Source organism: Carassius carassius, chromosome 11 (assembly GCF_963082965.1).
Source record: "Carassius carassius chromosome 11, fCarCar2.1, whole genome shotgun sequence".
Classification (NCBI taxonomy): Eukaryota; Metazoa; Chordata; class Actinopteri; order Cypriniformes; family Cyprinidae; genus Carassius; species Carassius carassius.
In genome coordinates this window covers 12,645,349-12,933,706 of record NC_081765.1, presented here as the reverse complement: position 1 = coordinate 12,933,706, position 288,358 = coordinate 12,645,349, and the positions used below count along the sequence as shown (strand labels likewise).

The 288,358-nt window shown below is 38.5% G+C and overlaps 7 protein-coding genes and 1 non-coding gene across 9 annotated transcripts in view; 5 read left to right on the top strand and 3 right to left on the bottom strand.

Moving 5' to 3' along the window:
• The window catches only part of LOC132152788 (unconventional myosin-X-like), an 82,630-nt gene extending 58,806 nt beyond the window's left edge, over positions 1-23,824 (bottom strand). The window contains exons 1-2 of the mRNA XM_059561683.1: positions 23,525-23,824; positions 1,967-2,065 (exon numbers count right to left, since the gene is read on the bottom strand). Of these exons, the coding sequence (XP_059417666.1) occupies positions 1,967-2,065; positions 23,525-23,545 (120 nt within the window). The 5' untranslated portion in view covers positions 23,546-23,824. The remainder of the gene's footprint in view (positions 1-1,966; positions 2,066-23,524) is intronic.
• Positions 23,825-47,527: 23,703 nt separating this feature from the next.
• Positions 47,528-47,600, top strand: trnak-uuu (transfer RNA lysine (anticodon UUU)). The gene has a single exon. It is a non-coding gene; the product is annotated as a tRNA-Lys (tRNA).
• On the top strand, positions 47,541-49,677 carry LOC132152784 (hatching enzyme 1.2-like). The gene is made up of 8 exons (XM_059561680.1): positions 47,541-47,859; positions 47,942-47,993; positions 48,071-48,133; positions 48,435-48,584; positions 48,680-48,797; positions 48,885-49,063; positions 49,148-49,229; positions 49,310-49,677. The coding sequence occupies exons 1-8, from the start codon at positions 47,791-47,793 to the stop codon at positions 49,440-49,442; spliced, it is 846 nt and encodes a 281-aa protein (XP_059417663.1). The 5' UTR covers positions 47,541-47,790; the 3' UTR covers positions 49,443-49,677.
• A 601-nt stretch (positions 49,678-50,278) lies between these two features.
• Positions 50,279-52,166, top strand: LOC132152585 (high choriolytic enzyme 1-like). Its single transcript, XM_059561336.1, has 6 exons — positions 50,279-50,386; positions 50,716-50,893; positions 50,998-51,115; positions 51,497-51,675; positions 51,750-51,831; positions 52,031-52,166. The coding sequence occupies exons 1-6, from the start codon at positions 50,279-50,281 to the stop codon at positions 52,164-52,166; spliced, it is 801 nt and encodes a 266-aa protein (XP_059417319.1).
• Positions 52,167-66,305: 14,139 nt separating this feature from the next.
• On the top strand, positions 66,306-138,737 carry LOC132152783 (bone morphogenetic protein receptor type-2-like). Of its 2 annotated transcripts, none has more exons than XM_059561679.1 (13): positions 66,306-67,222; positions 100,571-100,759; positions 101,621-101,791; positions 121,087-121,194; positions 121,293-121,384; positions 121,531-121,761; positions 125,737-125,851; positions 128,703-128,863; positions 129,045-129,192; positions 131,891-132,027; positions 132,499-132,671; positions 133,168-134,480; positions 135,512-138,737. In XM_059561679.1, exons 1-13 carry the CDS (start codon positions 67,132-67,134, stop codon positions 135,802-135,804), a joined length of 3,222 nt encoding a protein of 1,073 aa, XP_059417662.1. In that variant the 5' UTR covers positions 66,306-67,131; the 3' UTR covers positions 135,805-138,737. The 2 variants fall into 2 exon arrangements, with proteins under 2 accessions (XP_059417662.1, XP_059417661.1); XM_059561678.1 differs by having other exon boundaries at positions 66,307-67,222; positions 121,084-121,194.
• A 717-nt stretch (positions 138,738-139,454) lies between these two features.
• On the top strand, positions 139,455-177,092 carry LOC132152782 (protein FAM117B-like). Its single transcript, XM_059561677.1, has 8 exons — positions 139,455-140,292; positions 146,226-146,380; positions 158,276-158,368; positions 160,181-160,294; positions 174,158-174,301; positions 174,422-174,641; positions 175,999-176,122; positions 176,290-177,092. Exons 1-8 carry the CDS (start codon positions 139,650-139,652, stop codon positions 176,546-176,548), a joined length of 1,752 nt encoding a protein of 583 aa, XP_059417660.1. The 5' UTR covers positions 139,455-139,649; the 3' UTR covers positions 176,549-177,092.
• A 7,122-nt stretch (positions 177,093-184,214) lies between these two features.
• Positions 184,215-210,170, bottom strand: LOC132152584 (capping protein inhibiting regulator of actin dynamics). Its single transcript, XM_059561335.1, has 29 exons — positions 209,973-210,170; positions 209,404-209,537; positions 209,022-209,291; positions 205,957-206,071; positions 205,154-205,294; positions 204,551-204,741; positions 204,003-204,189; positions 203,749-203,882; positions 202,628-202,814; positions 202,361-202,525; positions 199,837-199,998; positions 198,950-199,081; positions 198,522-198,599; positions 192,378-192,445; positions 191,714-191,806; positions 191,414-191,617; positions 191,154-191,237; positions 190,952-191,044; positions 190,728-190,817; positions 190,460-190,552; positions 190,297-190,363; positions 189,908-190,121; positions 188,906-189,083; positions 188,701-188,827; positions 187,486-187,928; positions 186,842-187,047; positions 186,576-186,748; positions 185,038-185,257; positions 184,215-184,716 (listed from the first exon to the last, which is right to left on the bottom strand). The coding sequence occupies exons 2-29, from the start codon at positions 209,503-209,505 to the stop codon at positions 184,539-184,541; spliced, it is 4,395 nt and encodes a 1,464-aa protein (XP_059417318.1). The 5' UTR covers positions 209,506-209,537; positions 209,973-210,170; the 3' UTR covers positions 184,215-184,538.
• Positions 210,171-212,087: 1,917 nt separating this feature from the next.
• LOC132152781 (frizzled-7-A) lies at positions 212,088-214,879 on the bottom strand. The gene has a single exon (XM_059561676.1). It carries the CDS (start codon positions 214,403-214,405, stop codon positions 212,744-212,746), a length of 1,662 nt encoding a protein of 553 aa, XP_059417659.1. The 5' UTR covers positions 214,406-214,879; the 3' UTR covers positions 212,088-212,743.
• Between the last annotated feature and the right edge of the window lie 73,479 nt (positions 214,880-288,358).

The following is a 288,358-nucleotide window of genomic DNA, read 5'->3' as shown; positions in this document are numbered from 1 at the left end:
TCTTCTCTCAACCCATCCGCTGTACCGGCACTGAGTCACACCCTGCCCAAAGCAATCCCAGAAAAACACAGGGTTTGCTTTACAAGACACTAACTATAGCCCCAGTGAAAGCCAAGAGAAATGCTGCTGATATCTCTAAAAAACTTTTAAGTCTTGAGGCTTTATTGAAGCTTTAAGTAAGTACACAGTTTATTCTCTTTATTTTACACCAAAGACCATAACAGATGGATATAATGAAAGAATAGTAGGTGAAATGATAGACTGAGTCATAGAATTATATTTAGAAGAACGGAATGAATAACAGAATAATAGAACTATCAACAGAACAATAGAACAAAAAACAGAACAGAATGAAAGATACACCAATAAAATGATAGAGATGACAGACAAAATGATATGAACTGAAATTTTGATACTGTGACAACAATATTTGTAGTATTGTAAGAGTGTATGATTGTAAATTCAATATTGTGAATTTGAACCTTTAATCATTACAAGCTAAAACATTTGTTTTGACTGTGAAATACGGACTGAAAACTCTACAGAGAAGTCTGGAGAAGTATGACATTTTAAAATGAAAAATGTATAAGAACATTGTACTGAACGATAGAAAAATATAATGAATGAAAGAGCAATAGGACAAATATAGAATGAATGACAGAATGATAATATAACTGACAATATATCAAATGACAGAACTATCGGTAACCAGAACTAAAGAACGATAGATTGATAAACAAAAGATAGCATGATATAACGAATAGATCGACAGACAGACAGATAGTTAGAAAAGAATGGTAGAATGAACGAATAATGTAGAATGAACAAACAAGTGAACAATAAATATAAATATAGAATGAATGTTAGACAGGTTGGTAGATAGAAGAATAGTTGGATAGACAGATAGTCATGACACTGTTGTTCTTCTGGAGGAGCCTGAGCTCAACTTTCACCCCAGACAGAGCAGTGTGTCAGTCTCTCCACGCCTCACTGAACTCTACTCACACACACCCTCCTGATCTCTGCTGACCCATTTCACTATGGATGCCACAGTACGCTTGTAAAAGAATGCGCATTAAATCCAGAATTAAAAAACTGTACGTTTAATCAATTACGTAAGTACTCAAATACTAAACTGCAAATGGCAATGAGTCTGAATTGATCTAAAAGTGGACCACAATAGTAAGAGATAAATCAATTTGTGCTGTAGCTGTCTGTTCAGAATGACACAGACAGATCACTAATATGCATGCAAATTCATGGAAGCCTTCCTGCAACAAAATGGTCCACTTGTTCTATCAATATGTTTCAAAGAATCGTATTTTCTTCCAAATTTGACATATAAACAGGATTAAAGATAGATTAAACATAGAGAAATTAATAGTGGAAGAGATCTAAAATAAATATTTTATGCTTTTTATATTTTATATTTTAGGGCTGCATTAGTTTGAGCAAAAATACAACATATGACCATAATGGTTTATCACATTCATACATTCTGAAGTACCAGGACAAAGCACACAGGCCACATGTTGACACATCTGATAAATATATTCTGACCTGCATTCTCATAGAACAGGATTTCCTCCAGACACAAATCTTTAACAGAGGACCATACTGATTAAACACACTGGCTAAACTTGGCTCCCTTATGGACATTCCTGCTATTCATCTCAAAGGTCTTTCTCTAGTGGTGCAAACCATGTACCTGCACAACCTCATACAATTAAGACCTTTAAGTTTACTTATCTCTCCCAGACAGATCGGCAGTCCAATTCATTAAGAATAGAATGCCAAAAGCAATGACACAATCTTGTTTATAAAGATGGAGTTTGGATGTTAAAGATCTTAAAGAGGTAGTTCACCCAAAAATTAAGGTTTTGGATGAACCATGTCTTAAAATACAGGCAAAATATGGCTTTAAATATGTGTCCTAAATGTGTTTTCAGCCGACAGTCTTTCTTACCTCTCCATAGTCTGTGGTGAGGATGAGGGTCCTGTCATCACAGCAGCTGAAGGTGGAGGGCAGGAGCTGCTCCTTATCCCGCACCCACACACGGGCTCCCTAAAAGATAGACAAACAGACCGTATGAGACACAAAATACTTCAAACCAATCAAGAACAGCCAGAGAAAGGCACAAGCATTAAAAATCTGGCTTAAGACAGACAGACATTTCCTTCCTATTGGGCTGGTACAGAAATTAAATATGTAGAATATTTAGCAGTCAACATTATGTGCCTCTAAAACGAGCTTAGGACAGAACAAGATGATACAGAGAGAATATATGTGAGCAATTTCAATTGATCCAATAGCAATCAGCAATCTCAACCACAGCCCATCATGGTCTTTCCTTCATCATAATAAATGCACCACAGGCATTCCGTCTTGCTACACTTTCATTTCATAGACATAAAGTGGTGCATTTGACTGGGAAAAAGCTCCCTCCCAATGGGTTTAAATGCACATTGTTGGCACATGGGCAACACAGAACCCTATTCATGCCAACAGCATATGCTGCAAACCAAAGTAAGGCCTTTGGTATCATCAAACCCTGTACTTGTCTCTGTGTAAAAAGACATGGTTATTTCTTATTTCAGTGTTATGAAGGGGCATTTGCTTGTGCATTTGTCGCCATAATAGTGTTTTGAGTGGATGCCAAGGTGCTAAGTGGTTTTTAGGGTGTTCTGGGTGGTTGCTTACTGGCTCTAAATCAATAAAGTCCCAAGACCCAAGTCGGATCACTCTGAGATGTAATGGCAACTACTGTATGTATTTAAAGTTTGGCATTTGTTCAAAATCTCTGATGATGAAAACAGCTGCAATGAAAGGCTGGTCTAGCTATGCTTTTGTCTAATTGTGTGGCATCCTTTAAACAAAGCCGCCAACTTCCATGTTTTCAATCGGAAGGCCAAGAATGCAGAAAATGGAGTTGTAAAAACAGGAAAACACAAGACTGGCAGCTAAGACCACTAGTCATTTCCTTTTTTGTAAACCCTCATACTGACTTAAGGGCTGTTCACACCACTGACGATAACTATAACGTTAACTATAACTGTAAAGTTTAAAAAAGTGTTTTAATTCTAGAGGAATAGAGCCATTAATACCACAACTATAATAATTATAATGAGGCAGAGGAGAGATGTTGTTGGAATCCCTTTCAGAGCTATTTTTTTTTCAGCTGATTATCGATAAAAATATTGACAGCCATCAAGCATCCATCAGACTTTAAATAGCTCAAACATTTAAAGCGGCAGATGACAGAACTGCAGTGCATGCTTAAAATAAACATAATAAACTAAAGTTAGCATTATATATGAAGCTATAGCTCTTGTTGTGAATGGGTTTTTAGTGTGTATGGTGTGCCAGGTTCTGATGGCCCTCACGCTTACACTGACAGGCATTAATCTTCACAGCACAGCCATTCAGACGGCCAATGGAGTGTTGAGAGAGTAGTTTGTCCAACAGCACATGAGAACCAAAGGAAACCAGGAAACCCAAGCCCCAAGGTCAGAGCTCAGAGATATCAATCCTCATTAACTATTGATAATGACCTGACATGTGCAACAGCACTGGGTCCCGTCGGCAGCATGTGCAGGCACACACAATATACATCCACTCTTTCCAAAACACACTGTATGAAGATGATCATAGACACATGATCCACTGGAAAGGAGACGTGGATTATAATGAGTCCAGACACATTCAAGGTTTCAAGTAAAGGCATTCATTAAAGGGACAGTTCATCCATGAATGAAAAATCTGTTAACATTTACTCACAATCACGATGTTTCAGTATTCAAACCCATTTGACTTACTTTCTTCTGTTAAATGCAAAAGGGGAAATTTATAAGAATGTTCATGCTGCTTTTTTCCAAATAGTGATCAAAGGCTGTCAAGCTCCAAAATAAGACAAAAGACACCATTGAAGTAACATAAAAGATGTAAATGGTGGTCAGATTTCAGTTTGTTCGTTACAAGGCTATCACATGAAATTTTAGGACTTGGAATATAGTGTACAAATTGTATGCACTTATCTATATTGTATTGTCATTTTTGGATCTTGACAACACCTTGTCACCATTTACTTCAGTGAAGCCTTTTCACAGACTGTGGTGCTGCATTTCCACAGTCCACAGTTATTAACATTTTTTTTTTTCTTCTTTTTTTTTAATAAATATATTTGATCTAGATTCCTACTTGCTAGTTTAGAAGTTTACCATTATGTCATCTCTTTTCCATGTGTGCCAGTGCCACACAGCATCATGTCCTGTATCAACAGGATCTTTTTCAGATTTAAAAAAAAAAAAGTCTCAAAGCCTTGCTAAATGTGCACTAATGCTCAGGGACTATGTGACTGAGTTAAAAGGGCTTGAAGAAAAGAAGAGGTGGGGAGGTTAAAACTGTATTCTAATGTGTTTCCCATGGTTTGACGAGCAGAGGAAGAAAGCCAACATTCAAATTCTCAATTAAGCTAATGTTCAATCATTACAAATGTGTGCGATTAAATATGACTACCTCCATAAGTTAATGTGTGCCACTGACCGGCGTTTACTGCCCAAACACAATCAGCTCCAGACAACAAAATACCTTTACTTAAAGGAATACATTTAATGCCACCAAAGGGCATCATTTTATTGAGCTGAAATCATGGATAAGATGAGAGAGATCAGCCAGGTCTGTGACTGGCATGAGAGGAAAATGTAAAAAAATTAAGCACAGGGCTCAGAAAAGCCATTTCACGTGACATGACCGAACTGAATTACATCTGAATCAGGGTTTATGGATTAAAGATCAGATGCCATTGCTCAGACCCTTACTGCATGAAATCAACAACCAAAAACAACCAAAAAAAAAAAAATATGCATATTAAGGTTAATCACAAAAATCTTCCATGATGGATAATAATTCAGCGGTATTTACCATAAATAAACGGGTATTGTGGTTTGGTCACTTTAATGATTACCACCGTAAATAATAAAATGCTGGCATGGACAGGACTAATGATGTAGATAATTGTGGTTCAGACTGCTGAAATCTAGCATTATGGGATAGAAGAACAAGGATTAGCTTTCATTGAATATTGAAGGATCATTTTGATGTTTCCCTAAGGAATGCACAAATAATTAATGTTAGGCATTTTGAAAAAAAAAATGGACAAAACAATTACACATGACCATGTAACTTGTCCATATCGTCAAAAATAATATCTCCAATTGGGTGGCTTTTTGAGAGGTATGCAACTACTTTTCATAGCAATCAGACAGACTGATTTTGTCAAGTGGATGATAAAATCAGTTAAAATTTTTAATTATCTCCAGATGTATCTAGGGAGCAGATTATCATAAAAACTCTTTGACTTGGGATAGTAAACAACCAGCAAACAAGCCCACTAGCAGTTGATCCTTCTAGTCTACAGAGAAAAATACAGCCAAATAACAGATGTTCTCTAATCAAGGACACAAAACATGTGACTTTTATAAATTACACTTGTAGCATCTGGACAAGTAAAGCCATTGTGCTCAACCAACATCTTTTTCCCAAAACATTTCTTTTTTACTGCATTACCATGTGATCTTATTTTAAATCATGCTGAAACAGCAACAATGGGTTCTTCCTTGAGGTCCTGTATTTCATATTTATTTTGAGAGAACTCAAAGGAGGAGATGAACAACTCTGAAAGTCTTATAATATCCCCACTATAATGACAACGTTTAAGACCAGACATGTTTCCACTGGCACTGCTGGAAACCGCCACATGATGTCATCGATTATGTGGTGAGGTTAACAGATCTTCCAGAAGCGATCTCCATGAAGCGTGCCTCTGAAAGGACAGCAGTGTAAACCTGCTTTGTGCATGGGGCATATTGTATAGGCAACAGATGGTCACTGACACACAAACCTCCGCCTCCTTCCATTTGCTCCTCCACTTCCATCATTTCATCCCTTCCTTCCCCCACCTTTCCATCACATCAGCTGTCTCAAAGCAGACGGTCATGCTCGGGTCCCAGAGGACAGGTGAGCAGAAATCCCTCAACAAAGGCCAGCTGAGCAACTATGAAGCATGGTTTTGTCTGTCAAACAGCAGCACACGTGCAAACAAAATAACTCCTTCATATTATTTTGTATATTAGAGTAAGAGACATTAAAGGCACAATATGTAATTTTTCTGCTTTAAAAATAGCAGAAATCACTATATCTATGTTATATATTTTTTTTAGTTGTGTACTTACATTATCCCAACAGTTTCCACAAACTTTCAAATTCAGACAAAATTATAGTTTAATTAGAAGACACGGCACATTTCTTTATTTCCGTTTTGTCGCCCGTCTATGGCGTCATATAACCTTTGACCCCTCTAGTTTATCTAACTTCCTGCGGAACCCGGCGGAACGCCAAATACAAAGGTGAACAGAAGCAAAGAAGAGACGAAAGAGAAAAAGTAGTAGCTAGCCTTGATCGAGACTATTATATTTTATATTTATATTGTTTATATTAGTATTTATACCTCAATCAATAACTTAGTTATGGATCATGATTATGCTTTGCCTGTACGTTCTGTGAAGCGCAAACGTATGGGTGAAATAAATGACCCGAGAAGGTTTTGGGACAAGAGAAGAAACAAGACACGGGTAAATATTGGAGCTGCATTTCCAAGACGGAGAGAGCTTCGTGACAAGCTGAAACTACAGAGAAATGCCGAACTCGCTTGCATTCTAATAAACAGGTATGCATCCATTCAGCTAACTGTATCTATCCGTATATTTTGTGAAACGATGATGTCTTGTGTAAAACGCAGACGGACTAGCTCTCATGTAGAGTATAATGTAAACAGTGTTGGGAAGGTTACTTTGGAAATGTAATAGGTTACAGATTACAAGTTACCCTATTTAAAATGTAATAGTAGTGTAACTTTTTCAATTACTTTATTAAAGTAATGTAACTGATTACTTTTGATTACTTTTTGATTACTTTTAAAAATCTCTAATAAATGTTTATTTGCAACCGTTAGTCAACATTTACACTATGCAGGTTTAACCTTAAAGTAGAGCTCAATACTGTCAGACTTTCACCATCCTTCATCACTTGAATTAAGATGATCAAATTTGAACACATCCACCACACAATCAGACTTTAGTTATGCATTTTACTTTAAGATTGATCTGAAGTTCAATGCAAATTTAAAATCATAAGAAATTGTTTAGTGAAACTTTTTTTGAAACCAAATCTTTGCATAGTTACAGGAAACACTGCTTCTAACAATAGTTTGGAAAGAAAAAGTTAATTAAAAAATAATAAATAAAAGCATATACATCAACTCAAATATGTTTATGTAATAAGCATACCTCCTATTCTGTGTACTAAACTCCTGAAACATTGCTGCTCTTTGTATATGATGATAGTTTTCTCAAAACAAGTTAAATGCTCATGAAGTGATTCATGATAGAGATTGTGTTTATGTGTTCATGTACTAATATATCGAGACGGCAGAGGTTGAAAACACTCCGAGCTTCAGTAGGCCTATGTATAGTAAATGAAACCGCAAGTCTGCATCAATTTCCATGAGGGGTGGACTGGGAAAAAAAATTTCAGACCAGGAAATCTCTAACTCATACAAACAAATTCATGGACAACACTATTTTTTGAATGGACCTGACATAAAAAAAGGTATAAATCTTTAGTTTGGGGACTTGCAAAATAATTAAAAATTCTCTGCTGAACTGCACCTTCACTTCCATTTTTCTTTTCAGTCTCTTTATTTTGCCCTGTTATCCATCTCTCTCATGACTTCAATACTCAAGATTTAACAAAACTATACTTTCTAAATTGCCTACATGTCAAAATGAGTGCATCACTTCAATATATTTATAGAAAAATCCTAATTCATGAGTCATGTTTTTCCCTCACACAAATTTACCATGCTTTTATTATATAAAAGTACATTAACCTTGTTTTATTTATTTGCAAATGGATTACCATTTGTATTTGTTTTTAAATAAATACATTTGTAAAATAATTTTTAATTTGTGGCATGGTGTATTGTGTGCTTTGTGGCAATAGTAACCTTTGTCTCTGGATTTATAGCAAAATATTAAAACATACATTTTCGTAAGGGTTGTGTAGTTGTCTGTCGTAGCTTCCCCTAAACCTATAATAAAATCTCATTATTTTTCAGCTTAATTACTACTGCAACATTACAATAGATAATAATGATGTCGTTTATGCAGTATTTTGAGTGAGTGTGATCAATGTGCTGTTGCTCCTTGACTAAGTGAACAAATTCAAAACTACTATAGCATCTTTACAGATGAAACTGACCTGCACTGCAAACCCTGAACAGTAGTTTTGCTTCTCTGCTCCAGCTGTGCGCTACAGTCCACTCCGGTCTCTCTCTCTTGCATTGATTACTCTGAGTCTGATCCAAACCGTTCGGCGGAGGCGCGGAGAGCGCGCGCGCCCAACCATTGCCAGTCACAACTAACCGATCCATGAATTATTAGAGATGTAATTATCGAATGGCGGATTCGGAAATGATCGCTTTAGTACAGTACATTCGGCAGGCAATTATACAATAATAATATTAAAATAGCGGGACAAATCCTCTGCCAGGCCACCGGGAATTGTCGCGGTTCTCCAGATGTCCGGTCCGCGCCTGTTCTCCACAGACATTCAGAACGTGCAGGATTCATAATGTCTTTTGCGGCTTAATATTCGTAGACACTACTCCATGCTTTGATTCAAGTGTACTGACCTACTTTTGATTTATTTGTCCAAAATGTGGCATATTCTGTCCGCGTTTGGCAATAGCAATCCCGTTTTTATGACACTATGTTTCTGCATCGCGGAAATTATAGGGCCGTGTGTCTCAGAAGAAATCATTTAAATCTGTATGTGTATGTGTGAAATGTAATCCCCTTTGTAATCTTTAAAAATTTCATAAGTAACTGTAATTTAATTACTCACTTTTTCTTAGTAACTGTAACTGATTACAGTTACATTTATTTTGTAATTAAATTATGTAACGCCGTTACATGTAACTAGTTACTCCCCAACACTGAATGTAAATCTACATGTGTTCTATATCTAGCTGGATAAAGTAGCTTCAAATGCAGTTCACTATCTTGTTCGATATCATAGTATAAACGTAATTATAATTATTAACGAAAGGCGACCGTGTTTTTTAACATATATTACTACTAGCTAGATGGAATATTGATTTGATAGGGGTCTGATAATTCATATATCTCTCCGTTCGAAAAGACGTGATTGTCAAAATACTAAGTTAGAATGAGTGCAGAATGTGGGGAGTGACAGAGCGCATGTTCCAATGACAACAACTCCCATGAGCCCATGCTCTTTCCCGACGTCATCAAAGTACGTCTTATGTTATTATTTTGATTGAGTGACCCCTGGTGGCCAAAAATCCCATACTGTACGTTTAATCCGCTCCTTTCAGCAGAAATGCCAGTGGATCGATAGTAAACTAACATTCTGCTCTGCTCTACATATCTTTGATTTCATTACGACCAATTCATCCATGCATGGGTATAATTTTTTTTAATGTTTAGATCTTCATTCATTTTTAATCAGAATGTCATAACTCATCTTCCAGTGAAACGACAGACTACTCTCTGGATTGTCCAATCATTAAGTCTGCTTAAAGCCACCTCTTTCTTACAATCAACTGCAAGCACACATTCAGATCTGCCTGTATGTACAACCAGTGGACAGAACCAAGACGCCACCTTACACATTTTTAATTTTCAGAAAAAATCTGTCAGAAGTACATCACAATACTGACGAAATAATCTGTCACTACTTGAATTAAAGTATGACTAATCTAGTTTTGTTAAAAAAAATAAATACAAAAAAATTTAAAATTAAAAAGATCTTAATTCTTAACAGTAACTGTTCACTGTTAACACAAGAGTAAAATGGTCCCTTGCCCTTTAAAACCGAAAACCCTCTGAACCCTCACAAAGGGCTACTATTACCTCTGTGTGTTTAACAATGCCAAATTTGGAGGAAATTTGCTAATTAATGAGCCTGAAACATTAATGAGACACAGTGCAAGGTGGCGTGTCTCTTTATCCTTGTGGCAGGAAGCCCAAGACCAAGAGTATCGAGTGATCCAATCAAGTCAACAAAAGAAAACGAATCAACGTCCACCAAATTAGATGTTATTTGGCAATTAGTCCTAAACAATTTTTTTTTTTCACTCACACTATTACTAATCCTGGGATGATGGATTATGCGACATCAAAAAACAGAGGGACAGGGAATTTATTAGACATTTTGTTTAAGACAGCTTGTTTCAGAAGAACTCCTGTGGACTTCCCAAATATCATAAAGACTGTTTTAGAAAGCAACACTTCATTTCAAAGAGATTTCTGATTTAGATCTCAAATAGTGACACTGATTCAGATTATCATAACAATAGTGACACCTCCGCTGACCTCTGGCTCTCCTTCAGTGCAGCTGTGCAGATGTGAAGAGCTCTTCATATTACAGAGGGCCTGAGCTCTACCAAAGAGTAAACCGTCTGATGAAACTCAGTACTGACTGACTTTAGACAGTAAGAAACACACATACAGCACAGACCAAAGGTTTGGACACACCTTCTCATTCAAAGAGTTTTCTTTATTTTCATGACTATGAAAATTGTAGATTCACACTGAAGGCATCAAAACTATGAATTAACACATGTGGAATTATATATGGAATTATATACATAACAAAAAAGTGTGAAACAACTGAAAATATGTCATATTCTAGGTTCTTCAAAGTAGCCACCTTTTGCTTTGATTACTGCTTTGCACACTCTTGGCATTCTCTTGATGAGCTTCAAGAGCTAGTCACCTGAAATGGTCTTCCAACAGTCTTGAAGGAGTTCCCCGAGAGATGCTTAGCACTTGTTGGCCTTTTGCCTTCAGTCTGCAGTCCAGCTCACCCCTAAACCATCTCGATTGGGTTCAGGTCTGGTGACTGTGGAGGCCAGGTTATCTGGCGCAGCACCCCATCACTCTCCTTCTTGGTTAAATAGCCCTTGATGCCTTCAGTGTGACTCTACAATTTTCATAGTCATGAAAATAAAGAAAACTCTTTGAATGAGAAGGTGTGTCCAAACTTTTGGTCTGTACTGTACATACAAATACATTTTATCAAGTCTTGGTTTAATCTGTCAATTGCATATCACTATGCTATATTTCTTGTAATTATCTTAAGACAATAATAGAGCAAAGAAAACAACCATGCAAAACATTTCTTTGAACTCATTCCAGCAAACCTTTTTCTCCATCATTAGGACTTCTACTGGTCCAACTGCTCATTTACTGTGCAATAAGACAGATGAAAGTTCAAAGCTATCATAAAACTGCACTTTTATATATAAAATCAGTCAATGGAAAGTTTTAGTTAAGTTGCAGAAACATGGATCAGGGATTTGATCTACAGAATAGCAGAGTAGAGTAGAGAATAATAGAGTGAAAGAAATGGAGAGAAACTGGCCAAGAAATGAGCAAAATTGGTTGGTATCTGATTAGATGGACTGAAATTACAGCTGAATTTACAGGCTCAAGTTAAATGTTTACCAGATCTAGATATGTCATTTAAACATTGTTGACCAGGGTTGGTTTAAGACAGTCAACAACTGACTAGCTTGTTGTTGCTTTAGCTTTCAAATTGTAAGTGACTGAAATTTGGTGAATTTAGAGCTACTATTATTTCTGCAACAAATTCACTTGTTCAAATGATAAGCATACACTACCATTAAAAGGTTTGAAGTCAGTAAGATCTCATGGTCACCAAGACTATTTATTTTTCAGCAGCCATTACAACTCTAGTCTTCAGGGTTACATGATCCTTCAGACGTCATTCTAATATGCAGATTTGCTGCTTAAGAAACACTTCTTATTATCAAAGTCAAAATTTACTTTATTGTAATTTTTAGCACATTGCATGGCAATGGTTAGAAGCGAAACATAGTTCCTTCATTATCATTGTTAAAAAAAACAGTTGTGTTGATTGACACTGCCTCTGCTTTTTTTCTGAATTACTTGATAGAGAGTTCGAAAGAACTTCATTTATTTGAAATGGAAATCTACTGCAACATAAGTATAATATATATTTATAAACATAGCATAAATGTCTCTACTGGCTTCAATGGCTTTCTAAGATTATGATTATTCATTAAGTTAAATACTCATAAATACTTTTGCACATCTAACCACTTGCTCAATAAGCCAACTCTGGATTCCATTAAAATACATGACAAAAGCAACTGAACCACACAAAAGATTAATGCAAGTCCAATCTAGTGCAAGAGGGGAAACTGTACCTTAGGATGCCTACTGTATGTCACATGCTACCGCGGCCACCAAGTGAAACCAAGACAGCTTTCCCTACCCTGTGTTAACCTCAATCTCCCCAGACCTGCATGACATCATGCAAGCCAATGAGAGCTTTGCCTCACCTCGAATCAAGGTCCTAACTGAAATGATGTTTAGCACCCTGTGGAATAAAATTCCTAATGTGAGCTCAAACATTCTTAAACTCTGAGACGTATTTCAGGAATGATTTGCGACAAGAGCCCTTACGTCATGCTCAAGCAATACGTTTACAACATTAAGAATTTAGAACATGTAAATTCACAACTGAATTGACAGTAGAGAGCGAATCAGAGAAGGAGAAGTGTTTTGTAAAAGATCAGATAAACAGCCTTGACACTCCGTCAACAGGCTGACAGCAGTATGAATAAATTATTGAAGGTAAAGCTGATCAGAAATTAGCTAATGGAGAGATCCTGGCCCCAGGGGAAGGACACTTCCCAGACTTCCCCCAGACCAGACAATAGACAGAAAGAGTGCTAATAGCATTCAGAGATGGTGGCACTTAATGGTATTAACCTTACAACTGAGATGTTTGACTGATTTGCATAAAGCATAGCCTGGAGTCGGTTATTAAGTGTCATGACGGGTGGTATTTTATTCTAAATAAATGACACTTGAAAATGAAAGAGGAAAAAAGGGAATATGTAACGTTTGGTGCTGCAGCTACCACAATTAAGCAAGCGATATGGACTTTTGAAAAGAGCACTGATTGGACATGAAATGACATGAAATTTGATTTCAAACCACCTATGAAAGTAGACTGGGCCATTTCTGGGGTATTTGTTTCCTGTTAAAACTTTAAAAAACTAGTTCCATTTTTGTGTGTACGCTATTTGGAATGCATTCATTCTGCAATAGCGTGAGTATAAACACAATTATGGTATAAATTAGATAAGTTTACCTGATAGGCGCGATGATGTTTAATGTCCCCAACAACCTTTGCAGTCCAATTTAGGCACTTAGCAACTGCTTACTTTTTCAAGACAAGTAAATGCTAAAGTAAATGGTTGGTTGCCATTTTAATGCCATATCAGCTTTTTTTAATGGTGAGTAATATGTTGAAATGGTATAAAAGAGTAATTTAAAAACCTATAGGTTTTTTGAAAGTTTTCAAGACATCATAAGGGAATATTAAGAGGGTATTACTATTTTGTTGTAGAATAAAACCTAAAAATATTTTGTATTAACCACAGACCTTATTTCAGGCATTTAACTAAAATACCATAAAAAAAAAAATAAAAAAAAATCTGACTTCAGGACAATGGAACTGGAAATGCTAAAAATGGCCTACAAGAAGACATCATCCCTGCAGAACTCTTAAGTGCAGACACTACACAAGGATGAAACTTCCTAGTGTGTAAGTGTTGAATGCCCATGTTCGTTCATGCTATCAAATGGAAAAACTAAGTACAATTTGGGCTTAAGTGGTAAAGACTGGATGCTGGAAGTTGGACAAATTGTGTCCAAACACATCCTTTACCACCTTAAGCTAAGCAAAATATTATACTAAAGCAAAGTGTATTCAAATGAACAACAATCTCAAAAGGAAGCGTAATATTTTGTAAACAACTGTAGCTCTATGTACAGAATCACACCACAAACATGGAGCACATATGAGTGATAGTGTCACACAGGTCGTGCTACCCACAGAGAACATAATGAGAAGTGTATTTCTCTGATGGAGGAGTTGGTTGGGGCTCCAAAGCCTCAAGCTATATGCTTTGCCACATCCAGTAAGCACACAGCTAGCTTGCTGATCATCTAATGATGACTAAAACCAGTTTAAACACCATTTACAGACACGTATAAATAAATTAATTACAGTTATTTCAACATGGTAGGTTTAAAAAAAATACAGAGGGACTCAATTAGGGTAATATGGGAAGGAAGGATGCTTGAACCCATTTTTTTAACCTATGACTGTATTCCACAACAAGTCACAGATGTCTCTCAGTGAGGTCTTAATCACAGGGCAAAACTTGTGCTAAAATAGGAAACTTGCCATCTGTGCTGGATAAACAATTACATGTTTGTTTGTTTTACTCTAGATGGTAAGTGTAGGATTATGGAAATTTCCTTCTATTAAATTGATATTCACCTAAAAATACAAATTCTGTCACTTATTACTTAGTAATAAGACTTTTATTCTTAAGGACAAAAAATTAAAGATTTCTTTCCTTAAAAACATTTACACTTTTCGAAAACGTTCATTAAACATTGTGAAAGTAATCCACGTGAATTGAGTTTAACGCAATCACTTTATATGACGGACATATTTATTTTAGGCTATATAATTTTTATTTATAAACACTGATAAATGCATATACATAGAGGGTTTCAAATATGGTCAAAAGTGCTTGCTTGATGCATGAGAATCAATGAAGTTTGTTTTTGCATAGCATGTATGCATTATGTGTACACATTTCATTAACTGCGAAAAATACCACAGAAGATAGATAAGTCCTGTATATACCAGCAACATTAATTTCTCATAATATTCCAACTGTTATGAACAAAATAATTGTGAGGTCACAGCCGGTTTGACATTAAACAAGCTTAAACTGAAGGATGATATTACATGTCAGCTGTGCAACTACTTAATCTTCTTACAGATAAAAGCCTAAAACATTTAGAAAATATTTATTAAAAAAAGAAATATTAAAAAGAGATTAGTACAATATCAAAGCAAACACTGTCAAATATTAGATCAAATATACAAGTACTAATGTAAAATAAATGTCCTGCACAGTTAACCATAACCTGCAGCTCTTCTGTTTTTTTTTGGGGGGGGGGCCTACTCTGGAATAGACAGTGAAAATGAGGCCTTCCATGGCCCCAGTGAATTTTTTCTGGGGTCTAATCAGGGGACCATCCTTGTGAACAGATTATAGCACAAGAGCCTGTCTGCTACACCCGTCTGCTCTCAGTGCCCCGAGCTACATAAATAATGCTGCACCATCATCAGAAGGACAGGAAGGATGGGATGGGATGGTACATTTATTATGAAAAGGTGGGTTTTCCTGACTAATTTATTGGCCCAGAGTGGGTGATAATTGTACAGATGCTCTATTATGCCAAAACATTTAAACATTCATGAATCTTTCTCACTGGAAAACTGTTTTTCAAGTCACTGAGCTTCCTCTATAAGGGTTTTAGCAGATCATTGTTTTTTCCTGAACTCTTACAGGTCTAAAGCATCAGAAAGTGATCTCATGCTACTATAAATGTGAAAAAAATCTGTTAAATGTAGCTCCATGTCCAGAAAGGTAAGAAAAACATCATCAAAGTAGTCCATGTGACATCAGAGGGTCAGTTAGAATTTGTTGAAGCATCGAAAATACATTTTGGTCAAAAATAGCAAACACTACGACTTTATTCAGCATTGTCTTCTCTTCCGTGTCTGTTGTGAGAGAGAGTTCAAAACACTGCAGTTTAGTGATATCCGGTTTGCGAACGAATCACTCGATGTAACCGGATCTTCTTGAACCAGTTCACCAAATCGAACTGAATCATTTTAAACGGTTCGCATCTCCAATAAGCATTAATCCACAAATGACTTAAGCTGTTAACTTGTTTAATGTGGCTGACACTCCCTCTGAGTTCAAACAAACCAATATCCGGAGTAATTCATTTAATCAAACAGTACACTGACTGAACTGCTGTGAAGAGAGAACTGAAGATGAACACCAAGCCAAACCAGATAACGAACGAAAGATTGACTCGTTCTCGAGTCAAGAACCGTTTCTGTCAAACGTGTCCGATTCGAGAACTGAGGAGCTGATGATACTGCGCATGTGTTATTCAGCGTGAAGCAGACCGACACACAGAGCGTCTGAACCAAACTGATTCTTTTGGTGATTGATTCTGAACTGATTCTGTGCTAGTGTTATGAGCGCGGGTAAACCGAAGGCTTGAATGAAGGGCAATCATTGCCAGTGACGCCATTACGTCCAGCGCAAAAGAACCGGTGAACCGTTTTCTTCAACCGGTTTATTTATTGAATCGAACTGTCCGAAAGAACCGGTTCGCGGAAAAGAACCGAAGTTCCCATCACTACTGGTGATCCGAAAACCGATGCAACTGGTTCTTGACTCGAGAACTAGTCAATCTTCGTTCGTTATCTGGTTCATCTTCAGTTCTCTCTTCACAGCAGTTCAGTCAGTGTACTGTTTGAGTAAATGAATTACCCCGGGATATTGGTTTGTTTAAACTCAGAGGGAGTGTCAGCCACATTAAAAAAGTTAATAGATTAAGTCATTTGTGGATTAATGCTGATTGGAGACGCGAACCGTTTCAAACGATTCAGTTCGATTTGGTGAACTGGTTTAAGAAGATCCGGTTACATCGAGTGATTCGTTCGCGAACCGGATATCACTAAACTGCAGTGCTTTGAACTCGCTCACAACAGACCTGGAAGAGAAGACAATGCTGAATAAATAATAATAATAATAATACATTTTATTTGTAATGCGCTTTTCTTAGACCCAAAGCGCTACAGTAATAAAGTAATAAATAAAGTAAAACAAAACACCAAAAGCAATACAACAATTCATTATAGAAAGACAGTCTTGAATAAATGTGACTTAATCAACTTTTTAAAATCATCCAACGTTGGTGCATTTCTGACGTGCAGAGGAAGTACATTCCATAGCTTAGGGGCTTTATATGAAAAGGCTCTTTCCCCCATGGTCTTTAGCTTGCATGATGGCTGGTTAAGTGAAAGAGAGTTAGTAGAGCGAAGAGAGCGTGATGGAATATAAGGGCTGATGAGTTCACAAAGATACTCAGGTGCAGTCCCATGAAGTGCCTTGTATGTTAAAGTAAGAATTTTAAAATCAATTCTCGCATTTACGGGAAGCCAGTGTAATTGTGAAAGAACCGGTGTAATGTGTTCACGAGGAGAAGTACAAGTGAGCACACGAGCGGCAGAATTTTGTATATACTGAAGCTTGCTCAACGATTTAGCTGGAAGGCCAGAGAACAAGGCATTACAATAATCTAACCTAGTTGTTATGAAGGCATTCATAAGCCTTTCTGTGTCTGCAAAAGAGAGAAAAGGTCTAAGTCGAGCTATGTTTCTCAGGTGGGAAAATGCAGTTTTAGAGATGTGTTTTATGTGTGCTTCAAATGATAATTGTGAATCAAAAATGACACCAAGATTTCGCACCTGTGAAGTGGGGATTACCGTGCAGGAATCAACAATCAAATTGATCTGCTCGGCCTTACGTGTGGCTGCCACTGTACCAATCCGCATCAGTTCAGTTTTGGAGCCATTCAGCTTCAGGAAGTTGTTATGCATCCAGTTACTGATCTCTGCTAAACAACCACGTAAAGCTATTAATGAGCAATGGACATCATGACTAGTGGTGATGTAAATCTGCGTATCATCCGCATAGCAGTGATACCCAAGACCATGTTTCCTAATGATCTGCCCAAGTGGAAGCATATAAATATTAAATAATATTGGACCCAGTACTGAACCCTGAGGAACTCCCTGTCGAACAGGCACGGTATCTGATTTATAGTTACCCAAGCCAACAAACTGGGCACGTTTAGTTAAATAAGACCGAAACCAATTGAGGACAGCTCCAGAAAGACCCAACCAATTTTCCAGCCTGTCAAGCAGAAGAGAGTGACATATAGTGTCAAAAGCAGCACTGAGGTCTAACAAGACCAAAATACTGTATGCACCTGAATCCGCTGTGATAAGAAGATCATTTATGACCCTAATTAAAGCGGTTTCAGTACTATGCCCTCTTCTGAACCCAGATTGAAAAGGTTCAAAGAGACTGTTAAGAGCTAGGTGATTATTTAACTGAACAGCCACAACACACTCAAGAACTTTAGCCAAGAATGGGAGGTTAGAAATCGGCCTGTAATTGGATAAATCAGATACATCACTACCATTCTTCTTAGGGACTGGTGTAATGGCAGCTATTTTTAGTTCTGGAGGAACAATTCCAGAGGTCAATGACAAGTTCACAATTGAAGTCATAAAAGGGCAGATTGATGCAAGGCAGTTCATGATGACCGAGCAGGGAACCGGATCTAAAATACTGGTTGTAGAGTTCATGGACTTCACTGTACTTATAATAAAATCATCTCCGACCATTTCAAAGTTTGAAAAGGTAGTAGTTGGGAAGTTTGAAGGCTGGATATTAACTAGCTCAAGAGGAGTGATGGTATTTAAAGTGCTATATATATCCTCAACCTTACCAGTGAAATAATGAAGAAACTTATTGCACTGTTCAACAGAGGAATGAAAGTCGTAGTTTTTGGACCAAAATGCATTTTCAATGCTACAAAAAATTCTAACTGACCCTCTGATGTCACATGGACTACTTTGATGATGTTTTTCTTACCTTTCTGGACATGGACAGTTTACCCTACACACAGTTTCAATGGAGGGACAGAAAGCTCTCGGACTAAATCGTAAATATCTTAAACTGTGTTTCCGAAGATGAACGGAGGTCTTACAGGTTTGGAACGACAAGAGGGTAAGTTATTAATGACATAATTTTCATTTTTGGGTGAACAATCCCTTTAACCCTGTATGATTACATCTTGGAATTAGCACAATGACTATTTTCATATTAAGGTGAGTATAGAGTGGCTAAATCTGAAGTCCTCCTGCCTATGCAACACATATTATAACTACAGAAAAGATGAAAAACACAAACCAACCCAAACATTATCCACCAAAAAAAGTATCTCAACCACTATCTATCAAAACTATCCAACCTTTAATAGTCCTCGAGCTGCCTGAATGGTATATTGGCAAAAACTGGCAGCTCCTTACACATAATTTGCCCATTAAGCAAAACAAAAGCCTTTTCAATAAGCTCAATTTGGTGTTGATGGCGAGGATCCACAGTCACTGTACCTCAGCAGGGGGCAGGAGCGGCGGCAGATGGAGATACAACTGACTGCAGAGGTACAGTATTAAGAAATGAAGGGGGAAGGGGTGCAGTGCACACACCATCCTCCAAGGAGATGACAGGGGAAGAGCTATTTACACACACCGCACCCTTTAAAAGACACTGCAAAGTGTGGCTAAAGAGAATCAGTCCCGCATATTGCCATTAATGCCTTTGATAGTGCAGCTAAAACAGCAAAGTCTGGGTCAAAAATTACTCCACAATGTGCTCTTTGAAAAAAGAATGCTATAGAAAATAGTGATTATATAATGTACCAAACAATGAATTACCTCTCTCTCTCTCTCTCTCAAAAAAAAAACAAAAACATTGGGTCTAACAGTCCTAACAGCCTGATCGCAACAAAAGGAACAACACTTATTATATTCAGTAGCTCAAAATGTATGTCTTAAACAAATACACTTCATACAGCACACCAAACGGGATGTGTTCTTACTGAGTCATGCTTAAGACTTCTTGAGCCATGGACATTGTGGTTTACTGTACAATGTTTCCAAAAGGGCTCCAAAACCGCCACACTGAGAACATCTGAGAGTCTTTTTCTAGGCTTTTTTGAAAGAATGGCACATGCAAACTTAGGCAGTTAAGGTACTTAAACAAAAAATGTCCAATTAAGCCCACAAAGTGAACAAAGAGTTGGATTGGGGTCCATCTGGGTTTGCATCCAGATGCACACAACAACCTAATAACCATGTAAAAAAAATCCAACAAAAACTGGACACAAAGAATAAATCCTGTCAATATCCACACACAAAAACTGTAAATGACAGGCAAGCTTTAATAAATAAGTCAGTCCTGAGAAGAAGTGAGCCTTGCTAAAGTTCAGGCCACAGTGAAAGGGATTAACATGACTTTGTGGGATGGCTGCTGTATACATGTAGCCCAACTCAACTAGCAATCCGGTTTGAACTGATATAACTCCTGCACGTGTGAGAGGACAATCCATAATTGACACCTACAGTCAATCCTATGACTGATCATTTCACAAGAGATTACACCAATGCAACTGGGTGCCTGGAACCTATTGAGAACTTTATTGAGAATAAACATGCAAAAACACCAAAAAACATTCTCGATATATGGATTCTTCTTAAGAAGATATGTACCCATGTAAACTATGACAAACAAAATAGACACTGCAGGGAACAGGAACACACAAAATAATCTATTTTATTGTTTTGTAATTCTGTACTTCTTGCCTAGTACGCCCAACAGAGCAAAGAGGAAAAGCTTTGATTTCAGTTGTCATCAACATCACAGCACCATTAGAGGTTGTGTGAGGAAGTCAAAGCCACACTGAGAAGAATAGTGTGAAACCCAAACCAGAGGAACTTCAAATCTAAGAGCTATGGGATGACCAAAAGGCATGGCTTGGAATCTCGGGTCAGGATTAAAGAGACTGAGATCCTCAGGACAGGAATGTATCTGGAAAAGGAATCCGGTGTTGGATGGGAGACAGACGCTTTAAAAGTAGGAATTCCTTTTTTAAAGCAAGTCAGCTGTTGTTCCAGGCGACATGATCACTACATCGAAGTGGGTATTTTTAACATAGCTGACACTGGACTGAGCCGGAAATGTATTTGTGGTTCTGTTAATGAATGGACGCATGTGCTGTTTGAGGAATGACCTGCATTCCTCTGGTCAGTATGTGAACGAGAAATATAAACATCCCTCCATGCTATGGATGGGCATTAGTGCCAGAGTAAATTAACATGTACAGTAATTGCAAGACTTGATTTCAAAGATGCACATTATGAATAATTATCCATTTAATAACCCTTTATAATGGATTATACTCAAAGGCTTTAAGTAACGTGTTACCGAAAAAACTTCCAAACACTACTCAAACATGCATTAAAAAATTTTATTAGTAATGTTTCAGTCACTTTAAGGTGAGCCTGAAGGAGCGTTAATTGCCCAAAACAATGTTTCCAAAAATGTGAATATTATGTGGGTTTTATCTTTTTTTTTTTTTTGAGTATACTTGAGTATACTTTTATCTGACGCAACTATGAATTATTCGAACATAAGGCACTATATTTTCAATTTATAAAATAAATAATTTGAAATAGATACAATATAGGCAAATATGCTGCACAGAAATTTTGGCAAATGAAAATATCCAGCTGAAAATAAAAATCAGTTTTTAATGAAATGACAGGCTGACAGCATTGAATGAAACAGCACTTTTCCAGTTACACATTTTGGCTGTCAACATCTAGTTCATGCATTACTGAAGAATGACTAGTTTTAGTTACTGCAACTGCATTCATCAACAGTGAACACAACACTCTGAACATTATACCAAGTTCAATTATCCAAATACGCAAATTTCATTTTAATACACTTTTAATGGCTTTCTAAATGTTTCTAATTTATGTTTCTAAAACACCCTATATATACTGTTCTAGGAACACAGGGTTAACTCTCACTATAAAGTCTTGATGAGACTAGGTGGGAGAGTTGAATGGAACGACAAGCCTATATGCTTCATAAATCTCTCTTTGGGTGTATAAACCATCTAGTCTGTCTGGGAGCAACCAAACTTAGTCATAAGGATCAGTAGCCATGGGCAGGTAAGCTCCAGCAGGTTGATCTAAATGACACAGTCTGAGTATTCAATAATCTTAGTGACTCAGCAGCTGGCAGAGGAAGGAGGAGGGTTTGTCTCAGGGAGAACACCGCCTGGAGGGAAAGTTTCAGGATTTGGCAATATCATTACGCCTTGTCCCAAGAGTAGATTTAGATGGAAAGGCAAGGTTTTGACCTATCAGTGAAACATAACAGTGGGAATGTTAGTGTAATGTAATGTTAGTGTAACCCTGAATTATAAATCATACAAGCAATGTGAAGAATACAAGTGTAGGTCACAGTTCAGTAAAATCCATCCTGATTATCAGACACATTGTTTTACTAATTCCAAATCATACTTTTAATTCATGCCTCAATAACTCTGATTTAGATCTGAATTAAAATGCTTTCAATGTTTCAGATTAATTAAAGCCACACTGGCCTATGAATGGGAACTTCCTCCTGACAGCGGCCCAGGACTATAAATAATCATGGAATGTTTGCATTGCTACTTCATTCTGGCTGTATCCACACATCTGGGTCCAAGCTCTTAATCTTAGATGTGTCTCAGACCCTTTCTGTCCTCCATCCAACCCAGACAGATGTTTAATTACTCTTCCCATTTAAGCTCTGCAATGAAAGCCTGACTTTATATGTGGCTTCATATCTCACAATAAAACCTCAGTATTTGAGTCTGTCTGATAAAGGAAAAGGGTTGTGTAGAAAATAGCTGCCTATTAAATGAGGCACAAATAACTATTCTTTAATTACACTCTTCAAAACATAGACCACCAAAGTTTGGAGAGAACAACACATGCAGTGCTATCTACTCTTTAGTGGTTTGAAATATTGTTTTTTTTAAGGCCATCCAAAATCTGTACAGTAATATCTAGTTAATAGTGCTGCAGTGGGTCAGTGTGCTGTGTGTGAGGTCTGAGCTTTCGATGCCAGCAGGTTTGTTCTCATGCTGACAGAGACTGAAGAGCAAAGCAGACAGAGGGAGGCATTAAACACATCCTGGGGGTTCCTCGCTGGGGCATTTATGATCAATTTACTCTGGATCAAGATGGTATTTTGTTCACCGCTTTTCTGCAAGCGCTAGTGATCTTCAAAGGCAGTGATCTGGTGTTAAATAACCTTTGAACTGGTAATGAATGTGAGAGGGACTCCCCTTTATTTCTCACCTGAACTGACACAAAATCCTAACAGATTTACCACCCGAACCACAACAAGTACTGTTTCCACTTTATAGATCATGTTTTTATAGTTATAGTTATTCAGCAGAGGACTGTACAACAAAATACAAAATGTATTTATATTTCACATGTGTGTGTGTGTGTGTGTATGTATGTATATATATATATATATATATATATATATATATATATACACACATACACACACACACACACACACACACACACACACACACATATATATATATATATATATAATTATTTAATTATTAAAATACTTTTCTACGTATTAGTCGGGTTTTAGTTCATGACAGTTAAATATGACAAAGTGATCAAAACTTGAAGTAAGCTCAGAAACATTATTTTAAAGGCAGCACTATCACAAAGGAAACAGGGAGAGATGGTTCCATTGAAGTGTTCAAGTTTTCCACCCACCTCAACAAAAAAAGTATCCATCTGTATTAAGGTCCTCTCCAGTGTTTGGTGCTCTGGGTACCACTGACTCTGTAGAGATGCTCTTCATTCACGCGTATGCTCTCCAACACCCAGCTGAAGTCCCCATCGCACCGTCCGGACAGTAATTCCTTTGAATAAGCTTAAAGTTTTCTTGACAAACTGATTCGGATACCGCTATGAGGGATGGATGTCTCTTCTGTGATTTTGAAGAAGCTCGTGTGTATCCAGCAGCGGTCCGGCTCGTCTCTCGCGGCGTGCGCTTGTCTATCTTTGTGTAGAGAAACCACACAGAGGCCACCGGCTCATTTGGGTATGACGGCTGGAGGCGGGGCTTGACATCGACACCCCGCCCACTAGACACACCCGTGTGAGAGCGCTAGAGCCGACTATAATGGCATAGGACTCCGTCATAGGAAGGGTTTCTCCACCTTTATTGTTATATTATGAGCACATTTTCACATTAGCTTATTTTATTTGTGTCATTTTGAACGTTTCACCAGTTATTTTAAATGTAGCCTATTCATAAAAATAAAAAAATACATAAAACAATATGAGTAGCATATTTAATGCTAATTAATGCATGTGTATATGTGTTTCTGCTGTTAACAGTTTTGTGTGTGTGTGTGTGTGTGTGTGTGTGTGTGTGTGTGTGTGTGTGTGTGTGTGTGTGTGTGTGTGTGTGTTGTTGCTCTCCCTGTCTTCATATATTCACCTCATTGTGAAGGTTGATTAAATATACGTGTTTTAAATTTGAAGGCAGAAATTGGTCAGACTTATTATAATTATATAAATACTTTCATGGATTTATTTATTCATTAGCGTTCCAGTAGAAAGAGAAAAAAGAATATATATCCAGGGAATTCTATTTTGGGAAAAATCTTCTGGAATGGCTTTGACCCACTTAGTGTCTGGATTACCACTGTCCTCTTAGGAAAGTCACCCAGATTCACCTTAAGTTCCTACATATCGGTCATCATTGTAAAACATTTAAAGAAAATTAATTGCATATGCTAATTAACAACTCTATCCATAAAATATGCATACATATATTTATGTGTAATACAAATATCAAATCAGTATTTGGGAATGGTTATGAATGATATGTTAGAAGGGGTCCACACCCTGACATTCTGTCAGTGTCAATAATGAGAGCCACTATCTCTGGTGGTTTGACCCTTACAATGAGGTTAATGATATTCAAGTGAGCTCCTACGAGTCTCTATTAGGACTCTATTAGGAGTCACAGGCTGAGGGAGGTGTGTCTGTGTGAATGTGTTACAGCTGCTCTTGCTGTAGGCACTGTGCTATGTGACCTCTCTCATTTAAGTTAGCTTTCTATCAGCCAGGGCTGCAAGGACAGAGAAAGGTATAGGTTTGAACAATGAAAAACTGAACTCATGGTGTACACAAAATAATTTTGCACGTAACTGTTTTTTTTTTTTTTTCAGACTTTTTGCCATGCTCTTTACTCTGGGAGTTTGGGACACGGCATGGATGTTTTAAAATGACTTGGATCCCCAAACTACAAGTCTGAACTCAAAAGTACTTTGATATAGGCCCAAATTTAAGTGCAACTGTCCTTGAAAATGTATGTCCTATAAACATTTTCAACTGAAATAGAGTCAAGTAGTTCTTCTGGGGATAAAATAAGGTCCTCCCCTAAACTCCATCCTTTCTGATCCATAGCTTTATATTCAAAGTGCTCTGTCATAAAAGCACTCCGTAGGACTGAGGATGACATTCATCTCTGGTTGAGTGGACTGCGAAAGGTGTAGAAGCCTAAAAGATGCAGTTTAAGTGGCATTGCTCAGATTTAATCGTGAGTTTTAAAGTGAATACAATTTATATGGCAGGCTTAATAAGATTTCTTGTAAACAACTGTGACAACCTTCATCTTTATAAACGTAAAATGAAAGAGCGAAAATTTTAAAATATTTAACAAATGTTTCTTGTTCCAAAGATTGCCAGACAAGAAGAAGTTCCTGCTTCTAATCAAAGTCAAAACAGAATATTTAGTGCTGTCTGTGATGACAGACTTGCCTGTGCAAATACAGAGATGCTTACAATCATAAGAGCTGCATACATGAATTGACTCTGAAAATGGATGCCTCTCTTGTAATTTTTTTTTTAGTTATTAAAGGAATGGTTTGACCAAAATAAAAACTTTTTGAAAATTTATTTTTACAAACATGCAGTTTTTTTTTTACTTCACAACATGTTAATTGATGGACTGGAGTTGGGTTGTGGATTATTGTAATGTTTAAATCGGCTGTTTGGACTCTAATTTCGGCACCCATTCACTGCAAAGGATCCATTGGTGAGCAAGTGATATAATGCAAAATTTCTCCAAATCTATTCCGATTAAGAAACAAACTCATTCATTTATTGGTTGCCCTGAGGGTGAGTAATTTTTTGGGGTGAATTACTCCTTTAAGAAGAGATTAGCCACTGTCATGTGTAAACTACAGAGAACATGTTCTGTTTCCAGTCCTGACTGGATTGAAACATTCTTTTGTATTTCTGAGCCAGGTTTAACCTAACAGGTTGCTTTCATTTTATGCTTTAATCCCACGGCCCAGGCAAATTGATTACTTGAGTATGCAGTGAAGCTCATTACCTAGATTTATATCCAGCTCTATTCAGACAATCAAACTGTATTTTGTGCATATTTCAGATCTCTCTAACATCAATTCAAAATGCTGCTATAAATAGCCTTTGACTTTGTGTTTGCTTTAGACTGAGGCATGTGGCTGGTATGAGAATGGCATCAGGTGCCGGTGACAGATCCCAGCAGAAGGAGATCTATAAAATGACAATTTCATGCTAGGTTGCTGATCATTGTGATTATGTTATATTGCTTTATGCTAATCTGGAAATAATTTATAACAAGTGCTGTTTCTTTATAATAGTAATTCAGATTACAAATGAAAAGAAAATCTGAATGATCACTTTGAACTTAAGTGGGCTATTATGACATTATCAGTATTCATGGTTGATGTACATTGTCTGTTTGGATGGGTGAGTGTTGTGTTAAAGTGGTGCCCCAAGCCCCATGTATTTCAGCAAACACAAAAGAAAGTCGATTTGTAATTAGTATCACACCATTTCATAATCTGACCTGGTTCAGCTGTATGGTGCACTTGCTGATTTTCATTATAGAAATTTCAGGTCACCAAATAGAAGAAGTCTTGTGCAATACCTGAGATCGGACAAAGAGCTCAGACAAAGGCAGGCACTGACTAATCAGAGCGGCCCATGAGGAAATGGGGGAGGGGAACAGACTGGCAGTGTTTCTGTAGCTAGAATAATATAAAATCTTTTGTTAAAAATAGTTATTGAGCTTGGAGTGATAGCTGATGACAGTTTTCTGTTTAAAACAAATGATCTGTGGAAAATAAGACTCATTTGGAGACGTCGTCTCTTTCAGGGAAGACCTTGCATTTTCCAACATGACAATGCCAGACCACATACTGCATCAATTACAACATCATGACTGGGTAGAAGAAGGATCCGGGTACTGAAATGGCCAGCCTGCACTCCAGATCTTTCACCCATAGAAAACATTTGGCTCATCATAAAGAAGAAGATGCGACAAAGAAGACTAAGACAGTTGAGCAATTAGAAGCCTGTATTAGACAAGAATGGGACAACATTCCTATTCCTAAACTTGAGCAACTTGTCTCCTCAGTCCCCAGACGTTTGCAGACTGTTAGAAAAAGAAGAGGGGATGCCACAAAGTGGTAAACACTTTTTTGAGATGTGTTGATGCCATGAAATTTAAAATCAACTTATTTTTCCCTTAAAATGATTCATTTTCTCAGTTTAAACATTTGATATGTCATCTATGTTGTATTCTGGATAAAATGTTGAAATTTAAAACTTCCACATCAATTGCATTCTGTTTTTATTCACAATTTGTACAGTGTCCCAACTTTTTTGGAATCGGGTTTGTACATATTTGAAATTATTATTGTTTCACTTAGCATCGTTTCATTTCAGAGCTCAGTTTTACTACAGTAGGTTTTTATATCTACAACCCGAATTCCGGAAAAGTTGGGACGTTTTTTAAATTTTAATAAAATGAAAACTAAAAGACTTTCAAATCACATGAGCCAATATTTTATTCACAATAGAACATAGATAACATAGCAAATGTTTAAACTGAGAAAGTTTACAATTTTATGCACAAAATGAGCTCATTTCAATTTTGCTTTCTGCTACAGGTCTCAAAATAGTTGGGACGGGGCATGTTTACCATGGTGTAGCATCTCCTTTTCATTTCAAAACAGTTTGAAGATGTCTGGGCATTGAGGCTATGAGTTGCTGGAGTTTTGCTGTTGGAATTTGGTCCCATTCTTGCCTTATATAGATTTCCAGCTGCTGAAGAGTTCGTGGTCGTCTTTGACGTATTTTTCATTTAATGATGCGCCAAATGTTCTCTATAGGTGAAAGATCTGGACTGCAGGCAGGCCAGGTTAGCACCCGGACTCTTCTACGACGAAGCCATGCTGTTGTTATAGCTGCAGTATGTGGTTTTGCATTGTCCTGCTGAAATAAACAAGGCCTTCCCTGAAATAGACGTTGTTTGGAGGGAAGCATATGTTGCTCTAAAACCTTTATATACCTTTCAGCATTCACAGAGCCTTCCAAAACATGCAAGCTGCCCATACCGTATGCACTTATGCACCCCCATACCATCAGAGATGCTGGCTTTTGAACTGAACATAGGCGTCGATTTCGGGGGGGACGGGGGGGACGTGTCCCCCCCAGATTTCGTCATGAGTCATTTTGTACCCACCACTTTTTTTTTTTTTTTTTTAAACCTCGAGTTCTGCTGCTGCGCTGGCTACACGCTTTTCTGTTCATTAAAACTGCAACAACTGTAACATTGGGATACGTTCTAGGTTGGGGGAGGGGGAGTCATCGTGTCACTGTTATTATTTTCTCTATATGCCGGTTTCAACGGCAACAACATAAACAAACGTTACAGCGCATGCGCGCTTTTGCGGACCTAACTTAACTTCCGGTAGACTTCCAAATAGAATCAATAACATCAGCCAAGTCCCTCTAGAGTAGATATTTTTTGATAACAAACAAAATATGTTTGCTGCATGGATCAGGCGGACTTAATGAGAATGCAAATCCATTCTTTGCCAATAGGAGATGTTTTAAAGCATAGACATAAAGCGCGAGAAATGGAGGTTTCCCCAGTAACAGCTGTAAACAAAGTACGCTCACACACGCTGCTTTATCAGGCATATAACATGCAAGTCTTCCTTCAGAAATACAGCGATATAAAAACACCTGTGCCTCGTTTTGATATTTAAACATGTAAATGTAAGGGATTATTATTATTAAACGTGCAGTACATAACGTTACTCATGTTTATTTAGCGAAGCCTTTTTGAAAATCGATCAGTTTTAAAATTGTGGTGAGTTTCCAAAAATAAATAAATGTATGGGAAACACATCCCGCAGCACAACCACCTGAGCCCTCAGTCTACTCATCGCCTTGACTTTAACCGCGTTTGTAGAAGGCACTGCAGCCAGACCGATATACACAACACAGACCGGAAGTTAACTTAGGTCCAGGCGCGTGCGCCCGATGAAACCGTCTATATGACTATCGCGCTTCTTTTTTTTAAAGAATGTTTTTCAAATGAGTTGACAGTTTGGAATGGACAGTGAACGAGCGGGAACGAGGCTACCTAGTCTTTGCTGGGATTGGCCAGAATTTCTGGCGAATGTATCATAGACGAGCAAGACATTTAGCCTTCATACAATATCACAAGGTTGCATCCTAGTGCCATGGACTATAACATATCAAAGTGACAACCTGTAGAAACAAATGGATGTTGTTGTACACACAGCATGGGTCTGCAGACCATTGACACAAAGGTAAGACGCGATAACTTATGTTTATTAAGATTTGCTGGTATTATGGCTAGGTCTTGTGCATTTGCACACAAGGGATCGGCTGTTTTAATTCTTCTCTTGCAATTAATGTTACGTTAGACTTCCTTAGCCACCAACTTAATTAGCTAGTTACGGTTTGCGTTCATACAGCAAGTGTTGGGGGAGATGATTGTTGAGTAGTCAGTATCTTGTTTAATTATTGCTTGAATCTATTGCTGAATTCTGAAATAGTTGTGATGATGATGATGATGATGATGAGGAGGAATGGATCAAGTTTTAGTCAAAATGCCTGATGTAGATTGGATGGATGCATGTTGTTGTGAATTGAGAGCAGTCAGATCATGGTGTGATAGTCAATAGTGTTCATGTGCTACACGTATTTTTGCTTTTTCAATCTTGATAAAATTTGTAGTGCTTAAGTTGTGTTGTGTGTAGATATGGTAAATTGTACTGGGAATTAAATCAAATTATTACATGGCTTGGTTGAATTCCACTGTAGAATGAAGTCTGTTATTTCTTGATAATAACACCGTTGCCATGAAAAACAGAGCGTTGGTATGGACGCGGCAGGATTCTAATCGTAGAGACGGAACTATTTTCTTTAGCGGAAGCAATACAATCGTGTTTAAATCAATAAACTCTTTTTTAAATCAATATTTTGTGTCAAATTATTGATTTATTTGGTGGGTAGCCATGTAATAAGCGGGATAATGTAGAGCGAGGCCCGATTTTGGGTTAGATTTTTTTCCCCGTTTTCAGTGGTTATAACAAAGCAACATGAAAGAGAAATTTGGTAATCATTGTTTAGGTACATTAAACCAGTCATGGCCATGTCATATTGTCAACATGGTACTTATATGATGATATGAAGCAGATTAGTGGGTCATATATCATATGTCTAATGCTTTGTACGGCTTTCTTCTTCATAAAACGAGTCGGACATCATCACATTTTTGTATACATTTTTATTTATTTACATTAATAAGATACAGGACGTCTTTCAAAACATGACCTGCGCGAAAGAGAAAAAAAAAATGCATCATTGTACCCAGCACTTCTGAAAATGCACTTCTGAATGCGTCTCTGTCCCCACCACATTTCAAACCAAACTGACGCCCATGGAACTGAACGCTGATAACATGCTGGAAGGTCTCCCTCCTCTTTAGCCCGGAGGACACGGCGTCCGTGATTTCCAACAAGAATGTCAAATTTGGACTCGTCTGACCATAAAACACTATTCCACTTTGAAATAGTCCATTTTAAATGAGCCTTGGCCCACAGGACACGACGGCGCTTCTGGACCATGTTCACATATGGCTTCCTTTTTGCATGATAGAGCTTTAGTTGGCATCTGCTGATGCCACGGCGGATTGTGTTTACCGACAGTGGTTTCTGAAAGTATTCCTGGGCCCATTTAGTAATGTCATTGACACAATCATGCCGATGAGTGATGCAGTGTCGTCTGAGAGCCCGAAGACCACGGGCATCCAATAAAGGTCTCCGGCCTTGTCCCTTACGCACAGAGATTTCTCCAGTTTCTCTGAATCTTTTGATGATGTTATGCACTGTAGATGATGAGATTTGCAAAGCCTTTGCAATTTGACGTTGAGGAACATTGTTTTTAAAGTTTTCCACAATTTTTTTACGCAGTCTTTCACAGATTGGAGAGCCTCTGCCCATCTTTACTTCTGAGAGACTCTGCTTCTCTAAGACAAAGCTTTTATAGCTAATCATGTTACAGACCTGATATCAATTAACTTAATTAATCACTAGATGTTCTCCCAGCTGAATCTTTTCAAAACGGCTTGCTTTTTTAGCCATTTGTTGCCCCCGTGCCAACTTTTTTGAGACCTGTAGCAGGCATTAAATTTTAAATGAGCTAATTAAGTGGATAAAAGTGTAAAATTTCTCAGTTTAAACATTTGCTATGTTATCTATGTTCTATTGTGAATAAAATATTGGCTCATGTGATTTGAAAGTCTTTTAGTTTTCATTTTATTAAAATTTAAAAAACGTCCCAACTTTTCCGGAATTCGGGTTGTAACATTATTCTAATAACCATATAAAAATATACACTTTTAATAAATATATTCCAGATAATGACCACATAAAACCAGTTTTTTTGAAAACCACTGGGCTGGCACAAAGTAAGCAAGGTCTGCAAGAGAGAGAGAGAGAGAGAGAGAGAGAGAGAGAGAGTAGGTGCATGACACTCCTGATCTAGCATACCATCTCTGTGAGAAAAACAGAACAAAGCCGCTACCAGTTGAGCTGTCAGAAGATCCACTACAGACCCTGAATAGCCTCTCTGTGTCAGTAGACAGCAGTTTTTCTTCTCTCTCTATCTCTCTGACACACACACACATACAACATAATTAGTGCAGAGCATACTTCAGACATTAAAAGATAAAAACTGCTTATAGTTCACAGCTCATATTCTCAATCCCAGTTCTGTCTGTCTGAGAGTTTATTTCAGTCCCCTAACCTTGGGTTACTTAACTTGCTGCCAAAATTGTAGACACAGCATCTGCAAACACAGAAATGTATTATGGACTGTATTTTGACAGTGTTTTCTTGTGGATTAATGGCAGTCTTTGTAACAGTCTGACCCTCAGTCAGGCCTGAGGCAAGATCAATAACTGCTTGGCTGAAAGCATCAGATCTCAGTTAATGGGGCGAAAAGGGGGATATACTGAGAACATATTAGATGAAGAGTCTTTCTAATGACTCTCGGCTGTAGTGCAACCACTGCATTATCATATGATCAGACTTGTGGTGATTATGTAAAAACAGAATGGCTCTAATGCCTTGATGCAGCAGCTGATGAACAGCACATGTATTGAGCTTATGTCACAACCAATGAAACATCAGATAAGTGCATACAGTCGCCTCAAACATAAAATTATATTAGAGAGGACACACAATCCCTCTCTCGATCCACAGCACTGACTTGGGGTAATATATTTCTGATCACCATGCTTGTGTACTATTTTATTATTTTAACTAGTTAAACACATTCAATGGCTTGTTACAAAATGTATGTGTTTATACAGACGTGCCCAATTAAGCATCAGCATTTAAAGCATTAACAATTTTGCAAAGTTCTCCTGTCAGTTTTGGTACAAAAAAAAAAACAACCTGATATTTAAGCAATGTTAACAATAAGATCATGGCAGCCATCATTGTTCTCCTGTGTGCCCAGCAGCACTTCACACTCCAGTCCAGTAGATGGAGGAAATGCGCGATTCTTCTTCTGGTGTTTTAGTGGCATTTCGCAAAACAACATAAGAACTTGTCACTTCTAATTTTATGTCCTTACCACCATCTCGTGAAAGCACATTTTAGCCACCTACCCCTACCAGATATTCATTAAAACACATTATTTTTATGCACCACAAAATAAAGAAAGTCTATCTGGCAGATTTTGACAGTGCATTAGATATCACAATGCAAGAACAGTAATCTAGTTTATCTCACTCATACTTTCTGCTCAAAGTCGTCATCTATTTACTGGGAAAGTCTCTTAGAGGACATTAATGCTGAGTGAATGAACTAATTTAATTGAGCTCTCTGAATTGATGGATTTTTTCAAAGTGACCGAGTAGGTCTTCAATGTCACAACATTAGAACATTGCATTTTGTGTTATGCTAGCTAGGTCACATAAAACACTACAATCTTCAGTTAATAATTGCAATGATTAAAACAGTGAGCTATCTAAGTAAGCAGCATCCTAAGATTACTAATTTTATACTATAATACAGAACTGCATTCATTCATTGCGTTTTGAAATAGAGATATTGTGCCATTTACTTAATAATATAATCAGGATGGAAGGCCAAAGAGTTTAGGAGTTTGTGGAACCATCATCCTGCAGTGCAGGAGAAGCATACAAAGGTGTGGAATGCAGAAGATCAATGGGGGGCTTTAAATGACCTCACAGTTAACTGTGCTGGAAGATAAGGAGGAATCCTACTGTGGACCAAGCAGTACCAGAATTTGCTAAAAAAGGACAATTTATATTGAGTTTTGTTTATTTATGAATGTCCGGGAACTTATAGTCTTAGGAGACCATCACTAATGTTTGTTGTAACATGATGCTCACTGCAGCCATCTCACATCAACATACACTATAAAATGAGATACATCGACCGCACAAAGTACTCCAGTATTCCATAAATGTACACAGACACAATCTCATTTATTTTAATTTTAAAGCCCATCATAACAGTATTACAAAGCAAACTGATCTCCTACTTTCTATATTTTAAATCTAAAAGTTATCGACCTTTTGACAGTTTAGAAGAGTATACTGTTCCTGTTCACTCACGATAGTGCCTAACAAATATATGTTCTAAGAAATTTTTGCTAATGCTCCCAATAAGTTATGAAAAAATGATTTATGGATGTTCACTGAGCATTTGAAACATACAGTTTTTTAAATGTTAAGGGAATATTCCACTTTAGCATTTTGCAAACATTATGGCAACTTTAATTTTGAATGTTCTCTAAACATTCTGCAACAAGTAATGACATTTTAATAACACTGAATGTGCTTGTGCTAATGTTTGAGAACATTATGAAAGGCGAAGCATGTTTGTTCCTAATTTTGAGAGAACCTTGCCAGATTTCCCTGTTAGCTGGGATAAAGCTTTGTTCAGCTTTATAATATAGTCTATTTTTACAGATACACAATGATTAAAAAAAAAACTCTTCCCCGGAAGCCTCTGAAGGGAGTCATTATGTAATATAGTATAACATATCATTCCTCATTCCTCATTCTTCATGCCCTGAAGAGGTTATGCATTTATTCCTTCCCACATTAAATCCTCCAGATTGTTTTGTAAAACATGTCCATATTATCATTTTAAATATACATAACATTTGTTTCTTAATATGTCTTTTATTCATGAATATGAACAAACTGCCAAACAAGCAAACAGTTAAACACAAGATTCTTAGAAGTTTCAGTGTGATGCAAAACTTATGACACATTATGGGAATTTCCCGAGAACCCAGATATCAGGGTTAAAAATTAATCCATGTTTATGACTAGTCACAGGAAAGCTGACCATGAATAGTCTATGCCAAGAATTCAGAGACATTTATCAATGTGTTAATGCAGTGTAACATGATCCATGGCAAAATGGTTCAAATGGCAAAAATGTTACTGTTCCCTGTTGAGAAATCTGGAGGAGTTTGTTTGGTCAGGCGCTTGATGATTTTAAGATTCCCCAGACTGCTGGACTGGTGGTCACTGACATGGTTCTCTCAGGGAGGCAGGATGAAAATATTTGGTTTATGTTGTAAAGTCAGACCAGAATAAGTGATCAGCGCTGACATTTCACAATTTCAACTTTTAAAATTGCTTCTTTTTTCCTTTTTTTTCTGAAAAAGGAATCTGTAAACAATAAAACTGTAATTCATTATTACATTTATAACATTTGTATTTATTTATTTTATTTATAAAAAGAGGTACAACATCTACATTTTTAATGATCAGCTTATTACACACATAGTCATTGTGTATTGACAAGCCAAATAAAACAGTCAGGAATATCTCTTCCAAAGAGTAAAATAAGCTATTACGTTAAAGGAGTTTACTGTTTTCACAAACAGACCAGGTGGAGACCTATCTGAAACATACAGTATCAGGTGGCCTGTCTGAACATTCAGGAGAGCTCTGACTCAAGCAAATCCTCAAATAAAGAGAGGCCTTTCCCGGAAAAGCTCTGGAAATACAGCTGTGACACATAATAAAAAGTGAGTAATTAAAGGAGAGCTTTGTGTGCATCTACAGACCCAAACTGAGCAAAAGAACAAGGATCAACAACGAAAGAACAGGAATGTAAATTATGTGGCCCTTATGTGATGTTTAAACAGCATGTTGATTTGTCTCAAAAATTGATTAAATTGACTTCAATGACATCAGTGTTCAAAGGGGTTTTCAGACTTTCATTGAAACACTTCCTGTAATCTTCAAGACAAATCTCTCAATATTTGGAGATCTGACCTCCCCTGTGAGTGAGGAGTTTGGTTTATTCCCGAAGAATAAGTGGATTATCAGTTTCTGAAAAGAATTTTTTTAAGGATATAATTACTGAGGCAGATGTTTTAATTGGTAGCAAAAGCACACATTCTGACCCAGCTTTAAAAAAATACAAAAGACCATAGTTCAGTTATTTAGGTCATCCTAATTACTGGAATAACCATGTAACCCTTTACACGATATGTATTTCTGGATCCTGAAAGATAAAGGACCTGACTCACAGCCAAATCATCTCATAAGACCTCAGAGACTGACTCATTTATGCTCTTCTAATTAACTAGCATTGCTTAGCCATAATGACACACAGACAATGTGATTTCAATCTGTCCCAATCTGTTATTTGCACTAATAGTATTAATATGTTTATTCAGATGCAAGTGTGGAGGGGTGGGGGGGTTAATTAGTGCCTGATGGATGTTTTCCCTACAGAGAGCATAATAGTCCCCTGAAGATAGAACTGTCAAATCTGAGTTGTCACCTTAGCAAAACTAAATGCTGCAAATGTGGCAGCCTTTACACCCAACAAAGTTAAGATAGAGATTATTGATAATTTATATGTGTGTGATGAGTGTCACCATTATGCTGCAAATTCAATCACTGTTTGTTATTTGACATTACATTTAAAGTTAATATATTTAAAATGTACAAAAATGCAACTTCATCATTATAAAAGGGGTAATTACAAGTATATTTAAATACAGGTTTCAATAAGAATAACATAAAAGTATATTTTAGCTCACCATAAATGATTGTCAGTACATTCTGCACTTTAACCGTATTTTAAAGACAATAGAAGTAATTATAAAACTTGAGTGGGTCGAAACAGCATTCCAAACATCAGCTGACTGCATTTAATATAAACTTTAACTACTATAAATGTTCATTTAATTACAATTAACATACAAATACGTGTCTGAAAATGACGTATTCAGTTCACACTTGAATAAATGTTTCTGTAATAAGTACTAAAACTATGCTAAAGTGTACTTCTTTTACACAAGGCAGCATAATCCAAATAAACCGAGACAAACAGATTATTTAATGCCCCACAGAATTACATTCATTTGCAGATATAAATGAATGTTCTGTTAAAGTGGATATCCAAATTCTGATTAATACAGACCTATTTTCAGAGTACTAGAAACTAGATGACACTGAAATGCAGTCAGGTTTATGTATTTACATTTATATATAGATGTATGTAAATGGAACATGACTATATTCTGGTTAATACTGTACTTGAATATTTCTATATATGTAGTGAGTATCATGCATGTACATCGACTCATAGTTTAGATTCTGTATAAATTCAATCAATTACTAATTAAACTAAGTGAAGAACATCCTAACACATGAAAACAGTGTTCTCTGTTTAGGCGTGTGTGTGTGTGTTAAGGTAACACAGGAGCTACGTGTGTTTGCTTACTCAGCTCAGAAGGATAATGACTGCATTATTGCCTACAGCATTACGTTTGGTTTACAAAAGAATGACTTGCTCTCCTCAATAAGGGGTTGTTTACCCTCCGGTACACTTTATGGGAACGTGGGAGCAATCTGTAAATCTTTTTGAAATGACAGCATCTGCCTTCCTTTTCAATTACAAACTCTATGCATTGTCTTTGAATTCTCCCTCATTCTGTGCAGTGTACCTCTTTATGGTGTTCAGCAGATGGTGTCAAACAGTGTCTGTGGTGTGGTGTATATGTCAATGCCACTGGATCCTCCACTGTTTATTTGGGTGTCAGGATCCAACAGTAAACATCCACAATTATGCAGCACAAGTGAAAATTGGTGACAAGTCACTTCACCAGCTCACCTGATGGCAGAAGGAAATACACATTCATCTGGCGCTGACAAATGATGTAATCAATGATAAATGTCTCTTTATATATTGAATTGAGTAAAACATAATTTAAGCTGCATTTGTAAGTATATAATCTATTGTCTTTCAAATATATATATATATTATTATTATATTATATATTTTTTCCATTTCACTATAGTAGTCTCGCTAGTGATAGTTGCATGTAGCATTGATATTGTGGTAACATATACAACATAACACAAATTAGCATTAGTATTGCATTTGAGACAGATTTCACAGAACATAAATGTGGGATTGCTGACTACACAGTAGAAAGTTTAGACCGCACTTAAAGCAGGCTCTCGTTAGAGGGCGCCAAAGAGCATATGAATGAACGCTACATCAGTCTTCTATCCTGTAGCGCCTCTGACTGTCTGAGCCCAGCCATTCAAGACATTCAACAACATACAGGTGCTGGTCATATAATTAGTATAGCATCAAAACGTTGCTTTATTTCACTAATTCAATTTAAAAAGTGAAACTTGTATATTATATTCATTCATTACACACAGACTGATATATTTCAAATGTTTATTTCTTTTAATTTTGATGATTATAACTGACAACTAAGGAAAATCCCAAATTAGAATATTAGAAAATTAGAATATTACTTAAGACTGATACAAAGAAAGGATTTTTAGAAATCTTGGCCAACGGAAAAGTATGAACATGAAAAGTACGAGTATGTACAGCACTCAATACTTAGTTGGGGCTCCTTTTGCCTGAAGTACTGCAGCAATGCGGCGTGGCATGGAGTCGATCAGTCTGTGGCATTGCTCAGGTGTTATGAGAGCCCAGGTTACTCTGATAGTGGCCTTCAGCTCTTCTACATTCTTGGGTCTGGCATATCGCATCTTCCTTTTCACAATACCCCATAGATTTTCTATAGGGTTAAGGTCAGGCGAGTTTGCTGGCAAATTAAGAACAGGGATACCATGGTCCTTAAACCAGCTACTGGTAGCTTTGGCATTGTGTGCAGGTGCCAAGTCCTGTTGGAAAATGAAATCTGCATCTCCATAAAGTTGGTCAGCAGCAGGAAGCATGAAGTGCTCTTAAACTTCTTGGTATACGACTGCATTGACCTTGGACCTCAGAAAACACAGTGGACAAAGACCAGCAGATCACATGGCACCCCAAACCATCACTGACTGTGGAAACTTTATACTGGACCTCAAGCAACGTGGATTGTGTCCCTCTCCTCTCTTCCTCCAGACTCTGGGACCCTGATTTCCAAAAGAAAATGCAAAATTTACTTTCATCAGAGAACATAACTTAACGGACCACTCAGCAGCAGTCCAGTCTTCTGACGCTGTCTGTTGTTCAAGAGTTGCTTGACACAAGGAATGCGACAGCTGAAACCCATGTCTTGCATATGTCTTTGTGTAGTGGTTCTTGAAGCACTGAATCCAGCTGCAGTCCACTCTTTGTGAATCTCCCCCACATTTTTGAATGGGTTTTGTTTCACAATCCTCTCCAGGGTGCGGTTATTCCAATTGCTTGTACACTTTTGTCTACCACATCTTTTCCTTCCCTTCACCTCTCTATCAATGTGCTTGGACACAGAGCTCTGTGAACAGCCAGCCTCTTTTGCAATGACCTTCTGTGTCTGAGAGACCATTTAAAGGCCTTTGCAGGTGTTTTGAGTTAATTAGCTGATTAGAGTGTGGCACCAGGTGTCTTCAAAATTGAACCTTTTCACAATATTTTAAATTTTCGGAGATACTGAATTTGGGATTTTCCTTAATTGTCAGTTATAATCATCAAAATTAAAAGAAATATATCAGTCTGTGTGCAATGAATGAATATAATATACAAGTTTCACTTTTTGAATGGAATTAGTGAAATAAATCAACTTTTTGATGATATTCTAATTATATGACCAGCACATTTACAATCAGAAGTGCACATCCAAGGTAGTTTATTATCTATATAAGAAAGTCAATACTGAGTTGCCTTTCTTGTCTGGAATTAAATTTAAACACAAAATAGTGAATGGGACACATTAAACAAGGGTTATCAACCATTTTAGTTTGAAGGCCCTCTACTGTCCCACACATTTTTTGAAAGCCTTTTTTTTCCCTCCTGTTTATATGACAGTTCTACTTCTTTCCAAACTTTTTTTATTATTATTAATAGAATTATTACCCTCGTGATTGTTATTTTGTGAGTTGTAAATTCTGGCTTCTTATCTGTCTGATAGGGTGGTTTGCCTGCATGGTTGCTTCAGAAATCAAACATTATCCTTCGTTCAGCTGACACAGGTAAATGTTACGTCTGTGTGAGACATGACTTCATATAGGCCAGATCGGTCTTTAATGTTAGTGTTTATCTAGTATTTTAAGGCAACAAGTGACTGGTTTGGTGTGCTTCTCACTAAGATGAGACCGTGGCTTTATCAGAGTGGAGGAAATATTATCAGTGTGCAGGTACAAAATAGGGCTTACATTTCACCATACTGCTCCACCCAGAAACAAATGTAAAATAATATTTACGGACAAGGCAATAATAACAAAGTACTTATCACCTTGACTGGCGCTTATGTTTTGTAGAGCCTCTACATAGTAATTATGAATTGTGCTGATATGTAAACCTTTCTTTACAGTGCATAGACAAGTATGGCTCTCCAAGTGTGAATATTTTGTGCATGTTTTCTCTCATCAGGTAGAAAATTAATATGGCAGTTACTTTACCTGTGATTACAACTACATGCAGCATCTTCACACTCTTATCTGTTTGTTCCTGGGGGAGGACGTCATTATCTTCACTACAGATGGGAACACAGATAAAGAAGTGATCTTTGGCACACTTGAGGGCCTGTACGCAGCTAGAGACTTTGGCACAGGTAAGGTCACTGCAGCCTTCATGAAGGTTTGAACCCATTGGTAAGTAAGAGAGAGAGCATTCATGTATTGATTGTTTGCGTCTCTATTTCTCAAGCTGTAGGATTTGGCAGTAATTGATGTGTGATGATTTCAGGTGAATTCTGAGTTCTATACAGGCTGGTTGAATGGGATGAAAAACATGCATCTGTGGACACTGTCAAAGTGAGCAAAATGCTTGGAGAGATGTTGTCCATGGGTGCCAATGTGAACATGTATGTAATGCTTTCTTTGGGATAATGAGTATAAAGCCATTTGGTAAATTAAAACTAGTTAATATTAAAACTTCGGATGCATCACAATAATCCAACAGAAAGGTCTTTCTTCAAAACACAGGTACATGTTTGAGGGAGGAACAAACTTTGGCTACTGGAATGTTAAATCTGCTATCTCAGTATATCCCTTACAATATCACTGATAATACCTATTAATGCAGTCATCTTAACGTGGGAATGAATGTAATGTCATCACTCATAGGAGCGGATCATGATACCAGGTTTCGGTCTGTTGTGACCAGTTATGATTACGATGCAACTTTATCAGAGGCAGGAGACCCCACTGACAAACTGCTTGCCTTGAGATGTCATTAAGAATGTAAAAACATAAATACAGTAACTCTGAATGTACATGTATACATTTATGACAATATCCAGTTTATAGGGAAGTATTAGTTGGTAGAAAGGACTCTTGTATGTTATTCAAATGTAGGAGTGAAGCAGCAAAAAATTATGAAGCAGCTAAAAAAATTAAGACTTTAATAAATAAAAGATAAAAACTGTTACTCTTTATTTTGGTAATCCACTTTAGACATTCTACTCACTATAAGTAACTATGTAACTACACGTCTACTAACTTTCATTAATTAGCATTTACAGTAATTGTCAATGATGCTCACATATACTACAGCTAGTATTTGTAACCAGCACCTGTAGTATCTGCATAAGTATTACAAAGAAAAACACTAAAATAGCCATCATAATGTCATTTTTGACACATTTTCCTGATTTATTGGTCAATTTATTTCTTAAGAAAAGGTAAAAATGCTAAAAAAAAATAATCCACACCAAGATGCTTAAGTTAATTTTCGTACTGACAAATCTAAGAATTCAAAACCTTGATGCACATTAAAGTTTTTCTGATTCAAAAGAAAATTATTTTCATTTTTTGAGTCTTGTAACAATTCAACATTTTTGTCGGGTAGGCATGATGTAAAATATTTGCAGTAAAATAAAAACCTTCTATCCACTCAGAAATATAGGAGTAAAAAATTAATAATAAGACAGAACCTAAAACTGCTGCAGCTGCCAAACAATGTGGATGGATAACTTTAACATCATTTTAGGAAGTGAGAGGTCAGGGTCCGGCATCAGCATTGGCTTTGCCATGATTACAAAACTTATTTTTGGATGAACTATTCCTTTAAACATGACTTACATAAAGGACAGATATTTCTCCATAGAGATATTACATCATAATAAAAGGTAATACCTAATGGTGTTGAGTGTTACTCCAGTTGTGGCCATATGTTCAGCCAATCTCCTCTCCGCAGCCAGAGCTCGCTGTGTGACATATGACATAGAAATATGACATAATCAGCCAATCACAAGAGCTCTTCCACGTTAGAACTACAGTAAGAGGAAGAAATTAAGTAGTCACCTTCACCTTCTCTGTTTTTTGCCTTTGGGTTTCCTCCTGCTCTTTGACATTTTCTGCATCTCTTTAGAGTCATCTTCACATTCCGGTTTACCTTCTTCCAGTTTTTCATAATTTGCCTTTTCTTCCGTTAGTTCACGATTGCTTGAGTCTGACACAAGAAAAAACAGGACATATTTTACTAAACTTCTCTATCTTTACTAAAAGCATATTCCTTTTGTTCTGCTAAGGGTCTTTACCTTCTCTCTTCTCTTTCCGTTTTCTTCTTTTCCTCTTATTAGGCAGGACCTCATATTCTCTGAGGTCCAGAGTTCCTGGGTCCCTGAAATTTCTTCTTTAACCTCTTCTCCCTCTGCAGGCACTGACCACAAAACAGCCTTTAAATAACTACATTTTGAGAAACAGCATTTAAGACACAGTCAGGGTTCAGACCACTGATTCATGTAATGTCTGGATTTTTCATGGCATTCTAAACATTTGGAGGTGAAGCCATCTTACTATTCCCTACCGGCAGAGAGCATCATTTGACAGACATAAAATCAACAGAATTAGATGAGACGGAAACAATAGAGTGCTGCAGGAATTACTTAAAACTTCTGGTTCTATTGTCCTTAAGTCAATGGGTCTTTTGATTAGGGTTTTGGTTAAATGCCTTTAAATAAGGTCTGCATGCCTAACACAAGCTCAATATATTTTCACCTTTTATTCTACGACATTCAATTGTGATTCATTTTTACATTTTTTAAAGCTTTTATGTGTCTTTAAAAAGGTGGTTGCTAACAAGTGGCTAAATGGGACTAATGGGGCATTAAATGTCACCAAAATCACACCAAAGAGGAAAACTCATGTACTAAGTAGTCTGCTTTTACAACCTTGTTTAACCTCACACTCTCTATTCTCACTCAAACATGACTGAAAGAGTTACCATGGTGTAGTTCATTTACAGCCTAATTTACTGTATCATTTTAGCTTTTTACCTCTAATGATTTGTTTTTAGGCTTCAAATAAAATTAAAAAGCTGTGTTCATTAGTGAAGATTATCTTGATGAACAAAACACACTGTAAACCTCTGTTAGTCACAGAGCTTATTTTCTGGAATAGTCCAAATGACAAGAAGAAAATCCTATTGTTTATTATTTTTTTTTTTTTTCAAGGGTACCATGGTGATGCTATCCTCTGGGTGGCCAACAAAAATATCTTTCCCTGCAGAACTCTTTAGAAAAAAAAATTCAGGTATTTCAAAACAACACCATTTGATCTTGAACTGCAAAGACACTCCAGTACATAATTTAGTATGAGAGATGTTACAACAAATGTACTTCCTCCAATCAGAAAGCCAAATGCCGAATGGTCATTATTTTATAAAATGCAATAGTTATTATTTTTTCATGTCTTTTTAATTTGTTGGTGGAAAATAAACACTAAACTGACAATGAAGTGTTTGTCATAATGTGCAGTAGCTCCTATTCTGATCCTGTCCCATCACTTTCTTTTTTGCTATAATCAATAAATGCAAAAGAGATCTCAAAACGTATAACCCCATCATTAAAAATCTCTCAGAGAATAATCTGTTTAAGGGATAGTTCACCCAAAAATTGTCATCATTTACTCCCCCTCATGTCGTTCCAAACCTGTATGAGTTTCTTTCTTATGTTGAACATAAAAGAAGATATTTTGAAGATTGCTGGTAATCAAACAGTTGGTGGCAACCACCAACTTTTATGTTCAACATAAGAAAGCAACTCATACAACTCATACAGGTTTGGAACAACATGAGGACGAGTAAATGATGACAGAATTTTCATTTTTGGGTGAACTATCCCTTTAAGAGGGGATTCTTCTTGGCCAAATATCTTTTTATTTAGTCACGGACTAACAAATCTGAGAATTGGTGGATAGATTTACTCACTTTCTTGCTTAGCACAACACAGTGATACAATGACAGGTACTGTCCCTGCATGTTTTGAAAGACTACTTTGGTAGAAAGTCGACTGTGGACTGATCTGTGTCCAGAGCACTGTCTGTCTCTTTAGGGCCCACTTCATCATCCTCACTGTCTGAGTCTGAACCCGAAATGCTTGAAATATCACCTGTTAACAGAAAGGCAGACAGGAAGATTATGCAAAAATTACACTTATGCAAACCGGACATAAAACAGTTCCTCAGTGAGGTCATATGAGCATACATGACTCTACCTGTGCCAGTCTTCTTCTCAAACTCCTCCACGGTGACCACTGATCTTCCTTCCATCCGCTGTCTCAGGTTGAAGCGGTGCCAGTCAAGTCTGTAGTGCTCCATCTAATAAAAGACTGGGGCTGCATTAACATACACATTAAATGTATTTCTATCCTTCTATACAAAGCTATGACATAACTTCAGAAGACTAGCACAGCAGCAGTTTGGACTACTTTTATGGTATTTTATGTTGCTTTTTAGTCACCCTGTAAGGAAAAGAGCAGGATCAACATTAACCAAAAAAAAAAAAGGTTTTGTGATGATTGTGAAGATGATTCTCAACTATGTTATGAAAGATATAACAGAATGATTTGATATATGACTGCAACTGTACATAAAATGACTATAAATGGGTTTTAACATTCTATACAATGTATCTATGTATCGGCTCGGTGTTCATCTTCAGTTCTCTCTTCACAGCAGTTCAGTCAGTGTACTGTTTGAGTGCATGAATTACTCTGGGATATTGGTTTGTTTAAACTCAAAGGGAGTGTCAGCCACATTAAAAAAGTTAACGGCTTAAGTCATTTGTGGATTAATGCGTATTAGAGACGCGAACCGTTTAAAACGATTCAGTTCGATTTGGTGAACTGAATGATTCGTTCGCAAACCGGATATCCAGGCTGCTTTGTTTTGAACTCTCTCTCACAACACACATGTAAGAATGCTGAATAAAGTCATCGTTTTTGCTATTTTTGGACCAAAATGTATTTTAGATGCTTCAACAAATTCTAACTGACCCTCTGATGTCACATGGACTACTTTGATGATGTTTTTCTTACCTTTCTGGACATGGACAGTATACCGTACACACAGCTTCAATGGAGGGACTGAGAGCTCTCGGACTAAATCTAAAATATCTTAAACTGTGTTCCAAAGATAAACGGAGGTCTTACGGGGTTTGGAACAACATGAGGGTAAGTTATTAATTACATAATTTTGCTATCTGGGTGAACTAACCCTTTAATGTGTTTGAAGCACCAGTACAGAAATATTCTGTAATAATCTGTACAGAATATTAATGTAAAACCATTAAATGTATGTAGCACCAGTGCTATATGCAAAAAAAAAAAAGGTAACATATAGCCCATGTATGATATTTATTGTTTTTACTGGATGAAAATAGGAAAATAACAGATAATAAAATTGGTGTCTTATCTCCATTCTTCCACCAGAGGTCACTCGATGACCAACAAACACATTAGGCTGTTTACGAAATTACAGCGTTTACAAAACTGAAAAAAAAAAAGTTTTCTATGTGCTTGTGTACAAATAATTGTTTCTCTTCTATTTGGTTTACTCAAAAAAAGTACATCCATCTCCTTGTTTCAGTTTCCTGTATAATCTCTCTCCTATATGTTGCTGGCTCATTAATATTCAACATATACTGGGCAGAAATACAAATTTAAAAAGTACTAGTATCTGTTAAGTTCAGGATATCTCTGGTCTAAAAAGTTACTAGTAACTAAAAAAAATTAACAAAATATTAACAGAAGCTGCTTCATGTCTGCAAAAATAAGGCTGTGTACAATAGTGATGCGCGGGTCGTCTCAAAACCCGCGGGTTGGGTTGGGGCGGGTTAAGAAATTGGCACTTTATTGCGGGGCGGGTTGGGGCGGGTCACTAAAAACAAAATTTTTAAAAATCCATTTATGTTGCATGGAATTTAGTGGTGGAAATTTTGATTCTTTCAAGAGATTCATTGATTTTCAGTTCGTCCACCAAAATGATTCATTCACTGATTCGTTCAGTGACCATTTCTTCATATTACACAAATACGCCAGCAGTTGGCGAAAAAGAGTGTCTTATTTTTTATTTATTTATTGTTTTATGTGTTATGTCTTAAGTCAACGAACGTATTTACTTGTGACAAAAACTGATTTGGCTTTATTAAAGTGTGTGCATGATCGCATTAAATAAATAGTAATTTGTTCAGATTAACAAAGCACGAGGTTTTATCGGGGAGTAAACGTGGAGTTATGTTCTGTATTCTAAAATATGGAAACAAGCGTATGTGCACTAATAACTGCGCTTTGTATCTGCTGATTGCTGATCGAGATTTACATGCTTGGCCGACTGACCCTGTATACTCTCATTCATTTCATTCACGAACTTGATTAACTTTTTTTGACAGGATGAAACAGTTCACAGAGCTGTTCATGAGCTGCGCATGCGCTGCTACTAGCGCCGGAGCGCTCGCGCGCTGCTGTGGGAGGAACTTCATTGAACGAGAAATTAGTCTTTTACTGTCTATGGTCAGTGGATTACGTAAACGAGAACGATTCGTTCACCTAAAAGATTTGTTCACGAACGAACCATCATAGTGCAATTACCTATAAATGATAAGTTACGATACGAAGGTCAAGTATCAACGTAACTTCCGTGATGTCCCCGATGCGCGGGGCGGGTCGGGGCCATAGACAGTAAAATAAATTTTACTTTATTTGCGGGGCGGGCTGGGGCGGGCCAAATAATTTCATAAAAGCGGGACCCGCGATTTGGAAAAAACCCCGACCCGCGCATCACTAGTGTACAACCCTGATGCATGCAGCTAAATAATTATATACGTTGTTTTGTACAGTATTAAACTTTGGTTTTATTATTTCATGAGGTAAATGATGCCACCCTATGATCTTCCTACTACGTTTACATTATAAATATAAATAACTCATGCTGAATCTTCATTTCAGACAGATAATAATGGTCTATACATGGATTTCTCGGCGACGTCATGTTTGTTTACTTGCACCACCTCGTCTAGTTAGCTGTAGTTCAGTTTAGGCATCCCTGAGTTGTTATAACAAATCCTGACAGCGGGAGAAGAAAAAAGAAAAAAAAAAAAAAAAAAAAAACCCATACCTTGAGTCACTCGAACTCACATTTGACTTGCTTGCTAATGTGGCCGCGAGTCTCGCCTGTACTTCTTAATATCGCCCGGGAAGATGTTTGAAGAGTTTTACTGTCTATGAGTTTTTGTGGGGTCTCTATTAAAGCCAAGCAAAACGTTATCTTGTATCCAAACCGACTTTGTTTGATGACCAAAAGACACCTCTATACTATATCGCATAAACTGAATTAATGAAAGGGACCGTACCGACGTGTACAATCTCAATGAATGACGCTCAAAACGGCTGTGGATTACTTATATACACAAAACTTACTAAACAATTTACTTTTATATTACATTCTACATATTTTTCTGCTGAATTGAAACTAAACATGACTTTTTTAAGAGACGGTTCATAAGAATTATGGATATGCGGAAAACATACAAACATAAACAATATTGAAACTTTTACAGTGAAAAGTCTCAATGAACAAACATTTATAGAATGTGGACAAACTTCACCGAACGTTTGTAATTACGGCCTGAAACTTTACTCGCAAGAGCCCGGATAGCTCAGTCGGTAGAGCATCAGACTTTTAATCTGAGGGTCCAGGGTTCAAGTCCCTGTTCGGGCGATGAAATTTTATGTCCTCAACAAAAAACACCGATATCATATAATGAAAATAGTGGATAAGTATGTGTAAGTGCATGTGTTAATGAAATATTTGGTTGGCCACTGAAAGTAAACATTATGTAGCAGGAAGCTGGTAGAGATCCCTTAAAAGGCAGGCAGCATGAACTTAGACAGCAAATCTCACTGCACTCATGGAGTACACACTAGTTATCATACTGCTTTACTTCTTAGCAGGACCATGTTTGTCCCTGCCTGGTCAGGTAACTGCATATCAGTCAGTGTATATTTTGTTTTTATCAAAGTATAGTCAAAACCACATATTTTGGTCAATTTTTCTTGCAGATTTCCTCTCACCCAGTTGTTGGAGAAAGAAGACAAAGGAGAAACCACTCTGGTAAAGTGTGTTGTATTAATTGCCATTATTCATTAAAAATGAAACCACTATTTGAACAGTTTTATACCTTTCCCCAGATTATATTGAAGAAAACACTTCAACTGCAATGGACAGGATCATACACGTAAATGACCGTCAAGGTAAAGCTTTTGCACAATCTGTAAAGATGCAAATGTTCTAGCTTCTGTTTTATTGAAATATCCAAACGCTCTTATGAATAAAGGTTCTAAAAATGAGTTTTCACAGCGATTCCATAGAATAACTATTTTAGTTTGCCTAAAGAACCATTCAGTGAACAGTTCTTAGTGTGGAGAACAGTTTGATACTCGAAAGAAAATTTTTCCACTATAAAGAACATTTTGTGCAATGGAAAGTTTCCATAGATGCTGAAATGTTTTCAACCACAGATGCCAATTAAGAACCATTGTTCTCTTACTGTAGGTGTCATTTCCGTGGATGGCACCAACCTCAGAGAAGGAGATATAGCCGTATCCGGTAGGAGTCAGAAGAAATGTTTCGCCAGGAGCTGCCTGTGGACCAAATTTGTGGATGGAAAAGTGTACATTGCATACTCACTCTCTCATGCATACAGTAAGCAGGAAAAGCAAACACATTTTTTTTTTCATAAACAGTGCCACAGTAATCACCAGCTAATTCAATTTGGTTTCAATTGTTCTTCTTCATAGGTGAGGAAGATGTGAAGAACATTAAGAAAGGCATGAAGCTCATTGAAGAGGACACCTGTGTGCGCTTCGTGCCCAGGACTTACCAGAGAGATTACCTGGATATTCAGCCCAAAACTGGGTATTGACATTAGATTCAGTGGCTTCATTACTTCAGCAGTCTTGAGTTTATCTCATAATATTTTTTTTTTGATGACTGATACTTTAGATGCTGGTCATATCTGGGAGCACGTGGTGGTAGACAAACCATTTCTCTCCAGACTCCCGAATGCACCGGGTCAGGGGTCACCGTCCATGAGCTAATGCACGCCCTGGGCTTTGTTCATGAGCAATCCCGAGCTGACCGGGACAAGTATGACACCATCATGTGGTCCAATATATGGAAAGGTAAAGTAACATTCTTATATTCCCATGTTCTTTTACTGTGAAGTCTTTTTATCATTCAGTTATTCTCCTGTTCATTAAATTTAGACCGGCTGAGGAATTTTGAAAAGTTTAAAACAAACAACCTGGACACCCCCTATGACTACGGCTCTATCATGCACTTTGGAAAGTATGTCGACGCAAACTTGAAATGATAAGTCAGGCATATAATAAACTGCAGTTCTATAATCATATTCTTTGTAATTTCAGGTATGCCTTCTCTGAGGACGGAGAACCTACTATTGTACCAAAAAGGAACTGGAATGTGAAGTTTGGACAGAGATTTGGACCCAGCGATTTGGATATAATGAAGATTAATAATATGTATAAATGTAATGTGTAAAAAAAGTCCATTTACAGTAACGGATGATCCATCACATTGCTAAAAGTCTGACATTATTAATGCATTAATGCTTTTACTTCTTTTAACACTTTAGCATCATATTTTGTTTAAAGGAAAATGGCTGATTGTGAAGACTGCTGATATAAAAATTGCTAATATAATCGATATTAAGAATATTCTGTTGTAACCTGCTGTTTCAGATTTTCACATCTGATGCCTTATATAAACACATTACATCAATAAACCTTGTCCATAAATATATCTTTCTCTGAAATTTCATTTAAGCTTTCATTTCATTGCACATGAGTAAGCTGCAATCAGATCAGTTGAACTGTAGGTTGACAGTAATATTAAGTAAATGTTCAGAATCACCTGATCTCAGAGCTAATGAATAAGCACTGAGGTGTCAACACTATGAAATACGCAAGCTGAATTACAAACAACCTGTTATTTGTTTGTTTCGTATCATTTAAAAAAAAAATTATATGTTTAAATAAGGGCGAGGTGTTATTTATTTGCATCACATGTTGAACAGAGCACAAAAAAACTACTGAGATTTGGTTTACAGATTAAAATGAGTTTGAATACTACATGCACATTTTGCATGGTCAGGGTGAATAACACAAGAATCAGCAAGACTTCAGATTGCCATTATTGCGATCGGTCTTAAAATTGCTGAACTGTCTTTCCAATGAATGCTTTCCAAACCTTTCATTAGGCAAATACATGAATATCAAATAATGACATAGGATGTCACGCTAGCCCTCCATTTGCAAACTGGAGCACAGATGGGTGGTTCTCAGAGTATATATATTCTTGTTCCAACTTTAGTTTACATGCAAACCATCCAGAACACCTGGACGCACGCAGAAGTGACCACCAAGATGCTCTGTGTGGGTATTTTTGTGGGACTGGTGTTAGAGTCCTTGTCTTTACCTGTGCAGGTAAGAGCTGCTAAATCCTACTGCAGTTATGATGATATTATTCATATCCTTTGCATACCCAATTAAAGTATTTATTTTGCATTAGAACTCCTCATTGGTTCATCAGACAAGGCTGAGGTCAAAGAGAGACTATCCAGGTAAACTGGTATTTCATGGTGAGCAGTGTAGGTTGTTACAATGAAATGATGTAAATGTACCATTTTTAATCTCTTTAACAGAGCATCATGTGAAACCAGAGGACATGAATGCCATGGACAGGATCCTCAGAGTAAATCAATGTATGTGTGGTACAGATACAGATATATTTTTACAGGGAGTTACTCCTTTAGCATGAAACGTGTGGTTATCTTACTCCACCAGTGTCCAGAGATTTTCCTTTAAGAGAGGGTGACATCCTGAGTTCAGGATCCCACGGATCACATGTCACATGTTTAGCAGATTCTTGCCGCTGGCCCAGATCTGTTGACGGTTTTGTGTATGTACCATACATCATCTCCCCACTATATGGTGAGTAATGTCTCTGTATGAAACTGCATGACAGATAATATAAGTGAAAGTTAAATCAAGGTCTTTATTATTAAAAAGCACATTTATATAATTTGTCTCAACAGAGGATATGGATAGAATCACCATAGAAACAGGAATGTTGGACATTTCCTCTGCAACGTGTGTGAAGTTTGTGCCTCGCACACATGAAGCAGACTTCCTTAATATCGAGTCTAGAACTGGGTGAGTCCGTTGCATTCATATACAGCCATGTTCTATTAATGTTCTTTTTAAGATTTCATATTTTACAGGAACATATGAAAAGTCTAAATATTATTAACTCATTGTACCTGTTATTTGTGACAGCTGAAAATTCAGTTTTACAATCACAGGAATAAATGACACTTTAAAATATATTTAAATAGAAAACAGCTATTTTAAATAATAAAAATAATATTTTACAATATTACAGTTTTTTTCAGTATATTCTATCAAATAAATGAAGCCTTTGTGAGAATTAGAGCGTTAAAAGAAAATCGTACTGTCCCTAAACTTTGAACAGTATGCATATCTATTTATATATTTACTTACTATTATTATTGTTGTCCACTGTCGACCCCATAGCTGCTGGTCATATCTGGGAATGATAGGAGGCAGTCAGGCCTTGTCTTTGCAGTCTCCGGGCTGTATGTGGTCAGGAGTGGCAGCTCATGAGCTAATGCATGCTCTGGGATTTGAACACGAACAGTCTCGCTTGGATCGTGACTACCACATCTCCATCCTGTGGGAAAACATCCTTGAGGGTATGTTTATGAAACCAGCACTTATTTTGAGCCAATGCAGTCTGTATGACAGTAATGCACGGTTCTTTTCCTAGATCAAAGGGACAACTTTAGGAAGTATGAGACAAACAACCTCAATACTGCATATGACTATAGTTCTGTCATGCACTATGGGAGGTGAGTATTGGAAATCTATTGTACAGTATGCCTAGCCCTACTTGTTAAAGTATTAGTTGTCAATCTAAAATGCTTTAAAAATTGTGTCTATAACTGTTTAAATAGTCTCTTAAACCCAATAATTTTGTTTCTTATAAATGAAGCAATGAAAAACAATAGCAATTCATTTTAGGTTAAATTAATAACAATGCACATACAGGTATGCGTTCTCAGAGGATGGTGAACCCACCATCATCCCTAAACCAGACCCCTACATTCCCATGGGCCAGCGAGATGGACCTAGTATTACGGATATTCACAAAATAAACATATTGTATAACTGTGGTAGGTATTAATTTCATTAAGGTTTACTTAACTACACTTCCTATCTGCTGTTCATTTTAATCTTTCTTTTGTGTGTCCACTAGGTGGCCGTGTTTGAAACAACAAACTTATGAAATGGACCCAACATAATTCACTGGACAACAGACTACTGACATGTGTTTACCTTTTCTTCTCATTTTATGATTCATTTGGCAGTGCCAGGTATTTTTGACACAATTTATATTACAGTACATTACAGATCATGTTAAATACAGCAAACTATGTTGTAACCATAAACTAAAAGATATGCATAAGACCTTGAATACATATGTGTGTATGCATTAATCATCATAATTAAGAAAACAAAATGTTTTTAAGTATATTTTTATTGTAACAATTTTTTGGTTTTTGGGGAGTCCAAATGACATTTTCAACCTGAACTAATCTTTCCATGTACTCTGAAAAAAAAATTGGTGTAGGGTTTAATTTTTACTCATTAGTATATTTTTACAAATAATAACCCAAAAATGCCAAGTAACACACTGAACTGAATGTGAAAATGTCAAATAGTAAGACTAAAATGGTATTTTCTTGTAAAATGTACTCCAATAATCTTTAATTTACAACTTAATTTTTATTTTTAATTCAAAAATGAAAGTACAGAAGTACAAGTAGAAGTACATTCTGGTCATTGTATGTATGAATTGCATTTTTAATGTATTTTTGAATAAATTAATAGATCCACTCAAAATAAGTGTCATGTTATTATTATTTTACTCATGTTGAAGATGGTAATAATAAAACAGATTACAAACCTGTTGTGCTTTTGTCTCAAGTCATAGATGTGTGTCATTATGTTAGATGAGTATACAGAATTCAAAGCACATCATGCAAACACATCTGTAAATACCTCGGGCCAGTGGTCATATGTAATTCACACAAGATCCATCAAGTCTCTCTCGGCTAAACCCATCCGACTGGACAGCCTTGACCTTCCCCTCCGCCGTCTCTTTCTGCTAATTCTTGCAGTCACATTTTGCTTTTCACTGTCCAGGCAGGGTGAGTAAACTTCACAGGAAGTTGAATGAGAGGTAGAGAGACAGATATGTGAGGAAAATTTAACAGGACCAGAGAATCAACATGAAGGAAGCATTCAGTCAGATGAACTGTAGCACAAGAAATATAATGTAGTGGACACAATTTTAAAATCTATTGTCTTCAGAAGGACAAAGCAGAGAGTCTAAAATTTCATTCACTTCTGTTCTCAAAGTCAAGTAGTAGTCTACTAATTTATTTTAAAATATTTGTAAAAATATTTCTGTCTAGTAATCCGTGTTTTCAAAAGTAAGTTACTAACATTACTTTATATTTTCACTTGAACACTTAATGAAGCAAATAAAAGCTCTCTGTACACATTGACTGGGATGTAACAGTCTCCTTTACATATATGTGATATAAACATGCTTCAGATGTCTGAATGGGTCAGTGCAGTCACTCTGAAATACTTCCAAATGATTAACACGAAACCTAGATGCTCCAATCTTTCAAAAAAATAAATAAATAATACAGTAATTCAGCCTTGTCAAAATATAATGCCTTGCAATCACTGTTTCATGTGACCTTTAATCATTTCTAAATAAATGTTTTTGTTTTTCACTGCTGAGGGCTGACTATGGAATCAGAACTGTTGATTGGCTGGTAGGAGGAGAGGGCGGAGCTGAGGGCGGAGTTATCATGTCTGCAGGATGAGTTGGCAGAGAGCAGAGCGGAGAGTCTGGTCCATCAATAACAGAGTGAACACTTGCCAAACTGACGATCTGTCTGTCCCCATGCTGTGTAGCTGTCTCAGACGCTGGACCCCTCTCTGTCATTAACAGTGCGTCTGGATGATGAGCAGAGGGAATGGTGGAGGAAGATCAGAGAGGACAGAGAGAGAGAGAGAAGCCAGACAGGCCCTGATAATCTGATACACTTCAGAACAAGGTCTGAGCTCACAGCAACTTCATCACAACTTTAATAACGTTCCATAAAACTCCTTTAGTGATGGTGAAGGTCCCTGTAGGAATTTGAGGGGAATTCACACTTGCAGTGATCTGTAGTGAAAGTGTAACTGGAAGTTATTTATCTACAGTAAGTGTTAGTCATTGCATGACATGAACAACAGCAACTTTGTCCAGTGAAGCAACAAAGTTGAGAAAAGTTGGCTCTCAACCTTTTTGACTCCAGTGTGTTGGCTGGCCGTCGAGAAGACTCTGTGAATGTAAATTAGTTTTTACTTTTTACTTCCGAAAAAGACGGGGCTGCAAAGAATCAGTGGTTAAATTTCATTTAGCAGTACAACCCCAAACTCTTTTTTTGTGTTCCCGTTGTTTTACTGATGACTGCTTCTCTAATCTCAGGAGTTCAACGTGGCATTCACAAAACCCTTGCTCTGGAAAGATGGCTCAGGGCCCAGTTTATTTGGACCAGCTGGCTCCACTGAATCACAACCTGTAAGCATGATAAATAATAGATGTTTATATTTTCAATCGAGCGTTCAAAATACACAGCTGTGGCAATGGGTGTATTGTTTCCGACTTGTACTGTACGTGGTAGACCAATCACAACAAACTGGGCCATCTGACCAATCAGAGTAGAGTAGGCCCACGGAAAAGAGGGGTTTAGAAAGACATATCTATATGAATATAATGTAAATATTATACATATATATACAAATAAATATAAAGTCTGACAATAAACAAACTAAGCCAAAACAATGAACTTAAATGTACATACAGTACATACAGTGTAGTGTTGTTGTAAGATTGTGTTATGCATATGTGTTGTACATCTTTATCATGTATGAATATAATAAAGTAGATTGTTCAAGAGAGAGTGAAAGAAAGAGTCTGTGCATTTCACCAAACAGAGGATGCTACGGGATGAACGCAGTCACACACTGGAGAGCACCCTCATCAGGCTGGAGGACGTGTGGGAGCAGTGTAAATAAAGATTATTACGTCTTCAGAGCTTGAATTCCTGTGACTGAGTGGTGTTTGTTCACCGGAGCAGATGTTTGGGGCTCTCGGGGGTCAGCTCTCTTCTGTAGAGTCAGCTCAGCCTTTCAACAGAGGCTAATGAAGCCCTGCAGGACGACCTATGAAAGCTAACAGCCGATTGGTCCAAAGCGGTGGAGGGGGTGGTGCAGAAGGAAATCGATTGGAAAAAAGATAAAAAAAGGGGAGAAATAACTATTATTATAATATAGGAATAACTATTACTGTACTATATTTGAGATATTCTTGTATATTTCTCAGTTCAGATCTAGAGATCGATTCCCAGACATCGCAGTCAACACACATACTGATAAAATATTGAATGTACTGTAAATCACTTTTGATTGGATGAAGCAATAGTGATACGTGGAAATCTATAAAAAGTTTTGATGCAGTTATTTTTATTCTATTTTAGTTGCTCCTTTTTAATAGGAACTGTATTTATATCTATGTAATCGCTGCCTTCTCCAACTTTTTTGACATCATGTAAAAAAGAGGTTTTATGTTGCAACAACAAAATCCATTTCTAAGTGTTGCCATAGAAACAGTTCATTTCTGTGTCTGAAGATGTAAATGCAGAAGAATCTCTGTGTTGTCACCTCATTCGTAATTACAGTAATTCCAATGTGCAGCTGTAAATGTATTTGTCAGTCCTGAAATTTGCAGTGTGTGCGTTGCACAATTCAGGTTGCTTAGCAATGGCTCAGTTTTTCTGAGGATTTTATCAGTGCATTAAACAAGTTGAGTGTGTGTCCTCCAAAAGTGGATGAGAGCGAAAAGACAACCTCAAAGATTGCGTTCAGTCATTTTTCACATTACATATTAGGGCACAAATGTTTAAAAATGCATTTTATTTGACTCACAATGTTGTTATGCAGTAATGATTGCATCACTCAGTTGTCTGTGACCTCATTCACACCTCTGCAGCTGTAAACATTACCATTGGCACAATGATTTCTTTTGCTCAGACTGAATTGCAGAGAAAGGCTCTGTAAATATAGCTGGGAGATGTTGCTGCACTTGTTGTTTTTGTATTTTCTTGTATTTCCACTGGCTGACACAGTTGGATGAGTGTTTGTGTAAACTGACTGAACTATCACTTGTTTCTGAGAAACTGTATCCTTCAGATAAGCCGCAATGCAACATGAGCATCTACTGGTTTTATTGATGCAATATAAGCAATAGTTATTGTTTACATTCATTTTTATAAATTTTGTTGCACCATTATTTTGAATACAGGCTTTGACAGGCTACATAGGGAGGAGCAGACCAGCTGGATGACTCTGTGGGGACGTGTAGTCACACCAGGGTCACTCTCTGAAGACTGCTACTGACACATGTGGATACATCTGAAAACTCATTTATGCTTTCAAAAGCAAAAATATGGACATCTTAGCATCATACACTACTGATGAAAGGATTGGGGTCAGTAAGAGTGTTAAATGTTTTTGAAAGGAGATCAAAATACATTTAAAAAAACAGTACTATGTGAATATTATTACAGTTTAAAAACTTATTATCTTTTTATATTTAATGCTTAATATTATTAATATAAACGTCTTAATGTTTTTGTGGAATTCTTTGATAAATAGAAAGTTCAGAAGATCAGTGTTTGTCAAAAGAGATGTGTCCTTGTTGAAGAAAAGTAGTATTTTTTTCTAAAAAAACTTTCCCCAAAGCTTTAAATGGTAATGTATGCATCCTCTTTACAAACATCATTCAAAAAATATTTATATATTAAGTTACACTATCTTATATTTTATCTTTTATTGTCATTGTCGTAATAACAACAACATATCCAGGCAGGTATTAGAAGTTACGTGTTACTTACAGTGTTTCAGTATATTGTTGTTTTACTTTTGCTTTTTTTTTCAGGATCACAGAGCTGGATATCACAATAAAAGCTCTTGAATCTGAACGGGGGAAGAGAGAGAACGAGATCAAGAGAGGAAGTGGGACAGACAGATAGAAATAGAGAGAAACTTTGAGTCTGTCAGACATCCTGTCACATCACTGGTGACAGGAAATAAATCGTCCTTCATGTATTCATGTATTCACTGCCTTTTTGTCCAGTCAAGGGTTCTCAGCTCTCAGCAGTCAAGCTCTCTGTCTTCAGATGACTGTCCTCTGTCCTCACTATCATCGCTCAATCTGAGACTGTCCCGCAACTGAGACAACAGGAAGTACAGGTTGGTCATTGTGAAATCACAATTGACCCTGTTTAATAAATGTTTTTTTGTCTTCTTGTGGACAATTCATCAGTGCATGATAACGCTGTTGAATGTACAATTTTGAATTAGTTAAATACTTAAGTTCATTTTAAAATTGAAATGAGAATGAAATTTTATTTTTACTTTGAATTTACAGTACTGTTCGAAAGTTTCAGGTCAGTAAGATATTTTTTGAAAGTAATTACTACTTTTATTCAGCAAAGTCACATTAAATTCTATTTCAAGTAAATTATATACGTTTTAACTTTCTTTTCATCAAAGAATCATGAAAATCCTGTGGTTTCCACAAAAATATTGATATTTTCAGCATTGATGATACTAATAAGAAATATTTCTTGAGCAGCATATTAGAATGATTTCTGAAGGATCATATGACACTGAAGACTACGGTAGTGATGCTGTTTATTTTTTAATTGTAATATTTAGCAATATTATTGTTTTTATCGTAGTTTTATCAAATAATAGCTACAAAATATATATATAAAAAAATTGATACTATATATTATATATTGAAAAACATCTTACTGACCCCAGACTTTTGAACGCTAATGTATTTTTCACAACATAACATATAATTTATTAGTGGTGATTACAATTAATTATTGGCTAATTGCTATAGGCTAATTGGTCAAACTGAAATTGGTGTAAACTGACTTTGTTGAATATAAAAGAATAATCTATGGAGGTGTTGTATGTGACAAGGAGTGAAAAAGAGATATAGAAAAGGTAACTATTTTGGGCAGTCAGATAGAGGAGGCTGAGAGACTCGAGACACAAGAATGAATACTTGAGACGACAGAAAGAGAAGGAGAAAGAGGAGAGAATTCATCTGGAGAGACAGAGGGACAGAAACGGTATGCTTATCCGTCGATCACCACTTAACATTATGCAGAATTCATTTAGGATTTGTATGTCATTAGAGCCCTGTTCAGTCATGCTCATCATGCTACATTCTGCTGGTAAATAAATAAAATAGATTAAGTTTATTTGTAAATCAGCATGAAGGCAGAGATGATAGAGACGGCTCAGCTGTATGGGAGAGAGACTCATGCCGGTCTGGAGATGCACAGCCTGCAGGGGGCGCTAGAGAAAGAGAAGCTGGACGGACACAAAACATTCTCACAATTCCAGCAAGACCTCATCACTACCGTTCAAAAGTTTGTTTGTTTTGAAGGTCTCTTATGCTCACCAAGGCTGCATTTAGTTTGAATTAAAAAAAATACAGTAGAAACAGTAATAATGTAAAGTGTATTACTACAATGTTCATACAGAGTTGCTCTAACTTTTCTTTTTATCAGTGTTGAAAACTACGGAGCCCCGCACATGATATGCAGGAAAAAAAAATAGGCTAAATCGTGTGCACGATTTACTAATTCGTTCCCTCAATGTACTACAACTTGCACACGATTACTATTGCATTCCATCGATTTACTATTGCATTCACTCGATTTATAAATTGTGCGCATGATTTACTAATTCGTTCCCTCGATTTGCCAAATTGTGCGCCTGTCAGCAAAAAATATTTTTTTGCATATCCAGGTTTCATCCAGGTGGGTATTTGAAAGTCTGGACAGCAAAACATAAATAAATGCACATGGCAGAGTGCATTAAACATAATAATGTCAATTCACCCAAAACTCTCACACACTGGCCCTGGGACATCAGGCAGTTCTGGCTGTTTAAATAGATCCATGGAGTTTTGTCCGAGTTGTGTTGTTTCCCGTCCATTATTTTGTCATCCATTCAAACCTTTCCATCATTCCTTTGTCAGGGTTTGGGTAGAGGGATGAGGCGAGGACTCAATGATGCAGAGAGAAGGGCTCTTTAATAGTAGTAATAATAAAATAAACAAACAAAAACTACCCCGTAGGGGAAAACAGACTAAACTTGACTGGCAAGGCAAGGCAAGACATGATGTACACAGACAAATGTTTGACGACGAACTAGCAACCAGACTGCAAACACAAGGACAATAAATAGGGAGCTAATGAGGAGGATAACGAGGGAACACATGTGGGGAAAATTACATCAATAATCAGGTAACAAGATGGGTGGGGTCAAGACAATTGACGAGAGCACATGGCACATAGGAACTAAGACAAAAGCCATGTGCTCACACAAAACTAAAAAACACAAGCACATGGCCAGCAAACCAATCACTAGCCATGTGCTTAAATAGACACAAACACGCAGCTAATGAGCAAGCTCATAAACCGCGTGTTCACACGAGACGGCACGCAGCCAGTAAAAACTAAGCCGCGCACTCACATGAAAACAATGACATGAGGAGAGTATCAGGGCTCTGTCACAAAACCATGAATAACACTAGACTGGAGTGACAGAACCCTGACACTAGCCCCCCTCAAAAGGGACGCCACCGGGCGTCCCTAACGAGGAACACCCAAAAACAAAACAGGAACATGACAGCACAGGCATGGCAACACAAGCACGGTACAAAACAGAACACAAGACATGGAAATCAAAAAACAGACAAAATAGGGGAGGGAGGGAGGGAAGGGAGCCCAGTCATTTAGCAGGAAAACCCAACCAGCTGTTAAAAGGGACCAGGGAGGGGCGGGATGGTTGAGCCAAGGAGGCTCAGGCAGTCCAGCAGTCCCAGCAGTGGGCCAGGGTGGAGCCGGAGGGATGAGCCAGTGAGGATCTGGCCTAACAGGAACCCCGACGGACCACCAGGGCGGTGCCGGAGGGACAGACCAGTGAGGCTCCGGCCTAATAGGAACCCCAGAAGACCACCAGGGCGGAGCCAGAGGGACGAACCAGCGAGGATCCAGCCTAACAGGAACCCCGGCAGATAGGAAGGGCAAACCCGGCAAGGCACTCATCAAGGGCAGAGCCGGCATCAGGGCAGGGAGCTTGGGCGGCGCCGGCAGGGCGAGGCGCTTGGGCGGCGCCGGCAGGGCGAGGCGCTTGGGCATGACTGGATTGGCCTCCAGGCCAGCAGTGGGCTCCTGAATGGCCACCGGGCCATGAGGGATGGAGGAAGCCTTTCTCCTCCTCCTCCTCCGTCTCCGAGACTGGGGCAGTGCAATGTCATCGGCCACTACTGGGGGCGCTGCAGCCTCATCCGGCACCTCTGGGGGCGCTGCAGCCTCATCCGGCACCTCTGGCATTGGCGGGGCAGAGCCATTCCTCTTCTTTCTCCTCTTCCGCCTACGAGAGTGAGGTGCTGCGGTCTCTCCGGCCACCTCTAGGGGTTCTGCAATGTCACAAGTCACCTCTGGGGGTACTGCAGCTCCTTCATCCACCATGGGGGGAACTGCAGCTTTGACGGGCACCACAGGCAGCACTGCAGCCTCCTTAGCTGGGGAACGTGCCACGAACTCCACAAATTCCCCAAACGACAGGTGGTCCAGCCCCCTCATTCCCCACCAGCTGAGAGGCTCATCAAGGGCATAATTGAAGAGGTCCTTGAGGGCCGCATCATTAAACTCCAATCCCTCTGCAGTACCACTGAACTCCAGGGCAAAATCCCTCACACCAGTCCCTTGTTGATGGAGCGAGAGCAAGGTCTTAAATTGGAGCATGCGCTGGTAGTGGGGGCTGGAGAGAGTGGAGGCTGGTGGACGGTGCAAACCCTTCTTCCGCTGAGTCCTCATACTGGCTATTTCGTACTGTCAGGGTTTGGGTAGAGGGATGAGGCGAGGACTCAATGATGCAGAGAGAAGGGCTCTTTAATAGTAGTAATAATAAAATAAACAAACAAAAACTACCCCGTAGGGGAAAACAGACTAAACTTGACTGGCAAGGCAAGGCAAGACATGATGTACACAGACAAATGTTTGACGACGAACTAGCAACCAGACTGCAAACACAAGGACAATAAATAGGGAGCTAATGAGGAGGATAACGAGGGAACACATGTGGGGAAAATTACATCAATAATCAGGTAACAAGATGGGTGGGGTCAAGACAATTGACGAGAGCACATGGCACATAGGAACTAAGACAAAAGCCATGTGCTCACACAAAACTAAAAAACACAAGCACATGGCCAGCAAACCAATCACTAGCCATGTGCTTAAATAGACACAAACACGCAGCTAATGAGCAAGCTCATAAACCGCGTGTTCACACGAGACGGCACGCAGCCAGTAAAAACTAAGCCGCGCACTCACATGAAAACAATGACATGAGGAGAGTATCAGGGCTCTGTCACAAAACCATAAATAACACTAGACTGGAGTGACAGAACCCTGACATCCTTTACATCAGGGGTCTGCAGACTTTCAGCTAAACTCTGCAGGACACCAGCCCTCCAGGACCGAGTTTGGAGACCTTTTTCCATTAAGAATGAGTTTTAATTGGTTCTTATTTTAAATAATATACACACACATGTATATTATTTAAAATAAGAACCAATTAAAACTCATTCTTAATAGAAAAAAGTTGCTAGGTTGTTACCTTGAAAATCAACAAACTGTTTTATGTTAAGTCTGTATACCTAGATCAGAATCTAATAAAATTAAATAGAACAAACTTATTAAATGGGTATTTCAAACAGATATTAATATTGATATACATTTCATATTTCATACATACAGTCAGCTACAAACACAGGTGGAAACACTCACACAGACCAAAGATGTCTTGTTAGGTCGAACTGTTTTATTATAAATAACTTTGCTTTAATGTGTTGGTGTATTTGTGTGTGTAATTAAAATGTGTAGGAGAGATTCAGTGTCTACAGACAGACTTGGAGAGAGAGACAGCACAAACAGAAAGGGAAAGAAAAGAAGCAACGGAGGAAAGAAGGAAGAGTGAAAGAGAGATAGAAAACTGGAAGTCGGAATACAAGAGGATTCAGAGAGATGTTGAACAAGAATCACAGAAAAACATGTACATGTTTTAAGTACACGTACACGTATAAAAACAGCACAAGCTTAAGAGAGCAAAACCGAGAGAGAAAATGGAAAAAAGAGAGAGAAGCTCTGAATACACCCACAGCGATGGAGAAGTGGAGATACTGAGGAGCAAGATTGATGGTTTGTTAAAAGAAAAAGAAGAGCTTTCAGACACAAGATAGATAAAAGAAACACAGAACTTGAGAAACTACATACGAAATAACCAGCAGAGCAGAAAACAGCCGAACTAAGAGATTGAGAGATGGAGGGAGAGAGAAAATGAGGTTCAGAGAGAGAAAGAAAAGTTAAATCAGAAGTTTATAGAAAGTGTGGAAAGAGAAAGTCAGAACATCAAGGTCACAGAAAGAGAGAGAAGGCAAAGATGTCTGAGCTACTGAAAAAAGGAGGAGGATGAAATACGAAAGACAGGAGAGGATATTGAAGAGTTAAAATCGAACAATTGAGAGTCTGGAAATAAAGTTACAAGAGACCTTGGAGAGCAGATTAGAAGCCCTGGAGAAACACAACACTCCACTGAAAGAGAACTGGAGGAAACAAAAGAAAATGAAACCAAACAAAAGAAAAGAGGAGAGGGAGAAAGGAATGAGGTGGAGAAGACAGATAGAACAGAAAGATAGAGACTTGATAGAGCTCAAAAGCAGAAGTGAAGAACTGATGAGCGATAAAGAACATATCTCATTTTTTGGAAGAAAGATAAAGTCTTGAACTGCGACTGAAAGAGGTGAAAGACAATGTGGAGTGGTGGAAGAGATGAGCTGACAACATAGAAAATGTGAAGGAGAGTGTTAACCGGGTTGCTGAAAGAGAAAGGACAGAACTAAGAGAGCTTCTTAGAGAAAGAGAGGAAGAGGTACAAAAGAGAGAAGAGGACCTTGGTGATCTCAAAGGATAGATTTCAGAGGTCATCAAAGAGAAGCTAGAGGCTGATGTTGAGCAGAAGAACAAGCAACTTAAACTTTTAAAGTAGCAAAACTCAAAGATGAAAGAGAAGGAGATGGAGAAACAGAGAGGTGGACAGGAAGCAACTGGAGCTTTAGGAACAGCAGAAACAACTGAAAAGAGAATTAGAAAATCTCAATACCAAAATGGAAGCAGTCATTCAAGAAAAAGAGGACACAGTAGAAACGGTGGAAAAGAGAGATGTCATGACCAAAATGGAAGAGGATTTACATAATCTTAGAGAATCTGAACACCCCCCCCCCCCCCCCCCCAAAAAAAACCCTAAGGAACAAAGATGGATAGTGGCCACTGTACTCTATCAGACTTCCTAGAGATAAATGCTGAATATCAGTCTCATGGCAAATTGTTAGAGACAGACACACTTAGAAAGGACCTTACAAAAAAGAAACCAGAAACAGAGAGTTTGAGGACCAAGGCTCACACCCTGCAGACCAAGATTGACAGACTGCACTCCACAATAAGCAATGAGAAGATAAAAACTAGACCATTAGAGAATGAGGACTGGGGAAGGCTAAGGAACAAATGTCCGCTGTCCTTTTAGAAAAGAAGGAGAGGGACAGCCTCCTCCGAGAGAAAAAGAGCTTCGTTTTGAGCTATGAGACAATCTGTTTTTCATGACATGTCCCCTTTGAACACACATTCAGTGAATTTGAATTGTTTTGGGCAATATTAATAGAGAAAGAGCTTGAACCAAAGGCCCAGTCTGTAAATGAAGTGGAGACAGACTCTGCTGTACTGGGGCATCTGTCAGCGATGCAGCGGGCCGTGGCACAGCTGGATGTGGAACAGAACCTTCTGCAGAAGAGAAACAGTCATCTGGAGAAGATTGAGAGACTAAGAACTGAGCGACAGCACCTGAGAGAGATGCTGACACAGGTATCTGCACGGCTCACAAAGGGACCATACATTATGATGTCAGTATGATTCATAGCCATGATCACTGTATATATTTGGCCATCACCAGATTGAGCTGGAGAGGGGGAAGATAAGGTGTCAGCTGTCAGACAGAAGCTGGAGTTCTGGTTCTGATACGATGGAGATAATACATTTGTGTTTTGTTCTGGTTGTCTTTCTGCGATTGTCACACTTCCCAATATTTAAAATATCATGTGGAATATATTATTTTTATTATTACAATATAAATGTGTTAGTTTTAACAACCAGTGTTATTTTAGAATTATTTATATAATTTTATAGTATTTATTCATATTTTGATTAGCTTTTTTTATATATATATTTATATTTTAAAGTTTTACTCATGCTATTCTAGTTTTTAATAGTTCTATGCAGCTTTATTTGACTTATTTAGACTTTATTTCTTATTTGTTATCTAATAGTTTTCTAATTCTTGTTTTATTTTATTTTAGCCTTTTACCAAAACATTTTTAATAGTTTGTTAAATATAAAAACACTGTTAGTAACATGCTAATAACAAACTATTACAGTCAGTTGTGTTTTATGTTTTTTTTGGTAATTGCTAGTGAAAAAACAAAAATAGTTAAACATTGTGCTGTATAGGCCCTGTCAGATGGTACCGAAAAGGAAGAGCTTAAATGTCTCAGAGTCCGAGCCTATGAGCTGGAGGAACAGGTTCATCCTTAACACTTAATACAACTCTTCATTTGTATTTTGGCATATAAAATAACCCTCAAAATTAAACCCAATTTTCTAGGTTAATCATCTTCGTCTCATGTTGGCCGTGGACCATCAGCAGAGGGCAGAGTTCATAGATCGCTCTCTGAAGAACAGCTAGAGTCTGATGTCTCTAGCTGCGGTGTCCCAGTGGCCCGTCCCCTCAGTGCTGGAGTCAGAGACACAGAGGCTGGACAGGAGCATCAGAGAGGAAGAGCTCCGATTGTCTCTCAGTGTCGGCGTCTCTCTTGAAAGCCAGAGTCTTACAATTAATTACAAAGCACTTGATTTTAATGATGGGTTATGTAATTTAAAGGCTCTCATGCTACTGTAAGAGCTTGTTGCTTTACTTCACCAGGGGGCGCTGTTTGTATGGAAACTTTCTGTGGCCCCAAGTCACCCGCACAGCCACACCTACCGTACATGCTTGTAGTCTTATCTTAATCAACTTTGACATTACCAACCATAATCAAAATACATGCAGTGCTTCCTCAGTCTTCGAAATACCAAATAAAAAAATGATAATAAAGCATTGCTTGTAAAATGTACTGGCACGTCAGGACTTAATATAGTATTGTTGCATACACAGGTGAACTGAATAAAGACATGACTAGGCATATTTAATTACAAAATAAACAAATATATAATGTGACATATATATTTTTTTCAAATTTGTAGTCATAAGCATTTATGTAAAAAAATATTAGGAAAGAAAAACAGTAATTGAAGTCCTGCCTTTCTGATACCTCCACACATACATAATTATTATTGCATTGTAATCATTGCATAATTTAGTACAATTATACATGTATATAGTTAATTATGGGTTACTTCTGCAAAAAATAATCAAACAATAGTGGTTCTCAAGACACTCCATTTCCAACACAAATATTTGAAATGCCCCCCTATTGGCACAGATATTTCCTCTGGTATTTCTACTGCAACAATGACAACGTTGCTTGTTTGCAAGCTTTTTTGTTAAGAAAAACTGGAAGCGTTGATATACTGAATGAATTATTAACCACGATTCATTTTGTTATTCCTGAAGATCCAATATTCTCATTCTGCAAGTTCTTCAAAATAATAATAATAATAAATTAAATAATACAGTCATTAAAAAGTCATTAAGAAGAAAAAAAAATTTAATTTCAGTTTACACCTTATTTTTACAAAGTTAAAAAAGGACTTTGATAGCACAATAATATGTGTATATATAAAAATATTTTGCTTAGTTGTTTACCTGGTGTGAACCATTTATGTCAGTGTAAAACCAAACTACCTGAGTTGTAGTAATCATAAGTGTAGAAAGTGTGGTGTTTTGGCGGAAAGTAACCAAGGGACATTTGTATGGGTGAGAGTGGAGAAAGAAAGCGAGACAACTTATAAATTGGTTTTTGGAGAGAGGGGGAGAGGTGGAGTTGAGGGTGGAGGAGGAGGACTGGCTGCCCTTCATCTGTCTGCTCTAGGCGGAGCTGAAGTTACCAAGAGCGGCCACGGGAGCTCGACGTGATCCGCGGGGCGATAATCATCCACACCGGGGAATGCGCTAATTTACCCGAGCAGACTCTGAGCGGCGATCAGTTCACCGACAATGATCGACTGAGACTCACTGCGCTGTTTGTTAAAGGCCTCTGTCGCGTTGGATCGGACTCAATGCTCCTGTTCGGCCGCTTGGACCGACCGATGGGTTCGACGCCTTGTGCCGTAGATTTGCTTCATTTCAGACATATTATTTTGGAATTAATGCAGGAATAAAACCAAATAAAGCCGGGAAATGTCGGGCATGTCGTCAGCTCATGAAGCTAAACATCGACTGAAGCGGACGGACACGAAAAAACCTGACCCATATTAAGATACTGCTCGAGCTTCTGGACCAGAACCAAATACAGCGAAACGAAATCTTGTTTATAAACCCCGACAACTACCGGGACGCGATCGCAGCAGGATTTGAGACCTCTCTTAAGAGGGCTGAAGACATGCGAGGAAGTGGGTAACATACATTGCATTAAGTTTAATCGCTCAAACTCTGAACCAGCGTGGAGAAAATGCGTTTATAATCTATTTATCACTGCACACACAAACCCAAAGGCGTCTGAAGTCATGCACTGCCTCCAAAACTTCATTTGCACGTCTCATTTCGGACTGTTCCTTCCGAGCACATGAGTTTGAAACTCGGTCGATAAAAGAGGAGGAGGAAAAAAGAAAATCGGAACTTTTTTTGGGGGGGGGGGGCTGAACCTATCGAGAAACACCAGGATGGTCATCAGGATGAGAGTGCGGATCCTAACCCGAACATCGGTGCTGTCACTGGGGCTGTGCTCAATGCTTCTGCTCAGTGCTGTGGCTGGTAAATATGCTTCAGAGCTACATTTCAAATATTTACCTGTGAGATGTACAGAGTCCATGTTACATTATTTGCAGATTTAAGCGCATGTTGTTCATAAGAGTCACGCGTTGTTGCATGGACGCTGTATTGTGAAGTGAACTGAATCGGTTCACTGTACAAATGTGAACGGTCTGAAGTGTCGTGCTTCGCTGGCTTATTATTTACAAGAGATGTGTTGTGTTGAATCTAGTTTCAATGTCAGTATCATGGCTTGAAGGGGGTCTTCTCTGTGTTAGTCTAGTTAAGTTAAACCAAAGTGGATTTACTTTGAATTGGTCAAAAGTTACACAGACAGGTGCTTTTATTAGCCTACTACTTGTAAATAAATGTTAGAACTAAATCAGAGAATATCTCTACATACATGCAGAACTCACTTTATTATATTCAGTATTACATGCACTAATTTGTTTTAGAGCAGATTTTGTGATGTGGTAATGAATTTGTGTAGTCTTTACATTAGCACTGTGGTGAGCTGCATTTCCCTAAAACATTGACGGTGGGTGCAGCTGTGGTACTGTAGCCCAGTAATGGTGTCAAGTGCTAATATTATGGTCCTCATTCCTGAATTATTTCCTTATTCATGCATTATTGTATTTACATGCGTCCATGCCGGTGAGTGTGATTTCACCAAGTATAACATGTTCCTGGATTAACATCCTTGTTGATCCTGTAACAACATTCCATTCAACCAATCAGAATTGAGATATAACTTTTCAAGAAATATCTGTTTTAGGCTTTAAATCAGAGTTAGGTTTTTCTACAACCTTGTTAATCAACTATAAATTCCCACTGATTTTAGGAAAAAATTATGGGTAGGGATAGGTTTAAGGGCAGGGATTGGGTTAAGTCTATATTTTTGGAAAATAATGTTGATCCAGGATCATCAAAAGATGTTGATCCAGGAACATGTCTTACTTGGCAAAATCACGGCGACCCTATATGCCATAGCACTATCCTGGCACATATCCTAAAAATCTCTGAATTGCCATTGACTTTATTTATTGACCTTGTTTTGTCTGTATTTTGAATGTTTTTGTCTTTGTATGCAGCAAATGCATTGACAATGTCTCCTGGTATATTAATCTCATAGACTGGTAGTTTTAAGTTGAAATGAAAATGACCTGCAGCCTGTGATGTTTTATGGTTTATTAGGATTCAGGATACAACATTGCAAATATTGACTGGGCAGTTTTATTTGTTATAAATGCTGGCAGTAGTGTAGTGTAGGATAAAGTTGAAAGTAAGGCTGTGTGTATGTATAAATCATTGTTATCAGAGAGTGTTTTGTGTTCTTGTCTCGTCTCTTGCTTTCATAAAGATCAGTTCGTCCATGCTGTTTGTCGGCCATTAGAGCCTGTTTACCCAGTTGTTATGGATATGACTATGTTAGTCATCAGATCAGAAGCATGTGATATTGTACCACTGATTGTTTTGAGACCCTAGAAAAGTCCCTAAAAAATTGCAGGAATGTGATAGATGGATATATTTTCCCATGTTGTGTGCAATAATTTGTTCAAGCCTCTTCCCCATTGATCAAGGATCAATCACAAGACATACAGAGTTTTGTGGGTTAGTGTTAATGTTAACTCTGTCTCCACAGGTACAAGAGATAAGTGTCAGTTGTGCTCTATCCCTTAAAGGTGCATCCAGCAATTTTTCCCCAATTATAATGTTTTAACCCTAATTAAATTATTATTATTTTTTATACTTTTTATTGTGGCATTTTTCATATTACAATCATACATTTAGAGTTGACACACTATTTTTCTCTTTTCTTTCTTTCCCCTTTCTTTCCTTTCTCCTTTCCTTCCCCCTTCTCTCCTCTTTTCTACACCCAGTGAAGAAAAAAAAAGGGGAAGGAAATATATACGCATACATACACACATACATACATACACCTGTACATATATACATTCTTACACAGACGTATAGCATATATACACCTATATATAAATACGTACTTACTTGCATATATCCATATATACATGTTAACATACAAATATCCATATGGCTGCATCATATATCACACCCCTAATGAAATTAGAACTTTTGACAAATGTTTAAAATATTGCATTAGAAAAAGACTCCAGTCCTACGTAGCCACAAAAAAGCTGTTTCATGGAGTGGGTTGCTCCCTCATGGAGGCTGCCATGTTGCGATCACATGACCAAATGTGTCATGCAATTTGAAAGTTCTGTGAACACTAATAATAGAAAAATTTTGTTCGTCTTTTTTATATTTTGAATTTTCTATTCCTCAAATTCTTGGAAAAATATATCACTGTTTAACTTTTTCTATTTTCTTAACCTTTTCACTGTTTAACATTTATAGTAATAACTAAAAAAATATATATATACTGAGCCCAAATAAGTTGTAATAATATTGTATAATATTACTGATTTTACTGCTTTTTCAAATGAAATAAATGCAGCCTTGGTGCGCATGAGACAAATTAATAAAAAATCTCCCGAACCCAAACTTTTAAACAGTAGTGTAGATGAATGTAAAGGACTACAACAAAAGTCAACCAGGCAGCTCTGATGAGAAATGGAAAATCATGTCAAGTATATTTAAAAAAACAAAAAAAAAAAAAACAAAAAAAAAACTAAAAGCAAAATGTTGTTTTTATTATGAGTCATAACTTAAGCTATGGTTTTCCATTAATCGTCTAATAAACCCCCACCAATAGAAATGGTACATTCATATCTCCCATATAGTCTATCTCTAGAATGAAAGCTTCTTGGCAAATTCTTTCAGCTCTGTGTCATCTCTATAATGATTTTTTCTTAGTTAAAGTAGTGTACTGGGGTCACTTATTCCACCATCATCTGTCCAGCCAACCAACATGTCCTGTGAGGAATGCAGTTTCAGCTTTGTGGTTTTAAATACAGAGGTAAGACCACACAATGAGGTTACAATGAGACCGACACGGTAATTAAAATGTGGTCTTGTCCAACCATGCTGGTAAACTGGCTCGAGGGCTCATCACAAGCTCATTTTAAAGCCGTTAGGAGCTGCCACAGTGATTTAGACCAGAGTTAGACCCTAAACAGGTAGTTAGTTTCACTTGAGGGAGTTTAGCACTATTATGCCACAGTTAGGCCTGGGCCCTTTAGAAACCAGTGAAAGGACGGTTTGTCGAGCATGGAAAAGATTAAGATGAAGGGGAGGCTGTGCTGTGTATTAGAGTCCTTACCCCGTCTGTGACCCCTGTGAAAGCACGAAGCTATGGATCTTTTGCCACTCTGCTTAGACCATCAGCGCTCATTACTCACACACACACACTCGTATATGTGTAACATGACCATTATGGCTCTGGTGATAGTTCATACGCAGTATTGGCATTTTTTAAATCCGACAGGCCATGGTATGAGATTCTAGCCGGGCCATGAAGAGAGATATAGTGTTCTTGATCAAGGACGTTCTGTGGAGCATCCAGTACTTTGCATCAGTTACTGGATAATGGGCTGTGTCACCATGTTAGAAACACGTCTTGACCTCAAGTCTTATCTTGGACACAGTATCAGACCTTGCTGCCTAACTAGCAGCTTACTTCATGTACAGTGGCAGAATTAGCAGACGCTTTTATCCAAAGCGACTTAGTGCATTCAGGCTAACATTTTTTACCTAACATGTGTTCCCTGTGAATCGAACCCACAACCTTGTGCTGCTAACGCAATACTCTACCACTTGAGCCACAGGAACACTATCCACTAAACAACTTTATTCTGAGGAATGTAAAAAGATATTTTGAAGAGTGCTGATAATCATACAGTTGATGGTCCTCATTGACTTCCATATTATAGACCAAAAAAACAGTGGAAGTCGATGGGGACCAGAAGTTGTTTGGTTACCCACATTTTTAAAATTATCTTATTTGTTCCTTGTTCCTCAGAAGAGTGAAGGTCATACAGGTTTGCAACAATTGATTTTCAATCAACTACCCTTTTAAGTATTAGTATCGACAATACACACATTATTAAGTATTAGTATTTGACTCTACCAGACATGGGGACTTGTGACTTGGTCTCGAGTCGACTCGAGTCGCTATTTTTAAGACTTGTGACTTGACTTGACAAAAAGTAAAATACTTGAGACTTGACTCGGACTTGGAAGTTAAAGACTCGGGACTTGACTTGACTTGAGACAGGATGACTTGAATGACTTGAGTGTTAATCACATTATGTTTTCAGTTTGAATATAAAATATATAAATTATTTTTTAAAAATAAAATTGATTACTCAGCTGGAGCGCAGGCTGAGAATCGCGTTGTCATGTCATGACATCATCAGTCATGCCCTCTCTACCTTACGCAGACCACGCCCACTTAGATCAGATATCACATCACATCAACATCTCAGCTTGAGGGGTACTGAGGGTCATCGCTTTTGTCGTCAATAATTCGCGCCTAAAAACGCGTGGAAATCGCTAGTCGCGCCGCTTTCTCATTGTTTCCAAAGCGCTCGGGCAGTTGCGCCCCTGAGGCGTCAAGCGTGTCTCACCGCGTGCGCGTCGCGACCGCGTTGCTTCCATTAGGAGCGCGCATACCGGTGGCGCATACATGGTGGGATAGGCCACATCGTGCTCGGCTTGCAGACAAGACTCTCGAATCTTATATTTTGCAAGTGCAATACCTTGTAATAGAGGTAATGACTTACGGATTTACTCTGAGAGAGCGATTGTGTGTGTGTGTGTGTGTGTGTGTGTGAGAGAGAGAGAGAGAGAGAGAGAGAGAGAGAGAGAGAGAGAGTGAGAGAGAAACACACTCGTGCTTCACCTGATGAAGGAAACCCAAACTGAGTCTGACTCCAATCACAACCCCAACATTCAGAAACTAATTGACAAAAATCTGAAGTATAATTATGATGAAAAATTAAAAAAATGAATTTGAGCTCCAAACCAAACTCCAGTGTTATTCGGCCCTAAACAGAACCACAAAACTGGCAAATTACTTATCACTAAAGCCATTAAAAGAAAGACAAATCATTTCAAAATATCGACTCAGTGATCATGATTTGGAAATAGAGATTGGTAGACATAAAAGAACCTGGCTCCCGAGAGAAGAGAGGCAAACACTGTGAGCTGAATCAAACAGAGGATGAGAAACACTTCCCAAATTCAGAACTACAAGAGAAACATTCTTCCCACAGTTTGAAGCTTTGAATCGTTCATTCTTGTCTCTAAATGACTCAGAGAAACTACTCTATATACTTGGAGAGAATGAGACGGCAGTCACAATAGCTGCTAAATATTTATACACCATACGAAAGGCATAATTTATTGTATTCAACTGTTTTATTTTATATTCTTAATTCTATATAATTACTATTATTAATATTAGAAATATTATCTGCTGCTGCTATTTTTATTGTATTTTATTGTAATCATATTTTATTCTGTATCTAAATGCTAAATTTGGCAATACTGTAACTCAAATGTCATGCCAATAAAGCAACTTGAACTTGAGAGAGAGAGAGAGAGAGAGAGAGAGAGGAGAAATGTAAGAAAGTTTAATGTTGTATGTAAACTGTGTTTGAGGGGAAGTCGTGGCCTAATGGTTAGAGAGTCGGACTCCCAATCGAAAGGTTGTGAGTTCGAGTCTCGGGCCGGCAGGAATTGTGGGTGGGGGGAGTGCATGTACAGTTCTCTCTCCACCCTCAATACCACGACTGAGGAGCCCTTGAGCAAGGCATCGAACCCCCAACTGCTCCCCGGGCGCCGCAGCATAAATGGCTGCCCACTGCTCCGGGTGTGTGTTCACAGTGTGTGTGTGTGTTCACTGCTCTGTGTGTGTGCACTTCGGATGGGTTAAATGCAGAGCACGAATTCTGAGTATGGCCGAATGTCATGTCATGTCACGTCGTTTGAGAGAGAGAGAGAGAGAGAGAGGAGAGAGAGAGAGAGAGAGGTTCAGAGAGAAGTCTGTTGGATGTTTAGCTGTTATTTGTTTTATGGACTCAATGTTGAAAATGTAAAACATTTCTGTTGGCAGAAGTGAAAAATAAATAATTTTATGAAGTTACAATTTTGTTTGATTCCATGATGTATTTTACTGAACATGAGTATTTACAATGCAAATCCAAATTATTTTAATTTACTGTTACTTATATCTTGTCTTTAACTTTATTAAGATCAGGTTCTGCAGGTAAAATTACAATAATAAGGTGACTTGACTTGGACTTGACTTGACTTACTACAGGACTTGACTTGACTTGACATAACTTGTGACTTGACTTGACTTGACTTGCCCAAGAAAAAAATACTTGGGACTTACTTGAGACTTGAAGGCTAAGACTTGAGACTTACTTGAGACTTGCACATGTGTGACTTGGTCCCATCTCTGGACTCTACACACATATCTTTACACACATTATTATAGGCCAGGCTTAACGTACAACAATTATCCCATCTCTGTCTTAAAAAAATTTGAACCCCCCTCCCAGTATACTGTATGTCAGAAAACCTTCGCATTACCATCTGATACCATCACGCTGTGCTTTTTTTGTAAGGATGTGTTGCTACTTGAAGGTGTGCTCTGGTTTTCACATTTCTTTTTCATCACGTTGAAGGGGTTAACAGAAAATTACACGCTGGTAAGTGTGACGTTGGATCCAGTTCTGTTTTTACACAAATATATGATTTCAAACGTCTAGTCTTAAAACTTCCTTTTGATTTTTTCCGTCACTCTGATTTGAGCGTTTGATAAGCAAAGATAATCATCTCTGCGGAGTAATAAAACGAGTGCAAATTAGCACAGACGTGACGCTCTTTGATATTTCCTTTGAAACACCATCTTCCCACCACAGTGGCGTGTTTGTTGCGTGTTTGTGTTTCCTTCTTCTCGTCTGCGTCTGCGAACTCTGTCGGTTAAGGAATTTGCCCGTCTGTCTGTGGGGGAGGGCCGGAAGTAGGAGTTGGCTGTCTCACTCTGTCAAGCATTTCCACGGTTTTGATTTGTACTCTGATAGTGCTTCAGTTTGGGTGTACTGTATGCATGAGCGGCATAGTGCAGCGCGGTATTGCATGTCATGTCAGTGCGGCATCTGCGTTTCATGCTGCAAGTATAACGTATATACAACTGTCTGTAGCATAACACTTGAAAATAAAGCAGCAAACGTACAGATTTTCCATTCTTGAAGTTCTCGTTGTTTTTCGAAATGCATTTCCGTTTATTTGTGTGTGTGATGGGGTCTGGAGTGTGTTGCCCTGTACTAGCAGGATTTAGACTAAACAATGTGTCTCTCGTTGGCTCCAGGGCCAGGCGGCTGGGCAGGGGGAGGAAAGACAGAGAGAGAGAGGGAGAGAGAGAGACATTCCCTTGCGGTGACGCCAAACCCCCCTCTCACATTCACACAGTGCCCTCCGTCTGCAGCTGAACTGATTGAATTTGAGACCCCTCCTCTGATAGACTCCCCTTCTTCCAAATGCAGTTCACACACTAATTGAAAAATCATTTCACTTTAGGAATGTAATAAGGCCCCTTTGCTGTTCTCCATGTTGCTTCGGGGGGGGGGGGGCACCCTATTCCGGCTCTCATTTCGATCTTGCTCTTTTTATGTGTCTCTAATCGCTCACGTCCCACCAGTTTCTAAGCCCTGCTTATTTCAGTGTTATTATTTTTCTCGCTTACTCCCGTCATAAAACTACAGCTGGTGCACACTGTGGTGGAATAAACACACCAGTGCCTGATGTGAGTTCTGGTCGATTCTGCACCATGCTTTTCACAGTAACTTATTGTTTTTGCTTTTATCCCTGTTTGACAAGATAGTCTTTGTATAGTGAGAGCAATGGGGCAGACTGTTTAGTGTTGCAAAGTGTTGACTGTTGTCATTAAATCTGATACATGCTGTAGAATATAATGGACCTTAGTCAGGGTAGTATATAGGATACAAATGAATTAGCAGAGATATCTAATTTGCAGCCAACCTCTAAATAATTCCTAAAGGTTAAGTATTTAGTTTCTAAAATGATTATATTATTACAGTTGCCCAATAACTTCCATCCAACATTTCATGATGGTATTGGGCATATTAGAATGATTTCTGAAGGATCCTGTGATGGTGAAGACTGGAGTAGTGCTATTGTAAATTCAGTTTTTCCATTACAGGAATAAATAACATTTGAAAATATATAGTCAAATGGAAAATGCTTATTTAAAATTGTAATAATTTTATGATATATTTGCAGCCTTTGTGAGCATAAGAGACTTCTTTCGAAAACTAAAAAAAAAAAAATCTTACTGGCACCCAAATTTTTGTTTGCATTTAGTTTGCAAGAAGATCCCACGTTTGAGTCCTGGCTGTGTGGTGTTTGCACATTCTCCATTTGTGTTGTAGTAGTTGTCCTCTGCATGCTGTTTTTCCCCACAATCCAAAGACATGCATTGGACAAAATACATTGCCCATAGGTGTAGGTTTGTGTGTGTGTGTGTGTGAGGACTGTCCAGTGTGTTCCCGTCTGTGCTCTAAGAAGCTGGGATTGGCTCCAGCATTCCCATGACCCTACAGAGAATAAGTGGTTCAAAGAAAGGATGGATGCAAAGTTGTCTATAACCAGTGACCTTTGTGCTATCAACAATGTTTCTCATGACTTGGGTGATATTTCTTACTGAACTTAATTCTTACTGAAATAATTACATTTCACCAGTCCTGCACTGCGAATGATTTTATTTTGATCTAAATATGATTCTAAATAAAAATAATGGGGCAAGTCCTCCCTAGCCGTCTTTCTCCAACATAAAGGTATACATTAAACATCTAGTATTGTTTTTTGAACACTGTGATGTTCACTGTGCTGCTGCTCTTATTCTAATGGACTTTAGAATTCAATTACATTTAACACCAGTAAATATTTAGTTAATCTAATAAGCTAAATGTGGCAGCGATTAATATCAAAGCAAGTACCGGCACCTCTTTTTTTTTTCCCACTTTGAGCACCGAGACGCAAACACTCAAGCTAGCTAACATTAGAATGAATTGGCTTTCTTCTGGCTGTTTGCCACATTCAGTCCAGTGCTCGGTTCCTCTTTACCCCAGCTGTCTTTGAGCACTGTGTTGCCTGCCTTCAGAACCAGGCCATCCTTAAAAATATTTTGGTTTGCAGTAACAGTAATTAAAAAAAAAAAAAGGCTCTGTAGGTCGGTCTATATTTTTTTTTCAAGTTTCAATGTAAAAAAAAAAGTAAATTTTGGTGATGGTGATGACGTCGGTATGAATTTAAACAAATTAGCATATCGTGACGTCACTGACTTGGTCTTCAACCCGTGCCTTCGGTCGCATCATTGCAAACCTCATTTTGATGCAGGCTATATAGACCACAAACAAATTTAAATCTTTGTCAAATTTAAATCTTTGTTTATTGCATGAATTTCAGGTGAGAAAAAAAATGAGGTACTGTTTTACTTGCATCCACCGCTACGTATCAATGCAACCTACAAATGAGAGAACGTTTACTTTGCTTTCTTGGGTTGTCACTTTTGTGAAAAAAACCCTGTTTGATTTGAGTGACGAGTGTTCATTGAATCGATTGTAAAATCGATTTTGCATGTCTAAAGTTTTATACGGCAAATAACACCAAATATAGGTAAATCCTGGCCAGAGGAATGTAAAGATTCAATATATTGATAAAGACCAATATTTCTGATGATTTATTGGCGTGAAGTTACGTGCAAAATGACGAACAGGAGCGCAACATTTTCGAAAAACAATAAGCAGAGTGGACTGCCATAATGCAAAACATTTACTGCAGGCTTCAACATGGCTGTGTTTACTATTAAAGTTCAACAACCAAAAAAATTGCATAGGCGATTTTCTTAGGCTATCAAAAAAAATATTTTTTCGAATATTCGTCGAATTTAAAATAAAAATCCACATTCGAATGCGCATATGAATTTTAGGTGTGTAAGGAAGCTGCCTTATGAGCCCCGGTACGTGTTCCTTTCCATCTCGCCGCGCGCACAGCTGTGTCTACACTACTTTCAAAGGCGGACGAGCTCTACACGCAGTATCTGCTTTCTCATGTTTCACCTCGTGTACGCGCACGAGATGCGATGACAATATATGTGTCATTGCATTATAAGGTTATGTTAGCCTATCCAGTTGAAGCCACTTAAAAAAAAAATAAATGTGGAGAAGATCTTGTTTACATCAAAACTGAAACCAAGCCGTTCACACAGAACGCATATTTCGCGCATCTCATGTTTTTAAATGAAAAAATGTATCCTGTGTGACTGGTTTTCCGCCCTTTTTATTTATTTAACAATGCATGCATACATGATGCTGTTTTGTTTATAGCTCTTTAAGCAACTTGATTAATAATAATTGGTTCATAAACATTATTTTAAATATTATGTTTTTTTCACAGTCATGTATTCTAATGCTTTGAATAAACATGCAGTAATATTTTGCTCGATGCGCTATCTTGAGCCTCAGAAGAGAAGCAAAAAGCTTTTCTTCACCCTAACTGAAATTATGCATTTAAAATTCGAATACAATTCGAATTTTGATCATATTTAAGTAAAAAATTCGAATTTAGTTTTTTCAGCTATTTTGACAGCCCTAGGCGATTCAAGCTCGAAACTGTATGAGACTGAATACCGGCTGAATTCACATTTCTGTAAAAAGAGAAACATTGTGCAGAAGTATTATTTGCTGTTATGCGTGTTTGTCCGAAGCTGCAGTTGCTGTGTGACGCCTGTTCAAAAAAAAAACAAAAAAAAAAACTTGACGCGCTCCGAGAAAAGGTCGTTAAAATCATTTTCTTATTTAAGTTTTCGAAACTTGTGTAGGTTGATTCGTGCTTGATTCGTGCAATAGATTTTCGAACATGAAGTGACAGTCGACACGGTCACGGTTTTAGTCTAGACGTGAGAAGGGATGGGAAAAGATCTGGGCACAGTTTTTCCAGAACTTCGTGCCAAGTTAAAGCGGTGTCGAGCTGTTTTAATGAATTCTTTTAGATGTATTATGGTGCCCGAACCCGTATGACTTTGAACAGTGACCGCAGCCATCATTACCAAGCGCGAACCGTTGACTCTGACAGTGAGTGAGAGTATGAGATGAAGCGAACGCACAGGCCACAGTGTGACATCCGTGTAAACACAGATGTGGTCACGGGTTTTTTTTTTTAATTAAATAAGATAGACTTCATTTGTATGTAGGCCAAGGCAATTTATATATTTACAATACTTACTTAAATATAATTAATAGTATTTGATTGCGTTTGTATTAGTTGTTTGAAGAGTAAAAAAAAGAATTGGTCGGTCTTAACGCAAATTTACAATCGGCAAGTCGGTCGGACTAAAAGCAAAAAAAAAAAAATTGAGTCGGTGATAAATTGACACGGTCGGTCGGGTTACGGCAAACAAGAATATTTTTAAGGATGGCCCAACGCAGCAGTTTCTCTGTTGTGAAATAACAGATGCAGCTTTGATGAATTGATTGGTTATGTCAAAGAATGATATGGAACCTGCTCAAAATTGCATTAAAATGGTGTGGGTTATACAAAACGTACTAAGTAACTGCTTTTATTATGTCAAGCTTCGCCATTTGTTGTGCACAAATCAAGCAGAGACTAAATAAAACCTCCTTTGGACTTGCATTTATAAGTCGCAATTCCTCTCCATCACGGAGATACTGTGGTAAAGGCAATGCTTAAATATCTTTGAGTTGGACGAAGATGTGCATTAAGCAGACTTTACCCCACAAAGTTGAGCCGGATTGCATTAGGAAAGCTTGGTGAGTGTCACTCCAGTGCAGGGAGGGGGATCCATTCTCTTGCCAACAGCGCCTACATGTTTGTGTGGTGAGAGGCAAGTGCAAAACGGAGCTCTCTGGATGGGAGGTGTATTTGTGGAGGGGTATTTCAAAACCCTGGTATGGCTTTCTCTGTGGTCAGTGGCTCAATTCCGAAGCTTTTCGAGCTGATCTCTGTCCGAGTCACATGGCAAACCTGATGAGCAAAGACAGTGGAAAAGGTGAGGAGCAGACAAACCTGTCAGCCGCTAAACACCCCAGTCTTGTTGGCGTGTAGTTGTCGGTACATGAAAGGTGTGCTGCATGTTAATGTGGGTTCGTTTTGTCCTGTCGTGTGAGTTTCTTCTGATTTACAAACACACTTAATGCAGTTCTCTCACATTCGTGGGAGGTTGATGAGCAAACATGCTTCGTCCCAGTGGAAGATGACTGTTGACACATTCAACATCAACATTAGCTCTGCGTCAGTGGCTTGACCTCGAGCCAAAACCATCGACGATTTATGAATTCCAGCAAGCTGGATTCAAGATAATTTGTATAGTATTAAATAAGTTTTAATGAGATACAAATTCAGCCCTCAGCTTCTGCCGGTGACAAAAATAGTTTGCCGCTGTCAGGGCCCTCGTGTGATTAATGCTGTCTGGACACAGACATGCAACTGCTTCAGAAACTTGGAGTTTGTAGACATGAGTAGTCCTGATGGTACGTGTCCTCTTTCCACAAGATATGTCTTCGTCTAGAACGATGGCCACAAACAAAAGTGAAACTAAAACGATAGGCAGGTCAATGACTTCTAATTGTGTTTGTGATTTAAAAAAGGGACATATCTTTTAAAAATCTAGTTTAAACACATGCCAAGTTGTTGGTTTCATATGGTTTTTAACAAGTATAATACAGTAAATGAATGATATCATTTGGTGTAACCATCATGTAAAAAGTAGTAACATGTATTTTCCTTGTAGTTCAAAAATGTTTTAAACGCATTTTCATATATATATATATTATTATTATTATTTTTTTTTTTAAGTAAATGTCATGAATTACTAATTTACCACATGACATCGCACAACTTGAACTAACCTTTCATTGTCAGTTTATCTGATATTTTAAGAAAATAATTGACCTTGCCACACACTCATTTGGGTCTGCAGGGGAACTTTCTATAATGTTATTTCCTGTTTTTTTTTTTCTTTTCTTTTTCTTTTCTGCACATTGGTCACAGGTCGCAGTGCAGCAGTTTTTATTTTATTTATTTTTACTTCCAGAGAATTCTTTTTCAAGCCATTTCAAACTACCAAAACTTCATTTTGGACTGATATTGTTCTTAAGGACGCCACATCAGTTTCGTTCTTTAATTTCAATTGAAGTATATTGGGGCCTTAAATGTTTATCATTGAAGAGGTCTATTCTAGCCGTTGTATGTATGAATTGTATTTTTAATTTTGAATGAAATAATTTAACGAAAATAACCATCATGTCATTGACCTATGCAGCTTATCACTTGCAGCACAGTTGAAACAGTATGGTTTTACAGGGCCTTGTCTGCTTTGTCTTAATTTTCATTACATTTAGTCATTTAGCAGACACTTTATCCAAAGTGACTTACAAATTAGGACAATAGAAACAACTAAAACCAACAAAAGTGCAACAACATGCAAGTGCAAATGATAAGTCTCGGCTAGCCCAACACACTACACACATAAATGTATAAACACACACACACAAAGTAAAACAAGTAAATAAAATGTAAAAAATAGAAAGCTAGTGTTTAGTTTTTTAACCTAAAAAAGATAAATAGATCAAGTAGAATTGAAATAGAATAGAAAGTGACAGAGTTAGAAGGTCAAGTAAAGTTGGAACAGATGTGTTTTAATCGTGTCTTGAAGATGGCTAAGGACTCAGCTGCTCGGGTTGAGTTGAGCAGGTCATTCCACCAGGAGGGAACAGTTAATGAAAAAGTCAGTGAAAGTGACTTTGTGCCTCTTTGAGATGGCACAATAATGCATTATTCGCTTGCAGAACACAAGCTTCTAGGGGGCATATAACCCTGATGTAGTGAATTTAGGTGAAAGGGGGCAGAGCCTGATCCAGAGCCTGAGCATTTTTAGCAATGTGGTCTAAGAAGTTCATCTTATAAATCAAAACTCCAAGGTTTCTAGTTGTTATGGTTGATGAGCCTGGATGGTGAAATTTTGTTAAAGTGATGGGTTTGTTGAAACCACAAGCAGTTCTGTCTTAGGCAGGTTGAGTTGAAGGTGATGGTCCGTCATCCAACAGGAAATATCTGTTAGATATGCTGAGATGAGAGGTAAAACTCAAACCACTGGAGTGTGGTTCTTGAGATTCCATTTTCCAATAGGGTTGACAGGAGAATCTGGTGGTTCACTATATCAAAAGCAGCGGACAGATCCAGCAAGATAAGTATAGAAGATTTGGAAGCCGCTCTTGCCAGTCTTAGGGCTTCAATAACTGAGAGCAAGGCTGTTTCGGTCGAATGTCCACTTCTGAAGCCAGATTGGTTGCTGTTCAGGAGGTTGTTCTGTGTGAGAAAGGCAGAGACTTGGTTGAACACAACTTGTTCAAGTGTTTTTTGCACTAAAAGGTAGAAGGGAAACCGGTCTGTAGTCCTCTAAAAGAGTTGGGTTAAGACTAGGTTTCTTAAGAATTGGGGTTTTATGAGCCTGTTTAAATGTTGAAGGAAAAACACCATGTGAAGGGATGTGTTAATGACGTGAGTGAATGCAGGTACAATGACAGGAGAAATAGCTTGAAGGAGATGACATGGAATGGGATCAAGCGGACAAGTAGAAGGATGATTGAAAAGTTGAGAGACTTCTGCCTGAGAGAGTGGAGAGAAGGATGAAAACAAGTGTATGTTTGTTGGTAAGATGTTTCACAGTTTGTTGTGTGGCAAATTGTGCACTGAGGTAATTTTTTTTTATTAATGAAGAATGTGGCAAAGTCGTCAGCTGTAAGAGTTGATGAGGGGGGGGGGGGACAAAGGAGGGAGGAAAATGTTTTAAAGAGCATGCAGGATGTAGGTGAATTGTTAATTTTGTTGTAATAGTATGTTCTTTTAGCAGTGGAGACATTAGCAGAGAATTAGTTTTCTGCATCTCTGAGCTTAGAACAATGCTCACAGAGAACATCAGACAGCCAAGGAGCAGAGGAGGTGGGACAAGCTGGCCTGAAAGACCAGGGGAAAACAAGACATTAAAGTGGAGCAGAAAGTATCAATAGCACTGTTAACATCAAGAGATGATAACTTCAGGATGAGAAAGCGAAGATGGAACCATAGCAGATAGCCGGGAGGGTTAGAGTGAGCGTAGGTTATATTGTAAAGTGACATGTGGATGGGGTATGTGTTGTGTCAGGAACCATGTTGAGGTTAAGAGGGAGGAGGAAGTGATTCGAAGTTTGCAGCGGAGCAGTGTTGTGTGTACAGTCGTGGCCAAAAGTTTTGAGAATTACATAAATATTAGTTTTCAAAAAGTTTGCTGCTAAACTGCTTTTAGATCTTTGTTTCAGTTGTTTCTGTGATGTACTGAAATATAATTACTAGCACTTCATACGTTTCAAAGGCTTTTATCGACAATTACATGACATTTATGCAAAGAGTCAGTATTTGCAGTGTTGGCCCTTCTTTTTCAGGACCTCTGCAATTCGACTGGGCATGCTCTCAATCAACTTCTGGGCCAAATCCTGACTGATAGCAACCCATTCTTTCATAATCACTTCTTGGAGTTTGTCAGAATTAGTGGGTTTTTGTTTGTCCACCTGCCTCTTGAGGATTGACCACAAGTTCTCAATGGGATTAGGATCTGGGGAGTTTCCAGGCCATGGACCCAAAATTTCAACATTCTGGTCCCCAAGCCACTTAGTTATCACTTTTGCCTTATGGCACGGTGCTCCATCGTGCTGGAAAATGCATTGTTCTTCACCAAACTGTTGTTGGATTGTTGGAAGAAGTTGCTGTTGGAGGGTGTTTTGGTACCATTCTTTATTCATGGCTGTGTTTTTGGGCAGAATTGTGAGTGAGCCCACTCTCTTGGATGAGAAGCAACCCCACACATGAATGGTGTCAGGATGCTTTACTGTTGGCATGACACAGGACTGATGGTAGCGCTCACCTTTTCTTCTCCGGACAAGCCTTTCTCCAGATGCCCCAAACAATCGGAAAGGGGCTTCATCGGAGAATATGACTTTGCCCCAGTCCTCAGCAGTCCATTCACTATACTTTCTGCAGAAGATCAATCTGTCCCTGATGTTTTTTTTGGAGAGAAGTGGCTTCTTTGCTCCCCTTCTTGACACCAGGCCATCTTCCAAAAGTCTTCGCCTTACTGTGCGTGCAGATGCGCTCACACCTGCCTGCTGCCATTCCTGAGCAAGCTCTGCACTGGTGGCACTCCGATCCCGCAGCTGAATCCTCTTTAGGAGAAGATCCTGGCATTTGCTGGACTTTCTTGGATGCCCTGAAGCCTTCTTTACAAGAATTGAACCTCTTTCCTTGAAGTTCTTGATGATCCTATAAATTGTTGATTTAGGTGCAATCTTAGTAGCCACAATATCCTTGCCTGTGAAGCCATTTTTATGCAACGCAATGATGGATGCACGTGTTTCTTTGCAGGTCAACATGGTTAACAATGGAAGAACGATGATTTCAAGCATCACCCTCCTTTTAACATGTCAAGTCTGCCATTCTAACCCAATCAGCCTGACATAATGACCTCCAGCCCTGTGCTCGTCAACATTCTCACCTGAGTTAACAAGGCGATTACTGAAATGATCTCAGCAGGTCCTTTAATGACAGCAATGAAATGCAGTGGAAAGGTTTTTTGGGATTAAATTCATTTTCATGGCAAAGAAGGACTATGCAATTCATTCACTCTTCATAACGTTCTGGAGTATATGCAAATTGCTATTATAAAAACTTAAGCAGCAACTTTTCCAATTTCCAATATTTATGTAATTCTCAAAACTTTTGGCCACGACTGTACATAAAGTCCAGTTGGTTGCCTGGTTTGTGTGTAGCTGTAGTTAACACTTGCCTGAGATCAAAAGAGGCAAGAAGCCTGAGGTTTAACTAGGTGGACGTTGGAGTCTCCAAGCATAAATAGGGGAGTAAAATCCTCAGGAAAGGTTGAGAGGAGCACATATAATTCTTCCACAAAGTTAACTAGTGGTCCTGGGGGTCGATAATCAGTTGGTGTCCCTGCTCGGCGGATACGAATGGCGTTTACACTCTTTGGTCTTCACAGGAGGGCTGCCGCAGTATACTAAGCTTTTTATATTCATCTAACAAAAGTCCAATTGAATTCAGCTGGACATGCTTTCCTGCTTATCACAACAAATGGCCAAGCAAGTGCACAATACTGACAAGGTCCACAATACAGTACGAGACCCAACGCGATTTCAGCACATCTCCACAGAGTGGAGTCCACTGTCCGGTTCTGTAGTCCTCTCCTCGTATCTTCACAACCAGCCATGAATGTGGTGGCACTCGTGTATCAAGGTCCTTGACCTTGTTAATAAGCTTGAGGATGTGAAGGAGTGAATTACAGACAGTTAATTCATTACTGTCTGTAATTGTTGAGGAAAGAGCTAGTCACTTAGAGACAGTCATTGCGGTCATTTCTGCAAGCTGTGGCTTTCTTTTTTTTCTTTTTTCTTGCAGCAGTCCCATAGTGACTGCGAAGGCCTGTGGTTACTGCACGTTCAGCGAGTTTTAATTCCCCCTACCGCATTCATAAACCTCCTGATCCTTTGCATGGATAATCTTGGACTTCCTCTTTACTGGTGATAGGTAAACAAGTCTGGAGATAGCTAATCTGGGCCTTGTAATGGGGCATGATGGATGGAGACGGAGACAGAGATGCCATCTGGCTGAGCAGTGGTCTGATCTGCATGGTTTATTCCGGTCTTAGTCCATCTACTATTCAGTCAGTAGGATTAGAAAGTGTGGAATCTCTTTGAGATTTACATTACTGCACAGAGCTGATCTGATATCTGTTCCAGCATTTCTCTCATGATAGCCACAAACTAGACCGTTTGAACTAGTGTGAGGGAGATTCAGTGGTCACAAGCTGAATCTGGTCTTCATGCAAATGAAGCAGCTAGGGATGCAACAATGAATCCATAAAATCTGTAAAGGTGCCTAATAAAAATAATCAACATTGAGTTTCATTACTGATTAGCTGAATATGTCTAGTCACATGGAGAAGCAATGTCACTTTGCGGTAGTAAAAAATGCATTTAAAAAGTAATTACAGGTGCCTTACCAGCTGTGAAAATGTTTATTTTGCATTTAATTTTTTTTTGTTTAAATAGTATTAAAATATACAAAGATATTACATTTTTAATTAAAATAATGCAAAATATGTACAGTGTATAATTTTAAGAAGTTAAATTTAATTACATTTTTTTTGTGATTTGTTTTGGTGGCTAAATGTGCGGTCACAAAAGTTATTCACTTTTTTACCATGGCTGACACGCCCTCTGAGTCGAAATAAACCAATATCCCAGAGTAATTCATTTACTCTTTTATTTGTAAATAAAATATTTCACTATATTTTATACAATTATTGTGCACCCGTGATTTTTCTAGAGTATCTTTAGCTGTTGAATTATCCATTAACCTAGTTTATAATAGTAATTTTGTCATAGATTATGATTACTGTATTTTCCGGACTATAAGTCGCACTTTTTTTCATAGTTTTGCTGGTCCTGCAACTTATAGTCAGGTGTGACTTATTTATCAAAATTAATTTGACATTAACCAAGAGAAATGAACTAAGAGAAATGAACCAAGAGAAAACATTACCATCTCTAGCTGCGAGAGGGCGCTCTATGCTGCTCAGTGCTCCTGTAGCCTACACTGAAAACATAGAGCGCCCTCTCGCGGCTGTAGACGGTAATGTTTTCTCTTGGTTCTAAATAAATGCGACTTATAGTCCAGTGCGACTTATATGTTTTTTTTTCTCATCATGACGTATTTTTGAACTGATGCGACTTATACTCAGGTGCGATTTATAGTCCGAAAAATACGGTATACATTTTTTTTTCATTTGTTATTTTTCATTAAAATGAAGTTGTCTATATGTAGTAGATTGTGTTTAACACACAAAAGAGTGATGATCAGGTCAACACGGAGAAGTCTAGAAATTCTACATTGATTAAAAAAATAAAAAAACTGCACTGGTATCGGATTGGATCGGCATCGGCAAATACTCAGAATCTTCGGGATCGGATCGTTTCTGAAATTTTTTTTTGTTGATACCTGGAAATTTGAAGAAAAAAAATAAAACAAAAACAATTACTGGCATCACTGAGAGTCATTCTTGCAATTCAGTTCCAACCTAGTGTAACTAGTGAGGAACTCACCATTTACTTGCCAAAGACAATATGTAGTTTTACTTGCCAAGTGGTTGTGTGAACAGTTTCACTCTCATTTCTTAAATTTGTCTTAATTTTGACGAAATGTTTGCCATTATCCATAGAGAGCCGGGACAGTCTGATCCACACGGGGGGGATCCACTGCTGTTTTAGGTCATTGTAATGTTGGAGTGTGTTGAAGACTGCAGTAACTGTGAGGCTGCTGATGTGTCAGTAGTTCCTGCTGAGCTGACAGCTTCACTGCCCAAACACCTCCTCCAGAACAGAGTGGCGTCTGAGGGGCTTAAAAGACTGCGTCTCACCCCTCCCCCTCTCCAGACCACCTTCCTCGGTCACTGGCTCATTCCAGCATCGTAGTTTTGTAGTTTACCAGCTAAGGACCAGCATAAACCAGCAAAGGACCAGCTCAAAGCATCCCAGCTTCAAAACATACCTAACCAGCATATGAAGTTTTTTTTTTCCTACAGGGTAGCGGTTAGCACAGGCACCCAAACACATAATTTGTTTCTCTCATGCAGATAACAGAAGTTTGAATTGGATGTGAGTCAAATTTCTGTCACTTCCCTTTTGTATCAACTATCACTGTCCATGAAAGTTTCAAAAAAGCAAAAAAAAAAAAAAAATTGCTCAAAACTTCTTTTGCTCAAACTGGGGATAATAAAAGTTGAAGTGAGGAGAAAAAACTAACTCATGACCAGGACTGCACATCACTTTTCAGCCTGGAGATTTGGTTTGGTCCTCACACTGCATATAGCGTGACCCATTAAATACAACTAAATAAAATTAATTAATTATAATATTATTGCACTTTATTTAGTTATTTTTTTTATAAACTAAATAATCATGTGTGACAATACCATTTTAAATTAAAAGGTAGGCCCAATACAAATACAATTATTTTATAGTAAACTTAAAAATAAAATATTTAGTAATATTTTGTACTATTTTCTTTGTTTGCCTCTTGAAGAAGAATTGCTTTATGTATTCCCCAATTGTAAGTCATCTTGGATAAAAGCGTCAAAAAACAAAACAATTCCAAACTTAAAATCAGCAGGCTATTATTTTGGCGGGTTGCCGGCAAGTAAGTATGCGCTCTTCTGGATTTAGCGCGACAAGTAAGTATACGCTCTTCTGGTTTTAGTGCGGCAAGTAAGTATACACAGTTTCACAGTAAGTATACGCTCTTCTGGATTTAGCGCTGCTGCTGATTAAAGAGCTTTAGTGAATGAATGTCACAATTTTGCATTGTGCTTTGAAAACGGCATGGGATAGCCTAGATTTATGCTTTCACATTGAATAGTGGTAAATATAAAATGGTAATTATGCATTAACAGCTGTCAACCATGTCGTTATGCAAATGCGATGTCAGAACTTATTTTTACAACGCATTTTTTATTTTGATTGCGCATGCGGCCCTGCAGACCACTTATGTGCACTCTTGCTCATGACTCATGCGCTGTATGATTCATTCTGTTTTCCTTCATTACTTGTGTATTCCCTTTGTTTTGATCCTCTTCTTCAGCTCCGTTGATAAGCTGACCCCTCACTGCATTGGGCCGCTTCGCTGCTTTTGTGCTATTCAAGTGTGTTTATGAGGTTTTTGTTTATTTCTGCAGTTCTCGGTGGAGTGTTTCATGGTACACCACAGAGTCCCTGCTTGTGGTTTATGTTTGCTGCACTGGCGCCGATCACCACGTCTTTGTTCTTTTGTGTGGCGTGTGTTTGTTTAGTGTGTTTTAGCAGTGGCATATGCCGACATGTTACATCACAAACGATGAATGTACGTGTCAGTCAGTGTTGTAAATAAGCGTCAGTAGACTCCCTGACTGTAAGTCACTCTAGTTTCTGACTGTCGGGCCAGCAGGCCAGCCAATGTTTTCTTCTCTCCCCCTCTTCTTTTTGTCCTTTTTCATGTCCCAAATGGCTTCGGCAATCCTGAGGGGAGTCTCCAAATACTCATTAGTGCATTACTGAAGTCTGGAAGTTTGCCAGCCACTAAGATGTGAGTCTGTGCAGTATTCCTTGGGAACGTGCAGGGAGGGAGGGAAAGAGGTGGAGAATTAGGGCAAGGAGGACTAGTTTTTTTTCCTTGTGTTATTGTTAAGCTCTGTATATCTGCGGGCTCTGTTGGCTCTTCAGGATGAGGTGCTATATGGTGCCGTTGTGCTTTAAAGGACACGGCTGAGTTTATTTTGGTTTTGACTTTTTCCCTCTGACATTTTCTACTTCCTCATCTCACTGGTGCACGAAATATGAATCTGCAGGATTAAGCCTGGATCTTGCCCCTTGAAAGGCAGACAAACGGCAGGTGTCTGACAGTGTGTTTATGTGGATGTTGAAAGTGGGCAGGGTGTAAAAAGGAGCCCGGTGTGTTTGGGGTCTAGGTACTGGCACGTAATCAGATTCAGCGTCGTCAATCAGTAAGAGGAGCAGCCGCTTGCTGTGAGCTCACATTTCACACTGCGAAAGGTGGGCTTGTGCTACTGAGGCTGATGCAGCTGCATATTAATCCTGCCTCTCTGAAAACCTCTCTTAAAGGAGTCTCTTCGCTCTTTTTGTTGTTGTTGGTGTTCATTTTTGGCACAGGATGTTTGTATTTTAAATTGTCATTTAAATTGTTTACTTGTGAATCAGACTAATGCTTAGCTGGTAGGAAACTGTGTGTGACCTGTAGACTACCAACGTCTAAATGATGTAGGCTTGGCATCATTTAGACGTAGGATTGGACTATAAATAGTGGCTGTCCCACAAGAGCTCAGCTGACCTTCTACTTTCCAACAGAGCATTGTTTTATTGAGCCAAGCTAGTGGCCTTGAGACAACGATTTGCTGTCATGAAAGTGCAAGACGAAAATGTTTTAGGCTCATATTTAATTGTGGTATTGGAGATGAATAATTGTAGATTCTTTTACATAAAATGATCACAAAGTGATTTCAAAAGGACCTTTAAATAAATACAGAAAAAAAACATTAATACATGTTTTAAAATGAATATAAATGATCAATTTGTATTAAAAAAAATGTGAAATATTTATAGCAAACTAAGTTATTTAGAAATTGTCCATGTGAATATTTATTATTTATGATAAAAGTATTTGTTCACTAGTCAGACTGTATTTATTTGAACAAAAATACAGTAAAAATAGTATTATGAAATATTATTGCAATTTAAAATAAATGTTTTCTATTTGAATATATTTTAAAATGTAAATTATTCCTGGGATGGCAAAGTTGAATTTGTAGTATCATTACTTCAGTCTTCAGTGGCACATGACCCTTCAGAAATCATTCTGATATGTTGATTTGCTGCTCAAACTTTAAAAGAACAATCGCTAATTTGAACTACAAATCTTTTTTTAGCATTGTAAATGTCTATTCTTCACTTTTTATGAAAAAACAAAACAAAAAACATTTAAACAGTAGTCCACTATACCAACAAATGCTGAATAAATATAAATGTAGTTGTAGAAATTATGCATGTTTATTTTTGTTACATTATATTGTCTGATGCCATAAATATATATCAGCTTAATACTGGCCATTGGCCACCTTGCTTTCTAATATATTGCATTAACATCAGAAAATCAGTACAACTATCTCTAACCATCTCTCTGTTGCTTTGCTTAAGTGGAAATTATGATATCACGGCAATTCAACTACTGAGTTGGAAAAACAAGTCTTGGTATGTTGAAATGTTTGGCATTGAAAACGTGGTATTGTGATCATGATTCTATTTAATCCCGTTTTTCTATGCCTAAATGAAGCACACAACAATCAGGATTCATTGCTTTGACTTCTGGTCCCTCCAGTGTTGATGTTTTTCTTCCAATAATGCAATCAGCTGTGAGGTCCATGTTCTGTGGAGCAGATGGATGAACGTATGGAAGAATGGGGGATAAGTGAGCCATGTCCAGGCGCTGGAGTGTGACCGACTAGGACAGCAGGTGCAGTCCTCTTACTCTTACCATCAGTCTCGAAGCCTGTCGATATCCAGCTAGTCTCGCGTAGCCAGACCTTCAGACTGACAGCTGAAGGTCTGGAATTCATGGCAGCTTTCACTGGTCAAACACTACGGCTTTCTTCTTTCCTGAGTGCGTTTGGCGTCACGTCATTTTTGTAACGTCTCGCGGAAATCCTGTAGAATTCAACCAATCCGATGTCGACTTCGACACTCCTGAAGTGTTTCCACTTTTGTGTCCCATATGCATCAGTCGTTTAGCCGACGGTCCGTGGGTGTGACGTCTGAGGCTGAGACTAATATCCAGCCTAAATGACTGTGGCTCACATGGAGGCAGTTTAGCTCATGTCCGAACATGCCTTTTGTTCTCAGATCATCATTTTTAATTAGAACGTTGTGCCGTATGAGGCAGGGTGAAACTAAATTGTTTCAGACTATTCTTTCTGCTCATTACGTCAGTATGCTTTATAATAATCATTCATTTGCTTCCTCCCCAGTGAAGAAGCTTCCTTATTAAGACTTTGCGTCCTTAGTGAAGCTCAACGCTGCCTCATATCTAGGATTATATATGTTTATTAATCTCTTTCTATGTTGCGAAAAGTAAGGCAGTATGTAGATTGTTGTTAGTAATAGCTATTTACTGGGTCAATTACGTGACAGTATTTTTTTTGTCCCATCTATTAATTTATAAAAATAAAAAAAAACAGTGTAGATTTCTAAGACCTTGGCAAATGTTTAAAACTTTTTTTTTTTTCATTTTCTTTGTTGTGAACACGTCATTGAACCCACTTGCATTACTTGCTCCTTGCAGAAATTTATTGTCTGTATGACTACTACTGCCGTCTAGCCAATAAAAAAAGGTGTGTATTGTACAATGACTTGAAGCAGGTGGAGCGTGTCAGGATTTGTACTGATAGGAGTTTGACTGTCAGAGAGATTTGTTTGTAGTGTTAAGAGCAAGGGTGTGTCAGTGCCTCTGGTTGCTTCCCGCAGGTGGGCCGACAGGTGAGCCGATGGAGAAAGTGTTTCCTTGTTTTCTGAGTGATGTCATCCATTTAATCGCATCTGCTTCTGTTGATTCATACTTGTTAAATGCTCTTCTTGAACCACTGCTAGCTACATCCAACTGAGAAAACCCCCCACGAGAGACGCTTCATGTGCATGTTTTACAGTTGTCGCACTAATTAAAGGTGTCTTGTTTGACGCGATGAATCAGGGGCGAGTTTTAAAGCGGCACTGTTCAACAGGAATGCAGGAACATGTCTAGATCCTACACAAACCAAGAGGAAAAGGTCTGTTCTGTGGCAGCTCTCCACCACAGTTTAAACTTTACTTTGCTTTCCAGTTCTCTGTCAGCTCTGCTGTAAGATAGCATCTGACTTCCTCTTGCGACCTTCACTCACGTCATTCACAAGTTTTACATGCGTAAGAATTGCATATGCTAAGACGTTCATGTTTTGTCTTCTGCTACTTAGACACAGGAGCCAGACTCCGCTACATGATGTCTGTTGCCTGGGTGATGGGATAGCATGCTTTAGACAAGTGCATTCATTCTTCACCCCCTGCTATGACAGGAAACAGAAATATAACATTGTTTGTCACTGTCAAACAACCATAATGAGATAATGTACCAAAAGCACCAAATTTCATCCAAATGCCATAGTTCAAATGTCCCATGTTGTCTGTATATCTTTGCCTTCTGTTTATATGTGTGTTGTTATTTTTAAATTAAATGAAATGTATGCTTTAATTCAATTTCATTTCTTTAAAATTTTAATTCAGTTACTTTTAATTTAAAGTTTTTTCTATGTTTTAATTCAGTTGCATTTAATTTCATGTTTTAATTTTTTTGTATCACTCTATGTGAGTGAAAGACTATTTATGTAGCCTATTTATTTTGTGTTTTGGGATTATTTGAGAAACCTTTTTTTAAAATTATTACGATAATTATTATTTTTGTAATTATGTTTGGAGACAGTGCACATTCTTCTACTAAGTAACATTGCTGCCATTCAACGTAGCATTGTTTTGTGTTTATCACCATTTTACAACCATTTCGATTTGAAGCCCAGCAAATTAGAATTCAGATTCGACCTGAACTATCTATTATATATCTTGGGTTTGCATTTTTGAACTTTCCATTCCTCTGTAGCCACCTGCTGCGCTGACCTCATCTTGCACCCAGTCAAACCCTTAAAGCAGCCAGATTTTTTTTACGTTTGGATTTATCCAGACAGACAGACGGACACAGAAAGAGACACTGGGGTTACGTAGGGCAAAGCAGCTTTAGGACTCCCTGGCATTAAGGGAGAGCCTGGTGCGTCAGGAAAAAATTAAAGAGGGGGGAGGGGTCCAGACAGACTTATCTGTTCCCCCCGCTTAGCCCCCTCAAAGTCTGGACATAGATACACACACACACACACATGGCAGTGTACATATCTCCCACCAGCTGTCAGGACACTAGGCAGTAGGATCTGGTCAGAGGTCATGATTGTTCATTAGGTTCAGGTTTGTTTTTTGTGAGTTTCAGGTCAGAGTCTTGTTGTGTGGCGTGTAATTCCTTCTCACACATAAAATATACTAGAGGCTCCCATTAGACTTTGCCAACAGGCTGAATGTCTCCCTTAAAGTGACATTTGTCCATTTATCAAACAGTCATTCCACCGTAATGGCAGTATATGGCTGGTTCACACGGAAGAAAAATAAATACATTTTGGAATCACTTCCATTTTGTTGTAGAGAAAACGACAATTGCATGTTTCCTTCAGTGTGGTTCTGTTTTCTTGGGATTGCTTTGCTGTATTGCATGGGGCTATTCTGAAGGAAGAATTTTGTGTTGTTCAGATGATTAATGACTGACTTATGGGCCGCTCTTGTATAAACATCCCTGTGTTCCTCTGCAACCAACTCTCTGTGGGGCAAATGGCTACAAAACTCTCTAACATTAGACTGCAGCAACGCCACTTATGCGGGTCAGTTTTGTCCTGAGGAAGTGGAATTGCAGGGAAAACTTCCTCTCTCTCTCTCTCTCTCTCTCTCTCTCTCTCTCTCTCTCTCTCTCTCTCTCTCTCTCTCTCTCTCTCTCTCTCTCTCTCTCTCTCTCTCTCTCTCTCTCTCTCTCTCTCTCTCTCTCTCTCTCTCTCTCTCTCTCTCTCTCTCTCTCTCGCGCGCGCGCGCGCTCTCTCTCTTTGTCAGTCTGCATTCATAGAGCCACAGGGAGAGCCACGGCATTAGCACTATGATTCCTGGAAGTCAAAGTCTTGAAAACTTCTGAGCAATGACAAAAAGACTCCCAAAGGGCCCCAAACAGGCACTGCACGCTAATATCACACTTATGAAACCTCCATCAAATGCCTGCAGTAGCAAAACACATATTGCATTTTGGTGCTTGACTGGTTTGAGTCTGTTTTGTAGTTTAAGCAGTTTTTTTTAGTTATTTGACACTATAAAAAATTAATCAGTAAAATAACAGAAAAAATGTACTGGCAGCTCATTGGCGGGACATTATCCATTATTTTATTTGACAGACATTTGTCAACTCTTAAACAAAACACATTGCAGTGTAAAATTCAAAGTACAGGTAAAACACCTGTGTAAAAAAATCCTTCAAATGAATACTTCACATTTGACCTTATTTTACAGATTTTTTTTTTTTTTTAGAGTGTAGTATTATGTACTATTATAAATTTTTAACATTTTCTTTTTTTTCCAGTTTTCATTAATTTGGCTATGTGATTTTAGTATCTTATGGTTTACATATTGCTAGGCGTTATTTAGTATTATTTGAGTTTGTCTATTTGTAGTGTTTGTTTATTTATTTACTTTTACTTTTATTTAATTAAAGGCAACATTTCTAATTTCATTTAGTTGATGTTTGTCATGTAAATTTTATTTTATTTTAAGCTAACTATAATAACCCTGGTTAGAAGCAGGGCTGGAACAACCAAACGATTAAAATCGATAGTGAAAATGGTCAGCAACTAATATCATTATAATATTCATCCTTGATGTCACATTGCAGTAAAAGCCTGAAAAAAAGGCATTTGGAAAAAATGCCAGAGGGTTCAGAAATCACTGTAGTGGGGGGAAAAAAGTGCACAACGCAAGTTGTCCAAAATGCGTCATATTAAACACTTCAAAGAAGGTCATTAGCATAGTTTAAGATGGGCTAGTTTGCTGCAACAAGGCTTTGATATTTTTTTGCTCACAATGCACATATGCTTGAAGGAAGCATTGGGTAAGATATCAGATGTTTATAGAAGTAATCAGAATACTAATTAGCCTTATTTTGAAACCAACAGCGCAAACACATTGTTGTCTTGTATCCATCTACATCCGTTCTGCTTTCATATGCATTCAGCTAATCTTATTGAGATGACCATGATATAAAGCAGACATTAGTGGGTGCGTTCAGGGATGGAGAGCTGGAGTCCTGCGGAAGTAATGTCCTGGACGAGGTGGACGATACTCTGATTATTATTATTAAACTGAGTAGCACTGTGAGCTCTCTGTTCAGCTCAATAAAATGCTCTCTGCCTGGTGATTTGCTAATTATCTAGAGGCCTGTTTTTGTTTCAGAAAGCCTATAAAGCCTGATAGCACTGGCATTAAGCTTTTTAAGATACATTTTCATGTATTTTACATGTTATGACCCTGCAGCTGAATCTCGCGCATGTGTTTGTTGTGCAGCCGTGTTTTTCCTCTTCAACTTTGATTAAACGAGTTCACAGAGATACAATGAACACAAATTGTCCTGAGCTAAAGGGACAAAAGCTGTAAAGCAGTAATTGTATTATTTTTCAATTGGCTGTTGTAAGTCGATGGCCTTGATGGTCCCTGAGGCCCGGTAGATGTTATCTTATGAAACCACAGATCCAAATAAATTCCTGCCTTTTAAAAACATGGATTTGTTGTTTTTCTCTCCTGTGTTTGATCGCTGCCTTGAGCTCGTCCTCATGAAAACGTGACTCTGTAATTGCAGTTGCAGTCAAATGACTTTTTTTGATTACTTGTGTGAGCAACTGTTTGGTTCAGGGATCGAACTTGGATCAAGTACTCCAACTTCAAGACTTATGACAATTCTGTGAGTGAGGAAATCTCAAAAATAATTTGCCACTATGGCAGCTGCAATTATAGTTTGTAAATGTGTGGATTTTTTTTTTCTCCTGTCTCAGCTTAATGTGCCGAAACAACTATATTGAAATATGAATACTAAAATGATATTATAGCTAATAATAACAAGCTGAAAATTATTTTAATGCTAAGGCTGAAAACTGATAAACAACTGGTTAAAATTGTATTTTATCAGCATACATTTGAAATAATACTAAAATCAGCCATTTTGATGGTACAAGTGAATTTAGGCATCACAACAGTATAATGCTCAATATGGAAATGGATATTAAAATGTGAACATTTAATAGTGTTAAATGTAAATAAAATATGTTTTAAATAACTTATGGTGAGCATTAGATGACAACTAAGGTAATCTAACTGTAAAAAAGAGAAAATTAGCATGTGCACTTAAACATATCGATCCAGTATGGATAATCAAAATCTGTAATACTGATATGGTACATGGTCCATTTGATTTTAAATGTGTATACTGTGGTTCTGTGGAATTGTAAAGCTTCTTTCAGCATCCTGACTGGACTGCAACAGCAACAGTGACTTGACCAGTGGTGCAAGTTTGCGGACGGGACCGTCTATTTGACTGACTGATGGCAGATGAGAGGAATATTCAGGAAACCAGTCTATATTTTTTCAATTCTATTTGATGACGCTAGTTGCACTTCACCTTCAAGCTATATCAATATGACACTTAATTTACCTGCCAGATGGCCCTGGATTTTCCGAACCATCCTCCTTCCTTTCATTTGGCCCCCAAGTTCTCGTAGGCCAATCTGGAGTGAGGTTTCTGCTGGTGCCCCCTCCAGGGCCAGCACTCCCACTCTTTTTTGCTTTGGATTGCTTTGCTGTATTGCATGGGGCTATTCTGAAGGAAGAATTTTGTGTTGTTCACAGAGCACTCCCACTCTGCCTTCCTGTATCTGAGAGCCAGCCTGACAGCTTCCCTGTCCATAGATACATTGGCAGGAGATGGGGCCTTTGCCAGACTTTCAGATAATCTCCTCGAAAGGAAACGGCCGCAGGCCCTCTGGCACTTTGGCTGACACTGCCTTGGCTTTTGGCCTCAGCCGGAGATGTAATAAATTAATCACGATTTGTACTCTGCTTAGGTTCATGTAGTCCTTTACTCTGATGTATAATGCTCATTTTGTTTTTCCCAGCACTAGCAGACAAGTCAGCTACTGCTGCTGTGGAGAACAGCAGCTTTTTTGACTGCACTTTCCCTTTAAAATGAAAACTGAGAGGTGGGACTAACGTGGGCTGAAGGTCCTCAGTAAGGCAGAGTTGAGTGTTATCTGGGGAAAATGCTGACATGTCTCTGAGCGGCAGCTCTAACCTTGAGCTGGTGCACAAACAGTAGCAGGGCAGAGCCTGGTAAAGACTGCTCCCAAAAACAATCCCCTCTCCCCTCTCCCCTCTCCCCTCTCCCCTCTCCCCTCCCCTGCCTCCACCCTCTTCCCTTTCTGGTGTCCCTTCTCTGTGGAAAGCAGAGCACCCTGCCACCTAGAGGTGGAGGATTATTCTCTTGTGACCCACCAGGCAAAAATAAAGGAAGATTTGGAAGATTCGACGATGCACATCTTGCATGTCCGAATGCAACGGAGCCAGTTGGTGAAAGATGAATTAATCACGATATGAGGAAAACGCTTGACCAGAATGGTCTCATCCCAGCTTTACTGTATGGGCATGAAAGGAATTTAGATAATGCTGTCAGACCTATTTATGAGACAAAAACGTCACTTGAGATTTAAGGGCAAATATATTGTGCCAGCAGCACCTTTTTTTCATTTTACAGTCCCCCTAATGTGTCTGCATGACTATTGATCACTTGTTATTAGGTTTGGGCCGATAGATGATGCCATCGTACATCGCCGATGGTTGATAGACATCACTATGTTGTGCCGGCATCGTGTTGCCCCCCTCCCCCCTTTCTGAATACACGATCGCTTTTTAGTTTCATTATCACTTTTGAGATTCGCGTTGAAATCCGTTGGCCAATTGGCCAAGGACCACTCACAAACTAGGGTCATGGAAAACCTTCAGAAGTCAGCCTGTCAAATGTTTTATTTTGTGCCATTGCGAAAATGTTTCCAGTTTAGTGTGTAAATCAGACGTTTAGGGAACAGCGTGTGTGCAGAATGAGTCTGAGGCTGAACCTAGATACACTATAATACAGTAAACAATTTTTTTACAAGTTGACACAAAAGTTTAATTAATGTTTTTAAGAGATGTCTTTTGAATGTAATTTGTATAATATTATCTATTGCACATCATTTTACGTAGGTATAGGGTTGGATATTATCTGTGTTTCTCAAATGAATGCGATGGCAATGGAAAGCCTATTCTTTTTGGGAACTGGAAAAAATATAGCCTATGACACAGGAACAAGACTAAATCTAACCAGGCCGAGACATTTGGCATAGATCTCTTGCAGGCAGAAGCAGGATAGAATCTTGTGGGAATGGGATTAAACACTCTGGGATTAAACGCAAACCTCTGCCTCCATCAAATTCATCATTGCAAAGAGAAGTGCCAATAACAAATTTAAAAACACTCCTTTTCAAGTAACCAGCATTGTTTTTGTTTTCTTTTATTTCAGAACCCATAGTTGAAATATACCCACAAAATACTGTGATGCTTAATGATTGTTTGTGGCCCTGTTATGCAGTAACAGTCAGGTTGGCTATATCATCAGTCAGCATTTAAGTGATTGGAAACATGGGTCCATTTTCAGAGAGGAAAATGGAGTGAAAAAAAAAGTGACCTGCTCTAAGGTTTAGCATCCTGCTGTTTTTCTCCATCGCACAGACTCTTAAGCCACTTATGTTCTGAGGCGTTGCTCTGGGGCCAGCCAAAATGATTCAGTGTTTTCCTTCACCTTGTGTTGCTTTGTGATTGGATCTGAAGGCCCTGCTATAGGCCTCTCTTTTCCCTCTGCACCCCTGTGTTGTGGGATAGGCGCGCGGCTTCACTGCCAAATTACAGGAAACTGTCGCGCCTAATGTCTCACTGACAAAAACAAAGACGGGGCCTAAAATACTCAATCAACATGAATGTGATATTACACCCCAGTCACTCTCTTGTAACTGCCCAAACAAATGCTCGAAGAGGACGTGAGTGCCATCCATCTGGCTCAGCCCTCATGCACTCATTACCGTCAGTTGAGACAGGATCCTCCATCTTTACCCCATAGTTGGGAGGCATTAGTGACCCTTAACGGCCCCCAGTGGAGCTCTGTGTTTTGTCTTGAAGAAGGGTTCGGCAAACTGAAACTATTATTATTTTTTCCCTCCAAGCCGTTAAGGGACCATTTTACGCCTCGGTCTTGGGTCGACCAGCCGTGTTTTTGATTTAAGGATTGGTTGATATAATGAGGAGTCCTGCAGCGTCAGGCATCCGCAGCTACGCTGAGATCACATTCATCTGTGCTCGGGCTGCCTCTTGCTGGTGTGTGTGTGTTGCAGGATGCAAACTGGTGCAACCGTTTCAGGCTCTGCTCCTGTAGAGGAGCAGACAAAGGACACCCCCAGGGACATACAGCGGCAGTTCTCTCTCTCTCTGGACTTCGAGGGGACGTGGATACCGGCGATGATGCTACCAGGGGGCTTTTCCCCATCCCAGCACAGTTGTCTGAATGCTGTGTATACAATGGTCCAGATGCATGACTTCGCCAAGCCTGTTAAATGAGTGGCATTATAATTTTCCCCTCTCGGTAACTCAGATACTGGCCCGACAATTTGCATGACAGTGTGGTAAAGAGAGAGAGGATTAATTCATTGGATACAGTTGGGGTGAGCGCTGACCAGCTGCGACGGAGATTGCGATCAGCCGACTGCAGAATTCAGCCCTGCTGGCTCTGCTCATGGAAATGAGGGCAGTCCCGTTGGCTAGGGCCCTTATCTGTCATCATGGTTTTGTGTTCTCTAAAAACACGGCACCGCTCAAAAGGTTCATTTTCTACACGTACGTTCAGCACACTGTTGTTTCCCCCTCTCTTCCCTTGTTGTCATGACCGTGACTTACGGGAAGCTCTGTAATGGAGTTTTTTGGGTGGTGCGCATTGTGTACACGTAAGTGAATGTGTACGTGGTTGGATGGAGCAGCAGCAGGTTTTGTGGGGGCCACAGGTGTTTTGCTCCCAGCATGAAGCCATCAGACCATCAGACCCCCCCCCTTTGCATCCGATTAATCAAATGTTTAGCCATTGATCAGAAGTACACGCCCACATTCAACCTGATTATCCTCTGCACAGAATGAACTCTTCAACTTCGTCCAGGCGGGAAATCATTTTGTAGGACTGAAAAAAGTCAAGTAGGTGCACACGGCATCAGTACGTTAAAGATGAACGTACTGAGCTGAAAGCTTTATTAAAATTTGGTAATAAATGAGAATGCAATAGGCAGTGGATGTGTAGGACTTTGTTGAATGATGTGTGTTTGAATTCTGTAGAAGTATGTGGAGTTTACTATGAAATTCTTTATTGTGCATTGTGAAACCTTAAGTATTTTCATTTCTAACCTAAGTATGGCTGTTAAAAGAGTAAGAAATTGCATATTATTAATTTAAGGATTTTCTTGATGACTTAAGGTGAAGTAAATCAATAAGTATATATATATATATATATATATATATATATATATATCATACTTAACACAATAACTTTGACAAAAAAAAGTGATTTTTCTTGATGATTAAATTGTTAAAATACGTTATTGATGTTAAAAATGGGATGTAAAAAGGGGCAAAATGATTGGAGAATCCTGTAGCAGTCCAATTATGACAATTTGATAAAATTATGAGCTCAAAAAATAAAACCTACATGGATGCATTGTTCACAGTAAGATTTATAACATGCATTTAGAAAATAGATTTCATGGTGACTTTAAATAGTTTACAAGAAAATAGCCACCTGGGGGTGTTTCCAATATGGCTGCCATGTGGACTTGCCTCAAAGGGACTGGTATAAGTAATGATCACTTTGCTTTTCCATAGTGTGTATGTAGGCCTACAGGAAGTGTTCCTGCTGGAGTTCTGTTGTTAATAATCTCATCTTTTTTCTCATTTTGTGTCTTGGCAGCTGCTCAGAGTGAGGAGAGAGAGCGGGAGTGTGCATTTAATGACCAGCACCAGCAGGTGGATGAGCAGAGCGTGGCTGCTGACTGGCACATCACCAGAGAAAATAACACCATCCTGTGCAGCAAGAGCAGCCGCTGCTATGGCCTGTGGGAGAAAACACATGACGGAGAGATCCGCCTGGTCAAACAAGGTCAAAATACACAAACTTCTGCATATATACTTATTGCGACTGGCCATTGACTTGTGTTTTTCTTAAAGAGACAGTTCAACCAGAAAAAATCATTGCAAAATTTGTAACAACATGAGGATTATTAAATAATGAAACGGTTTTCATCTTGACTGAACTATTCTTTTAAATTAAGCTAATAACTGCACTCTAACCCAGATTCTCCTTAATAGGTTTGCATGATTGTGTTTTAGAACATTCCTTAAATTTCATGTTAAAATGTAATATAGTAGAAATATATATGAATTTAAAATGACAATAAATTAAGCTAAATTAACATTCATTCATTCATTAATAATATATATAAGCACACACATATATATATATGAAATTTAATATGACAGTGAAAACAAAATTAATTTAGCTTAATATAATACAATATAATGTAATATTTTATCATATAATATAATATATAGCCAAATTAATTTTAATTTTATTTCATTAATTGTCATATTAATTTATATATTCTATAATGCAATTGTTGCAATTATTTTATTATTTTGTTAATAATTTTATTATATAAAGCTAAATTGATTTTTGTTATTTAAATAATTCAGAGTTTATATATATGATATGATATTTCTTTAAATACTTCATATGCTTAAGCTGACAGAAAAGGTTGGCAATTCTTGCCGTGTCCTTCATTCTACCCCTTACAGGCACTTTTTCACAGAAATGTGGACCTTAAGATGCATACATACACACACACACACACACACACACACACACACACACAAATGTTTTTCATCCCTGCACTTTCTTATAGACTTTCTATCTCAGTGTCTCACTATCGTTCACTCAACCATCTGCATCGTTTCTTTGCAGGCTGTTGGACTTACATTGGTGACCAGCAGGACTGCCATGACGACCGTTGCGTGGTTACCACCACGCCGTCACAGATCCAGAATGGGACCTACAGATTCTGCTGCTGCAGCACCAACATGTGCAACGTCAACTTCACGGAGAACTGGGTCCCCAGCCCCACCAGCACCACCCGTAAGTCCTACAATCACTAAACAGAGCGCTTCTTCATGTCTATGTCTCATCTGTAAACTCCATATCCCATCTGAGAGTCAACGCCCGGATTCGATTTCTGTGACACAGCAAACTGGTCTAGCAAGATCTTTTGTCGTCAGTTTCACTACAATTCATGATGATCTCTGTAACAGTTTCATAAGAGCGTGTATGTTGTCATATAAATCATCAGATTACAGTGTTTAAGTCCAAATCTATAAAGTACTCTTTTAGACAATGATTGTGAGTGCCAGTTTAATTATTGTAATATTAACCCTAAAAAGAAAGAACCTTGCTAAAATTAACTTGCACTAGAATGACCAACTGCAACATACTCAATTACTAACATTAAAGAAGCTGTGTGTGGGTGACTTTGATTTTACTGTTGAGAAACACATTAACGCTAACTGCTTTTAAGGCATTCCACTGTGTCTGCAAATAAAGAAAGTGGTGCATTATGGGATTGAGTTCTATTCTGGTCTATCTGATTATATAAATCGCACTGTGTTTTGTACTCTGTTGATTCCTCAGTTTAGTTCTCTTCTACTAACTATGGTATTGACTGCGCTCTGGAATGCTGGTTAAGAAAACTCAGTAGTCTAATAGTTGTATTGACTTCTATGTAGTCGATGGAAGGTCAACATCCTCTCATCCATGAGGTCATAACTTTTCAAAATAAATGCCCACACGTTGTTGTAAAGTAGCTCTCTTGCATTCTCAAGCATTTTTGTAATACAAGTATGTCTTTAAGCATCTCTGTCTTTAGTTTTTAGAATTAACACCAGATCTATTTCCAAAATCACAGTAAGATCTGGCTGTTGCCCTTTTTCTACATATCCCATGATTCCTAAGTCATAGGTGAACTCTGTAGGTGGCCAGATATCATGCTTATTTAAGCCCATATCAGAGTTGTTTAGGTAACCAGTAACTGTTTTGATTGTTAGTATGCAAATTGAGCAAGTTGGTTTACTCAACAGCCAGCTTGGCAACGCACCCAAGAATTATAGAAATTTCCAAATTAACTTCTAATAATTTTTTTGAAACGCACAAGATCGAACAGTAATGGTTTAGCTCCCCTTGCAAAAACTTAAGGTTGTTTAGTGTTCTTAACTTGGTTTCCATTGGTCAAGCTAGTAATTTTGAATGAATTCAGAGGTGTTTACAGAAGTGTAGCCAACAAAGTGGTTCATTTTTGTCATGTGGTGAACTTGTCACGGGGACCAGTTCAGTAGCCTTAACTGCCAAGCTACCTTCTACATTGAAAAATTAGGTGCTGAATCTACAAAAAGCCTATTGGATATTTTGAATTGAAAATACAGACTATCTGTCACATTGAACATTTGAATTTCCACCAATTGGTTTAAACTCTGAGTAGCTCGTCTGCTCCTCTTGATAGTGTCTCTGGTTAATAAATACTGTGACTAGCTAGATTCCAGCTCAGTCCTCCTGCCTTCAACTAACCAACACAGCCTTTCATTTCCCATCTTCGCTCTCCAAATGCTTTCTAATGCTTTACCTCGGGACAAAACCACAGCTTTACCTCTTTTTATTTTTTTTTTTGTGCCCTCTCATTCTTTTGCACACTCTCTCAGTTCTTTTTCTCCTGTTGTGTTGCGTTTGAGAGTGTGTCTAAAGAAAGTAATGGATGGCCCTACTAAAAGGATAGAAATGAGTCCCCACAAACGCAGTCAAACAGTAAAGTGAAAAATAGTGAAATACAAAAAAAAAAAAAGTTTTTTTTTTTTTTCTGTTAGTCTCTTTTTCTTTCCCCAGTAGCACGACTTCTCAAGCGAAGAGCCTTGAAGCACATTTTGATTTGGGAAATGAATGCATGTTTTAACTTTGAAGGCTTGACCCTGGAAATCAACTTTGAACAACAACATTCACATTAATCCGTCTCTAAAGAAATGATGAGAGGTTGAATGCATTAATGCAGGGGAGAGAGCCCCACGTTTGGCGCCATGCCTGCGTGAAGAGGCCACAGAGTTTGAGGACTGAAGACTCAATGTTGGCCAATCGTCTGTCTGATGTCGAATGTTACCGGGCAGAATGCCCACACACACGTGTGTCTTCTGTATCCTCAGACGGCATCAGACCGTTTGTCCCCTCAACGCCACCACAGAGCTGGTCAAACCCTCTTTTTTTCATTTTACTCTGGCAGCAGGGTGCCAAATGAGGCCATGCACTGGAACCAAACCCCACCCAACCGCAGCTGTCTCCTGCCGCTGTCCACGGACATGCCAACATATAGAGCGAAAGACCCCGGACTGACATTATCAGCAGATGCCCGCACATGCATGTGTAATCCTTCTGATGTGGTCCCCGTTGAGTATGAGGCAGCTGAGATCCTCACTTGTTATACAATCCATTTACCAATATTTTCATCCCTCCAACACACAGTTCCCGGCACCGGATGTGTTATTCCGTAAACGCATGGGCTTTTTATAGATAAGTGAAGTGCAGATTTGGAAATGTTCCCTCACCCCACTCTCTACGTTGGAGAGCTGCTGTGGTGACTCATTTGTTTTTTTTTGTTGTTGTTATTTTTTTATTATTTATGGCAGCTTATGGCAGCACAATAAAAACACGCTTTTAAAGCAGGATTTCAACAGAAGGAGGGTGTCTTACCAAAACCAAAGGCTGTGACGGGTAATTATGTCACTTTTAATCCTGCAGAGTAGCAGGCATGAATTTGTCTGCCATGCAATTGTGCGTGTAAGTCCAAGAGGGGGGTCTATGTTGAATGCCACAAGCTTTCCAACCTCCGACATCTGCGAGTGAGCAGTGAGCAACAGTTTAGAAAGATTAGGGTGGCACAGTACTTTTATTTCGCTAACAAGAACAGAAGGTGGAAAAAGACTCTACAAACACATAAGTTTAGATGATGCTCACAGTTTACATTATAGTATCAAGGATGCTGTTCTGCTGCATCACAAAGGCACTTTGTTAGTGTTTGTTTCCGTGTGTGTGCGTTTGAGGATGTGCACACACCTGCTGACTCTGATGAGCAGCGAAGCTGAGGCGGTGCCCAGCTGTTCTGACATCAACACAATACAACTGTCTCTGTGGCTCACACTGTTGAACTGTTTTAGCTTTTATGTCATGCGAACATAGACTTTCATGCAAGAAGATTTTACAAACATGAAATGCTTATATAATATCCTCTTTTTTATCTTTTGGTTTGCTACATTTTTGCATGTTGCGGTTTTAAAGGGTTAGTTCACCGAAAAATGAAAATTATGTCATTAATGACTCACCCTCATGTCGGTTCCAAACCCGTAAGACCTCCGTTCATCTTCGGAACACAGTTTAAGAGAGAACTGAAGATGAACACCAAGCCGAGCCAGGTAATGAACAAAAGACTGACTCGTTCTCGAATCAAGATCCGGTTCTGTCAGACGCGTCTGATTCGAGAACCGAGGAGCTGATGATACTGCGCATGTGTGATTCAGCGTGAAGTTAAATTACTAGCGTCTGAAACGAACTGATTCTTTTGATGATTGATTCTGAACTGATTCTGTGTTAATGTTATGAGCGCGGGTAAACCAAAGGCTTGAATCAAGGGCAATCTTCGCCAATGACGCCATTACGTTGAATGCATAAGAACTGGTGAACCGTTTTCTTCAACCAGTTTATTGAAACAAAATGTCGGGAAGAATCGGTTTGCGGAAAAGAACCGAACTTCCCATCACTACTGGTGATCCGAAAACCAATGCAACCGGTTCTTGACTCGAGAACGAGTCAATCTTTTGTTCGTTATCTGGCTCGGCTCGGTGTTCATCTTCAGTTCTCTCTTTACAGCAGTTCAGTCAGTGTACTGTTACATGAAATTAGTAAATGAATTACCCCGGGATATTGGTTTGTTTGAACTCAGAGGGAGTGTCAGCCACATTAAAAAAGTTAATAGATTAAGTCATTTGTGGATTAATGCTTATTGGAGACGAGAACCGTTTTAAACGATTCAGTTCGATTTGGTGAACTGGTTCAAGAAGATCTGGTTACATCGAATGATTCGTTCGCAAACCGGATATCACTGAACTGTTGTGAACTGTTTTGAGCTCGCTCACAAGAGACCCGGTAGAGAAGACAATGCTGAATAAAGTCGTAGTTTTTGCTATTTTTAGACCAAAATGTATTTTCGATGCTTCAAAAAATTCTAACTGACCATTTGATGTCACATGGACTACTTTGAAGATGTTTTTATTACCTTTCTGGACATGGACAGTATACCATACAAACGTTTTCAATGGAGGGACAGAAAGCTCTCGGACTAAATCTAAAATATCTTAAACTGTGTTCCGAAGATAAACGGAGGTCTCACCGGTTTGGAACAATATGAGGGTGAGTTATTAATATATTAAAACATAATTTTAATATTTGGGTGAACTAACCCTTTAAGATTTGCATGTTATTGTTTTGTTTGCAGCTTCCCAAGTTGATTTGTTTTTATACTTAAAAAAAATGTTTTATACTCTTTTCTGTGAACCTTCCTTTCAATTGTTCTGTCTTTCTATCATTCTATCTATCGTTCTTTTCATCCTGGAATGCATTTTATAAAATGCAAATCTAAAAGGGCCTTTAGATTTAAAATTTTTTTGTATTTGTGAATCCTATAGATTTTTTGTTAGATGGATGTTTTCTTGTGGATTGCATCATATCTGAAAAATATTTTCCTTTCATTCACATAATCATACATTTTTGTATGTAAAAAACAAAAAAGTGCATTAGGCCTGGTGTGAATATATTCAATGTAGAAAAAAGGTTTGCAAACTTCAATTGCATTAATTTACACTTTTCGCTTGGAGTGGAACAGGTCTGTTGCTATCTGCAGAAGAAGGAGGAGCAAACATCTGCTAGTCTCTGGCATTGTACTGCACTGATTTTGTAAGCTGTACACCTGCTCAGAAAATGTGAAATGCTCTTCTGCTTTTAGAGTCATTTCACAGTTCACGGCGAGTTTCATTTAGATGGACGGTGTGATCTCCCAGCAGAAGACTGTGAACGCAGTGTGAGAAGCCTCTGATCGATCTGGGCAGCTGTTTTAATTGCAGTGGGGGAATGATCTCCCAGACACACACACACCACCTCTACCTCTTCTCTCTCTCTCCTTTAACACCTCGTCTCCCTTCCTCTCGATCATGTCTTATGCCATGTTTCCACCGCAGGACCTTCTGATATGTGCCGCTGGCTCTGATGTCTCTTTAGTGGTTAAACAAAATATAATTCGTTTTGGGTAAATCTAACAGGTTATCTTTGGTCTGTATTCAATTTATCTATGTTAAAATGAAAATAAAAAGAGGCTATTTATATAATATTTTGTTTCATTGTAATGGCTGTATATATACACATTTCCCTGAACTAAGTACATTTCTGCAGCTGTTATTATGTTTAAATGAAAACGAAAGGAGGCAGTGGTATTTGATATCATGTTTCGTTTTATTGTAAATGTACAGTGAGTAAAATTGCAGTAGCCAAGGCGAGCTGACTGAAGTTATCAAGTACGCTGCTGTTTGCAGATTTACCGGATTATCCTCGTCGCGGACATCACACTCACGAGTTGAATGCGCAAAGTCCATACTACCGAGGATGCAAGTCAGAAATCAGCGTAATTTGTATTGAGAAACGCGCGCGGACCTACATCACCAGACTATTTGCCTAATCTTCACGGTGCTTTAGACCACCGCGGTGGAAACGCAGAAAGCAGCAGGTCTGGGGGGAAAATAGTTCCTGGGGAAAAAAGTTCCTGGTAAAATAGTTTCAAGTGATGTCGGTGGAAACGCGGTATTAATGAGTTTACACTTTATCCTCCTCCCTGCTATTCTTGATGATGATGGTGAAATGTATAATAGCTGCTTAAAGGGATACTCCACCCCAAAATGAAAATTTTGTCAAACACACACCCTCATGTTGTTCCACATGTTGTTTCAAGCCCGTAAAAGCTTTGTTCGTCTTCAGAACACAATTTAAGATATTTTGGATGCAAACCTGGAGGCTTGAGACCTGGAGGCAGCGCATTCTTGTGGCGTGGCTGATTAATGACAAAATTTTCATTTTGGGGTGGAGTATCCCTTTAAATCCTTTCAGACTAGCTTTCTTGGCTGCTCTAGTTTGATTTTCCTCATTGCTTTTATTGATCAAAAGTAGCCACCCTCTGGTATATATGATTTTGTAGCACTGCACCACAAGAGACTGTGTTCTGAAATGATTTTGCTACAGTTTTAGGGATGTTGTTAGCCTTACCGCGTCCTTACCAGAAATTATGTGGTAAGTTTCCAGCAACACATAATAAGTTTGCCCACTCTAAGTGCAAAAAAGTTATGCAGAACGGGATGACATGGCGGGTGGGGCTATGTTGCCATGAATCCACAGTAATGAAAGTTAAATTTTCAACAATATGTCAGTCCAAGCACAATGAAAAGAAAAGTGACAAAATGTGATTTCAAATCTTTTTGTCCAAACCCACCACGACCATTAGTGACAAGCTGTTCCTATTGACTGATTGAATAGCCCTTTGCTATTATGTGAACAAGCTATTTTTAACTAGAACCAAAACTTTTTTCATTATTTGAAATTAAACTGAAATTATAAATACGGTATATGATACATATTTGAACTTAAACTTCAAGAAATGTTTACAGCTAATATTACATAAATTGAAGTACTGAAATTACTAAAGCTATAAATAAATAAAAAAAAGACAAAAGCATATAAAAATGAATCGAAAGTGCATTAAAAAATCATAAAAATTAAATAATAAATAATACATAGTATATAAATAATACTAACACTGATGTGAACATAGACAGATTCTTTGTTCACTGACTTTCCAAGCACTTCCCAGAATCACATTGCTGACATGCAACGTTCATTCAGTCTCTTCTAGAGTAGACCGTCTGGCTCTTGACGGTTTTGTTAGTATAAACTGCAACCTCACCCAAAAATGAAAGTTCTGTCATCATTTACTTGCCCTCAGTTTGGTCGTTTCAAACCTGTATGGATTGCTTTCTTCTGTGGAACATAAAACATGAGGGGGAGTCATTTATGCCAGAATTTTCATTTTTGGGTGAACAATATCTTTAAGTGCAATAAAATCTCAGCCTTTTATGGCTCATCCAATTAGAAATCCAATTTTAAGAGCTTTTCTGCCTCTTATGGGTCATTAGAGCATGTTTCTGTGCATATGAGTGTATGCTGAGGCAGATATCGTGATCATTGTTTGTTTGAGTGTGTTTGTGGCGTGTTTGGAGTGCGAGCATGTGTGGACATGTGGGCGGCACACAGACTGTGCAGAGCTGAGACTACATGGCCGGGTGCCTAGTGAAAGGGCAGAAGCTCTGCCAGCCATCACTTCAGGTTGCGACTGCTGGACAGTTTCTTTATCATCAGATTCATGTGACTTTGAGAAGTGTTTTTTTTTTTTTTTTTTTTTCAGAAGATCTTGTATTGAATATCTGCCCCGGGGACTAACAAATGAAGAGAATTAGTATTGAACTTCTCGGCACGATGGAAAATTAAGTAGATAAAGTGTTCTGGATTTCGATCACTAAGAGGCCCGTTAAAATCAGAAACATACTCTGTGCAAGTGTGTAAATGTACATGTAAATGCTTGGCCAAGCATGCAGTCCTTAACATGCATTTCTGCATTACTGTGATGATATAAAAACCTTTGTAGTCATATTATCACAAATTTCTGTGGCAAAGAGTTATCAAAGTTCCTTTTGAGGCAAGTTAGTCCAATCTGAAGTCATGTTGGGCAGCTATTTTCAGTAATAAAAGTACACCCCTGCTACTTAACCTAACCTTTCCAATGCATACGAATAAACAACCACAAACACTTTGGGTATGGTAAGATTATTATTAAAAGTTTAAAATGAGAGTTTTCTATTTGAATATATTTTAAAACTGTACAGTAATTTATCCATGTGATTCAAAACTGAATTTTCTTCAAACATTTGAAGGTACTATGTAATGTGCAAAAAATCTGACAGTGGTCTGTCTATAAAGTCTATTAAAATTGCAGTTTGCTCTTGTAAGTATAGTCAGGCCTTTCATTCTTACAGTTGCCTGCCATTCGTCTCCTCCCTTTTATAATTCCTCTATTATTATTCAGGTAGATACTATAGACACAAAACATGTTGACCGTTAAGAGAATTCAGCACATATTTGAATAGAGTTTTTGATTATCATTCAGAAACATTTCAAGGCAAAGTGACTTGTAAATTGACCTTGTGTAGCTAGAAGTGGTTTTGATGACATTTCTGGCCTAAGAGAATGTGAAAAGCACACATGAAGAGGAGACGTGTCAGCTGAACAGAAGGATGTGCTCTCTTTATGTCGCACTGATTCGACTGGAGGAACGTGGCCGGTGGTGTAATTGATGGGACTGTTACTGAGGCCGTTGCTGTGGCGCTGGGCTGAGACAGACCGAATGTGTCTGATTCATGGCCGTGTCAGCACACTCTCTCCACCGGGGACCCCAGATGTGATTCTTCGTGACTAGAGATCGACCAATATGGGTTTTTCTATAGCCGATGCCGATGGCCGATATGTCCTGCCGATGTTTAGGGCCTATATTTTGAAGTTTTCCTCTTCATTTGCATGCTAAAATGTCACACTAATAATAAGTGGATGCACAACATTTCTAAACTTATCATCATTTATTGAGCACTGACTTGAACCATCTCTCGAATCTTAATTTTCTGCAAGTCAATCATTTACATAAGTTTTAGAGCATTTATCAGGTAGAATTTTTAAAGTTTGTTGGAACATAAATGTAAACTTAAATATACATTTAAATAAAAAAAAATTAGAAATAAAAATCAATTAAACTGAAAAATAAAAATAAATATATAACTAATAAATAACAGTAGTGCTGCAAACACACTAGCAACCAGCAACATTTGTGTTTGGTATAAATGACACAAAACATCTAAAGTGCATTCTAATTTCAAACTTACATCGCAGTCTGTTCATTATGAAAATAGAGTCAACCAAACATTTAAAAGGTTACACTGGTCAGTTTAAAAAGACCGTACTAGTATACCGGTCCACTCCGCTGTTATGCACATTTTGCTCATGTGAAGAGGATGATATTTTCCATCTAGTTTACATTAAAAAAAAGTATAGTTAAGTATAACAGATACATTGCGAATATGGAAACATTTGGATATGTGCAGAACGAGACGTGAGCAATAACCTCCAAATACATCTCGTCAAACCCGCGGTCGCTCGTCCTCGTATGGATCGGATCATTTTTCAGATCAGAAAAAAAAAAAAAAGGCCAAGACAAATAAACATACGTTTTGTCTTTTTTTTATTAACATTAAATTATTACATTAAAATATATGAAATCAACTTAAAGTGCACATGGCATAATATCTTCTTTTTAACATAATAGCCCGACTTCTCATCTCCCAGTCTGCTGTGATGGTAAGCAGTTATCGTCCCATAGCACTCCGTCCCCCTGGACGTCCACCCGTCTGTCGTGTGCGCAACAGAGGATGCTCGGGATAGTTCATCCACAACTTTTTCTTCTCCTGTTCATAAAAATCTGGCACAATCTTTTCACTCTAACCTCTTTCCTTCATCATTATATCTGACAGGGAAGCCAAAATGCGCGGGGCGTTCAAGCTCCTTCGTTCCTCCGCTCGCCATGACCATTGAGTGTGGACTGAACATGCGCAACTTTTTATTTATTTATTTTTTTTATATAAATCAATCCACGGGTCACGTGTGTGCCAAATCGAAGATATTGATCCGAACGGATCACGGATCAATGATGATCCGTTGCACCACTACTATAGTGTCATTTGAAAACATTGCAGTTGCCTTTTAAAATACAACAACGAGCACCACAAAACCATTTAAAGGTATTCTATTTCTAGATGACAAAGACAACGTTTACCAGTTCTACGACACTATGACAAAGGTTACCGGTACTTATCTGAACTAACGTCATGATCACTGCCGCTAGATATAAAGAAAACGTTGATCTGATTTCACTCGGTGCTACTCAATGACAGTAAAAAAATAAAAAATAATATATATATATGTGTGTGTGTGTCGTTATTGTGCACTGCTGCTCGTAGACTAGCTCCAGTGCTCATTGCTGCGATGCTAAACGATAGCAACTCACCAGGACACTTCACCAACTCTCCACTTTTTCTCCTCGGACCATGCATTTAATTAGCTTGGACGGACATCAGTTCTTGGCAATTCCTTATTTGCCCTCTCACGTCTGGCAGGTTCGAAACTACACGGCTGCGGCCCATCATACATGTTGGCTCTTGCCACCTCTTCCTCATCCCAGTCAGTCGCTATAACGTCAGTTCTGATGCTGCGTTCCAGGCAGGTTTTTGAGCTCGTTATCACTATTTCATACCACGACTAACGACTTTGTACCGTTCCAGGCAAGTTACGCCAAACTTTCTGAGCGCAAGGAATTGTAACTAGATTATTTATTTTATTGCAATGTTACATTGACCTAAAATCGTTTTTTCAACGTGTACCACTTGCATAAACACTACATCCGTAGGCAGTATAATCCGTAGGGGCTGTCATTGTTGTTTTGCGTGCTGTGTGACCTCGGAACTCGGAGTACATCGATCTAGTACGAGACACGAGTTCACGGGTGGGAAGTCACGAGTTTGATTGCCGTTCCTGTGCACTTTCATGGGTTTAAGGTTGGAAAAACACGAGTTACGGGTTGCCTGGAACGCGGCATCATACTAGACTGAGGCTACCTTTCCTCGACTTCTCCCCAACGTGACGTCATCGCCCAGTTGCGTAAAAAAAAACGTTTAATATCAAAAACTTAAAAAATAGGTCTTTAAGACCATTTTTGAGACATTTTAAAAATGATATACATATCTTGAGTGATTTATGTACCCATTAATCGAAAGTGGTGGTTAACCTGCAACATGGCCTTTAAAGAGGCGCATTCATCGGTCTCCTTGACGGGAAACAGTCAACAAAGTAAAATGATCTCAAACGTATGGCGCGCTCTCTTCATTTTATCAAATAATCATAATCACATCTATTCATTTTACAGTCCTGCTACTAGCATTTTATTCAGACTAAAGGCCCTTTAATTCGGGTCAGAAAGCTTTTTTTTCCAAGTGGCTCTTTAACACATAATAATAATACCGCTGCAGAAGTATTTTGCAGCATTAATGATATTAATTGATTGTTAATTTAAACGACGATTGATCATGGAAATTATCGAATATTGACATCCCTAAATACAAATGAGTTGGATGGAAAACTGGTTATTGTCTGCATCAAACCATGCCTCCGAACAAATGTGATTCACCGTTCTGGGCAGCTCCAGGACAGCTGTCTCTCCGAGCACGGTGCTGTCTGTGAGCGGGTCAGAGTAACATCAGAGACAGTTTACTTTGGTAACGTCACGCTGCAGTGTTTGTTAGAGCTGCCAACTTCTCCACCCCATTTACAGAGTGAAATTCTCTGATTACCTTTATCTCCCAGGACTGTTGTTGAATCTTCCAAAAGTTTTGGCTTGGGGTGCTTCACATGCTGCTGCAGCACTTTCCACTGCACCAATAACACGGGGCCGCCCACAGACGTGCCTGACTTTAAATCAGCACTACTAAACACGGATATCGGCCGATGCCGCTATATTAAAAAATGACAAATATCGGCCCGATATATCGGTCGACCTCTATTCGTGACAGGGGTCACAAAGATCAACATATATGCGGTCACAGGGTTCACGGTCATAGACGTGCAATCTGCTGTGAGAAACCTGAGCCCGGTGCTCGCCTTGAACATCAGTCTACAGATGTCTAGACACTGTGTCGGCTTTTAATTTGAGACCAAAACAAAATTTTTAAAGACCCCATGAAATAACCTGACAGGTGCAGTTTTGTGTCCCGTGTTGACGTATTTCCTATTTACACATGAAGCTTGGGCTGGAAAATAGGGCTTATGGTGCTTTTAGGAGCTTTACTTGATGCTTTTTAATGATTCGGTCGAACCATTTTAAAATGACATTCAAAATGACTGCTTTTGCTGCTGACGTCTTGAAATTGTGATCCAATCGTCTGACTTCCTGATACTAGGGACAGTTAAAGAGTTCAGAGTTTGACCTCTAGATATTTCATCACATCTGTTATCTTATGGCAAAACAGCTCTCTGTCAAAATGAAACATTTTCTTCACCTCCACCTTTATTAAGATGTCATGTAAACCTGACAATATCAGGGGATTTCAGGGGAAACTGGCTTTCTCTCTCTCCCTCAAACCCACAGCTGTGTTGCTGTGTGATGCTGAACATAATGTAAATCATAATGACCAACAAAAGGACCGGTCTCCGATCAGCTTGAAATGTCTCTGCCCCCACCAGTGTGAAATCTATGGCCAGCACTGTAACTCACTTATGCAAACAAGGCTGTTTTTGTCACCATTTATCTTCTTTATTGCAAATCCAGTCGCTCTCCATGAGATTATTCATCAGAGTGGCATGAATTGCAGTAGGCTCAGACGGCCAGGAATTATACAGCAGTCGCCATGAATAAAAAATGAATAAAGAGGAACACTGAATCAGCGGTGAGAGGATTAAAGCCATCCGCACGGAATGAGAAAGAAAGACAAAGAGAATGAAAAGAGAAGGACAGGAAGTGAAAGTGGGAGAAATGAGAAGGTTATCCACAGAGGAAGTGCCTTTTTGACTTTGTCGCTGCCAAGCTGCAAACTGCCGGAAAGGGCCTTCCTGATAGGCGGAAAAGAGCATCAGAGAGCCTCTATACATCTACTGTTACAAAGACAAGAAAAGCCAAAAGTCGCACAGGAAAAACTCCATGTCACAGTGAGAACTGATATCCCTGTTATATTTGGAATCCTTCGTCCCATTCATTTTGATGATCGGCACACATTTCCACTGGTGGATTGCCAGTAAAAATGTAATTGTACCGTCTTATGCCGTAATGTTCCCAGCCCACACTTTTGGCAGGTCTGGGTTACTCTAGACTTCTCAATCTTGTTAAAGTTAAAAAAAAAAAAAAATATGGATGTTTTGTTTAGATACTGTACCATTCATCAAAATTAGGCATTTTTATACTTTATAAATTGTTACACCAATGGTTTTCAACGTTTTTAATGCCCACAAAAATATTCAAAGGCCCCATGACCAAGGAAGTTTTTTTTGTTGTTTTTTTTTTTTTTGTGATTTACCATTAATGATAATGACTTAAAAAATTATTTGGATTCAATTTCTAACTTATGAAATATTTTAGAGTTTAGAAAAGTTATATTAATCTTAAAAGTGCCCACTAAGTTTTATGATTTTATTAATTTTTAAATTACTTTTCCAACTCTGAAAATCACACTTTTAAAATGTCTAAAAAGAAGACCATGTTTCTTCAAACATTTATTGAAATCTATCTCCGTCCAGTAGAACCACTGATTCATTTCTGCTTCCTGTGATTTTATGCCAGATGTATCTGCTTTTAGAGAATACATTGTTGGTGAATAGGAGACAAGAGCATTTTAAGGATGACCTTGTTTGTGAAACCCCTGACTGATTGCAGATGGAGCACTTTGCTATTTGTTTCTGTTTTGTTTTTTTTCTCACAGATGAGCCATTGCCTGGCTTTTTCTTATAGATCATCTTTTGTGCATTGTGGTCAATGCTTTTCTCATTCAGTCTATCTGTCATCTGCTGTCTTCATATTGCTCTGTGAAATCAGTTTCGTTTTTCACTGTACAAGAGCTCTATTTTGTCTGTCTCTTTTGTCATCTCTCTCTCTGTCTGTGTCTCCTTCTCTCAATTTCCTGTAATTTATTGCTATGACAAATGAAATTTGCCCAGATGAAATCTTTTTGTTCACATTTTCTGCATCAATTTTTAGGAAAAATCTGTGGAATCGATTAGGTATAATGTGTTAAACTGAACTAACATGCAAGTGCCACAGCCTGCTGTAGACAATGTACAAGAGTGCTGTACTCTTAATGATAGGTGAAAGCACAATTAAATTAGCCATTATGTTTAATAAATAATGACTCAAGAGGCAAAGGATGTGTACGACTTTTGTGAATGGCATTCCGAATCTGCGGAAGTCTGTGGGCTCGGATTCATAGCTTAGAAAGCTTTGAGTTGAAATCTCGAAGGAGAAAGTGAATAGGAGGAAATTCTTCCGGACTGCTGGTCATTGTTGTACTTTAATGCAGTTGCGGCTCTGCTGCAGATAGAGCAAATGAAGAAGTCTGTCCCTTCTCGAAGCTCTGCTCTGAGCCGTGCAAGCGAGCTGATAGCCAGCAGTTCGTATGTACGTGCGTGTCTGTAAGAATCAAATTCCACAACAGCATGTGCCAGAAACACTAGTTTGAGTCCATCATTTTATTGTGCTGATGAGTTGTCTGCCAGCGTAGCTGTGAGCGAACAAGCATCTGCTCACTTCCCTTAATTAATTTATTCATTAGCTGTGCCTCTTTTAACCTTTACACAGTGAATGGCAAGAGTTTTTGGGGGTGGAGAATGAGTTTGCTTGATGAAACTCTATTCAAATAGCAGTGCAGGTAAAATAGTCTGAAAAAGGCTATGCACATATAGTATAATTAGCAGGTGTGCACAAAAGGTTTTTCAGTCTGGTTCTCATGAGAGCACCTGGAGATTTGGTTTGGTGCTCACACTGCACGTAATGTGACCCATTAAATATAACTATAAACAAATAAATCTATAATAGTAATAATAACTATTGCAGTTTATGTAGTTTTTTTTAACCATAATAAAGTGCGATAATACTATTGTTTTTAAATATAAAGTATTAAATAAAAATACAATTATTTTATAGTACACTTAAAACTACAATGATAATATGTGCATTTTTTATATTAACTTTTTTATATAAATTATCAACCGTAAAATCGGCTTTTATTTTGGCAGGTTGACAGCAAGTGAGTGTGTGCGCTGCCGAGTGAAGCGCATCGGTGGCAGTTTTGCGTTTTCTCTGAAATCAGCAGCACGTAGCCTAGATTTATGCTTTCAGTTTGAATGGAAATTTTATTCAGTATTACAGTTAGTTGATTTAAAACGGTGATTGTGCTTTTACAGCTGTCAACCATGTCAGTGCGCAAATGAGCCTGAACTTATTTAAACAGCTCATTTTTTATTTCGGTTGCATGCGCACCTGCGCACCTGCACACCACTTTTGTGCATTTTTAGTAATTAGGACTGTATCAATATCAGATTTTCATTCATGATTAATGTGGACAAAATAATGCTAACAATACTGAGATCTAAATAAAAAAAATATTTTAATAAACGATGCTATCAGTCTAATTAATCTTTAAATTGATTTTGTGTTTTGTCTTTTTTACTCAATAAATAACCCTCAAAATACGAGTGTAGAGAGGGGGAGAGATATTTTGTAACCATAACTGTGCAAAAATATAACAAAGAAACAGTTAAGTGCCTATTCCTGCAGATGTTATTATATTGTATCTACATATTTGTTTGCTCTATCAGTGTATGGGACCTTTGAAATGACTGAAATAATTTGATGAAGTGATATGGAACTGTAATGCGGTTGACAGACCTGGATCTACTTCCTAGCTGAGCGTTTCCTGGAAAATAACTGCACACTTTAGAATCAGAATCAAGCGTTCAGCAGCCCGTGGTATAAATGTATTTAAATCGCAGTAGTTTTATTTTGATTAATCGTGCAGCTCTAATAACAATATTTAATTTTTGAATTATGACTGTTATCATCAATATCAGTATATTGTGACGTCTGTGCAATGCAGAAGACCTACAAATCATGGCTAAAAACCCAAATGTTTTTTGTAGTGTGAATTGTAGCCAGTCTCTGAAAAGCCTGTTTTGTATTGTGTTACTGTGCAGTTGCTATGGAGTTCTGCGGCCGGTTGCATAAACTGCTTAGACTAATCTTAAAAAGATAGTCATGGAATTTTTATTTTTTTTCTTCTAGAGTAGACTGGTCATAACTTTTCAAAATCAGTTACAGAAAGGTAGACTGGTCTAATTTGAATCGATAAGTAGGATTGGTTACCCTTTGGCTAATTGCTAGTTGGATAAACTATTACTTAAGACACCGTCTTAACATAGAGTTCTGGACTTTCTATTGTGTGAACAAAACAGCTGATTTAAGATCATGAGTAAATGATGAAAGTTTTTGGGTGACCATTTAAAGTCTCCTTGATGAGTACAGTGTCTGTCTTATAAAGACTATAAAGCTTGTCAACTTTTTTTTTATTATTATCTTTAAGTCTCTAATTACATCAGAGCCACAGGAGGATGGATTCTCACTCTAAAAAGCATTTGATTGGACAAAAAGTGGTGTAGTGCAGGATGAGTCATCAGTATTTTTCTGTATTCAGTATTTCAGTATTCAGTATTTTTGTTTTTGTTTTATTGGAGATGTCAGTTTTAATATACCTGCTAAATCCTTTAATTTTGTCAGTGTTAAAGGGGGCCTTCGGATGCTACATGTACTTTTACAAGCAGTTTGAACTGAAATGTGTGTTGGGAGTGTGTGTACACAACCACCCTAAAATGATAAATATCCATCCAGTGTTTTTTATTTTTTTTTAATCTACAAACATTTTTACCCCTTTCTCAAATCATATTTTATAGTACTGACAGAAATACAAAATAGAAAGCGAGGAAAGATACAAATTTAGGCAAGACAGACTTTATTGCAGGAAGGTTGTGACTGCACACGATTGCCAGGCGTTATGAGCGGGAGCTGGTGATTTCTGAGTTCTGGTTACCCAGGGAAACTGCATCTGTCCTGACTCCTGATGCTCGGTGTCTAAGAATGTGAAGGACCGAAGTTCAGCTCGTGATGTGATCAAACTCGAGGCTACAGAGAATCATCACTCCATGTGTCTCCATGAAGGACATAACATGACTGGAGAAGAATGTAACGTGACAACAAACTCCTGTGGATCGTTGGGAGTGAGTTATTCAGTGTGTTGAAAGCCATTAGAAACCCTGTCATGGCAGTACCACAGTACAGTGGAGATGGTAAAATTATAGAATAGAAATTATCCAAAAACTACAGTATGAACAGTACAGTATATCATTCATTTTAAAACACGCCTGTCCGTTATTTTGATTAAAAAGTATTTTCTTAATAGAAATTGAATTTGTTTTGTTTTTTTTATATTTTGTTACGTTATTTTATTTGGTATCAAATGTAATAATATTCATAGATTTTAAGTGAGGGTTTACACTGTCCATCGACAAATCATTTGTCTGTCCACACTAACCGTAAAACTACTTTGTGACGTGACACAATCACAGCCAATAAGAAGATATGTGACGTTTAATATACTATTATTATGCGTAACAAGTTTTTGAGCCAAATGAGATATCATTTGGGGGGGGGGGCATAGAAACATATAAATACTTTTTGGTATATACCATGATACTGAACGATTGGTGTATATTTTATATTTAATGGTAATTTCAAAGAATGCAATAGTATTATCCTTGTACATCTCCATGATGTTGTAATATATTATACATATGGAATTTGAAATATGGAGGTGTGAGAAAGGAATGAGAGCTTTCATAATGGACAGGGAGCTGGAGGGAGACATACAGGGAGTAGACTTGTTCATACAGTCTGGAAGAGGGAGGGACGCTCAGACATTCTGCCTCCGAGCTTAATGCCGCCGGCTCCAAGACATGTAAACTGTGTCTATGTATACGTGAGAATGAGTGTTTTTTCTATCAATATCTATAAATGCCTGTGTTTTATCCTCTGAGCGTTAAATGAGCGTGGCTGTGTATGAGAGATCACTTTCCAGAAGCGAACACCAGCATGCTGCCTGACGCACTGCTGTGGTTTGAATCTCATATTTATTGATCTGTCTTGAGAATCCCAAACCTTTTTGAGCTGTGATAGGGTAACACTGCAGGTCTGGTGCCGGTCTAGCTCCTGCAGTAGACTTTTTTTTTCTTCCCATACATCCACAGTCATTGCCTTGAAGATAAACACAGTTAAATTCCACATTTCCAGTTGCATTCTGCATGAATCAATTCACAAATGAATTAAAACATGTAAGCATGCCCAGTATTTTAAGCCTGATTTCATCTGAAGTTTTATTTAGTCATCATCTCAAAGCAGTTGCGTGAAGGGGTTTGATTTTGAGAGGCTGTTGTGCCATTTTATGTGTTTGTTCTCTTTCTCTCGGGTTGAAACTGAAGTCCTAAGCTGCGGTTTTATCATTCCTACTCATCTTTCTCTGTCTTTAGCTCTTTTTGTGTGAGAGCGGCTTTCTTGCCTCGAAGCTCTCACTCTTGTATGCAAGGACATGTCTGTGTCTGAAGCGGAGTGCGAAAATGGAGAAAGTGAAAAGAATGAAAAGCTAAAGAAAGCTAGCACTGGGTTTAATTGGATTTTGAAGGCAGCGGTCTGTGTGACTCGCGCACATGACAGACCAGAACATTTTTAGTCATTTTGATAGATGATGCTGACTTTTCCAACTGTGATTTAGTTTTTTTTACGTTTTTTTTTTTCTGATTTCCTTGAACTGAAGTTAATAGGATTTCTTTTGGTGAGTGGACTGTTAGATTTGAACAGAAACTGGTGGACACATTTGTATGAGTTCAGGATTAACAAATCGCATCATAAGGGCAGATATTTGAAAATGAATGGAACGTTTCAGATTCAGCACCTGTTAAGCTGTGTTAATGTCATAGAAAAATATTTTCTACTTTTACCTCACTCAATGCCTCTGGGCAGCAATAGACAAACTGTTTATCAGGATGACACTTTAATAACTTAATTAACATCAGCCAAAAAAATAATAAATGTAAAAAATGCTGATTATTTAGCTCACATCACTCAAAAACAAGTGTATTATTGTTCTTGTCCAGCGAATGCATATTCACATCTTTAAAAAAAAACAAAAAAGTAAAGACTGTTATAATGGTACAAAATATTTATATTTCAAAGGAATGCTGTTGTCTTTCTGGTTTTGAAAACTTTTTAAAAAAATATGTAAATTCAGCTTTTCCATGGAATAAATAACATTTGAAAGTATATTAAAATAGAAAACAGTTGTAATAACATTTCACCTGCTTAATTCTTAATTATAAGTGCATTACTGTATGTTTAATGATTTTAGTTTGTTATTAATGTTTTTTTTTTTGGTGGTAATTGACAGCATGTAGATTTCTTATTCATATAACGTGCAAATTCAAAGGCTAAAATTAGCTTAAATGCAAATAACGATTAAAGGTCTAACATGCCTTTCTTTCTTCTTCTCTCTTCCCTCTTTCTCCAGAAGAGCAGCAGCCTTTGCACAGAGATGAGGCCATCTTCATCGCCCTCGCGTCTGTCTCTATAGTAGCGGTCTTGATCGTGGCGCTGTTCTTCGGCTATCGCATGATGATGGGTGAGATGCAGTACTCTGTGTACTTAGTGGCTATTTAAGAAAAAAGGTCATGTCATGTTGTTACAGTGTTGTGATGCACTGTGTGTGTGTTGTTACAGGCGAGTGTAAACAGCGTCTGCACAACATGGACATGATAGAGGCTGCACCGTCAGAACCATCTCTGGATTTAGACAGTTTAAAACTCCTGGAAGTGAGTTCAGCTCTTCTAGCTGCCACCAAATATGTGCACATAAGCATTTTTTGATTTTGAATTGTATTGTAATGAAGTCGAACCATCTGTATTTGTTTATCATGTAACATCTGCTACAATTGACTCCTGACTATTTATGTATGCAGTTGATTGGTCGAGGACGCTACGGTTCTGTCTATAAAGGATCACTGGATGAACGCCCAGTTGCTGTAAAGGTTTTTACCTATGCTAATCGGCAGAACTTTGTGAATGAGCGCTCAATCTACCGAATCCCTCTTCTGGAGCATGACAACATCGCTCGTTTTATTGTTGGCGATGAGCGTCTCACAGCGGATGGGCGGATGGAGTACCTGCTGGTTATGGAGTACTACCCTCATGTAAGTATGAATCTGGTACAAGCCATTCTTTCTCTCATCCTTAAAGTTGTATGTGACACGGCTCTGGTGCCCTGCTTGGTGTGGTTTTCCACATTTTACCTTCATCTGTCCTTTATTCCTCATCTCTTCGTTTTATTCTATTTCTGCCAAAGTCGAGAGTGGAGTCGAATGTCCTGACGCTATCTGGTCAGATATTTTTATCCATGATTCAGATGCATTTCCAGCAGGCAGCATGAGAAGGGTGACTTGGATGTCAGCTTTGTGTTTTAGATGTGCCTGTTCATCTTTCTCTCTCTCTCTCTCTGAATGACTCCTATTGTTTTCATTCACTTATTCTGTATTCGTCTGCCAATTGCAGTCAGATAAAGTGTTTTTCTGTCCATTTTAAATACAGAGATGAATTCACTAAACAGCTGCGCCACTTTTTTGAGAAGTGTTTCAGCACTAATTTCTCTGTTGTATTCACTAACCACCTGCAATCCAGTGCAGTACTAAATGTGCTGAAGTAATGTGCTGCAAGAATGACGTTTTTTTGGACTAGTATCCCTCGACAGAACCCAATAGGATTTTTCCATTGGCTTTTGGATTTTTGCAGAAAATAAGCTCTGTGATGATCTTCACAAATGAACACAGCTATGAAGTTTGAAGCCCTAAATACAATTGCAAAATACAAATACAATACAAAGTAAAAAGCTTAAAAAAAAATTTAGGTTTAAAGAATGACCTTAAAGAAGCATAAAATCAAGAGTGAGTGAGTGGCATACAAGACGATGGAGGATGATTTAGTTTCCAGATGAAATGCGAAAGCACCTGTTTGGCCATATTTTGGATTTTGAAAAGCCTGTTGACTTTTGCAGTTTATATAAGGTGATTTTGGATTGTTCTCATTTGATTGGTTACACATTGTTTGGTAATTTTTACTTTATTTAAACTTTGTGTCATTCAATTATTTTATTTGACATCAAGGTGTATGCTGTGCCTTCGAGCTTTCTTATTCGTTTTGATAATAAACGTTCTACGTTTCTTATTCATTTAGTTATATATTATACATGTACACTTATCCAATTTTCAGTATTGTATACCTATTTAAACTTAATGTAAGTTATTTGTTATTTTATATTAGGCATAGCCTGCCCTATAGAATGGTGTATTTTTATTTGTTTTGTTAATAAAAGTTCTATCTTTTATATATAAAGTCAGTTTGACATTGTATTTTGTTGTTGCATTCAAGCAATTGACACTGAACTACTGCTAATTCAAAAGTGAAAGTAAAACGTGAAGAAAAGCTAGGAAAAGAGGGAATGCCCCTGCCCCCGCGGTGATACCGGTATTACTGGTGTCGTCACACATCGATTAACTGGTGGAAAAATGTCCTGACCGTCACAACCCTACTTTATAGCACTGTATTTAAGTCATATTTTTAAACACAAACATGTCTCCTTTCTTTTTAAAGAAGGCTTTTTATACATTGATTCTACTTCAGAAAACTTCTGGGCATAATTAACACTGCATTTAAATAACATAGGAAAAATAAGGTGTTCAACTGAATTTTAGATGTTTGTGTACGTTTTTATTGAACATAGTAGCAGTTACTCATCAAAACTCATTAAATGAGTGTTTTAACTACGCATATATATGCAGTTGAGTGCACTTTCAACTTTTTAAACAGTCAATATGGGTGTCTGGAGTGCTTTGGTGAAGCGATGCGGGGGAAGTCATGGCCTAGTGGTTAGAGAGTTTGACTCCTAACCCTAGGGTTGTGGGTTCGAATCTCGGGCCGGCAATAACACGACTTAGGTGTCCTTGAGCAAGGCATTGAACCCCCAACTGCTCCCGGGCGTGTCGCAGCATGAATGGCTGCCGAGTGCTCCAGGTGTGTGTTGCCCACTGCTCCGGGTGTGTGTTCACTGCTCTGTGTGTGTGCGCACTTTGGATGGGTTAAATGCAGAGCACGAATTCTGAGTATGGGTAACCATACTTGGCTGAATGTCACGTCACATTCCCAGTAAAGTACGTCAGATTGCAGAAGTCTGCTGCATCCTTGAAAACCTTGCACTCGGATCCTGCTTGCAAGTTGGGAAATTACGAAGTGCAAATTTCATTTAGAACAAAAGCATTTGTATGCTATTACCTGTCTTCGACATGTTTATGCCATTATCTAATTTGCATAATTCCTTTAATTGTGTGCCAAAACAATGCAAACACCACATACAAATAAACAAATCTATCTATGGGCACAGTTCATTCTTAGTCATACCCTCCTCTTAGTCATACCCTCCTCAAAACTTACGATAACAATAGCCCAGCGTTCTTCGCAACATATTTCCCTATTCATTCCTGTTTGACATGTCATAACTCGCAAGTTTGTCCGTGAGTGTGCCTGTTCTACCCGCCTGGGCCTTTTGAACGGCAGTGAGGAATGTGACACACCTTTATTGTGTCTGGCTGCAGACAGACAGCACTCTGTTGAGACATCGCTGTGCTTGCTTTTGCACTCTTTCACTTCTGATGTACTCGTAGCCTAAAGCCAAGGTACAGGAAAAACCCTTGTAGGTGAATGTTCACTTCCTATTTAGACATGAATTGATGGATTGCTTTAGAACTCTGTGGATTATTTCTTATAATGCTGTATCTTTTGAACTCAAATAGAGAGAAGTATCATCACTCTGGGTTGAAAAGTATGAATAAAAAAGTGAATTGATTTTTATCAAATGTGTGTGTGCTCTTCATTGTTATACTTGTCTTTTCTTTTGCTTAGCGACAGACTGAAGTCAAACTTCAGTGGAATCAGTTACGAGTGAAATCTACCGTGCACTTCACCTGAAGAGCCATTTGTGTTGTTTTATGTGGCATGTGTGCCTAAAAAGAGTTCTGAATCATCACTTATAGGGTTCCATGTCAGTTAGGATGCTGCCTTAGAAGACTATGTAGGCAGCAGACAGCAAGCAGCACACTAGGTTTTGGAGCAAAGTCTGTGTCCGTATCAGTCAATGTTCTGTCTGTCACACATTATTAGAAAGATGGAATAACAGGACCAATGTCCGGACATAACATCATTTTTCCTGTCGCTATGGTAACAGGGAGACTCAGGCAGGGAAAACGATTGGCATTTGTGGCTCTGATGTACACTTGCAGGTACATAATTATTCCTCTACCCAGAGTGCCTCAAAAATCACTTGCACCCCTCCATCTTAGATGACAGGTCAACAATCTCTTGATCTATGTCTTGTTATTGGTAGTGTTTAGCTCGGATTACTGCAGAGACAATTTGCTATCAGTGTGTATTTCAGGGCTGTGTGATTAAATTTTTTTGCAATAGTATAATTGTTTGTACACACACACACACACACAAAATAAATAAAAAAAAGCTGATTTTAGTTATATTTTAATTCAACCTTAAACGCAGCTTGCCACAGTGACCGTTAACCAATAAGCAACTATTTGCACCACCTTTTGAATTTCTACAACACACACATTTACATCTGCCTCTCTAAAGCACCTCATGTACTGTATGTACAAAAGCTTCCTGTTGAAATAAATATAATTTACAGTGTTATTTCTGTAGTTTAGTTAGGGGGAAAATATGATCCGTTATCTACTTGGCTATTTGTTGATGCTGGTAGTTTTAATTGCGTTTCCTAAAAACCCCAGAGGCAGTTATTAGTTGCAGGCAGCTTTACATTACAACTTTGTTGAAGCTCCAATTCATTATTCAAGAGCTTCATAAGCTTCATATCTGCTCTGCAGGGATTTAAAATGCTGATGTTAAAGCAATGAGGAAAAAAGACGTGTTGATGTGGATAGATTGTTGTAGAGCAGTGTTAAAATCTCAGTTATTATTTTCTGCAAAAAGGATGTTACTTCTACTGCAATAAATATCACGTCCATGTTCTTTTATGTCCCTTTTAGTGGCGTCTTTGAGCAGTTACAGGTTATGTATGTGTGCTAGTTTAACTGTCCTGTGTCTGTTTGTAGGGCTCTCTGTGTCGATACCTGAGTCTGCACACGCTGGACTGGGCGAGCTGCTGTCGTCTGGCACATTCAGTCACCAGAGGACTGGCCTACCTGCACACTGAGCTCCTGAGAGGAGGTGAGGGTCACCTCTACATCTGTGCACACATCCCTCACTCTAGCGCTTTCTTCATTTTTCACCTCCTTGAGGAATATTTGGATAGCCCATTTGAAGTAATGAAGCTTTGTTGCTCTAAACCAATTGATATCTGTGTTTAAAGGTGAATTGTGTCATTTTCTCGAGGTCAGGTGAAACGATTCTTTATTTAATGAGACCAAATGTAGGGTGCAACTGGATTTTATCTATTGGGAATTGGGGAAAAAATCTTAATGAGTAAAGCAAAATACCATTTAAGATTTTATTGAGCAGAAATGCATTACATTGATCAAATGTGACAGTAAAGATATTTATGATGTTTACAAAAGATTAAGAGTTCGGTTTTGAATGTCGTTCATTCGTAAGTCGCTTTGGATGAAAGCATCTGCTAAGTGAATAAATGTAAACGTTTTTAACTTTCTATTTATCAAGGATCCTGCAAAAATGGTTTCCACATACATATTAATCAGCACAACTGTTTTGAATAATAATCATATTAATAAATGTTTCTTGAGCAGCAAATCAGCATATAAGACTGATTTCTGAAGGATCATGTGACACTGGAGACTGGAGTAATGATGCTGAATTTCTTTTGAATACTTTAAATTACATTTTAAAGTATATTAAAATAGAAAACAGTTACTTTAAATAGTACATATAATATTACAATTGTATTGTATTTTTGATCAAATAAACGTGCATAAGAGACTTAGAAAAAAAATCTTGCCCCAAACTTTTGAACGGAATTGTATTTACTGAAGATATCAATCTATGAATAATGCAAATTCACATTGTTTCTGCTAGTGGTGGCTGAATCACCACAATAATGGGTAATAATACTAATAATAATAATAATAATGTAATGGGCATATAAATTATTAAAGTCTCATTGGAGAAATACATCCTAACACAACCATTTTAAGTGTGGTCCCAGCTTGTAGTACGAACATGTGAACATGAGTCATCTGACCACTATAGGAGACTTTAAAGATGATCATAATTTCATAACAATTCAGGATTCCTTTAAAAGCCGTTTGATGACTGACTTTAAATCTTCAAATAAGAAGCAAGTATGTATCTTTCCATTTCAGTGTCAACAGAGTTTGCTTTGAGTTTGATTGGCATATAATTTAGCAGCGATATAAACCATAACAGACCCCGGAGGCGGAGATGTGTTCATAAGATATGACAAGCTTTTTAATAAAGTCATGTAGAACGAAAATAGAGGCTGAATGCAGTCTTGGGCAAGATGAATGTTCTTGTTGTCTTTATGTGCTGCTTTAGAGTTTCTTTGACTTGTTTCTTGTCTTGAGTGCTGAAGACTCGACACTCTCAGTGCCTTCAGCTGCCTTGTGCCTCCATAGCTCAGCAGGAATGTGTGCCTAACCACATGGGTTAAAAAAAGCTGCGTGAAGCCACCCAAAGACCATCGGCGGAGCCAGTTGACTGCTCTGCTGCGTCACATAGAAGCTGCCTTCTCTAATCTGCACATCTGGGTCAGACAGAATGTTTTCTGTAAGATGAACGAGACACTATTCATTTTTTACAATGTGTCTTTGAACGGTGGCTTGCAGTTAAGAAGGCTGTGTGCAAAGATTCGGGAGCTTCATAGCTGGAAATCATGTAAAAGCGTCTAACATTTAAAAATATATATTATGATGGACTGTTTGAAATATGCCTGTTATCTGAGACGTTTTCCTTGGAAACAGGTTTTTAATTCAGCATGAAAACAAAATTGTGGGGTTTTTTTTTTGGTCTAATTGAGTCTTTTGCTCTCCCGTTGGTCCTTAAAGGGCCGGCATGCGGTGCAAAAGAGATAACACTCGGCTCATTTGTGAGTCACGCTCCTCATGTTTCTCTGGGTGCTGCTGGAGCGTCGCCAGAGATCTGCAGACAATCAAGTTCATTTCCCACTCAGCTGTCTCTGGCCCTGCCCTCATTACGAACTGATCTCAGAGCAGCCGTCCACCAGCTTCCTGTACAAGCCGTCATTACGAGCTGATCTCCGTACAGCCGTGGTTCATATTGCTCTGCCGCTGCCCTCATTACTGGCTGAACTTTAGAGCCAGACAGCCAGACAGGCAGCATTCAGAGGATGGGGGAAGGACTGGGAGAAGAGGGCATTCATCCTGAAACTGTTACTCACATCACGTGCTTCTCTCAGCGCCCTCTGCTGGCTGTGTTGTGCAAGTGGTTTGTAATGACTTCCTTTAAAACAATATGGATGGATCTTTTGTATCACTTACTTATTTAATTTGTCCGTTAACAATACATTAAATACCATTCAAAAGTTTGGGGTCCGAGATAAATCTTTCCGTGCCTAAACTGGCTGCATGTGATTAATCAAAAATACAGTAAAAACAGTAATATTGTGAAATATTATTACTTTTTAAAAGAGCTGTTTTCTATTTAAATATATTATTCCAAAATAGAATTTATTCCTGTGATGATAAAGCTGAATTTTCAGCATCATTACTTACAGTCTTTAGTGTCACATGATCTTTCAGAAATCAAAAATATGCTAATTTGGTGCTCAAGAAACGTTTATTATTATTATTATCAATGTTGAAAACAGTTGCGATGTTTAATTTTTTTTGTGGAAACTGTGATAGATTTTTTCAGGATTCTTTGATGAACAAAAGTATTTATAACTTAAAAAAAGAAAAAGAAAAAATACTCCAATACTTGGCCTACACACTATTGCATGAAGATGTGAGATCCGTTGGGGTCAGATGAATGTTTTACTTTCATATCATTAGATGATTCTATGAACAAACAACTGTGTGAAACCACTATTCCTGAAAACTGTTTGAACATGAACTTTCCTTCACAGATTTGTATAAACCTGCCGTTTCACATCGGGATCTAAACAGCCGTAATGTTCTGGTGAAGAACGATGGCACATGCGTGATCAGCGACTTTGGCCTGTCCATGAAACTGACGGGAAATCGCCTTGTACGGCCTGGTGAAGAGGAAAATGCTGCCATCAGTGAGGTCAGCCCATAAGCGCTTGCTTGACTGGAATATTAAAGCAACTTGAAGCTGCTGAAATGATTTTGTTAGGACACATCACCCAGCAATGGTCTTGTTGGTAGTTGGAGGTGTCCAGAATTGTGGATCCAGACTCACCATAAGAGTGCGTTTCCCCTCACACCTGTACTGCTCTGTTGTCTAGGTGGGCACAATCCGCTACATGGCGCCAGAAGTGCTGGAGGGAGCGGTGAACCTCAGGGACTGCGAGTCGGCTCTGAAACAGGTGGACATGTATGCCATTGGCCTCATCTACTGGGAGACCTTCATGAGATGCACTGACCTTTTTCCAGGTGAGGACCACAGCAAGCATGTAGATACACTGCTGGCTCAGCAGAACTGGCTTTAGCATGTAACATCAGCTAGATTCAGTGGTGTTAAAACTGGCTTAATGTACACTGCAAAAATCATTGTCTTAATCACTATTGCTTTGTAAATAAAAAGATACGAAGGCAAGATGTCTTTTTTTTATTTAAAAAATAATATATTTTAAAATGCTAATGTTAAAAAAAAATTATATTTGTAGTGTTTTGTCTTGTTTTAAGCATACAGTATATATAACAAATCAATATTTGTATAACTGTTTACATATATATGTGTGTGTATGTATGTATGTATGTATATATATATATTTTATCCACTTAATTAGCTCATTTAAAATTTAATGCCTGCTACAGGTCTCAAAAAAGTTGGCACGGGGGCAACAAATGGCTAAAAAAGCAAGCAGTTTTGAAAAGATTCAGCTGGGAGAACATCTAGTGATTAATTAAGTTAATTGATATCAGGTCTGTAACATGATTAGCTATAAAAGCTTTGTCTTAGAGAAGCAGAGTCTCTCAGAAGTAAAGATGGGCAGAGGCTCTCCAATCTGTGAAAGACTGCGTAAAAAAATTGTGGAAAACTTTAAAAACAATGTTCCTCAACGTCAAATTGCAAAGGCTTTGCAAATCTCATCATCTACAGTGCATAACATCATCAAAAGATTCAGAGAAACTGGAGAAATCTCTGTGCGTAAGGGACAAGGCCGGAGACCTTTATTGGATGCCCGTGGTCTTCGGGCTCTCAGACGACACTGCATCACTCATCGTCATGATTGTGTCAATGACATTACTAAATGGGCCCAGGAATACTTTCAGAAACCACTGTCGGTAAACACAATCCGCCGTGCCATCAGCAGATGCCAACTAAAGCTCTATCATGCAAAAAGGAAGCCATATGTGAACATGGTCCAGAAGCGCCGTCGTGTCCTGTGGGCCAAGGCTTATTTAAAATGGACTATTTCAAAGTGGAATAGTGTTTTATGGTCAGACGAGTCCAAATTTGACATTCTTGTTGGAAATCACGGACGCCGTGTCCTTCGGGCTAAAGAGGAGGGAGACCTTCCAGCATGTTATCAGCGTTCAGTTCAAAAGCCAGCATCTCTGATGGTATGGGGGTGCATAAGTGCATACGGTATGGGCAGCTTGCATGTTTTGGAAGGCTCTGTGAATGCTGAAAGGTATATAAAGGTTTTAGAGCAACATATGCTTCCCTCCAAACAATGTCTATTTCAGGGAAGGCCTTGTTTTTTTCAGCAGGACAATGCAAAACCACATACTGCAGCTATAACAACAGCATGGCTTCGTCGTAGAAGAGTCCGGGTGCTAACCTGGCCTGCCTGCAGTCCAGATCTTTCACCTATAGAGAACATTTGGCGCATCATTAAATGAAAAATACGTCAAAGACGACCACGAACTCTTCAGCAGCTGTAAATCTATATAAGGCAAGAATGGGACCAAATTCCAACAGCAAAACTCCAGCAACTCATAGCCTCAATGCCCAGACGTCTTCAAACTGTTTTGAAAAGAAAAGGAGATGCTACACCATGGTAAACATGCCCCATCCCAACTATTTTGAGACCTGTAGCAGAAATCAAAATTGAAATGAGCTCATTTTGTGCATAAAATTGTAAACTTTCTCAGTTTAAACATCTATGTTCTATTGTGAATAAAATATTGGCTCATGTGATTTGAAAGTCTTTTAGTTTTCATTTTATTAAAATTAAAAAACGTCCCAACTTTTCCGGAATTCGGGTTGTATATATGACATATATATATAAATAACATATATAAAATAACAGTTTTCGATTTAAAAATATTTAAAAAAATCATTTATTCCTGTGTTGTCAAAGCTGAATTTTATATGATCCTTCTGAAATCATTCCAATATGATGATTTTCGGTTCAAGAAGCATTTCTTATTATCATTCTTATTTTTAGTTAGAGAAAGTTAATTTTATTTATTTGTATTAGTTTTATAAATGACTGCTTCATGTTGTCAATGCTGACAAGTTTCCTTGGTATAAGCAGTAAAATCCATGGCTAGGTTTGCATTAAACCATTTGAATGCATGACAAAGAGGCAAAACCCACCTAAAACTAATTGCCATCACCCCGTTATTACATGAAAGGTGAAAATATATACCTTTTATAGCACAAAGTTATTGCACTCCCCACACAGATACTTCTGGATTATGCATAATAGTGGGAACATTGCTCACAGCAGGAAGTCTGACATTTGAAGTCTTGTTATTTTTCATTGAAATATATATTTATTTATTTTACAAAATAAGTACTTTGATGATGGTAGCAGAGATACTTTGGGGGTTGGGATGAATTTAGCAATGAAACTTCTGTAAGAGAGTGTAACAGCGAAAATCCTCTCAGAGAAGTTGTTTCTTATTTCATCCCTGTCAAAAAAATAATAGTCATAGTATTAGACATGGACACCTTGTTGAGCATCCTGGCCCATCCCTAGCCTCAACCATTAGACACCACACCGCCCCTTAGGTTCATAACCACTAGGCTACACCACTGGCTTGCAACAGACTTCGTTGTGTCCAGCTCATTAAGTTCATGAAATAGTGTGCCTCATCTCATTGAGTATTTTTCAGTAAATTTTAGTGCAAGTGTATGGAGGACTCCACTGACTGACTTTCCTTTGTTTTTTTGAAGGGGAGGCAGTGCCAGATTACCAGATGGCCTTCCAGGCCGAAGCAGGGAACCACCCCTCCTTTGAGGACATGCAGGTTCTGGTGTCCAGAGAGAAACAGAGACCCAAGTTCCCAGAAGCCTGGAAGGAGAACAGCCTGGTGACTGACTTATACAATCTCATTGTGTTCTTGTCACAGGAAGTGGTCAGATTATTGCTGCAAGATCAGCTGAAGCTCTATATTTAATTCAGTTAATACAGTTCCTTTTGTTGTTCTGTTATCTAAATCACATACACTGTTGAAAAAGACCATGAATTCGGACCCGGTTGATACTGGCCAATCTGTTGACCGCTGTTGAACAGGATGAATGAATCTGATTTGGTGAAGCTGGTCAACCATTAAGTTTATTGGTTAGGCTACTTAACCATCCTGTTAGAGACATCAGCACACAATACTGTATATGCTGATCTTTTCAGTACAGTGTGTTAACAACATAATCTCGAGTGATTCAGACATGATGAAATCAAACATGATGAGCACATAACAATGTAATGGCAGCCACCCACAAGCATAACGGCAGCAAATCTATCGTCTATCTGTTATTGACACATTGACTCTCCTCTCTCCCAGGCCGTGCGCTCTCTCAAGGAGACTATGGAGGATTGCTGGGATCAGGACGCAGAGGCTCGTCTGACAGCGCAGTGTGCAGAAGAGCGTATGGCAGAACTGCTGCTGATCTGGGAAAGAAACAAACCCGTCAGCCCCACCATCAATCCCATGAGCACAGCACTGCAGAACGAGAGGTCTGACAACACCTCACACGCTCTCACAGCTACTCGTGAATAAATCGGGGCCGTGTGCTTATTACACACGTAATTGTTCTTGACTGGGCTTATTGTAATTGGATTTTTTTGGCATGCTCTCTGCCTTTCCTAAATAATGCAAAGGAGCTGTAAGCTTTTTAGCATTGAACATTTGTCTGATGTCTTACATATTTCACTGAATTAGTTATACTGAAACATAATGTATTACTCACAGCAGAATTTTTAAGCTAATAAATGCAAAGTATAAAAAAAATGATATGTAGCTAGGTATAATAAGTGGGATAATTGACTGTCATCCAGCACATATAATAACATAAATCCTCTCAAAGGTCAATCTTTGATTGGCTCCTGATCACCCTGTCAGGGTTTATTTTGCAATAATGACCTGCACATTATCCTGTATTTACAGCACCTTTAATTAAATGGACCATCTGTTCTCCGTTTTGACCCCTGTTCTCTCTCTCTGTTCTTGTAGGAATCTCACGCACAGTCGCAGGGCTCCCAAGATGGGCCCTTATCCAGATTACTCTTCATCCTCTTACATCGAGGATCATGAAGGCATGGTGAAGAACCTCCCAGGTGACGTCTCCACGTCTGGCACGTCCTCTGTGGGTGGCATGGGTGTGAGCGGCATCAGTGGTGGTGTGGCAGTGACGGGAGAGAAGAACAGAAACTCTATCAACTATGAGAGACAGCAGGCTCAGGCCCAAGCTCGGCTGCCCAGTCCAGAGACCAGCGGCACGAGTCTGTCCACCACAACCACTACAACAGGCCTCACGCCCAGCACCATCATGACCACCATCTCTGAATCAGGCCACTCGGAGGAGGCCGGAGCCGGAGCAAGCGTACCAGTGTGCCTTCAGCTCACAGAAGAGGACCTGGAGACCACCAAACTGGACCCCAAGGAGGTGGACAAGAACCTGAAAGAAAGCTCTGATGAGAACCTGATGGAGCATTCGCAGAAGCAGTTCAGCGCTCCTGACCCGCTCAGCTCAGGCAGCTCCAGCCTCTTGTTCCCGCTGATCAAACTCGCTGCAGAAGTCACTGGTGGATCAGGAACTGGCAGCCAGGCCGATTTGGGAGTGGGTGGCAGTGGAATGGGCGAAACTCCTACAGCCATGTTCCCTCTTCCCAAACAGCAGAATCTCCCCAAGCGGCCCACCAGCTTGCCTCTCAACTCCAAAAACTCTGGCAGGGAGTCCTCGTCGTCACGGTTAAAGTTTGGCAAGCACAAGTCCAACCTGAAGCAAGTGGAGACGGGCGTAGCAAAGATGAACACCGTAGTGACAGTCGAGCCACACTTGGTCACTGTCACTAACAACGGACCCAGTGTCCATAGCAGCGTTGGAGTGGTGGTTGGTAATGGATATGGTGGGGGCAGTGGGGCCGGCTCCTCTGATGCGTTTGGGAACACGAACCCAGCCGGGCCACAGGGTGACGGTGGTGCCCCTCTGATCCAGAGCCAGCTAAGCGGAGAAGACAGCCGTCTCAACATCAACTCCAGTCCGGACGAACACGAGCCCCTGTTGAGGAGAGAGCAGCCGGCGGGGCGCGATCATTCCAGCCGCACCAACTCCAATAACAACAACAGCAACAACATCCACACAACCACCGCTGCCACGATTCATACCTTAGTTCCTGTAGACGCCCAGATGACATTAACCCACTCTCCAGAGAAGCCAGACGGAACGGATGACGGCGTTCCTTTGAGACAGCATAAGCCCAGCAGACCTGAGCGGCCAAACTCACTGGACCTGTCAGCAACTTCCCAGGATTCTTCTCTTCTAGGTAAGACCTGTTTTAGTTTGGACCTGAAGTCACTAGGTTTTGGAATGCCTGAAATGCCTCCTGCCTAGATAGCATTTGAAGGTATCATAGGTGCTCTCCAATGCAAATGCTGTTCCAAAATAGTGCTAACAACAACAAAGAGGTTGCTTTTGATCTGCAAGGATGCATTAAATTGATCAAAAGTGTCTTACTGATCCCAAGCTTACAATGTTTTCGTGTAATCCTGTTGTTCATGTAAGTTAAAGCAGAACATGTTCATTTGAACGATCAGTGATATTGTGCAAGTTTACTTTTATATTTGCTGAATTATTGACATTCACCATGAATTATACAGTATGTAGTGTAGATTATTTGGGCTTTGATGGGGTGTTATTTTAGGGGAAGCTGTATCACTGATCAACAGCGTCCCCAGGACCAGGGTGGAGGAGCCGGTGTGCGTGTCAATCTGGCTGCAAACAATAACCACCCAAAAGAAGACGCCAGTCTGAGTTTTTCCATCTGAGCTCACTATATCCTGCTTTGCCCAGATAAATCAAGGAGCACACCTCCTCAAAAGCTAAATGTTTCATAGAAAAAAGGATGAGTGGCTAGTCATACTTTCTCTCTTGCTCTCCTACTCTTTGTGGTGGAGTGTTTATATGTTGAGAAGGAAGGAAATTCCACTGGATTGATAAGAATCCAGAAAACATTCGGCCTCAGTTGGCAGCGGTGATAAAGAGTGATGCTGACAGACAGATGTGAGCGTGACGACGCATCCGCCGCTGTTAACTGAAACAACTGGAGTACACTCTAAACAGGAAGATGAAAAGTCGCGCTGCCCACGTGTTTACATTCCGCATGTGGACTCGAGTGCAGACATGAACCGCCCGATGATTTAGACTCGAGCGCGTACAGAGAGAGAGTAAGTCTGGGAAAGGTCAAACACAAATTTGAGTGTGCTGAAATACTACTCTATAGCGCTTCACTAGAACTGTTTTTCATTGTCATATCAAGGATGTTTGTTAAAATGTGACTTCCTTTTTCTGTTTTAGAAGAGGTCTTGTCACAAGAGGGAAAAGCCGGATCGGCCGAGAAGATTAAGAAGCGTGTGAAGACACCTTATTCTTTGAAAAGATGGCGTCCTTCTACATGGGTCGTCTCTACAGAAACACTGGATGGAGAGGTGAATAACAACGGGAACGGCCTGAAGATGGGGACGGCAGACACTGGAGGTAGTTACCCAAGTTCTGGCCAATCAAAATCCAGCATCGCTGTGTTCCTGGTCAGCGGTGGAACTGCGACCGCCGCTCTAAACTCCGACCCGCCAGATATGACCAGCCTGTGAACTCGCATCTCCGCTTTTCCTCTGAGGACGAGCCCAAATCAGACTTTGAACACAGGAGGGGTTTGTCTATGCTGATCAGCTGATGACCGAAAAGAGAGTTTTTAGAAAGCAGACTCTTGACGGGACGTAATTTGGCAAGCACTTAACTTTGTCAAACTTATCCAACTTGTTTTGAAGAAATCGCTTTAAACCGAACCCAGCTATGCAGCAACATTGGCATAAAATGCTTCCATTTGTTTTTGTCGTTTCTTCTTCAATCAAGTATGATTCTTGTATGCCTGTTCTTTCATTTGTTGCACTTTTCTTTTGTAAGTAATGTTAACCACAGATCCTCCGACCATGTTAAAGACTGGTCTTAAAACGGAAAGACGTAAACGACAATGTGTTGATTTAACAATCATAGTAGATTGGGTGAAATTGAAATAATTTCCATCTAAAAAAAGCATCCATTCAGTGGTCTTTAAGACAGGGTTGACTGAATCTCTTATTACCTTTTAACCCACCATACATTCATATGTTTTATATTTGTTGTATGTATCTGTGTACTCAGATTTTTTTTGTATCATATTTTGAAATGTGCAATAGACATTAGCTTGGAGGTGCTCCATAAGACAATGTAATTTTGCTCTGTGTTTATCGCCGCTTCTGTTTGTTTCTCGTCTTTAGTTTAATGTCTTGAAAGGCTGCACTTAACAGTGGCAATCCTGTGTCCATTTGGCCTCCCCAACTGCATTTGAGAAACATCATACAAATGACAATCCTACACCTTTTCACCAGTCCTATCACTCTTGAAAAGGGAGGTAAACAGAAAATCTTGGGGTGTTCATAACAGACAACTTCTCACAAACTTCGACGAGACAGTAGGTTTTTTTCTGTTACAATACAAGTCAGGCATCAGCCTGGACTGTTTGCTGGGAATCATGCTTTCTGAAGACACTGAATAATCAAGTCCCTCTCTGCACATGCTCAGTGCAGTTTTACCTCTGTGAGAGTGTGTGTGTGTGTATGGGTCTGTTTCTGCTTTATGGAGCTGCTTGGATCACAGCTGAAAAGGCATCAGTCAAACAAGACTTTTCACTTCCCATCTCTGCCAGGAAAATGGACGTTTGCTTGGTGTCCTTCAGAAACTGAACATGCACGTACATACGACCTGAACAAAATATATACTGTATGTACAGACTGAAGCTCACAGCTACTTTAGTTCGGTTTTAGCCTTTGTTAAAGATAAGCTGACATGATTAGTGCACATTACGAAATCATGATTTTATCCATATTGGCTGTTTCGGAAGTTATTTTTTGTTCTTTTTATTTTTTGTAAAGGTTTAATTTATGTAGTATCAAGGACCATCTTTATTCTCTGGGTTTATTATTCTTATGAAATCGAATCGATAAGTTGTGTATAATCATGTAAAAATATCTTATTTTAATGATACTTTCAGTCAAATACATCAGAAATGCATGTAGTTTCACCCTTCTTTCGCAAGTCAGTCATATACAGTCGAGGAGAGATTGAGCTTTTTTTTTTGGTGCCACTAGAAATACAGTCATAAAAGTACAGCATCCTCATTTTGAAATCATCTGTGAGAGCAGATGATGTTTGTACCAGCCATAACATGGGCCTCGTGTTTTATCCTAACTGCTGCCTTTTGTAGAAAATAATGGGCATGAGCCATTCAAATAATGACATGGTGATTAGGAAAATTCCCTCATATAGCAAGACCCAGCTTCCCTTCCCAAGAAAGCAGATGTTTGATCAAAGAGTATGCATTTTCTATAATGAGTGTGGGGTTTAAACCATGATTTGGCACAAGCCAGTATTATCTTTGGACTTTGTCCAGTGCAGAGCGGGGAACTTTCAAAAAGTCATCTGATATGTCCCTTCCATTGGCTTTTTCTGTCGGAAAACAAGAAAATGCAGTCCAGTTTAGTTTCTCATGCCCTCTTTTCTTAACCAATCAGCGCTTCAGTCTGACTTTTGTATATGTTTGTAATATAGGCTAACCTCTGTAAATATTCAGTGCATTTATATGCACATTTACAGACTCTTCATCTGTTGCTTTGGGACCAAGAACAACTCTAAATCACTGTGAGATTTATCTGAAGATAAACACAGAAACGTTAGACTGTTTTCAGCTAGATACGTCAGTGTGAATGCTGGAGTCGAACAGAAGATTATGAATTGAAATAAGATATAATAGTCTAATAAAAGACAAAACAAACCTCCAGTGCTCATTTGAATAACATGAACAAACTTTTATGATTTAGACCAAAGCGTTTAAGCTAAAACGAGTCATTGGAAGTATAGTTTGTTCAAGATGACTGTCCATCTGCTACATGTTAATAATGCAAGATGTTTACACCAGAGCCTTTGTCCAGTTTTACAGCACACTGTTGAATACCAAATCATTTACAGATACTACATGCCTTGTTTATTCTTGAAGAAGTCAGACTTTTTAAATTCAGTCAAATTGCAGGAATGCTTTAACTAAACCAAGTTGTACTCTTGAATTTAAAATGAGTCCTTTACTGAATCCTACATCGATTGGAAATCATTACACTCGCAAAAACCAAACATGAAAATGACTAACAATGTGTCCCCACAAACTTTGAGTATCAGCTGTATTTTGGGGTGCAAATGAGCGAACGAATGAAGGGTCTGTGTTGACAAGCTGCTTTTTTCTTTTGAGTTCATACTGAAGCTGAAGTCTTTATTTGGCCCCTGCATAGATGGATGTTCAAAAAAATATAAAAATAAAAAAGCCACTTACGTTTTCTATTACAGCTTGTAAAGTAAGCACTTTGAGAAAAAAGATCAAATGATAACTCATGCTTTTAGTCTATGCAGAAAGTGTTTTAAAATGCCATTTAGAAAATAAGCTTGCTGTAAACCCTGCATTATTCAGTTGATTAAAGATTATATTAATGAAAACCGGTTTATGGTGTTTACTTGTCATTTGTTTTTTAAGGATCGTTTAGAAACTTCTTGCACTGAAGTTTAATTTTATTAAGCGGCCACATGAGGGTGGTAAAGGCAACCACAACAAGTTTCCATTCAGGTAACAGTGCAAATCATTCAGATAACTTTCCCGTGTGCGCGCATTCATTGATCTTTTGAATTAAATCTGGTGTCTAAACACACACAGATACATAACATGGTATTAGTGAGCATATGAGATTTACTTCTCTTAAAAATTGACATTAACGAGAGTTTAGTGTAATTAAAAAAACTGACTGTATCGAATATAGTAGTTTTATGTGTACTATTGCATGTTTTACGTATTTCGCCACATGAAGGATTGACAGAAATCTTTCAGAAGCAACCTGGAATGAAATGGCTCTGTTAACATCATCCAATTAAAAAAGTGCACATAAAAATGTGTCCGGTCATTTATACTTTGATTAAAATGCATCAACTCCTTTTAGTCCCTGAAAACTTAACATATGGTCACACATAAGATGGAAGAAATCCTGTACAATTTCTGAATATATTATAATTATCATCTTTGCGAAACGGTTCTTCATAATAACACTGCGTGCATTATAAATACACTTTACGGAATCAAAGAATCCACTTCCTAGCCAATCAGAAGTTGAGAGGGGTAGCGAACAGCCAATCAGAGTGGAGGAGGCAGAGCTCTGGCTCAAGCTCGCTGTGCGTGGCTCTGACTCTCGCTCAGTTTACTTGAGCTCGAGGTTGTAGCTGCTCCACTGCGCGAGCCCGAGAGCAGAAAACAGACTTTACATGGAGTGACATGGGCACCAAAGAGCGTTAACCACCTCAGACTGCCTTAAACGTACGTTCTAAGGGTTTTTGTTGAGTTTTGTGTCATTTCCTGGCGAACAGAATGTCTCAAAGAGTTCGCAAAAACGGATCTCCGACGTCTAACTGTAGCGGAGTGACCGCGGGAAGCCCGAGCGGATCCCCGGGGATCAGCGCCGCTGGAGGGGGTTTACTGGGTCGCCTGCTGCCAATGAAAGCCACGGTTCCCTTCCAGCTGAAAACGCAGACACAGCACCCTCTACAGGCACGGACAGTCCTCTCCTCCGGTAACGGTAAATGCCACAGCAGCGGAACCCGCAGCCGGAGCCCCACGCGATCCCTTTCCTCCAGTGCCTCAAACGTTTCTGCAGCCACGTCCACTTCCTCTGCAACGTGCTCACAGTTCATCACAGCCACAGCCTCAACTTCTTCATCATCCTCATCCTCCTCATCCAGAACTAGCCCCATTATCGCTGGCCACGCGTCAAACCCCAGAGCCTCCCACGCGCAGGTACCTGTGCCATCCTCGTCATCACCCTACACAGGTGTGCACCTGAGCCCCCAGTGCTGCAGCTCGGACACTTCAGCTCTTACTTCTCATCTGTCAGCCGCTCCGTCTTCACCCTCGTCCCTGTGGTCTTGCGGTCACAGGTCCAAACCCCTCCAGACCCCCGAACATGACAGACTGTCTCCAGAGAGGCTCAGTCCCAGCTCACCTGTCTGCACAGGTAAATCTACAGTGTAAAGGGGTTGATTTGATGGGAGGCCAGACCTGATGGTCCTGATGTGTTTATTTGAAATCACTGTGGTAACTTGTAAACACACATACAGTCAGTTCATGTGGTTTGTGGGAGTTACATCCGCTTTCTGAAAGTGTGGTAGTAGAACGGTTGACTAGGTTAATAACCTAATAATGTCATAACTGTCATATTGTGTAATTTAAGATGCAATACATGACCACGAGGCTCATTGCATTGCAACTAATTGCATTAAAATGTTTAATGTCATATGAATAAGAAAGGGGACCTGCTTAACTAGGACCCCCTCCCCCCATATAGTCTTAAATGTAAAAAAATAAAATAAAAATTCAGTGACATTATTTTAATGCATAACAATAAAAATATCTGATTCAGTAATTTTAATTCATTCTTCATAATTCCTTTTATATATACATTTTTGAACCCCTAAAATGTATTATATTTAATTAATGCTTCATATTTAATTTAATTTCTATGTATTACAGAAACTCTATTTTAAAGTATAAAAATATAATTAAATGTTTAACACATACAATTGAATATAGAATTTTTTACAATTATTCCTTTATAGTTGTATTAAAATAATCTGTATTTTAATAAATAAAAATTACATAAATCATTTTATTCATCCTATATACCACAACTGTACATACAAATGTTGTATATATCTTATATAATATGTTTGTGTGTGTGTGTATAGTTTATTCACGTCTTATTTTTTATTATCTCTGTGTTTTTGTCTCTGTGTACTGGAAGCTTCTGTCACCAGAACAAATTCTTAGTTTTTGCAGACATACTTGGGAATAAAGCTCTTTCTGATTCTATGGCCCCCTTTGAAGTTTTCTAAGGCCCCCTAGTTGGCCTCAGACCCCTGTTTAAGAACCCCTGAATTAGGATACATATTGGTTGCTGGGGGGACATGATCAATTGTGAATATAACACTTTATATTAACTTTAAGAGGCCATTAACAAACAGTATTGGCGCATGTATAGACCAGTCAACTAAATAAGTTTCTTATGAGCTGAAGGTTAATTTGTTGACACATATAATGCTAATTACGGCAAAGCAGCCAGTACATGTCCAGCCTACATAGAAACTTCACAAAGCATCCCAGGATGCACCTCGTGAAAAGTTGGTAGAATCCGGGTGTATGGTGGCTTCATTAAATAAGCTAAAATGCAAAAGAGTTTTGGTTTTATTTAATTCCATGTGTTAGTCATAAAAACTGTGAAGTATAGAAAGACAATGTACTAGTATTCAAAACTGTGGAAGAGGTAATAATGGATGGGTGTCTGCAAATGTTTGACAATATGCAGCCTATACCTGAAGCTTCAGACTATTTGAATTCTCTCTGATGTACTGTATAACTAACTAGTGATATGTTAAGCATTATATCAGGTAACAGGAATCTTTGGTGTTTGCTGCAGAGTATAATGTCTCATTCATAAAATAGCTTGTGGGGAGTCATGCTGAGAGAGGGCCAGTCTGGCCGCTGTTGTTTGAGGTGCCGCTTCAGAGGCTTTTCTCTGCTGCTGACTGGTAAGAATGCAGATGTTTGGTAGCCAGTCGCTGGTTTGGCCCTTTGACTCTCAGAGGTTTATTTTGTGATCAGTTTGCCAGCAAGTGTTGCACTGCGTTTCGGTTACTGTAACTGTTTGAACTGGCATTGTGAGCAGTACCACATGTTTTCAGAAAATGCAATTTCCGCACAAAGGAGGTTTAGGGGAACACATTTACACATTCTTTCTGCTTTTTACTTGCATCGATTCCGTCAGTCAGGCCCAGAATCTGCTGCATTTTTAGGGTGGCTGACACACAAGGATTTGTTTTTGATGCCAGCCCTATATATTGTAAAGTAATTGCTGGTTGAAATGTAAGCAGCCACTGATCATGAGGTTATCTGCCCCAAAAAAGACACAAAGTGGGAAAGGTAGTGGTTGTTGGGCTGGGAGTGTCATCCTTCGTGTCTTGGCCAAGACCCAGCACTCGTTAGTTTTAGTAAATTACCCATGATTCTCTTGGAGCCTCCTCAAACAGACTCTGTGGTCATGTGTATGTCTTAGTTATGTCCAATAATGACATGATCTGTCTGAACAAGAGGAAAATTGATCTTGGGTCCACATTTCAGTCCGGGTCAGAGACTCATATGCCTGTTGGAATGCCCTTGTGATTACTGCTTTTAGTCTCCTGAGCCATGCCTCCCCTTTTCACTGTGTCCTACTCAAAACACTCCACTCTGGTATGTACAGTGATTTTCCAGGTCACCAGACTTGCCTAAGATCCCATGAACATCCGAAACACACGAAGGGGACAGGAAAGAGATGGAGGAAATTAGGAAAAATTAATCGGATATATCTTGTCAAGCCACGTGCAAAACTATATATTTTCACAACTTACTGTGCTAGTAACTAGTCAAGTTTGATTGAACAACTTAGTCAAATTAATCAGACTTCGATAAGCTTCTGGTTCACCTGACCTGACCTGATCAGGTGTTTTTCAGGGAATGTTCACTTAGGACAAGGGATATTAAAATTCTGGGATACCAGTAATACGATAATGATTTTCATGTAATGGCAAAAACAAATAATTACATTATTATTGGTAAATAATGTTTTAAAAGAGTAACTTTACCCAAAAATGAAAACAAATGAAAATATTTTTTGTTAAACCTGAGAGATTTCTGCCCTCCATTGAAAGTCCATTCCACCAAAACTTGGATGCTTCAGAAAGTTTATATAGACATTGTAAAAGACCTTAGCACACTGAACACCACTCCTAAGAAGACTTGGATTACACAATTTAACTCGTATAGATTTCTTTTGTTTTTATGAACTTTCTGAAGTGTAAAATGTTTTTTGTAATGGATTCTCAGTAGAGGGACAGAAACCTCTCAGCTGTATTAAAATATCTTCATTTGTGTTTTTAAGACATGAGGGTGAGTAAATGACGACACACATTTTTTATGTGTTCTTCATCATTTCAGTTCATAGTTTTAAACCAGATTAAGATTAAACCACAACATTGCTCACAAGCAGTGCGTCATTGCAGCAAAGCAGACATATGACGATGTGTTTCTCAATAACTTTGCTTGCACTTTTGAAGATCTCCAAGAGGATTTTGTTCTTTTGCTCTTGGCTTGGGGCCTTTTCAGGCAGGGATTGTACAGGCAAGCTTGGACGAGACCAGGCTGATCTCTATGTCCTCCCAAAAAACAATATTAGGAGTCAGGTCACTATTACACCCCTTTACTTCAGCTGCAGGCCTCTCCTGCTTGGGTTTGTCTATTTAGAAATACAGTGAGTCTTTTGAAGATCGATATCCCTTTACTGGCCTATACAGGCTTTAATATGAGATGTGAGATTGCATGGGGCTGCACTTTTTGTACTGTAGCAGTAAACAGCCATTTTCTAGCATAAAAACTGTTATAGTTGAGTTTTAATCATTGATAGCCGGTTGCTAGGGTGTTTTTGGTTGGATGGTTAATTCAAATGGAAGTCTTCTGTGAAGTTTTTATGTGATCTAGAAGCTTTGTTTGTTAATTCATTGGAAGATGAAGTGTTTGAGGTCAAGGGTGCTTTGGATCATAATCCTGCAGGTTGAGATGTTTCTGGTTATCTGTACTGACTGAACTGTAGGCATATTCATGGTACTGTTGATGAATTGCAGTGACGTTATTATTGTTCTGGTCTAGTCACATCCAATCATTTTAGGAGACAAAAGTCAAGAGCACAGACTTCCCAAGGATGGGGCTCATGGGCCGCAGTATGCATTATCAGCATGTGTGCCGGATCTGCTGAGTGAGATGCAAGATAGACACAACACAAGAACCTGCTGTGCATTGACAGGGACGATAAGGGAATTCATTGCTCAGTAGTGCATCATAGCATCTCTCATATGAGCCTATCAGAGATGAGATAACATCCCCGTGTGATAGTCTGTCCTTTGTGCACCGTGCTTGTTTGTGTGCATGCATGTATGTGTATGCAATTATGTAGTATTATTTACGCACACACACAACACATGCATGAAGTTTTGTCAGTCATTTAGTTGTAGATCAGTGCACAGTTAGGCCAGAAACAAACACTATGCAAGAATGCAAACACAGATGTGAATGTTTGGCCAGTGCATTGCAAGCATGTGGTCCTGTTGAAAGTACGTTACTGTGAAACCTCGGTACACAAAAGGGTTCAGTGTCTATGCCAGTTAACCTAATATGTAATTAAAAGAGATTGACTGATATATAAGATTTTATTTTATTTTTTTTAAAGAAATTGCTACTTTTTATTCAGCAAGGATGCATTAAATTGATTAAAAGCGACGGTAAAGACATTTGTAATGGTACAGAAGATTTCTAATTCAAATTAATGCTGTTCTTTTGAACTTTTAAATTCAAAGAATCCTTAAAAAATTTATCACAGAAATACAATTTCTAACATATCTGATACTTAAGCATAAAAATAATTTGTAGGAGTTGTAAAATATCAATATTGATATATATTGCTAATTATTATTCAGGTAGCTGGAGATATACATCAAGAAAAAACTTAGTAAGATTCTTTTCACACTGAATGTTGACTGAAAACTTACTGTAGAAGACATCGTCGTATGCTAATGCTCACTGGAGCACCCTGTTGCAACACTGAGAATGTGGCGGATAGTCATTTTGCAATATGAATTGTGACACACATTTGCATTAATGTGTTAATTTGAGCTTGGGATAGCTAGAAGCCTTTCCATTCACATTGCATTGAGGGTTGTTTCCGGGCCTTGCACATGCACTTAAGTTCCTAGTGAGCATAAGCATGCAATGTTGAGATTGCAACTTGAGCTATGTAGCCAATTCCTCTCTGTCTTCTCGCATGACTTCCCCCAAAATTCCTTACAGGTTCCTCCTGTTTAGATCCTCTCTCATGTTCTTCAATGTGTACAACACACACAAAAAGTCAAGCCATCACTATGTCAGAAAATGTAATGCAAGATCCCTGTTCTGCTTTTTGTCAGACTGGAGTTTTCTGTAGTTTTGTCAGAAGATCCACCCAACAGTGAAGAGTTGTAGTTGTTTTATTACTGCGCCGATCGATCTCGTTCCCACTGGACTGTTGGAGGCAAACAAATTTAATTGTTCCCTTCTGATTTTGGTTCCCTGGATACAACACACACTCACACACAAAAAGACTGATGTCACCTATGTGGCAAAAGAGAATGAGACTTTCTTAAAAAAACTGTTCTGAAAGGCACATATGCTAAACTTCCTGTGTAAAATCCCTCGCAGATGTCATCTCTTTAGAGTTGTACAAAACAGCAAGCCACACTTTTTTACAGCACGTCTGCACCATGTATTCTATAGTGTGAATTTACATAAAAGAGTAGTCTTTAAAAGACTCAGGCTGACAAGAGAAGGAGAGAAAGCCATTGATTGTGTGCTAAAAGAAAAAAAAACAAACGAGAGGAAAAGAGAGCGGAGAGAATAGTGAAGGGGCAATTACTTGTAGAGACACACTAAATGTAGGTCAAGACACGAGGGCTGCTTCCTCCTCACCAGTTGAGCAGTTAATCAGCTTTAGTTTTATTAAAAGGGCTACTGGACACCAGACTAATCTGTCTCAATCTGCTGGGTTTTTGGTATTCATCACCATCAGCCTGGCAGACATTTACACTCAAGCTGGTGTAATCTCACACACACGCGGCCACGCGCTCAATGAACGTCTCTGAGCACTTACTCTGATGACGTATTGCATTCATAACATGCAGTCTCTAACGTACATTCTTCTTCTGTTTCCTTCCCATCTGTTTTATTCTCCCTCACACATCTCGTTCATCCATCTTTTATTCGACCCCTGTCTCCCCTCCCCATCCTTCCTTCCCTTCTTTATCTCCTCTGCGTTTTCTGGCTGTCTTGCAGACAAGCACAGACTTCCTTTGGCAGGGTCTTGGTGTACCACCAGCAATAACGGTAGTATTCGCCGCACATCCTCTTTGGAAACGCTCACGGCCCCTTACCTGTCTGGACACTGGCCCCGGGATGCCAACCATGCCCCTTGTGACAAATCCACCCAGGTGAGTTGCACCAGTTGTACACAAGCTGTTATTACCCAGTTTAGCAACAGGTTGTACATTGTCCAACACCTCCCTTCAATCAGCCATTCAGTTCTCTCAGAAAACTTTCCACTCCAACCTCAAATATCTACTTGCATAGACGCATGTTTTGCAAACTACCAGCATGAATCACCTGAGAAACACTTGCTTTGTGCAAACACAAACTCATGAAACCACCCCAGACATGTCTTTTGTGTGCACTCTGCACCCGTGAGGCACAGAGTCTCGTGTAGTCAGACGTTTTGAATGTCAGCAGATTCGCTTTGCAGCGTCAACTGTCTTAAATAGGACAGACCATCTTAAATATGCACTACCGTTCAAAGGTTTGTGGTCATAATAGTTTTAGTCAGTCATTACAGTTTTTTTTCTTCTAAAATTACTTTTATTAAGCAAGTATGCATTAAATTGATCAAAGGTGACAGTGAAGACATTTCTAATTTTATTTTATAAAAAATCTGGGTTTCAAATAAAAGCTGTTCTTTTGAGTTTTCGGTTCATCAAGGAACCTTGAAAAAACAGTTATCACTGTTTCCACCAAAATATTAATCAGCACAACTGTTTTTAACATTGATAATAATAATAATAATAATAATAATAATAATAAGAGATGCTTTTGAGGAGCATATCAGTATATTAGACTGATTTCTGAAGGGTCATGTGACACTGAAGACTGGTTCTAATTCAAAATATATTTAGATACAAAACAATTCATTTAAATTCTAATAAAATTTCACAATATTTTTAGTTGCTAAATGTGTCAAAAACAAACAATGCAATGTGCGTCAGTGTCTGACTGTTGTGGAACTGTAGTGCAGCACTGATTGCTAAAGAAAATGCACAACTGATCTGTCACATTTACTCACCCTCAAGTCATTCTAAACCTTTGGCTTTCTAGTTTCTGAAACCCACGTTTTTTTTAATGCCTCAGTGAAAGTCATTAGGGGTCGGATGTTTTTGGCCAGAGCGAACTTTCATTTTACAGACAAAACAGTTCTTCAAATGATCTTCTTTTATGTTTTAGAGAACAAATAAAGTCATGCAGGCTTGAAACAACATGAGGGTGAGTAATTGATGACAGAATTTACATTTTGGGGTGACCGATCCCTTTAAGGCAAGATAAACGTAACACAGTGCTGGTCAAATAAATATTACAATCAATCAGCCTGTGTTAAACTTGAGTCATAGTTTGCAAGTAGAATAAGGCTGTAATTGCTCCAAAATAAATACAAACTTTATTAATGGATAAATGCAAAATAAACACCTCTCAAAACAAGCCATCATTCTTTTACCTCTGGTGTGGTGAGTGCGTAGGCCACACAGATGTGTTCTCACATGCACACTCTTGCATTTATTTGTCAGCAGCTATTAACATCTATTACTCTTGGGATTTTAATGTTGTTTTTCCACAGGTCCAAACACAGACGTTAATTTAGCATTTTACAAAAGAACTGACTTTAACTACAAAATAAGAAAAGTATAATGTAAAATTTATTATACATGAGAAAAGATAGTCGAGAGAGAGAGAGAGAGAGAGAGAGTGAAAAGGAGGAAGCCTCTCCCTGTTTTGTTGAGAGATGAGAGGAAACTGCGGCATATTTCTGGTGAAGGCAGACCGTCCACCATCAAGCTGCATTCTTTCCTGAAGCTGCCTGTTTTTTCCAGCTTATTATTTTTTTCCAGAAACACCACAGGGCCAGTATCTGAACATTAAAACGTTCACACTGAAAGTTTTTCACAGCAAATAAAAAAGAAGACTTTTCTCAATAATTAACTGCTATTTCGACAAATGAGTTATTGATTTGAGTCCGATTTAATGACTAAAGAGGCATATATTAAAGAAGAAGTGGTTTCAGAGGCATGGTGTTTATTTGGATCACTCAAACGGAGTCCCCACGTCACGAGAAAGAGCATCACAGATTATACGCTGGTTCTCTAGGGTCTTCTCTACCCTCTTTCATCAAAGCCTGAGCTTATGTGCGAGTCAGTGTGTGTTTTTGCTCTGGAGATCCCAGACCTCCACCCAGCTCTTTTTCTCAGCAGTGTGCCTGTCTCACAATGAGTGCAAAGGGAACTTAGCGAGTTGGAGGCGAGTGTGGAATTTGGCCGACATTTGCAGAGCTTGCTTTTTCTCCCTGGACCATCACGCCAAAATAACCAGATCTTGGATCTGTACGACGGTGTCAGTTGCCAGGGAGCCGAGCTCACACCTAGTGACCAAACAATAACACTGAATGAAGCCTTTGCTCCTCTCCCTGAGAAATATGCAGCCACACACACACATGAATGCTTTCTGTGTGAATCTGTATACACCAGCTATAACAGATTTATAGCCAATACAGGGAAATCTGATCAGACACGCATGCTAAACTGTTCTCAAGAAGTCAGACCTGAAAACTTCCTCATTTAAGATACATGAGTGCTGAAATTACATCAGTTCACACCCTTAGGGAAGAGGCCGAATCCTTGAAATTAAATTGATGAAACATTTTTATACTCATGGTTATGGACTGGCCCTTTGGGTGTCTGATGTTGAAAGGTTTTAAGCTTACAGGAGAAATGTGGCTCTACAGAGGCATTTGTGAGGAAATACATTGTGTTAGTGCTTGTTGTTATTACTGTTTCTCATAGGCAAGGTTTAAACAAACCCTTTGGTAGGTCACCTTTTGAGCTGCTAACAAGATTGATATCTCAAATAGTGTGACTTAGGGATAGAAATCATGAAGAATGTATTAATGCCGATACCTGTCTTTTCAAAGTAGTGATTTTTTTCTAAAAAAAATTTTAAATAAAGTAATATTTTAAAAATAAATAAGAGATTCCATTGCCAAATGGTGAGATCGTTTCAGTTAATAAATGCAAAACTTTTTTTAAAAAGTCTTTAATAAGTAGTTACAATGTTTAGCCTTAATTATATGTTAAATATCTATACTAAACAAAGAAATGATGTGAAAAGGAACTGACCATTTATGGATATGGTTGTCCATATTACTAGTATTTTACTTTTTTATGCATTTTTTTTATGTATTTTATTATTTTGTGATCACCTGTGCTGCTTTTTAATCATTTTTCTATGCAAAAATGCACTAGATGTACTGTATGTATTTGCCTTTTTTTTGTTTTTGGTACATTTTTAAGATGCCATGTCAAGTTAAAAGAAGCTCAGGTTTTGAAAACATTCCTCAAAACCCTGCATTCATTTCCATTCTTCTGCACTGTGCCTCACTTTTATAAACTCGAGATTCTGTGTGAACAGCCCTTATGCAGATGTAAACTGCAAGCCTTTGTGCTTAAATCTGATTTATTGCCCGGATCAAATTTCTTTTTAATGTTTGAAATCAGATTTGAGTGTGAAGTGTTTATGTTCCTGAACTGACCCACATGTGCAAAAAACAACAACTAAGACACCACAAAGCATACCCTGTCATAGAGAATAGACATTGAAATCAGTGTTTACACATTCATTTATAAGCTGTTGTGCTGCATAATGAAGTGAATGAACTGTCAGTGCAGAGTTGGGATAAATGTCAAACTAGAGTGACATAAAAGTTTCAAATTTGACTGTTCAGATTGAGGTCGCATTGAAATCAGACCTGTATCTGATTATTACCACATATGGAAGTGGCCCAAATCAGAAACAAAAAAACCCCTTGGATTCCATGTGGCTGTGTGCTGTTCAAACTGTTATGGGGAAAAAAACTGGTCTGTCTGTCTGAGTTATATGAGCAAAAACTCAGATTTAGGCCACTTTTGCCTGCAATCTAGACGTAGCCTAATTGATAAGATGTTACATTTGTCTTACAGGAAGATAAAACTGCCAGTAAATCCCACATACTTCCTTTGAAGGAGGGATTTAACTCATTTACAGAGTTCAGAATAGCATAGCGACTTGTGGGTGGGTTCCTTTGACTAAACCAAACAAAACACCGTAGCAACATATCAACAACATCTTATCAATGCACTGGACACCCTAGAACATTTGCACAGGCAACCGCCACTAGCATTTCATGCAGAAAACTTGATGCCATGTCCACATGAGCATCCTTTCATGTTTAATGATGACCACTGGACTTACTGGACTTAGTTTTTGTTTTGATATGTGTGAACCATCAGAGCACTATCCATTCATGAAGATAAATATGTGCATGTGAATTCCTTTCCCCAGTGTGCAGAAAGAAGTTCACATACATCAAGCAATCACAGGGATTTTCTGACATGAGCAGTGTTCTTAGGCCAGAAAATACTAGTGTTAAATAGTGAAAATAAATAGTGTTGCCAGGGGGATTTCCATTTGTAAGGTTTACAACATTGTGTACCTGTGGAAGGAAAGCATTAACCTTTAACAAGGATCTGTGTTACTGCGGTCCATTCGTAGCCGTGCGCACACTTGGCCAACACACCACGGTGACCTTGCCAGATTTGTTACTTTTTAACAAGAAAGTTCTGTTTGTCATGAAAATCCCTAAAAATTATTTTCCAACACTGGAGTTCAGTGTTCAGAAAGCCGGTTGTAAATTTGGCCCTCTCCCAGTAACAGGCCTTGTGTTCCAGTTCAGCTGAAAGAGAGACAGGTGAATACCGAGTAACAGCCCGTCCAAGGGGAATTCACGACTTGTATTTCCCTCTCTATGTGAGCTCACAGGGTTACAGGAAAGCTTAGCTGGCAGATTATCCAGACAGTGCTTGGCCCTCCAGTGAGGACCTGAAACTGCCTTCTATCAGGATTCCTAATATAGTTTTGGAGGTCTCTCACAACAGGTTTACATGCATGCAAGATAAAAAGAGGTTTATTTAGTTTTCTCGTAGTATACATTTAATTTTGTTGGTCTAAACCCCTCCTTTGCATGAGCCTACACTGCTCTGATTGGTTAGATGTTCTAGTCTTTTTTGATTGGTCTACTGCGTACAGCATATGCTACAGTGTTTGAGGGTGGGTTAAGTTGTTAGTGAGCAGACAACATAGGCAGGAATTATCCAATAATAATAATAATAACAATAATAATCCGCTTTGCTTTGGGGTCCTGATCACCCTGTTGGGGGTTATTCTGCAATAACAACCGGCTGTATGTACATTATTCCTTACATGTTACCCAATGATGTGTAGCCGTCATGTAAGTGAGGCTGGAATTCCTGATTTCGTTTCCTGATTCCTTATTCATGGAATTCCTGATTAATTTAGGTTGTTCAGAGAATTTCTTTTAATTTATAGTTTTTTTTTAATTGACAGACAGTTTATTCATCATGTACTGTTGGCTTCACAACTTTGCAGATCATTTACATTCACAGCAGGTTTACCAGGTTTTCGCACCAAAATCCGCCCAAATGCTACTGAAAACTAGCTCAAATCTATACCCAAACGCGTTTAGATGGGGGTTCCTCTGTAAAATCGCATTCTGGGTGGAAAAATACATGTTTTTCGGCTGGGATTCTACAGAAAATTGTACATTTCAGGGGCTAAATATCACGTTATCGGGGTTGCTTCAACCCGCGGACATGAAAAACAACCTGCGGCAACGGTGTTAAAGGAACACTCCACTATTTTTGAAAATAGACTTATTTCCCAACTCCCCTAGAGTTAAACATTTGAGTTTTACCATTTTCGAATCCATTCAGCCGATCTCCGTGTCTGGCAGTAGCACTTTTAGCTTAGCATAGATCATTGCATCTGATCAGACCGCTAGCATCTCGCTCGAAAAGGACCAAAGAGTTTATATATTTTTCTATTTAAAACTTGACTCTTCTGTAGTTACATCGTGCACTAAAACGGACGGAAAATGAAAATTAGTAATTTTCTAGGCTGATATGGCTAGGAACTATACTCGTTTTTTTTTCCGTTTTTTTTTCTTGATTTTGAGCATGATTTCTTGTGGTGTTTTTCTTTCTTAATGAAACTTGGTTTGGTATTTAGTTTCTTCTGTAGTGGCTCATGTAAGTGTGACATAAGTGTCCAAATACAGATACTTCACTAGAGGCCATGTATGTCAACAGGCACTTAGGTTTCGGTCCTCAGACTTGCAGCTTTAAGCAGGATATGCAAATACAATGATTTACATAGCGGAATTGGGGATTTCCCTTCCCCCCACCCCCCTTTTTTTCTTGATCTACTGTAAAGGTGGTGTGTATTATTTTTTTATTTTTTTATCTTTGTGTTCTTTTCATTTCCACCATTGTTTTGCATGTTATTTGCACTTTTTTTTCATGGTCTACTAGACTTCAGTGACTTTGCTTATGAGTTTTCACTGGCTGACTGGGGTTACATCACACACCTAGGTCCTCCACTCAGGACCTGTGCTTCAAAGCGAGTCCAAACACAGCACCCCTCTGTTTATAAAGAGCCCTTTGTTTCTATGTTAATCTACTCTGAGCGTGGGCCCTACTGTAACTTCAACCCTCTCTCACACACAAACACACACACCTATCCCAAATGCAGCCTGATCTAGAAAACCACACTCATGCTTCCCTTACAAATGTGCCTTTGTCACTGTTTTTTTTCTTCTTCTTCTTCTTTTTTTTCTGTCAAAATATCACACTTCGGTGCATGGTATTTTATCATATCATATCATATCATATCACCATGATACCAAAACCATGGTAATACTTTACTCATTAAAAAATAACTTTTAACTTTAGTAATTTAGGCCTTACTATTGTATTTTGACCAGAATACAAAATATTGGTACCATATCAGTTATTGTCAAATTCTGGATTTTTCTATACATGTCATCTAAGCTCACTTGAAGTTAATCTTTAAAACACTTTTAATGTAATAACACTGTTAAATGTACTCTTTAGTTATTCTCAAAATAAATTTTTAATACTTTATAATATAATGTTGTGATGACTAAATTGACCCTTTAGCATTCAAAATGCGTGATTTATTATTATTGTTTGTTACTTAGACAGCAAAGTATACCATTCAGTAGCAGTTATTGGCCTTTTACATAAATATATGACATCAGCTTCTTGTCCAGAATTTCAATGCCAGTGCTTACGTATGGTGCATTTTTGTAAGGGTTGCCTGCAGTGAGTAAGGGCTGTACTGATGTGTCTCCCTTCTGGGTGCAGAAAGAGAAAATTAATCATTGGGTCAAACCACGCAGTCTTTGCATGCCAAATAAATGGCACAGACTTCTAAATTGAACTGACAGACTGCTTGTGTATCTGTAAACACGTGTCAAACTGAGTATCACACGTACTGTGTATGTCCTGGCAGGCCTGAGCAGACAGATGCTCCCCCTCCTCAGCAGAGGATCCCTCTGTGCAGCGTCCACAGCTGCTGAACAGAGCCGTATTTGTGTGTAGCCAGCCTGCTCCGCTGGAAATCTTAAACTGCTGGGAAGGAGGAAGTGATCCTGGCAGTTTGGCTGCAGCTCTGAGAGCGAGTCAGGAGCTGGGCGTCCCAGTCCTGCGCTCAACACAACAGAATCAGTCATGGAGCTGAACTGCTGTAGAGCAGCACAGCTGAAAGACGACACACACACACTTGCAGCAGCATTCAGATGGACTGTTTGTTGTCTATCTTAAAGCAATCAATCAAGCAGTCAGGTTGAGCATAAAATATTCTGGGATTGTAGGAGTGGCCATAAGCCTATACTAGAATCAGCTTTTGTGAGGCATCTAAGCAAATAAGAGAGGTGCATGTTTGTGTCCATGACCCAGTTTACACTCTGTGGTGTTTTGGCTGACCACAAATGGTCAGCACTAAATATAAATGTAACCTAGTTTTAATGAAGTTATTTTATTTTGAATGTATTTATTTTTACACCTTTTATTTTGATTTATTTTTCATTTTAATTTATTTTGCTTATAGGATCAACTGAGGCAGATTTTCATACCAAATGTAAACAAGCCCATGTGATGCAGGGTAAACAGAATGCCACACCATTACAAAGCGCTTGGTCACCAACCACTTTAACACACATGGGAAAAGAGGAAGCCTGCAGAGAGCATGAAAGAGAGGAGGAGGTAGAAAAAGCAGAAGTGTATAAAGGGAGTAGGCGGGCGATGAAGAGGAGAAAAAAAGAGATGAAGAAAAGAGGGATCAGAAGGAGATGAGTGAGAGGAAACCAGCAGAACAATGGCGAGAGAAGGAGAAAAGTGCAATGGAACAAAGAAGCACATGCACGGATTAATTAAACAAAGAAAGAAAGGAATTTAGAAGAATAAATGTTGGGGAGGGGTTCTAGAGGTACACCCGGGGACAGGATCCACGGCTCCTCCAGCTATAGACTCGTGGAGGTACACACGGCATGAAGTTAATTAAGAAGAGAAACTTTATCTTACCAGCTCATTCAACCACATCTTGCTTTCTCTCTCATTGTTTCTTTAGCTCTGTTCTTGTTGTCTCGACTTAAATATTTAAAATGTCTGAATTTTATCATGTCTGACATGATTCCATGAGTTCATACAATAAGTCAGCATGAAATCAAATTGACAGGTATTCTTTCCTGATTTTATTGTGCTAAAACAACTTGGACCACCTCCTGAAACACCTTTCCTTTTTGACTGATGTCATCAAGGCCGCTGTTGTAATCAACAGGTGCCAGGGGAGTTTCAGAAGAGTTGTTTTTCCTAATCTCCCTGTAAACCCTGCTATGTTATGTCAACTTTTCACAATCCATTCTGTTTGTATAGAATTAAATCCTGCCCTACTTTTTTGCCTCCTTGAATATCCAGTTTTACACTGAAATTCATAAGACTTATCTGATGTATGTTGTTTTATTTTAAAAACAAAATGAACAGTTCTCATTCTGATGCAATTCTAAGTGAAACTGAATGTTTAACTGTAGATATGCAAGACGGGATTTAATTTTATCTATCAGATTGGATTGTTAAAAGTGGGGTGTGATATTCAAAGATTCAGAGGTGAAGAAAGCAACTATTTTTTTGATGAAAGCAAACATTTAGCTCTTGCACTGGTGGATCATGCAAAAAGACCAGGAACATTTAGTAATAAAGACATTATGCTGTAATGTTTTCTATAAGCTGTGTCAGAGGTTTAGCTCGGATCATACAGTGTATAAACACTTGTGTGTGTGACATCAAGTATTTGTTTGAAACGAGTGTGAATCAGAACACATGTCTTTTAAGTGTTGAGAGATAGAGCCTCCGGCTGTACAGAGAGGGGAGTCTGCTTGTGTCCCTGCACATGTTTATCACCATTTGTGTCCAAGACCAAAGGAAATTTTGTCAATTTGTGTGTCTCCCTGATGAATGGACCTACTAATTAATGGTGTGTGAGAATGCTTGCATGAAAACAATGTTAAATATGGGTGAATTTTGACACCAGCAAGGAACAAAACAGGATTGCGGTTTTATCATGATGCACACCACAGAAAAAAAATCGCATGTTCCCTTGTTAAATTGATTTTGATTGGTTGAGTTTGAACCGCTAATGCCTTGGGCTGTTTCCAATGCCATATATTTTATTTTTTTCTGTACACCATTTTACAGTTTTGGCTCATGCTTTTGAGTGATTGAGAGAGGCTGAAGCAATGAGATTACTTTTCCATAGCTCCTGAACATAAGAGCACTCCTCATCTGTGCCAGATATCTAAATAAGGCCATAGCTGTCCGGTAATAAATCTCCATATGGCGTTCTGAGTGAAAGTTTGTGAACTTGCTAGTACAGACACGTTGAGTGTATTGGGTGTAGAAAGATCTAGAGTTGTTTATGGTGTAAACCCACAGGCTGAATCTCTGGTGCCGTGCCGTTAACGGCTGCACTCACCCAGTGGGGCGGAACGAAGACAAGTCCTGATCAAGAGGTTTCCAAACAAATCTTTGTGTGAGTGTGTGTTATGATGCCCAATACACATTAGTGTTTGTGTTTGTACCTCCTAGTGAGATCATGTGTGTAATTGAGTGCCAATATGTGATTTGAGTACATGATTAGTAAGGCCATAGTGTGCATGCATCCAGCTGAGCGATTCCCATAACTCTCTAGGCTGACATGGACTACTGATTATAAGAGCTGTAGGAGACTGAAGTATTTGCAGGTTGTGTGTTAGCAACTTTAAACTACCAGAAACTAGTTTTTTTTTTTTTTCACAGAATGCCATTATGGTGAATTATGTCATGTGTTTGACGATAATTATTTGTGTTTTCTGCTCCTATTGTGGGATTTTGAGGCAGGTTTATTTTTCAGTTTGACAGCTCTCTGATGGCAGATTGGTATTAAAACCCATACTAATTGCAAAATTTCTTCAGTATGTGATTTGTATGTTCATAGTTTACAGTACACATTTTCTGTACCCATAGAATACTGGCATGATTTACTACAATTGCTAAAATGAGCAGTATAGAAAAAGTCACAATGCAAAGGATATAGTATCTCAAAGTGCAATGGGAACAACTTAACCTTCTATTCCAGAGTAATGAAATATCAATAGTAATATATCCTGATTGTTAAGGTCTATTTCTTGGATCATTATTTGCCTGGATTGCAACAAGTTATTTATTTTAATTTAAATAATTAAAGATTAAGTTAAAGTTGGATTCAAAAGTTGTATATTCATTTTATGTCCCAGATGATAGCTGGATACCACTTGTTGAATTAATCTAGACAACAATCTAGCATACTACTGTTTGAAACAATTATAGTTGCATAATATGTTATCATATTGCTATCAGCAGTTCACATACATTTTTTATTTAAATATGCATAAAGTGTATATATACAGTAGTTCCCGCTATAGATTTGTGATTCATTACTGACCACTTGAGTATTAGCTTTTTATCTTCAGCAAGGGTCAAATTTGGAGTTTGATATATCAGAATATAATTGCTTAATACCAGTTTTCAGTTGAAGCATGCGGTTTAAAAATATAGACAAAGCAGTATAGATGTTTTAATGTTTCATCGTCATTATATAAAAGTAATTATTGGTATATGCATCCATAGTTTCAGCAAATGAAGCTTATATTTATGTGTGTGTGTGTGTGTGTGTGTGTGTGTGTGTGTGTGTGTGTGTGTGTGTGTGTGTACAGTCCTGAGGACTGCACCTGTCTCTGCTCTGGCTGCAGTGTTTGTGGTTATCTTTTTAGAGAGCTGTATCACACTTGAGCGATAGAGACTTCACTCAAAGGAAGCTCAGAGCCAGCCGCCCTACGCAATGTGTGCCTCTCCATTCTCGTCTTTGGCAACAGCAGCTGTATTTTTACATTTAGAAAGGAAGTTCGCAAAGAAGTTACACAAACCATGTTCTGTGTAAAGATGAGCATTAAATGGTTTGTATATAGGATAAAGTCCTAAATTAAATCCACCATCCCCCGTCTTCGTGCCTTCACTGGTGCGTGTGCGTGGGTGAGGGCTCTTTTTGTGACATTGTGCATGAATGAATTTGTCACACCTGGCAAAGGTTTGTATGTACTGTATATGTATATATTTTTTTATGTCCCAGTTGGAAGTAATATTTTATATCATACGCAAGATGAGCCTGTTGTTGAAACATCATGATTTTCTTCCTCTTGTTTTGGTTTTTTTGGGTTCATTAAAAAAATAAGAGCAAAAAAAAAAGCTGTCACATGGAGTTCTGGCAAAAACAACAAAACGTAAAACTCCCTTGATAAAATTCTGATTACATTTCACACTGACGTAAAAGACATGCACATCAATTGGATTTACAATCTCACACAATTTCATTTAAACCAGGTACTGTTGCAATTCCCAAAGTTGCAAGCTAAAAGTAACCACAATTTTTATTCTCAGTTGGCTTTGCAGAGCCTAAGCAACCTTATTGTTTTAGATAAGAGTCAAAAGACTGTATCAGCATACTCATGAATCAAGAAACAATATGATGCTGTGATGATCAAAACTTATTGATGTTTCATGTCTGACAGTCATGTGTGTCTCCCACAGACCCCCAGCGCCTGGGCCGATGCATGCGGAGAGAAGAAGAGGGGCTGTCACAAGCGCTCAGCCTCCTGCGGCAGCACTGACCAGCTAAAAGAGGTCAGGATGCGTTTAGGGCCTGATCTCCTTTCCTCCCCCGTGCTTTGTTCCATTCAGCAGAAGCAGGGCCATGGCTGGACCCCCTCGTTGTCTTTCTCTCCCCCGTGTGAGATTGTGGATGAGGAGACGGGGCAGCAACAGGCTGTTGGGGATAGTGGGGAGGGGAAGATGTAGGCTGTGTCATTATCATATTATTGGCAGGCTCTAGTGAACCAGAAGCAGCCTGATGTCACCTCACATTACACCCTCCCCTCCTCCTGTTTGTGTGTGCACCCTTCCTTCCCCTGTCACATACACCAGTGGCTTCATACACTGTTCTCTCTATTCAGGTCTTCTTCCTCTCTTCCACCACCTCATGGGTCTTCTCCCTTTATATATCTCTTCTGTGCCTCTTAAGTGCCTGGGTTTCACAGGTGTCTGTACGTACATTATCTTCTGCCACTTGTTGTCTCAACTGCCATCTCTCACCGATCAGTCGGATGGAAAGGTAGACAAATTGATGAATAGGTAGCTGGGTGGATGGACGGATGGATTGATGGATGGATGGATGGATGACTGGATGAATAGGTAGGTGGATGGATTGATAGGTAGGTGGATAGATGGATGGGTAGGTGGATGGATTGATAGGTAGGTGGATAGATTGATGGATTCACGGATGGATAGATGCATGGATGGTTGGATGGATGGATAGGTAAACTAATGGATGAATAGGTAGGTGGATAGATGGATGGATAAATGAATGGGTGGGTGGATGGATGGATAGTTAGGTGGATTGATGAAAGCTAGATGGGTGGATGGAAGGATAAGTAGGTAGGTGGATGAATGGATAAATAGGTAGATGAATGGAGGGATAGGTAGACGAATGATGAATAGGTAGGTAGATGGATGCATGGATGGATAGATGGATAGATGATAGCTAGATGGGTGGATGGAAGGATAAGTAGGTAGATGAATGGATGGATAGAAAGGTTATGGATAGACGGAGCTATGGATGAATGGATTAAAGAAACCTAATGAGAGGAATTGGAAGCTTGTTAAAGCTAGTTTCTAACTTGTAATTACAGGTCTTAAAAAGATGTGAGTGGTACAAAGAAGCAAGGATCTTGTAATTACAGTAATGAGCAGTGATATTTGCTGCCTATGCAGATCATCTCAGATCAATCAAATTTGAGGTTCAGTTTTAGTTAGGATGCTCGCTTAGAAGGTATCTGCCTCAGTAGGCAGTGAAGACCTCTTCTAGTTTTGGAACAGTGATGTTGTGTCTGGTACAAACACAATATAATGTACTGTTCCTTCTCAAACGAGCATCAATCAGTCACACACAGACAAAGATTATTTTAACATATAAGGGTTTCGCTCATAGCTTCTATTCACGGACTTGAGGCTGGGTTAAACTCTACATCTGATCTCATCTGTACATGACATGTATTGCCTTCCTTTTTCCTAGGCTGGGGTAAGGAGAGAGTGAGCGGGAGGGTGTATCTGTTTTCTGTTTAATAAAGGAAATGGTACTAACGCAGTCAATCTTAAGTGTTTTTGAAAGCATGTTTTTTGGGGTGGAGAGAGGGTTTGGTTTGGGTGTTTATTTGTGTACATTATGGATTACAGGAATGCAGTGCCATGAGACACTCAATAATCCCATCTGACCTTACGCTCTGACTCACCCAATGCTAGAGTTTAAGACATAACATACAGTCAGTATTTAGTATTCAGTATTAGATTTGAATGTTCACTTGAAGTGAGGAATATTGTCTTTCCTGACAATCTCTCTCTCTCTCTCTCTCTCTCTCTCTCTCTCTATCCATGTTTCAGATTGTGAAGCTGAGGCAGCAGCTCCAGCGCAGTAAACACAGCAGCCGTCACCATCGTGACAAGGAGTGCAAATCTCCCTTCAATGGAAACCACGCTGCTTTCAGCCAGTCACAGGTTGGTTCTTTCTCATCTGCTCTGAACCCTTCAGACTCGGTAGTGAAGGTTACCTGGGGTGGTGTGGTGGTGGTCACCAACAGGAACTCTCCCTCTCCTTCTCTCTCTCATATAATGAGCTTTTACCTCTATAGCAGTGACCCAGCAACCATAATCCGATGATCTACCAGTTTGTTTGTTTTTGCCAAATTTAATAGTATATACTGCATATATACTACCTTTCAAAAGTTTGGGGTCAGTAAGATTTTTTAAATGTTTTTGAAAGAAGTCTCTTATGCTCACCATGGCTGCATTTATTTGTTCAGAATTATGGTAAAACAGTAATATTGTGAAATATTATTACAAATTAAAAAATTTTTTTTATTATTTTAATACATTCTTGAATGTAATTTATTCCTGTCACGACAAAGCTTCATTTTCAGCATCATTACTCCAGTCTTCAGTGTCATATGATCCTTCAGAAATTATTCTAATATGCTGATTTACTGCTCAAGACATTTTGTATTATTAATGGTACATTAATGATACACAAAACAGAGAGAAAGTGTGTTTGTTGGCATAAACGTAACATTTAAATAAACAAGTGCACTTAATGCCATATAAGCAGAAGAAGGAACCAAACACAAACGTTGTGTTGTGTATTGTCAACAGCAGTTTTGAATGTAAAAAAATGATCTAGGAAATAGAAGTTGGCTCCTGTGTCCCCATTATAACACCTCCCATTACTTTAAGCTAATGAATTTCTGCATAGTTTGTGCCTCGTTCTCTCTCTCACTCATTCTGAAAGCATGTAAGTGTGCATACCACTGAGTAAAAGCGTGTGTGTGTGTGTGTGTGTGTGTGTGTGCTTGCACTCTGGTCTTATTGGCAAGGCCAGGTGCAGGCTTGCAGGCTGTTTCAGCGTGAAAGACCTCTCTTCACGAAGACAGAAACCGTGACTAAATTACCGAGGCCTGTTGCTTGGCCGTGTCTCCCTCCCTCTCTCCCTGCCTTTTCTCTCTCTCGCTTTTTGTGTTTGCCCATGAATTAGTCCAGCATGTGGTGAATGTGCCGCACGCCTGGTCTTTACTGTACTATAGCTGTCAGCCAGTCAATTAAAGGCCACACTCTGTCCGGCTCGCTGGATGTGTGTTTTTGGGGCTCATTGTGCGGCTGGGTTTTTTTTTGTGTGTGTGTGCATGTGGCAGCCTCAAGAACCATCTGTCGTCTCACTGTATTCATCTTTTGTATTTAATCCTCTGAACTGTACTCAGACTCTGCCCTTCTGCTGCACAAAACACCAGACTATTCACAGCTCGGCCTGAACTGGACAAAAATACTGATTTGACCAGCATAGTACACCTTACAGATTCCCCACTCAGAGTCTGTGTTCAGAATGGAATACTAGCTAACTAATAACTGAATGTGCAGTATTCTGTATACATCATGAACTAACCCTTTAACTTAGTATAAAGTGTACCGTTTAATTATATATATATATATATATATATATATATATATATATATATAAAATTAAATATATAACTGTATATATATATATATATATATATATATATATAAAATTAAATATATAACTGTATATATATATATATATATATATATATATATATATATATATATATATATAATTAAACTGTACACTTTATACCAAATTAAAGGGTTAGTTCACCCAGATAGCAAATTTATGTAATTAATAACTTACCCTGATGTTGTTTCAAACCCGTAAAACCTTCGTTTATCTTTGGAACACAGTTTTAGATATTTTAGATTTAGTCTGAGAGCTCTCAGTCCCTCCATTGAAGCTGTGTGAACGGTCTACTGTCCATGTCCAGAAAGGTAAGAAAAACATCATCAAAGTAGTCCATGTGACATCAGAGGGTCGGTTAGAATTTTTTGAAGCATCGAAAATACATTTTGGTCCAAAAATAGCAAAAACGACGACTTTATTCAGCATTGTCTTCTCTCCTGTGTCTGTTGTGAGAGAGAGTTCAAAACAAAGCAGTCTGGATATCCGGTTCGCGAACGAATCATTCAGTTCACCAAATCGAACTGAATCGTTTTAAACGGTTCGCATCTCTAATACACATTAATCCACAAATGACTAAAGCTGTTAACTATTTTAATGTGGCTGACACTCCCTCTGAGTTCAAACAAACCAATATCCCGGAGTAATTCATGTACTCAAACAGTACACTGACTGAACTGCTGTAAAGAGAGAACTGAAGATGAACACCAAGCCGAGCCAGATAGCGAACAATAGACTGACTCGTTCACGAGTGAAGAACCCGTTGCATCGGTTTTCGGATCACCAGTAGAAGTAGAAAGTAGAAGAAAATGGTTCACCGGTTCTTTTGCGCTCGACGTATAATGGCGTCATTTGCGATGATTGCCCTTGATTCAAGCCTTCGGTTTACCCGCGCTCATAACACTAGCACAGAATCAGTTCAGAATCAATCACCAAAAGAATCAGTTCGGTTCAGACGCTCTGTGTATCAGTCTGCTTCACGCTGAATCACACATGCGCAGTATCATCAGCTCCTCGGTTCACGAATCGGATGCGTCTGACAGAAACGGTTCTTGACTCGTGAACGAGTCATTATCTGGCTCGGCTCGGTGTTCATCTTCAGTTCTCTCTTCACAGCAGTTCAGTCAGTGTACTGTTTGAGTGCATGAATTACTCTGGGATATTGGTTTGTTTAAACTCAAAGGGAGTGTCAGCCACATTAAAAAGGTTAACAGCTTAAGTCATTTGTGGATTAATGTGTATTAGAGATGCGAACCGTTTAAAACGATTCCGTTCGATTTGATGAACTGAATGATTCGTTCGCGAACCGGATATCCAGACTGCTTTGTTTTGAACTCTCTCACAACAGACACGGAAGAGAAGACAATGCTGAATAAAGTCGTCGTTTTTGCTATTTTTGGACCAAAATGTATTTTCGATGCTTCAAAAAATTCTAACTGACCCTTTGATGTCACATGGACTACTTTGATGATGTTTTTCTTACCTTTCTGGACATGGACAGTAGACCGTTCACACAGCTTCAATGGAGGGACTGAGAGCTCTCGGACTAAATCTAAAATATCTTAAACTGTGTTCCAAAGATAAACGGAGGTTTTACAGGTTTGAAACAACATGAGGGTAAGTTATTAATTACATGAATTTGCTATCTGAGTGAACTAACCCTTTAAATATTTGAAATGGTAGTGTAATGAGTCATTGTCACATGACCCAATTACATTCCATGTATAATTAGTGGCATCCAGTTATTACAATGTAATTCTAATAAATTATTGTAATTGTAATTCAATTTTTTGAACAGTGTCTTAACTTTTGGCTTTTTAGGTCAAATAAGGAGTCAGAACAAGGTTGTTTAAATTGCATTGTGGGATAGCCTTTTCTGTGACATCACTGATCACAAGAAATGTTAATTGATTTCATGTATATTCTGTTTATTGTTTTCAGAAATCTAACACTTGTCAACTGTTAATGCTTTGAGCAAACACAAATATACTGCAGAAATAGAAAAGGGTTAGTTTACTGTTAGGTACAACCATACTCTCGTCTCCAACACTGCAAATTGTGGTTTTGCTGAAGGAGAATGATTTTTGGTTTGCTTGAGACAAGCTGTGAGACTATTCATGGTTTCAGCCTCTCAAGACCAAAATGTTTCTCTCCCCTCGTGCCGTCTCGCTCGCTTTCTTCAGCCAGAGATTCACAGCATAGCCTCAGTGTGAGAAAACATATGGAAGTGCTAACCTGCTATTCCAGGAACCCAGACTACCATGTGATCATTTAGCTATACACAAACACACACACACATCTGTATGTGCCGTCCCCTCCAGCAAATGAGTATGTGGGGGTGATTGAACGGTGTATCATTGGTCAATGCCATTTCGTTTTGCCATCAGATTCCTGTAGTTCTCTTCATAGCAGTCAAAGTGGAGCTGGATTTGTCTTTTGAAGGTTTATTTATTCAGGGAGTTTCTCTGCTGTGTATTAGCCATAATTTGAAGCAGCTGAGGTTGAGTTTAGAGCCGGAGAGATGCCCAGGCCCGGTTATTATAACAAGCATGGACGTAAGGTGAGAGGGCATGTTTCTGTACCTCAGGCTGATTGGACGTGATGTTTCTCAGCTGAAACATCATGGTCAGGTGTCACCCAGTGTATGATGTAGGCTGTAAACTCTTCTCCTTTCATCACATTGTTGACCAAGTTCAACCCCAAAATTTTATTGTAAACTTCCATTTCTCTCTGTCTTCTACTTCTTTTTTGTTTTTGGACTTCGATGTAAAAGCACTTTCCTAAAGAACACACACAGTGTGACCTATGGGTCGCGGGGGAGGGATGTGTGTGTGTGTGTTGTCTCACGGCTGAGTTGGGTATACGTGGGGGTGTTCTTCCCATTATGTGCATGGAAAGCAGAAGATGAAGTGGCAGTCATGAAAATGGCATTCTTTCCAGAATTAAAAGCCCTGAAGAGGGGGAATAAGAATAGAGGAGGAATGAAAGTTGCATTTGAAGACCTTTCTGAGAGATCCGGCCATAAGGTCATTAGCTCCAAGAGAAGAAAAGAAGAACATCAGAGGAGACACAGAAACACGAGTGAACAGCTGTGGAGATGTGTGCTGCATTTTCAGGCTTGGGAACTGCTTTGTAACAGATTGCAGAATCAACATACTCGATCATAGACTTTAGAGTAGACAACATATTTGTTACAATTGAATACAAGGTGGTAGTACTAACTGTTCAACCTGTTGTACTGTTGTGTACCTGTGTGTCAGTAGTTCAGCTAAAATAATAATTGAAATGTGTCTTTCCACAAAATTCCAGTGAACAAAAAGTCATGAGTTATTATGTCCCAAATGATGCACTTGTACTGCTCTTTTTACTCTTCCGTCTAGTGTCTGATAGCCCTCCTTCCAATACGTCAGGAAATGCATGATTTTTCCAACATTCCACACTTTGTTCTAGTTTCTTTGTTTTAAGTGCATTATCCATGTATTTAAGCTACACTTATTGTTTTTTTTTCAGTGTAAAAACTTAGATAGTTAAATTAGCATAGAATAGTGCATGAATACGAAATTGAGATGCACCTATGATTTATGAATTAGACAACTATGAATTAACTCATTCATAAATCCGTTCTTGTGTAAATTGTTGCATTGAACTTCATCTCTGCAAATCTCCAGTGGACAAAAATAGAAAGGGATGTGAAAATTAAGCATGACCTTGGACCTAAATTTATGAAATATTGAGCAGACTCTACTTCCTTCCCTCACAGACTCATTTTGGCATTCTGACTAATTCATGACAGTAACGTCCATGAAGTTAATCCTCAGTTTGTACTCCTTAGCCATGCTAGGTGTATTACCAGTATGGTGTACTGTTGTGTACAAGGCTGTTGATCATATTGTTAATGAAACTGTGAAAATATATTTTCACACGAGTGTCCAGTAGACAAACAACTCTGGTGTATTGGCAATCATGGTCTATCAAGATTTACACAAGTGGTTGCTTAACAATAAAAACATACTGGAAGTTTCATAGCTCGAAGCTAACTCCTCGAGTTTTTGTCTTCAACCTTTCCAAAACACATAAAAAATTGCCCCAGTCATTATATTACAGTTTTTCTCTACACACAACCCTTTTTTAATAATTTTTAACATACTGCTGGATTTTCAAAAAATCTTGTATGACAAGTATTTTGTCCTCGAATTCCATTAAATACATTTATTTATAATCTTTAAGTGTGTTTGGAATAAATGTCAAGCCAGGGTTTAACACTATTAAGAGACTGAATGTAATGTATCATCATCAGTACATACACGACTGGTCAAAAGTTTGGGATCAGAACCATTTTTAATGTTTTTTTACAGGAGTTTCTTGTGCTTATCAATGCTGCATTTATTTGATCACAAATACAAGAAAAAAAATTATATTGTGAAATATCATTATGATGTAAAATAATGTTTTTCTTTTTTAATATACGTTCAAATCTAACTTATTCCTGTGATCAAAGCTGAATTTTCAGCATCATTACTGCAGGCTTCAGTGTCACGATTCTTCAGAAATTATTCAGATTTTTTTATCAGTGCTGGAAACTGTTGTGCTGCTTCATATTTTTATTGGAGCCTGTGATACTTTTAAAAAGTATCAATGCTTTAAAGAGCATTTATTTAATATAGAAATATTTTCTAACAATATACTTTATTTTTCTTTAATTTCTTTTTCTTTTTTTTTCTTTTTTGAAAGAAATTACAACTTTTATTCAGCAAGGATGTGTTGAATTTATGAAGCGATAGCAAAGATTTATATTGTTAGCAAAAATGTATATTTTAAATAAATATTGTTCTTTTTAGCTTTTTATTCATCAAAGAATCCTGAGAAAAGTATAGCAGTATCCAAAAGATATATTTCAAAAAATGAGGATAAAATTATAATTTTTTAAAATATTCACACTGTTTTCGGTGCTAAACACTTTAATTTGATTAGCTAACCTCTAAAGAAAAATATTTGAAAATGCATTTCATGACCACTTTAAACAATAGCTTGATAAATTAAATATATATACCCCGATCAAAAGTAATAAGATTTGTTAAAGGTCACGTTTTTCGTGTTTTTTTTTAAGCTTCAATTGTGTTTACAGTGTGCAATATAACGTGTTCATGTTTCGCGTGTAAAAAAACAGTATTTTTCACACAATTCACCTATCTGTATACCGCTGTTTTCACTGTCATAAAAACGGGCTGATGACTTCCTTGTTCTATAAAGTCCCTCCTTCAGAAATACGGAACGAGTTCTGATTGTGCCAGCGGTTCCTGTGTTGTGATTCGACACCAGCTTAGCGCACGATGCCCTCCTGGAAACGCGATTGGGCTAGTTTTGAGAAGCAAGTGGGCAGAACTTGTTTTGAAAACCTGGCAATCCTGATCTGAACGCACGTGCTGGAGATGTACTTATAATCACAGGAGCGTTTTTCCTGACGAGATGCGCATGAAAATCGCATTCGATTTTTTGCACAGCCCTGCCATCTAGTTAACAAAGCTAAACAGCATTGCCCTTTGTGTAATAAGTTACAGAAACTGTTAAACGCACCAACTTAAATTATAAAATTATAAAACTTACCGGTTGTGGTCCATAAACAACGCCTTCTCCAGACAAAGAGGGAACTGTTCCATCTTTCAAGAATAATCTTTGTGCGATTCCGGCATTACACTGATTGAGATTGAGGAAGCTGTCCCCAGCAAAATGTGCTGCACATAGTTTTACATGTGGATTATAATTTTGATCTCTAAGTACAGCGTCCCTGGGAAGCCCAGACAAAGGTGATTGGACTTCGAGATGAAAATAACAGCATTTCGACGACATTGTGACAAACGCAACTCTTCTAGTTACGTCATTACTGCAGGAACTAGAGGGATGTAGTCCAAACTGGTCGTTCGATGTAGACGAATTCTGTTAATTAAAATATCTCGCTTGGCATTGAACTTTGAGCTTTAGAATTTTACAGATATTATTTATACTCTAACAACAACATTACACACTAAATAATGTTTGAAACATGGAAGAACGGGACCTTTAAGTTAGTCCTCTGGGTATATTCTCTAGTCATGCTAGATGCATTAGCATGGCCTAAAGTGAGCTGGTGCAGCTGTACTGTATGCATAACAGTGTGCGGTCAGGTTGGTAGTCCTGTCAGGGGCTATATTGGCAGACCCAGATCTCCATGACATTCAGAGTTTGAGCCTTCATGTGTGATGGATTGCAGGGTAAAGGCCAATGATAAACGATCCTAACACACATACACACACGTCCCGCTTTGTTCTGTATCTCCTCTGCTCTTTCTGTCTGTCTGTCATGTGCTGTGCTCGATGATCAATAATTAACAGTTTTTGGCTGCTTTCTGGGCTTGACTGTTGTATTTGTGCCTAAAGGATTGAGCACATCTTTTCCTCCATTCTTGCCATTGTCTGTGTGGAGTCCAAAGCGCCTGCTAGTGTCAGAAATGAGGAATGCAGAGGCTCTCTGTGTCCCGTCACTGGAGCATTTAGAGGAAATGATGAAGCATGCTACTCTGTTTAGCTTTAGTTTGATCACATTCCATAGTCTCACATTTGGAAATGAATTGGACTCCATTAAACCAATATTTCAGATTAAATACAAGTATGTCTCAGTCAACAAAATCTGAGGCATCAAATGACAGAAAATAAAAGTCTTGTATCTCAGTTCGTAAAAAAAAATATAAAAAAACCTGCATGTAAGAGAGGCAAATGCATAATTCCCACATAGACTGCACTAGTATGAGCATGTGTTTTTGTTTTGAAACCTTTCATTTTGATTTCCTTTTAGCACGTTATGTGTAAAACTTACTTTTGCAAACGAACAAAAATGTTTCAGATGATTTTTCTTTAAGAGTCTCCTTTTTTTACTGTGATTTTTAATATGATGTTTTTGTGGGGGTTGATGAATTGAGTTTTTTCATCACTTGTGACTTGTATCTTTCTAACCTTCTTTTGAAACAGTAGAAGCTTCTCAGGTTTTGTTTGATCTGAGTTTTTTTGAGTGGTTCTGAACTTTTAAATTTTTTGTATTGTGAATCCAGGGAGACAGAAGAGATGCGTTGTGAGTCATTTGGACTTGCGTGGGGCTTTGGAGGGGGTCGTGCCTTTATGTATCTGCACAAACCTTTAGTTAAGCACCAGTCAACAACTTCAACCCCATGAATCTCTTGTTTTTATACAATCCAGAGTGGTCAAAGAAAGGCTGACGTGAAAGTGCCCAGTATAGCTATCAAGGCCTGGAGACCTTTCAAAGGGATTCTTCTGTCAAACCTCTTGTTTTAAAGTCAGACTGTGGTAACCAATACAGGGCTCCATAGCAGTGAAGAAAGGTCCTTTACATGCAGTCGGGAAGACTTTAACTAACTGTTTTACAGAGGCCTCAGTGCGTGTTCATGGAGTTTTTTTTCTTCTTGTAATTTTGGTGCAACTAAAAGCAACAGAGCAAATTAAGTTGTTTATATATAACTTCAGTTTTATTTCAGTCCACATTCAGCCCTCAGCTGTATCTGAAATCTAAGGCGGCATCCAGACTGAAATGAAGTCTCACTAATTTGAAATGTGCTACGTAGAAACTACAGCTACATTGCTACTCGCATGAAGTTCACGAACAGTGCCGCTCCTGGCTGAATCCAGTAGAGTTTGGCATTAGCACATGTTGCAAAGCTAACGTTGCGATACTTGAATAGAGTGCAACAGTTAGATTCTGTAGGCAGGGATGGAAATTAACTTTTTTCCACTGTGGCTGGTGGATTTCAAAATCTACCAGCCACTCAATGTTTTTACCAGCCACTTTCTTGTTTTTAACCGCCAATGTGTAACTGCATGTGAAAATTAATACTACAAGATCTACAATACTTAAGCAGTTTATTAAATCTCAAGTCTCAATGAAATACTGAAATTTTCTCTTTCAGTGCTGCGCAAAAATGCTGCCTATCTAGGCAGCTTACTAGGTTCTGAAACAGCCGACTCCGTTTTTTTGTGGTTGAGTGAACATGTGGGGAAAAGTCCCCTGTTCAACACTGTATCACTGAAAGAAATCTCGGCTTGCAAACTTTTACGCCAGCGACAAACGAACGATCTGCGTTTTTAATACATCGTTTTTATGTGTCTGGTCACACCAGAGCTGTCAAACATGTGTAGCGATACAATGTTGTTTCTACAAACAAAAATGAACGGTGTAACAATCTACTAGCCACAGAGCTAACTTCTGAAAATGTACTTAAAGACTGGAAATAAAATGCATCCCCCGGAGAGCAGTTATTAGACACGCGACGATAATACTGTTTGTTAGTTTGCAAACAATAAGATAAACACAAACTGTCCATATAATCTAAAATGTTGCAGAATGCTGGAGGAGAATGAACTTACCGGGGTTTGACAGAGACTTGACAGTATGCGGAAATTTGTGCGCGATAAAGTCAACTCTTCACGCGATCTTGTATATCATGTATGCTTGCTATAAAACGTACTGTAAATAACCAACAAATATATCACTCCGTCAGCGGCACTAACTTCAGCTGCAGACACTGTAAGGTTACTGGGAACAACGCCGCCGTTTCGAGCCCGGTTTACACCGCCATTCTCCACAGAGCTGCTTCGGATGATATTACACTTTATTGCGTGTTGAACACACACCAGGGATGGAAATTAACTTTTTTGTCCACTGGCCGGGTGAAACAGTATGCTATTTTTATTTACCCGCCACGGTGGCCGGTAGGTGAAGCGAGTTTACCCGCCACAACACAAAATTACCCGCATTTGGCTGGTGGTGGGTGCTAATTTCCATCCCTGTCTGTAGGTAAAAATCCCATTCATTTTCTCCATAGGGGAATTGATTATTAACTTGATAACTTACAAACCTTTGAAGGCCAGACCTACGGTGAGCTCTGAAGTTGTAAATCAATGGTATATGCTTTTGTTGAATCCATCATCCTACTTCATTTCAACTTATTTTTTAAATAATCATGTTTAACAGTGGAATTTCTGGTGAGAAACTACATTACCCATGATTCTGCAAAGAAATCACCACCAATCCACAACATGCAAATCACACCAACAGAACTCTTTAGCGCCCACACATTTCCTTGAAGCACTGCAAATAACTCGATTAAGTTTATTAAATATTTGTATATGTATGGGCATGTTTTGCAATAAAACATAAAATTATATTTTTTCAATGTTCACAAACATCATGTTTATTGAATAATTCTTCATGATTCAATCACGTCATTTACATTGCTTCATGGGATTGTAGTTCTTTCCCCCAGTAAGGCTTCAAATCAAAGTTTATATTTTGTTGTAATTCACCTCGTAGCTGATTTGGTTCATGGCTTATAGCTCCTTAACAAAATCCCATGGGAAAATTAATGGGTAAAACAATATAAAAATAAAAATGTCAGGCATTTTTGCACCCTATATGCATTTGAAACAGCCTTCATATTTTGTTCTCCAATCATTTAACCTGCTTAAACTCTATCCCTTTCCAACAGTTGACTGCAAGCTTTCATTTAGCTTCATCCAGTCAACAATCGATTGATATGAATTAGTCCATTTCTTTAACATGTACGTTGGTGGGGAATAGTACTTCTGTACACTGCAACTTTAAACAAATTTTTCGCACTCGTCACATCTCTGGCTGACGAATTCTTCTTTCGCGGTTACTGCACCTTAATTTGAGCCTCTTATTTAAGAGGCAAGTGTGTGTGGTCAAGAAGTTAGCATGGGTTTGCTAGCAGTCCAGTGTAGCCTCTATAGACGTCACCAAACTGCTGAGCCAGGTTTCTTCTGTCTGAAGACGACACCAATCAGATCAGTGGTGTGACCCAGGGGTCCGAGAGCACCGTGTCGTCCTTTATTGTGGTCAGGTCATACATTATTTCTGTTAGTGTCACAGCACGCCACTGGAAATCTGATACGTAAACAAATATTTGCCTCCTAGCGACCGCTTGCCAGGGAGTAGCTAGGAAATAGCTGAAATCACTTAACCAGTGACCTCGAGGGTCATGGTTTTTCTCAGCTGTTTTCCATTCTGATGAGCAGATAAATAACCAAACCACTCAGAAGAAACGGGTCCAGAGCACTTTTATGTTCAAACAATATGATCTCCGATTAAAAGCACACATGCACGTTGGAGAGAAGAGAGGCATGTAGTGATGCTGCAAGTGAGTTTAAAGCCTGGCTCGCTCTTTTGAAATGTTAATGAAGCAAATCTGGCATGCTTTGAGCGAGGACCACCGCCGGGCCACACAACTCTCAGCAACGTCCTGCTAATGCCCTCACATTGTTCCCTCATACCCTGAGAAAGAAGAGGGGGGAGGGCCGACGGCGAGAGCAGCTCTTGGTTTTAAAAAAAGGGGGTTGGATGGAGAAATACACTTGGAGAAAAAAGATCAGAACAAGGGATAGAGAGAGGGAGACATGATGAAGAGACACGGGAAGGAGGGGGGCCGAGAGAACTAAAATCTAGAGCGTGAGCCGAGACAGAGCACAGAGGAGAGAGAGAGAGAGACCAGTAGACCAGGAGGAAGACCGGACCCCCTCTCTAACAGGATGACAGGAAGTACACTTTTGGGAAAGGTGAAGTTTTTGTCCACTCTCTCACAGAAGACGTCATAAACAGCAGCTGTTAGCATAGATGGCACATGCTGTAGATGTAGTGCATGCTGATTTAACTCCGTAAGCATGTGGTTTGCATGATCGTGTTGTCTCAGTATGTCGCCTTGTGTAGTCGTGAGTTTTGAATCCAAGACGTGCAAGCGAGGCTCAGAAGTCGACCAGGGAGACAGAGTTACATAACTCACTGATCTGCAGAGGAGACCAACACGCTACCTTGCAATGTGTCTGTGCTGTGTTGTGATAAAATGTACCTCTGATAGCAGTTAGCATCTTAGGGAAACTTAAGTGTGTGAATATTCAGCTGCTGTGGGATGCTGTAAATTTTCAAACAGGCAGTGTTTCCTTTCAGTGACATATCTGTTCTCATTTTGAGGTCGTGTCTCTGTGTTATGCACACTGTACCCACACACACCAACCTCATACACACATTTATCTTCATTGATGTCCTAAAGCTTTTAGTTGATCAATTACTGTTACAAACTTCAGGAAAAACACGCACGTGCCTCTTTTTGCTAAACATAAACTGGGCTAAATATAAGCAAAGATTAATAGGAGATCAAAAACTTACTTCCTACAGTATTTTTATTTTTTTATAATATAATATGATGAGTTGATATTGTATATTATTTTATATAAAATATGTATTATAAATTAAGTTATATAATGAATAGATTTTTTATTAGTAACATAAAATGTATGAGGTAAATCATATGAAATAAAAAAACTGACTTCCTCTTTTTTTTATATATATACCGAGATATGTGTCTCTGTGTGTGTGTGTAAGAAATTGATAAAATTGTGTTGTATATCATTTATTTTGTGTGTGTCTGTGTGTGTGTGCAAATACAAACTCACACACACACACTATATTATGACAGAGTTTTCTTTCTTGGGCGTACTATCAAACTATCCCTTAATTTTTATTTATTTATTTATTTTTTTTTTTTTTTTATGAAACTTTACTCTAAAAAATAAGAAACTAAAACTGCCAGTAGGTGGCAGTGAATGTCTTTATAAGTCATTCATTCATTCATTCATCTCATGAAGGCTGATTCTTTCAGGAATGATGTAGATGGCTCTCTTTATGAAAGGGTTTTTGAATCATTGGTTCACCCGATTTGTTCAAAACGCAGATTCATTCTGAAACTAATCACGTCTGTGTTACTCGGAGACGCACAACAGTTCTGCTGTGGAATTAATGGGTAATATTTACATTGGCAAAACTGGGCAAAAACAGACAATATTGTGTCTAAAATATAATACAATATTGAGTTCTTATTTATTGATCTGTTGTATAAAATCAATATCACATTCACACTCATGCTTTTCGGCACAAAATACAAAAATTTTTATTTTTTTCCCAATATATAGAATTTTAGGGGCATATAATTGCATTTATGGACTACATCATGCAATGAGTTGTTGCCCTGAATAATGTTTGTCAGCAGTCAACAGGTCTGGGGCGAAGCGGGTGTGTTAACTGCGTTAAAATATTTTGATTGCAGAATTTTTTTCATAGCTAATTTATTAAATGAACGCATTAAATTGACAACCATAATATATATATATATATATATATATATATATATATATACTGAGTCAAAGCATATGCATAAACCATTAGGTCAAGGCTCCAACATCACATAGACAAATAATCACACTCTTCACTCTCTCCTGTTCCAGGCTCCTATTCCAAAGAGCGTCCTGATCTCTATTCCCATCTCAAAGTCCTCCGTCTCTCGTTTCCGGAACAGTGTGGAGGGGCTGAATCAGGAGATCGAGCGCATCATTATCCGAGACACCGGAGACAGAGAGGAGCAGCTTATTGTGAGTGTGTCTGACATGCTGCTGCAAAAACACTCTCCGTTACATAATCTGGTGTCCCCTAAGACACTGTGTGTGTTTATAGACCTGAAGGTTTGTGTTGTGTTGTGTTCCTCTGGCCAGCCTCAGGAGGCTCCAGATGGGCATCGGGCTCCTCCCCCTCTCAGCTCCCGCAGCATTGACACACAGACGCCCCTGGGCACCGCAGCGGGCAGCAACCACAGCAACAGCAGCAGCCGCTCTCAGTCCATCTCACCCACGTTCCTGAACGTGCCAAGTGAGAACTGCAGTGATAGTCCATCTCCCCATGAGGACGAGACTCTGGCTGACGGCCGGGAGAAAGGTACAGCTCACATATATTCACACCCACATACACTCCCAGGTCTTTTCACATATCCTTAGGCCCACGTAAGAACTGCACACACATTTTCTGCTTTTGCTTTTCATTTTCTTACTTTTTATTTTTTACTTGTGGGGTGGATTTAAACATGGTCAGATTTATTATGTGGTGCTAACAGTGCTACACGTTTCATTAGTAACTGAAAGCATAATTAAAATAGTAAATAACTGATTTATCTTCCACCAACCAACCATTATATTTAGCTTTGTATATTATTTTAATAATATATTTTATTTTATTTTATTTATATTTTTAATTTTTAGGTTTAGATTTAATAATAATAATATTTTAGCAATTTGCACATTTTCTAAGAGATGTTTTTTAACTTGCTAAGAGCATGTGCTGTTAGCAACATGCTCCATTTTTTTGTGAAGATTGTTATAGTTTTGTGCACTGAAAGGTTATATATATTAATTCTATACGTTGGTTGAATATATGTTAAATACCCTACTGAAGGACTGTGTAGTCTGCGTAATCTGCGTAAAATGTTCATCTGTGTTCATAACCAGATGGAGACCATGGAACAGTGCATTAAGATGCTGTCAATTATAAAATAACTCTGCTTTTAAAAATGCAATATTGATAGACATTTTCAAGCTGATTTTTAATGCTTATGTGGCCCTAGAAGTTGAGAATCTGGTGCTTTCTTATTTTATTATTATTTATATCCAATTATAATTTTAATTTTACATATATAATATTTCAAAGTAGCTTTTCTTATATTTTCATTTTAATTTTAGTTAAAATAAAAATTATGTTATGTGTTATTATTATTTGTTTAATTTTTTTTTTTTTTTACAGTTTTAGGACTTTTACTTATGATATTTGAGTTCGTTGCCAAGGCAACATTTCTCATTTAACTTTAATGTTTTATTATTCAGGTAATATTTATATATATTTTTTTATTCAACTTTATTTCAGTAAACGAAAACATAATTTTAGTAAGCAATAGCAACACTGATCAAGTGGACTGTAATTCTATAGGGCTTCCTTAAGACTGTTCAGCTCTCTGATGAATTTCACATGCATCTCCAGAAATAATCCAGCCTGAGCTTTACTGTCATTCTACTCATTTTTTGTACCATGTTCAAATCAAGTAGTGTCTGATTGTCATTTTATGCAGCTCACACAAGTGCTTCTGTAGACTTGGCCAACGAGAACATTTCCTGTGGCTCAGTGACGGTCATTGTAGATGGATAAAGATGGACTTAAAGGCGACTTAAAGGAGTAGTTCACCCAAAAACGAAATTGAGTCAGCTGTATTTCCCTTTCCACTCATTTTTTTGTACCATGTCCACAGATCAGGCCCCCAGCTCACCACTACCCAAATACGCCTCATCCCCAAAGCCAAACAACAGCTACATGTTCAAACGTGAGCCACCTGAGGGATGTGAGCGAGTCAAGGTCTTCACAGAGGAAACACAGTGAGTGCTGCAGTGTGTCCTGATTCGCTGCTATATCTGCTCTCTATTGTTTTACACACTGAGCCTTAAAACCAAGATAGCATAACATTTACACCAACTTCAAAGCTGAGTCAGAGCTTCTCACCGTCTTATCGCTCTCCTCCTCCTACTCTTTTTCATCTCCTCAGGGCCAGGCCTCCACGGGAGATCCCACAGTTCCTGTGCCCAGATAGGAACAAGGTCAATTTCATCCCCAAGAGCGGCTCCGCCTTCTGCCTGGTCAGCATTCCCAAACCACTGATGCCCACACAGGAGCTCAACAACCTGAAGAACCAGAGCGCCGCCCGTCTCACGCCCGAACCCGAGCCGAGAGTCTCGAGAAGAACCTGTATGCTTTCCCAGCAGCCCTCAGGCTCCTCCCCCTCCTCCTGTCTGTCAGAGAGTTAGACACGCCCCTTAATGGGTGTCCTAGCAACTGCATCCACATAACCTGCACATTTCAGTAATCAAATATGATAAAAAAAAAAAAAATCTCTCAGAGAACAAAGTGGTCATTAATAATCAACGGCTTTCGTTGAGTGAGAGGAAATGGTTGTCTTTCGCTATGCACATTTTTAGCTTTGTGCTTGTTCTCGAAGAACAAAGGAGGCAATTTTTGGGAGGTTTGTGATAAACGTATTTAGCTTTTTTATTATTCCTCTACCTTTCATAGATACGAGTGAACTTGAGAATGTGTTTCAGATCACTAAGAAAATGAATCTAAATGAGCCTTCTCAATGATTCAGTACTGAGGAGGTATATAGATTTGATTTTGTGAGACACAATGTGTATTTTATAATAGTTTGCAGTGGATCACGTTTGCGAGAATCGTTTCTATTTTACTAGGATCAGCACATCATTGAATACAAATGCCATTTCCGATGAGACCAAGAGACCTGGTTGATGAAGGTCTCTGGGACTGAATTGTTTTCACAGTAGCAGGCCTTCTCCGTTCAGTCACTCCGTTCTTTGCTTTTTCTCCTCTTCCTTTCTCGCTGGTGGCGAGGAGATGGAAAGATGCTAGAGATTAGAATAGTGAGAGAGATCGCCGCCTAACAGCTACAGGACGAGTGGCCTGTAAACCCGATTCTTTTGTTCGCATGGCTGTAAAATGCGTTTCAAATGCATATGGGTCCAAACTCGGAACTTCACCCCAGCAGGGAACAAAGTGATAAAGTGAAAGGAGGGCACGACAGGATCTGGACGGACCGACGGGATTTTTTCTCACCTCTCACAATGATTAAGCTGATTTAGCTGGAGGAATGTTTGAAAGGAGGACACGACAAGTACAAAATTGACTTGTGAAAATGTAACGCATAAATGTCCAAGTAGTGAATGATTCTGATATGAAAACATTCTTGTAATGTTTCCTGTGATATCCAATGAAATAGTTTACAAAGTCAGAGCACAATATTGTCATTAGATTGATTTAATGCATGCATTCTGGGAAATTTCAGTCAAATGTGTGTGTGTGTGTCACTAGATTTTAACAATTAAAAACAGCACAGATTTCCTCTCTGTTTCAGTTTCTAAATGACTAGGCTGCTTGAATTCCTGTCATTTTCATCATGGAGCAGACTATTCCAAATCTTCCTTATTTGAGCATCTAGACTGATTTCCTGGCTATAGTTGGTTTAGCATTATTTTGTAAAAAAAGTTGTGTCTGATGAAAGATTGTCATTTTATGCAGCTCACACAAGTGCTTCTGTAGGCTTGGCCAAAGAGAACATATCCTGCGGCTCAGTGACAGTCATCGTAGATGAAAAAAGATGGAATTAAAGCAACATAAAGGAAATGGATAGTTCACCCAAAAATGAAAAAAAAAAAACATTTATTTTTGTCGTTCCAAAATTGTATCATTTTCTTTTCTTCTGTGGAACACAAAAGCAGATATTTTGAGAAATGTCTCTCTCTCTCTCTCTCTCTCTCTCTCTCTCTCTTTATTTTTTCCATACAATGAAAGTCAATGGGCATCAAAATAGTTGAGTTCCCAACATTCTTCAAAACATACTATTTTGTGTTCCACAGAAGAAAGTCAGGAGGGTGAGTAAATACTGACAGAATGTTCATTTAATGGATAATAATAGTACTAGTTGAACATTCTCAATCACTTCTACAAGTTTTTTTTTTTTCAGCTTCAAGCTCTGAAGTGCTTTGGGCAGATTGTAGCACACAGGTCACAGATGGTCCACTAGGGGTTTGGCTCGTGACCATCTCTCGCTCGTTTTCCGTGCGTTTGTGTGCAGGGTGGGGTTCCTCACAGTTGTTTTGTTGGGAGGCTTTTTTAGCAGAGTTCCTGTTTTTTCTTGTTCACTGGTGTATGCAAGGTATTGTTTTGAGCTTTAAACAAAATGCAACATGAACCTGGAATATTTTAGCACTTTTATACCAGCATTGTGAATCAGAGCCATTTGGGGCTTCTGTGTTTGAACTGAAATAATCTCACAGCCTGTGATTACTATCTTAGATCAGTACTCAGGAATGTAAAAGCAGCAATCTCTTCTGGCAATAGCACAAGAATCCAAAGGTTTCTTGCTAAAAACAAATTGATAATGTTTTATCAAGTGCTTTTGTATATCTCTTTAGGATATGTATTGAAGTAGAGAACTCTCTCACTGTAGGGCCACTATTAATATACTTTTATATGGGTAGTGGCCTACTCTTTCTAATTAGAGTGGAGTATCAGTCAGATATTTATAATCTATATGTACAACTTCTTAATGCGTGACAGTGATGTATGATGGGATGGTGTGTTGAATGCTGTCTGTCTGAGTGGATGTTTCTCCACATACACCATGTAGTCTCTCGTGTTGTTACGTGTGTATGGAACTCAGCAGAATAAAGTTGCACTCACTCTAAATGTCTGAGGGTGTTATTTGACGTGCGAGTTGACTTTGAGGTTAACTGTTTTTCCAGTAATGAGATGTATTTGTTGGATGATGTGAAGTATGATCATTAAGAGAGCTCAAGAATAATAATCAAACCCTTCCAAGTGTCATTAGAAACGTGTTTCCTCTCTTGCTGAGAACAAAAATGTGGAGTAATGAAAATATTTGTATTTTGGCACAAGACCTCTAACGCTTTCTCACACACCACCTAGTGGCACTCATGCTGTAATAACGTTATAATGCATGCCACATGAGAGACACTTACAGAAATGTGATATGTCTTTTTCAGTCATCAGGCTGGCTTTATATATATATATATATATATATATATATATAAATATTTTTTTTACCCCAATTTGTTTTTTTTTATATAAATTAAAATAGAAAACAGTTATTTTAAGTTGTAATTATATTTCATAAAATTTGGGAAATAGTGTAGTGTAGTCTTTTTTGGGCAATAGTATAGAATTGGAACGCACTGCACTATTTAACCCAAACTCCTAGGGGAAAGAAAAAAAATACAAGGACTAAAAAAAATGTAATGCCAATGGACGATTATTGACTATAATCGTATGAACAAATATGTGTGCTTTTACATACAACCACTCATCAAAAATGTTCAAATTTTAAGTTTCGCATTTGAATATTTAAATTCAAAATCACAAAGAGAATCTGACGTTTATCATGTCAGTTTGGGCACTTTCATATGTAGACTTTAATCAAAATAATCTCATTTTGACAACCTTCACCCTCTGTCTTTAACAACACAGACTGATGACTTGGACTTCATGACTTCCATCAGTCTGAGAGTGATATGGTGCTGTGGTGTGTGTGTGTGTGTGCAGTAATAAGTGTAGCTGAAAGGTGTTTGAAATGGTTCAGTCATGCAAACTCCCCCTCCCCTCTCTCTTTTTTTAAGGTCTTTTGTGAATGTAGGGGTAAAAATGTTCACATGGAGGGCAGTCCAAACAGTGCCGTTTCCCCCAGTGACTCCCTATACCCACCTCATGCTCCGCCGGAGAAAGGGCCATTGCACAGCACTCAGTGCAGGCACAGACATCAATCCCACAGTGCACCTCATTGCCTCATGTTGCATTTAAACCCCAGACACAGAATGAACCATGAGAAATAACGAAATACACTGTTTAAAACACAGCAATGGAAAAAACTGTTAAATGAAAGCCCATCGCAAGCAGATTATTATTATTATTGCTGTTATTATTTTTTTCACAAGCTGAGGTAAATATATATTTGCGTTATTTTGCAAGTTGTATATTCCCGACTTCCGCTATAAATAAATAGATTGCATGCAGTGCATTGTAAAACTATTTGCGCTACAAACCGGTGTGTTTTATGATATAGGCCTATATATACTATGATAACAAATACCAGCAATATAAAGCAGCACAATGGACTATTTTTATAACTGGATGCGAAAGACACCGGAAGACACGACAAGAATAATGTGATAAACAAGAAAAGAAAAGAAACAACTAAGAAAAGGTTATTTCAGTGAAACACCATCAAAAGTGAAGTGTCACAAGCACTTTTCCGCCTAGCCTAGTATAAACATTTATTACATTTTACTTTAATAACATTTATAAACTTATTTTTCATTTCGAAAAACTGCATTTTACTGTTAAATTACACGGAATGTCCCGTCTAATGGAAACTTAGCCTACTTTTAATCTTTTTTTTTTTTAGCTTAGTCTTTTATCGTTAAAATGACGATTGTGTGTGTGTGTGTGTGTTATGACTGATGATGGTCTTAAAGGCAAACGCATGGAACTCTTGTCGTTTCAACCTTTATTTGAAACTAAAAGAGGAGAGAGGGGTTGAAAGACGCTTGTCCAAGGGGAGCCCATAATTGAACGTGGCATACGTGTGTTGAGGCTCTGCAGGGGGTTTCTGATCGAAAGCACTGACATATTTTCAGTGTGCACTCACTAAATGACAAGGGGCCTTTTTTGGACAAACAGCAAATTGTTCTCCCAGCGAGTCTGTTTCTCCGTTCTTGAGCTCAAAATGAGTCTGCTGACATGTCCCTTCACAACCTCAGCGTGGGACCCTGAGCCTGAACGCGCCCGTGAACGAGCCGGAGCCAGATGGGCCTCTAATCTCACTCCCAGCCTGTCTGGGATCACAGGCCCAGATTCCTCACGCTTTCCGTTCGCTCTGAGCGTGTGAGACTCATTGTCACAGGCTCAGCTCAAACACAGTCTTGTTAGTTTAAAGCTGACAAAGGATCAGCTGCTTCTACAGTCACGGAGTCCTCCAGGTCCCCGGCGGCCGTACATCTGCTCCTGCTCGGGTTATCTGTGCTGAGACTGAGAGACGCATGATGTTTAACATTTGAGAAGCGTTATTTAAGCCTTCCACTTATTCAAGAAAATGCAGGATTTGTGAACTTTTTTCAGGGGTGTTAAAAAAGGATGGAAATATTTCGTTTTTTTTTTAGGCGTGGCGCCCCTTACCGGTGAGATTTATAATAACAAAAATGAGGCTCAATCTTTTTCGCCGAGTCATCAGTTGAGTACGGATGGAGGAATAATAATTTCTTTAATAATAAATAGCAAGTCTGTGATTTAAGAGTTATTATTATTATGATGATTTACATTTTGTTCATTATTAATGTGCAAAACGTACAGAAAAACATCTATATATGGGGAAGATATATTTATTAATGCAAATAATAGCCTACATTGAAATAACATTAAGCAAAATGACAAACGAGTATTTTCGACATTTATAACACAATTATAACTTAACATTTGGATATCTTAAGTGTTCAATTTCACACCCATGAAAATTATTTTTCTCATTTTACTTAATTCACAAATGTATTGCACCATATTAAATGAACTAAGTTAATGCACATTTGTTGGTTACCTCTATCTTGGGCTCTAGATTTAGAGTGCAGTGTATTTCTGTTAGATTGAGGAGGAAGAGAGAGATGTGGAGGATGTTCTGAAGAGAGAGAGGATGCACACAGACAGGGTGGACTGGTAAGATAGACTAGAAATGGCAAAGTTCCAAATAATCATAAAAAAAGATGATAAATCGATTTATTTAAAAAAAATAAAAAATAAAAAATAAAAACACAAATTATTATTTTCATACGAGTTCTGACATTTTCCTTTTTCAGTGATGATTCTCATTCAAATATATATTTATCACATTATAACATTAAATGAAATGATAATCTTATGCATTTGATCATACTCTATATAAAGTATAATTTCTTATAATTTTCATAACTGGGGCATTTTTGATAGTCTTCCCAAGATATTTCATTATTAAATAATGTTAAATAAATATTAAATGTAAAAAAAAAAAAAAAAAAAACTTTTTAAATTATCAGCTGTCAATGTTTTGTGTTTTGCGACTCTTTATTAATGTTGTATTGTGATGTTTTAGCAACCTGACAAAAACTCAAAAGTTGAAGAAAATGCAGATGTACAAGAATAGGAAGTAGCATTTGCATAATCTTTTAGGCTATTAAAATGACATACATTGTTAAAAGGGTCATATGATGCGATTTCATTTTTTCCTTTCTCTTCGGAGTGTAACAAGCTCTGGGTGCATGAAGAAGATCTGTAAAGTCTCAAATCCAAAGAGATATTCTTTATCAAAGTTAAGACTCTGCCACGCCCCCCTAAAACAGCTCGTTCAAACACGCCCACACATGTCTACATCACTATGTGGAAATATTTGCGTAAAGCCACCCAAATGTTCACATAAAGGATGAAGGCATGGTTTCAGTAACCACAGTTATTGTTGAAGCAGCCGTGTCAGGGAGATGCTGTGTGTATCTTACAACAGAACAGCAATGCATTTTAAGGATGACCGTTTTAGTGAACCTATGAGAGGAGGTCATTCTGAGTTTGCTACAACAATCTGGCTCTTCTGAATCAGCTACTGTAACTATGTTTTGTTATTAGTTTAAGTTTTTGCTATTGACTGTTCAAAAGCGGAGTTTTGCGCATCGTGAGAGAGAGAGAGACGAACTTCATCACTGTGTCTGTAACACCACTCTGTTACCCTTTTGGGCTTGTACTGATGGTAAAACTATGGACATTATTAACTGTCTATACATTTACTTTGAAAGATGAAGCTCACAATTATGGAAAGGGGCATACATATATGACTGATAAGCAAAAATATGCCAGCTGTTTTCTGTAGTAGGCCTTTTTTTCTTTTCTTTTTTTCCTTGCAGTGGAAAGCAGAGGCTAATAACCTGCTTACGGAGACTTTGACCTTGGCCCTGACTCCTGCTATTGTGGACTGTAAAATACTGTTGATTTTGGGCAGTCGGAATTGACAGATTTCACAATAAAATCCCATAGTGTATTTTTAGCTTCAGAGTGTGAATCCATTCAATTAGAGGATATTAAACATGCAGACTATTTTCCTTTGTCATACGTCTTCTGGCAACAAGGCATGTGTTTCTATGTGATTTTGTTGTGTTTATGACAACTTATAAGTTTGATATTGTGTGATCCTCGGTCATTTAGTGCATGATGATGCCCTGTAACCATTTACAAGGTCAGCAAGTGTGTGATGTCAAGAGTGCAGCTGTGTACTGTATTCCAGCCAGTATGCACCAAGACACCTTTTGGCAATGCATGTGAAGTTGAGCCACTATTATTACTTTTTAATGTCTTTTTTTTTCAGCATAGACCACTGATCTATCAGTGGCATAGACTAGCTACTTTTCAATTGAGAAATTGATGGCATCTACCAACAGGGACTAAAAGTCTGACCCATGGGTTAAAAGGGTTAGTTCACCCAAAAATGACAATTCTGTCATTATTTACTCTCTTTACCCTCATGTCATTCCAAATCTGTAAGACCCAGCAGACAATATTATTATCTGTTACACAATGACACAGTTGAATTTTGCTATTATGCAACTTTTGTATCAAGTTTTCCACACTATTTTCATTAACTTACAAAGAATGTTTGCCCTATGTACCTGCTTGTCCTTTTGCCCTAGACATGCTGATGCTGTACATGTTGCGATTGTCATATACTTGTTTTCTACTATAGTTTAAAATTAACTTGAATAATAATAATAATAATAATAAGAGTATATACCTGAAATGTGTCATCTTGTGACTAAAGATATCCTGATGTGGACAGTAGAGGGCGCTGCTCACTCTATGCCAGTGGTTCTCAACCCTCATTTGTCTCCCACTCATTCATTGTCCACAACATTTGAATGAGTTTTAGCGCTTGACATATGTAGAAAAATATATATTCTTTATGAAAATGCCCATGGTGTTTTAATATTTTATTATTTTACATTACTTTTTCAGGTCTAGAATTCAAAAGTGCTGATATGTTGACATGACAGAGTTAGACATCTGAGAATATGTTAGCGATCCAGCATTTTAACTGATTCACACGTGACACAGATTGTTCACCTACTTAGAAAATTACACATAACTCAAAATACTAGTTGTAAGCGCTGGGTGTGAGAATTTCCTGCATGAAATCAAATGAAGGAATTACAGCACATCTTTGAGTGTGTCCTCAGATGCAGCGTCATCCAAGCCAAGCAGCTTCAACAGGGCGAAATAAGAGAAAATCCAGGGCCGAGATATATCCTGTGTCTGCTCCAGGCCTTCAGCCTCCACAAAAAGACCCCTCTGAAACTTTAAGTGCTGCTCCAGTGCTGCCCTCTGCCTGTCATTGAGAGAAAAACACTAGACTTCACAAAAGCACTCCAGCACAATTATGTTTCAGTGGTAAAACTGTAGGCAAATTATTCTTCCAAACTGTGTTTTTGTCTTAGCCTAAATCACATTTAACCTAAATCATCATTTCATACTTCTATCATCCATCATCAAATTAATTCGCACAGAATAGCAGAGCTGAAGCACAAGACAATGTTCCTCTGCAAGTAACTTACAGCAAGTAACACCAACCTACAGCTTCACATGTAGGAACCCAAGTTGATGACTGAACCTGAGCTGAGATGAGATGTGTGTTGCAGCTGTGACATACCTGACAAACAGTTCAGCCTGCAGTCTGGCCTGTTCTTCAGCATGCATCGCTGCTTCCTCCTCCCTCCTCCTCCTCTCCTCAGCAGCTTTCCTCCTCTCCTCCTCCTCCTCCTGCTGTCTACGCAGGTACTCCAGTCTCTCAGCCTCCTCCATCTCTGACAGCTTCCTGAGCTCCTCCTCCTTCCGAGCTTCCTCTTCCAAACGCCGACGTTCCAGCTGAGCTGAAAACGGGGACAGTCATTCATTCAACTTATTTATAAAGGTTGTAGGATATTTCATATTGTAGGGTGTATAATCTGTGTGGTCCTCCATCAGACACACACTTAGGTGATGTAATGCTGCATTGACTGTTGGGTAATAGTCTGCACTCTTGGCATCAAGGGCACAAAGTGGCCGTAAAGCCCTTGTGAGCACCCTCTTGAATCATAAAATGATCAGTAGGACTCCATAAGGTCTCCACTGACTTCATGTACAAGTGAAGGACACAAGACCGAAAAAAAAAATGCTCATTATAAATAAATCATCATTCATGAAATTTAAAATATTGATTTAAATGAGTATAAATTAGGATTATTATTAGTAATGTATTTTTTGATATTATATTTTGTGTTTTGATGTATTTTTTACATAAAAATGTAAAAAATGTATTTTTAGGTTAATTGCATTGTTAGCTTAGCAACATGCTAACATCAAACTTAATTGAAATCAGCTTTCAAGTCTATTTAGATAACACTGAGTAGCTTTAGATTGTTCCAAATCATATGCTTATTTGTTTCTGTGCTGGTGAGAATACAGCCTTGTGGGGCCATTCACACAGAGTTCGTTTTTGCATTGTTCTCTATGTAAACATGCTCTAGAAAGACACTATTGCACTCACTTCTGCATGCAAAAAAAAAAAAACAATAATATATATATATATATATATATATATATATATATATATATATATATATATATATATATATAACCCTTGACACATTATTCTAAAAACATGACACTCAAGTTGAAAAAAGTTTACTTTTGAAAGTAAAAAAATAAAAAAAAATCTTTGTTCACTTATGGTTTTTGCATTGCAATGCACTGCTTTTCCATCTTCTTTTATGTAAACATGCAATAGACTGATGTGTTTGACCATCGCACATCATTTGTAACATGCTGTACATGACATGGTTTTCAAAAAAAAAGTTAAACTTAAAAAAAAAATGCATCTTTAAACCTTTTTTTTCACTGCCCTGTGCCTCGTGTATTTTATATTATTATATATATATATATATATATATATATATATATATATATATTATTATTTTTTTTTTACTTAAACACAAAACATGTTCTGTGCGAATCAGCCCTTGAAAAGCAGCTGTCTAACTTGCTAGGGTTTGGAAGTTAGTCATAATCTTGATTCAGATCCTGTAATACGTTCCATTGTAGTCATACACAGCCAAATCAGTCGGTGTATGATTCAGTCCAAGAGATATCAAGACTGTCACGTGATAAGGGCCTCGACCAATCAGAAACCATGACTGCACAGGTATTTACCAGCCTGCCGTTTCTCCTCTTCCTGTCTTTCTCTCTGGAGCCGTTCCTGCAGCCTCCTCTTCTCCTCCTGTCGTCTTCTTTCTCTGTCCTTCTCTGCCCGCTCTCTCCTCTGTCTCTCCATCTCTTCCTCCTGTCTTCTTTGTCTCTCATCTTCTTCTCTGATCTTCTGTAACCTGCAAATGTGACAGTGATAGTTTTTTTTTTTGTCAATATCTGCGGCATATTGTATTTCGTTATTGTTTCCAAAAAGCAGTTACATGTTGTACCTCGCTTCCTCTGCTCTTTTCCTTTGTTCTTCTTCCAGTTCCAGCCTCATCCTCTCTTCTGTCACCTCCTTTTCTTGCTGTCTCTTCTTTTCCTCCTCTCTCTCCTTCCGTTTCTTCTCCACCTCCAGACGACGGTGCTCTGCCTTTTCAGCCAGTGCTGCAGCTTTTTTGTCGGTTTGGTTAGTTGGAACCTCGTTGCTTTTAACCTAAAATCAGTTTGACATGTTTGGTTATGAATATGACAGAAACATGACAGGTGCTTGTTTTAGCAGTCTTTATCATTACTTAAGCACACACGCACAAGATTTTTGATATTCAAATAAACCGCGTGACATGACTTGGTCCGTCATTCATCCTACATCCTAGAACTGTTTTAATATTTCTATAGATGTATACTTGACTGTAAACTTAAAATATATTGTTTATACAGTATATATGTTATCAACATATTTAAATCAAACCGGAAAGTACACAGAAAGTCTTGTTTTGTGTTGTCTTTTTGTCTGATTTTCAGATTATTGTAATGTTGTGATTCGGCTCATAGCTGGCTGGTTTGGTTTATGGTTCATAATTCTTAAAGTCTTTTTTTGTTATTTAAATCCCTATAGGAAACTATAGGCTGGCTGTTAAATAGAACTACTCACATGATTGTCTGGCTCAGATTCAGTAAGGTCTGAGGCAGGAGGTGTTGCTGACTGAGGAGGCAGGCAGATGAGAGACAGGGGTGCTGGGCTGCATGGGCCGCAGTGGGACGCCATGCCCATTGAGGGGGTTCTGATGGAGCTCTGTGAGAGTCTGTGAATGCTGGCATCTGAACGAGCTGTAATGAGTGAGTGCTGTGATCTGTGAGTGCTGTAAACTGATCTGGGAGAGACTTTGTGTGCTTCATGTGTGTCTGTACTCTCTGGGTCTGTATCAGCGTCTCTGTCATCTTCAGAGTCAGTGTAGGTTTGTTCTGGTGTGTTCTCAGTGTTTTCTAGTTCATCCTCTGAGTCGTGAGTCGTCACCTCTCTCTCATGGGGCATCAGTCTCTCAGGCTCATCCACTGGATATGCCATCGGTTCAACATCCTGTGGCCGAGGCTTTCCTAAAACAGAGGCATTAAAATGGGATTTTCTTAATTTTATTTTCTGATTAAAAAATAATAATAATCTTTTTTATTTATTTTTTTTTTTTTTAGGCAGCTCTCTTTTAAAGCGCAGTGCAATACTCTATTTAAGAAAAATGAATAGTACTGTTCAAAAATATGGGGTTAGCATGATTTTTAAATGTTTTTAAAACACATCTCACCAAGGCAGCATTTATTTGATCAAGAATACAGTAAAAACAGGATACTGTGAAATGTTATTACGTTTTAAATTAACTGTTTTCTATTTGAATATATTTTAAAATGTTATTCCTGTGATCAAAGCTGAATTTTCAGCATTATTACTCCAGTCTTCAGAGTCACATGATACCATCATTCTAATATGCTGATTTTCTGCTCAAGAATTATTTATAATAATAAAAATTATATATATATATTATATTATTATATTATTATTAATATTAATATGTTTGTGTGAACATTAAGTAAAACATTTTAAATGTAATTATTTTATAACATTTCTTTACTGTCACCTTTGATCAATTTAATGCATCCTTTCTGAATAAAAGTGTTAAATTCTTAAAAGAAAAACTTAAAACTTTTGAGCAGTAAAAAACAAAAAAACTAAACAAAAAAAAGAACTGTTTGAAACAATTTTAAACAATTATCTTAACACTTTTAAGTGTTGCATATGAATTTTTTATGATATAAATGTAAAATATTCATGCTGCTGATGGAGAGAGCTCACTAGCTTATCTGAACATAAACTCACCTACAACAAATGCTGGTTGACCCTTTTTCTTTTTAACTTTAACTGTCAAATTCTGGGCTTTTTTTGTAGGCTCTTCCTTTTCTTCTTTAGTCTCTTCTTTTTTCTGTTTTCCTGTTTTCTTTTTCTTCTGCAGATTGAGAGCATATTATAACAAATATAAGGCATATAAAATCAATATGAGCATGTGGACTAGTATGTAACTCACTTTCTTTGAAGTAGGATTGGGATCATCAGGAACACTGGTATTCCGGGTCTCAATGTCTTCATGAATTTGAACACTCTGCTTGCTTGTGTGCTTATTAGACTTTTTATTTTTCTTCACTTCCTCCACCAGCATATGTTCTGCGTATTCTCTTCCAACTGTGTTATCAGAATGACCTTTTCTGTCAAAATGAACAGCAATGGATATCATATATGTTAAGGGGAATCATTTGGAGGAGACTGACGGAAAATGAGAAGTTAAAGATACAGCCCAGACGGAGTGAGAGCGATTTACTGATATGAGCTCAGATGTGGAGCGATATCCTAATCTCCACTCGGCTTTCTCACCCCTCACAAGGCCTTGAGAAGCGTTCAGGCTGAAATCTGAGCTACAATCAAAGTGTGCCGGAGATTGGGACAGATGGAGTGACAAGAGAGGAATGCAAACAATTATTAGACAGGATATTAATGAGTCCCAAAAACCTTGGAGCCAGGCTGTTTGACCTCTGTCTGACCTCTGGCCTGTAGTCACAACCTGCTTTGTTTACACCAAAACACAACGGGAACGCAAGCAGGCTGATGAATTGAGAGGGAGGAGTTTGGGGAAATTAAAAGGACGTCAGGGGATTTACTGGCCAGAAATTACATAGAGCACTGAGTCATATTTATTATTAAAAACCCTCTATCCCTCTCTCTGATAAAATAAAATTATAAACTATAACTGCTAGTTAACTAAAGCAGTATTTTGTTACCGTTTCTCTCTGACCGGGCCACAATTTTGCACAATAATATAAACTTTTTCCAAATAATGCAATCCCTTATGCATCATTTATTTGGATAGAGGGGTTATATGTGCATGCTGGGAATATTCAGGGAATGTATTGTCATTTGGCTTTTCGAATTCAAATACACAAGCGTATCAATCATACTTACCAGTCCTGCGCATCAGGACAGATTTTATAAACACAAAAACAAGAGCACAATATTACATGTGACTGAGACTCACTCTGCCTCCGTTGGTAATCCTGTCGGGATTTCTGCCTGTCCTTCAGGAGACAAAGACTCCGGTGAATGTGCTCTGGGAGAGAAATGTGTTGATTTAGGGCTGATAGCAGGCGCAGCACCTTTGGACTTCCTTGACCCCCGTGTCACCTTTGTTTCCGGCTGTAAAGATGTCGCCTTTACTTTTCGGTTTCTTTTCACCCCAGTGGCCTCCTCTCCTGTGGGCAGAATCACAATTATTTATAGTTTAGGTAAAACTTTCAAGGATTTTGGAGCTAAGGGATTCAACATCTTCTTCGACTTAAATTGGAAAATGTAGGGCAGAGCTTAGATATCAGATCAGATATCAGCATTAGTCTTTATGTTGCTGTGCAGAGCTGTAACTCAGGTTACCGGTTTTGTTGAGCTGGTGAGTCGTGGAGCTGCTCATTTCCTCTAATCTCTCCTCAGGTAAATAGATCTTGAGAGAGACAGGATAAGACTCAGATTAAGCCAGGCGGGCGGTAATGGATAACTTATAATGGTATGCTACATGTTATACCAGTGAAGGAAATACCTGTTCATCCTGAATTATTTCACTGTCAGAGCCGAAGCAATCCTCCTTCCTCTTGGCTTTAGTCTGCTTTGCACGCGATCTGACCTTAAACACCTAGACAAAACAGCATCTTCATTGTGATTTCCCCCTGAATCTGTAGATCTTAGGTCAGCTGGTCTGAACATGGTTTGGGCTTCACAGATTGACACTTTCTGGCTGCAGAGGTTGAAGGTGACTGATCTAATAATAGTGTACTAAAGCTGCAAACAGTTAAGAGAGGAAGACTCACCTTTTCCTCCTGGATGATTTCACTGTCAGCGCCTAAACAATCATCCTTCTTGGCATTAGTCTGCTTTGCACGAGATCTGACCTTATAAACCTACAGAAAACAGCACCTGATATGTGTTCTGAAGATTTTTTTAGGCCTCAGAGATTATTAAGACTTCTTCGTTGCAGCGGTTGAAGGTCACCAATCTTATAATAGCATAATACAGGTAAAAGAGGAGGACTCACCTGTTCGTCCTGGATCATTTGATTGTCAGCACCTAAATGAATTTTCTTCCCCTTTGCTTTAGTCTGCTCTGCATGTGATCTGAGCTGAATCGCCTGCAAAAAACAGTGTCTCTCCTCATAATCAGTTAGGCTGGAAGCCTCCGTGAACTGTTACAGTGTTATAACAAATCTCATAATAGTATGGTAAACGAGGAAGACTCACTCTTTCTTTCTGTATTATCTGACAGTCAGAGCTGAAATCGTCCTCTGCGTTGTTCTTTTGTGCATGAGCTTTCACCCTTAACACCTACAGAAAAGATTCACAAATATGATAGAAAAATAGATCCTGTGTTTGTTATTGCCGTGATTTGTTGATTCTGGACACTGAACTTACTGTAGTGGAATGTGTAATGCAGAGGACATTTTAAAAGAGAGAAAGTCATACAGGTTTGGAAGGACATCATGATGTTAAATTAAACTGACCTGTGCATTATTAACAGGTTTATTGTCAGAGCCATTTTCCTCGTTCTCATCCTCATCCTCCTCTTCCTCATCCACCTCCTCCTGTTCTTCCTCTTCTTCCTCCTCCTCCTCCTCCTCCTCCTCTTCTTCTTCCTCTTCCTCATCATCCAACTGTTCCTCCTCTTCCTCTACATTTGTTTCTTCATGAGAGCTGATCTTAAACACCTACCGAAAGCAGCATATGATTTACACCAAAAAATGTATCCTGAAATTTCCCAGAGGTCATCATCAATCTGATGTTATCATGTTCAGAAAGCTCACCTCCCTCTTCTGAACTTTTTTATTGTGGGAACCTAATGGATGCTGCCTCTTCTTGCCATTCATTTTCTCTGCAGTTTTATTGACCTTAAACTTCTATAGAAAATAGCACCATGCAAATATTTAGTGATTTTCACAAAACCAATTACCCTGTAGAATTGAAGCTCATAGATCATCAATGCTTTCTGGCAAAAGAAGCTGAAGTTAAGGATCAAAACCCTAAACAAAATGTTTACGGTGCAAAGTTCTTGTGTTTTTGCCATAACTCTGCATAAAGTCAAGGATCACAGGGACGGAAAACTTCTCTGGTGCCAAAAAAGCACTTAGCGGTGTCCTTGAAGACAAAGTTAATGTAACAACAGATTGCACCTAAATTGTTGCTTGATTAATAACAACTACTGATCAACAAATTCTGTGCTCCACACATAAAAGTATATTAACTGAGAGCAAAGTAATGCTGAATTTGTCTGCATAATAGAAATATCATTAATTTGGGAACAGAACAGGCTTTGATTAAAAGGGATTTTATCTGACCTTGACATGTTGAGGTGGGTGCACTGAACTTAAGGTCATAGTTAATTCCTTCTCTCTCTCACTGTGAAGTATTGCATGCTAGATTATAAAAGTGTCTCTTACACTCAAGTGGATGGAAAGGTTGAGGTCATACCTCATGACTAGAGTCAAGCCGTTCTGTGTTTGAAGTAGTTTCTTCTGTATTACTTGTGGTGTCTTCCTCTGCAAACAGACATAACATGTTTCTGCATGACTATTAAAGGAGTTAATGAATGCGTTCAAATATACCCTACTGTTTAAATGTTTGGAGGAAAACTGGATTAATTGCTGCTGAAAATTTATATATTCAAAATATATTAAAATATAAGGTAGTTCATTTTAAATTGAAGGAATACATTTCTCAATATTACATTTTGGTCAAATAAATTCAGCCATGTTGAGCATAAGAGACTTCTTTAGAATTAGATGATAAATTGTTGGATAATTTGACTTATTGACAGAGACACTACATACATATTTTAGTACTAGTGCAACAAAATAACGAGTAAACAGTGCATATTAGGAGTTTAACTTACCTTTTTATCTGTATTTTTTGTCTTGTGTTAGTTTGGTCACAAATAAGACTGCTAAATCAAGTTCTTCATTAAGTGTACACAAATTGTCTAACTGAATTGTACCATCAACATTCACAGTCAGCTTATTATGATCAGTACCAATTGGCTTCTGCCATAAACCTTTATTTTGAGACACTATTTGCAAAGTCACGGCTGGTAAATCTCCCACTGGTAATTACCACTTCATGGTGGCACGCACTGGGCTGCCTTAAGGTGGAAGTTTAGTTTGTTTGCATAGCCACTAATCAGGTGAATTAACCTCATAGAAAAGTGCTGCATTCCACCAGGGGGCACAAGAAACTTAGGCCTGTCCCAAGCATGATCAACAAAAACCTCAACAGCACATGACAGCAGTTCAGCTTACCATACTAAATTTATTTATAATAGTATGTTTATGTGTCTTGTAATTTCTCAGTCAGATCTGGTCCATCTTTTTGTCTGAGAAAATAGTTCTGAAGTTACAGTGTGGTTTGATTTGTGGTTTGATTCTCAGTTTGCCATTTGTACAATGTATTTTACTGACACACTTTTGCATGCCAGATTTCTTGTCTTCTGCATTAAACCATGAGAGAGCAAGCATGTTAAGTGTCCTGCTGTAGGATTTGCAGTGTTTTTCTTTGTGCCTCTCGCTGGATCACAGCCTGCTCAACTGGCCAGTAGTCTGGACAAAGAGCGGCCAGTTGTTTTGCACCCCTGCACCAGCCGGTGATGGTTTATTTTTCAGCAAGTCTGTCTGCTTTAATGGGTTCCAGCTCTGCTTTGATGTCAATGAGGCAAAGAAACGGGTGTGTAGAGGAGATAGACAGTAAGAGGGAGCGAGTGTAACTGAGGGGGGATGGAAAAAACCTCACATAAGGCTGTGTGAACGCAGCGGTGACCCCATCCTCAGGAGAGAAGGTCTGCATTTTGTTCCACATTCTTGCTGTGAGTGAGACCTCTGCTCTGTCTCTTCACACCCCACTCACCTTCCACGCCCTCTGATCTTACACACACATCCACTGCAATTATTCATCCTGCATGTCACAAATCCTGCCGAAAAGCAACAGGACTGCTCTTCTGCTTGCTTTCTCCTTCTGTCTTTTTCTTGATTTTTGTCTCTGTCTCACTTCTTTTTCTGTTTCTTTCAGAGCCCCAGCTGAACTTCTGTCTAAACAGGCGATGTTGAAAACGGAATGTAGGTCACTAGATTGTTTTTAACTGGATGTGTGCTTATATTTCATATATAAAATATAATATAAAACATCTCATCTTGTTATTTACTTCACTATTATAACTAGTAGTTAGCCACACCTCTTCACTGTTAAATAACAGTTTAATTGATGTATCTCATTACTTTGCTCAAAAGATCTTGGGCACTGGAAGATTGCGCATATTTGCATCCCCACCCCATTTTCACTCCAAAATAACTACATCTGTTTTGCTACAACCTGATCTGCATATCATTTCCACATATATATATATATATATATATCCATGTGAGACCATGTTTAATGATGACTTACAAGACACTAGGAAAATATGGACTGTAAATGCCATTTGTGCCCTTACATTGCATTGCTAAAAATCATTCAGTATCCTTTTAGAATAAAAGGAAAAAATAAAATGCATTTGCCAGACTTTTCACTGCAAGTTTTTAAAGAGGAATAATTGTCATTCATTTCATTTGGCAAAATATTTTTTATTGTTTTAAACCAAATTTATGTTGTTTTTTTTTGGTGATAAAGTAAATATACATTATAGGTTGTTTAGAATGTCTTACTCACAACCAAATAGACATACATTTTTGCAGTGAAAATAAAACTGTCTAACATAAGTAATCAACTTCTGGATTAGAGGTGGTGGGAGACCTGTCTACTGATTTACAGTATGTGATTCCTTTTTAACTTTTTCATCTAAAAGTTAATCAAATTTTAGATGTACATAATAACATTAGTCATTGTCCGTATACTGTTGTTAAGCAATCTGTATCTGGTGTTACTTTCTCTGATTTTGAGCCGATCTCTCTTTCAATCCTTGCGGATATTATACTTAAATTAAAGACTTAAAGTTTTCATTTCAGTCGACCCATTTATAAGGTCCATAATTAATAAGAGTTTGTTTTCAGGGGTTGTGCCTGATTCTTGTAAACATGCTGTGGTTCAACCCTTATGAAGAAATCTAACTTGGATAAGAGTGTGTTAGCTAATTTTAGATCTCGAAACTTCCATTCATGGTTAAAATTATTTAGAAGAGCATTCTCATTCAACCTCAGTCATTTATTGATGCAAATGAGATCTGTGAAGTGTTTCAGTTGGGTTTTAAAAAACATCAAAGTACAGATTCAGCCTTGCTGAGAGGTTTTAATGATATTTTTCTTGCGACCAACAATGGTAATTTTACTGTACTTCTCCTGGATCTGACAGCAATTTTTGACATGGTTGACCATCATAGTCATGGATATGCCCTAAGATGGATAAAGTCATACTTCCAAAATAGGAGTTTTTTGGTCCGTATGGGAGAGTATGTATCGGCCTCGGCACCCATATAATGTGGTATCCCACAAGGTTAGATCTTAGCACCCTTTTTCTTTTCTCTTTATATGCTACCATTGATTTTGGATAAATATGTTGTGTAGTTTCATTCTTATGCCGATGACACTCAATTGGATTTGTATTTGAACCCAAACTCTTCCAGTACCCTGGGGCATTTGTTGGCCTGTGTAGATGAGGTGAAGTCATGGATGACTGCAAACTTTTTGAAACTTATTGAATCGAAAACAAAGGTGATTATAATTGGTCCCTCTGAAATTAGTGATATGGCTGGATTAAACCTGGGTGCCCTTTTAGGAAACATCAAGTAAAAAATCTGGTTGTGATCTGTAACTGCGTTAAAATTTATATTGAAGTGAAATTGGTAAAATTGTTCGAATTATGAAATTGTTGCTATTTTTTTTATCAATTGAGAATGATTGCTAAGATAAAGCCTTTCTTAGTGCATATAAACTTGGAGAAGATTTATTTTTTCAATTAGATTATTGTACTTTACTTTACTATAATACTCAAACAAAACTTTTGGACAGTTTACAAATGGTCCAGAATGCAGCCACAAGACTACTGACAGGTACTCGGAAATATGAGCACATTACCTCTGTTTTGAGATCATTGCATTGGTTACCAGTACCTTGAAGAATTAATTTTAAGATTTTAATCTTACTCAGTTTATTCTGTTTTTAAATCCTTACGTGCTACAGCCCCTCCATACATTGCTTATCTAATTCATGTTCTTGAGTCAAAGAGATCATTACGATCTAATGCACATAATCTCCAGCGTGTTCCTTGATCAAAATTAAAAGTCCAGAGGTGACCACACTTTTGCGGTAGCTGCCCCAAGGCTATGGAATAGTTTACCTGTGTATTTGAGACAATTATAATCTCTGAATGAATTTAAGAAAACAGTTAAAAACATGTTTCTTTACATTAGCTTTTGATCAGGGATGATTGCAGTTGTACGTAGTTACCCGTCTGGGTTAGTCTTGTATGGTGTGTATTGATGTTTTTGGGTATTAATTGATTTCATTGTATCTCACTGTGGTTAACTTTGTTGTTTTATTACAGTGGGGAAAATATTTATTTGATCCCCTGCTGATTTTGCAAGTTTGCCCACTAAAATGTCTTACCTCTGTGCTTGCTAACAAGGTTTTTTGCACCAAGTACTAAGTCATGTTTTGCTTGGGTATCACTTATTTTACTCACTGAAATGCAAATCAATTTCTAATTGTTTTAATTCAATTTTATATAATGTATTTTTTTCTGGATTTTTTGGTTGGTATTCTGACTCTATTTGTAAAAATAAACCTAACATAAAAATTACAGACCCTTCATTTCTTTGTAAGTGGGCAAAGAAGGGGATCAGATAAATATTTTCCCTACTGTATGTGCTTTATTAATTAAGTTGGAGTAGGAGTAATCTGAAACCTAAACTCTTATTACTGAGAGTGGCATATTTAATGAAAATATATTAAATAGAAATTAGAGTTAAAATTATTGTTTGGTTCATTACATCGCTCTTTATATATATATATATATATATATATATATATATATATAAATCCATATAAGTGAATGGAAATCATATATTTCAATGACCATTTACGTAATGTTTATGCATCAAGAATCTGATGTTTTCAACCTGGCCTATTAGCCATAATAATTTGTACGAGATGACAAAATTATGATCAGGTCCTGGTAATAGGAACAAGTACATGTTGTCATGCCAGTGAGTTTTAAATGTTTTAAAAGTCATGCAATTTGAATGTCCAGTGAGGGCAGTGATATATATAGTACATTTAACGTATAGGACATATAAACAGTATTTTTTATCTGTTATTATGTTATTGTAGGAACAGAATGGTTTTGCTTTGATATCAACCTCAATTCAAAATAATACATTTCAAAAAGAAATCTTTTTAGCTTCACAGAGAAGGGGAAATATCCCCACTTCCTGTTTCCACTGCTTTAATTCCTTCTCTTCAGCTGGCGGTGGGTCTATCTGTAATGAACGCCACCCGTCCAAAGCATTCCAGACACCCCAGAATGCAATGTGGCACCTCTGAACACTCCTTGCTATTTTCAGCAACCAACTTGTTAGCACTTTGTCAGTGTCCAGACAGACAAGCATAAAACATCCCAGAATAAGCGCAAGGACACACGTATTGGCATTTAGTTTTAGGTTAACATAAAGCTACTGCAGCACAAACGTCTGTTAATGGTTAAATGACCCGTTGTAACACACATCTAGCTGTTTGGTTTCTAAAACTTAGCTTTAACTCAAATAAATCACTAGGGGATCTACTAGAATGTGTTGTAAATATAAACAACAAAATACTACTCTAATGGTATCATAGTACAATGACAGCATCAGATGGTTATGCTGTGGTACTTTGATATATATCATGGTACGGGGATGTAACCTCTGAGATGATAGCCATTTGCTCAAAGAGTCTTTATTTAGAAAGTGTCTGTTTCTGAAGGGGCCTGGAAAGCAGTAAAGGGGCAAATGAAGAGAGCGCTTGCTTGGCGAGCTAATGGACATGGAGGAGGGGGTTCGGTGGGTTTAGGCGGGTCAGTGGGGGTTGAGTTTCTGACCAGTGACAGGATAAAGGAAACAGAGCAGCTCCAGAGGTCGGCTTGAGAAAACACAGCATCTGTCAGTCACACAGACTCCTGGGCCGGGATTAGCCTGGGGGGGGAGGGGGGGTCCCTGTCCGGGATACCTCACTGCTGCAAACCACTACCAGATGTAGAGCAGCCAGCATGAGAGCGGGAGGGGAAACCGTATGCTTTATGTGCATGCTTGTGTTCCATTTACTGTACTATTTTTACTTGTATTTTACTCGTTAGAGCACACATGAACACACACACACACACACACACACACACACACAGACAGACAGACAGATAGATAGATAGATAGATTGATAAATAAATGCATCCTTTGTGGTCATAAGAGACTTCTTTAAAAAAAAAAAAAAAAAATCTTACGGACCACAGACTTTTGAAAGGTTGTGTATAACACACAAATATAAAACACAACTGTATTATTACAACTATTATTTTATGTAATATGTATATGCAAATTATGAACCATATTTAATAAAAAACACTCCAGATTAAATTCTTCCTGTACTTTGGATAGGAAACGCTAACCTTCATCTGTGTCGTGGTCCTGTGTAAAGGCTGTCCAAGGCTGTTTCAGATCTCCCTCAGAAGTCACAACCTTAAGAACTAGAAACAAAGAGGTAAATTCTTCATGTTAACATCATCTCTGTCTGTTATAGACCTCCTATGATCTCTATTTTTGTTTTGTCTGCTGGGTTTCCCTTTATTTAATTTTGAACTTTCACCCATCACCTACTCTGTACTTGTAATGCAACACAGTGTCCCCTGACAAGAAGTTACATTTACAACATAATAACTCTAATAACACATGTCGTTGAGAATAATGTCTTGTGAACATTTTAATGTTTTTTTTTCTTTTCCTTTAGAGCCCTTCGAGCAAAAGCCAGTATAGACATTTCTATGTTCTGTGTTTATTTGGTTGAGCATAATATAAAACCAAGTAAAGCCTGGATTACCGTGACCTTGTGTGACATCACCCATTATTGGGTGGTCCTCAGTGTCAACTGCGGGATCCCAGAGAGACAAGCGTATGATTTCACCATCAGGACCCATTATTAGGGTGCCCACCGCTTGGCCTCCCTGCCATTCTGACAAACACAGAGATTCAAACTGTGAGACTAAAAAAGGAAAAAGCAGACTGTGCTCTACATACAGGGGATCCAAGATGTAATAAAGCATGTAAAAACACATGAATGTCATTGCATTAGAAACACTGACATACATAGTAACATTGACATAGTGGCATAGATTGCACAAGGAAAACATTTGACAAAAATGTGTTGTCAAACATTGTTCATAGTCAAAATAATAAACAGCAGTCTGATCTCAGTATTAATAGGCTTGTTTACACATGTGTTTTTGTATGTTTGAGTATATTCCGAAACCTATAATAAAAAAAAGGATCTAAATAAAACGAGAGTTGATATATATGCACAGCTTTTGAAAAAAATCATATTTAACAATCCTTTATACTACATATATATTTGTATTGTTACATTTTACTATTATCTTTTAATCTATAAAATAGTTGTATTATTTATTTTATAATTTATTTCTCGATGAGCACTATTTGTTCATACAGCATTGTGCATTTAAGCTAAGCTTTTAAAAACTCATGGTTTACATGGTCTCCAGGGTCACAATATTTTAATGATGCATAAAAGCTGGATCACTGTCTAAGATTTCAGTTGAGAGATAAGTGTAGTATTACAGCACACTGTGAGTGTATATTAGCATGGGTTGTTGTTTGCTTTTAGCAAATGATTGAATGTTTGGACCCAGAAACAGAGAGACTTGATGTCAGACTTAACAAGTGGAAGACCTTTATGAAGCATACTGTTACCTCTGAGCTCCAGAGGGAGACAACCTCTAGTGATTCCTGTTTGTGTTTCTGTTGTTTCTTCAGGGTCATGTAGGTTCTGTCTGTACACCGCCATAGAGCTCTGTTTACCTGGACCCCTCCGGCCCACCAGGGGGGGCAGTGGACCAAGAGGGGGATGTTGATCTAAGGGAATTAAAGGTAAAGGATTCATTAGCAATAGTTAAACAAAAATCTCAAACTGAACAAGAAATGATTGCAGAAATGCTCAGGTTGAATCTACAGCAGTGCAGCGTTCTCGTAGAGCCTCGTTGTGCCTGGGTCCCTGAGCGCTAAAGGAAAACTGAACCTTAGCCTCTGTGTTGTTATTTACCATATCAGCCACTGAGATCTCCCACAACCCCGTTCTCACTCCCCACTGCTCTGCCTGTCTAAAGACTTCATTTAGCTGCAGCCAAGCACAAGCTGAGCCACACATGAAGAGGTGCTCGGCCCTCAGAGGGGGGCTGCGCTCTACCACCAACGCTAGCACTGCTTCACTGTATGAGCCACTGCAGCCCTGGAGCTTACAGCTTAAGGCAAGTTTGAGGATGGTATGTGTGAACTAATGAGAAGTAGAAAGGCGGTCAGCAGAATGAAAAGTTAGATGGTTAAAAAAAAAGAAAAAAGAAAATGAGCAATTGGTAGGACTTTAAATTTGTCACAGTATGGTTCAGGCAAAGATAGGTTTATTTGCAAGAGGTATTTTTTACAAGGGCAAAAAAGAAAGCACACTATTAAATGGGAGCAAAAGAGAAACACAGGAACAATGCAAATCAACAGTTATATATTGACAAGATCAGACAAAAAAAAAAACACAAGGAAACAAAAGACACAATGATGAGATAATGAGCAGCTAAACAAGACACAGGTGATAAACATAATCAGTAACCATGGTGATAATCAAGCTCAATCAGAGAAGGGAATAAGGGTAATATCAAAATAAGAGTCGCTAAACTGAAAAACACAAACAAAACATGACAAAAGTAAAGTTTAATATATTAATATTAGTCAATGCATTAGGTATCACAGTATTTTATAGCATTTTTTATTAATTTAAGTACTTTTCAGCATTCCTTTTCTAAATGTAATAATGCACTTTTAACATTTTAAGTTTTATAAATTAGCATTAGTAATTATATATGAACATGGATTAACAATAGTATTTTTTTTTTATAAATTAACCTTAAAAATATTGTTCATTGTTCACGATACCTAATGCATTAACTATAATCAGTTGAACCTTATTGTTAAATTTTATCTAAATAAATAATCATACATTTACAAATAATCAAAACATTATTTGTGCGATGGCCAAAGAAGGGTCAATAAATAAGTTGTCACTCAAGGAAATTACATTTCCTCGTTAGTATAGTGGAAAGTATCTCTGCCTGTCACGCGGATGACCAGGGTTCGAATCCCTGGGGAGAGCTAGTTCTTGGGCAAAGTCGTGGCCTAGTGGTTAGAGTGTTTGACTTCTAACCCTAAGGTTGTGGGTTCAAGTCTCGGGCTGGCAATACCATGAATGAGGAGCCCTTGAGCAAGTCACTGAACCCCCAACTGCTCCCTGGGCACTGAGGCATAAATAATGCCCACTGCTCTGGGTGTGTGTTCACTTTGGATGGGTTAAATGCAGAGTACAAATTCTGAGTATACTTGTTTGTATGGCACATCTCTTTAACCAATTCAGCATGTTAGAATGATTTCTGAAGGATTACGTGACACTGAAGACTGAAGTAATGATGCTGAAAAGCTTTGCATCACAGGAGTAAATAACATTTTAAAATATATTCAAGTAGAAATCTTAATTTAGGATGTAATAATATTTCACAATTTGCATTTAGTTATTTTGTTAATTTCAATCAATTTCATTTACCTTTATCCACCATAAGGTGAGACAGACCAGTACACCTCAACGCTATTATAATAATATTTATTATTATTATTATTTTTAATCAAACAATTACTGCAAATTGTACAATTAAACAGTATTGTTTTGAATTATTGTGTTTTTGAATTTTATTATAAGATTCTAGGAGGATCACTTGATTGCAGACTCATTGGTAACACATTTACATGTACAAGTCTGAGTTTTGGCAGTGTTCTTGTATTTTTCATCACTTCACCAGTTTTCAATACCGCACTGCCGTTGACTTTCAGGGAGAGTCCTTTTGAGTTCTGTGCTTGAATAGGAGTCCCAGGTGTTTTTACAATATGTATTTCAGCAATATTAGATCTGTTTTGTCTTCTGACAAGTTTTTGAGATTTCATTGAATTCCAGCACCAGTTTTTGAGTTTGTTGGTTAATGCTTCAGTTGTACAGCACTGGGCATAAAGGTTTATATTCAAAAAGATCATATCACAAAAATGATCTTGCTATGATGGATTGTTTTTGTAAAGCTCATCCATCATGAGTTGTCATATTTCTTTCAGCAAATATGTTGTGAGTCATGTGTGAATAAGCAGCTATACTGTGTTGAACCTGAATGATAAATACATCTATCATTACCTCCTTTTTCTAGATCATCAGACCACATGACATGTCCAAGGTCCATCTCTGTAATCCTGCACTTGCCGTCAGAGAGAGGGTCCTGTTTTCTTTGGTCTATCCCCACTGCATGCTCCAAATCACCACATGGCTCAGTCTCCTTTACAGGGGTTCTGCGGAGTTCATCTGAGGCACAATAAAGAAAGAATGGTTAGTTAAATGCGACATGATGAAATAACACATTATGCTGTATTTATAGGTAATCGTATGCAATGTGATGTTGCATACCATCTGGCTGATGGGTGTCTGTTTGTTCTGTTTGTGCAGGGAAAAGCAGCACCACTTGGCTGTGCATACGTCTCTCCGAGGGGTTTTCATGTGCAGTTCCCACTTTGATGTCAGGGAGATGTATGTGTAGGTCCCTTTTTGGTAAATTCTCACAGCTGCTTTTTTTCTCTTTTATTTCTGTTTGATTCTTAAAGACAGTTCCAAAAGTATTACATGCATAAAACATCTGCTAAATACATACATTAATTTTATTTTTTTAATTGACATTTATTTAGATGTAACCCCCTTTGTATTCTTTAACCTTTTAACATCACAACTGTAATTTAATAACACATTATTTTCTCAGTAACTGTAACTGATTACAGTAACTCCATTACATGTAACTAGTTACTCCCCAACACTGCATTTACATTGTATCTTTGAAAAGTTTTGGGGTTAAAACGATGTAATGCATATGATTAAACACTTAAATAATTAATTATCTTGAACTATTAATACTTTTATTCAACAAACATGCATAGGATTGATTGAAAGTAACATTTAAAATGTTACAAGAGATTTCTACTGCAAATAAATGCTGTTCTTTTGAACTTCCTATTCATCAAAAAACTTTTTTTTCAAAGTATCACAGTTTCCACAAAAATATTAAGCAGCATAACTGTTTTTAACTTTGATGATAATAAGAAATATCACCATATTAGAATGATGCGGAAAATTCAGCTTTGCATCACAGAAATAAATGACATTAAAATAGAAAACTGTTCTTATAAATTGTAATAAAGTTTTTCACTATTTAATTTACAAATGAAGAACATGACAAGTGATTATCATGCAGGAGTCAGCAATATCCGCAGTATCACTTTAGAGCAGATGTTAAAATGCAGAAACGTAAAGAACAGAGAGAACAAAAATAAAAAATAAAAATTATAGGTTTATTTATATTAGTGATTTTGAGGTTTGCGCATGAAGAAGAGCCCCAGGTGTTCTTACAATGCATACTTCAGTAATATTTTGAAAATGTTTGACAAATCTTGTCAAGATGTTGTCATCACAGAGGTTAAAAGTGAAAAATGAGATAAATGTTTTATTGGGATTGTAATTGCCAAATACTGAATTCTTACCATTGGTAAAGTGATGTCAGAGCTTGAGTTGACCAGTGAACTCTGGTTAATGGGTGGTAAGTGGAAAACGGTGAAGCTGGGATCTGTTTCTATATTCACTCTCCTCATGTGAGTTTCACCTCCGCAGTGTCTCACTAAGACAAACACAGATTGCATAACATCAGATTTATAACTTCATGCTTGAATCTGGATGTCATATATGGATTTTATGGACTTTAAATGGTCGCTAAATGCTGATTTAGTTCTTGTCTTACTCTGGCGGGATCCCTCCATGTGTCCACCGTAGTAGTTGACCCGTGAGAGTGGGCTGCACTCCAAAGACGAATCCACGTACACTGACCTCAGAGCACACATCTCTCCAACACCACCTCCACTCTCCATCCGGCTGCGCTTCCCACGGCCGCTTAGATCCTGGGGATGGTGGATCAGATGTGGGAGTATCTGGTATATGTCAGAGCAAAATAATGAAAAGCTCTTTAGCTGAGTTTTGAAGTTATGGTCACATAGTTTGGAAAAACACATGGACTTAAAAGTGTACTTCATCTTAGCATTTCTGCTCCACGTTTTTCATTGTAAAGGTTCAAAAGCCAAATTCTTCAAATAAACAGCCGTATATTACATCAGTGACAGAGATTAACCAAGAAAATGAAATCAGATGCTGCTAAAGGTCAGATGTTTACTTATGAGCAGACCTTTCCAAGTGTCTGGTCTTATGATGCCAAAAGCACAGTGTCAATTAAATGGTTAGAGGGAATTTCAGGTCACTGTTGGAAAAGAGAGGAAAAGAGCCAGATGAACATACTGTAGAGGTGTTTTTTCTGGTTGCTGGAGTCACTGTTTGATCTTCAGTCTGATGTGCTGGTTCTGTCTCAGGAATCGGACTCATGTGAGCTCTGCATGTGTCAGTCGCTATCCTGAGACTCTTTACTTGTCTTTTTCTCTCTTTCGGTTTCTGGTCTTTCTGTTCTTTGGGCTTAAAGGTCATTTGTTCATCTGGAACCAAGATCATTATAGACATTAGGCACGACCATTATTTTGTGTGTCAAATTTCACAGCGAGCAAAGGCTTAAGAAGTTGCTTATGGTTGTAATGGTTTAGGAATCAGTTTTTACTTCTTCTTGGCAATGGGAAGGATTTTCCAAATGTAATGCTTTCAGTCCCGGCATGAATAGAGTGCATTCAGAGGCAGGTATCTGATATGCGTTTCTTAAATATGTAAACATTCACCGTCTGAATGGATTTGAACTAAACACTGGCACAAACACAGTAATATATCTTGAGTTTTGTTCATTGTGTTCGCAGACATTGCTGTGCTGCACAGGATTTGTTGATCTAATCAAGAACTGCTTTTGAATAGTTACCATTTATCTGATCGTTTGTGTCATTTGTGTTTTATGAACTGTACCTGATGCTGCCTGAGCTTTCTCCTGGAGTTGTACATGTACCAAACCATCCGATATGGGTGGTAGAGGTCCCAGGTCTGCCCTGTTGGGCCGAGGGGAACAGAGGAAACGTGGCTGGTATCTGATCTGATTAGTGTTTTCTCCTGAAAAACAATGAGAAATATCATTTTATGCTAGATATATAATGTACTTTACAAATGTTTGGGGTCTGTAAGATTTAAAAAGGTTTTTGAACGAAATGCTGTTCAGCTAGCTGCGTTTATTTGAAAAAAAAAATGCAGTAAAAACAGTAATAATGTGAAATATTATTGCAATTCAGAACAACTGTTTATTATTGCAATATATTTTAAAATCAAATTTACTCCTGTGATGCAAAGCTGAATGTTCAGCATCATTACTCTAGGTTTCAGTGTCATACGATCCTTCAGAAATCATTCGAATATGCTGATTTGCTGCTCAAGAAACATTTCTTATTATCAACGCTTTTTCAGCTGCTTAATTTTTGTGTGGAAACCAAGATTTTGGGGGGATCTTGGATCTCCTGGATCTTTTTTTTCAGGATTATTTAATAAATAGAAAGTTCAAAAGAACAGCATTTACCAAAAACAGAAATCTTTTGTAATATTATTAATGCCTTTACTGTTACATGAGGGTGAGTAAATGATGACAGATTGGTTTGGTTTGTTTTAAAATTGTACATTTTTAAGTACTTAAAAATTATATAAATGTTAAACCATTTTTGCCCTTTATTCTATATACCTTTAAAATATATAAAACATTGACCAGAGTGTTTAGAGAGTCTCACCTTTAACCTGGCTTGAATGATAGTTTTTCTCTCCAGGTCTGTGATGCATGCTGATGTTCTGTGTAACATGTTTATCTGGCAACAAGGGGTGTGTTACACCGGCAAGAGATCCAACCTTTGACAAAAGGAAACAAAGAATCATATATAAAGAGCACGTGGTTTATTTTTATTTATTTTTTTACATCATTATGATTTTTCAGGTCTCTCCAAACATGTTTCACATTATCTTTGACTATCTCTTTTGAAACCGCTCAAACACAATGTTCAGTTATTTTCAAGTTCATCTGTCTTTATTAGCATGATGGATTTCTCTGCACGTGGCCTCCCCTTTGTATTAAACACCAACGGAATACGAAAACGTGAATGCCGAGCTGGAAGTCACACTGGAATTCTTTTGGATGCAAAACCTTGTGATAGATTGAAAAGAATATAAGAGAACTGACATGTTTTGATCTCCTAGGTTGAGCATTTAACAATAATAAAGAGGAACCAGGTGCCAATGCTTTGAAAGCAGTTCCTAAAAGAGTCTAAAAAAAAAAAAAAAAACTACTATACACTCCATGAAAATATATAAAAAAAAGGTTTGGTGTGTATTTTAAAATTTGCACTTCAATTTGTTGTGTGCTCATGCTAAAAAAATTGTCTGTAAAGTTTTCTGCCAGGATATTATCTGTTTTTCTATAGATAGGTTTTCTATCTCTAATCTTGATTTGTTTTTTTCATTTTATTTTGTTTTACTTTTTGTGTTTTAGGGCTGCCAAAATCGTGGCATTTAAAAATGTTGAAAGCTGGTGGATTGTAAAGGTTTCAGAAGTTATAAAATACTAAGTATCAAAAACTAAATGAACTTTTTTATTTTAGTTTTGTTAGATTTTGAGTTTTTCCATGTTATTATTATTTTTTATATATATATTTAGATTGAGCTTTATTAATAATACAGATGTTATGTCTGTAATAATGAGCATTATTTGTCTGAATTCAGCTTGCGCTGCTGACGATATGGTGGCCATTTTTGAGTCCCTGGAGCACACCTGTGTTGTTTAAATTCTGCTGTAGTTGAATGTGACAGATCAAGACTTCACACGGGCCACCCACAACCAAAGGCCCTTCTCCCTGGAAACCCCTCCAAATCCCTGTCCAAACCCTCACGTCTATGAGGTAAACACACTGATTACTGCATTCAGCTCTCATCACCTGGATCATTCCCCTTTTGCCCCGAGAGGGTGCCATCTCAGTCACATACTGCAGCAATTTTTCGGTGTCATTGAAGTTGCTCTTTTCCTGCTGATCACAGAGTATTCAGACAGTTTCTCATCGGATGGTTCATGCGGGTTTATGTTTGTATAATGGAAGTTGGACATTGTAAAAAAACAAAGCCACAGTGGAGTTTTCTTTTTCATCCAAAATGCACACCTGATTCGATGATCCTTTTGATTTCTTTCCTCATCGACAGATGATTTTCAGGGGAACAGAGAGAGGATGGATTAATGTGCATATAATGAGGGAACAGTCAAGGGCTGTGGAGCATTAGCAGATTGTGCTGGACAGGAATTGGATAGATTATGGACTGTGTGGTTATGCAGAATCCCTCAGGACACCTTTATTAAGATTTGCAGCTCACATCTCACGGAGGTCAAATGGCACATTATGGGTAAATCATCAGTTTGATTGACCTGGAATGTGTGGAAATTGAAGACACCTTGAGGACTGACCGTGTGTGTGTGTGTGTGTGTGTGTGTGTGTTATCTGCCTGGCCCAGGTAGTGAAATGTAAAATGAACACACCACATTTCCCCTATTTGCCTTCAAGATGGGGTTACCTCTCCGGCCAGTAGAGTAGAGGTGCAGCAATCAGGGCCGGTAACTAATACCTTCACCCTGACCTGAACCTGAGTTTCAGCTTTTCTGGGCAGTAAAATTCTGTAAGATTTACTGTGGACTGGTCTGTCCCTCAAGTTTACGTCCCACCTCTCTTGCTCTGCGGCAATCAGGAGGCAACTTTAGGCAGATCTGCACAATGGTTCATTTGTATTTGATCCGGGGCTCTCAACTGAAGAAATTTGACAGATAAGGAACCATTTCATGCAGTACTCGGTCTCATACGTATATGTTAACTAATACATTAATCAGATGACTGTTCTGTTCAGCAGTCTTTTCAATATCTAATGTTATTTAAACTTGACCATTAAGTCAAGTAATGAATGATGTTCCCAGAACTTCTCGACCTCTGCATAAACAACAACAGGAACAACATTCTTTTGTGGAACAACCACTAAATATTTATTTAAAATAAAACAGTATTTGCATAAAATAATGTTAAAGACATTAAATGCCACTTAATTGTTCATTAGAAACATAGGCATGGAAGTGTTTAACACTTTTCATTCCACTATTAAAAAGTGAACATTGCACCTTTGTAATGAATTTTTGTTTTACACTTTAGATTAGGGAACACATATTCATAAACTCCCTATTTGCTGCTTATTGGAAAGGGTTAAGTGGTCTAGAATATGGTCATGCAGTAATATTTGCTTTATTAGTACTAATTAACAGTCAATATGCTGGTGATATGCATCACAACAAACGTTTTCTAATCTAAAATGTTACCTAAAGTTTCACTTTTATTACTCTTAAGTAATATTTTAAAGAAATACACTTATTTTAAAGTACTTGAGTATAATTTTTGATTTCAGTAAAAATTACATAATATTTTATTTGACTTTTAATGCTTATTTAACCAGATTTAAACTAAACAATATATACAAAAACAATATATAAATATAATATAAATTACCTGAATCCTACTTATGTTAGTTGAAAAAAGCACGTTAAAGTTCAGCTAATTGCATTTAATATAAATTTGAACTATACTACATTTTAATTTGATTGCAATTAACATGCAAACATTAAATTCAGTTTGCATGTAAGTATATTCTTTTAAAGTGTATTATATCTGAAAATAAGTACTCTTTTTAAAGTGTACTGTCAGTGTACTTTTTTCACAAGGGTAATAATGTAGAATTGGTGTATAACTTTTTCTTAATTCATTCTTCTACTTAGATGTACCTTCCTTTTGCCAAAAGCCAAAATAGCTCCAGTCAGGTCTTGCAGTGTGTGCAGCTGTTTCTCAGCTTCCTGTTTCGGGCAGCTCAGAGCCTTTCTCTTCCTGTTAACCTGGCAAGATCGGTATGCCAGTGCAAGGTCCTCTGAATACAGAATAAGAGGCCCTCTCCTCGTACTGTAGGTTTTCGGAGGCGCAGGCTCCAGGCCTCCAAAAATACGGCCACTGCTGGTAAGACGCAGCAGTGGAGGCTGGGATTTCCAGTTGAAGTAATCCTAGTTAAGAAAATATCATTTTTCAGTTGACTGTATGGAAGAGCATTCAAATAAATCAAACTTTATCTTTGACTCATTGAAACTGGACTTATATAGACATAGAAACATTTACCTGTGGTTCAAAACAGACCTCCAGTCTTCCGTCATGACCGTCTTCATTTGGCACAATTTGCCCATACCCACGACTCAGCAATGACAGGACAAAATCATTCATTGTGGAGTTGATAATGTTCCTCTGAATGAATGCTATAAAAGATAATCCTATCATGATAGTGTCCTTGTCATGTACTGAACAGCATGTTTTTAAAATCACATCAAATGTATTTTTAATCTGAATAACGAACATAAAACTCACTCTTAAAAATTAAAATTCTTTATGGGCATCTGTGGTTCCACAAAGAGCTTTTAACATCTATGGAAACTTTCTATTCAGGTTCTTTATAATGGAAGAGGTACCTCTGATTATTAAAACTTCACACACACACACAAAAATGGTCCTTTTAAGTACTGATCAGTGAAAGGTTCTTTGGGAAATCCATTTTTTTCTCTTCTATAGTGACCCCCCCCCCTCCCTTTTTGAACATTTAGGTAATTTAGGTTTCAGAAAAAAAGTAAAAAAAATTTTTTTTTACAATAACAACTTATTGAGAGTCGTTTTTGTTCTCATGTTTGTTCTCGTACCTCAGTTTGTGGCCCAGCTCCCCTCTCCTCAGCGACCATTTCTCTGTAATTCAGAATGCATTTGAGTGTTAGTTCAGCATCCCCTCCTGCTGCTTTTACATGCTACAGAATCATTTCGACCCATGTTACGAATGTCTGTGTTTACTGAGCTTTGCAGTTGCCAGGCTCTCCACTGCTCCTCGACTGAGAACTGTTTTCTTGTTGCCTTGGTTGCAAGCAAGCAATTACCCCTCCTGGTCAGCCCAGCAACTCTGACTACCTTAGTTAAACCCGTCCTAAAATACAAACAAAGGGAAGACGACAGCTCACAGCTTTTGTGAATAACCTGAACTGAGTCTCCTGCACAACATGTCCTGTCATATGCCCAGGATAGCATATCTTTAATTAGTGTTATTGACTGTGCCACAAGGAGTAGAATTTTCCTTCCTTCACATAAAACCCCTGCATCAATCAAATAGACAGGAGAAATCATTCAAGCTTACAGCTAAAGACTTGCAGGATGTCCTTAAATAATGTGAGAGGATACCGTGACAGTTTAGCCACAAAACAAAAATACACAAAGAAAGCCACTGGGAGTGATGTATGACAGCAGGTGTTATTGTGTCTGGCACAGTTAATAATCATGTTTCAGGAACAGTACATTGGTTGTGATCTTTTTACCAGCTCATGTGTTTAACTATACTCTTGATCTCCAAGAGGTTGGAGGTTTACACTGAGCTTCACAGTTTACAGTTTACCTGAACCACAACACTAGCCTCTTCAACCACATCTCCATGTGCCTTGAGTTACATGGTGAATCATTTTATTGCTCTGTGAGATCATACTTTTTGATGGTGAACAGAACCCTAGTCTGGACACCTGTAGGGCTTAATAGGCTGATGAGGACAAAATGTTAGAGGATTCTTAACATTAACCTGCATACACCCTCTGTGCTGAGCGCTTGCTTTTTCTGAACCTTTTAGTCTGTGTGGAGTATTGTAATGATAATTAAACCTCCTATTGTCATAAGAAATTGCATCCTTTATATAATTTTGATCTTTTTGAGCTTTATATCATTTGTGGCCCAAATTGAAGTAATTCAAAATTAATGATTTAAGTTTCTAATCATGTATTTATCTTTTATGGAATTATTAATATTGTTTTTTGTTTTGTTTTTTTTGAGTACTGAAGCAGGAACAAATTCTGTAAAATGATATGTTAAACTTAGGGATACTACTTCAGCAGTGAGCATGCTATTTACAGTTTATTTTAGTCACTTTTGGCATAATATAATATAACATACTTTGTTTCAACATCTGTATTCATCTGCTGTTAGTTATTAAACATCGTGTGTACACAGCTTACAATATAATTATTATTACACAATGCGATTAACGAAATTAAATATGCATTCTATTGAATTCATGATAGCCTATAATATAATTCAATATGTATTAATTGATTGATTAATTCTCCTTCGCAGCATGCACATTTATATTGTCTACTTCTTTCAAGGCTGTAACAAAGCAGTGCGTTTGAATATATTAAAGCTCTCCAATAGTAGGCTACAGGAGATGAATTTTGTACATGTGATTTTGAACTAAACTTATGCTTAAAAATAAAATATAACGTATCTTTCGTTGCGTATCTTGAAACCTGGTCTTCCAGTTCATTCATAAGACTAAAGTCAACTCTTATGATCAAGTGTTCTCCCCACGAGTCGCCTGTGGGTGGCGCCAGAGCCCAGGCCTTACGCTTCACCACAGTAAAGCTGCGGGAGTTTCTCTAATAAACACTTTTTTTTATTATTTTTCTTTTACTAATGCAGTACATATAGTTGTATTTGGGCTTATTTATTCGGGATGAATTTGTCTTATTTAAAATTAAATTAGCTATGTAATTTTCGTTTTAGAAGTTAGTACTGTAATATCGCTTTTGGCTCAACAAAATTGTCACTGAGCACTTTATGATTTGCTTAAAATCATTGCGTGATGTACGTCTTTGTCTTTGTTTTCAAATATATATATATATATATATATATATATATATATATATATATATATATATAGATATATAATTATAAAGGTTCTGTACAAAACAAAAACTGTAATGCCATTTGTCAAATGAGTCCATTCGTTAAAAATCTAATCATTTTATTCAGCGACACTGTACAGATACAAAGGTCTCTTACCAAATTAAAAGAATCATGTAAAAACAGCAAGATTATTTCATAAATACATATATTCTTTCAGAAAATGTGATTATTTACAAGTTACATTAAAGGGTGCTTGCATAAATTCACAGCTGTACACATGCATATAAGTAGGCTATCCCAATCCTAACGCGTACTTAACGGTCCATGTGCGCCAATGTATGCATGATTGTCGACGGAGCGCTGCGAAAGTCATCTAAGTCCCCAGTTAAGACAAGGTATGTGTATAAGGCAAATTGCGTCCAATACTTTCAGGTACAAAACTGTGAGCGTTGTGCAGATCATTCAGTACTGTCTACAGAGATCACATCTGCAAATGCTATCGTGTTACACAGAAAAAGTCTTTTTCACATACAGATAGCCTCTATGAGAAAAACCAATAGTTAAACAGACTCATGCAGACGGTCCGTTTCAACTCTGGAAACGTCTAGGCAGTAGGCACACAGTAGTGTCCACAAGCATCACTCCACAAGTGTCTTTTCGCGTAACAGTTCGCCATGTCTGCGCTCGAGACATTATCACAGAGAAAAGTTGCATGGTCAAAGTCTGACAGAGACTATCAGGTCGAGCCGCTCTTTTTTCATACCGTCGTCTCGCCTTGATTGCTATTGCTGAGCCTTTTATAAAACCTGCGCCACGACTGCAGAGTTTTCCCAGACCATATCCAGAATCCAGAGGTGATTCCCACGATCATGGTCATCAGATACTTTATCATGAACACGGTGAAGTCTGGAGACATGGGGGCGAAGTTATTGACCGGGCAAGGGACGGCGAACCGCTTACACGTTTGCATGTGCCAGGTCTTCTCCCACTGCTCGCGGAAAGCCTGCTCGTAGAAGTAGCACGCGATCACGATGGTAGCGGGGACCGTGTAGAGCACGCTGAACACGCCGATGCGCACCATCAGCTTCTCCAGCTTCTCCGTCTTGGTGCCGTCGTGCTTCATGATGGTTCTGATGCGGAAAAGCGACACGAAGCCGGCCAGGAGGAACGAGGTGCCGATGAAGAGGTAAACGAAGAGGGGCGCCAGGACGAAGCCACGTAGAGAGTCCACGTTGTAGATGCCAACGTAGCACACCCCAGTGAGCATGTCACCATCCACTTGGCCCATGGCGAGGATGGTGATGGTCTTGACCGCTGGGACAGCCCACGCAGCCAGGTGGAAATACTGAGAGTTGGCTTCAATGGCTTCATGACCCCACTTCATTCCCGCAGAGAGGAACCACGTGAGGGACAGAATGACCCACCAGATTGAACTTGCCATACCGAAGAAATAGAGGATCATGAAGAGGATAGTGCAGCCCTCTTTTTTCGTGCCCTGCGCGACGGTCTTGTATCCATCATCGTTGAACTTGTCAATACAAACGACTTTGTCTTCAAGGAAAAAGCCAGCCGCGTACGCAACAGCCACCATGAAGTAACACCCGGAGAGGAAGATGATGGGCCTCTCCGGGTAACGAAACCGCCTCATGTCCACTAAGTACGTGAGAACGGTGAACAGTGTACTAACACAGCACAAAATTGACCAAATGCCCACCCAGAGCCGACCAAATTTGACCTCTTCCTCTCTAAAATACATCAGCCCGTTGGGTCTAGTGGGCTCGCATGGCGCCCCGCAGTCCTTTTCGCCCATGAAGTGGTACTTGAGATAAGTGGGCACTTTGAGCTGCAGCGGACATGTGAACTGCTGGCTGGGTCTGACCACGTTCGGCTGTAATGTGATCAGTTCTGGGACGTAGGGCGTCGGGTTTGAGGTCGGGCTGCCCGCGTCCGAGGTGTTCTGACCCACGCAGATCTCCCCCGCGCCGTGCACCGGGAAATTCTCGCAGCGCAGTCGCTCGGGCCACTGGAAGCCGAACTTGTTCATGAGGGCCTCGCAGCCCTGTCTCGCGCGCTCGCACAGGGAGCGACACGGCGGGATGGCTTGCTCCAGCACCGTGCAAACCGGCGCGTACATGGAGCAGAGGAAGAACTTGAGGTCCATGGAGCACTGCACTTTCACCAGGGGGTAGAACTGGTGCACCTCCAGCCCGGCGTCCTCCTGATTGGTGTGACCCAAAAGGTTGGGCATGATGGTCTGATTGTAGGCGATGTCCGTGCAGAGAGGTATCGATATGGGCTGACAGAATCCGTGCTCGGGAATGGAGATGCCCTTCTCTCCATGATACTGGCCACCGGATGGCTGCAGGGTCAGGGTGAGGAATAGAAGAAAATATCGAGTAATCCCGCAACAGTGTTGCATTTTGAGGAGAGCTGTTTTTGGGGTGATTCTGTGCGAAGGAAATTAGGTTAGCTGCTCCGAGAAAAAGTTTCTGTGTGAGCAGTTCGTATGCGTTTAGACGAACGAAAACTTCTCTTTTGAGCTCCTTTCACGACACTCGTGGTCTAAAAGCAATCATGTTAGGCAAATGAGTGGATTCGGGGAAGAAAGCACTGACAAAGTCACCAAGTGCGAAAATACATCCAAACTAGATCCACAACGAGCGCATCGTTTTCTTCCTTTTTCTCCTTCAGTGTTTGTGGAGAATCTTTCTTCTGTTATTTAAAGTTTTCCGCCCGGCTTTTCAAATCCCGCGTGTAAGTCTGTATCCAATGATTTAGAGCTGCATTTAAGAGTCGTGTCGTTGCTGGAAAACTTGAGTCGGATATGTTGAGCAGAGTGCGCTTTCCTCGCTTGTCTCGCGTGCGCTCAGCAGACGCGCTTCTCTCTGACTAAAGGTTTGAGCGCAAGTGAGGCGCACATACATACAATAACGTTCCGTCGGTTTCTACACACCCCCATTCAGATTCACTGGCCCTCTGTGCAGGGCGCCTTGAAACCAGTAGCGGATTAGACCAATCACAGGGTTTGTTTTCCTTTGCGACTTGCTTTTGATTGGTCATTGGATGTAATTGTGGAGGGTTTCAGCTATCAGAAACTTTCCTATAGAACAGAGAAAGAAACAAATCCATAGGCTGGTTCTTGAAAGTGTAGTAATTCACTGGGCATGCAAAACCTTTAACGTGACTTATACTCAGTCAAATTTGGTTTCTCTATTCAAATCCATTCTTTGTTTTATAAAATCCTTCAAATGATAATTGTGTATGTTGTCACCTTAACAATTAAAACATATGCATATTGATTTACAAATGCAAAGTTTGGCAACACTGAGTCAGTGTACAAAATGCAGTCACCCTTTTATCTGATTTGGCTAAACAATCAGCTAAACAGTTTAGGCTGCTTAAGGGCAAAGAATGCAGAATTAAATGTACATGAAGAGTGTATCCATGTAAGGAAGAGATTAAGAGAAAAACTACATGCAGTCTGTCTGGGAAATTTTGTGATATTGATTAAGGTACAAATTTAAAGAGGAAAATAAATAATTGCTTAACCAAACACAGTTTCAGTGGTGCCAAAAATGCGGGGGGAAAAATTCACAACTTCAATTATAAACCAATTAATTAATAACTGTCAGAGATCAGCGATAGCCAGAGCTATTGGCTTATTGAATAACTTATTCTTTATCATAAATAAAATATCTTCTTCTCACTGCTGGAGTGTGTTTTAAAAATAGATCTGAGCTTTGCAGCTGTATGCCTGTTTCTCAGTATGTTAATGTGAGGGCTGAGGGAGATGATCTGCTCTATGGACCTCAACATCAATCACACAGAGCCCAAAGCTGCTGCCTCAGAATTGAGCGCTATGGCACGCTTATTCTGGTGCACACCGTAGCTCTACAGCAGCCCATGTTTGATCACTGAGCATATACACTCACTTCATCTTTCGAGAGACATGTAACTTTCTTAAGAGTATATTTCTCTGGCTCATTAGATCATAGTTGAAAAATACATCCAGTAAGTTGTTCTGATATTTTTAAGTGCTAAAATACAGAATGACTTTATAGTTGGTGAGTCTTGTTTCTATTTAATTTTGAGAACAGAATATGTTTGAAAATGTAATGCTACTCAGCAAGAGTGATTTATTATGTACATAATTTTGTTTTTAATGTACCTTAGTAGGACCAACAGAAAGCATTAAAGCAGACTATGTGAAGCAGTCTATTTGTAATATGAAAAGATTTTAAGAAATGTTAGTATGGATGGATTGAGAGATGTCTAAATGATATTATTTAGTACAGACGATTAGACCAGTTTGAGAAGTTCATATGAGTTTTTAGTAGACTTCATTAATGTTTGTGGTTTCCCACTGGACCTTATTAGCTCTCGCACTGCTCAGCTCCACATTTTACACTTCAGCTACAGAAGAGTGATAGTAGATGGTGGTAAAGAAGGAAATATGGTTGGCATGTAGTAGAATAAACTACACAATCTGGTGAAAATTATTTGACATGACGAATAGGAACTCTCCGATCCTATTCATCTGTGCTTTGAATAGAAAATTTATTAACCTGTTGATCATACTTATTTTATGGCTTAATTGAATTTGACATTTAATCATCCTGACAAAAAATCAGTCCACTGCTTTGTCAATATCTATTGTTCTTTCTGTGTTTTATAGACTCAGTTAGAGCTCTGCATGTCTCTACGTTATTTTTATGACATCTGACATCTGAGGTGAGCATAAAAAACTGTATGTTGTTTTTAGTGTGTTAACAAATTACTTCAAATTAAATTGTTAATTAGATCATATACAAACATACAAATATATTATCATAATGAACGTTACACAGTTATTGAACTGAACTGAATCAATAGTGAATGGACTGGAGCTAAATAAGGATTTTTTATTGTCTTGCTACACATGCTTTAAAGCAGAATTTGGATTTGTCTCAGTTTTGACGTTTGAATCATTTATTCTGTTACTTTCCAGTTTAGTATTACTTTTACTTCTTTGAGTCCCTATTGTATGAAGCACTATAAAAAATGATTTGATATTTGAAGCAAAAAATTGTGTGAAATGTCTTGCAAAATATTTATGTTGTTTCTTCTAACTATAGGTCAGCAAAGCAACTAAAACATGTTTTTACTAATAATCAGTGATGGTTTGAGAAAGGTTGATTTCCCGAGGGAGTCGTTTAGACAGACACACCCGCCAGCATTCATTCGACCCTTGAGACAAAAACTACCAAATACAAGATTGAAAGTGAAACATCTCTAGTATGACCCTGCAGAAAACTAATTGTAAGTTTCCAGGAAATTCTGGAAATCCATTGTTGGCTTTCCAAGAATATTTACTCCCATTGCTGCTATGTTTTAATCGCTTGTATTTTGGACAACATGTTTTCCAGATTATGTGCAGTTTCTTTTAGAGTTTTTCCATGGATCTATTGATGCTCACCCCATCAAAGCCTCATGATTTAGGATGTTCTGAACATGAGGAAATCTCATTACACCATGCTGAATTTGCTGTCCTAGAAATGGTTTTATCATGTCCCCCCAAATATTACTACTAACTAATATCACTTTTCTGAACTTATGCAATGGTTTTAGTCTTTCGCATTTCTCTCTCTTTTTTAAAATAATATTAATTACAGCAAAATAACTAAAATAAAAAGCTTTTCGCAAAATTTAATAGCACAAGCATAAAATCCCTCCCATACGGCCATTCAGCTCTTTCAGTAGCAGGTCTGTAAATTTGCGGGTGAGTCTGTTTTGATTTGGTCAAGCCCTCAGTTTCCCGTAGTCTGGCACCAACGTTACTAACTTAATGAGGACTGTGGCACATAACTCAACACTGCATACACATGCAAGCCAAATAAAACGCTTAAGGATGGTCAGTGAACGCTTTGAGCCGCATCGTTCCGGGCCAAGTGTATATCACTGTGGTCATTTAGCTACTGTGTCAGTCTGTAAAGCTCTGGCTCTCTGGAAGTCTTCAGTGGAGATTTTCCCTGCGGGAAAACCCTTTACAGAGTCATATACCCAGATATCTGTCTGGGTGGTGCCTATATATTAACACTACTCAACACTTTCATGTTTGAAGTAATGTTAGATCTTTTCTAAATGAATAGCGTTAATATAAGACAGAAAACTCAACCCTGTTTTATACACTGATTATGTCGTTCTGGACCTGCAGGATGCCACAGCATTCAGCTCCATGTAAAAATGCCCTTAATTGTTTGCTATACTGTATATTTCCATAGCTAATGGCTAGAGAGAGTATCATGATTCAAATACATATTTAAAAAGCCCCAGGCAAGTCTGCCTATGACAGTGGCTCTCATGCACTGGGAGAGGTGCAGGCAGCAGATGAAGGGATGGTGTCTGCCGATGGAATGAATGAAGATAGTCATAAGAGACAGAGACCAAGACAGAGAAAGGCAGAAAGAGAGTGAGAGCCACATGAAATGCAGGTTACGCTGGACTCTTGAGTTTTGCCTGAGGATAGGCTGCAGGCGCTGAATCATAAATGACAGGCGGCTTATTCAGTTCAGCTAATAAGGCCCAGTGTACTGTGGAAGGGGTTAATGCGGCCTCTCCAGAGAAACATGACCTCCACCGTGCAAAATGGGCACAACTTCTGGGCACAGTTTTTTCTTCAAATTATAGTTTAATGTATGCACAAACATATTTATGCAGATTACCCCCAATTTATTTCAAACAATGCATCTGTTAGTAGATTTACTAAAGTTTATATAGTTATTTCTCAGTATACAACTATGTAAATAATATACTTTAAAATAATATACTAGTGCAAACAGAATGTAATTCTTTTGGACACTTAAAATGTATTATAGTTTATATTCATAGTAAATGTAATTGTTGAATGTGCTGTGAACATTTTTTCTGGATTAACTTTTTATTCCATGAAGGGCTGAAAAGAAACAATAAACAGCATAATGTCCATACTATATCTCTGTTGGCAGAAATGTAACATATAAAGGCATAACTAGGATGGAATGTGTGGAAAGCCAGCTCGTAATATTTGTAATTCCTTTTAAAATGTGTCACTTATACACTAAGAGCTTTTAAATGTCTGTTTCTCTCTGTGAGATATGTGTGTGTGTGAGAGGAAAAGCTTGTTGTACAGTATGTGGGAGAATTTTAAGGGTGTTTGGTTGTGTGTGTGTGTGTGTGTGTGTGTGTGTGTGTGTGTGTGTGTGTGTGTGTGTTAGAGAGAGGAGAGAGAGAGGAGAGAGAGAGAACTGGACCTGCAATTAATTAGCAGTTAAAACTCCCTCATTTAATATTTGTGCCAAGAGCTCAGTCCCTCTCCAGCTTTCCGTGTACTGCTGTCACAGGGGACGGGAAAAGGGAGGAAAGCTTTGGTTTAGCCCTCTGATCATGCAGCTTACTGAACATCACACTGTGTTACGGAAACAGAGCTCCAGGCTTTCTCCACGGGACTTCATGACAGATATCCACACCCTAACTGCACCAGAATGTGATGCTTAAGATCTTTTATCACCACACAGTTTAGTCGTATAGGCATAATTTACTCATAAACTCCCTTTTTGACATGTTTATGTTTTGTGAGTTGACAGCTTTCGTCTTATCTTTCCCTCTTTTCTTCTGCTTTTTCTGAGTGTGTTCCCTCTGACCCCATGCACAGTTTTCCCCCCTCCTGTTCTGGGCGACATACTTCTGAAAGTTTCCACTGATGGAGTTTGTCTGTCATTTGTAAAACTCAAGTGACCAGCTGTCAGAGTGCTGGCGTCTGTCCTGTAATACCTTGATTCAGAGCAAGATTTTCTCTTTTTTCTACAGTGGAATATGTACTCAGAGCATAAACACACTATACCGTTAACCTAAACACGGCCATCTGGGAATATACATTTCAGGGGAAACAACTTAGAGAATCATAGGCTCATCAAAGGCGAGATTGAAAGGAGGCTGTAAACCTGCTATCTAAAAGCGGACATACTATAGACTGCTGGAGACATCTTATTATGTGAAGCTAATCATAATTTTACTACAGACTATATTTTCACATATTTAGATTAAAATTATAATTTATAAATTATAAAAATCATTTATTTCCCGCAAAACTGACTAAAACCAGTCTAAGGAATTTTGCCAGTCTTAGCTACTTACTGGTCTTCATGTGGTCAAGTTGGTGTATAATTAGTTTAGCTGGGTGGCCAGTTGGTTTCCCAGTCTGACTAACAGTGTACAAAACCCATTTAAATCCTGATAAGACCAGAAAACCAGCTTACATTTTTTTCCCCTTAAAACTTTCTGGGCACAAATTCTCCACAAATTATAATTAAATACATAAACCTATGGAACATAGCATCCATAGGTTTATGTATTTAATTATAATTTGTAGAAAACTTTCTTTGACAGCTGTGGCATTACCCTTGTGTAATTATGCTTGTAATTCTTTTGGATATGTTTAATGCTTGTTACACATTATTTACAATTAAGTGTAAATGTATTGTAGTTTAAATTCAATTAACTCAACTTAAGAATGCTTTATTCCCAAGCTGGACTTTCATAATGACTTCTACTGTGTACTGCCGCTGAATGACAAGAGGTTATGGTAAACTAAAATATACTTTAATGTCATGTATTTATAATTAAATACATTTGAAATATATCAGCCTTAAATGTAATAAACACACTACAGTATTTTACATGTGCTTTAGTAGGTTGGTCAATACAAAAAAGTCAAACATACAAATATACTTTAAAGTAAAACTTTTAATTTGACAGCATCACAAAGTGCACTTTTAAAAATCTTTTTAACACACTTTTTTAAAAGTGTTTTAAAGAGGTTTTAATTTCACTGACTCACTGAGTAAAGAAGGTTGAATAAAATAAGATGAATAAAAAAAGAGGCTGTTTTTGGTCAGCAGACGTGGTATAGGGGAGGACTAGAAGAGGGCGAGAATGTCAGGGAGAGGGCTGCTCACCCAGCCAGCTGGACTGGATCCATCAATGGTTTACAGAGCTGCCACAGTACAGGGCAGAGGTATGCTACCTCCACAAACCTGGAAAAAAACATGTCCGCCAGGAGAAGCTGTCCGATGAAAGGATGATTTATGCAGCACAAATACACCATGCGTATATGGTCTGCTGGCAAATGAGCAGGCAGGCTGTTTCTGGCTGGTGGAGTTGTGCTGGGAAGGGTACGTGCTGCTGGTGTAGAGGGCAAGAGGCAGAGGGATGTTTTAACAGTCTTATGTAAACCAACTGGGGTGTGGGCGGCCATCTTGTGTTTATCACATATCAGAAAAAAAGCAAGGCCAGGGCACCTCTGGGAGCTCTGTGCTGTTTGAAAGTGGCATTCTAACACAGGATTAATAAACAGAGCGACCCGCTGGACGGCTAAGAGAACAGGTTCTCAATACGTTCTGCACTTTAGCAGGAGGGGACCTTCCACTGTTTATGACTTCTCCAGGAAAAGGAGTGTAGCCTATATGTGCTGTGTGTTACTGTTTGATGATGTCTTATTGAAGCACCTGGATTTTTAAATATATTGCACTCAGTCAGGTCTCTGGCGAGACTCTTTCAGTGCAGTGGAACATTTGATAAAACAATGAATTGCCTGTGCTATACTGCTATAAGGTTAAATATCATCCCTTGAACCCTGACAGCTGCAGAAGCCAAGTTGAATCAAGGGTCTGCAGGAAACAGCTGCTCCACACATTTTTTTTCATCTGTGGAGGGGGGGGGGGGGGTTGTAGAGAAGATCTCAATTATATATCAAACCACATTGTGTGTGTGCTGTCTTTCTCCGTGCTTTTAGACAGATAGCAAATGTGATCTCTTTAGTATTCAAATGTATTCCTATACTCTGTATTAAGTTAATGTGAGATTATTCCCTTAAAGAATGTATTCTAACTTGTCATCATGCCACATTAAACATTTTCAAATTTAATATCCCCCCCCCCAATGTCCACAAATGTGTAGAGTGTATTTGTGTGGTTTTAGACACACAAGCTTTGCATAGAAAATTTGACAGAAGCTTTGAATTTGCGTAGAATGACAATACAAACATATTTACAATATCTGAAACTCTTTGTATAAACACCTTTAAATTAATAAAATATTTAGGAATGTTTGATGTTTATGGCATTTTGAATTTATTGAATGCTTAATTCCATAATACAGAATTACTATAAATTTAGTTAAATTATTTTTAATGTAATCAAATTTATTGAATGCATTAACCTAGCTTTTTTTAAACATTACAAATTAGTTTATAATTATAAAGACTCAATTCAGTCATATATAGAGTAAATGTAAATATATTTAAAATATTATATAATGTATATACTTAAAAATAATAATAATAAAAAAATATATATATATATATATATATATAAAATGTAATGCATTTTTTTATTATTATTATTTTCAAGTAAATACATTATATAATATTTTAAATATATTTACATTTACTCTATATATATATATATATATATATATATATATATATATATATATATATATATATATATATATATATATATATATATATATATATATATATATATATATATATATATATATATATATATATATATATATATATATATATATATATATATATATATATATATGCTTTATGGACAAACCTCCAGGACAGAATTGAAATAACTGTATAATATAATATAAGTCTTGAATTCTTGATACTTGATCATCCTACAAGAAGGGATTTGTTGGTGAAATTAAAGTGACCAGGACATCACTGTTTCTGGTTGTTTCAATATATTTTAGAAACTTTTAAAGTTATCTGATCTGGAAAGTCAGATAAAGAAAGTCTGATCTCTGTCCAAACATACAAAAATGTATGTGTAAACACTACATACGTATACCTACAGGATGTGAATACTAATGAGATCACCCTGTAACTCAAATGTGTAAAAGTGTGGAGCTCTTGTGTGAAAGAGTTATGTGGTTGATCTGAAGCTGTTTGTGTTGCGGTGATGCTAAGGGGTGTCTGTATCGATCAGCCTCTTTAAACAAACAGCCAAGCAGGCATCTAGGAGAGTTAAACATGAAGGAGGCAGCCAGTCCAACTGTGTCCAACGGTTTGGCTCTTAGCTTGACATAAATCAATGCTCCCAGCTGATCACAGCAGCGTCGACCCAGACTTTTGGATGCCGCCTCACCTTGTCAGATAGTTGGCTTTTAAGAAAAAAGAAAAACATTTAGTGGAGCTCAGGGCTGGAGCCTGGTGTTTTTACTGTAAAGTTCAAGAGGCGTTTACATAACCTAGAGCAGAACTGGGGTTCGGTATTGATCCCCTCACAGCTGGACTACTGAGTTTAGCGCTGCACAGTCAGGGATATTAACACTTCCAGACAAAAGACTGCAGCTACAAGCAGGATAAAGGGATGAGGCGTGTGGGGTGAGCTGGTGAGCATGGGGCTGATTCATTTTCTGCTGCATTCATTACAGTCCACATGGTGCTGTTTCATACAGCTTAAGCAGCTTGGGAGATGCTGTTGTGATGGCTGCTGAGTTGTGCATGAATGTGGACTTTCATTGTAAGAATTAAATAGCTATGGAGTTTGAATATTGCATGCAAGTGTGTGTGTGATAGTGATAGATAGTTTTGTGTGTTTATATGGAGCATTCTTTGAGCTAAATATCCCCCTGAGGCTGAAGTCATGCTTATAGTAATTAGCCCCAGGAGAGCTGGAGTGCGAGTGGGTCAAATACTACCATGCATTCAAACTTCCAAAATAGTAATCAATCTATCTATCTATCTATCTATCTATCTATCTATCTATCTATCTATCTATCTATCTATCTATCTATCTATCTATCTATCTATCTATCTATCTATCTATCTATCTATCTATCTATCTATCTCTGTCTGTCTGTCTGTCTGTCTGTCCGTCCGTCCATCCGTCCATCCATCCATCCATCCATCCATCCATCCATCCATCCATCCATCCATCCATCTGTTTGTTAATCTGTCTGAACTTCTGAAGCTTTTTAAACTATTTCAAATCTTTTAAAACAAAGCTTTGCCAAGACAACATTCATAGTGCATTTAGTTAAAATTACAGTCACATGAATTTCAGTTTATTTTCATCTTCTGAATCCTGCACATTTCAGTTTCTGGAATTAGACTGGAATTTAAAAGTCTCTCAGTCTTGGTGACCTTGCTATTCTTTTCATTCCATACATCCACATCCACTTTATTCTTTTGTAAGACACCTGGCCTTTCAAATGAATGGGGGGGGGGGGGGGGGGGGGTGCTATAGGAAAGGTAGAAGATAAGCTGAATGATGTGGATGGATGAGGGAATGGTTTCTATCACAGAGTGGATCAGGGGCCAGACCCCAGAGAGTAAGGGGGCTTATAACCTCAATAAGCTTTTTAAGTCCTTCACACAGGTTAAAGGCAGGGGAAAGACGTCTATATTCTGGACAGGTACCCTCTCTGTTCATGTTTTATTCATCTTCGTATTCTCTCTCTTTTACTGTTTCTTCTGTTCTAACTCCTCATCTCGGAGCACTCCACACTTTCCTCTATGGCTGTCATAGGGGTGTGTATTGCTCTAAGCTTCCAAGGGGTATTGGAAGTGGACGTGGGGCTACTGTCCATTACATGCAAATTAGGATAAACTGTAACTATAATGTATCACAGATAATGCCCAGGGGTGTTATACTCTTTAAAGTTGTGATGAAACTGAAGCGACAGATCTTTTCTTCTGTATTGTGATGTAGGGGAAAAAGGGGTTAAATGTAAATGGATACATAATTGAGATGTCAACACACACACACACACACACACACAGTAAAGAATCATGGTAAACTCTTTCTGTCATATTTATATTATCTGTCAACCACAACCAATTGTATTGTAGTATGTTTACACTTTCTCAAGATTTAATTTGTGCTTAATTTTCTTACCATTTCTTCTCTGCACTGGAAGTTCTGGTGGCAAGGCTAAATGTGGAAGCGATAGAGTCCATTAGATACACAAGCATGCAGATGATTTCCAAAGATCCATTAAGCCATGATCTCAAAAACCCTACACTGCTAATAATAAGAAGAGGTTTCTTTTACTGAACTTTTTTCTTTGCAAAGAATCTTTGTTTTTAGAAGTATAGGCATAACCCAGTCAAGAAGTGTGCCACTGCTATGTTAGGTTCTTGCGGCTTGTGCAACTTTTGTTTGTGCCATGTATCTGTATGTGTGTTTGTGATCACATGTGGTTTCCTTGTCATTTTCCCATGTTCCCAACTCCAAAATATGTACGACAGGTCTCCAGTTTCCATGACGACCATCGAAGATTGGTTGTTGTTTTCTAATGTAATGATTTTCACTTGCCACTGTGTCTGTCTGTTGGCTGATGCTCCAGTTTTAACCCCTCTCATTTGCTGCCCATATTATACTGTAAGCACCGAGCAGGTAACTAAACTTCCATGATAGTTAATCTACCCCAAATACTATCAGCAATCAGGGCTTATTTTTACATCTTTGTCATCCTTTTTGTGTTTGTGTGGCACTCAAAATTGAGATGAACTCTAGAAGTTTACTGCTGTAGTGTTGCTGCAGGAGGTGTTTGACTCACATTTGGACTGTTTGAGAAAGAAAGTTTGACTGCCGTGACTAGAAGTTTTAAAATCTATTCTTACTTTCAGCACTTCAGTCTCTTGCCCTATTTCTATTCCAAACTTCTGACAGCTTCTGTACCTCAGGGATGAGTAATAAGCAGCCAAGGACCAATGCCAGCCCATTACAACCCAAAGCAGATTATCCTCCACTGTATGTAGCACACATGCATGTAATAAAAAAATATTGCTTGCTGTTTCAACTAGTATAAACCATCGAATTCTACTTTAACAAAAAAAATTCACATATACATTTCCAACACACTTTCATGCTAATTCATAACCATTTTACAAATTGTACAATCTCATTTGCACAATTTCATGCAATCTGCTTATGTCCCATTGGTCCCATTCATATAAAATTGCTAAATAATTATGTTGTCTCATGCAATTGGACATTTCTCAAAATATTTTCTTTTATGTTCCACAGAAGCAAGAATGTCATACAGATTTGGAACGACAGGAGGGTGAGTAAATGCTTCCACTTTTGGGATCAACTATCCCCTTAAATTGAGAGCCAGCCCACAGCTAGATTGACCCACTAGGAAAATTCCCAATAGCCAGTCCATTCTTGAGTATATCTAAGATGAAAGCAGAAAAAGAAAATAATGGTGGAGGAGGAAAGAGAGAGAGTATGTTTTATCAGTAAACCAATGGAGTTTTAACCCCTGTCCTTATAGTGTTATGCTGTAGAGGTGACCAAAGTGCATTCCAAGGATTCCAGGTTAGATAGGAGACTGGATATTGTAAATCTGCTCTGTTGAAGTAAACAGACACTGGCCAGTCCTCTCTTCATATGACCTGACCCTAGTAGAACGCCTCAGACCTGTAGACGCTTCGTTTGGCATGTGTGAATCTTGTCAAGGGCTCACAAGGCCTTTCTGTCACCATGTTTGAGCCTTGCGTTCAGATTCCTATTGCAAAGCATTCAGAAGAACAAAATGTATATTCTGATGTTTTGTCACAATGTTCAAATATAGGTTGTTTCTATAATAACTTTGAGTAGTTATTATTAAAGTTGAGAGCAGTGGGTGAGGAGTTCCCCATGTGCATCTGAAGTTTCTTTCACGTTACCTGACCCTGCATCAGACTGATGAGGTGCTGCATGATCGGCCTTTAGTCTTTATCACCTAGCACCTCCTCTCAGGTCACAAGAACCTAAACCGAATAAGAAATAGAAATAGAACAGAGATGTGGATCAAAGGACAAGCCCTCAGAAAGAAGGATAAAGAGGGGGTTAACAACAGGATGGGCTTTAGGGCAGAGGATGGAGGTTTGACCTGTCTTTTAGCCCATAGTTGTGATGACTGATGATGTCTTAAGACATGCACAGCAGCATTTTCAATTTGACCAGAGCCATGGGAAATTGATTTTACCCAAAGAAGCTAGTTGTATTCATGTAGGTCCTGTTTACAGCTGGTATTAACATCTGCCTTGGACGAACCAATCACAAGAGGACAACACTAATACAGGTGTAAAAGGAGTCCAGAACATTTTAGAATAGATTACTCACACCACATACAGACACAGTCCAAATTGCATGTAACAATGTTACATTTGCAGTCTATCTTGAGCATTCATATATAGTGAAATACATATAAACCATTTCAATATTTTATTTCTCTTATGCTCACCAATTATAAGTCTCTTTGACTTAGCTAATCAAGGCTGCATTCATTTGACAAAAAAATACAGTAATATCTTTAAATATTATTGCAATTTAAAACAACTGTTTTAAAGTTTAATTCAGTTTAAAATATAATTTATTCCTGTAATTGTAAAACTGAATTTTCAGCAGCTCCCATAAGAAATCATTCTAAAGTCATAGAAATCATTCTAATATGCTGCTCAAGAAATGTATTGGCACCATTGAAAACAGTTTTCATGCTTACGATTTTTGTGGAAACCATTTAACATTTTTTTCAGGATTCTGTAATGAATAGACAATTCAGAAGAACAGAATTTATTTGAAATATAAATCTTTTGTGAAATTATAAATGCATTTACTGTCACTTCTTTCATCAATTTGATGCATCCTTGCTGAATAAACGTATTAATTTCTTCTAAAAATATATATTACTGACCTCAAATCTTTGAACAGTACTGTATATTCTAAAAGACAGCAATTTTTAAATGAATATGTGTATACAGAATGTCAGTTTTACTAGACAACATTCTAGTGGCAGTCAGTTTTGTTAAAGTTTCCATTTGTGAATAGTTTCCAAAATCCCAAATTCTAAAATCCAAGTTTTCATTTTGAGTTATAATTATAAAGCCATAATTCAGACAGGGCTTCTACGAAAGTCAGAAGAAAGTTGAGATGACCAGCACCCAAGTGCCCTGGATCTGTCCACTATCCTGCATTGTCCCGAGGCAGGAGGGTGCTTCCCCTCCTCTGACCCTCTGGAGTCCTCCACACTAATAACTGCATTATACCTTCACACCGTGCAAATGGGCCCTTTTGTTGGTCTGCTTAAGAGCTCGGGGGGTAAGGATGGGGGGTGGGGGCCCCTCTGAGGGAGTTGCCAGGAGGATTTACTTTGTCATTTGAAGAAGGGGGAAACTCAAAACGTGGGGCTGAGGCAGGGCACTGCTCAGGAAGGCAGCAAGAGCCTTTTCTTTTGGCAGCATTGTTCGGATGGCTTTGTGGCTGGAATATATTATCATCTCGGGCTCTGAGGCTGAATGCTCTATATGAGAGATGATTTTGATCCAAAGAGAGACAGAGGAAGGGAAACAGAAGAGAATGCTTTACAGAATCACTGACATGTATAGTAAGGTTTGGGTCACATGATCAGATACAACTCACTGGATTTTTTTTGTTCCCAACTTTGTTGCTAAATGCACTTATGAAGTCTTTAACTATGTTATTTGTGAGAAAAATCATTTGTAGTCCTTTCTCTCTCTCTCTCTCTCAATGATAAATCAGTTGAAAAATCCCATCGACTTTTGTATATGTATCTGTTTGTGTCTGTATATAACTGATTTGAAGCAATAAATTAAGACTAAATTTGTAAGTGTGTTTTACCTATTTTTTTTTACCACTCTTTCTTGGTCATCTGTTTTACTGTCATGGCTTTTTGAAAGCGCAGTGTAGGTGCATTAGCAAACCTAACTGCCTGATGCTTTTTCTCTGTCCTTTCAAGATATAATCACATCTCAATCAATGGAAAATAATTATTCACGTTGCTAAAGCCACATGCATATGCTTTAGCAAACACCTTAAAGGGCATCCGATGAAGTATCCAGAAGTTTATCTCTCTCTCCTGGATAGAACAGGGCTCTCTGCTTTAAGAGAAAAGGGGAGGGAGAAAGAGTCATCAGAGAGAAAGAAAGACACAGAGATAAAGGGAATTAAGGGAGGAAGAGGCTGAAACAAAGGAAGAAAGGACAGATAAAACCATGGTGGGGACCATCAGCTAGGATGCCCCCAGCAGGAGAGTGACCCCTTCCTTTCTTCCTTTCATTGCCCATGTCCATCCATATCTCTATTACTCCTCCCTATCGCTCCATCTTGGATGTCCTTCCTCTGTTATGTCTCTCCATCCTCAAATTCTCTTCTACTGCCCCATGTTGATGGCATCCTACCTTCATACCCTGAGAACTGTCGGTGTGGCATCCATCTCACGAATGTGGCCAGACACTTCCTGTCCCCAAGACTAGCAAATTATGCCCATCATAAACCTTTTATGTCCTTTAACGAGTGCAGAAAGTACCATGAAGATAAATCACATTTTGGATTGCTGATGATGAATGTGCACATATATATTTCATGTAGGACATACGACAGAAGCCACTAGTGAAAAACCATCTATTTGACGTTCTTTTCTAAATGGTTATATAATATAATTACTATTTCTACTGTATTTTTGATCATATAAATGCAGCCTTGCTCAGCTTTTTAATAAACTACATTTTAAAGGTGCCGTATGTAAAACTGACACAGAGTGGTTAAACTCAAAATAATTCAAAATAATGGATAGGGTTTTTTTATTTCACCCGGTCCCTCCTCCTCAGACTTGACACACACACATGTTGCCAGATTGACTGGAGGTTTCCCGTTGTGTTTCCTGCCAACATGCAATCTGGAGTGCCGAAATACAATTGGGTAAACTTGAAGAGGGCAGGTTTCACAAACCAAAACAGAGACTGACATTCTGGCCCGGAACGCACATTTTCAAAGGAGATTAACTGACTGTAGCATTGTTTTTCAGATAAATAAATATGTTAACTTAGCATGTTTCTTAAATATCTGCAAACGTATTATGGTGTTTATGCTTTAGAAGAGTCAAAAAATTACATACAACACCTTTAATTATATTCAAATGGAAAACAGTTATTTAAATTTGCAATAATATTTCACAATATTACCAATATTTTAGTGCAGCCTTGGTAAGAATAAGAAACTTCTTTCAAAACTTTAAAAAATCATATTGAACCTAAACTTCTGAATATGTCATAATATTTTTTTGTTTTATTTGAAGCATTTCTGTTGGATCTTGATGCTATCTTGGCTCTGTTACTTTCTAGAATTTTAGAGGATTAGAAACTGCAGTAATTGGCTTGAAGACAGACTGGTGTACTCACGTGTGCTAAAGATGCTCAGAGAACATGCAAGACTAGTATGGCTACTTATTTTGGTCTAAACATGACCCATTTAACTGCATCCTAATTGTATCACTCTATTCTTAGCATTTTCTCTGTTTCCTTCTAATATGTGTATTTGTATGTTAAATGCCTCTAAGGGTTATGACAGAGTCTCTAATCTCCTAATGACAGTGGAGTTGTGGGTAATGGCTTTATGGGCATATAACAGCATCTGCATTATTTGCTGTCTGTGGTGTCATCAAATGGCCTAAAACCCTTCAGCCCTCATAACGCCTCCAAACCCTGCATTCCTAAACAAGAGATCCTCATCTCAGTCCTCTTACGTCAGATAAACCAGTGACCCTTGTCAGACCTCCAAGTCATTCTTGAGCTGTGCCACCATCTCCTATCGAAAAGTTTCACTCTTTTACTCTCTTCCTCGAGAGTGAAAGAGTGGGGAGGGGATAGAAATACTGAATAGATAGCGAGAGGCTACTTTTGAATGGGTGTGCTTTGGTAGTATGTTAAAAGTACAATAGTATTTACATCCCATTACCGCATCGTTCAGGGCCATTAACAAGACAAGCCAGTCCACGAGGCCCCAGGCTGCAATCGAGGGAGAGAAAGAATAAAGGATGAGAAGAATTTTGTTTTACTTATAACCCAGAAATTACAATTCTTTCACCATTTACTCATGTTCCAAACCCATAAGGCTTCCTCTCTGCTGGTGAACACAAAAGGTTAATATAGTGTAAGTGAGTGAGGACTGGAACTGTTAAATTTAAAATGACACCATGAATGTATCATCAAGTTAATATGTCTAACGTGCTATATTCCACGTCTTCTGAAACCATATAGTGTTTGTGTGAGAAATAAACTGAAATTTAACATCTTAATGTGTTTTAGCAGTGATGTAAAAAAACTGTTATTTTCAGTTAAATGTTTTAATGAATTAGTTCACAAAACCAGTCTGACTGATTCACTTATGAATCTGACTCATTGGTACAATTATTTAGTCTCAGCACATCTCACTTGAGGGGAAGATGATTTTAAGTTATTATACTGTATGAATTAAAACATACAAATTGTTGTTTGCATTATTTAAATCATGACTTTTCATTGTTAGATGAGCTATGGCCAGTGTTGTTATTGTAAACTAAGATTATAAAATATAGTTTTTGGTAATTGAAAGAAAGCTGAGTTAAAATATGTATTTTAGATGATAAAATTGAAATGTGAAATGTTGCCTTGGCAACTAACTACATTTAAGTTGAAGTAATACAATGACTAAAACTACAGGTGCTGGTCATATAATTAGAATATCATCAAAAAGTTGATTTATTTCATTAATTCCATTCAAAAAGTGAAACTTGTATATTATATTCATTCATTACACACAGACTAATATATTTCAAATGTTTATTTCTTTTCATTTTGATTATTATAACTGACAACTAAGGAAAATCCCAAATTCAGTATCTCAGAAAATTAGGATATAACTTAAGACCAATACAAAGAAAGGATTTTTAGAAATCTTGGCCAACTAAAAAGTATAAAAATGAAAAGTAAAGTGTACATGTACAGCACTCAATACTTAGTTGGGGCTCCTTTTGCCTGAATTACTGCAGCAATGCGGCGTGGCATGGAGTCGATCTGTCTGTGGCACTGTTCAGTTGTTATGAGAGCCCAGGTTGCTCTGATAGTGACCTTCAGCTCTTCTGCATTCTTGGGTTTGGCATATCGCATCTTCCTTTTCACAATACCCCATAGATTTTCATTAGGGTTAAGGTCAGGCGAGTTTGCTGGAAAATTAAGAACAGGGATACAATGGTCCTTAAACCAGCTACTGGAAGCTTTGGCACTGTGTGCAGGTACCAAGTCCTGTTGGAAAATGAAATCTGCATCTCCATAAAGTTGGTCAGCAGCAGGAAGCATGAAGTGCTCTTAAACTTCCTGGTATATGGCTATGTTGACCTTGGATCTCAGAAAACACAATGGTCCAGTCCTTTTTGAAACGAGATGCTTCTGACGCTGTCTGTTGTTCAAGAGTGGCTTGACACAAGGAATGCGACAGCTGAAACCCATGTCTTGCAAACGTCTGTGCGTAGTGGTTCTTGAAGCACTGACTCCAGCTGCAGTCCACTCTTTGTGAATCTCCCACACATCTTTGAATGGGTTTTGTTTCACAATCCTCTCCAGGGTGCGGTTATCCCTATTGCTTGTACACTTTTGTCTACCACATCTTTTCCTTCCCTTCGCCTCTCTATTAATGTGCTTGGACACAGAGCTCTGTGAACAGCCAGTCTATTTTGCAATTACCTTTTGTGTCTTGCCCTCCTTGTGCAAGGTGTCACTGGTCATCTTTAGGACAACTGTCAAGTCAGCAGTCTTCCCCATGATTGTGTAGCCTACAGAACTAGACTGAGAGACCATTTAAAGGCTTTGCAGGTGTTTTGAGTTAATTAGCTGATTAGAGTGTGGCACCAGGTGTCTTCAAAATTGAACCTTTTCACAATATTCTAATTTTCTGAGATACTGAATTTGGTATTTTCCTTAGTTGCCAGTTATAAACATCAAAATTAAATAAATAAAATACATATACATATAATATACAAGTTTCACTTTTTGAATGGAATTAGTGAAATAAATCAACTTTTTGATGATATTCTAATTATATGACCAGCACCTGTATATATATATATATATATATATATATATATATATAATGTATAATATAATTATATAAAATATATAAATAAAAACAAGTTATAAAAATAAAAGTAAAAATAAATATACAGAATATTATATTTTATTAATAACAGTATATAAATAATAAAAACGGACTATAACGTATTATAATACCAATATTTAACAATATTTAATAAGATATTATCATCATTGTTACACAATAGCCATATAATTACATAAACAATCTTATTTGCAGCTCTAAGCTTGCCTAGTTTTACTATTTAAAAGTTTTTTTTTTAGGTTCTTTAGATTAAAGCAGTCACACTTTAAACTAGCGTTCATTATTAATAAAAATTACATAATATATTGCTTAACATATCCTTAGTGCATTTAAGTTGAATATTTATACATTTAATGGAATATTAATATTTGAATGAACATGAACATGAACTGTCTGTTAATAATTATATAATATGTTGTAAATGACTTACTAATGCAAGCTTAAAAGAAGTCTTCCCATGATTGTGTGTGTGTGTGTGTGTGTGTGTGTGTGTGTGCGCGCGTGTGCCTCACAAAAGCCATCTATCTGGACAGGAGTGAGTTGTCAAAGAAATTAGTTTCCATACTCATCCTATTGTCAGCCTTTGTTTTCTTATAATTAATGACCAGTAAATCAAGATGACTATCCAGTATGGTATGTTTGCCTATATTTAATATCTGTCACCACTTACAGAAGGTGACTAATGGTCTAAATGATTGTAGCCAGTGCTGACTTTTATTGTCACTGAGGCAAGAGTTTGGATCATGTTCAGCCCTATCAACACTCAAACGTCTGAGAAATCTGATATTACCCCCTCTCAGGGACTAACTTCTTTTCTTTTGTCTCCCTCTTCTTTATTTCGTTTGATGGAAGGGCAGAGGAGACCCTCTCTCCCTCTTTTGTCCAGCATCTCTCTTTCAGCGTTCTGTCTTCCTCTTTCTTTCACTGGTCTTCAGAGCAGTAATGCATTCCTCCCCCTGGCCGTCCCACTTTGCGTGAGAAAAGCAGAGTCCCACACAAAAACATAACTGTTCCCAAATTCATAAATATTAATCAGTCAACACCCCTTTCTATTAAACTCAGAGACTGCTACTAAACTGGTAACTTGCAGCCACCCCTCCCTCTTTCACCCCTATTTTTCCTTCCTCTCTCTCTCTCATTCTCTCTCTCTCTCTGGGAACTGGCTAGTGAGTGTTGCCGTCTCCTCTCTGTGTCGTGACCCGGGGGGGTTGTAAGGTTATAGGTTGCAGTGCAGAGACTTTGACTCAATTGTGTAATGTTTCTCTCTACCCTTTCTCTTCTTTTTAAAATCTTATTTTGGAAAGTGTTTAGACGCTGCTTTTCCATTAATGACATTTTTGTCTCAAGTGTAAACTGTGGCCCTAAAATTTTTTGGATGCTTTTGGACCAGTTAGTCTACCCAAAAATGAAAATGTCATAATTTGTCATCATTTCCTCTCCCTCAAGTCATTTCAAACCCATTAGACCTTGTTAATCCTCAGAAGACCCATTCATAGATATATTTCTTTTATTTCAAACCTGAGCAGTTTTTTTATTAATTGAAAGTCCAGGTAACTACAACACAATAGATCCAAAAAGCGAATAAATCTGTGTTTACATGTAAATAAAAGCCTGCATTAAATCTATTCATCATATATAGCGATCATATCTCTTTACAAGACTTGGTTTTGGATCTTTTAAGTTATGGTTACCTGGACTTGTTGGGAATGGAGAAACTTCTCAGGTTTCATTATGAATATCTGAATTTAAATATATCCTAACGTCTCAGGATATTTTGAATGTTATAAGGTTGAGTAAATGATAACAAATTAATTTTTTTTGGTGAACTGTCCCTTTAAGTCACACTTAAATGCATAGTCATTGCATTGCAAAAACAATTTGGCATGATTCTTTTAAACAAAATATCTTCACACACAACTAGTGTGAAAATTTTTTTGTGGATGTTTGAAGTCAGTTCCCCTCAATTTCACACAGGTGTTTAAGCAGAATAACCACAAACAATGTTTTTCTTGATAAAAAAAAAAATTAACCTTTTTTCATAATCTTTGGCTCGATAAACATGGTTATACTGTATTTTTTTTTTTTTTAAATGAATGGTACTTGGTTTGATTTGTTATTATATAATGCAAATATATTGTAAGGTGTGGCTTAAGTCTACTGTTTTTTTGAGGGCACAGAATTTCTTGTGGTTATTTGTGGTACCATATCTTTAAGACACACATATATCAGCAGATCATCACACATCACAGTGTCATCACAGATCAGCCATTGACAAAGATGAAACTTTAGCCATTGCTGAAAGCCAAACTCATTTCTTCCAGGACCTCTGCTCCATCTAAGGTCCCATCAGGTTATCACAGAGGCCCCTGTGGCAGTGGATACCTGTTTTCTCTATACAGCCTTTATCTGAAGCCCACCCTACTGTGGTGACCGTCCGTCTAGGAGACAGAAATTCCATTGCTTTACTCAGTGTGGCCGTGCACACTTCAATGCGTCCGGTGCAGGCACATTCATGCATTCTGAGCTTGAAAGCTGTGTGTGAACTCTGATATGTAGAAGCCTGCTGGTTCAGTGGCAGGAAATTGGTGTCGGTTATACCTGATGAAAGCTATGCTTTTCTCATAGCTCCACTCAGAACTGCTTCTAACATCACACTTAATTACCCTGCTCTTTTAACAAAAGTAATCGTTGATGTTTAACGGGTACGTTAAAGCTATTGTCTTATCTTTCCTTACAATGTAGAAAACGGAGGTTTTGCCTTGCGAAACGTTCTTGGAATGAAGTTTTGCGGTGATAATACTAGTATGTGAACGCTGCTAGAAACACGTATTTGTATTTCTGCACCTTCAAACAGACTTTGGAGTTGGAACAGCAATGAATATTAGGTTTAAGCATTGGATAAACACTTTTACTTTGTTTTTACACTTTTTGCTATGTCACTGACCACAAAACTTCTGAACAGTAGTGTTTATTTATATGAATATGAATTATATTTATTATATATAAAAACCTATAAATTACTATATATTAATAAATATTTTCATACATTATACTATACCTCAAACTGGATTTATTTAGGTGTTTGGCCAGACAACACTGATACGGTTAATTTTTGATGAGATCATCAGCAACCGTATTTGACTTAAATAGCATCAATCTCAATGGGAAACTTACCCTAATATGTCTATCTCTCAGACAGTGCTTATCTCTGGTGTGCTGCCCACCAGGCAGCTCTCTGCTGGTGCACAAATGTCTGTTTTATTCTCGACTGTGCCAGCATGAGAAGGTTTAACACTCCATGCATGAGATGCTAAGCAGGGGAAGTCTTCCCATCATCCCCACCTGATCTTTCCCAGCAGGACACCTAAAGCAGAGCCGTGTTGGGCTTTTTGCTCTCTTTGGGAGAGTGCAGGAATGTCTGTAGGTGAGGGTGACGGAAAGATAGACGGGTGATGAGATGGAGAGAAAAGACTAATTAAGCTTAGAGGCTGAAAACAGTTGACGGTATGGAGATTTGTTTACCCGTGAAGTCTTTTATTTCGTAGCAGGGCTGTCTTTCAGCAATCTCTTTAAATCGCTCCCTCCTTCACCGTCTCACTTTGTAGCTCTACAGCTGCTGGGCTGTGGGACTCGAGAGAATGAGGGGTGAGGGGGGAGAGAATAAAAGGGTGGTGAGTACGGATAGAAAGGAAAGTGATTTGTGGGGAGAGAGAGGTCGATGCAGTGCTGCTTTGAAGTCAAATGAATCAGTGTGTGTGTGATTGTGAGCAAGATCCCAAAAGCAGAAAAGAGAGTTTAGCTCTTTAGAAGAGGAGCTGAGGAAGGAGTGAAAGAAGAGAGTCAATGGCCGAGGGACTGTTGGATGGAGAGAAAAGAGGAGGGGTACCGCTGCTGGTCAAAGAGTTTGGAGTGAGTGACTGACAAAACCCAGCGCATTCCTCACATACCCTCAGTACTTTTCATCTTTTCAACATTATGTGTTTTTCAGCTCGACTCCCTCTGCTCCTCACTGTCCTCTCATCTTGCACATGGTCGCAACTGACTCTTGCTTTCATAAAAGCTTTAAGGACACTTTTAAATGTCTCTCCTCTAATGACTCAGAATTCAAAAGGGGTTGACCTACTGGTTTTTTGCATCTGAAAGCATATATACAGTACACATTGTGGTATTTTCTGAATATTTCAGGATAATACTCTAAAAGTATTTTATTTACATGTTGAGCACTTTGGTGGGTCAATCTCCCAAAAACATGTCCAGGTCACATAAATACATAAAAGTAAAAAATAAAGTAAATTTTACAATTTAATTTAAATTTCACAATGCATAACACATTTGCTTCCCATGTTCTCATTAGTAAGTAAACTATTTTTAAGCATAAATTAAAGAACACAAATAGAATTATGCTTAATACTTGTATTTTGGCAAGTCTTTAATTTGTATTTTTTTTATTAAAGTTATGGCAAAAGGGATGATTTATAAGGGGCCATTCACCCAGAACGTGTTTTGTATTCCACCGCAGTGCTTTTCCATTGTTTTTCTATACAAATATGCACTAGATGGACATGTTTGATGTCTCGTGTCTCGTGTGTAACACGCCATTCTAAAAAAGGGTGCTCGGGTTAAAATAAGTTTTAAAAACTTGTCCAAAGACCTTGCATCATTTTTCCTTTTTTGCTGTCCTTCTGTGTCCTGCATTTTTAAATGCAAAAACGTGTTCTGTATGAACCGACTCGAAATGAAAAAAGAAAACAACTTGTGCTTATAAAAAGGCTTAGTTGTCTTTTAGCCAAAGATAATTTCTTAGTTCTTATTTGAGAGTGAAATATGACCCAGACATGTTCTTGGGGTTCATCCTGTTATGGAAACACTAGCAAAAAAGAATTCAAGCAGCTTTTCCAAACACACCCTGAGTTTGCCTTTGGTCCCATCCCAAACCAATTTATTTATTTTTTATTAAGAAAAAATTATTTCAGCCATATTCTGATTGGAATGCCAATTTTAATGCTACTTTTTTTGGTCAGAAAAAAAAGAAGCTTTTTTTGTCTTGTTTCATAGGTTGTTTGTGGGTTTGTTTGAGCCTCTTGCTGCTGTTGTCTGAGTTTTGAGTACGCTCTAAGGGCATGTTGTCTAATTTAAAGCTATATTTGTGGTCTTGGCGTTCGGCTTTTTTTGGAATATCATTATTTTTGTCTTTTTGAGGTTAACTGACAGGGCCCATGTCTGACATGCCTCCCTCTCTCTCTCAGACTCTTCAAACAGCTAAACTGTATGGAGATACTCTGAGCCCCTGGGCACATGACAGCCTGATCCTGAAAATAGTGCTCAGCTAACGGGGATGTCTCGTCTCTACACCCCCACTCAAAAACCTCCTGCAGCACCAAAAATATGATTATATTTGCCCTCAAATAAATCAGACCCGCTCCAAATCCCAGCACAGTTCTTTACCAATATCAGATCTGGTTAAAAAATGCCCCTGAATCGAACATTTCTTCTATTTGCTCAGAACTATTATTATTGCTATGGAGATCGTATGCATATGCACATCTTCAACAGGATCGACGGCCAACCTATTTGATGTGATTGAATATCTATTATACTCAGCAGACTAAAAATAAATGCCTCAGATAACTTAGATAAACATTTGCAGCTGACGTCATTTCCTAGACAGTATGTCGAGCATTTTCAGCGTCCGTTTAGCTGCAATGAGTATCTTCTATTTAAGGCTGTTGACTTTTGGATTGGCTCTCAGTCCATCCAGAACTTTCCAAAATACCGAGAGACACTTTACACTAGATAATTAGGACGCATTAGGATGTCAAGAATGTCTAGCATCATCATTTACATTAACCTCCAACAGGGATTGTGTTTCCATCTCCATGATGATTTTTTTATTATGTGGTTTACAACGTCTGGTCTGCAGGAATGTGTGTGTATTGGCAGTGAGGCTGGATGTAACAGGCAGTAGCGTGTTAAAAGAGAAATTAGCAGCAGATTGCATTTTCACCAACCGGCAACAACTACCTTTTCCATTTCAATTGCAGTTTTAGCAAGCTTTATTGGTATGGCATATGTTTTACTTATTTTCTAAAGCGCTTACATGGAGATATCCAAACCAAAATGTGCATGTGCGAAACAGCTATGCTAATGCAGTAAATTGATCACTTTTATAATATTACAAAAGATTTCTCTTTCAGATAAAGGCCATTCCTTTGAACGTTCTAATCATTAAATGAATCCTTTGGAACATGTATCACAGTTTCCACAAAAATTAAGCAGCAAAGCTGTTTTCAACATGGATAATAAGAAAAGTTTTTGAGCAGCAAATCAGCATACTAGAATGACCTCTGAAGAACCGTTTTACACTGATGACTGGAGCGGTTGCTGCTGAAAATTCAGTTTTGGTGACATAAGAGGCTTTTGAATGGTAGTGTAATAACAAAAGATAGAGTGTAATTGAAAAAGAAAGAGAAAATGTATTATACTATAGACTTATAATGAAGTTAAAAGTAAATGAAAATAGAAAACGACAAAAGTTGTTTTCAGTCTGTTTATAGTCATGAAATCTCAATTTCAGTGGAAGTAGTTTTAAGTTTGAATATTGAAAAAGCAATTTTCAGTGGCTGTTTTAAAAATTGTCACTATTTTGCTTCAGTTTGTGATGATGTGCTTTAGAAAAACAGTGCATGGCTATCGCTAATGTCTTATTGATTACCTGTGATCTGTTGTTTTTGGAGTAAGCAGGGAGGGAGGAGGCTGCTCAGTATGTGGGACACATTTTCTTAGATTTATAATACTTAGACAAATGGTGTTTTAGACCCTGTTTCCTCAGCTCCACTGCAGACTTGCTGTTACACTTTAAAGCCAATGTGTAGCAGAAGAGTTACGAGTGTAATACAAAGGATCCAAATTCTTTGTATCACTATTCAAGCAGACCAAGATTGTGATTGAGAAATTCAGGCAGTGAAAGGTAACGGCTTGTGAGTTTGAGTGGCAGTGGCGGAATTTTGAAATGCAAGATGCGATAGTGATATGGATCTGAATTCACCTCCTCAGTCCTACAGTGGGAAATGAACAAAGTGAAGGAATCATTCCAAATGCAGAAGGTTGTTTCATCATTGAGCCCTTTTAGATGTGATTTTGTGACTTGTGAAGGTGTGGAATTTGGGTGTATATGTCTTTTCCACTGCTGTGATCTCCTGGGTGCTTTCGGCAGCTGCATAAACAACACTAAATCCTGGGCAGCCTCTCCTCTCAGCTGGGGGTCACGGCAAGGTTTGTCTCTTCCTTTCCCTTCCTCCTCTGCTCTGTCTTTTTTCCTTGTCTCTTCCTCCCTCTCTCTCTCTCCCTCCAAACCCATAAACACAAACACACTTTGCATATCAGATTTGGAAATTATCTAATCCTGGCAGGACAAATTCCTGAAGCTCTCCTATGAGCGATTAAATGTGTATTATCATTCACATACTAACAACAATAAACTGTCCTTGGAAACACTTCCTGTTCCTTACTTTTTACAAGCATCCACTTACAGAAATGGTATAAGACAATTGTTTTGTGTGAAACACTGTGGACAACTTATCTAGATTAGCATTTTAATAATAATTATAAATCCATGCTCTGCAATACTGAGAAATGCAGAGAAATCAGAGCAATATTAAAGTATAATACAGTTCATTATGTGTTTTTAAAATGAAATTTTAAACAGTGCTTTTGTAGGCTACTATGTGTTTTAGCATTCTGTTAGCTATATAATATGCTAATACCTAACCAAAGACTGTGTATATACCAAGATGGGGCAGTTTATGTCAGATTGTTGCTGATTTGAAATATGTTATTTAACCATGAGTTTGTGTTGCATTTTTTGCGATATCAGTATTTCCCCATTCAAGTAGACAGGTTTTGGTCTTGCATGCCTGAAACAGCTGCCAAGAGGCATTGCAAACATGGTCTCGGAGTGAACTGTCTTCGGTCGAATGCTGTTGAAAGCAGGAGCTAGTTGCGACACATGTATGCTTCCTATGTGCAACTTTTCAGACTGATCAAGGATCCATTAAGGTCAGGATGGTGACTTAAGATCCGGTCACGTTAGCAAAGTTTTGCGGGCTAAAGAGGTGCATTATGTATTGTTAATAGTGTAGTAATGAGATTTTCCCTTCAACATATAGTTTCTCTATCAGAGTGGTTATGTGCTTTGCTAAAAGTCACTAGTTTTGGGGTAAATCTTCATGGTTGTATAGGTTTTGAAGCTGTCTGGTCAGTGAAGTCTTCATTTGGATCATGACTCTATGCTGACAAAGATGAGTGATATCTGCTTCTGATGGGGTTATTTTGATCCAGTCCTGAGCGCAGAGGAACCCCCCTGCACTCTTATGCTGTATCAGCCGTCATTCAGACAGACAGCATGAGGGCGAAGAGCAACCTTGAAGAGCTGATCTGACATCAGTGTCTTAAGCAGTTGCCGCTGTTGGAATGTTGGGAGATAAAACAGCATATATGCCAAATTACTGAACTGAAGAACCTATAATGTAACAACAAGAACTTGTGTAATGGATAATGTACAGTCTGGTGGCCATTATCTCAAAATAAATACATAAAAATAAATAGATCAAACCTTGTGTCAACCTGAAGAGGTTTATTTTGCAATAATGAGTAGCTGGTGTACAAATATCCCACATATTACACATTCCACATACTAAGTGAGCAATTGATTTGAGTTAAAATCACTTCATACGAGAGACGTGAAACTAGTAAAGTGTTAGAGAGAGCGGCCAAAATGCAGTTTAGGAGCCATTACAAAAATAATTTATATTATTAATTAAGAAATATTAATAATTTATCATTCATATTATTCATAGTTTAGAGGGGTCATATGATGTTGCTAAAAAGAACATTATTTTGTGTATTTGGTGTAATGAAATGTGTTTATGTGGTTTAAGGTAAAAAAAAAAAAAAACATTATTTTCCACATTATTTTCTCCTCTATTCCCCACCTTCTGAAACACGTCAAAATTTTACAAAGTTCATAAGTTTGGAAAGCTAGATGTCCTCAAATTGGCCAGCTTTCCAGTGCTTTGTGATTGGCCGAATGCCTAAAGCGTGTGACGGAATTGTTACGCTCCTTGTCATACTGTGATGCGTGTCCTGGTCAGAACAGTGGCTAGGCAAGACAAAAACAACTAAACCCATTACTAACGAGCCATTTGTTGCATCCAGTGGGTACATAATTACGGATTATAATAACTTGTACTGTGTTTTTATGCATTGCTTCACTCCGCGTAAACATAAAACCATGTCTTCGTTTGTGAGTTAAGTAACGACAAACAACAAGAGCTACTCTACACCAGCGGTTCTCAATTCCAGTCCTTGTGCCCCCCCCATCTCTCTTTGTTAACACTCCTGATTCAAATAATCAGCTTGTTAGAAGTGAGCTCCGTGCATGAACTGTGTTCCCATTGACATGGTCCATACAAAGTGTTCATTGCTCCCTACTCCCTGAGCAGGGGAAATCTGTTGAAGTTTACATCACTTCGAAACATTTATTCATGGATTTGCGCTGCGCAACATCTTCACACACAGACAAGTGTGACATCATATACCTCTAAAATGGAAAAAAAAAAGTGACGTGACATACAGCCAAGTACGTGACCCATTCTCGGAATTCGTGCTCTGCATTTAACCCATCCAAAGTGCACACACACCACAGTGAACACACACACACTGTGAACAAACATTCAGAGCAGTGGGCAGCCATTTAAGCTACTGCGCCCGGGGAGCAGTTGGGGGTTCGGTGCCTTGCTCAAGGGCACCTCAGTCGTGGTATTGAGGGTGGCAGAGAGCATTGTACATTTACTCCCCTCACCTACAATTCCTGCCGGCCCAAGACTTGAACTCACAACCTTTGTAAATAAACCTTGGAACCTCTGTAAATTAAATACAATTTCACTAGTTCACGCTTACATATAATTAGCTGAGGTATGGTATGCATATTTGGCGTGCTGTCCGGGGAAGGGCTCCGAGCTCGGGAATGGCCCGAACCTAGAGTACCCCCCCTTCCCCGTCTATTTATAAAGTGAACTCAAAGTGAGGAGATGGGGTGGAGGAGGGATGCTGATAAACTGTCAATGGATAGAGGGAAGTCAGCGATATTTATACTATGGGATTGATTACTTGATTATGGTCCACCTGTGTTGATTAGGCTAAGTATCTGACGTGCTCCTCCCGAATCTTATTAATAAAATTTCATTTAAAATCATGTCTCGCACACTTCAATCCACTTTCAATGGAATATATAGGTTCAATTTGAACTGGAGTCAGGGCGGAACATCCTGTGATGTCCACTTCGCAGGGCACTTACGTTTGAATAGAACTAAAGTCTGAAGCCGTAAGAGAACAAAACAAAATGTGCAGAGCAGGGGGTATGAGAACTGGAATTGAGAACCGCTACTCTACACTGCTCAAAAATCATGTTTGCATCATCAGTGGCAAATCCTTTACATATGTAAACGTACTCACAGACTGTGAGTCAGAACATCATTGTAGTCTTCTACAATCACGTAAGATTTTATATCATACATTCTAGGTTTAATGTAATGACATAGATTAACATTTTCTAAAATGCTACAATCATTACATCATGTCATTTAACAACACAGTCTCAATGATGAGTTGAGAGAAGCAATGTGTGGCCTGTTCACGAGTCTTGAACAAGCACACCTCTTGGCTCTCAGCGTAGCCTGCAGCGTTTGCATTTAGCAAGTCTGTGTCCCTCATCATTCACCTCACTGACAGATTCTAGGTCAGCAGATACATTTTGAAGCTTAGTCCTTTAACAATGCATGCAGATGATTGGTATCTACAAGACAAGGAACACAGGACTGTTTGCATTGCTGTAGAGCTCTCATCAGGTGCCCTCCTGGATCAACAAAAAACAAGACCCTGAATAGCAGCTCTTGACCCCATGCTGGCTCCTGTGTGGCTGAGAGCGGGACAGTTGTGTGTAGTTTGAGCTGATGGGGAGATACTATCTGACAGGCTGTTATTCGAAATAAGGCTCGAAATGGGACAAGACATTCGGGTTATGCAGGCTGCCACCAGGGTCACAGCAGCCACGATGGGAATGTTTATTTGCCGTTGAGTGATTTTTGTGGGGACTAAGCAGAGTTCATTCATCATGGCCAAATTCCTCACAAATTTCCCCTGTTTTTTGTGAGCGTTTTTTGCCCACCCCCTTCTCTCACTTGCATATTTTCTCTGATTCCCTCACACCACATGGCCCTCTTCACAGTCACACATAAAGTCTTCTCACTGTCGTCATGCACCTTTTGTCCCTGTTCTTCCAATTTTAGTGGCTTGTCAAATCAACACCTCAGTCCTAAGCTTGACTTTAGTCTTTGTGAACAATCCTCAAAAAGCTATCAGAACAATGACATCAATTTTTCAGCTAAGTGGCCCAAATCAAAAGTGCCTTAAGCTCTCACTTCATTCTGTGTGTTTAAGCTAAAAATAAAACCTGTGCTCAAACTGCCATCATCCAGGCACTGCTAGAAGCAGCGGGACATGTGGAGAAATAAAGCAGGAATCTTTTAATCTCTTGTCCAAGTAATAGGGGATTAAAATGCCCCCCACAGCCTCACAGCGTGGACCTCCACGACCCCTCCCCGCTCCCCCAGCAACCCCCTCCTGCCTGGCTCAATGGCACAACAGGCTGAACACGACCTCACTGGCCCTTCAGTGCCTCAGTGGGCATTGAGCTCCGCTGTTTGGAACAAGTCTCCAGCCCTGTCAGCTCTTTCCATTGTGCTTCGAATTAACCCCCTCTGCATCTCAAAGAGACCCTGCTCTCCCTGCTGCCGGGCCTCTGAAGAAATGTTGGCCCCATACCCTCCCCAGCCCATCATGCCTTACTTTCTGCTGAAAAAATCCCTCACACTCCACTATCTGTGAGGAGAAGAGAGACGCCTAAATAAGTTTTGACCACTGCTGAAATGCTGTTAGTGTTCAAAATAGTTATTTGTCTGCTAACTTCATTAGCAATTTCAACATAATGCATGGAAAGAATAATAGTCTCACCCTCTCTGTTGTTATCTGATGCAAATAATGTGAATGAATGAAATCAAGTACATAAAGTGACAGTGTAATAATTCTGCGAGTTTTAAAATAATTTGTCCAAATGCGTCTGTCTGCTTGTAAAGACTACTTCAGTATAAACTTTAGTGTAGAATTTACCATCAGAAATGTATCTAGCATGCCAAAAGTTGTATATTAAGAACATTAAAATGATAAGATTAAGAACATTAAAATAGCTTACCGACCCCAAACTTTTGAATGGTTGTATATATGATAAATTACTCATAATAAGTCACTAAAATGAGTGTATAAATGTATTTTAATGAGAAGAAGTAGACTGCGTAATATAGGTGCTGGTCATATTACATTTAGCAAACTTATGTTCCCCTGGGAATTGAACCCACAACCATTTGTGCTACTAATGCAACGCTCTACCACTGAGCCACAGGAACACATAATAATAACAAACATAATAACACACATTCTAATGGTCATATAATTAGAATATAATCAAAAAGTTGATTTATTTCACCAATTCTATTCAAAAAGTGAAACATGTATTAAGCAGTCTTCCCCATGATTGTGTAGCCTACAGAACTAGACTGAGAGACCATTTAAAGGCTTTGCAGGTGTTTTGAGTTAATTAGCTGATTAGAGTGTGGCACCAGGTGTCTTCAATATTTAACCTTTTCACAAAATTCAAATTTTCTGAGATACTGAATTGGGATTTTCCTTAGTGGTCAGTTATAATCATCAAAATTAAAAGAAATAAACATTTGAAATATATCAGTTTGTGTGTAATGAATGAATATAATTTACATTTACATTTATTCATTTAGCAGACGCTTTTATCCAAAGCGACTTACAGATGAAGACAGTGGAAGCAATCAAAAACAACAAAAAGAGCAATATAATACACAAGTTATGCTGTTTGCTGCAATATGCAAGGGAAAACAGCTTTGTTCAAACTCTGTTGTCAAAATAGATTTATTTAAAAAAAATAATGCAGATACACATTTCTGAATATGGCTAGTAAATGCTGTCAAACCATCTTATAGTACACAATTCTTACATGTGTGTGTTTTATCCATCCAAATAATCCATCTAGTATCATGTTGTTGTTGTTGTATGTAATGCTTATATATATATATATATATATATATATATATATATATATATATATATTCTCTCTTATGAATAGAGAATATACAATTCATAATAATATCATACTCAATCTTCCTGACCCTTAAAATAAATATAACCACAACCTGATTCAGGGCTTTTACTTATGTGTCCAGATCATATATCCCAAACAGAGTCTTAACTTTTATCAGAGTTTACTAAATAAAAACCCATATTGGAACATTTCTTCTTATTTTCTTAGTCTGGTATCCATATGAAAGAGTGGAGGTAAATGGTGAGAGAATGAAAGAAGGAAAAAAAGGGGATCAGGAAAGTGTAGGAATCAAGGAAGATGGTGTTAAATCATGTTTGTGTGAAGAGCACCCTTGAAATCTGTTATTGTATGAGCTGAGAATGAGAATAAACAAGACCTTTATCTGAGCACGGCAATTTTCACACTAGTCACAGTAAAGGCTGCTATATTTTTACCTTATGCTTTTCATTTTACTAGTCCTGATGTTTACTGGATGTAGAATATCATGAACCTGATTTAAAGGGATTCTCCACCCTAAAAAGAAAATTTAGTCGTTAATCACTTTTCCCCATGTTGTTCCAAACCCGTAAAAGCTCTGTTCGTCTTCGGAACACAATTTAAGATATTCTGGATGAAAACTTGGAGGCTTGAGACTGTCCCATAGACTGTCAAGTAACAGTGTCAAGGTCCATAAAAGGTATGAAAAGTCGTCTTCAGAATACTCCATCTGCCATCAGATGTGCAATCTGGGTTATATAAATGACGAGAACACTTTTTGTAAGTGAAGAAAACAAAAATAACGACTTTATTAAATTCCTTTTTCAACGGTCTCCTCTGTGTCACTCCACATCACTATGCTGCGTGTGCTCTTCTGTGTCCTCCACGCCTCAAGGATGCGCTGTTTTATTTCAACTCAAAGCTAAATACACATAGAAACAGCACATCCTTGTGGCACGGATAACACAGAAGGAGTAACCCTTTAACTACTCACTGATATCAGTGTATTTAAACATATATTATTTTGTTTTGCTTTGCTTTGGTGCTTGTTTTTAATGCAGTGTGAAGGGTCCTAAGGGTGTTTTTCTGGCTTCAGTTTAAATCATTGTATGATATTGCTTCGTAAACCTCACAGCAGCACTATTTATAGGTCAAAGCAATTTATATGCTTCACATGCAGATAGATATAGGTACAGATAAATCACTGACAGGATGTGCTTGCTCTACTACTGACAAACAAATAGAGTGAATACAGGTGAAGTGGGACGTCTTCTGATAATTTGTCATGTTTTTAAATTTAATGCTAAATGCCTTAGCTGCAATTTAGGTAAGTCTTAAACTGTACTTTACTACACTAGCTAAAGATGTAACCACACACACTGCAGCCAGATTAGATCTGTTATTCAGATTAGACCTGATAGGATGGATGGGATCGCATAGGTCCATATGAGGTGAGCTATGAGCTCTTCACAGACAGAGCTCAGGACCGGAGCAGGGCACTTAAAAGACATTCCTCGGAGGTTTGTGTAAAGCCAGAGCATTGTGTGTGAGGCTGGAGGAATGCCAGTCCATAGCCACTGGGGCAGTGCCTTGTGCTCCAATAATCCTGCCTACTGCGTTATCACTGAGCAGGTTACACTCCACCTGTCTGGTCAGAGTATCTCAAGCTAACTGTACCTGACCCTGGATTTCACTCCATAAAATGTGGAAGAAATCCTTCATCCCAACTAGTCACGTAACACAGTCATGTGGCTAACATTTGGCTAAGTGTATCTATGTTTTGATTGTAAAATGGGAGCTGCTTTTTAAAGTCTGACATTAAATAACAGGATTTCTTGACTTTCTGCATTAAATCTTGACTCTCTCCATTACAGTATCTTCAACAACAACAGATTTAGATGGGTTATGCCACTGCAGACTTTTTAGATGAAAAGAGTCAATTCTGTCAAAATGCAGTGAAAGGGAGGTGGTAGCACCTCTCACACAATGGTACTAAAGTATTTAGGCAGATTTTCATAGCACACGTGCCTTTGTGACCAGCATTAAAAGAACAATATCAAGTTTTCATTACATTTAAAGTTGTTTAATCCCTTCTTCAAAAAAAAAAAAAAAAAAAATCTTGATTAGCCTCTGCTTCTGTATAATCTGATTATTGGTCACAGCACAGTTCCAGTAGTGGGATGAAAGCCAAAGATGATTTTTCTCTGCAAAATCAGGGGTGTGGGATGAAAGTTCAGTGGTCAGATGTGTGGGCGATTTCAGCCTGAAATTGATAAAGCCATCTTAATCAAACAGTTTGAGCTGCTCCTACAAACACACAGTGGAGCTGGGCTGAGTGAGGTTATGTAATCAGTCAAGTACAATCCATGGGTTGTTTATAATGGTTTTGCAGTGTTGGTTTTTGCATATTGATTGTGGTTAGGCACCTAGAAGAGGCAATATATTTACCAATTAAAAATAATTTGTTATATATATATATTTCTTTCCTGTATCGCATTTTCCTGTTCCCATGTGCACTAACTCTCAGTTTCAGTGCTTCCCTATCTGTTCTTGTGTTTTTCTAAGAGATACAGAAGTATAAAGCCTGTTTGCACAAAGTATGTTCAGACTATTCTCAAAGGTCTGCCATAACAGAACCACCTTTTTTCCATTGCCTTAGCTGATTTTCAGGAAACATACTTGGAAATCTGTCTGCCTAAATGGAAGATGGTGGAGTGTTTGGAAAAAATCTGTTCCAAGACAATTTGCAATTCTGTTTGATGCTTAGTGGCACAGAATTTACTTGAATTTCTTTTTTTAAGTTTCCATGAAACAAATAATTTCTTGCGTATTGTGACAATATCCAAGTGAAATTGACTGTTGGATAATACATTTGCTGTTTATTGGATGGAGGCAAATCTGAATGTGAGCTTAGCAGTTAATTTTAAGAAAGGGGCAGAGTTTTAAATTATTAAATGATTGGAGAAGTCTGGCATACATCGCCAGAGTTGTTTCACTGGATGATCGAGTTATGAAATATTATTTTGTTGGTTTGAGAGGTTCATTGTTTTGCCTCATGAAACATATGTATTACATTATGCATGTGCTACTGTACTTATTAATTTTACTCCCAAAAATATTTATGTGCTGTATTGTTCTCTCTCTCTCTCAGGTGAATGAGAGCTACATCCTGCTCTGAAAGCCTCCTGCTAAAATGTGACAAAGTGCTTTACAACCCGGCTATAAATACTTGCCCTGCATGTCTATGGAGCTGTGTGTGTGTGTGTGTATGTGTGCATGACTAAGGGATTGTTGTGTGTCAAGTTTGATTCCAACGCAGATCGGAATGTACTGTAAAATATAATCCGTAAAATATACAGTAAAAAGCCGGCAGCTGTGGTTGCCAGAATTAAACTATAAAAAAGTGAGTGAGTGAGTGAAGTGACATTCAGCCAAGTATGGTGACCCATACTCAGAATTTGTGCTCTGCATTTAACCCATCCGAAATGCACACACACAGAGCAGTGAACACACACACACACACACACTGTGAGCACACACCCGGAGCAGTGGGCAGCCATTTATGCTGCGGCGCCCAGGGAGCAGTTGGGGGTTCGATGCCTTGCTCAAGGGCACCTAAGTCGTGGTATTGAAGGTGGAGAGAGAACTGTACATGCACTCCCCCCACCCACAATTCCTGCCGTCCCGGGACTCGAACTCACAACCTTTCGATTGGGAGTCCGACTCTCTAACCATTAGGCCACAACTTCCCTGAAAAATACGGTAACACCATTTTAGATTTAACGGTTTTACCCTAAATTTACAGTTTAATACCATAATTTTACTGATATAATATTAATATACCAACTTACTGAAGTACTGAATTATGTTTTGTACCTTTGTAATACACTAGTAACTACTAAAAGCAGGTGGTGATGAGAAAATCAAAAATCAAACAAAGCACATCACAAGCAGCTTTTAAATAATAAGATACATAGAAGGTGCAGAGTGTCATTCACACAAGCACTAAACACCATCATGGTGAGACTCATTAAACTGAAATATGCAATAAACATCTCTAGGTTACGTATGTAACCCTAGTTCCTCGAGGGAATGAGACGCTGCGTCAAATGCGCTTTGGGGAACGCGCCCAGCGTGAGCAACTCTGAATATTGTGTGTATTTAGTCCAATGGAAGAGCTCAACTCAGTATGTCTGCTCCCACATTTAGTTTCCCAGGAATATATACTGCTCTTATTGAGAGGAGTTTGTTCTGGGACCACTCCAGGATCTGGTGCGCCAGCTTGTACAAAGGGCGCGAACGCAGACCTCCCTGGTGGTTGATGTAAGAAACCACCGATGTGTTGTTGGTGCGCACCAACACATGGTAACCCCTTAGGTCTGGGAGGAAGTGCTTCAGCGCACGATAAACTGCTAGCATTTCTAGACAATTGATATGCCATGTTAGATGGCGACCACTCCACAGACCACAGGCAGGGTAGCTACTCATGACTGCACCCCAGCCGGTGAGAGATGCATCCGTCGCTAGTATTATACGGCGACAAGCACCGGGCCCTGATTCAAGAATCAAGGTTTCTTCCACATGTCTAAGTTCAATTCAATTCAATTCAATTCAAGTTTATTTGTATAGCGCTTTTTACAATACAAATCGTTACAAAGCAACTTTACAGAAAATTATGTTTCTACAATATTTAGTAGTAGCTAGTAGTTTGTGCACGTTTGACAGGATTTTAGAAAAATACAAATAATAATAATAATACAAGACGTAGTCAGCTAGATGATGAACTATCAATATTATTAATTAATAGTAATTATAGGATGCAGTCACACATGTAGCAATAATTGTTAGTTCTGTTTGTTGATTCAAGGTTAGCATCATCTGGGGTCCTCTGAGGGTCAGCATCATCTCTTCTCAGGTGTTCTGGATCCAGACTGGAGCTTGTGTAAATCCTAGTTACCACGGGATGTAAATCCTGTGGCAAAACATAGAAACAAAATAGAGACATCATTAGCATAGCTGCTGATCCAACAAAGTAAAATTAGTTTAACCCAAGCTAAAGAATAAAAATGCAGATGCAACTACACTCACAATTTAAGAGATAAATTATTCGAATGCTTGGCGAAAGAGATGCGTTTTTAATCTAGATTTAAACAGAGAGAGTGTGTCTGAACCCCGAACATTATCAGGAAGGCTATTCCAGAGTTTGGGAGCCAAATGTGAAAAAGCTCTACCTCCTTTAGTGGACTTTGCTATCCTAGGAACTACCAAAAGTCCAGCGTTTTGTGACCTTAGGGTGCGTGATGGGTTGTAGCGTGGTAGAAGGCTAGTTAGGTACGCAGGAGCTAAACCATTTAGGGCCTTATAGGTAAGTAATGATAATTTGTAACTGATACGGAACTTAATAGGTAGCCAGTGCAGAGACTGTAAAATTGGGGTAATATGATCATATTTTCTTGACCTGGTAAGGACTCTAGCTGCTGCATTTTGGACTACCTGTAGCTTGTTTATTGACGAAGCAGGACAACCACCTAGAAGTCCATTACAATAGTCCAGTCTAGAGGTCATGAAAGCATGAACTAGCTTTTCTGCATCAGAAACAGATAACATGTTTCGTAGCTTGGCAATGTTTCTAAGATGGAAGAATGCGGTTTTTGTAACATTGGAAATATGATTTTCAAAAGACAAATTGCTGTCCAATATAACACCCAGATTTCTGACTGTAGAGGAAGTAACAGTACATCCGTCTAGTTGCAGATTGTAATCTACAAGATTCTGTGTGGTGTTTTTTGGTCCAATAATTAATATCTCTGTCTTATCCGAATTTAATTGGAGAAAATTATTTGTCATCCAATCTTTTACATTTTTAACACACTCTGTTAGCTTAGATAATTGGGAAGTTTCATCTGGTCTCGTTGAAATATATAGCTGAGTATCATCAGCATAACAGTGGAAGCTAATTCCGTATTTTCTAATAATATTACCAAGGGGCAACATGTATATTGAAAATAGAAGGGGACCTAGGACGGATCCTTGTGGCACTCCATATTTTACTGATGATAAATGAGATGACACCCCATTTAAGTAAACAAAATGGTAGCGATCGGACAGGTAGGATCTAAACCATCTTAGAGCCTGCCCTTGAATACCTGTATAGTTTTGTAATCGATCTATGAGTATGTCATGATCTATGGTGTCGAACGCAGCACTAAGATCAAGTAAGACTAGAAATGAGATGCAGCCTTGATCTGACGCAAGAAGCAGGTCATTTGTAATTTTAACAAGTGCAGTTTCTGTGCTATGGTGGGGCCTAAAACCTGACTGAAATTCTTCATACAGATCATTTTTATGCAGGAAGGTGCTCAATTGAGCAGACACAACTTTTTCTAAAATTTTAGACATAAATGGAAGATTTGAAATAGGCCTATAATTTGCCAGTACACTAGGATCTAGTTTTGGTTTCTTAATAAGAGGCTTGATAACCGCCAGCTTGAATGGTTTTGGGACGTGACCTAAAGATAACGACGAGTTAATGATATTGAGAAGCGGTTCTTCGGCTACAGGTAACAGCTCTTTTAGTAATTTAGTGGGTACAGGATCTAATAAACATGTTGTTGGTTTAGATACAGTGATAAGTTTATTTAGCTCTTCCTGTCCTATATTTGTAAAGCACTGCAGTTTATCTTTGGGTGCGATGGATGAAACTGAAGTGTTAGATTTCTATCGCTATTGTATTTCTAATGTTATCTATTTTATCAGTGAAGAAATTCATAAAGTCATTACTATTTAACGTTGGTGGAATATTTGAATCAGGTGGCGTCTGGTAATTTGTTAATTTAGCCACTGTGCTAAATAAAAACCTTGGATTGTTTTGGTTATTTTCAATGAGTTTGTGGATATGCTCTGCCCTAGCAGTTTTTAGAGCCTGTCTATAGCTGGACATACTGTTTTTCCATGCAATTTTAAAAACTTCCAAGTTAGTTTTTCTCCATTTGCGTTCAAGACTACGAGTTACTTTCTTGAGAGAGTGAGTATTACTGTTATACCATGGCACAGTACGTTTTTCTCTAACCTTTTTCAATTTGATGGGGGCAACAGCTTCTAATGTATTAGAGAAAATAGTGCCCATGTTGTCAGTAATTTCGTCTAATTCATGTGTATTTTTGGGTACAAATAGCAGTTGAGATAGATCAGGCAGGTTATTTGCGAATCTGTCTTTGGTGGCTGGAACAATAGTTCTGCCCAGACGGTAACGCTGAGACATATAGTTAATATCAGTTATACGCAGCATGCACGATACAAGGAAATGGTCTGTAATATCATCACATTGGGGTACAATATCTATAGCAGTAAGATCGATTCCATGCGATATAATTAGATCTAGTGTATGATTAAAACGATGAGTGGGCCCGGTGACATTTTGCTTGACTCCAAAGGAGTTTATTAGGTCAGTAAACGCAAGTCCTAATGTATCATTTGCATTATCAACGTGAATATTAAAATCTCCCATGATTAGCGCCTTATCAACTGTAACTAGAAGGTCTGAGAGGAAATCTGCAAATTCTTTTAGGAATTCTGTATACGGCCCTGGTGGTCTATACACAGTAGCCAGAGCAAGAGATACATTAGATTTCTTTTGCATGTCTGACAGTGTAACATTTAGCAGAAGTATTTCAAAAGAGTTAAACCTGTATCCTGTTTTCTGGGTAACATTGAGAATATCACTATATATTGTTGCAACACCTCCTCCACGACCAGTCTGACGGGGCTCATGCTTATAACAGTAGTTTGGTGGAGTAGACTCATTTAGACCAAAATAATCATTTGGTTTTAGCCAGGTTTCAGTCAAGCAGAGTACATCAAAACTATTTTCTGTGATCATTTCATTTACAATAACTGCTTTGGGTGTGAGTGATCTAATATTTATGAGCCCAAACTTTAAAAATTGTTTTTGTTCATTTACTTTACATTTTTCTGGTTTAATTACGATTATATTTTGACCTCACTATTCGGGGAACAGACACAGTCTTAATAGTTTTTACAGCACAAGTACTTTTATCATTTAAGCGGGTGGAACAAAACTCATCATAATAGTTATTAGAGAATTGTCTTACTAGTCACATGGAGCGAAGTGTCCTGGAGATGTTGTCAGAGAGCAGCTCCGCTCCGATTCTGCTGGGGTGTAATCCATCAGCGCGAAACAGCCTAGGACGCTCCCAGAAAAGATTCCAGTTATTAACAAATAGCAGTTTCTGTTCTTTACACCATGACAACAGCCATTCATTTAAAGCAAAAAGTCTACTGAACCTTTCGTGTCCTCGTCGATACGTGGGCAGTGGTCCTGACACGACGATCGTCGCCGCGGGCGTCGTGCTGCGAACCGTCTCGATCAGGCTGCTGAAGTCCCTCTTCAGCGTCTCCGTCTGCCGCAGCGTGGTGTCGTTAACCCCGGCGTGAAGCACGACCGCTCTGGGGCTCTCGTCGACCTTCAGGATCGCGGGTATCTGCGCAGAAACATCGAGAACACGAGCACCAGGCAAACAATGAGTGTGCACTTTACCTTCGGCTAACGTAGCACTTACGTGTCGGACGATGGAGTCTCCGATGATCACAGCGTCGCGTCCTGTCTCGCGGAGGGGAGCGAAGCGGTTCCGGATGGAGATGTCGAAGGCAGGAGGGGGAGAAGTCGTGGCCCGGGACCCGGCTCGCGTCCTCCGCTGTGGATGCACCCAGGGTCCGTGGTGTCCCGGCGTTGCAGTGAAGGACATCTGGGAAGATCGCGTCCTGGGTGCACCGGGCCTGTGCAGAGAAACACACGGAGTAGACGTGGTGGAACTGTTAGCAGATCGCTGTATACTTACCCCGGACTTGTGAGCGTCAGCCCGGGATGATTCCAGCGCGGTTCTCCGCTCTCTCAGCTGGGCCTGCCTCACCTCCAGGTCGCGAATCTGCTTTCCCACGGCCTCGAGCTCGAGCTGCACAGAGTGGAGACATTCATCCGCCATTAAAGCAAGTAACAGTGAGTACAGCAGTGGTAATGTGTGTGAATAGAGTATTAGCAATGTTAGCGCAGTTAGCTGCAACCACGCCGCTGATGCTAACGGGCTAAAAGCTAATAGCGGACCCGGGAGATCAAAATAAAACTAGTGATAGCGAGGCGCTCTGATTGTTTTTGTTGTAGAATACAATAGAGGATATATTCACACGTTATATAAACGGAAACGATGATGTATAAAATTGATTTTTGAGTTAAAAATAGTCAATGAAAAGAATATAGTGACGGAGCTCAAACGCAGTACAGCCGCGGAGGTCACGGAGTCACGGAGGCAGCGCCGCTAAGTCACGGAGGCAGCGCCGCTAAGTCACGGAGGCAGCGCCGCGTGACCTTGATAGTGCGAAGTTGATAAAATCCCTTGGTCTTGAGCCACCACTGTAGGGGTCTCATGTACAGCAGGCCAAGAGGAATCACGTTGGACGCAGCTGCCATCAGACCCAACAATCTTTGAAATTGTTTGACAGTGAGTGACTGGCCTACTCTGACTCTTTCGACTGAGATGAGGATCGACTCGATACGAGAAGGGGACAATCGTGCCTGCATCGCGGTCGAATCCCATACTACACCTAGATAGGTGGCTCTCTGAACCGGAGAAAGCACACTCTTCCTGGTGTTCAGTCTCAAACCCAGCTCCCCCATATGTGCGAGAACGACATCTCGATGCCGAGCCGCAACCTGCTCTGACTGAGCTAAAATCAACCAATCGTCGATGTAGTTGAGAATGCGGATGCCCTGCATGCGCAGGGGGACCAGAGCCGCGTCTACAGATTTTGTGAACGTGCGGGGTGAGAGTGCAAGGCTGAAGGGAAGTACTCGATATTGGTAAGCTTCGACCCCGAAAGCGAACCTCAGAAACTTCCTGTGTTGTGGAAGAATGGATATGTGGAAGTATGCATCTTTGAGATCTATTGTGACAAACCAGTCCTCGGACCTGATCTGAGCTACAACATGCTTGATTGTGAGCATTCTGAACTTCAATCTCATAACTGAACGATTTAAGACCCTCAAGTCTATAATCGGACGCAGCCCCCCATCCTTCTTTGGAACTATGAAATACCGGCTGTAAAATCTGGACTCCCTGTCCTGAGGAGGGACCACCTCGATGGCCTCCTTCTCTAATAGGGTTTTCACTTCCTGTTCCATAATCAGAGCCTGCCTGGGGCCGACTATCGTCGGGATGACCCCGTTGAATATTGGCGGCGCAGAGCCGAACTGAATATGGTAGCCTTTTTCTACTGTGTGCAGGACCACTTGAGATAAATTTGGCAGTAGTTTCCACGCTGCTAAATAATCTACTAAGGGAATCAGTCTCTCGAGACTGACTTCTGGTGTAAGAGGCCCCCGCAGGGGCGGCGAGCATCTCAGCCCCGCTACGCGCACGGGCAGAAGATACTGAGACCGATGCTCGCTGGGGACCGCTGCGCCCTGAAAAAATGGCAGGGTTGGCAGACCCAGAGGGCGCTGAGGCGAGACGGGCACCGTGTACTGTGGTGTGTACCGCTCTACATCTCCCGCCCAGATGCCCGAGGGAGCGACGAGGGAGGAACTTATGGAACGCCGCCGCTTGTTTGCGGGCCTCCTGAAACCTGTCGACGACAGAATTGACTGCGTCGCCGAACAGGCCAGTAGGCTGAATCGGAGCGTCCATGAGGCAGACCCTGTCCCGCTCTTTCATATCGGACAGGGTCAACCATAAGTGCCTCTCCGTGGCAACCATCGCTGCCATGGACCGCCCAATCGCTCGGGCGGTCTCCTTGGTGGCGCGGAGGGAGAGATCAGCGGTTCTTCTTAGCTCTGAAATATCATGGGACTTGATCTCCTCTCCCTCGCCTAGCTCTTTAAGCAGGTCGGCTTGGTACGCCTGTAACACCGCCATGGTGTGCAGACACGCACCAGCCTGACCTGCAGCCGCATACCCTTGAGAGACGATGCCACGCCGGGGGACAGATAGCTCGCGAGCGTCTGTTCCACCCGGGGCATCGCTCTATAACCGTGCTCTCCCATCCCCACCACATTTCCATAATAATCAGATGAGGGGATGTAGGGGCGAGAATGGGCGTTTCCACGACCTGGCGATCTCTTCATGCAGGTCGGGAAAGAAAGGGAGGCCCCGGCTGGGAGGTGGCTGACTCGCGCACAGGAAGCGTTCATCGAGATTGCTTTGCTGCGGTTCGGTTGTCTTTTCGGTGGGCCAATCAATGCTTAACTTGGCCACCGCTCGAGTAACCACCTCCAAGAGCTCCTCATATTGTGGCGAGTGGGGTGGCGAATCCCTGTTGACCGACTCCACATCAACCTCCTCGGAGGAAGAGAGGCGGAGCGTCGACCCCTCTCCCTGAGTGGAAGGAACCGCAGAGCGTGCTTCCGACTCTAGGGATTGGGTGCCGGAAGCGGAAGGAGATAGGGACTGGCCCGTCTCCATTCCCTCCACCAAATCCACTTGCGAACCCCACGAGTGCAGCTGCCGTTCTGCCTCGGCAGAAGCGGGACCAGCACCGCGAGGAATGCTGGCGAAGGCCCCCTCCTCGAAGAGGGCCCTCCAGTAACGAAGCAGCCGCACCGACATTCGCTCACAGCGCGGACAGTCGGCCCCCTCGAGAGCCGACTCAGCATGCCTCGCTCCCAGGCAAACCACGCATAGGCTGTGTGTATCCCCACCCGTTATATATCGCGGGCAGGGAGGAACACACAACCTATAACGCGATTTGGAATCGCCATCAGAATGCTTAACTTTCGCCTTGCTCTTTGGCATGTCTAGGAGCTCTAACTGGACAGACAACAGTAAATAAAACTCACAAGACAGACAATTGACATTCACACACAGAGCGCTTGCTGAAAGACGCGAAGCTGACGCCAGCTGCGCGGCACGTGCTTTTATAGCTTCCTGGTCGCTTACGTCACCTCGCCTGTGACGTTACGCTCTTCCATTGGACTGATTACACACAATATTCAGAGTTGCTCATGCTGGGCGCGTTCCCCAAAGTGCATTTGACACAGCTCGAGTTCCTGAAGAGGAACATTAATTTAACAACATTATATGTAACATACAACACTAAGGAACCTAACCGCTAAGAAAAATTAAGAAGAAACAGTTATTCTAAAGAAAAAACATCAAATTTAAACAAAATTGGAAATGCAACGCAGAGAATTCTGGGAATGTCAGTTTACGGGTTTTCCCTGTAAATTTGACCGTTAACCATTTAACAGGTTTGTACTGTAGCATTTTCACAGTTTATTTATCGTTAAAATCACAGTCATTTTTTACAGTGTAGATTACTGTCTTCCTAGTTTTCCCTCAACCACCGGAACCAGTTCACTAAACTCCTTCTCTGTTCATTTGGGTCACTTATCTCGAATCAGCAGCTCAATCTGTCTAATTTGCTGTTTAACTTCTGATAAAGGATGTGGAAGTCCGTAATATGACAGAAAATTATCTGTTTCCTGTAGTTGACCACAGAAATTAAATCTTCATTTCAGCAAATATACCCAAAAGAAGATGAAGATTATTTCTTATTAATATTTATTTTTAATAATATTTCTTATTTTTATTAAGTAATCTCTTTAACAGAAGGGATTCAATATTGATGAATTATATTAATTATTAATTAATTATATTTAGATCTGTATATTGTGACACACTGATTGATATTTAGTTGTGAATTATTTCTCGTCATGTGTAAGCGATCCAGTCCTTTGGATTTGTTCATGTGTCCTGGCGGAATATTACTTTTTTGCACTGGCTTTGGTGGAAAATCTGCATAATTTTGTGAAATGCATTTAAAATCCTAAAATGAGCTGACTTTTATTTAAAGCCGCAAGCATTGTCAGATTGACCACACGATTTAATAACTAAATACAAAAGTGTGTAGCACATTCCCATATGTGTGGCGCAGATTTGTTTGACCCAGATGAGTAGCATCTGCATTAGTAGCACTCGAAAAAACACTTTAATCTGCTTTTTATCTAGCTATGTTTACTTACAGTGCTGTAAACAGATGCGGTTGGCATCTTATTTTCCTCACAGTTTTGGGGGGGTTTTTTTTGGGGGGGGGGGGGGGGGGGGGGTTGGGGTGCAGCTCAGGCCCTGAAGGGTCACAGGACTGAATTTGACCCCTCCTCAGGATGAGTATGGTAATGCATGAGGGAGGGTGGGGTGTCTCAGGAGGATGGGGATCCTTCAGTCTCTTTGACTCTGCTCCACCCACAGAGGAGCCCATCTGCTGTGAGCCAGCACTCGGTGTGAAAGACAAACACACCACCAAACACGACTCAAACCTGCTTCCTCTGTTTCTACTCTTCTGTTCTCTCTAACCTTGCTGCTCATTCCTATATTTTCTTCTCACCTGCAACCGAAAGCTTACAGGGAAAAAACGTGTTGGTGTGCTTGGAGTGTGTTTTCTGAAGGGGAAACAGGTGCTTTTGGTGGTCTTTCTTCCCCCACCAACTCCAATCTGAGCCATTCTGACAACAAAGGGTTTTTTTTTTCACTTTAGTTCACTAGGCTTTACCATCTCCATCAGAAAGAGGTCTTTTAGTTGACATGCTAATTGCAGAAAAAGGTAATTTGAAGGAATGCATCACAATGAGAGAGATCTTCAGTCATGTTTCCCCCAAGATAATGTTTACAATGGGCCTGATATAAATGTTTTATATGTGATTATTTACTCTTTTTTTATCATTGTTAATATTTTAAAAATATATATTTACAAAAAAAAGTTTTCTATTTTAAGCAGCTTTGACAAAAGCTGAATACTGACAAAATAAAAACAGGGAAAAAAAGTGAGACATGCATTTTCCTTTAACCTCTGAGAAGTTTTATTTGTCACACCGTTTTCTGCAGCGTGACAGAATAAAAAAAAAAACATAGCATCTATATAAAATGAGCCGAGAAACCTGTCATCAACTGATGGCGCTTGCTGTGTCACATTTGAGCAAAATACATTGTATAAATGAGATAATAAGAAGAGGCAGCGTGCTGACAAAAAGCAAGAGACAAAAAGGGACTGTGCATGTTGCAGGGGGTGGAATGTGGACATTTGTCTGTGTGAGTTAATGGTGGCTGAGGCAGAGACCAGGCCTCTGGAGTGAGGGTCAGCGTGTCCATGCTGTGTGGTGGTGGGTCCTGCAGGGAGAGAGGGCAGAGAGCAGCCTGGGGCCATATGGCCATCAGAGTATCCCTTTATGATTCATCATCCGGTTACACTCAACCAGCATCTCAGGGATCCACTCCAGTGGGTCAAGTTCACATCTCCAGTGATCAGTCTCAGTCTCAGTCTCAGTCAGGCTTAAAAGATAATCCATGAACCTGAAAGAAATAAACCTGCTGCTGTTCCACAACCTGTGTAAAAATGTGGTTCTTTTGAACTTTTGATTTATCAAAGAATCCTGAAAAATGTAATGTTTCCACAAATATATTAAGCAGCGCAACTGTTTTTTTACATTGATAGTAATAAGAAATGTTTCTTGATCATCAATTCAACATGATCTGAAGGATCATGTGACACTGATGAATGGAGTAATAATTCTTAAAATTCAGCTTTGCCCTCACAGAAAAAAAAAAAAACTTTTTAAAATATATGAAAATAGAAAAAACAATCATTTTAATTTGTGAATGTACATTTAAATATTGCTGAGAAATATGTCTTGCTAAGGATAATTAAAAAGCTACCATTTAATGCCCTACAAAATAAAATTATTTTAAATTTTTTTTTACAGCTATTTGATGTGATGAAAAAAAACTTTTTATGTGGATACATGTAATATTTCACCTCATGTTGCTTTTCACTGACATTGTCCATTGCTAAACAAGTACTCTTACTTTAGAGAAAAACTTTTGTTCGGTTTGTAAATGATGCCACAAGGTCTGAAGAAGACATGTTTTTTTTATTTCTTTTTTTTTTATATAATTTTAAAATAGTTTATGCATATTTGTTTAGATTGTTAGATGATCATATGTATGACGTATAAGGAACTCTAAAAACCTTTTATAAAATATTATATATCTTGGCTTATTCAGGAGTTACCCAATTTCATAACAGTGAGAAAATGTGTAGTTTTGATATGTCAAAACCATCCCTTCCTCCCCAAGGGAACGTTCAATCATGACTCCAGATCTTGATGTTAATGTTTTAACTTCTTCAAAATGCACTTACTATGCTCTGACTTATCACCTTCTGATGGGATCTCTCTTCATTCTCACTCATTTCACCCCCAAATGCTATAAGCACCTTTGGCACGTAAATTAATACTAGAGAGGCCCAGGCCTGCACCGCGGTTAAAACTTTGCACTCTCATCAAAGCGAGCTCAATACACATCTCTCACAACAGCACAGTGCAAGAGATAGCAGATAATCACTTCCGTGATTAGATTTCTCCTCTCTGTGACTCACTCAAAACCGCTACAGTGAAGCTCCACACAGTGCACAGGAATGCAAACCTAATTACTGTTACCCCATTACTAGGCTGGGCTGTAAATAATTAAAAGCTGAAATGACAGTCAGCGAAACTGAGAGATGCATTCAGTAGTAGGAAATGGAGAGCCCTCTGTAGGCCAAAAGGAGAAATGCAGTCATGATTTGTAATACATGACCTCTTGCCTGACACCCAACTCCCAAAATGTGAATGAGGCTTGGCTCAAATAAAGGTGTGTGTGTTGCCACCTGCATGGGTACCACTTCAAATGGGCCACAGAAGAGGTGAGAACATGGATCAGGTGACCATGAACAGATGGAGTTAGCACTACACTTATACGTGTTTGTCTTTTAATTTGGCCTGATGAAAGCAGGAGGCGCTGACTGTTGTGGCCCACCAATTACACTCACAATACACATGATTACTAACTGATTCAATTAGAGGTAGACACTTTTGATTCATTCATCTATGCAGCCGGCTGCAAAGAGCAGACCTGTGACCGAAATGTATATTCACTGCACTGTTTGCCCAGACAGAAGACTGCTTTGTTTTGTGTCTCTTCCTATAGGGTTTTAAACCTAATGTTTAATAGTTTTAGTCAAATTTGATTGGCTGAGCAGCTAACACTCCACTCTACTTGTCTGTGTTAGTTCTAAACATACTGTCAATCTGTGTATTACTGATGGGGATTCCTCACCGATTCTGCAGGTTAGGTAGATCGTAAGGTTAGGAAAAGTGACTTTGAGCAGGTCATTGTTTGATTCATTCAACCAGTTTCTTTAGAAACACTAATTCATTCAGGAACAATACAAGCGAACGTCTTTATGGGTTTGTCATTATTCACTGATGACACTGATTCATTCAGCAAGTGATTGGCTGAATCTGGTATTCATACTCTTACTATTTCTACCATTTCATGATACATGCACACACACACACACACACACACACTGACAAATCAGTTCATTTACTCTCGTTTGCATGATATGGCCTAGTTGCAACATTGTAAGTTTATTTTTTCTTCTGCCATTGAAAATACTACAAAATATATATTTGATATTCTCTACATGATTATTGTGGGCACACAAAATAAAAAAAATTATATAATAGTGATATCGATAGAAATCTTTTATAAATAAATAAATAATGGTATCAGTCAAATTATTTAACTTTGTTTATTTTGTGTTCTCTCTTTTTTGGCCAATGAAACTCACTCAAAATACAAGTCTAGAGAGAGTTTGTAACCATACCACAAACTAAATAAATAAAAAAAAATTGGCTCTTCATACACTTTTTTTTTAATCACATCCAAAAAACTTTTTAAGGTGTGTGTAGAGTGTCATGCTTTTATCTGACGTGATTTTGTATGACAGTAGTACCTACACACCAAGGTTATCATCTTTTTTCTGTTTTAATGTGCAGTACCACAACCCGCAGAACCTGATTTTACCAAGTGAGACATGTTCCTGGGACAACATTGTGATTAACCGATCAGATTTGAAGAACCAGTTTATAGATTTTGTGAAGTTTATTCTTAAAATCACTGTTTGGTGCTTGTACATCAGTGTCATTCATCTATCATTTCCTCTGATTTTAGGGATTACTCATGGTTAAGGTTAGGTTTAGGTGTAGGGATATGGTCAAGAATACATTTTTGGAGTAAAATGTTGTTCTAGGGACAACAAAATATGTTGACCTAGGAACACATCTATCTCTGCAAAATCAGGACGTGCACCACAACCCACTATATTGGAGTGTCAGCCAGATGTCTGGCGCTGGATATATTTCATGATACAATATTTCATTTGTAAAAATAATATTTAAAATAATATTAATAGCAACACCCCTACTTCTAAATGAAGCTAAAGTAGAATCAGTAGCTATAGGCCTGAACACAAGCCTTGTGGAAGCATGCGTTATTAAACATGTCATCACTCTATTACTCACAGATGAAAGCTTGATTTGTAATTGTGTTGGCAAGACAATAGGACTCATTTCCACAGCGCTCGCACTTGTTTTGTATTATGGCCCTGCCAAGCAGGAGCGCAGATCTCTGCTCCCTTCCTTTTAATCACAGAGCGAGATCGGCACTCTCACATAACGCTCTTCTGTGTGAGGACACGCAGACGTGCAGCTCAGTTTAATGAGATGCTTCTCTCCTCTGAGGCTGCTGGCGATGAGTGTCGGCTGATTCTCTCTTTAAACAACATTATCTGGCAGTATTTGATGTGAGCCAGCCTGTCAAACCAGAATCCCACAGCAATCTGCATCTGAGCGCAGGGAGAAGGTCTCCTCATCTGTTCTCTCTGCCTCTTCTTCTCACTATCTCATACTTGCACACATACGCCAAACACACACCCAATTAATTAATTAAATTAAATTAAGAACGAAAATGTAAATGTATTGTTATTTACTGATCAAGGGACTAGAAACCAGGAATAGACGGAGCCACTAAGGAGAGAATCATCAAGCGCAGTTATCATGTGACCAACTGGTGGGCCACTTTCCTCCCCAGCGGTGCCCATTATAAATCCCCAACACACACAAACACACTCCCACCCTCACACCATCTTGTCATATTCAGCTTTTGATTGGTTCCATCTCACCCGCGGTGATTGCAAAGGCTAAACATGCCGAGCAAAGCCATTTCACACCCCCTCTCAAACTGCTTTACTGGGTGGGCACCTGTGAAGCTCATCATCAAATTAATATGCAAATGAAGCTGTAAGTTAAATTAAATTAACCACACAAAGATCAGTCGTTGAGATACTGAGATTTGCTTAAAGCCACATTCAAAAGTCATTTGTAAATAAATAGCTGTACAGTGTATTATGATTGATAGCATGTTTAACAATGGAGCTTCAAACTAATTGGACATCACCAATGGACTCACGGAGCTTCTCAGCTGTTTGATGTGTTTTCAGGCTTTTTAATTGCTAATAGAGTATGTTAGCATACAATGTGGCCCTCCAAATTAGTGGGAATCTCATCACCGTGGGGAATACGGTGACTTGAAGTTTTTGGAGCAACCCACAACTGTCCCAAAATAGCTGCATTTAACTTACATAAAACAAATCTTATATATCAAGCAGCTAACAAACAGCATAGTGGTTTAAATATTTATAAGGCTACAGACTACATTAATATTATTCATACTCTGCTTTTCTCTGTTGTTTGTATTGACATATTTTTATAAAATAATAATATCAAATAATGATCATTTAAAAACGAATAAATAATTGAATACTAATAATTTTCCATTCCCTATGCCTAAATTGAAGCCTTATAGAAATTATATATTTTTTGACTGGTAAAAATTAAATATCAATATTATGTTAGTACTACTCATCCAGTAATATTGTAAAAAAAAGCACCAGTAACTATCTGCTTGCCACCCATCCATACAAAAGAAATAAGAAAGACGTACAGTAGTATGTAGCTACTACTGCCACACAAAATCACCTCGGAGTAGATGACAGATGAAAACCAGACACTCTGGCTTTTAGGATTCCGTAAAAAAGTTGGTGAGTCAGATGCCCCAGACAACAAGGACATGATTTTAAAAAGAAAACACAAAAAAATAATTTTACTGGTCGCATTTTTCAAATACATTTCTACAGATATTGGAATAATGTTGTTATTGTGAATTCTGCTGTCCATGATAATTGTGTTGTTAAAATCTGATTAAGTTTACTCCCAACGGCATCTGTACCATTTTCAGTGAAATGCAATTTTAGAGTTTAAGACAATCTGACAATGAGGCATTGATAATGTAAAGTTAAAAAGAAAAGACGAGAAGAGAAAAAGGTGTTGTTCTTCTCTAGTTACATTCTCAGATTGCTGAAAGTCAATACGATCCCCTTTAGGCTTTATGTGCTTGGTTAAAGATAACTCTGTGCTTGAGAGATTCATGAAATCATAAATACCTCTACTCTCTGGTCATTAAGCAAGCATGAATAAGCTGCTTGGACAGTTATTACTAACATATGTAGGTGCTAAACATATTCATAGCTTTATAGTGGAAGTCGTGGCCTAATGGTTAGAGAGTTGGACTCACAATCGAAAGGTTGTGAGTTCAAGTCTAGGGCCGGCAGGAATTATAGGTGGGGGGAGTGCATGTACAGTTCTCTCTCCACCTTCAATACCATGACTGAGGTGCCCTTGAGCAAGGCACTGAACCCCCAACTGCTCCCTGGGCGCCACAGCATAAATGGCTGCCCACTGCTCTGTGTGTGTGTTCACTGCTGTGTGTGTGTGTGCACTTTGGATGGGTTAAAAACAGAGCATGACTTCTGAGTATGGGTCACCATACTTGGCTGAATGTCACGTCACTTGTAGACATGTGTAAAATAGTAATAAAATAAATCAAATGTGAGTAGGCCTACTCCTCTTCCTGCATAGGTGCCAGCAGAGAGGCAATGCTAAACTCTTTGTGTTAATAATTTTTCAATTGTTAATTAAAAGAGTGCTTTTCTTGCCTACTGCTAATAGAAAGTAGATGTGGAAGATGTATATGCATGTGAGTATCTTTAGATAATGTGCTCAGAGAGGAAGTGAGTATGTGCCTGTGCGAGACTGGAATGTATCGGAGTACTTTGAGAATGATTGTATATGAGAGCTTTTTTGAAAATTAATTAGGCTGGCACTTTTGCCAGAATGTAATGTAGCGGTGACAGGCCCTGCCTGAGTTATGTCACCCAGTTCAAAGACATGTCAGACTGAACAAATATCCCATAGACTTTCCACTTCATCTTCCTCTCTTTCTGTCAGACTGCCAAACAGAGCCGAACTTATAATCTCAGGAAATCAGAAACAAATGAGATTTCTCCTCATTAGTAGATTCAGTCAGTCAAAGCATTCTCAAAGATGTTAAAAACTGATTGAAAACCATTTATTACAGAACTGAATGAAATCGAGCATTTGGTTATTGTACTTTTGAGTCCACAACAGCAGTTGATTCTCCTTAGGGCCAAAAAATCTCAGACTTTGCAATATCAATGACATCATGTGTCTCTTGTTTCCTTTCTCCTCGTTATTCAGTCACTCTGTTTTCCTCACTTTCTCTACGCTACTATGCTCAAACTTTTGAAAAATAGTGTATGTCACAGCTTTTTCTGAGAAGCTGTCATTGTTTACATAAATGATGTTTAGGAATGGAACAATGGAAGGTATTTTATCAGTTCATGCAATCTCTTGGAATCAAACCCACGTCCTCGCCTTGCCAGTTCTAATGCTATACTCTACTGTTTGAGCTAGAGGAAACAAATGAGTCTGGCTCTAGCAACACCAAGGTCATGTGTTTGATTTTCAGGGAATGCATGAAATGATTAAATGTATACATTTCATACAGTGCCAGTTGCTTTGGATAAAAGCATCCACCTACTGTATAAAACCAAGTGTCCCATATAAATGTATTATTCAGCCTAGAACTCTGTACAAAAGTGAAGTAAGTCACTATTTTAAGAAAAGATCTTGTAAAAAAGTATGTTTTACAGCCTTGAACAAAAAGCACATCTGGGTATTATTATTACTGTAGGCGTGTTGACGGTGGGAACAGCAGGGGCACATTCTCATCTCTCGTTGCCATGACCGATTTTTCTCTCTAACAATTTTTCCGTCTTTTTTTCTGTTGCAAATAAAAACTAGCTCATGGCAGGGATGCATCTAATACAGAGGAATATGAGCAGGAGTTTCGTTTGGTTGGTGTGTGGTTAGTCTGATGAGCGTCGATATCTGCGCTGGAATGTGAAGTGTTTAATGTTTTGCTGTGTGTTTGCTGCAGTTGTCACCAGTGGAGGATCCTGTTATAGAGCAGCAATTTTCCTTCCCATACAATATTTTCTCTGTCCACTCTATGTTACAGTCAGGTCAGAGCATAAAATGCAAACCAGTAAATATTTTTATGTTTAACACTTTTATCCAAAGCCACTTCTAGAGTGCATTCCAGGTTAAAGTGCATTTCAGCACTTGAATTGTCTGAAAAATATTTATTATTCATTATTCATTCAGTTATTCATTATGCAAAGACAATGGATTTTAACGTAAAAAAGGCAATTTGTTTATTTATTGAAATCTCATAAAAGACCATTCTGTCATTTTATTTACTTGCTGAAAATGTTCCTTTTCATTGCAGTTCTCAAATGAAACAGCTGTAGATGGAAGAAAGGAATATTTTTTTTTAGTAACTGATCAATTTTTTTGCTGAACTATTCCTTTAAATTCACAAATTATTTAAGACAGTGAAAAATCATCCAATGATTGGTTCTCCAAAGTTAATATGTTGGATCTTGACCTCTTTATTTCTTTTTGAGCCATAAACCCAGCAGGCACACAATGTCATATGATGTTAATATTAGATTAGATTAAGGTTGCGACGTCAGGTGACCAAAATTCAATGTCAAGCCAACGTCTAATGACAACATTAAAAAGACGTCCAAGACCAACATCAGCTGACATTGATAATTTTTTGTATAGTATACAAAGTACCCAAAATCCAACATCGAGACAACGTCTCAAGCCAACGTCATATTGACGTCAAATAGTGATACTTAGTCATCAGGTATGGCAACCAAAATCCAATGTCTTCTAGACGTCATTATGGTAATGTCCACACAACGTCAAATTATAACATAATTTGATGTTGATCTAGTTTTAGGTTGTGGCATTAACTAACCAAAATCCAACATCTCAAGCCAACGTCACATTGACATCAAATACTGATATTTAGTTGTCAGGTATGGCAACCAAAATCCAATGTCTTCTAGACGTCATTATGGTAATGTAAAAACAACGTCAAATTTTAAAATCATTTGACTTTGATCTTTAGTTTGTTTTTAGATTGTGGCATTAACTAACCTAAACCCAACGTCGAGTCAACGTCTCAAGCCAACGTCACATTGACATCAAATACTGATATTTAGTCATCAGCTATGGCGACCAAAACCCAACGTCTCTTTACCATCATGATGGTAATGTCCACACAATGTCAAATTATAACATAATTTGATGTTGATCTATAGTTAGTTTTAGGTTGTGGCACTAACTAACCAAAATCCAGCATTGAGACAACGTCTCAAGCCAACGTCACATTGACATCAAATACTGATATTTAGTCATCAGGGTATGGCAATGTATATGTACACTGTTTTTATTATATGTTTAAAATGTATTGTTTTATTATTTAATGAAGTGGTTTCACTTTATTTGATGGCCCCTTTTGAAATGTATGCTGTTTCACCTACATACCTTCTTGATGTACTTGCAATGTTACTTGTAGTCAGTAAAACATCTTTTAGGAGACCATCACAATAAAGAGTTAGAAATTAAGCAGACAGTCTATTAATACTGTAATGAGAGTTAGTTGATATGTAAGTGCAATACTTTTATTGTCAATAGAGTATTCATAAGGGACTATGAAAATAAAGCGTTATGAATTTATTTTGACCCATAACCCATTCATGACCCATAACAGATTATTATTAATTAATATCCAATCTTGTTTGCAATATCATTTAATTCAAACACTCTCAACCCTGTTAAGATATTTAGGATAATCAAAACAGTATTGATTACTCAATTCGGAGCTGGAAACTTTGTTTATAACAACATAAACTTGTTGACCTTTGTGTTGGAATGTAAAGTGAGTGCATGCAGACAATGCAAACATTACTGTTTATTGTACAGTCTTGTAATTATGCAATATAACTGTCTAATTCCTTTACTATTTAATTTTGTCTGTTCTTTATATTATTTCAATTGTTTTTTTTTTTTATAAAATAATTGATCAGATTGATTGCTGCTTCTTACCTGCATTTTTCATATTTATAGTACATTTTAGTTAAAAATGTAAAATTATAAATCATTTCATATATAAATGTTGATCTCATCCATCAATGATGAATATGCTTCAACTTTGCTGTGTATGGATTTTGTGGATAAGCACTAATGTACCAAATAATACAAGATAATTTAAAAGTATATTGTTGTTTATTTTAATTATTATTATTTTAATTCGCTCATTTGTGCGCCCATGGGCGTGCTGGTCTAAAAAGAGGTGTGTTCAGGCGAATTGCTAACGCAATGCTATTTTAAGGAGCTGAAAATACAATGCGCCATAGACCAACTCAAACCTGGTCTAATGTCTGGCGCAATGTTTTTTCTCTGTTATTTAAAGATCGTACACGCTGCTTATTAAACACAGGGACGCACAGCAGCACACAAACGTGCCAAATATTAAAAATTAAAGGATTGCAATGCATAAGATTTTTTTGTAGGCTAATTAAATATATATATATTATATATATATATCGATTTGATGCTTTTGTTTCCTTCAATTTTTTTCATTTTTCATGCGCATTAGTTATGCAGATGTTTATAGTAATATTCTGCTGTACAAGTTGTTTAATTAATTTTGGAGTAATTAGGCTATCTCTGTTATAGCTGTCGGATTTCTACACAGGATGTAAAGAGACTCCTTTTTTATTCATTTCAAGCAAAAACCGTCTTTTCTACTAAACGCTCTAGTTTCATATTTAGGGTTCAAGTTTATCACCAAGGTCTATTATACTATTATAATATATTTAACATTGTGTGATTTCAGATGTAGTGGTGCTATGCCATATGAGGTTAAAACATATGTTTTGTTTTTGCATTTATCTCCTTGTCATTTATAAATGAGCCGCTAGAACACTGATGTTTTTTAATATAAAATAATATATTACATTAGATTAAAAATATTAATAGACTGAAGGTAGTTAATCTGAATTTTCTGTAGTTGGTTTTCTTGTGTGCTCTTTTGTAAGCTTATCATTTTGCACTTTGCTAGCAGTTGCTAGCAAGCAGAAATTAATGAAATTAATATTTAATGTAATCTCTGATGTTTGACATTGGGCTTGTCTTTTTGTGCAGAACATTGCATGTCTTAAACGTTGGAGAAAGATTCACTCAGAAGCTGCTAAAATTGCACTGCAGTGCACTAGATGATAGCCATGACAATTTGGATAATCCAAATCATTCTTATGTAAAATGTGGTGAAAATTTAGCAACAGAGGAAGACAGTATATCAGTACTTCACAACCTAATTAAATGTTTAGAGATTTTTCTGTATGTTCATCCTTACTGACTTCTAGCTTTAACACCAGGCCAAGTTTACAGTTTGAAATTGCACAACATCAGTTGTTCTGCAATAAGATAAAAACCTGCCAGTTTGGGTGAGCCCATGACTTTTAATCTAGCACCAACCGGAGGACCTGTATGATATCTGCATTATACTAGATATGATGAACCTAACACAAACTATAACAACTGCCTCATAATGTGTCATGCATAATTCATTATTTGGGCATTACTCTTGTGTCCACAGGTTGATGACAAATGAGGTCATGGTCTGTTTCAGTATGAAGTGGGGGAAGGGGAAGCTTGCTTTCACCAAGATCAATCTGTACACTGTTGTCCCAAGTGAAAAAAAATAATAACAATTTTTGTGTCATATCACTGTGACATTCAGGGTTGTTTAGTTTCTATTTTAGTTGGTTTAGTGAAAACCAGTAACCACGTATTGTAGTCAGCTGTGATCAACATTGTACAGTTTTAGTGTACTTGTTAGTGCGGGCATGTCAAAACGATTTTTCAGAGTTTCAGAGACTATCTTTATTGTTCAGAACTCTAACAACTGTTTTTGCATTCATAATGATATGTATTAGACATTTAAATGTTAATTTACCTTAAGACACTATAATTACCACTAAAAATACCACAATGTGTCTTTGCAGTCATGGTTTTCTTTTGCTAGATTGTCTGCTCACTATTTGTGAACCGCATCAAAACCGATAGAATACAAAAAATATATTTTTTTTAATAGAATTTGAAAAGTGAGAGTTAAAGTTAAAGTTAGAGTTAAAGAGGGTCAAATATAGATGGAAGAGATGTGTTTTAAGCAGATTCTTGAAGATGGCTAAGGATTGAGTACAGACAATCCAGTAAAGATTTACCCAAACGAAAGGCTGAGACTACAGAATATTCTCAATGCAGAAAGCACTATAACATGATTGATGTTTCTGCTGGGAAATTACTTTTTTTTCTTTCTCCTTAACAGTAAAATTTTAGTGTTGTGGTGGAGAACAAATAGTTTATATCATATTTTTTTTAACATTAATAGCCTACTTATGAAATTGTATGCAAATACAGATGTTTAGATTATAACTCAGGTTTATTGCAGCCGGCTGAGGAAAGTGAGTCGCCGGCTGAGGAAAGTGAGTAGTTCGCTGAGGAAAGTGAGTCACCGGCTGAGGAAAGTGAGTAGTTCGCTGAGGAAAGTGAGTCGCCGGCTGAGGAAAGTGAGTAGTTCGCTGAGGAAAGTGAGTCGCCTGCTGAGGAAAGTGAGTAGTTCGCTGAGGAAAGTGAGTCGCCTGCTGAGGAAAGCGAGATGTTCGCTGAGGAAAGTGAGTCGCCGGCTGAGGAAAGTGAGTAGTTCGCTGAGGAAAGTGAGTCGCCTGCTGAGGAAAGCGAGATGTTCGCTGAGGAAAGTGAGTCGCCTGCTGAGGAAAGCGAGATGTTCGCTGAGGAAAGTGAGTCGCCGGCTGAGGAAAGCGAGATGTTCGCTGAGGAAAGTGAGTCGCCGGCTGAGGAAAGTGAGTAGTTCGCTGAGGAAAGTGAGTCGCCTGCTGAGGAAAGCGAGATGTTCGCTGAGGAAAGTGAGTCGCCGGCTGAGGAAAGCGAGATGTTCGCTGAGGAAAGTGAGTCGCCGGCTGAGGAAAGTGAGTAGTTCGCTGAGGAAAGTGAGTCGCCTGCTGAGGAAAGCGAGATGTTCGCTGAGGAAAGTGAGTCGCCGGCTGAGGAAAGCGAGATGTTCGCTGAGGAAAGTGAGTCGCCTGCTGAGGAAAGTGAGTAGTTCGCTGAGGAAAGTGAGTCGCCTGCTGAGGAAAGCGAGATGTTCGCTGAGGAAAGTGAGTCGCCGGCTGAGGAAAGCGAGATGTTCGCTGAGGAAAGTGAGTCGCCTGCTGAGGAAAGCGAGATGTTCGCTGAGGAAAGTGAGTCGCCTGCTGAGGAAAGCGAGATGTTCGCTGAGGAAAGTGAGTCGCCGGCTGAGGAAAGCGAGATGTTCGCTGAGGAAAGTGAGTCGCCGGCTGAGGAAAGTGAGTACTTCGCTGAGGAAAGTGAGTCACCGGCTGAGGAAAGCTAGTCGTTCGCTGCATGAGGTGAGTGTGTATACTGATGCACCGCCGGCCTATCAGTGGTAAACTCAGTGGCTACTGACAATTGTATAGTGAATTTCCGTCATAGCCATATTTTTGGACCGGAAGAGCGGAAGTCCGAGGTCAGTGCAGCCTTATACCAGGGACGTTTTAGAGCACCAGACCAACTATGGAGATGCAGATTTCATTTTCCAACAGGACTTGGCACTTGCACACAGTGACAAAGCTTCCAGTACCTGGTTTAAGGACCATGGTGTCCCTGTTCTTAATTGGCCAGCAAACTCGCCAGACCTTAACCCCATAGATTTATGGGGTATTGTGAAGTGGAAGATGCGATATGCCAGACCCAAGAATGCAGAAGAGCTGAAGGCCACTATCAGAGCAACCTGGGCTCTCATAACACCTGAGCAATGCCACAGACTGATCGACTCTATGCCACGCCGCATTGCTGCAGTAATTCAGGCAAAAGGAGCCCCAACTAAGTATTGAGTGCTGTACATGCTCATACTTTTCATTTTTATACTTTTCACTTGGCCAAGATTTCTAAAAATCCTTTCTTTGTATCGGTCTTAAGTAATATTCTAATTTTCTAATATTCTAATTTGGGATTTTCCTTAGTTGTCAGTTATAATCATCAAAATTAAAAGAAATAAACATTTGAAATATATCAGTCCGTGTGTAATGAATGAATACAATATCAAAGTTTCACTTTTTGAATGGAATTAGTGAAATAAATCAACTTTTTGATGATATTCTAATTATATGACCAGCCCCTGTATGCTTGAATTTGAAATATTCTATATTTCCAATATTTTTTTAATTTTACATCGTCTTCAAAATTATTCAGATACTATCGCTAAAATTCGATACATCGCCCAGCCCTAATACGCAGTAATTTTTGCTCATAAGAGTAATACATCATTCGTAACTAAAGAGTCTACTTTTATTTGTGTGCATTTACAATATCAACAAAACTTTAAATGACTACTTATAGAAATACAACAAATCAAAAACAAAAACTCTTTCATTATAATCATAATCCGTAAAGATAAACTTCTCTCTAAAGGCTCATATAATGAAGAAGTGGCGAGTCAGGATCGGCAACATCATCCTTGTGACACCGACTCAGAAAACACCTTATTAGTAAATAATTCAAATATCTCCTTCCTTTTTCATCCTGACTCATTTATGGTAATTACTTTTTATGTCAAGCTTAAGCCTATTGAGTGCATTTGAAAGCAGAACTCTGTGCTGCTGCTGCGGGACACTAAACACTGTCGAGCCGCTATTAACAGTCACGGTAGCACGTTCTTGTGTTGTTTCCTCCAGTGCGGCAATTTTTTCATTACTAATTGATAGATGTCTAAAATATAAAAATAAGGAGAAGCCTTAAACAAGCCTGAGGCCCAGCCTGCATTTGAACTATGATGTGAAAATTGGCCCGAAGCCCAGCCCGAGGGGTGAAATGCAGGGCTCTAGACCAGCCTAAAAGTTATACTTTCAAAACTTTTTGTCGTCCTAACAACAAACAGCTTTACTCATTCTTATACACAGATTCTTACACTGTCTATCAGCTATGAATACTTTTTAAAGGACAAAATGGGTGGAAAAACAGTAATAAAAATAGATTTAAGAATAGATATAATAGATATAAACGACATAAAATGCAGGCCAGGAGCGAGGCCCTCTAGAGGCACGAGGCTCTGTGCGGTCGCACACTTGGCACAGCCCTTGCAATGGTACTGTGCCCCAGACAGGATGGGTGGAGGTGGCAGGAAAAAAAGCTGTGAATAAAATCGATGTTAATGTTTTGAAAGCTATTCAGTTCCAATAAGGTTGATGTTAAAATTTTATTATTTTGAAAATGTTCTGTTCCAATAATGTTAATAATGAAAAAAACAAATAAATAAATCATATTTGTTATAATCCAGTTAATCTCATTTTTCTGATAAAACCACAAAACATTTGTGGATTCCATTTTCAGATTAAGTTAAAATATTCTTTTTGCTAATGTCTTAAAAAATTTGCTAATGTTGTTGTCTCACATTGGATCTTGACCTCTCTCTGATCTTATGTTACACTTTCTCTGTATGTTTTTATTTTTTCTTCTCTCTCTCTCTGTATGTTGATTTCTATTTTGCAACAAAATTCCTGGCACTGTTAAAGGTTTGATGTCATGTCAACAAAATCCATACTAACCATATCTTTCTTTAAAGCTTGAATTTGCAGCTTGCATATTTGACAGTTGTTGGTTTTTGACATACTGATTTTGATTTAATTTTCCAACAAAATGCAATGTCTGTCAGATGAAGGAGATTGATGTTAGTCTGAGGTTGGGTTCTGACATCAACAAGATTTTAATTTTCATCCAAAATGCAACATCTGACCAACATTGGAGATTGACGTCAGTCTGGCGTCAGGTTCTGTCGTCAACAAGATTTTCATATCCACCAAAATGCAACATCTGACCAACGTTGGAGACTGACGTCAGTCTGACGTTGGGTTCTGTTGTCAACCTGATTTTCATTTTCAACAAAATTACAAAGTCTCTCCAATGTTGGGCTCCAACGTCAATCTGACGTTATATTGCCTGTTGGGAAGAGACAGCCTTATTGCTGTGTATTCTTACACTTTATTTCTGCTTCTATCTTGGTTCATGGTTAATCTTTTCACCCTACTTGTGCCAGAGTAACACCCCAAATCCACCAGCAGAGTGTACACACACACACACACATGCTTGGGAGATGTGGTCCAGAGAGGGATGTAAAACTTTAAGTGATGAAAGGTGATGAATGTGGTGGAGTTGGACAGGAACACAGCACAGCTCCAGGATTACGGAGCTCAGCTCCAAGGGGTAATGAGTGAAGGGGTGAAGACATGTTAAGAGGACTCTGGACACACTGTGAGTTAAGACTGACTTATGAAAGTCTGAGTCTCTGGATCTCAGCCTTCTTCTCAACCACCGTCTGCTATCTGAGTCATCAGTAATTTCAGATTTCATTGTAATGCACTGCTGGTTGAAGCTGATACGTGACCCAAGGCTGAATCCCAGCACTGTCTAATAAAAGAAAAAAAGAACAAATGAAATATAATAATAATAAAAAAGTAGTGCTGCTTCTAATTCAGTTGCATTTTCTTAATAGTGTAGTTGTATAGTAAGCATTTTTCCACAAGTGGCCTGATAAAACTATGCTCAGTTGCATTGTTTAGAATAAGGAGATGTTCAGCTGAGCAAAATGATGCAATCAAGCCAAATAGAAAGTCCTCGCTTTCATGTCATTTTAGTGGATCAGTTTGAGTGGACGGATTGCCTTGGATATTAATGAATATATTTAAAGGAAACAAATCACTGGTTCATTTAAGGTATAACATTTATGCCTCTTTTGTAGCCAAACATATTGCTAATTGATTTTTATACAAAAATATGTATCCATGTAAATTACATTAATTCTAATTCTAATATTAATGTATTACATTAATACATTAAGGAGTTTAATTTTAAAGGAGTTTCAAGTTTTTTTTAAATGGAAATTTGTGTAAATATATTTATTTTAATGTCGTCACCTTAATTGAGATCATTAAAAGGAGTCCCTTGCAGAAAAGTACTCAAAAAGAAAACTTATTATTGAAATAATATACTTGTGCAAACAGAATATATATTTTTGAACAACAATGCTAAAATCAATTTTAATGCAATTTCTAGTGAAACTTGTATCATTTATTTGAATGTACAATTATACATTTGCAAGTTGCAATTTAGTAATAAAAAAAATAACTTTAGATATTGTCTAACACTGCAGTTAAAATTATAATAAAGTGATTTTATGTATGTTTGTCAACACATCAGTACTTTAAAACATTACAAAAGATTATTGAAACAATGGTTTAAAATGTACTTTAAAGTAAAACTTTTGATTTGACATTATTACAAATTACACTTTTTAAAAGCGTAGTTAATGTAAGAAATATAAAGTGTATTTTAAATACACTCCCACATGGAAAGAACCTATATAAACATATATGTTTCAATATAGGTTTTGATATATGTTTTTAATATATGTGACATATATAAAATTGGCAGTTGTCCTATATTATTTTTACATATATGTACATAAATGCACACATATATATATATACATATATATGAACATAAATATGTACATATATGCACACATATATTTACACATATATGTACATATATGAATGCATATATTTACACATATATGTACACATATATATGTGCATACATATACCTCTATAGGTACATATATGCACGTATATGTACCTATATGTTCACCTATAATAGTAAAATTAAAATCCATAGCTGCTAGGCAACATAAATAAAAGTCCAAAATGTAGAAATGTACATTATTTATTTACTCAAGATCAATCAAATAGTACAAAACAAAAAATATAGTACAAGAACAAAAATAAGACAAAAAACCTGCTAGGAAACATAAATAAAAGTCCAAAATATAGAAATGTACATTATGTATTTACAAGAACAATGAACAGTCAAACATGGGATATGAGCTACAAAATGACCAGATCCTGCCATTAACTATATAGAAGACATATCTTGTATGTATAGGGCTTATATGTGGATATGAAGAAGCAATACAGGAGACATATATATTTCCTGTATATGCACATATATGCACCTCAATTTTGCCTATATGTGGCATATATACGCATATATGCAGCATATATATATACGTATATATGCAGCATATATGCGCATATATACAGCATATATATTATCATATATGTGCATATATGCAGCATATATGTGCATATACACTGCATATAGGTTTCATATATGCGCATATATCCACATATAGGTTCTTTCCATGTGGGTTTAAGTGGCCTTTCACTTTATGTTATATTATCAGCAAATACAGTTTTTGGAAACTTTTTGAAAACACTATAAGCAGACCAGTTTATCTAGTTTGTCTACCTGTTCAGTTAGCAAGCTAGTTTGAAATAAGCTTCTCAAACACTGAGTCTTTATAAGGTATTGTGTTTAAACAGAGACAAAATGGATATGGGGCTATCATACACCTGTTGCAATCTGCGGTGCAAGTGTTTTTGCTAGTTTTGGCCCAACGTAGTTCTCATTTTCCCATCCTGCACAGCGCTGTTTAAATAGCAAATGCATTTGCACACATTTGTGTGTCCATGGGCGTGCTGGTCTAATAAAAGAGGTGTGTTCAGGAGCTTTGTTGGAGCGTTGCTATTTTGATGAACAGAGTGAGGAGTCACGTGCAGATTTGGGTTGATTTGGGCAGGGTCTGAGCCGGTCGGCCATGACGGTAGGAGATGCTATCAGTTGCCAGGGGCAATGCCTTCAGAATTTCACATAGGCGCGACTAAACATTCCAGAGCTCTTTAATTTTTGTGCATTTATTATTTCGGCGGGACAGAGACGGATCTACGAATACGAGAAAGAAGAGGAAGAAAATAAAGCAATTCAGAAAGATAATGCAAAAGAAAGGGGACCTTACAGGAACAAGCTCACACCAAGCGCAAAACAGCAGTATTTGGAGAAGGTCTAAGGCATCCAAAATATCAACCCATACCAGCTCCCTGCAACGGCACAGAGACCACCACCTGGAGGCTTGTAGATGGCCAAGTCCTGCACTCAGGCACAGCAGAAAGCCTCGTAACTTTCCAAAGACTTGTGGCTTTTAAACTCCTGCATTCTATAGTAATGTACACCAAAAACAAGATAATTCACAATGTCTATATATGTGCATGGAGGTAAGGTCCAGGTCTCTGTGCCATTCCACTGCAGGGAGCTCATATGGGTCGATATTTTGGATGCCTGAGAGCTTCTCCAAATACCGATGTTTTGCGCTTGGTGTAAACTAAAAAACTATTCCATTGTTCCTATGTTTCCCATATGTATCGTGTGAGGTATTGAAGCAGTTTTTAACGCAGCAGTACCTTCCAGGCATGGTAAAACAGTGCGGAATTGCGAGAACCTCCTCTACTACCGAGTTAACAACAAATGTAAACAATCATGTTTTGCCGCCACAGGCACCGACCGTTGGATTCTGACAGGCCTTGAGTGCACCTGCACCAGTGTCAACCGCACCTGAATCTCATCAAGCACGATCCCAATCACTGGTGTACTGATCACCTGCACCTGCACCCAGTAATCACTCATCAGACCCTTCCAACTCAGTACTCCGGTGTGCGGTCTACCGTTCACATCCATGAACTGGTGCCCAACCTCTCTCTACTAACCTGTCTTTCCTATGTCCTCAGATATCCCCACAACGATCTCCTGTGACATACCTAAGCTGACTCTCCATGTGTTTATCTCCAGAGCTCTGGAAGTTATCCTCTCAACAACACCTTGTCACATTAGCACTTGTAAATAAACTGTTCACTTGCACTAAACCTCCGTCTTCCTGCATGTACAAAATATTTTTCTTTTGAACCTCATATCTGAAACTCAACTGTTCTTTATTGTCACAGTGTCTGGTTTGTGTTCCCTGGGTAAACACTAGATGTCCTCCTTCCCCACGGTGTCTGTCACTTCCTGAACTACATTCCCCAAGATCCCTGTCTCCTCATTGCACTCAGCTGTCCCTGGTGATTAATCATTGCACTCAGCCAATTCCCCATTAACATTGTCATTTCCCTTTGTATATACCCTGTCTGTTTTAGTATGTGTTACGGAGTCCTTGTATTTATCACGCCACTTCGGAGTTCTGTTCATGCCCATTTGTTTTGTGCCTGTTGATTTTTGATTGCCACTTTGGTTTTGACCCCTGCCTGGACTGGATTTGATGTAACGGTTTTCCCTTATTAAAAGACTTACTGCTATTGGATCTACCTGTCCTCTGTTCTTGTGTGGGGATCGTGACAGAAGGACTCTGTCATGCTAAGATCCAGCGGTATGTTTTTTGATGTTTCGTCCCCAGCCACCGAGTGGGAGAGAAAGAGTTGTTTTGAGGGAACCCGTCTGGTCATTTTTCGTGGGACCCGGAGAGGTCGCAGAGGAGTGAGTGGTCGAGAGGAGGTCCGGCATCGCTCTCCACCATGGCCCCCCTTCGACCCTGGGCTCGTGTGGGACGGATCGGAGCTGCTGTCTCGCCATTGCGGATGGAGAGGGGAGAGGAGGCGCACGTCTGCCGAGCCAGCGCCACTGCACAAGATGGCCGCCAGCCCAGCGCTGCTGCACAAGATGGCCGCCACCCCAGCGCCGCTGCACAAGATGGCTGCCAGCCCAGCGCCGCTGCACAAGATGGCTGCCAGCCCAGCGCCGCTGCACAAGATGGCTGCCAGCCCAGCTCCGCTGCACAAGATGGCCGTCAGCCCAGCGCCATTGCACCAGATGGCCGCCAGCCCAGCGCCGCTAGCACAATATGGCCGCCAACCCAATCGACTTTCCAGAGTCGAGTCAGGTCCCCGTTGACTTTCCAGAGTAGAGTCAGGTCCCCGTTGACTTTCCAGAGTCGAGTCAGGTCCCCGTTGACTTTCCAGAGTCGAGTCAGGTCCCCGTTGACTTTCCAGAGTCGAGTCAGGTCCCCGTTGACTTTCCAGAGTCGAGTCAGGTCCCCGTCGACTTTCCAGAGTCGGGTCAGGTCCCCGTCGACTTTCCAGAGTCGAGTCAGGTTCCCTCTGACCAGGTCCCCGCTGATTTCCCAGAGTTTAGTCGGATCACCATTGACCATCCTGAGTCAGGTCAAGTCACCATTAACACCCATGAGTCAAACAAAACCACAGTTAGACCTTATGAGTCAAGTCAAGTCCCTCTTGATCTTCATGAGCAAGGTCAAGTCACCATTAACACCCATGACTCAAGCAAATCCACAGTTAGACCTCATGAACAAGGTCAAGTCACTCTTGATCTTCATGGGCAAAGTCAAGTCACCGATGATCTTCATGGGCAAAGTCAAGTCACAGTTGATCTTCCTGAACCCAGTCAAATCACCACGGATCTACCAGAGCCTTGTCACGTCTCAGCTGAACTTCCAGAGCCTCATCAAGTCTCAGCTGAACTTCCAGAGCCTCATCAAGTCTCGGCTGAACTTCCAGAGCCTCGTCACATCTCAGCCTAACTTCCAGAGTGCTCGTCCTATCCTGTCAGGGCCATGGAGGCCATCCAGGAACTCACAGTCTGCTCTGCACAAGATGGCTGCCAGCCCAGCGCCGCTGCACAAGATGGCTGCCAGCCCAGCGCCGCTGCACAAGATGACTTTCCAGAGTCGAGTCAGGTCCCCGTTGACTTTCCAGAGTCGAGTCAGGTCCCCGTTGACTTTCCAGAGTCGAGCCAGGTCCCCGTTGACTTTCCAGAGTCGAGTCAGGTCCCCGTCGACTTTCCAGAGTCGAGTCAGGTCCCCGTCGACTTTCCAGAGTCGAGTCAGGTTCCCTCTGACCAGGTCCCCGCTGATTTCCCAGAGTTTAGTCGGATCACCATCGACTTTCCAGAGTCGAGTCAGGTCCCCATTGACTTTCCAGAGTCGAGTCAGGTCCCCGTCGACTTTCCAGAGTCGAGTCAGGTCCCCGTCGACTTTCCAGAGTCGAGTCAGGTTCCCTCTGACCAGGTCCCCGCTGATTTCCCAGAGTTTAGTCGGATCACCATTGACCATCCTGAGTCAGGTCAAGTCACCATTAACACCCATGAGTCAAGCAAAACCACAGTTAGACCTTATGAGTCAAGTCAAGTCCCTCTTGATCTTCATGAGCAAGGTCAAGTCACCATTAACACCCATGACTCAAGCAAATCCACAGTTAGACCTCATGAACAAGGTCAAGTCACTCTTGATCTTCATGGGCAAAGTCAAGTCACCGATGATCTTCATGGGCAAAGTCAAGTCACAGTTGATCTTCCTGAACCCAGTCAAATCACCACGGATCTACCAGAGCCTTGTCACGTCTCAGCTGAACTTCCAGAGCCTCATCAAGTCTCAGCTGAACTTCCAGAGCCTCATCAAGTCTCGGCTGAACTTCCAGAGCCTCGTCACATCTCAGCCTAACTTCCAGAGTGCTCGTCCTATCCTGTCAGGGCCATGGAGGCCATCCAGGAACTCACAGTCTGCTCTATCATGGCCATGGAGGCCATCTACCATCTCATCATGGCCAAGGAGGCCACCATTAACCTGTTCATGTTTTCTATTTCAGCCTTACCTGACCAGACTTGCTCTCCTGGGTCATCGATCCCACTGTGGTGGTCCTCTGCTCTGCCCTGGTGGGCTTCTGTCTCGACCGCACGCACGACTGTGTTGGTCCTCTACTCCACCCTGAGGTGCTTCTGTCTCGTCCGCTCGGCTGTGGTGGTCCTCTGCGCCGCCCTGGTGGGTTTCTGTCTCGTCCACACGACTGTGGTGGTCCTCTGCGCCGCCCTGGTGGGCTTCTGTCTATTGCTATTGGATCTACCTGTCCTCTGTTCTTGTGTGGAGATCGTGACATTTATAAGCTGTTCAAATGTTGCTGTTTTTTAGCCGCAACACAATTACATCACTGAAAGGTTGAAGAATTAGATACATACACAAACATGTGTACAACCATATGGTTCCCAGTGGTTGTGGTGAATAAAACGGTGAAGGAGACCAAGAGAGAGACAGATAAATAGAGACAGGCATGTCCCCTGCTCCTAAATAATTGCGTTCATAATCTCTTTTAACTGGAACCAATTTGGCTAATAATCCTGTTAGAGGAGCAGGCAAACACACATATACACACTTACTCATGCCTGGGACCTCAGTCCCCCCTGCAGGGGTGCATGGTGAGATCTTCATATAAGGTCTTGATTAAGAAGACAGTGTATGGAAGCTCTACTGGGAATAATAAGTAAAGAGTGCATTAAGTAAACAGGCAAGTGTCTGCTTCAAATAGCCAATGAGGTCAGAGACTGTTTGTCCATTCAATTACAGGGGTTAATTTTCCAGTGTTTTTTAAGAGTTGGACAATGACATGTGGGTGTCACAGTCAGTGTGTGAAGCTGCCTCGTTAGTTGGAAAGAGGAATGGATGAGGTTGGATTCATGGATCAGTTATCTGGCCCACATCAGTCCAATTTATAGATGTTCCCTCCTACTCCCCTCCCATCATGAAGTGAATCATTTGGCCAGCAAACTCAAACAACCTGGTGCAGGGTTTATTAAATTTATGCTGTACATATATATTACAAGTATATAAAGCATTGCTAATTACATAATTCAGTTGAAACCGATGGATACATAAAAAGCAATTGATTTAAATGGGTTGATTATAGATCCAGAAAAAATATATACATATAAACACAAATATTTAAGTAGTTTTTCTCATGATAAACAAGTCTCTTAGTAGGATGTATGATGGTGTAATTCTGTGCCAATACACTCCTTTACGGTTCATAAAAGTTTTTTTCAAGTATGGCCCTGTATAAAGTCATAAAGGGCGGAATTCTTTTTATGGGCTCTTCTCCTGGAAGAGCGTGCGCACACATCAACCAGAGTGAGAGCGAGAGCATGCCCATCAACGTGCTTCATTAAGGTTACAGAAGTCATTGGCAATTGGCATAAGTCAATAAAGTCAATGACATTTTTCTTCCTGTTTTATTTATGTCAGTGTCACAGCTTGCAGACGATTGCTATTCAAAATCTTAACTTGCTCGGGACTCTTCAGCTTCTCCCACAGCATGCCTCCATCTCAACCTTTTTTTTTCCTCCATAGTCACTTGCACAATGTTTTATATACTTGTAGCCTATATAGTCTGATATAATGCAGAATACAGCAATATGAAGCTTTTTTGTTATTATGAGTACAGTAAGATAGTTTTACTGGGAGCCACTTTGTGGTGTCTCTAGGTCACAGTTCCCCCAAAAGGACCAGCAGCATTCCCTTGCACCAAAAATTATATCTGTGATATAATATATGTGATATAACGATTTCACAGACAACAAACCAGACTCAGCTATTTGACCACCAGGCCACCCACACACTGATCTAATGAACAAGAATAGTCGGAAAGCTGGGAAACGCAGACCGGCCTGTAGTCATGGGTGGTAAATGAAGGCAGGTGGCGGATGTCGATTGGCAAGATCTTATCTATCCGCGAAGCGCAAAGCACAATTACACAAAAATGTCACATCTTTTGAAGTCATGGGATATCAACTACTGTATACAAACAAGTTAAAAATGCAGTAGAAAAACAGCAATTCATTGCACAGAGCCACTTGGGATGTCACTTGGGATGGTGTTGCAGTAATATATGAGGAATATACTGTATGAGCGGATATGTATATTTATCTGTCATTGCAGTCAAAATATAAAGAATGCAATGTAAGTATTTCAGCACAGCTCCTCGGATCAATGTTCAGAAGGTGAGATGTTTCCCTCAGATGCTGACTTTCGTAGTCCTGTCTACAGTTTCCACAACAAAAGAAAATATTGCTTGCGGTTTTATCATAGCACTTCTCCCCCATGACACCCCTCTACCCAAACAAGTGGAGAGAGAGAGAGAGAAAGAGAATGTAAGAATGACAGAGTGATATAAACTGTTTCTGTGAAGTGCTGCCAAAATATCTTGATGTTGAGTAAACTCAAATTAATCTGAATACATTTATGTTAATCAAAAAGTGAGACTTGAATGAGGATCAAACTAGTTTCAAGCTCCAATCTCATTGGCTGGCTTTACATAAATAATTGGTACTTATTAAAATAATCAGTGTTTATTATTTTAATACAAAAGGGAAAATCTGACTACAAAGCCAATACACATTTTCCAATAATTTCATTGGTATTAGGCTATTTGTACAACTGTTTGGCTGCTGTGCCATTATTTGAGCTAATTTACTAATTTGCTGCATTACAGTCTATTGTTGAGGTTTTACTGATTTCAAATTTACCCTCACTTTAAATGTCACACTAGAAAAAGAAGCAAATAAATGATGGTCCATCAGATTTTACACCAGACGTACTGTCATTCTATGCATTAGTGGACTCTTTCTGCAAATTACATTGTTCTGACTGTCAATTATTCTATCATAAATTAAACATGTGACTGTCTTTATGAGAGAGAGAATCACAAACTCAACAGAATTGATTTGTTCAATAAATGTTTCCGTTGGTGGAGCAAAAGTAACTGAAATATTGTGTCTAAAATGTTTTTTAATGTTTACTTATTGTTTAATGAACTGTTGTAAATGTATTCAACAGTAAAAAAAAAAAAAAAAAACATATACCAGTACAATGTAATGCATTAGACTTGACCTTCCCTCCAAATGAATGCACTAGAAGTAACGTCTGCCACAGTCCTAATATTTTGTTCTTTGATCTGAACTTAATCACTCTCTCTAAAATGTGCAAGGTAAACAAGACCTTGACCAAAACCAAATAGCATATTAATGTTTGAAATGTTTATCATTGCATAATCTGAATTATTTCCACATGCTATTATACTGCACCTTAAATAGTTAACAGTACATTAGCATTCTGTTCTGAATACTTTTTACAGTGAGCTCTTGCTGTGACAGAGTCGTATCTGCTTTGGTCCTTTTTCTGTGATTCATCATGTCCACAAAGGCTCAGTTACTAAAGTCCAGGCTCAGGGAAAACATCTGTAACTATCACATGATAGTAAAAAAGCCAAACAAAATGAGCTCAAATAAAGGATTTACCGGTTATAATTCATGAGCCCCCCCATGACCACCAAGGCCTTGCTCTTTTCTTCTTTAGCCAATTGTTTCTGTCTGTTAGTGTCCTCCCTGAAAGCCATGTAGGCTGAAAAATCTCATGGGATAAAGGGGTGGAAAAGCAGGCATGATAAAAAGCAGCAGGCTTGCTAAAAGGCTAAAGTGGGAGCCTGTGCAGACAACTGGGGCGCGTGCAGGTTGGATGGTTACACATGTTTGGGTGGCTTCCTTCCAAAATGAGTCTTTGGGTTTTAACACAAGCGTGACCCTCCTCCCCTCTTGGGCTTCAAGCATTCCAAGACGGTGAGGAGACCATGTACCCTCTGAGTCTCTCTGCCCCTGGATGTTCTCCAGAACTACTGAGGTGCTTATGAGCCGGATCTCCTCTTCCTTTCTCGTCCTCAGAAAAATGTTTTGGATCTTTGAACTGGACGTTACACAGATATAGCCACACAAACACCTGGAAAATAGAAGCTATACTAGTCCAGTCCAACCCCCCTCATCCTAAACTGATATTACTCTTTTAGCTGACCAGCAGAGTATTTTCTCTGTGTTTGTTTTCCTCTGAGGCCGTTCCCAGTTATGTTTCACAGTGTTTCATTTTTGCAGAACAAAGGAAAATGGGCTAAATTGCATCCCTCCTGTTCCCATGTTCTAATGAATGAAATGCTTGTTAAGAGGGAAAACATCCACCTCCACATCCTTCTCTTCTGTGCTGCAATCACAGTTCTTTAATATATACAGTGAGACCACATTCAAAATCTCATTTCAAGCTGTAAATAAACAACATTTTAGGATTTTATAAAAACCATTACAACAAAATACATAAAATGTAACAAATACTATGAAATTCTGAAATTCATTTAAATTTTTCAATGTTACTTTTTACTGAAATATATGCTAATAATATAAAATATATATAAATGAGATAGTAGGTCTATATATGAATATAGTATATGAGTTAAAGGGATAGTTCCTCCAAAAAGTTCCTCCTCAAGTTGGTAACCAAACAGTTGACAGTAGCCATTGTCTTAGTATATGTCAAGGAGTCAGTGGCTACTGTCAGTTGTTTAGTTACCAACATTATTCAAAATATCTTCTTTTGTGTTCAGCAAAAGAAAGAAACTCAGGTTTTAACGACACTTAGGCAAGTAAATGATGACAGAATTTTCATTTTTGGGTGAACTATCCCTTTAAGCCTACTAGAGAAAAGGATGGATAGAAAATAAAGATGAAGAAAATGACAAAATCTGAAATAGAGGCATGTGTCTGCTTTTGGATACACTGAAAAATAAAAAATAAACAGGTTCTGACATACAGACAATGAGAGTGAAAGAGATGGGCTTGATGTCTCTGACTGTGATAATGAGCTGTCATTAATATCTACCTTCTCCCTGCTGTCCTCCTCTCATTATCATAATAATGCTTGTACTTATTTCTCCCGTCTACCAACATCCCAGGACCAGTCATTTATTTTCTCTCTCTGTAATGATGGTTCATTTCCCTGGGAGTATATAGTGTCTGATGAGGCCCAGTGTATAAACCAAGCTGCTGTCATTTATTCACATCAGAGTGTGTGTGTTTGTGTGTGACTGCATTTAGTAGACATGCACACAGACCACACACACTTGAGCATTTTGGGGCAACTGAAACCGTTGGGAGTGTTATCATGAGGATAGCACAACAGGACACCAGCACACTGCTGAAACCATATGAAAACAGAGCAGATGACAGCAGTGCTGATTACAGTGGAAAGAGTTTTAATTCCCAAATTCAGTAAAAATTCTGATTTTCTGTTCCATTTGAAAATGTCAGTGAATTAAAGTAAAATTACTTGGAATTATAGACTAGTCAGACTATTAAAATGTTTGCAGACACTCAAATAACGAGTGATTTATATTTAAGAAAGACATCTAGCCAACCATTTCCCCATCAATATTATCCTTAGCTTTCATTGCAGTCATTCTCTGTCTCAGTCTGTGTTTGAACAGTGTGCTCGATGTTATTCAAATATACTATTTCTTACAGAGGAGTGCATGTGTTGGAACAGCCAATTATATACTTACTTATATATGCTATGTAATGTATTTGTAAATCAGTCACTGTGTTTTTGCAGAGAAAGGAGGTCCATGTGTTCAGAAAGCCTGAAAAATTGAAATATCCTCTCTGGATTCAGAACACAATCCGACTGCACTTCTTTAAAGGTCAGGAACGCCATTAAAGAAACAGTAACCACTCATGATGTTCAAGGTTCAAAGCAAATTACTGTATGCTCTATGTCTGTAAAACATGCCTTTTCTGGATGATTTAAAAGCAGAAATGCGGGGGAGTTGTTCTAGGTGTTTAAAATATGTAAACGTTGGGTCTTTTCTTTTTTTAATTAGAAATTAGTACTTTTATTTCATAAATGCTGTCTTTCAAATTATATATTCATCAAAGATTCCTTAAAATATGTATGAAGGTTATCATAAAATATGTTTTCAGCATTGATAATAAGAAATATTTCATTTCAAGAATCATGTGACACTCAAGACTGGAGTAATTGCTGCTGAAAATTTTGAACATTTTACTACACTTTTTTTATCAACTAAATGCAGCCTTGTTGAACAAAAAACTTCTTTCAAAAACATTTTTTAAAATCTCACTGACCCAAAACTGACCCAGTGTGTAATTTTGTCATTAAGTTACATTTATGGGATCAAACCATGGTCATAAACATGCATAAGGATTTTGCATACATAAATACACACGTCTGTCAGTTGTCGCTCAGGTTCTATGCGTTCTTTGCCTTTCTCTCTTTTCTACCGTGTTCTTTTGGGATTGACAGGGTGACTCATTGGAATATGTGTCTCTAGAGTGGCAAACTGCTCTTGCATTTATTTTTGGAGCACTGATGCA

Excerpts from the sequence above, each read along its gene's own strand:
- LOC132152784 (XM_059561680.1), top strand. The coding sequence starts at position 47,791 with ATGGAGTACACACTAGTTATCATACTGCTTTACTTCTTAGCAGGACCA. Across the intron at positions 48,134-48,434 it reads ACACGTAAATGACCGTCAAG|GTGTCATTTCCGTGGATGGC; the intron begins GTAAAGCTTTTG and ends CTCTTACTGTAG. Across the intron at positions 48,798-48,884 it reads GATATTCAGCCCAAAACTGG|ATGCTGGTCATATCTGGGAG; the intron begins GTATTGACATTA and ends CTGATACTTTAG.
- LOC132152585 (XM_059561336.1), top strand. The coding sequence starts at position 50,279 with ATGCAAACCATCCAGAACACCTGGACGCACGCAGAAGTGACCACCAAG. Across the intron at positions 51,116-51,496 it reads AATATCGAGTCTAGAACTGG|CTGCTGGTCATATCTGGGAA; the intron begins GTGAGTCCGTTG and ends TCGACCCCATAG. Across the intron at positions 51,676-51,749 it reads GTGGGAAAACATCCTTGAGG|ATCAAAGGGACAACTTTAGG; the intron begins GTATGTTTATGA and ends TTCTTTTCCTAG.
- LOC132152783 (XM_059561678.1), top strand. The coding sequence starts at position 67,132 with ATGGTCATCAGGATGAGAGTGCGGATCCTAACCCGAACATCGGTGCTG. Across the intron at positions 101,792-121,083 it reads CAGCCCCACCAGCACCACCC|AAGAGCAGCAGCCTTTGCAC; the intron begins GTAAGTCCTACA and ends CTCTTTCTCCAG. Across the intron at positions 132,028-132,498 it reads CCTGGAAGGAGAACAGCCTG|GCCGTGCGCTCTCTCAAGGA; the intron begins GTGACTGACTTA and ends CCTCTCTCCCAG.
- LOC132152782 (XM_059561677.1), top strand. The coding sequence starts at position 139,650 with ATGTCTCAAAGAGTTCGCAAAAACGGATCTCCGACGTCTAACTGTAGC. Across the intron at positions 146,381-158,275 it reads CTTGTGACAAATCCACCCAG|ACCCCCAGCGCCTGGGCCGA; the intron begins GTGAGTTGCACC and ends TGTCTCCCACAG. Across the intron at positions 174,302-174,421 it reads ACAGAGAGGAGCAGCTTATT|CCTCAGGAGGCTCCAGATGG; the intron begins GTGAGTGTGTCT and ends TCCTCTGGCCAG.
- LOC132152584 (XM_059561335.1), bottom strand. The coding sequence starts at position 209,505 with ATGAATGATTTTGTCCTGTCATTGCTGAGTCGTGGGTATGGGCAAATT. Across the intron at positions 191,238-191,413 it reads AACCTGTTAATAATGCACAG|GTGTTAAGGGTGAAAGCTCA; the intron begins GTCAGTTTAATT and ends TCTTTTCTGTAG. Across the intron at positions 190,553-190,727 it reads AAATCATCCAGGAGGAAAAG|GTGTTTAAGGTCAGATCGCG; the intron begins GTGAGTCTTCCT and ends TGTTTTGTCTAG.
- LOC132152781 (XM_059561676.1), bottom strand. The coding sequence starts at position 214,405 with ATGCAACACTGTTGCGGGATTACTCGATATTTTCTTCTATTCCTCACC.